Here is a 234,769-nt window from a genome sequence, read left to right on the forward strand (position 1 = left end):
GTGAGTGTCACATCCTAGTCTCAGCTCCGCTGTAGCATTATATTGTCCATTTTGGGCCCCGACCACTCCTTCACGGTTTTGTTTCTGGGAACTCACACGAGAACTTCCCAGTGGGTCACCCATCTTAGGATTGCTCTCGCCCGCACTCGCTTAACTTTGGAGTTCTGATGGAACCCGAAGCCAATGAGTTCCCAAAATGCCTCGTGCTATATAAAGGTGGGCATTTATATATAAGGCACATCACCCCCTCTCCATTGGTCGATGTGGGGTGTTACAATCCACCCCCCTTAGGGGCCCGACGTCCTCGTCAGCACACTCGCACCACACGGCAGAGTGGCTTTGATACCATTCTATCACATCCTAGTCTCGGCTCCGCCGTAGCACGATATTGTTCGCTTTAGGTCCCGACCACGCACTCACGATTTTATTTCTAGGAACTCATACGAGAACTTCCCAGTGGGTCACCCATCCTAGGATTGCTCTCGCCCGAACTCGCTTAACTTCGGAGTTCCGATGGAACCCGAAGCCAATGAGTTCCCAAAAAGCCTCGTGCTATATGGAGGTGGGCATGTACATATAAGGCACATCACTCCCTCTTTGTTGGTCGATGTGGGATGTTACAGTGAGGGTAGTATTGGAAAATACTAGGGTGTGTTATTTTAATTTTAAAAGTAAATGTGAGGTGTATTAAGTATGTGGGTGCAGTCAATAAAGTATGAGGTATTAGTAAAATAACACATCTACTTATAAGTTTTAGTAATCACATTTTTAGTACTACAGTCTGGTGGTATTCATCTTTACTTATAAATTAGATGTCTTAGGTTCAATTCTCGCCAAATGTGAATTGGAGCCTCGTTATTGCTAGCCCATTGTGAGACTAAGCCCACTCTTTGTCCCCTTTAGCGTAGATAATATTGTTTGTTCAAAAAACAAAAAACTATAACTATAACTATATATATAAATATATATATATATATATATATATATATATATATATATATATATATATATATATTAGATAATGGATATATATTGCATTAAAAACTAATAAAGGAAGTAAGACATTGCATAACATTCCAAGAAACGATAGCAAAAATTCATTAAAGTACATTATATACATGAATTGAACAATTCACGTTGGGAAATAGAAAAAAAAAATTGTGGGGAAGAAACCTAATGACGCCATACACCACTAGAGAATTTTATCAATGTGTTTTCTTCCCTTATTTTATTAAACTTTAAAGTAACATTGCAATTCAAGGATTACGAAATCCCAACATCATCTCCACCGTTGCCACTTCCGAACAGTTATGGAAACTGCTTTGTACAGCTCCAGCAGCCTTCTCCATTGCTAGCTTCCTTTTTGCCCATTCCAAATACTTAAAGAGATACTCTCGACGGTCCTCTCCATGCTCTGGAACTCTCATGTTAAATTCTCCTCCACCATCAGATGGTGGAACGTTAACTTCTGGCTCCATAGTTTTGATCCGTTTCTGAATCTCTTTCATCTTCTCCTCCGTAAACAAAAGCAAATTGGTTAGCTCTCTATCTTCAAATGTATGAAATGGCTTACCATTTTGAGTGATCTGGTGCATGATATCATTCACCTCCACATCAAAGTTCTCTCTTTGAATCCTGTTGATTCGATCTTTAAGTTTGGTTACCTTCTCCTTGAGGTAAGTTTCCTGGTCCGTCATCTTCGCCAACCGCGCGGGAAATGGTATGCTTTGGTACCTTGCAATTAGTTGTTGGAGTAATGGGGGCTCAGGCCATGTACTAGGCTCACCAGTGGCCGGGTCATAGACAATGGTGAAGCCACCCACATCACATAAGGTGGTTATTTCACGCATTTTTTTAAAAAAGCTTTCTCTACTTCTTTTGGAGGTGGCTTTCCGAGCATTATCGTTCACTATCCAAGCAAGTTTCACTTTGCTCCTGGGCATGATTGATAATGCTCCTCCTATATATTCACCTTTTTCCCACTTCAACTCATATGCTTCATGTTCCACCCACCCAAGGCTATTTATAGCACAAAGGGACAACTAATAGGGTTGTCTAGGGTGTAGGGTTAATTTGGTCATTACCATTTTGATGCAAAAAAAATAATTGATTTAATTTTGAAGTGGTCTTTTCTTAAAAAAAAAAGAGAAATTTATTTAATTTTCTGGAAACAACATCAATGAAGGTTAATTCGATCACCGTTTCATATTTTATGTTTAAATGTGTCAGATGAAATAACGACAAACCTCAACGCATAACGATCGTCAAATAATAATGCTTACTGTTATATCAAATAAGCAGACGAGGCAGAGCTAATGTGCTTCTCTTTAGACCCGAACCCCTTCTTTTTAGTTTAGGTTAATTTAAATACAAATATCACTTGCATAAAAAAAAAACATTATACAAAATAATGATTTTGAATTCGAAGGGATGAAATGACCATTTAGTACATATAAATATAGATAAGATTATTTTAAAAAGTAAAAACCACATAGATGGAAATTTCTCTCTCTCTCTACATCTTCTTAAGTAAAGGATTATTTCCTTATAACATATCATCATTATGTTATTGCATTATATTTTAGTTTTTCCTTATAAAATATTACCATTCATGTATTTGTAGGTCAGATATTCATTGTATTTTAGCGTTTCCTTTTATCGTATTACCATTTTAGTCATCACACCCTGGTTCCTTAATATTATTTCCATTCATGCCATATTAGTCAAACATTCGTTGTATTTTATTTTTTTTCTTCTTATTTTAGTTAGGAAGTAAATATTATACACAATTTAAAAAGGAAAATCCCCAACGATGATGAAGTGTAATATAACGTTGTAGAATAATTAGTAATACCGCCCTGATGGTGTATATAATCGTACAAAACATAATTGTGATAGAGATATAAGTGAGCATCTCAGCCCCTCAAAGCTAAGTATTTCCCCATAAATCGTTTTGGACGGCTGAGATTGGCTCTTGCCCCTCAGCTTGCTGACGTCCACCGCAAGAAAGTGGATTTTAGTCACAACATCACAATGTGAAATTTTTTGTAACTACATGTATATTAGTCACTGCTCGTTACTAATGTTATTTCATTTCAATAATGTGTTTGTGACTTAACTTAAATAATTGTAAAAATTATTAATAAAATTAGGATAAATTACATAAAACTACCTCAACTATTGGGTCAGTCACAATTTCATACCCCATCTTTAAAAAAATTCAATGGCATACCTCATCTACGAATTTGTTACAATTTCATACATTCCGTCAATTTGTCTGTCAAATCTCCATTAAGTAGTGACGTGGCTTGAGACGAGACCCACTCTCTATTAAAAAATTAATTAAATATTAAAAACAAAAAAAATAAAATCATTTAATATATTTTTTTTTGCATGGGGGACCCACCCTTTCTTTCCCGCCCCCGTCTTCTTCAAACCCAAAACCAACTAGATCCCACCCACCCCTTCGACATCCCTTGCCCCTTCCCCAGCTTTGCTGACCACCTTCAGCTGTCACTCGCCCACCTCACCCGCGCCACGCCATCGCTCAACTCCCTCCCTCCCTCCCTCCCTCCCTCCCTCCCTCCCTCCACACCACCATCGCTTGACTCCCTCTTTGAGGCGATGACTCCGCCTTCAATAAATTGGGTCAACCAGCCCTCTCTCTGCTCCAGTACTACTTCTACCATCTTCCCCTGCCCTTCCAAACCCTCAAATCCCTCCCCCCCTCCAGCACCAAGATCCCGAATATACTTTCCAGCCACCCCCTCGTTGCCAAATTTGGGGTCATACCTTTCTTGTTTGAAACCCTTTTCGACTCCTCCCCTTCTCTCTAAGATGACGCGGAGAACGCCACAGCGGTGATTGCACGGTGGGTACACTGCTCAAGTTATCTAGGTGAGGCAGAGATAGGGCGTTGAGGGAAGAGGGGCTGAGAGTGGTGCATGGGATTGCTAATGTGGTGGAGAAAGGCAACATGGGAGGTCGAAGGGGTGGGTGGGATTTGGGTTTGGGGTGGGATGTGAAATCTCATTCCTGGATTTTACTGTTATAATCTACGTATTTGTATTATTGAGATTTTATATTATTTTTCGGCAATTTATATTAATTTATTTGAATTTAGGTTTTAATTAAACTAGTTATGAGGGTTGAAGTTTCGAAATTAATTATTTAAATTCCGTAGACCTTTTGAGGTCATAATTTATATTTTCGAACACGTAGGCGAAAACCGTTCGTGAAATGGAGTTATAACGAAAAAATTAGACACGTTTTAGTTGTTGGGAAATAAACAAATAAATGTTTATAAGCTGCCAAGTGGCAGCAAGGGAGATGGGAGAAAGGAGAGAGTGCGGGAGAGAAAATGAGGGGACATCCCAATCAGAAAACAAGGAAAAGAGGGGAAATGAGAGACCCAAAATTGGTCATTTTTCACCCACAAGCCACCATTTTTGATCTGGCAATATCTTCTTCATCTGACTTCCGCTTTGAGTGATTTTGGTGTCCATGGAAAGCTCTTGACGAGTCCTACATCCCTGTAGTGTTAGATTTCCATTTTTCCTTTCCATTTTTCTAGGTCGAAGCCACAAAGTGCCGAGGGTTTTCCGGTAAGTTTTCTCATTTTATGGTGATTCCGACAATGATTACCGTCGATCACCACTACCAATAGACTCCCCTCAACCCCTGGAGCAAGGCCCCAAGCATTGGATGAGGCGTCAGAGTTCGTTTTGGCGATGAATCGAGGAACACCCATTTCTAGGGTTTCAGGCGGGTTTGGATGAAATTGGGACACTTCCCAGTTGAATTGGACTTGGCCACAGGTATGAAAATTCTCCCTTCACTGAGATCTACTTGTTTGTAAAATTTGGTAATTTTTTAAAATAGTTGAATTTTTTGGCTAGTCAGGGCGGCCGACTGTCACCGACAGCAGCACGTGGCCAGTGGGCCGATGATGTCTTCCTAAGTTCAATTAGATGCCCTGATTCCATAATTGATATTTGTATGACGTAATTTGATTGTTTGAAGTTAGTTTCATTACGATACATTACTTGATCAAAATATGAATCACCAATCCAACCGTTGGATTGTCACCAAGCCCTAATACGTTATAGAACATAATATTTGAATATAACTGGAACTGACAGATCAAGAATCCGATGTACGGATCTTCCTGAATTAGATTTCTAAGTTAGTAAAATTAATTGTTAACCGCCACCTAATTCTAGCAATTGGCGGAGATCCGACCGTCGGATCGCGATGAGATTTTAGTATAATGTTCTTTGAGCATAATGTGGACCTTAGGAAGTTACGGATCTCGATTGTGATGTGCGGATCTTATGGATTAAATTGCTAGGGTGTGGACCCCACCGTTAACTTTTGGTCAACAGGTTTTGAACCATTTGAATTACTAAAATTAGTATTACTAGAGACTCAGTGAAGCTTTGCGGACTTGTCTTGATGAGTGACTTTAATATATGTGATATGGTGATTACTTGATTCTTTATATTAATATCCTTTGTGGATATGACTTGATTTTATAAATGTGTTTTCTGTTAAAATGTGAGTCTTTTATAATTGGCCATCGATCTATTTTTATTAAATGTGATTTGATTCATGGATTGGTAATATTTGTGAAAAAGTGATTCGAATTGCATATTGAAATGTTTTGTAAATTGAGGGCTAGTAGGGGACTATGACCCTGCTTGTTTAATCTGTGATATGGGGTCACTAGTGGTCCTGCTTGGTTAATCCGCGATAGGCGATCCTAATAACCATACATACTTAGGGGTGATCATGCTTGGTTAATCCGTGATAGGTGATCACTGCCTAACAGTTCCGTAGGTGTGACTCTGCTTGGTTAATCTGCGATAGGGGGTCATTACCTACTTAGTTATCCTGGTCCTGCTTAGTTAATCCGCAATAAGGGACCATGGTCCTGCTTGGTTAATCCGCGATAGGGGACTATATTTTCTATGGATCGTGCTTGGTTAATCTGCGATAGGCGATCCTTATATCTTTGGTATGGCTATACATACTTAGGAATGATCATGCTTGGTTAATCCGCGAGGTGATCACTGCCTAACAAATGAGTATGAGTGACTCTGCTTGGTTAATCCGCAATAGGGGGTCACTGCCTACTTGGTTACTGCAGGGGTGGTTCTGCTTGGTTAATCCGCAATAGGGGGCCACTTTATGTTTGGTTACATATGTAGGTTTCGGCCGAACTGTGTTCCTTTAACCTTAGTTTTTAATGCACATATGAACGGTGGTTTTTGGTAATCTTGGTGGTTTGGATGGGAAAAGTCGTTGGATGTCTGGGTAACTCATTCGGAGTTTTCAGTGACTTGATTATGATTTCATAAAGCATGATTCTATACTCGATGTTTATAGATTGTAATCGATGGTTTGTTTTTATTGAATATCACATACTTGTATTATTGTCACTCACCCGAGCTTCGCAGCTTAAACCGAGTTATGATTTGCCAGTGCACTATTCCCTTGATGTAGGCACTGATTTTACATATGACAGGTCTAGGTAGATTACGAGAAACCGTTTGGTATTTTGGTTACGTTGAGTGATCCGGAATCCGGTGTTGTTGGATTCCGTTGAGTGGTCCGGAATCCTTGCTTTCGCTCATTCCCATAAGATTAGTCTAGAAACCTAGATTCGAGTGAATGAGAATTACCCACAATAGATCTTGTGAATACAAATTAGAATTATCATGTTTATTACTCATAATCCAAGTAGGGAATTATATAGAGTTCCTTGGTTAAATTCGTGAAATGATAAGTTATTGCATTGATTGATTAACGTAAGTAAATGCTAAGATTGTGCATCTTTGATTCATGAATTGATTAGATTAATTGACGGGATTGTGGAATGACGCTGGATATGATTTTTATTAGTATGATTATTTTAGTTGATTGATATGGCTAGAAAATAATATCGTGCTTTGTTGATTCTTTAATATGTTACATGCTATGTATTGTGATTTTATGTGGAGAAACATGATGATTTATGTGATGGATGAAGTGGAAATATTAATGGTCATGTAGGATTGTTATGTAACCCTGAACCTAGTAATTTCAAGCATGCCAAGTTCTATTAATTGATTGATGAGTGCTATGATTTTCCACTTAAAAGTATTGTGATAAAAGTTGAGGATAATGTTTGGATGAACTACGAATGACTTGATCCCTGTGTAGGGTACGTAGGCAGTCTAACGAGGAGGTTAGATGCAGCCATAAAGTGTACGAAAAAAATTACTACATAGTAGGATCGTGAGTTGTGTGGAGGCGGGGTATGTTAGAGATACAGATACTTGGTGACATCACGTGTCGATCCTGGACGTATGTCGGGATTGGGGTGTGACATGGGATCTGGTTGGTTTTGGGTTTGGGGAAGACGGGGGCGAGGAAGAAAGGGTGAGGGGGATAAGGGGTTGGTCCCCCATGCCCAAAAAAAATGATTTTATTTTTTTTAGTTTTTAATATTTTATTAATTTTTTAATAGAGAGTGGGCCCCGTCTCAAGCCACGTCACTATTTAATGGAGAATTGACAGACAAACTGACGGAAGATATGAAATTGTAACAAATTTGTAGATGAGGTATGACATTTAAATTTTTTAAAGATGGGGTATGAAAGTGTAACTGACCCAATAGTTGAGGTAGTTTTATGTAATTTACCCATAAAATTATTATGACAAAATGTTATAACATCTAAGATACAAACACAATAATTTGCTTTTTATGATTAATAACTTTGTTACTAACATTTAATTAGTAAACTAGCATTTGATACTAAATAGTACTTTAGACAAATATATGTGTAACTAAATCTAAAAGAAAAAAAAATTAAATAAGAGGCAGTCTCCTCATTCATCTCTTTCGAGCCATAAGCACTCGCTCTCTCTGACAAACGACTCTCGTTTATCTTCTCCTCTCTTTCTTCACCACCAACATCGAAATTGTATGTTTTGGCTTTGGTTGTAGAGCTTCTAACGAAGCAATAGTCTTAAATTAAAATATTGTTTAAAAATGTTAACATCTATAATTTAATTGCTTAATCTTTGCGTGCATTTGATACAGTTAATTAGCAGTAGTTGGCCATAGCATTCTCAACCTCCTCCCAGGGGTTGAGATACAATTAGTCTCATGCAGATTATTTGTTCATGTCATTCAGGGGATTGAGATTGTTTTCTCTTTGTCCTTGGGATCATCTGTTGCAGCCATTGCTTCGAGTTACCAGAACTTAGAATGCTCGACATGAATGGGGTATGTTTTCAATCCTATGGTTCAATTCCATTGGAGTCTTCATGCTTAAGCTACAATTGTCTGATGGGTGCAATGTTTGAGCACAATGTTTCCCCTTAAAATGTATTTATGTTAAAACTTGTGCCAATTATGTTTGAGCACAGGGCTTCAATATAAGAGAAATGTTGTTTAAGATTTTGAAATTTATGTTCTTCCAGCCATTCTGTTTAGAGTAAGGGGAAAATCCAACCTTTTATGGAATGCCTCGTGTGTTCTAATGAAAGTAGAAATAAATTTGTTTCATGAGCATGGTCGGATACATGCATGGTTGAAAAAATGATAGCTTCTCTATTTCATTCATTCTTTGAGATGTAATGTTTGGCTCTCCAATTTGATTACAGATCTTGTTAGACATTAGACTCTAATCATCCCAACAGCTAATAGGTCACTATAATTAATAAGGATTATTATGGAATGTAAGTAGGATTAGGTTTTAGTTATAAGCTATAACTAGGACTCTAAGTAATAAGATAATATTTCAGTTATTGTTGGAGAATAAGGGCTCCTGATACTATCCTATTTGGATTGAGAGTTGGTAGATTGTTTTCTTGCACAATAAGGAATCCTAATGACATCATTATGGGAAGATTGGGTTAAGTTAGTATAAATACTAAGCATAGGTACATGCACACACCACCGAAATCAAACTCAAAAACCTCCCCATAGGTTTGTGTAATACAATGGTGGTCAGTGTGCAGAAGGCCTTGCTCGTGTTCTAGGTGTTCTCGTGTGCTTGTTGCAGTTCGTAGCTTGTTGTGCTATCGAGGATGGCTTCTCAAGGTTAGTTATTCATATGATGTTTTAATCTCACATGAACATATTAGGTTTAACAGTTGGTATCAGAGACAACGTTTATGTGATTAAAGTCCAGCAAGAACTAACACACATGAAATCATGTTGATTCGAAATCTTGTAAATAAACTATTGATAACTCAAGTTATGATCCTACAAATTTTTCCGCTGCTATATTTCATATCTGCATGCATGTATATACTTATATAAGATGTTTATATAAATGAATAATTTTTGCACCCTTTAAATGTCACAACTTGTTTTTTAAAACTCATTCTGTTATATACACATAGTATCATACACTGAAAATAAGTGCCATGTTCCTTTCTTATACCACGCATGTGATCATATAAACCCTAGATTTCTTCTTATTTTCCTACACAGTTAAAACCCTACTTCACATAACTGGTATAATAATGAATTTTGGCTTGAATAAAACTGAGAAATTGTTCGTTTCAGAACCTTGTTTGATAAGAATGTTATTCATTGAAAGTTTTATTTTCAAAGTATGCTCAAAGTTATTACACAATCAATGTTTTTGAGATGTACTTAGGGTGAATGAGACACAACAAACTCATCTCATTCATTCAAGAATTTCTGAAAATTCAAGGTCTAATTGATCATCGTGTCACTAGTCATAACAATGAGATTATATCCCCACACTACTAGAAAATCTTATTTTGCCGACAAATTCTAAGCTGACAGAGTAAAATTTTATCGGCACAAGAGTCCTCTACCGACTAAAATTTTAATTTGTCGACTAAATATTCAAGCCAAAACCAATTTATAGCATTAATTTTAGCCGAGAAAATTCGAATGTTAACCGACCATCATTTTGTCGGCATAAATGCAATGTCACGACTAGTTTAATTTTGACGGGTAAATTGTCCTTCCCTGCTATCTTAGAATACTAGACGACGATTTCGGGGCAACAAAAAATATTTCCTCGGCTGAGGGTAAAACTATTAACCAAAAATGAGGCGCGGAATAAAAGCGCGGTTTCAAATTGGAAGCGCGGTTTCAAAATAGAAGCGCGGAGTTAGAAAAAAAGAAAGAAAAGAATTAAGCGCTTTAGTCAAACACGAAGCTGTTGTCTCTCCGTCCCACTCCTTCTCCCTCTCCCTCTCCCTCGTCGCTGCAAATACACAGACCGACCGACTGCCTCCTTCCGCTGGAGATCGAAACCGGCGTCAAATTCAAAGCCCTCGAAAAGGTTTTTTTTTTCTTTCCCTTCTAATTGTCATCTTCAATTCTAGTTCTGGTGCATAAACCCATCAGTTGTCTTTGTAATTCTCTTAAGGTTTTCAATTTTCTTTTTCGATTTGTTTTGTCAAAATTGAAATGGAATTTGTGGGCTTGAATTTGTATTAGGTTGCGAGCCTATTGTGTGTTATGTTTATTAGGGTGGATAAAAAATAAAACCATCAAAGCTGCCAAGAACTCGAAGGTCAGTGATCTCTTTAAGTGATTATCTTCTTTCTCCTCTCTAATTCTATGTCTGCCAGTTCAAATTGTAGAATTTAATATAGGGTTTTAAGTTGGAAAATTTAATTTAACCTTTTAAGTTGCAGGGCTTGGTGTATACGACAATTTGGATTATTAATTTTGATTGCTGATCCACTTCCTAATCCCCACATGTTATTTGTGACTCGACCGAACACAGAGGGGCGAATGTTTTGTGGAAGGGATTGAGGAACAGGGCGAAGGTTTTGGAATCTGCACTAGATGATGCTGATAGTAAAGATTCGTGTAATGCCACATCTCAATTCTTTTGTTCCAAGTAATGTTGTAATATATAACTTTTTCAATTGTGGCTTCCTGTTATCTATGATTGGTTGTGATGTTAATGTTAAATTACATTCTTTTTGGTGTTCTAGCTATGTTGATCGTGGTTTCTGGTTTTGATTGTGACCAAAATTTTGTTGTGGTTGAGTCTTAGTTTACTATGTAACACGCAGGATCCGACATTGAAGAATGTTGCAAGGCAAGTGATGTAGAGAAAACGAGAGCTGCAACTGCAGTTAATAACATCTTGTCCGGAGTTAATGGCCATATTAGTTTGTGGGAAGAGATCCAGCTTATCAGGGGTAGGCCTTCTCAGTTCAGCCTTAATTTTATCTCTTACAATCTTACTAATGATTGTACTTTTTGTTTGCTTTGATATGGTTGTGTTGCCTTGCAGAACTGATCTGCACTTACCAGACATGCCTGTAGTTTATGCAAGTGATGCCTTCTTCAAATTGACAGGTAACATGTACAATGTTAGCTATTTGCCAGGATCTCTCTAAACCATTCTAAACTCCATGTTGTTTGCAAATCTTTTGAATAATCCAACATATGTAGTTGTTACACAACTCATATGTAGATGTGGTAACATGTGCAAGTCTATATTAACTTAGTCTTCTCTTCATCGAAATTATAATAATAATACTATTAAATTAGTCTTGTTATTTTTATTCCAGGTGCGCCTGATTGAAGTTAATGTAGTTGCACTTGCTTATGAGGCTGGTGATGGTGAATTTTATCTCAAGTATATCGTATAAATTATCCCTCTGTTATGTTTTCTCATCGGTTCCTAACTTGTGTTACTCTCCCATTCAGCTGATGACAAGAATATATTGTATATTTTGTCCCCCTATTGTGCACAACACACTGAGCAAGGAGCTTTGTACAGTTAAGTTTGATTGTGCTAGGAATATATTGTATGTTTTGCTTTCTCTGCCTTGTGTTTATTCCAAGTACATGGACGAATAGTTTGATTATGTCTATCCTAGACATGAGCAAGGAGCATTGTGTAAGCAATTTTGATTCCCCAATAAGTTACAATTGTCGTCATTAATACAATTTGATCAAGTTGTGAGAAATTTTTTATGTTTGAGGATTTTCTTTGTATTCTTGAGGGCTACTAATTAATCCCAGAGTTGAATATCTTTTAATTATTATTGCGTAACTTATTGTACCTTCTTTCATTCATTTTTATTTGCATCTTATTAAGGGATTAAAGAGTACCTCTCAAATGGCAGGTGGTCTGAGATGTTGATTGCAAGGTTTGAAATATCTTTTACTATGTGCTTGATTACATGAGTACATGCTTTATCATCCAAGATGCAAGTGAAATTCGGGATTACATGCTTTCTTGTTGACAAATTGGTTAAGTTTTCATTGTTTAGTGTAACTATGGTGTTAATTGCAGCCCATCCCCATTTTCTAACAGATTGTTATGTTAAAGTATCTTCAATTGAATGTATCTTTTTCATGATGTTGTGTGAATCAGTGCAGCTCCATAATGTTATTACTTATAGAAAGATTCCTAGCTACAATTTGATTGTTTCGGTTTTAAGGATGCTCTTTCTTATGTTGTCATACATAATAATTACGATTTTGTATTATTTTTGCAGGATATTATTGCGAAGCTACTGCTAAACCGATAATTGAGGAATGGGAGTAGAATAGGATTATTGTATAATATAATACTTTGTATAACCATTGTACATATACATATTACTAATCAAAGCAGCATTATTAGAAATTATTTTGTGTGTTTTCAAGCTTTTTTTTTTAATGAATTAAAATTCTTTCCCGACAAAGCTAATTTTGTCGATAGAGTAAGGCAGTGCCGACAAAATATCTTTTCCGACGAACATATCTTGTTGGCAAAACGGTGCATTTTGTAGGCTTAAAAATCCTTTTCCGACAGAATTTTTTGTTGGGGTTTAAGAATGCCGGCAAAATATGTTTTGTCGGGAAAGAACCACTTCATAGCCGACGAAATGTTGAATTTTGTCGGCTAGAGTCTTGCACGACATGCTTTGCGTGACAAAATGGCCGACAAATTTTTTCGTCGTGAAAGAGTCTTTACCGACAAATTTTGACTTTTGCCGACAAATTCATTTTATCGGTAAAGTCAAAATTTCTAGTAGTGCCAAAACAAAGGAATGACTAATCTTTATTGGTTCGATTACTTATAGCTCTGTGAAAGGATGTGAGTTACATGCGAGCTGTGAAAGTTAATTGCCAAACAATCCGGCTTCATGTTTATTTACATTACTCAAGCATGTAAGTTATATGAGTAACTATTCTTACCACAATTTTATATCACATTTCTTTACCATCTTAGATGGCAGATGAGTTGGACAAGCTACATCATTTAATTTCAATCTTTTTATTAATTAAAACACTTAAATAATCGTAGGTGGAAGAATGAGACTTCTCGTATACTACAATCATCATTTAATTAACAATATTTTTATTAATTATTGATTACTATTTTGAAATTAAATGCTAATTAATTTAGATGATGTGGTTGTCCACATCAGATGCCACCTAAGGTGGTATACAATTGTGGTACAAAAATATGGTAAGAATAACATTATTGAAGTTATATACCTTGCACTGATACTAATTAAAATTAAAACACCAAATAAAGGTTAAGTTGTTTCAGTTATAAAGAATGTTTCTTCTTTGTTTGAAAATTTTCAGTACTTAGCAATGGCGTAGCCACACCAAAGGCTACGGTGGGCTGTAGCCTAGGGAGGATTTGTAGCAATATGTATATATACTTTAGTGTATATTCTATATAATAGACAAAAACAAATGTGTAAGAAGAATTATTTTTAATGAAACTAGCCCAGTGAGTATTTATCACAACTAAAAATATAAAAATTACTACGAAAATTGTAATGTCATTTTGTTCAAGATTATCTGCTTTGAGATAGTGGGGTTTATATTAGTTTCAACCAATTTTTTTAAGATTGTCTTTACTTTTACTTTCAGTGTTTTACTTTGTGCTAGTTGTGTGCTTGTAATTGAGATATCAAGTTTTCTATCTTCTTCTTGTGTTTAAATCTAAATAAATGTGAAATTTTGTGATTCATTGTAATTTTGTTAGTTTGCAATTGCGAAGCTTATTGAGTTCCTGCCAGACAAATTTTAAGTATACAAATACAGAAGTTAAACTTAAATTTTTGCATACAATACGTATGTAGCGAAAAAAAAAAACATTTTATTTTAGGGTAATTTTTTTAGCTAGCCCACCCATAAAATAGTTTCTGGCTCCGCCCTTGGTACTTAGGTCCTTGAATTCAATTCAAACACTCAATTGAACCAACTATATGAAGTGGAGACAAGACATTGAAATAGCTCTAGGACTTACGGATTTCTATTTAGATCTAAGGGAAAGGGAACCAGTCAAGCATGTTGATGATGCACCTGCTGATAAGAAAAATGAGTATAAGAAGTGGATTAAGGTTAATATGATGGTATTTTTGGTGATGAAGAGGTCAATATCTTACCTAGTTTGGGGAGAATTCACTGATTCTGATAATGCTAAGACATACTTTGATACCATTGAAGTCAAATCCAAGGAATTTGAGAAAACTAAAACTAGAACCCTAATGAATACCCTGATCACCACTAAGTAAATTGGTGGTGATGTGAGAGAGCATATTATCTCCATGGTTGAGGTTACTTAACTTAATGCACTGACATTAAGATAAATGATCATTTCCTAGTTCACCTTGCCTTAAACTCTTTACCTCTTAAGTACTCTCAGTTAAAGAGCACTTACATTGCTCAAAAAGATAAGTGGGATTTGAATGAGTTTATTGCCATCTATGTGCATGAAGAGAAAAGCATTCAACAGGAAAAGAACAAGAACCAAGTTAATATGGTGCATAATGCCAACCCTCAAAATCCTTCCAATGAAAAAGAGAATCTTCCACCAAGAAACAACAATAGGGTGAATGCAAGGGTGAATAAGGGCAACAACCATCTGCGGGTCAATAAAGATGTTGGAATGAAGTGCTTCTTCTATAAGAAGATTAGACATCAGAAGAAGGAAAACATACAACACATGCATATAGTCTCAGTTTGTTTTGAATCAAATTTATTTGAGATATCTCATGATACTTGGTGGCTTGATATTGGTGCCATAATTCATCTAACAAACTCTTTGTAGGGGTACATTAGTAAGAGAGTGCTAAACAAGGATGAGGTGTTAGTGTTTGTTGCCAATAGACCAAGAATAGTTGTCAAGTTCATTGGCGTAGTTATGCTTGAATTAAGTTCTGGTTTTATGTTAGATTTGGTTGATGTTGCTTATGTACCTTCCATGAGAAGGAATTTAGTTTTAGTGAGTAAGCTTGTTAAATCCAAGTTTAAGTTTGATATTAATGAGATTGGGTTTTCAATATTTCAAAATCTTAGTTGATTGTTGATGGATTGTTAATTCGTGACATGTTCAAATTTAGCTGCAAAGTACCTATGAATGTTGTAAATATAGTAGGGCACAAACAAACATTGACAAACGATACCTCATCCAAATTGTGGCACAAGAGATTATGATGCATCTTTAAGGAGAAAACGCAAAGATTAACAATAGATCAAATCCTACCATCGCTTAATTATGGTGATTTCAAAATTTGTAAAATCCTACCATCGCTTAATTATGGTGATTTCGAAATTTGTATCAACTGCATTAAGGGAAAAATGACAAACAAGAAGAACAAAGGCTCAACTAGGAGTTCAAAGTTGTTAGAATTGATTCAGACAGACATATGTGGTCTCTTCCCAAAGTTGTTAGAATTGATTCATATAGACAGACATATGTGGTCCCTTCCTAATCCAAACACACAATGTATACAAGTACTTCATCACTTTTACAAATTACTTTTCTAGGCTTGGGTATGTGTACTTGTTAGCTGAGAAATCTAGTGCATTAGTTTGCTTTCAAAATCTACAAATCTAAATTAGAGAACCAACTAGACTGCAAGATTAAAGTTTTGATGTCTGATAAAGGTGGAGAGTACTATGGAAAGTCCAGTGAATCTAGGAGACAACCTGGTCCCTTTGCATTGTTTCTGTAGAAGCAAGGAATTGTTGCTCAGTACATTAATTCAGGGACTTCTGAGCAAATTGAAGTGAGTGAAAGAAGAAAATAGGACCCTAAAATTGAAATGGTGAAAAGTATGACGAGTAACTCTAAGCTGCCTACATTTTTTTGGGGAGAAGCAATCAAAACTGTAAACTATTTGATCTATAAGGTCCCTAGTAAGTCTGTTCCCAAGACACCATTTGAGTTATGAACCAACATGAAGCTTATTCTTCATCACTTAAGAATTTTGGGCTACAAGGCTGAAGCTAGAGCATATAATCTAATGGAGAAAAAGCTTGACCCTAGAACCATCTCATGTTTCTTTGTGGGGTATCTAGAAAGAACCAAAGGTTATAGATTTTATTGTCCAAACCATACCATGAGGTTCATTGAAACTGGGAGAGCCAAGTTCATTGAAGAGTCAAATGATGACCAAATGGGAAGATAATCTTGACTGGAATGAAGAAATTACAGTGCTGCAAGATGAAAACCTATGTGGCACTATGACATATGAGATTGTTGTGCCAATTCCAATGCAAAATGGTCAAGTACAAGTCAAAGACCAATGCATACTACTCAAGAACAACAAATGGTAAGAGCCTATGTTTGGAGAATATATTTGTGACATAAGAAGAGCATGTTGAGCCTATGTAGATGAAAACCAGAAAATCCACACGGGCAAGAAAGTTTGCAATCTTAGATGATTTTCTTGTATACTTGCAAGAAGTTGAGTTCAATAATCAAGAGGAATATCTAATGAATTTCAAGGGTGCAATTGAGAGTTCATACCATCAAAATTGGCAAGAAGCCGTGCAGTTAGAATTGAACTGTATGGAGAAGAAATCAAGTGTGAGAGTTAGCTAAGCTCTCTCTCAAGGGTGTAAACCAATTGGATGCAAGTGGGTTTACATGACTAAAAGGGACACAAAGGGTGAAATTGAAAGATATAAAGCTAGGCATGTAGCAAAGGATTACACTCAGCAAAAACAGATAGACTACAATGAAACCTTCTCTCCTGTTTTCACTAAAGATTCCTTTAAAGTACTCATGGCTTTAGTGGCTTAATTTGATTTGTTTCTCCATCAAAATAGACATAAAGCCTGCATTCTTGAATGGAAACCTTGAAGAAGAGATATATGTGAAGCAACCAGAAGGTTTCATTCAAGAAGGGAGAAATAGTTTAGTTTGTAACCTTAACAAGTCCATTTATGGACTAAAGCAGGCCTCGAGACATCGGTACTTGAAGTTTGATAAGGTTGTTTCATCACATGAATTTAAGGAGAGCCCTAGTGATGAATGTGCTTACATTAAAAGGGGTGAGGGGCATTTCATCTTTTTGATCCTTTATGTAGATGATATATTATTGGCATGCAATAATGTATCACCCTTGAATACTCTAAGCATTTTCTGCCACAACATTTTGAAATGAAGGCTATGGGAGAGGCATTTTTTGTTCTTGGCATTCATATCACCAGAAATCGAATTAAAAGGTTGGTTGGCTTATCACAGGAAGCATACATTGAAAAGGTACTTAAGAGGTTCACATGGAAGCTTTAAATGGTTGTGATGTCCTAATGACAAAAAGAGAGAAGCTTAAGCTTATTAGAGATCAGGGTCCTAAAATTGATTTTAAGAAAAAGAAATGGCTGGCAAACCATATGGTTCACTAGTTGGGAGCCTTATGTATGCACAAGCCTATACTATATATGATATAGCATATGATATCAGTGTGCTAGGAAGGTTTTAGTCCAAATTCACTTAAGTTAACTTACATTAGCAAATGGGGCAGTATCATGACAGAGTGTGAAACAAGGTACTGTTGCCACTTCCACTATGCAAGCTGAATTTGTAGCCTATTATGAAGCCATTTCACATGCAATGTGGTTGGGGAATTTTATATGCAGTCTTGAGATCATAGATTCTATATCAAGACCAGTCTAAATTTGGTGTGACAACAAGGTTGCTGTCTTTTTTTCCAAGAAAAATAAAAGGTCTTTTGGAACCAAACACTTGAATACCAAGTATGTTCTAACTAGGAAGAAGGTGAAGTTTGGTGAGATTAAGATTGATTATGTTGATACAGACTCAATGTTGGCTGATCCACTCACTAAGATGTTGCCTAATGCAGCTTTCCATAAACATGCTACTATAACTCTAGACATGTTGGATTAGTGGGAGTAATATTAAGTAGTTTTATTTTGAATATTAGCTATTGTCAAAATTGATTTTAAGTATGCTAGTTACTTACACTTGTTTGAATTGAAGGTTTTAACAAAAGGAATGCTATTTAGTATTCGATTGCAATGTTTTTTTAACATTGATATAGTTCTTGTTTGTTGTAAAAGTTGTTGAAGTATTATAAGCAACTAGTGTGACTTCATTGCACTAATGCAGCAACAAAGGTTTCTAGCTGTTTATGTCATAAGGTTATTTGACATATAAACTGAGATTTTCACATAAGGTTATTTGAGTTGTTTAGCATTAAGTAGTCCGGTATAAGACTGATAAAGTGGACCTTGGAGTGATGGAGTCAATGCCCTTGGCTTGTGGTTTTATTGCTCACTTATGTACCAAGTCTGTGATCAATTGTTTCATGTAAATGAAGAGTTATTCATGATTATAAAAGCTCATGGACACTTATTATGTTCATAGTCTCCGATAGTTCTGAGTGAGGAAATTTTGTTTGACAAAAACATGCAGGAATCTTGTTAGCTTAATTGAATCCATTGGCCAATAAAGTGATCTTGCTTATAGATTCGTTAAAATGCTTTCTTGAATTAACTATTTGACCTAGTGGGAGAATGTTGGATATTAAACTCTAATCTAACTACTAATAGGTCATTACAGTTAATAAGGATTATTATGGAATGAAAGTAAGATTAGAGTTTAGTTATATGCTATAACTTGGACTCCAAGTGAAGATAATATTCTGATTGTTCTTGGAGAATAAGGGCTCCTGATACTATCTTATTTGGATTAAGATTCGGTAGATTTTTTTCCTTGTACAATAAGGAATCCTAATGACATCATTATAGGAAGGTTCATTAGGATTAAGTTAGTATAAATACTAAGCATAGGTCCCTGCACATACCACCAAAATCAAACTAAAAAAAACTCCCTATAAGTTTGAGTTATATAGTGGTGATGAGTGTGCAGAAGGCCTTGCTCGTATTCTAGGTGTTACTTGTGTGCTTGTTGCATTTCATGGCTTGCTGTGCTATCGAGGATGGCTTCTCAAGGTTAGTTATTCACATGGTGTTTTAATCTCACGTGAATATATTAAGTTTAACAGATCTAGCATCAGTGATAGTGGCATTGGAATTATTTGCATTGTGTTCCCTGATACTCTATCGAGATTACTCGTCCAAAGAAATTGGTGCTTCGAATCTTACATTTTTGTTGAATTTGCATGTATGTCAACAACAGCGCTGCTGCAAGTAATCTCATTCTATGGATATAGTTAGATCCATCCTTATACATTTCGGTAAACATTTTCTATTCTTGTTTCTTTTAGTTAATATAGTCACTTCAAATCCCTTATATGTTTGATGTGGTCTCTTTCATTTAAAAGGGGATGCAACAGCAACATAGTTGATCCATTTAAATTTAAAGATTGTTGTAGAAGTTGTTCTCCATTGTTCGCATTTAAGGAATGAATTGGAAATGCCTGGATGGTTGTTTGGAAGTCCTTTGTTTTGTTTATTCACAATAATGTATGACCAGCTTAGCATGGCGGATTTCAACTGATTTCAACCTAGCTTCATCGATTTTGAGGTGGCTTTCTCTTGTAAAAACAACTTTCATTTGATTTAATTAGCTTGATGATATTTTTGTCTTTTATTGATGATATTTTTACATATTAGTCATGAAAACCAAGTCTGAGTGATAGAAATGGAGATATTAGTCTTGATATGAAGTCGTTACAAGTAGAGTTTTAGTTATAGTTGCCACGCCCTGATCCCGAGATACGTCCAGAATCGACACGTAATGTCACCAAGTAACTATTCATTTTCATGCCCCACCTCCGAGATATGACCAAAATAAGTCGACGATTCAGCAACGCAGTGATTTTTCCTTATATCATGGATGCATCTAACCTCTATGTTCGTATCATATCCACGTAGATTTGCAGGTATAATGGTACCGAAGAAAGTTGAGGTTTCAACCTTAAATGAATTCTCAATCAGTGTTTAAAATTTCTTCAACCCGGTCTATATTTTCATGGAAATATCCAAAAAATCAGGCGAAAATATGGAAATGGGAGGTGAAGTATAAGTTTAGCCTAAACTTCACCTCGTATCGGAGAAACTCTTAAGTTTAGGCTAAAATCGACAAATATCGTCGATATTTTTTACACATCTGTTGAATGTCTAAGAAACTCTTATATTTCGTCTAAACCAACATTTGACAATCTCTAAGTTTGATTTTAAATTTCATCGAATACAACCGATATCGATATTTGATATATTTATCGATATTTCCAAAAAAAGTTCATATCGACATTTCCACGGATACAGATATTTTAAACAATGTTCTCAATAGAGATAATATTTCAAACTCTTTATAAGAACATGGAAGATCATATAACTTTTTATAACAACATGCAAGATCATATAATTTTTTAGTGTGAGACAGCACTTCATACTATACCACGCTCTTCACATGTGGGGAGGACACTCAAACCAAAAATGGGAAGTACGTATAGTCATTGAGCTATCACACGTACACCAACTTGCACTAATACTAATTGAAGAAAGTTGAAGTTCCATCATAAAACTAATTGGCAATATAAGAAATAGCTAATTACTTATAAGCACATATGCTCTCTTTTCCTCAACGTGGGATTCACTCTCAACATGTCCTTTCTTATGTGTGGCGAATTTTTGAAATCTAACATGTAGATAACACAAATCGGGTGACGTGGAGCACGTGTGGTTGTTGGGCTTCACATATAGGGTTACCTGCTCGGATAACATAAAAAAAGTTAAGATTCCACCATAAGACCGATTAGCAATATGGATAATAGCCCAATTACTTATTCGCAATTAGGACAATTCTATTGAACATTATAAAGCTCGTCTTGTGGTGAAAAGCTTTTATCAACAACCTATAATGATATTATGATGAGACATTCAGTCATGTTGTTGAGCCGCTTTGTCAACTAGATGTTAAAAATGCATTCTTGCATAGCTATCGTCAGGAGGATGTTTATATGGCCCAGTCTCCAGGTTTTGTGGATCCTGCTCATCCTCATTAAATTGTTGTAGTGTCTTAAACACCCTTCATGCCTAGTTTCAGTAATTTTGTTCCCTTATGCTCCGCATTCGTTTTCGGCTGAGTCAAGCTGATTCTTCTCTTTTTACTTTTCAACATGGCTCCTACTCTATTTACGAACATGACATTTTTATGACTGGCAACTCGTCTGCACTTATCACTCAGTTTAGTGCTCTTCTTGGACAATAGTTGGACATCAAAGTTTTGGGTCAACTGAGTTATTTTTTGGGCTTACAGGCTACTCATGATTATATTGGTCTTCACATCCATCAACTCAAATATGCTTATATCTCCTCCAAAAGTTTGACATGATTTCCTGCAAGCCCGCTTCCACGCCCCTCACTGCCAAGATTACTCTCACGACATAGATGGGTCCCTTCTTGCCTTTTCTCTTAGCAACTTACAATACCTTACTCTCACTTGTCTTCACATCTCTTTTGCTATCAAAATTTTTGCTCAGTTTATGAGTTAACAACGCACCACTCATATGATTGTTACCAAACGGATTATCCGATGTATTAAAGGTGTTATGGATTTTGGCATCACTTTGACTCACATTATGCCTTTGCTAAATTATGTGCTTATTCTGAAGCTGATTATGCGGGTTGTCTGGACACTCATCGGTCCACCACTGATTATGTTATTTATCTTCGCACCAATCTCGTCTTTTGATGCTTTAAAAAGTAGCCGACAGTGTTGCGATCTAGTGCTGAATCTAAATACTGCTCTCTTGTTCAAGCATATGCCAAGAATACATGGATTTGTTTTCTGCTTCAAGAGCATGGGGTTCGGCTGCCTTTTCCTATTTTACTTCATTATGACAATCTCAGTGCCACATTCTTGCCACTAATCCTACTCATCAGGCGTGTACTCACCATATTGAGTTGGATTAACACTTTGTTCGTGAAAAGGTGGCCTTTGGTAGTCAACACGTTTGTTACATCTCTTTTGCTGACCAGTTTGCCGACCTACTTACCAAAATTTGTTAGCCCCGTCATGGTGTTCTTTACTTCAAACTCGTTTGATCTAGATCGCCTAATTTGCTTGGTGTATGTTAGAATAGAATCAATAAATGTTGAATCTTCTCCATAATTAACGGAATGTAATATCCATTAAATTAGTATTGCTACCATACATGGATTATGTATGTAACCTTTGTACATGATTAATTTAAGTCATATTTTTACATCAACAATAAAAGTTGAAATTCCATATGTTACGTTGTGATCAAGTTACACCCCCACTTTTTATGATGGTGTATTCAAATAGAAAAAAACGAACTTGTGGTTGGTGAGGGCCTATTGAGGACAAAACCAGCAACAAATTTCCATTTCAAAATGTTTCTTATTTATTTATTCTTGAAAAAAGAAAAGTAGAACATATTTGATTAAGGTCAAGTCTAGAAAGCCCAGCGCCCAACTCTAATAAAGAACCTTCCTAATTGTTCAAATGCAGGCCCTGAGTTCTTCAACCTCCCCAGTGGGCGTGCATCATACTCTTCCATGATAAATTAACATGTTGGTGTTTCTTGCAAAATACACATATATACTAAAATAATCTGATTTAATATCTTAGTAAAACAACACATCCTTTACTATTCAAATCTATATTATTGTTTTAAGGGAATTTTCTCTGTCAATCTTAATAAGAAATGGTCGAATAAGTTCTTTGTATATGCTCCTTACCAGGGCCGGTCCAGAGATTTTTGAGGCCCGGGACGACGTAAAAAAAAATGCCCTAACTTCATGTAAGAAAATTATTTATTTTCACACATAAGACATCGAAAAAATTATAATTAGAAAAACACTTCAAACTCAATAATTTAGAAACACAGAAAAACTAATTTATTTTGTATTGAGAGAGGGAAACAAAAAAACTTCGGGCTTACAAGTAGATAGATGATGAATTTTGTTTTCTATTTGAACTTTGAATGTGTTTTTGAATAAATCGTGAGGTGTTTTTTTCTTATTTACTAACCTTGTCAATATGGGACTAAAAAATAATGATGTTTTCGAGTCTTACTAAATTAAACATTTTGATGACACGTCATATAATTTGCAAATTTGGTCTACGTATTATTCTTTGTTGAAGATTAGACTTAAATTCAAACGAATATTTAAAAATAACAACCCACATAGCTACTAGATAGTAACTAAAAATAAATCACCAACCAAACAAAAATTTGTAAAAATTGAAAAGAATAAACATGCACATAGCATTTCGAACTTATGACCTCTTGTTAATTTTAAACAACAAAAATCATTGTTTCTAATTAAACTTCTTGATCCTTTAACCAAATTTTCTAAATTTATACTCTTATAAAAAGAAATTTGTAAAAAAAAGGAAAGTAAATAAGCACACATGGTGTTTTGAACCCAAGACCTCCTTATTATTTTCAAATGACAAACCACCACTTCTAGTTAAATTTATGTGTCTTTGAATCAAATTTTATAAATTTATACTCTTATAAAAACATATATAAATATACCGCCCTAATCATTTTGGTGCCCCTAATTTTTTTGAGCCCTGGACGGTCGCCCCTCCTGCACTGGGCCTGGGCCGGCCCTGCTCCTTACAATGATTTGTTTATTGCTATGACTTATGAGTAGTATAATACTTGTAAAAAGAAACTCCATTTTTGGCTTTTAACAGTTCACTTATTTAACACGTCGAGATTTCCTTCTTTATACTTTAACTCAGAACATACATATACCTCCTCCTTGGTATCAATTATGAGAAGCAAGTGGAAGTAAAAATCTGATATTTTTATACAAACAATATGGAGAAGGTTGTATCAAGTTCAAAACATCAAGTAAAAAACGAATATCCTTCATCAAGTGAACTACAAATCATATGTAGTTTCTAGCTACGCTTTTTATTTTGTCAAATCTACCTAGCTCCTTAGAGAAGCAAAGTAAGTCCACATCAAGGGGTAGAATTACCCTTTATCAGCCATTCACACGTTGATCATATTATTTCCAAATGACTAGAGCGTGTTCTATACGAGCTTAATTTGTGTGTAGATTTGTATTTTAACAACTTAGAGAAACTGAGACATGGAAACGCATAAAGTCAAAAACTCATTTCCTTCGTAGAAAACCCCCGAAAAAAAGCATTAGATGATTGCGGAAGAAACCAAAATCCAAAAAATGAAAGAAAATAATATGGATTAAGGAAGTAGCACGTCAGAGACAAACAAAACAGACAGCGTTAAATAAAGAGTGTAGAAACTTGGTTAGTCTAGAAAGTACGGCACACCTGAAAAGGACCTTAAACAAACCCTAGCTAGCTACCTAGCTTATTTGAGAGAAAGTGAAGTGTTTCAATCACAAAACACTCCCATGCACCCACCTTGACTCATCTTGACCGTTCAAAAACGATTAAGGTCACCACAAAAATGTGAACGGATATTTATTTTTTCTTGATAAGGTTATAAGTATGATTAATCAATTATGATCCTGTGATGAAATGGCTTGGTTGCACATGCACTGATTCATGTATTAGATCGTACTTTTCATACCAATATCATATGTATTACATTATTAATTACATTGTTGATCACATCTCTTAAATTATAGAGTTTCGTTTTATTGATATATACGTCATGTTTATAAAAACAATGTGGCAATAAATATAGTACAAAGAGAAATGCTAGCAACATTCTCATTCTTCTGGGCTCTTTTTTCTTATCTTAAAATGTTGTCTATGATCTGAACTGTATATGTCTAGGTTGTTGATGCACAAAATCAGCGAGGACTTTGGTACAACAGAAAGTGTCAGGTTTGTGACCTTCGCTTGGTTGCTTCGATCACTAGTGAAGATAAGTACATAAATGAATAGGGACATGGAAGCAAACACAAGATGTACGTGGTTCACCCAGATTGGCTACGTCCACGGAGTAAAGGAGTTTTCATTGATTGTGAAGGGTTTACACAAATACATAGGTTCAAGCTCTCCTTTTGTGAGTTCTAGTGAATAGTTTAGTACAAAATGACATTAGAGATTATTGTGGGAGAATGATCCCTATTTATAGAAGAGAGTTTCTAGTTTTGTTCTGACATTGACACGTGTCGTGTTGTGATTGGCTTCTGATGTTGACACGTGTCGCGCTGCGATTGGCTTCTGATGTCGACACGTGTCACATTGTGATTGGCCTCCTGGTTGAAGGGAAGCTCTTCTGGGTCCTTGACGGTATAACGTTGACCGGTGCTCAGTAGTTTCGAGATTGGTTAAGTATGGTACAAACAGTGCTCCCCTAAGTTCCCGAGTGAGGGAAGCTCCTCGGTTGGGGACTTGCAAGATCCAAGCCATTGAGTAATCACGAAACTTCTAAGTACCGAAGTGTGGTATCATTTTCACTTGCCTCATCTGTCTCATACGTAGCTGTGGCATCTTCTCGGGAAGTACTTTTCTTCCATCCAGGGGTGGTATCTTTAACCGATGAAGATGCCCAAGGTAATGTATCAATTTCACTTGAAGCTTACTTGTAGTTTCGGGCTTGGTCAAGTGCGACACAAACCCTATAGTAGGAGTCCCCCAAGTCGTCGAGCTAGAAGATCTGCCGAAAGAGGTGACAGACAAGGTAAGCAATCAGAGCTCCAAGCAATCAGTCCCAGATCAGATATGTGATTTCGAGTTCCGGCTGATTGTTCTCATTCTCCCTATCTTGCAGGCAGCATGAAGGATAAAGGGAAGAAAAATGAGAAGAGATGATATGAGATACTTTTGCTTTTGAAGAAGTAACTTTCCACAGGTTTATTCTTGAACTGGATTTGATTCAGGGTGGTGGACACTTGAACTTGAATTGGGCTTGTGATATCTTCAAGGCCCGTTGGTGGCTTGATCTTTAAGGATTTGATTCAAGAGTGGTGAATCGGCACGTGTAGTTCACGACGCCTTAATGAGTCGACTCAAGAATTTGAGGGTCAAAACAAGTCCATCAAATCTAGAGTATGATCAACCCTGATTATATGGGATACTCTTGCTGTTGACAGAATAGTGAATGTGGTATGGAAAGGTGTCGTGCTGTAGTGATATGTTTCAGCTCACCGGTGAACCTTCTGCTTCAATCTTTTGCATGGCAGAAGTGGTGTGCAACCTTTGCATTTAAATGGTCCTTCAGAACATTCCTTCATAGTGACTCATCCACGCTTGGCAGCTTCAGTGTAAAGAGCCAATATCTGATCAACTGTCATGAGGTATTTGCTGGTGGAATTCATGACCTTGACAGCAGTTGAGGATGAGTACTCGAGAGCAATGCTAAGTAAGCAACCAGGCAAAGGTCTCAGGCAGTCAGTTCCAGATTGGAGGTTTGATTTCAGGTTCCGACTGACTGCTCTCTTTCTCCTTGTCCTGCAGGTGTGAACAAGGACAAAGACAAGGACAGTGAGAAAGCATGATATAGGATACTCTTGCTTTTGACCCTAATGATATGAGATACTCTTGTTCTTGGTGTGGCTTATTTGCTAAGGTATTATCGGGGGGAAATAAAGCTGAGTATTTCGAGAGGTTATGTTGAGGGTGCATTCTCGAATGCGAGAAAGGGTTGAGCATTTTTGCAGGTTTTCCTATTCGTGGAGGAGGGAGGTCGACGTATATAGGGATTTCCCAATAGCAAGTAGTAATGCTATTCCTTTACCCTTCTTGGTCATAGCAATGTAGTGGGAGCTGCCAGCTTCACGTGTTTTAACTTTGTCAAAGCACTTTGAAAAAGTGGTATGTGGTATCTGGAAAGCTGATGTTGCGTGTGAAGATTACAGACAAGCTTTATCTAAGGAAATCTGGCTCTCGAAGTTCTGAGAGCTGTGCCTCTTCGGTTTTCGAATAAGCAATCCCGTCGGGGACTTGGCTCTCGAGATTCGGAAAGCGATGCCGCTTCGGCTTTTAAGAAAGTGATTATGTTGGGAGTCTTTTCTCGAATGTGAGTAAAGGTTGGACGTTCTTGCCAGTCTGTCTTGCCACGGAACACGAAGGTCGACACACATAAGGACTTTCCAGTTATCAAGCAGTGGTGCTGTTCCTTTACCCTTGTGGGTAATAGTATGGTAGCTGGAACTTCGAAATTCTCGTGCCTAAACTTTGTCAGAGATCTTTGGCAAAGTTATACGTGATACCTGAGGAATTGATGTTGTGTGTAGAGAGTGGTGATTGAACAATAAGATTCACGTGCTTTCTACTTCATCAGAAATTTTCGACAGATTGCCCGTAATTTCCGCAAAGCTGAGTGTGCATGTGACAGGTGCTGACGAGGTTGAAAAAGCAGGTGCCTCTTCGATTTCTGAGATCGGCCTTTGTGGTCTCTGAGCAGCCCAGCTTTTGAGAAACCAAACGCTTCTTCGATTTCTGAAGCTTTGTCGAGTGCAGATTTTTATAGGGGCTGGCATTAAGTTCCACAGCACACTTGAATCTTCACCAGTAGAAGCTCCATTCTTGCACTTCTAAGATCTTGATTTGTCTAACCTCTTCTCTCTTCAACACCTTTGAAAATGTCTGACCCCTCCGATCGTCATTTTGATTTGAACCTTGTTGAAGAGGCAGCCACGCCTTCCCCAGACAACATATGGCGCCCATCCTTCTTATCCCCTACTGGTCCTCTTACCGTTGGGGATTCCGTGATGAAGAATGATATGACCGCTGCGGTGGTGGCCAGGAACCTTCTCACTCCCAAAGATAACAGACTACTTTCCAAACGGTCTGATGAGTTGGCTGTTAAGGATTCTCTAGCTCTGAGTGTTCAGTGTGCAGGTTCTGTGTCTAATATGGCCCAACACCTATTTACTCGAACCCGCCAGGTTGAATCATTAGCGGCTGAAGTGATAAGTCTCAAACATGAGATCAGAGGGCTCAAGCATGAGAATAAACAGTTGAACAGGCTCGCACATGACTATGCTACAAATATGAAGAGGAAGCTCGACCAGCTGCAGGAATCTGATGGTCAGATTTTACTTGATCATCAGAGGTTTATGAGTTTGTTCCAAAGGCATTTATTGCCTTCGTCTTCTGGGGCTGTACCGCGTAATGAAGCTCCAAATGATCAACCTTCAGTGCCTCATCCTTCTGGGGTTCTGCCTAGCACTGAGGCTCCGAATAATCACCCTCTGGTGCCTCTTCATTCTGGGGCTCTGCCGACTGCTGAGGCTTCCCCTAAGCAACCTTTGTGAAGGCTCCCTCTTGTTTGTTTATTTTGATTCATGTATATGTACATATTTGTAACTTATCGGAGATATCAATAAACAAGATTTGCTTCATTTCAACGTATTGTGTTAAATACACCAAGGCCTTCTTCACTAAGTTCTTTGAATTTTTTCTTTTGTTGAAGCATGTATGTTGAAACTTTGTGAGTGAAGCATGTAGGTTGAGGTAGTGCTCCCTTAATTTCCCGAGTGAGGAAAACTTCTCGTTTGGAGACTTGAAATATCCAAGTCACTAAGTGGTCGTGAGACTTCCGAGTATCAAGGTGCAGTAGCATATGGTAGGAGTCCCCCAAGTCTCTGGTCGAGGAAGTTGACGAATAAGGCATTTCTTTTCTAAGTGGTAGCCCAAAACTCCTTCATATATATTTGTTATGAAAGTTGTTAGGCCCAAAGAAAATGAGGCCTAGGCAATTTTTATTTTCGATTTTTTTTTCGGTTTTTTTTTCGATTTTTTTTTTTTTTAATTTTCCATTTTTCGAATTTTCAAATTTCCGAATTTTTTAATTTTCGAATTTCCGAAAAAAGAAATTTTAAATAATATATATATTAAAGCTTTGTAGGTGAAGCTTTGGTGTTGAAGCTTTGTAGGTGAAGCTTTGTAGGTGAAGCTTTGAGGTTGAAGCTTTGTTGGGTACCATGAATTGATTTTGCTTCACACTATCTTGATGAAGAGTGTATGAAGCTTTTATATGTTTTGGTGTTGAAATTTTGTATTGTAGGTGAAGCTTTGGGGTTGAAGCTTGATAGGTGAAGCTTTGGTGTTGAAGCTTTATAAGTGAAGCTTTAGGGTTGAAGCTTTGTAGGTGAAGCTTTGGGGTTGAAGCTTGATAGGTGAAGCTTTGGTGTTGAAGCTTTATAGGTGAAGCTTTGGTGTTGAAGCTTTATAGGTGAAGCTTTTGTTGGCACCATAAATTGATTGTGCTTCGCACTATCTTGATGAAGATAGTGCGAAGTTTTTGAGATTGGTAGTTGAATCCCATTGATGAAGCTGATGTGTTCCCTCTTCCTTTTTTTTTTTTTTTTTTTTTTTGAAAGGGGGGAACTGAAACATTTGAAATTTGGAACTCCCTAGTGTTAGAGATTTTTCATGTGAGGCTTTCTCATGGTTTGAATTTGAATTTTGAATGTCAATAGTAATGTTGAACTATATATGAGAAGAGTAAGTTTCCATTCTTTACCTTACCTTCATTTGCTCATCTTGTAGTGATTTTTGAAGACAGAGTGCTCTTTACTTGAGATGGATTCTGGCATTGCTTTGTTGTACCATCTTCAGGTTGGTAGTCTTCTCCACTAGATCGGATGTTTTCATTCTTGTTAAATTGTTTGAGTGTTCATGTATTTTGTTAAGAACATAATGAACTGGTTGAGCTTTTCTTCATGCCCTATGAGCTTCCTTATGTTTTGATCCTTCATGTAGTGATAGAGTTTGTTTCTGTTTGTTGTAGATGTCGGAGTCTGGAAGTCTTAGTGATGAGAGCTCCCCTAGCTCTAGCTCTAGGTTTGAGCCTGCAATGTCAAGGTCTTCATGGCCTTTGTTAGAGTCTTGTACGAAAGAAACGTTGGATGATCCTCATAATTGTCAAACCTTAGCCAATATTGGTTCTTCCTCCATGCTAGTGGGTAAGGGGGTTGTTTGTGACGCCATACCCATATTTCGCTCTGAGTTCACAGCGGACCATTTAGAAAATAACTTGTTAGATAGCAAAAAGTAGCTTGAGGCCCTAAGGCGATCATGTAGTATCCCCCGTAGTGTAGGAATACGTTTGGTGCGTTATGAAGAATTGCCTTCTGAGCCGCCCAAGGGTCATGTTATGTTCTATACCTAGGCATTAGTGACCTTGGGGTGAATTTACCTTTGCATCCGTGGTTGCAACGGATGCTGTCTTTTATTGGTTATGCACCTAGGCAACTCAACCCTGGTTTCTGGGATACCTTGATCGGGTTTTATACTATTTGGATGGAGTGTGGATTAGGTGAGCCTTCCTTCCATCAGTGGCACTACTGTTATAAGATGCGCCCGGTGAAAACATGTACTGGTTATGCCGAATGTGCATGTCGGAGCGAGAGAGAACGTGTTGTCTTTGGTAAAAGAAAGGCGTACTGCACATGGAAGAAACGTTGGTGATTTCTTTATAATGATTGGGAGCATGCTAAAGGTGTCACGCCTGAGCGACATGTTCCTACTCACTTCCAGACTGTAGGTTGTAATGTATCCATTTTCTCATTATTTGCTATTGTTGTAATTTTCTCTTGCGTCTAAGATTTTTCTTCATGCAGTGACACGAGGCACCATCAAACTCTCCGGACAGGAGCTAGCTAATGTAGAGAAAGTGCTGAAGGTGCCCAAAGAAGATAGACACTTGGGTAAGCTACGACCCTTGTTTCGAAAGTACGGTTTCCAGCCCTTAGTTTCCGAGTGCCAAAGACGAGCGAGTAAGTTGTATCCTTCAGTTGATCCTTGTTCTTCCCTCTTTTTTTTTCTTTTTTTTTTTTATAGATATATAATGTGGTATTCTTTACTTTGATTTTCCTTGTTCCTTCAGAAGACATTCTGTTTCACAAGGAAGCTCGCAAGCACCGAGTGAGACCAATCATTAAAACTAAGTCTCGAGAAGAAGTCCTCAAGGTTGCTGCCTCAAAGAAAGCTGAAGCTGGGGCCATTAGATGTGCTACTGCCATAGTTGCCGGGGAAGATAGGTGATTGTTGCCTCCTCTTCCTACTATCAATCTTATCTTTCCTCTAGTTAGGGAGCACATTGGGCAGAAAGGTGATCCTAGTTCTAGCAGCGAGGGTAAAGATAAGGAAGAGGTTGGCAGTGTCCCTTGGAAGGATTTGAAGGTTGCCATGACTTTGGGTATATCAACAATTGCCTGGCAGGGCGTCGATTCACTTTCGATGAGCTCGGAGAGCCCTTAGCTAAAGATGAATCGGATTGCAACCGGATGTTGAAGCTGTCTTCATTTGTGAGTGTTACTTTGTCATTTCCTTGTTTTCTCCTCTTTATTAGCATTATTTTGGTAGCGATGATCGTCTTGTCATGCAGGTCATGGCTGAGTATCACAACAGACTACGAGAGGCTGAGCGGTGCAAGGTGAAATTGAAAGAGAATAAGCAGCTTGTGAATGATGCCAAGAAGACGAGCAAAGCTTTGGCTGAGGCCATCCAAGTCAAGGATCAACATTTTGAGAGTTTGAAGAGGCAGAATGGTGAGAACTTGAGACTCAAGGTACAGTTTGATGCGACTAAGAAACAGTTGGAGACAACTATGCTCGAGGTTTCCAAGGTTAAAGGGGAGTTGGATAGTGCCTTGGTTGAGGTTTCTGAGCTGAAGAGTAGTATCCCGACTGAGAATGAAGCTGTTGTGAAGGAGTTCTTGGGCTCCCCGGCCTTTCTCCATGTCCTTAGACCTCGTTGTACCCGGGAAGTTCACTTTGAAAAAAGGAAATTGATGGTTGTCCTTGATCGTTATGATGATGGAAGCGTTCTTCGAAAATACTGTGAAGAAATAGATGAGCATCATCGAAAAGGTGAAACCTTTGACCTTGCAGTTTATTCTAGCAGTGCAGATGAGTCTGGCGATGAGGCTAGTGCTGATGAGCAGAGTCATCAGGGTGATGATGAGTTTGGAAATGCAGAAAATGATGGTAGAACTTATAGTGATATGATCGGGGGTTCAACCTCAGATGAGGATGACTAGAAGTGCTTTCACTTTTTGCATGTACTCTACCTGCACTAGTTTGTTGTTTGTATGGCATGTGCCATGTTATAAGCCTGAGAGTTTTTTTTTTTTTTTTTTTTTGCATGTTTATGAGTGTTTGCATTATCAAGCAAGTGTTTGTATTATCAAGCTTCAAGTGTTTGCATTATCAAGCTTCAAGTGTTTGCCCTATCATTAATGAATGTTTGGCTATGTTTGCATAGATCTTTTGTATAGTCTTGTTGACACATACTTAGATTTTATTTTGTATTGAAAACATTTGCGTTGAAGCTTCAACACTTGAGTGTTTCATTGCTCAGAATGTAAAAGAGTTCAGGGCCGAGTTGGCTAAATCACCTCTTTATTGAATTCATACCAAATGGTCTTTATTACATAGGATGCCAAACGGCTGTAACTTAACAATTGTACAATGTGAGTCTATTTGTAATAGTACTTCAAGTGGTCAGCATTCCATGGATGGCCAAGGGTCTTGCCGTCGGAGCTTCTGAGCTTGTAGGAGCCAGGGCGGCTGATGCCGACGACCTCGAACGGTCCGTCCCAGTTAGGACTGAGTGTTCCTTCACTCGGGACCCTATCATAGAGTAATCTTTTCTTCAATACCCAGTCTCCCACTTTGAAAGAGCGAGGTTTGACCCTTGAGTCGTAGTAGTTGGAAATGCGCTGCTTGTAGGCAACATTCCTCAGGTGAGCCTAATTTCTGTGTTCCTCGATTAGATCCAGGTTGAGGGTGAGTTGTTTGTCGTTCTCACTCTGCATGTAGTTCTGGATTCAGTATGTTGCTTGCTCAAGCTCAACCGGGACAACTGCTTCTGTACCAAAAGTAAGTGAGAATGGAGTTTCTCCTGTGGAAGTCCGATATGAAGTGCAGTATGACCAAAGAACTTAGGGTACGAATTCTGGCCAACAACCTTTAGCTTTGTCCAAGCTAGTTTTCAGAGTGCGCTTGATTATTTTGTTAACGGCCTCGACTTGTCCATTAGACTGGGGATGGGCTGGAGAGGCAAAACATAAGTTGATGTTGAACTTAGAGCAGAACATCCTGAACTTCTTGTTGTCGAACTGCCGCCCATTGTCCGTGACTATCGCATTGGGAATGCCGAATCTGCAGATGATGTTCTTCCATACGAAGTCTTCTATTTTTGCCTCAGTAATGGTTGCCAAGGGTTCTACTTCAACCCACTTTGTGAAGTAGTCAACTGCAACGATTGCATAGCGGACCCTGCCCTTCCCTACAGGCATTGGGCCGATCAAATCAAGTCTCCATTGGGCCAAGGGCCAAGGGCTGATCATAGGAGTGAGCGGCTCGGGAGGGGAGTGAGGGATAGTTGCGTAGCGTTGACACTTATCACATGAGCGAGATATTCTGATGGCATCTAGGTGGAGTGTTAGCCAATAGTATCCTTGGCGAAAAGTCTTGTGTGCTAGGGATCGAGACCCAGCATGATCTCCGCAGACTCCTTCATGTATTTCCCGAAGGACAATTTCCGCCTCCGCATGTGTAAGGCATCTTAGGTATGGCAGGGTAAAACCGCGCTTGTAGAGTTGGTCATTAATGATTAGGTAGCGGGCGGACTTGTATCGAATCTGCTTAGCTTGGACTTTGTCAATTGGGAGGGTGCCATGAGCAAGGAATTTATAAATTGGGGTGATCCAACTATCTCCTTGTTGTAAATTGCACACTTCCGCGACCATGGTGCTTGGTGCTGCCAACAATTCGACATGAATTTTTCTCCCAATCTTGTCTTCCACTGCCGAGGTAAGGCGAGCCAAAGCGTCTGCATGACTGTTTGCCGCTCGAGGAACTTGGGTGATCTGGCAGTGGAAGTGCTTGAGCAAAAGTCGCGTTTGCGCAAGATATGCTGCCATGGAGCTATCCTTAGCATCAAAGTTGTTTGTGACTTGGTTGACCACTAATTGGGAGTCACTGAAGATATCAATTCGTTTAACCCCGAGGTGCTTGGCCAAATGTAAGCCTGCTAGAAGGGCTTCGTATTCGGCCTCGTTGTTCGATGCCTTGAATTTGAAACGAATAGCGTATTCCATCGCCACTTTGTCGGGGGTAGTGAGGATTAATCCTGCTCCGCAGCCCTGTTGGTTGGATGAGCCATCAACATACAGACTCCATGCTAGGGTTGTTGATTCTATCTTCTGAGCTTCCGATGGTAATGAAGCTACAGCTTCAGGTGTAAAAGCAATGTCAACAGGATATGTGAAATCGGCGATGAAATCTGCTACTGCTTGACCTTTTTCGACTGGTTTTGGTTGGTAGGAGATGTCAAACTCACCCAATGCTATCGCCCATTTGATCATTCGCCTAGACGTGTCAGGACTCTGGAGTATCTGTCGAATAGGGTGATTGGTAAGCACGATGATGGCGTGTGCTTGGAAATAAGGGCGAAGTTTTCGAGCAGACATGATCAATGCTAGAGCTAATTTCTCAATGTTGGAGTATCGTGTCTCCGCATCTTGTAGGGCATTGCTAGCGTAGTAGACGGGCCTTTTGACCCCAGTGTCCTTTCGAATAAGAACAGAACTGACTGCTGAAGCCGAAACCGATAGATAGATAATAAAAGTGTCACCAACTTCTGGTTTGGAGAACAGAAGGGCTTTACTCATGTACTCATTGAGGTTCCTGAATGCCTTGGCACATTCCTCCGTCCATGTAATGTACTTCTTATTTCCCTTGAGTGCTTTGAAGAAATAAGCACATCTGTTTGTGGCCTTAGAGATGAACCTGGTTAAGGCTGCCACCTTGCCAGTAAGGCTTTGGGTGTCTTTTGAAGTTACTGGCTCTTTCATGTCGAGGATTGCTTTGATCTTTTCGGGGTTAGCTTCAATGCCTCGTTGGCTAATCATGAAGCCTAAGAATTTGCCAGAGCCTACGCCGAAGGCACATTTGTTGGGGTTCAACCTTATTCGATACCTCTTCAGAATTGTGAAGATTTCATATAGGTTGGTGATATGTTGGTCGGCATGTTTGCTCTTGACTAACATATCGTCAACATAAACTTCCATGCTCTTCCCGATTTGTTCGGTAAACATTGAATTAACTAGCCTCTGATAAGTTGCCCCTGCATTCTTTAGACCGAATGGTATGACTTTGTAGCAATATAGTCCCCTGTCAGTAGTGAAGGCTGTGTGTTCTTGGTCTGAGGGGTTCATGAGGATTTGGTTATATCCTGAATAAGCGTTCATGAAGCTCAAGAGCTCACACCCTACTGTAGAATCTATAAGTTTATCAATGAAAGGAAGGGGGAAACTATCCTTCGGGCATCCTTTGTTTAGGTCGGTGTAGTCGACACACATTCAATATAAGACCTTTTGAAGCAGGAGACTTTCCTTGGTTGGATTTTTCTTAACAAGGACAACATTTGCTACCCATGTTGGGTAATTGACTTCACGAACGAAGTCTATGTCTTTGAGTTTTTCAACTTCTGCTTTCATCCCCTCGTATCGTTCAACATCATAAGATCTTTGCTTCTGTTTTACTGGTTTGGTCTTGAGATCAATACTCAAGTGGTGACAGATGATATCGGGAGAGATGCCTGGCATATCTTTATATGACCAAGCAAAGACCTCGGCGTTCTCTTGCAAAAAGGAGATCAGCGACAACCGAAGGGGTGGTGACAAAGTGGTGCAAATCTTCACCATGCGATCTGGATGGTCTTTGGAGATAGAGACATTCTCTAACTCTTCAGCGGTTTGTGCTTGCTGGGTGAATGAGTCATCTCGAGGGTCGTCGGGTTGACTGTTGCCATCATGAAGATCCGTGTTGGCTTCATCTAGACTGGTCTTTACTACCTGGTTATGTATAAAGAGGGTCTCCTTAGGGACAGGCAGGTGTTGTTGCTTAACTGAAGTGTTGTAACATGATCGAGCACTGAGTTGATCTCCCCTGATATATCCATTGCCGAAGGGGGTTGGAAACTTCATCAACAACATATGTGTGGATACCATGGCCTTAAGATCATTGATGCCTGTGCGCCCAAAGATGACATTGTATGCCGTCGGACAATTGACCACTAGGAAGTTAGTGGTAATAGTAGCTGTGTAGGGGCCTGTACCAATGGTGGTAAATGTATACTCCCTAAAGGTTGTACGATATCACCAGAGAAGCTTATCAGATGAGAAATCGAGCGATTGAGCAAGTGTTCAGCTACATTAAGTGCCTTGAAAGCTTTAGCAAACATGATATTGACTGAAGCACCTGTGTCTATCAGGATTCGTTTCACATCAAAATTTGCTATGTGAGCCTCCGCGATCAGCGGGTCGTTGTGAGGGTAGATGATACCTCTTTTTTCCTCAGGGTAGAAACATATTGGATCCCAATTAGGCTTTTGATACTTGCCTCCCCTGATGTCTTCCACGTGAAACACTTGGTGGCCAGGTCTCAAAGTTTGTTCACTGTTTTTCATGGCCCTATTGGAAGATTCAGACATGGGTGTGCCACCGCTTATGGAATATATCACATTCACCTGGCGTTGGTTACGGTTATCCCTTGAAGGGTGAAGGAGGAACTGATCAATTTTTCCTTCACATGCCAAAGCTTCAATATGATCACGGAGGATGATGCACTTCTCGCCATCATGGCCATTATACTCGTGGTAGCAACAAAACATGTATGTGTTCTTCGTGGACTTGTAATCTGGTTGTCTTGGCTTTGGCTTTGGTATCAGGTGAGCTATACTGGGGTAGATGGCCGCGCATGTAGCGTTCAAAGGTGTGTATGTCTCATACCTCGGGGTAGGGCCTGTCTTGACACGTGATTGGCCCACTGCGTTGACTGCCTGGGGACGGGCATTATTGTGACGATATCCTGAGTTATCGCGATAGTGCCCCTTATTCTTTTTATTAAAATGAGATTGGTGAGGATGAAAATCTTTCCTTTTGCCCTGGGATTGATATGTCTGCTGACTTGGCGAAGCATTAAATGAGGTAGGGGGGTGTGCTGCTACCTTTTGGAAGGTTGAGGTCTTCTCATTCGGTTGGATCTGGCCCCCACTCCCTACTTGCTGATAAGGGGTGACTGTAGGGGGTTTCCCTTGATATGTCTTTGCCTCGGTGGAGGCATGGTTGTAAGCTTGTGCCATCACCTCAGAGTAAGTCTTCCAAGTGTTGGCGTTGATCATGTACTTGAAGAAACAGTCACGTAAGCCTGCCGTGAAGGCCTTGAGGGCGGTCTTGTCATCTGCCTCAGCGCAGCGAGAATACTCATGGCTGAAGCGGCCAGCATACTTTCGTAATGACTCGTTCGGCTTCTGGTGAATAGTGTACAAGTCATCTACGGAATGCAAGCGATCGGTCTGGAAGATATGTTGAGAGACAAACAGCTTCCTCAACTCTTCAAATGAGTCTATTGTCTCAGGTGGAAGACAGCAATACCAGTTTAAAGCTCCGCCAGAGAGGGTGGAAGGGAAGAGAAGGCACCGTTCTTCGTTGATGTGTCTCCGGTATACCATGGTGGACTCAAAGAGGTTAAGGTGTTCAATCGGGTTTTCCCTTCCAGTATAGAGTTGTAAGTCAAGCTTCTGCTTTGTCTTCGCTTGAAGGGGGTGTTGAGGATCCTTCTTGTGAGGGGGTCAGGCTTGGGTTGGTTCCAGTCAGGTTGACGTTCAGCCTTCAACTTGTTTACTTCCTCCAGGAGCTGTAGGACAAGGGGGTCCTGAGTAGAGTCGTACACCACTGAAGTTTTCTTTCGTAAGTCCCCATCGCATCTTGGAAGTAGGAAAGTTTGATCAAGATAGCGTGATTTTTCCTTGGACTCGCCACACTGACTCCTAGAGTGAGTATGTCGGAATATTTTCGAGTCCCCTGTACCTTCACGTTCTTCTGGGACTTGTTGCCCATTCCCTAGATTGGCTGCTGGCCTAGGTCGTGGAAGAGGACCGAGTCTTTCAGAAACTCTTGGGTCATTGATCTTCGAGCTTATGTGGATGAGATTCTCTTGACGTTGCTTTAGGAAGTCTCAACAATCGTGATAGACGGCTTTTGATCCTTCCACTCCCTCTGTGAAGAGGTGCTTTCCTCTACTTCTTCTGCTTCGGGTTGAAGCAGCTGGGTTGAAAGAAGTCTCATGTTGATTATCACATTGATATATAGCTCGATCCTTATCAGGGATGTCCATGTTGGATATCGGTGACCCTCCGTGTTGGGGGGTATTCAGATGATTGTTAACCTCAACAGGGGCGACGAGCTTGTGTGCTTGAGCTGCCTAGCCTCGTGAAGCATCTCAAAAAGCTTTTCATATTGTTCCTGGAGGACCTCATTCTTCATCACTATCTTGTTGTTCTGAACCTCTAGCTCATCGACTTTAGCTTGAAGAGTAACCTTATTTCCTTCCTGCTTTCGTTGCTTCATACTAGGTCCAAGGGGGGTGTCATTCTGTGTGCTATGGCTTCTTTCGCTCCCCATGTCGGAGAGAGATGCTTGGCCAAAAGAAAGTGTACGAGCGGTGGAAACCAGCTTGACAAAGCTGAAGAGAGTGGGAATAAGTGTCGTTCCCACAGACGGCGCCAAATGTTGATGCACAAAATCAGCGAGGACTTTGGTACAACAAAAAGTGTCAGGTTTGTGACCTTCGCTTGGTTGCTTCGATCACTAGTGAAGATAAGTACATAAATGAATAGGGACAATGAAGCAAACACAAGATGTACGTGGTTCACCCAGATTGGCTACGTTCACGGAGTAGAGGAGTTCTCATTGATTGTGAAGGGTTTACACAAATACATAGGTTCAAGCTCTCATTTTGTGAGTTCTAGTGAATAGTTTAGTACAAAATGACATTAGAGATTATTGTGAGAGAATGATCCCTATTTATAGAAGAGAGTTTCTAGTTTTGTTCTGACATTGACACGTGTCGTGTTATGATTGGCTTCTGATGTTGACACGTGTCGCCTGTGATTGGCTTCTGATGTCGACACGTGTCACATTGTGATTGGCCTCCTAGTTGAAGGGAAGCTCTTCTGGGTCCTTGACGGTATAACGTTGACCGGTGCTCAGTAGTTTCGGGATTGGTCAAGTATGGTACAAACATAGGTCATCCTATAAAGATTACATTTGCAAAACATTAACTAAGTTCAAAATTATTTATCCAATAAGTAGGCAAATCATGTTTCTCGCTTAAACTTCCAAAGTTTGAGAATGTTAGCCAAATGGGTATAACAATTTTTACTTTGTTGATTTTTGCAAAGTTGATCTCTAAATATAATCTAAAAATTAGACAATTCGAATCATCAAGCAACTTGCAGTATATCTAGGCGCTAGACGGCTGACTACTGTCCCGATTAATCCCTAGGCATTTGAAAATTAATAAAGGGCGTCCAGACCTGCTTAGGTGTTAGCCTAGCTTGCCTAGGCGCCCGCTTAGACACGCTTAGGTCGTGACGCTCACATATAAAGAAAATCGATCTTTCATTTTGTGTTTTATTTTTTTTAATAAAATGTCAGAGACTTGTTGACTACTTGGATGAACACTCATTAATGTTTGCTCCCCTTGTTTTCAATATGTTCTAATACTTTATAATCTAGATGTCAATTTATTTTGCAATTTATGTATTCCAATACAATTATGTATTAAGTATAAGAAGACACTTATTTATACGATATATAATAAATGTACTTAAATCCGCCTAAGACCCCGCCCTAACCACCTAGGCGCTAGACCCCAACCCGCAGCCTGACTAGCGCCTAACGCATTTTAGAATCTTAACAAATAGAAGTTGATCAATTAATGGAATATATCAAGCTGAGAGTGCACATGTGTGGCAAGATAATGGTTTGTCTTTAATCAAATGGTCAAAAGCAGTAACCACCAAACCCTTTATCCCTAGCCGTCCAAAATGGTGATGAAAGTTTGACCATAATCAAGATCGGGTGGTTGACGTCTTAAGATCCTAATTATTTAAGTATGTCAAGTGCATGTATAGTACGCATAAAAATATGAATAAGACATGAATATATATATATATATATAGACACATATACATGTATATACATATCTATATAGTATATAATCGAATGTGATGCGCGTGAGATGAATAATTTTCCAGAGTATATAAGGAGGGGGTAGGCTTGGCAGAGACGTTTTAACCATTTCTTTCTATATAACTTAGCACAGAGAGGAGAAGAGGGAGGAACAAAGCCCTTACATTTCTCATGAACTCTGGAGTCGTGTTGGGTTTCTATTGTTGGGGTTGGGAGTTCTTAACTGCCCTCCTTCTCTTCTCCCCTTATCATCTTTAATCTCCTTCTTTTAATTATCCTCTTCTTTTCTTCTAGCTCGATCTCTCTCTCTCTCTTTGTCAGAAGTAGTTCAGTTCCAATATTAGATACTAAGTAGATGGAGGGTGTGTGTGATGAGCAGAAGGGTTTGTTGGAATATGTTAGGAAGTCAAGCCCGCCACCTTTCCTGTTGAAGACCTACATGCTGGTGGAGGATCCAGCAACGGACGACGTGATATCCTGGAACGACGATGGGTCGGCGTTCGTGGTGTGGCAGACGGCGGAATTTGCCCGGGATCTCCTCCCAACACTCTTCAAGCACAGTAACTTCTCTAGCTTTATCAGGCAGCTAAATACTTATGTACGTATAAATTTATTAATCCGCATATATGTGTTAGATTTATTCTTAGAATCATGCATATGTTAGATTAAAAAAGAAATTACTACCTTAAACTTCATTTGATTCATGATAAAATGGAAAAAAATAAAAAGGAAATTAAGAAAATTAAGAAAATAAATATATAAGAATAAAAATAGTCTCCATTTGGCGAAGTTGACCTAGTTCCTTGAATTTTCTATAGTCAAACTTTTTGGGGGTAGGTATGAAAGGGTCTACTATATGATATTCTTTTTGTTATTAGATGGACTAACAAACTTTCATCTATATGATTTTTATAAATAAAACATTTTTGTTTTGAGTCTTACATCCGAACTTTCACGACGTTCCAAAGCATGAAATTGACATATTTTATGAATCTTTAATATAATTGGAGCCGGCTAAGTCATGAAGAATAATAAATTAATGTGGACTTTTGAGTATGACAGGGGCCTGTCAAGATAAGAAAATGGGAACTTGCCAATGTTCAATGATAAGCAATTATGCAGTTTGAACTTTTCTTTAAGGTAGAAAGTTGTGCACACGTTTTTTTTTTTTTTTTTTCTTTACTTACCGAGAGAAAAACACAAAATATATTTTATAGACTTTCACCAGTTTTGAATCATTTCAAAAAGAGACAATAGCCACCTAACAAACCTAGTCCAAAAACAAACAAATCGAAATTTAAAATCTCAGCCATGCTTCCAATGAACATGTTACTTACTTAACTAAGCCAAAACTAAAAACTAAAACCATCTATAAAAGCTTCAAACTAATTTTAGATTCGTGAAATTAATTTCTGCCCTTTGGCAAAATCAGTTTCACAATTCATGCAGTTCTACAAGATTATTTTCAAAATTTTCTACACTTCTGCAAAATCAATTTCAAAATTACAGCACTTCTGCAAGACCGATTTCAAAATTTCAACACTTATGCAAGATAAGTTTAAAAAAATTTAGTCTACAAAATAAGTTTCAAAATTCAATATTTATGCAATATTAGTTTTAAAATCCTTACACTTGTGCAAGATCAGTATCCAAAATTTTAGTCTACAAGATAAGTTTCAAAATTCCAGGATTTTTGCAATATTAGTTTCAAAATCCCAACATTTGTGCAAGATCGGTTTCAAAATTCCTGCATCCAAATAATTAAAACCTCAAAAATCAAATACCTTGAAAAAACAATACTATAATCAAACATCAAAATAAAAAATCTCAATCATTCTCATAGAAGAAAAAATACTCCTAAATCTAGGGAATAATACAAAGAAGAAGAGGATGGGAGAGAGAAGTAGGTATAAGAAGTAGGAGAGATAGAGAAGGACGAAGGAGGAGAAGAGAGGAAAGACAGAGAGGTAGGAAAATGAGGAGACAGAGAGAGAAATAAGGAGTTAGAGACCCAACTTTCAGACATATAGGGGTAGAATTGTAAATGCAAAGACAATTTAAAAAACGATGAAGACATCACATGCCATATAAATAAGTTTCTTTCCTCCATGAAATAAATGAAAAACTTTTTCGCTCTACAAAATATAGCCTTATATTTTGACTCAATGTGTAATTTCTCCAAAAAGGCATGTGGAGGTGAAAAATATGTGTAGAAATCATTTTTCTTTATTTATACTATTTTTTGTTGAATATTTATACTAATTAGATTAAAAGTTTGAAATTAGTATCTCTTTTAATTTTGGAAAGAAAATGTTTCTAAACAAAAAGTTAGGTAGAATCTCTCCAATCATGCTTTTTTTTAAATAAAATTCTAATAAAAAAAAAGAAGGGAAAGCTATCTTAGAGTACCTTTAGAGAATAATACTCTATCCACACCCAATAGTTTATGGAATCATAAGACTATTTTCAATAATGCTATCCATTTTTAAGTTAAATAATAATTAAAATGACTAGAGAGTTATTTTGGGAGCTCTTTATAAAATACTTACTCAAACAATACCTCTTGTTTAGAGGTTCATAATGACCATAAGTTAAAGAAAAGAATCTCCAATCACGTTTTCTATTTTTCAGTTGAATAAAAACTAAAACAACTAGAAAGTTATCTTACAAGTTCTATACTTCAACAACACTCTCTAGTTTAGTTAATAATGATTAATTAGTATAAGCAATAAGAATAAAGTTTGTGTCTAATACATACCACAAAAATAGGCATACAAAATATGAAACTTTAACGAAAAGCACCCGGTACTGTTCACTTTAATGAAAAATCACATTTTTACACTAAAAAGTCAATCCTGGTACTATTCACTTTACCCTTTATTTTATTTTTATCATTAAAACTCAAAGTTTTCAAACATTTTTCACTAGTTTTTCTTACAAAATAAGGAGCTACTAGAATTTCTTTATCGATTTCATTTATTTTTTATCTGACTAGTAACCTTCACACGTGCTGCTATTCATGTGCTTAGGAGAAAGTTATTGCAGTAGAGAATAAACATAAAAGGTGGAGGGTAAGATGAAAAGAGGATATAATTGAATTACAATAATGCCCTTGAATATTTTAACATTCTTTGGCATTTATGGCTCTAATTGTCCTTTAATCCTGTTTAGTTCACAAAGAGGATATCGGGGGACACCTATTATTTGACATAGTTTGTAGGGCTCATTTGTAACTTTTTCAACATTCCGGACCGTCTCGATTTCAATTCATCATTCATAAATCATCCTTAGAAAAAATTAAACAAATCCAAAATTATTAAGATATTTATTTATAATGAATAATGGACGAACACGGTTGTACAAAGAAACACTAAAATGACCATTATTTAATCCAACGGTCAATAGTTTTGGCTTTGAGTGATTTCTGGTAGACATGATTTTTAAAAGAAGACCTTAAAAATATACGATTAGATCGTTAAAATACATTACAACCCTGCGAAATCTGTGTCAAAAAAATATGTGTACCTCAATTCTAACTCTTAAAAATATTATAAATTAAGTTGACATTAGGAAACTGATGTGGGTAGAAAGCCTATCATTGCTAATATAGGTAGGGAATTGCGGATGTAATGTGTGTGTGTGTATAATGAACTCTTACAATGGTTTGGTATTAACCTCATGTGTAATCAAATGCCATGCGTATATATAGGGATTTCGCAAAGTTGCCACAAACAGGTGGGAGTTCTGCAACGACAAGTTCCGAAAGGGCGAAAAGGATCAGCTATGTGACATCCGTAGAAGAAAAGCATGGGCCACCAAGCCACAGCCGATCAACAATGCAGTAACCGAGAAAGCTGGAGCAGCTGCACTACTACCAAATGAGTTTGATGAAGACCAAAGGTCCTCCTCAACTTCATCATCATCTGAGTTCTGCTCTCTCGTTGACGAAAACAAACGGCTGAAGCAGGAGAACGGCGTTTTGAGCTCAGAGCTTATGAGCATGAAACAGAAGTGCAACGAGCTTCTCCATTTGGTGGCAAGGTATGGAGACTCAGCTGAGAAAGAGGAGGAAGATAATGAAAGAGTTCCAAAGTTGTTTGGAGTGAGACTGGAGGTTGCGGGAGAGAGGGAGAGGAAGAGAAAGAGAGCTGAAATTAGTAAAAACGCAAGCGTTTTACTATCTCAAGCATGCAAATAAAAAAGTCGCATCCATTTAATTGTGTAGAAAAAGATTTCGAATACAGTGACATTTTAAATAAGCTAGCCATAGCTACTTAAAATCAAGTGGCTTCGGTAGACTAATCAAATGACCATACTTTTAAATTATTCATGTATGAAACGTATGTAAATTCTTATACATGCAGTGTTAATTAGAACCAAAGGGGATAAAAAAGGCATCAGAATTGTAAACTGGTACAACATATATTTGAAATGCTTCCATTTGTTTAAATCAGTGTTTTAAAATACTTGCCTTGGTACAGCTTCCGTGGCTGGGTTCTGCGGAGCTGCTTGATTGGATTTGGCGTTGGCTGTAGGATTTCTTCCGAGTTAATCCGGAAAATTTTGAAGGTGGTGGATGCTGGGGTCTTGAAGCTTCCTTTGTTCTGTTTGTAGGGCTGGGCTCTTTTTCGAGCTTTGGTGGGTTTGTTGGGAGGCCCATTTGTGTGTATGTATCTTGTTTGTATGTGGGCCTCTGATTGTAATCTAAAGTTTGGAATAAAATTGTCTCCTTTCTTCGGAAAGGTTCTTTCAAAAAAAAAAAGACTTGCCTCGGGGCACGCTTAGGCTGCCTTAGAGGCGGGGCTGCAGCATTTTTGTCTTTGTTTTATGGGAGTCGGCGAAATATTCGCCTAGGTTTCTTGGGGCACACATAGGCGCTTGAGGCGTCGATTGGGCATCCCTTTTTCTTTTTTAAGTTGCGAAAATCTGGAAATTTTTTAGAGTTGCAGAGCTATTTTGAGTTGCAGGCAATGAACACCAGCGAAGGAGATGAAGAAGACAGCTATGTTTTTTAGGCTGAGTTGGTGTTTTTAATTTTTTTTTTCTTTTTTTAATGTTTAAACTGATCCCACTTTTCTACATTTATTACCTCATTATCTTCACTTTTTTATTTTTATTATTTTTTTAAAGTAACCCCACTTAAAGACATTTTTGTTGCCCCACTATCTTCTTTCTCTTCACTTTTTGTTTATAATATTTATTTTCCTCATATACTAGATGTATATATTAGATAAGCATTGTTTTATTTTTATTTTTTAGTACAACGGTATATTTTACATTAAGCGGGAAGGGAAGTTCGGCTAAGTCACACAATGAGCAACCTAATTTGGTATTGAATTCTCTATTCACAAGATTCGAACCTAAGACCTCTCACTTACAAGTGAAGAGGAATACCACTACACCATAGTATTGAGTGGCTTATTTTGTTTTTGTTTTTATTATTTTCCTGAATATTCTCATGATTGGCCGTAGGAAAAAACATCTTTTTATTTGTATTATACTTTTTTTAATGTTATATTATTCCTTTTGTTTTTTTTACAATTAAATTCAAACACTGTAATGTAATGTCCGTTTTCTGATTCTGTTTTTTTACATTTGCAGCATCTGTTTCCTGGCTCTCTTTTGTTTTTTTTGGTTTTTTTTTTTTTTTTTTTTTGAATTGAGCTGACTCCTCCATGTAAACGAAGGGTGAGAGAGAGAGAGAGAGAGAGAGAGAGAGAGAGAGTGTGTGTGTGTGTGTGTGTGTGTGTGTGTGTGTGTGTGTGTGAGTGATAGAGTATACATGTTCTAACTATTTAGGATTCAGATCCTCCCAAGATCAGTTCCATAGGAATAGAAATCCAACGGCCAAAGTCTCTTCCCCTGCCTCTCTTCCCCCTCCACTAATTTTTCTCCCTCGCACCCCCACACCCCTCCTTTGTTAACAAACCCCAAATTCAATTGCATGTCATCTGTGCTCTAAGTCGGATTTATTTTTTTGCTATCCCTTACTGTTTTAGCTTTTTATTTGTCATCTCTTCCTTCTTCATCTTTGAGATTTCTGTCTCTATAATTCTTCCATAGTTATGAAAAAAATCTCTACAACCTTTGTTCGACCCCTTTTTTGTTGGTTCAAGGTTGAGAGCTTCGAAGTGAGGGAGAAAGAGAAGAGTTGAGGGGAAAAGATGAAGGATAAGAGATTTTGGCCGTTGGATTTGTATCACTGGATGAGATCCATCGGTCCAGAGGATCTCCACAAAATTGATCCGGAGAGAATCTAAGTCCGTATTTATAATAGCTTAAGCTCATATGACATTTATAGAGAGAGAATGATAGAATAGTCAAATTCTAACTATTTATAATGACTTAAAGCCTATGTAGCATCATCATTGACCTACGCCTAATTAATAAAAATGTATCATTAATTAAGTCCAAAACAAAAATATGTCATAGATATATGGCTTAATATTAAATTTTTATTAACTTTTGGCTAAATTACCTTATATATATGAAAAAACCTCACACCTCAAGGCTTTCGCCTAGACGGGGCTATCCATCAAACGCCTCGCCCACACCTTCGTCTTTTAAAACATTAGGTTAAATTGAAGTTTCTTCAATCCCTCCATGTAGTGTCAGTTTATTGTCTATGTATGTGAGATGGATTAGTTCAACGTAAATTTTTACGTCCTCCCAAGTAATGTACTATGAACATCTAGTTTGAGGTTATATATTGTATTTGAGCACAATGAAGGTGTGGGGTTGGGGGTTGATGTGGAATGTGGAGAAACGGGGATCTGGAGAGGGCGTTAGGTGTGGTTGTGGTTGTGGTTGGGTGGGGTTTGGTTGCGTGGTGGCTGATGCGGTGGCGTTGAAGGGTTGAGAATGGTATTAGGAAGTCAAATATATTTTAGGAATATTGTAAATATTGTATTAGTTTTGTATCCTTATTTGTAATCCTAGATTGTAGCCTTTACTTATTGTACAAGGAAAACAATATCTACATATAAACGTATCTCGATCAACGGAATTATTTTGGCGTTCTCCAATGGGACTAATTTTATTGGTTCGACTACTAATGGCTTAGTGAAAAATATTAATTATATGAAGCCTGTGAAAATTCATTGCCATACAGTGGTGGTTGGTTTTCAAGTTTATGCTCATATAATTTTGTATTTTGGCACTAATATTGATTAAGCTTCAACACCAAACAAGGGCGCAAGTTGTTTCAGTATAAAAGTTTATAGGGTCTTGAATGGTTGTTTGCTTAAAATTTTTAGTTTTACGCTCCCTTGACTCCATTGAAGCAAAATTCAAGGAGTCCAAAAAAGCTGAAACTGGAACGCTTATGAACACATCCTGATAACCACGAAATATATTGGTGAAGGTGTAAGAGAGCACATTATGTCCATGGCTGATGTAGCTGCCAAACTTGATGCCCTAAATATTAAGATTGAAGACCCCTTTATGGTCCATCTAGCTCTCAATTTTGAATCATTCATTCATCAAATACGTCTTCTTCCGTGATCCATTTCATCTCAACTAGATTTAGTTATCAAAAGGCCTACCCAAAAGGAATTTAAAATTAAACAAGAATATGTGTCACTATCCGTAGTTCAAGGGCAGTCTTCAACAGGCTGACTCCAGCAGCCAGACCAACAAAGAAAGTTTAATGAAGTAGTCTCAATTGAAGAGTAGTTATATTGCTCAAAAGGAAAAGTGGGAGCTGAATGAGTTTATTGCAACGAGAAGGGTAAGAGACAACATGATGCAGAAACAAATCCTTCCAATCCTCCCAATGAAAGAGAGAAACATCTTCCGAGAGTCAATCACAGGGCCAATGAAAGAGTGAACGCTAGAGGGAATAACCGCTTGAGGGTGCAACAATGCATGTCACAAACTCTTTACTGGCTACGATAGTAAGAAAGTGATACAGGTGCAACAATCCCCCTTGATTCGGGTTTAGATAGAGTGGTGAGTTTGCAGATGATCTTGGCTGCTGCTGACCCCAAGCCATAGCACGGTGTCTGCGGCTCAGCGGCCGGAGGAGCTGCTATTAGGGTTTTCTGTTTGGGTCGCGGGGTGAGAGGGGAGGCGAGAGAAAAGGTTCCTCTTTTTACCACTGTTGTAGTGCATTACTTACTCTTTCTAATGTTTCCCAACTTGAAAACGAGCCACGGTGCCACGGAGCCGCGGGGCGCCATGGCAGAGTTGAGTTATTCTACGTTGTTGAACGTTTTGTACACGAAGGATCTATCACCCCTTAACTCCTAGGTAAGGGTTTTAAGTAATAACAGAAGGCACGACTTTGGGCATTCCTCGCCTCTGTGAGTCATGTCGTCATCAAGTATGATATAATGGGTATAACTCTAATCTGTAATTTCGCAACAAATTACTTTTCACCGAATTTCGATCTTATGTACAAATTTCGTTTCTGATATTTACAGTCTCTGATGGTCTCAACCTTAAAAGCGGGGCCAGATAGTGATTTGCCGAGTGCTGTCAAAGTGTTCAAATTAGATTTGCCTCAATAGACGGTTAAGATCTCACGAGTTAGCCGCAAAATGGTTGAAAATAGTTTCAAGAGTGGACTGGCTAATACTGTATTCCGCAATGCCAAGTTGATGTCTGGAAAAGAGAGAACGTAAACACTGGTCAGACTGAGCTCGAGGAAATATGAACAGACAGAAAAGACATGATGAAATTCACCTGCTCCGTTCAAGGTGCCCAAAGACATCTGCAAGCGAGAGGCCCTGTCCATATGGCAACTGCAATAAAAGTTGAGATAAATTACAAGTTGCTATCCGTACTTAACATACGCGCATATTAATCTTGTTAGAGCCACAGGTGAATCCTAGAGATCCCCGATCAACATTCATCCTACTGGCCATCGTTAAGTAGAGAGGTTTACATCGCCCCAAGGAAAAGGTACTCGGGCATCTGAAACACTTCAAAATAGACGCACCTTGCCCCACACTAACCAGAAATCAAGAATTCAGGGATAAGGGTGAGAATATGAATGGATTAGGGTCCAACCTCTCCTAGCATTTTATTTCTGAAAACTGTAGTAAACCAACTAGCAGTTTATTGAACGGCTTTCAAGAGGACCGCTTAGCAAAACAAAAGAAGAAATTGAAGCTTGCATTTTCAAGATTTGAGAATGCCTCTGTGGAACTCAAATTCTCAAAACTTTTCTTGGAGATGAAAATAGTGAAAAAACCAACAAAAGTAGGCAATCTGTAACTGCGGACGACATTTATGAGAACTATTTCAACAAACTGACACTACCACAGGGTAGTAGAAAACAAGCTAAGAAAGCTAACCCTAAAATAATAATGGTTTTACAACGTAGTGCCAAATATTTTCATTTCCGTCGTGACTTTACCATTTAACATTGCATGACCAAGTTCAGAAAACTAAAGATGAAGACACTACTATGGTGTGTTAATGAACACAGGCTCCACCGACCCACTATGAAAGCTATTCTAATTCTTATGTGGCCGACACGCACTTGCACACTCATAGACAGTATTTTTGTTCCTATGTGGACCACTGATTGGCTAGTTACGGGCTCACAGTCTGAGCATTTAGACAGCGTGTTATGTTATGGACCTAATAGTATCCGGAATATGAAAAAGTTTGCATTATCCAAAGTACGTCTTTCAAACCATTGAATGCTTGATGGATTTGGACTAGACAGCAGAACAGAGATTAAGATCTATTCTTTTTTTTTTTTCTTTAAATTCCATTATCCACACAAATGAAATCAACAAGAACTACAATTTTTAACATTAATATAAGATAAATTCTACCTGGTATTTAGCACTCAAGCCATTAAACCCCTGGAATATTGCACCAGGGAATGATGTGAGGACAAATGAATCAATTGCTGAAAACTTCTCATTGGACAACCACCACTCAGAAAATATTGGCAATGGTATACCCCCTGCACAAAATCCAAGAGTAAGGAAAAATATAGCAAGACAAAGAAAAAACAACAAAGAAATAAATTTTAACCCTAAGCCCTAAACCCCGGGACCTTTCTGACATCTTCATGTCATCACACCGTCACGAAAATAGAGCAAAAATTGTACAGCAGTCTATGCCCATCCAAAATTTCCAATCAAGTAAGAAAGCCAAAAAAATTCAAAGTTAAACGAACACAAGTTAATAAGTGCATGTATCCTTCATACCATCTCGAACCAACTGCTCAATTAACTGTTCACCAATCACCCCATCAGAAATTGGCAGCGGAGATATTAGTGTCTTTATTCTTTCTTCATTGCCAAGCCATCGTCCAATCATAATTATCATTTCTCGCGACAAACTAATCTCTGCCACTGTGGCATTTTCAGCCAGAATGGAGTCTGCCCCAATGCATATTTCAAGGCCATCAAGTAAGCTCCTGGGATGGGATGGAACAGATGACAGCCATTCTTGAATAACTCGGCACAGATTTTGTAAGTCCACAGAGCTGACTTCAAAAGGTTTAACCTAAGAGCAGGCAACAAAGTTTAAAATATTTCAATGTGCCCGTATATATCATGTCCTGTTATAATTCTTTCAAACCACCCCACTCTACAATGAAGGGAAATAAGGAAAAGAAGAGAGAAATACCTCTAGCTCAAGATGATTTCCAAATCGAGTTTTCAAATGCTGGGGACTACCAATGCATCTTAATCGACCTCCGACCTTAAAAAAAATCATCATAGTGGTGATACAGTGATCTCAACAGTAGAAACAGTAGAGTAGTGTTTCAAGTCGAGTGGTAAGGTAAGTAGGTACCATGATCCCCATACGAGTGCAAAGTGCTTGAGCTTCATTCATGCTATGCGTAGTAAGTATTACTGCTGTCTTTCCTCGTCTGGTTGATAGACGAGATATCACTTCCCACATGAATCTTTTGGCAATTGGATCCATACCTAGTACCATTAATAGTCAGCAAAAATTCTAACTCTACCCAAATAAAAAGCAAATACTTTTATATGGTGCACACAATAGTTTCCATAGAAACAACGCGGGCCCAGGGGGGGGTCTAGTATACGTGTATTTCACAATCCATACCTAGTAGGAGTATCCTCTACATTTCCTAAAACATAATTTAAGATGAATTAGTTGTGTTAAAAGACATTTTCCAAGCCTTGGGCAGCACAACCTATATCAACTTTCATGCAGAAACATTTAATTGTGTTCTTTGTAATTTGAATGGAACAACAATGAGAATCTTCATCAACTTCCCATGAAAGAAATGGTTTTGGTTCTCTCTTGACATCCCTAGCTAGTTGTTGGAACCACCTGCTATCACCCCCTCATATGGCTCCGATAATTGCTTCATGATGCTTTGGCGTTCAATAAGGTTGGTTAGGTCAAGATTTATTTTCTTAGTCAGTTACCTTATGAGTGATAGCCATGGTGAGACCACATATGAACCACACAAAGAATCTCACTCATCCCCTTTTAGTCATCTTCAGTAACTTCATAAATATATGTTATGCCACAAATTTGAAGGCAGTTTCATCATATAAACAGGGAGGGAACAAAAAAATTTGAAGATACTGATCACAACATCCTATACTATAAATTGTTTTAAGGACTAGGCTAACAAGATTTTAGAGTAAGAACAATTATGTATACCTGTTGACGGTTCATCAAGAATGACTATAGGAGGATCTCCAATCATCGCAATTGCGACAGATAATTTACGCTTGTTTCCCCCACTGAGAGAAAATGATGGTTTGTTGGCATGCTTTAACAAGTCAAACTCCATTAACTTTTCCATTACAACCTGTCCAAATAGTTTCAGGATTAAGGGTCGACCAATTGATTGATTACTCAAAACTATCAAAGGTAGAATGCCAAATTCATTCCACGTATTTAGACATGAAAAATATTTGCCTTAGAATTTAGCATGATACAACTTGATTTGAAATTCTAATTCATTAAAGTCTATGCAAATAGGAAAAATAAATCTGAATTAAAGACAGGTGCTAAACAAAAATTTTGTTCTATGAACTCCGTAACCAAAACAAAAAAGTTCTATGAACTTTGGATATACATACATCATCCAACCGGTGATCTGGTACTCCTTTTATTGTGGCATAAAGCTCAAGATGCTCTTTAACAGTTAAGAATTCCAACAAAGCATCAAACTGTGGGCAAAATCCAATCTGAAATTGAATACAAAGTGAGAAACATTAGCTAGGATTTACCATAAATGAAGACAATGGAAAAAAACCTGTCTCTGGATATAAATTTATATAGTCAACCAGCACACTGCACAAACAAATATGACATCCCACAATTTAATATTTCTCGCACACTTATGCACAAATTTGAAGAAAAATTAACACATACATGTCGACGAGCAGCCTTTGGATTAGAGCATATATCCCTTCCAAATATATAAGCAGTCCCATCAGTTGGAGATTCCTCTCCTGCATGGACATTGTTCAATCAAAACGAAGGAATTGACATAATAATTCAACATTGGAAATATGCCAATTAACAATGCAGAAGCACACAAGACCAGAAAATGAATATTAAGCAAAGCAAAAGAGAAACCGTTTTACTAGTGTTTGATAGAAATCACACATTGTCAGGTTCATATGGAGAGCTATGGATGCATTGATGAAACATTATAAATAATGATATTCATCTTAGAAGACACTGAAAGGGTAAGAAAGAGTTAACTCGATTTAAGCTAATATATTCAGGGAGATGATTTCCACACACCCTTTTTCTCCCCATGCATACCCATGTTTATCCTTAGTCATTGGATCAAGTAAAGCAAAGAAGAATCAAAGGACATAAAAGGACGGGTGCGAAGAAAAAGAAAAAAGGGTGTGCAGAAATCATTTCCCTCAAGACACGGTTCCCTCAGATTTGCAGAAATCATTTTTATGACACAGAAAAAATGAGTATAAATAACAATTAACAAATCAGTAGGCAATATTATGCATTTTAAATGTTTCAACAGAAAAGTAATTATCTGATATTCTGGTGTCCAGCAGTTACATACCAGTCAGCATTGACAGAGTTGTGGTCTTTCCAGCTCCATTTGTTCCTAAAAAACCAAAACACTCCCCTTCCTGAACTGAGAAAGTCAATGAATGTACCGCAATTTTTGCACTATGATGCTTTCCTCCTGGAAACACCTGAAATTTTACAAATATTGCTTATACCATCAAGGTTGTAAATCATCACTGTCAAATTCCAAGAACCGCCAATATCATTTAAAGCATATATAAAAATACCTTCCAAAGATTCCGCAAATAAATTATGGCATTGTCAATGGAACCTGAAAGCACCCTAGTTCTTTCTGTCTTTACATCGATATCTTCATCAAGGTCAAGAGTAACATCTGAGGAACTCTTCAGAAGGGGTTCTAGATAACTTGGGGTGCCATGTTCGATACTTCTAATGTTGTTCCAACATTCCTTCAGTGTGGCTAGTGTCCACTTGTTAGAAAGTAAGAGTTCAAGCCCAAGTGTCAAAAGGAAGTAACAAATGCTCTGCCACAGGTGAGAAATTTGAATCAGCACATGCTAAAGGTACTTGCCAACCTTGTACAACTTTCTATCGAAATAGTAAGAAATTTATAAGTTACAAAAATTAAAAGTAGAGTTCAATTTGTTCAGAAGGCTGCAACCACAAGAATTTATACCCAAGATCTCCTACTTTCATATAGATTGTAGTGGGAGGTTCCAAATCCAGGATGTCTAGGACCCAGATGTCTGATTCTAGGTTTGATTACCATCATATCCCAATGGCTTAAGCTGTTAGGATATGTGTAACATGATCTTATACATAAACAACATGTGTTGCTTCAATTTCTTTGTTTCGTCATTCCACAAGGCACATACATTTACAGCTTACATTTTGACAGAATGGAAAACAATGTGACTGCAAAGTTTCAAGTGTAGGGTTTCATCTTGCTGACATGTAAATATTGGAATGGTTCTATATAGAAGAACAATTGAGCAAACCAAAACTCTATGTATGGTTATTCCTTGTTACCATTATATATCTACTGAAACGTCCACTTCTCAAGAAATATTACTTTTCCAGCAGACAGTTGCAGAAGAGTTTCCCGCACAAGGCCAAGATACATACCTCAATACCAAGATAACAAATTGAGCCACCAGTAACGTTCCAATCAAGGGCCTGATTGCTGGATTTATCTTTCATATCTTGCCGGAGAAGAGCCAGTGATGCAAGTCCATCAGCAAAGCAAAACCCTGGAGATAATCTGAAAAAGTTCTGGAAGCATAGATCTAAATGTTAGGAAGATAAGATTGTATCGACACGACATCAGTACCCAGTTTTCTATATTGAATCACGATATTTAGAAAGAGGCAAGCTCAAATTTCTAGAATATCCCTCCATCAGTTGATAAACAATTCTAGACTCATTGCTCCTAAAATATTAGATGGTTCACACCAATAAAATGCTTTTACGAATTAAAACAGAATAATTGGGAAACAATAGTAAGATCAAGTGCAACATTTCAATTAGTCCTACTTTTCTAAATGAATCAACATTTTGAAGTAAATTTTAAAAAGACTAGCTAGATAATCTTCCTGCAGAGTGTTCATTTTATATATACATATGTTTTCCACAAAACCCAAAACTTCACAACAAAGTTAGACGTGGTAAGTGTAAATCAAAGTATTAAAGTAATAAAAGCAGTAGCACTAAGAAGAATACCAATAAAAGATAAGTTACATGTGTGTAGGAATACAACCTTAAGAAAAGAATTTGCACTTGCTGTTGTCTTTATAAGTCCCATGATGAATGAGATAACCATAAGAATGAGTCCCGTAAAGAAGTGGACCAAGAGAACCACATTCTGGATATGAATAAGCATATAAGTACAACGTTAATAACCAAAAGTTGCAAGCTTAATGTCTGAATGTGAGAATAAGAGAATGACACATGGAAAATACACCACCTGAGCCATACTGTGGTCAGAGAAGAAAAATGTAAGGCAATATGTGGATGATGCGATTGCTAATCCATACGCTAAAAACATGACAACTGTTGACAATAAATATCCGCTTCCAATGAACTGCTCCAGACCTACATACAGTTTTCTTGTAATATAAGTAAACCTGAAGATATAATCAATGTTTGATGGAACTCAAGAAAAAATAGAACAAGCGTGGAGCTTAATGCCCTTAATTGGTGTCTTCTGTTCGTGTAGATTATGTTATGTTATATTATCCCGTATCGAAACAGTCTCTTATTCAGCAGACACTAAACAAACAAACAAAAATGTGAATAAACATTTTGAATGCTGCCAATTTTCAGATTTTAACATAAGAAATGACGACATTCTCTTTTACAAAAAATATCAGTGATGAACTGAAGTTGGAGGTTCAAATTCGTACAAGAATAAAGGGTGAAGAACTACAAGTTTAAAGACATACCAAAGATGTAAAAAAGAATTATTGCAAACAATGAAGGAAAAAGGAAGCTGATGAAGTCCCATATGAAAGTAGAAGCCCAATATGAAAGAATAGAAACCTGAGGATGAATATAAAACAATTTGGTTAATCTTATGAGTCAGTAATGAATGTACAAGCGGATGGTTATTTAACCAACAGACAAACGTACCCCACTAATCAGTTGTTGGTGTTTGGCTTTTACTTCACGCTCCTGCATCAGTCAACCAAAAAAAATTTCCGGGGTAAGGAAATACTCAGAGCAGTATAGAACATACAAAATTACATTGAACAACTCTTAGGTAGGTACGTAGTTTAATTGACATAAAGTTTTTGTCATCAATATTGGAATCTATTTCAGTTGAAGCCAGGTTAGCAGTTGCTTGCTACAAGTAGGTATAGTGCTGTCTGGGAGTTGGTTGTGGTTGTTTCTTTATTATAGCCCTTATGTCATTGTAGTGGTCAAGGTCATTGTAGTTGTCATCAATAAAAAGTTGCTTTCTTGTACTAGAATGATGTAGTACATGAAGGGTCATTGCTTTGTGATGTACATTGTATCTGCTAGTATAATGTATCTTCATAATGTGCATTTATTGCTTGGCCTAAATGCATAAATAGTCTTAATCCATCATAAATGTATCTAGTGGATTAAGATTATAAATAAGACCCTTTGTAGCCTGGTGAAGGCATTCAATATTTATGAATTCAATACGTCTATGAAGAGACTCTTCATTGGTTTCCCTAACTAGAGTTCTACTCTGCATTCCTAGAATTCTCTTTGAGAAATTTAGATTATCTTTTACCACTTCCACTACATATACAATTAAACGCCTGCCAATACTAATATAGTGAGTAAATACTAAGGCATCTTCACTTACAGCTGTAACTTCAATTAACCATGTCCTAACGACTAGTGTTAAACAGTACAGTAAATCACTCAATTATGAAGCAAACACATTCGAAGTGGACTGTTGAAGGTATGTCACATTACCTTCACAATAGGAACGGCAAATGATGCAGGGATGAATGAAAATGCAATACTAACAATAACTGCAGCTGAGAATGCATCCAAATCCTGCAAAATGAACACAGGTAAATGTGAAAATTCACAGATCCTCCCATCTGTAATTGAATTGAACCCTATCGAAAGAATGAAGAGGTTTAAAACCACAACTGCACCATGAATGGCCACAGAATTGTACAGTTTACGTTTACCATATTTAACATTGAAAACCCAATCAGTGTTACATAATTCATTGAAGAAAACAATCCTGGCATCACTATACTTAAATAAATTGGTTATGACAAAGGACAGGAGGAGCAGCTTTGAGAATTTGAACATTCCATTACATAAATAAGTCTCACTTATTCCGAATGTTACAAAATGAAAATTAAAGTAGTTATTCAATCAACACTGAAGCCAAAAAAAAAAATTATTTATAGAGTGAGAATGACTTTCTTAGTGCTTAAAGGGTGAACTTGAAAACAAAATCTTAAGAATATTACTGAATGGAAATAACATACATGACGTTGCAGATGTTGGCTATTTGTCATTGGGAGAGGGTGATTACGCGTTTGGATTGTCATATTCTTATTACGAGCAGCAAGCCTAAGAATTGCAGCATTCATTAAATTGATAAAGGTAGGGGCAGCATGCTGACAGGAACTGTTGTGTAGCACAGTGTACCCTAAACTTCCATCATCATTCTGATCATCCATCAAAATTGCCCCATACCTACATCATGCATACATTACAGTGAAGCAAAGAACCGTAAATAAGAATTTCCAAGCTCATCATAGTCAACTAGAAATTCAGCTACTGATTTTGTCACAAGAAATCATTCATTCAGATTATTGCTGTGGAAAAATGTAGATGGAGCTCACAGTTGAAGAAGAGAATGTGTGCAAAATTTGTGAAATTAAAGGATTGCTAATTTGCTAATGAAACCAACATGCGTAGCCAAAAGGATCATGACTTGCACTATTAATTTCACAATTTTGTGTCCCATCTTTGATATATGACCAAATATCTACCTCAATCGACTTGCAATACTAACAAGATTGATGGGTAGATGAAATATATCTATACTATCACAGGGCCCACCTATTCTGCTCTATATATCTCATCTACACTAGATTGAGTTCCAGAACAAATATTATGATTTCTTACAGATGCAAGCTTCCTGTGTAGGGTAAAGGGTACTTATTGTAAACATATTACATTGACACAAAATTTAGAGAAAAAATTAGTAAAGGGGAGACTCATGAAAACCTCATTTTCAAGAGACCTATAAAGAGGGGAAGAGGGGAGGTATGGTAGGGGAATGCAATAAATTTGCGAAGAAGGAAAAACTTTAAATTCGGTTTAACACACCTTGACTGGTAAGATTCGTTAAAGCTAGACATTAAAAATTCGCTAATTGAAAGTAAAACAGGTCCCATGGTTGGCCCAGCTGCCTCAACTGCATCATCCAATATCTTATCTGAATTAGGGAATCTATATGCACTAGGTCTGAATTCTTGTATCCAACCCCCTTTAACATACTGTGCAACCTGCACAAGCAATAGCTTTTAAGCGGCAATGACCATTGATTTTGCAAGCTATGAGAAAACAATTGACAGGGGTACCCCCACAACTCTGTAGGGTACAAAATGAGCATAATAAAAAATGAAAGTCAAAGTGATTGACAAACCTCCTTTGCAATAGGCAAGGACAGATTAAAAGGGATTGGGCCACCACCACCACCACCTCGTAATAGTGGATTAAAATGTGAAGTTGTAAATGTAACAGACTGCTGATCAGGATGTGGCTTGAGCTTGAGAAACAGAAGACCGAAAAATAAGAAAACTGCAGGAATAACAAGCTGGAAAACAATTGTTTTCCGGTCTCTACGAGCAGATATTGCCCTCTTTGTGAGCAATGCTTTAGAATGTCGCCAAAAAGTTGACCTTGAAATGAAACAACAGCTACAGCAATGACCACCAACAAAGTTTAAAAAACTTAAAACTGTAGCGACAACCAAACCACAGGCTCTTCCCACTATTCTAAATAAGAACCCAAGAATCTCTTTATAATATCCAAAGGATTTTTTTGACTCAGAGATCTTTTTGGGAGAAGAATCATGAGAAGACTGAGAAATCAAAGAATCAAGACACTGTTGACCAGTCTTCTGTTCAAAACTAGCAGCTTCAGCATAGTCGCATCCTGCAACCCTCAAGAATACCTCCTCCAAAGTTGTTACAGATATTCCATAACTTTCAATGCCCAAATAGTCCTTCTCCTCGCCAGAACTTGTTTCTGAGTTTGATGTAGATCGTTTCATGCAATTCTCAATTTCCCTAAACATACATTCAAAGGATGATGCGGATGCCAAAGGAAGCTTAAAGGAAATCTCCGTTCCTACCTGCACAGGAATACAAAACCCCACATATAACTTACAGTACTATTAGCAGTTTAGATATGCATAATAATTTGTTAACTAATAAACTATAATGAAGTAAACACATATATCAGTTGCCCTCCCTCCCAACCAAGGGCAGGGGAACAATCAAAAGTAAGAAACCTATTTTTTGTCAATAAAGAAATAGTAAAGCTACAGAGACATTATTGTAAATGATCACTGATTTAATAGCATCTCTACTTTTATTAAATCAGCATGAATGCTTGAGTCATAGATGTGATGAGTACCTCGCTCACACATGTTGCTGATGGGATATGGCGGTAAACAATGTCAGAAGCTACACAGGCAGTAGGTGTCGACTGACATAAAAAAGAATAACAACGCATAGCATGTTAGAGTGGTGCAATGATAAGAGATACCAATCAACAGAATCCAGCAAAAGATGAACAGAAATAGAGGCATTACTTTCACCAAGGTTAAAGTATAACCAACCCCGTACTGACGCTTCAAGAAAAGGGAACTGTGAAAAATGAGAATTCAACATGAGAAAGTTGTATAGCATATTCACAGCAATATGCATTAAAATTTTTATGCATGGGTGAAGTACAGAGGAACATTCCAGATAGTGAGTTCTATACATACATATAGTTGAGCTTTTAAGTGGACAGAATACATATCCCAAATATAAAAAAGGCACGTAATAATTTCAACCCAATACCAAAAGTAATTGTCAGTTAAACCATGCTTCTTAACTCACGGAGAATATATAACTTGATCAGAACAAGGATTCAGATAAGAACTTAGTCAAAAAAATAACTCAATAACAAACTCTAACACTATAGGCTGTGTTTGAACAAGTGAAACCTTCCGCAACATTTCAAGGAACCATTAGCCATGATGGCTATACGATCTCCAAGTACTTCAGCTTCATCCATTGAGTGCGTTGTCAGTAACACTATCCTTCCCTTTCTGATTTTTTTTATTAGCTGCCATGTCAAGCGCATGGAGTATGGATCCATTCCACTAGTAGGTTCATCCAAAATTATAACCTGAAAATGGAAACAATAAAACTTTCCAACCCATTCCAACATGGGAAAGTAACAAGATAGTGCCATTTAAATTTTGTACTACCTTACTGTTTCCTATCAGTGCAATTCCAAGAGACAACTTCCTCTTCATGCCTCCAGATAGAGCCCTCACAGCAGTGTTCATTTTATCAGCCAAACCTACCTGATATAATCACATATGATAAAACAAATCTCTTAATTTGATTATGAAACAAAAAATTGTCCCCATAAGAATGTTATACAGCAATAAAATAAAGGTAGCATGGCATTATAATGGCATTGATAAAATCAAATATTCTGAAAATACCGGGACCAAAAATTTAGTACTGTGACTTCTGTCACAGGATAAACATGTAAACTCACATAGTAAGAAAAAACAGATGTTTGTTGCACATGAAACTTCAAAAACAAAGAAATTGGATCCCAGAAGGATACCAAACAGGGCCTAAGATTCTGGAATCAGAATGTATAAACATAAGATACTGTGCTGTATGTGATACTTCAGTGGCAAGAAGAACCAGTAGCTCAGACTAGCAAGCAGAACCATGAAGGAACACAGCTCTGCAATAATAACTTACTTGATCAACCATATCAACAACAGCGCCGTTCAGAAGATCTTCCTGCACACCCTTCAGTATAGCAAATATTTCCAAATGTTCCCTCACCTGGACAAAATATTAAAATCAGAGATCACTGCATGTGTGTGTTTCTAGGTATCACAAAATATCATTATTAATCAAAAGCATCAACTGAAAGAAATATGATATGAAAAGTACAAGAAGCATCAATAAATTATCAGTATCAACCCCATATTCTTTCGGTTGCAGGGTGATGCAGTTTGAGGGTCATAAAAATGAGATGAGATAGATAGATTCTTTTGGATTATTCAGGGTTGTGGATAAGGATAAACTATAGGTCGTAAAAGGTCGTACCCAGTGCACAAGGCTCCCGCTTTACGCAGGGTCTGGGAGAGGTGAATGTCGGCTAGCCTTACCCCCATTTATGGAGAGGCTGCTCCCAAGGATAAACTATAGGATCAAGTTAATTTTTGGTCAGCCCCAGCAGCCTCGGCCACTGTAGAAATCAGGAATTCTTCCTTGTCAGATTTTTTGTTTGGCTAGAAATCTGATCTTTTAACCCCTAGTGTGAAATTTAGGTAGCTTATAGAGTTTTGTTGTTCACGACTTAATATTTTGATTTACTTATCAAAACATAGTTACGACACGAACTGATTCTCTAAGCACCCGGAAAACCATTTTTCGCAACAATCAGCGTCCAATAAATACAATATAACTACTTGGAGATAGTTACTTTTTCCTTATGAAACAAAATCAAATGGTTGGGAGAGTGAGTTAGAGTTCTTAAGCATCTAATCATTTGATGAACTCCACCTACTTCACATAAAATACATTACAGTACCCATAAGATATCTTACAGCAAATTTTTTTAGCATGTAGACGATAAAACATAATCTTGCTAGTAGCTTCAAAGGAATTATCAGATTCAAGGATGGACAACAGAGCATGCTTCTCACTTACTGTCAATTCTGGAAAAAGGATATCACTTTGAGGACACACCCCCAATTCCTTTCGTATCTCATCCTACACATTCATATTAAACATAAAATATCACACTTTTGAACTGTTCCAAATATTAACAAAAGCAAGCAGAAGGTGTTTGATGGGAAAGATATAAAAGAAAGCCTTTGGTATCACATAGACATATATACAGGAAGATACTTCAAAGTGGACCAAACTGTCCAGTTTTTACATCCCACTGATGGATCATCCTTGCAAAAGATTAGCTAAACTGGAAACTATGGAATCAATTAATGGATCAAAGAAAATAAAGAACGGAGTGTATCCAATTATTGAAGAAGATTACTGAACCCTACAACGTGTTGGCTAATGATCGGCCAGCTTCTCATGTCATATTCTTATCACAGAGATGGTAATCTTCTTCAATCATGTTGTACGAGAGTCAATTAGGGTTGAGTAAGAATGAGGACACCCCCAAACTTTAATCCCTTATTTTACCACTGCTTAATGCTTTAGTGATGCTTGTTAAAGAAAGATTACCATGTCTGTAACAATATTCTTCCCGAAAACCAAAGCATCCCCTGAAGTAGGGCGAAGAAGGCCAACAAGCATTGATATCGTTGTGCTTTTACCAGCCCCGTTGTGTCCTTTCATTGACAAAATTTGAAATCAATACAAACAAAATGATGCATCAAGGACTATAAAACTCTATTTACTTGTTTTCATTTTCTAGTCAATGACAGTTATGAAATGACTATTTATATGTCTCATTTGGTAATTGGCATGTACCACAGCTTCTGCTTAATATGTTTGTGCACGCCCAGATTGCATGGATAGACCTAAAATGTCAACATAATGGTGAGTAGCATATTGAAAACACTCACCTAGAAGAGCAAGAATCTGATTTTCATACATGGTGAGCTCTAATGAGTTAACAGCACAGCATTTCCCCTTTTTACTGGCATAAACCTTATGCAGATTCCTTATTTGGATGCATCTACAAGTAGACAAAAAACGTAAAGAACAGAATAATGAATTTTTAAAAAAAGAAATTCCCAAGAATTCAAAAATTAAACAGACCTACCTATGGTCAAGCTCTTGTTGTTTCATGTCAAAGGTTATCGCTTCCACAGATGCTCTGGCATTATCTTTCCCAGAAAAACTTGCCTTCTTGCAGTCCTTGTCATGGCTATTAACTTCTAGACTGGAATTGTGATTATTAAGTTCCTTAATGCTTGGATTTTTCCAGAAGCACTTCTGAAAAATGAAGTTCCATGGATATCTAATTCCATTCTCCCTCGGAAGGACCTGATCACATAAGCCAATTTTGAATTCAAGAGGAGGATTCTACAGTTTACATTCAATCTTTACCACCTAAAATATAATTGAACATAATAAGTTGAAAATAAATAACTAATGGACATTTGGTGGTTCAAGATTCTTAGACAACCAGTGGATTCTCAAAAGATTAAGCTATCAGGGAATGGAATAACGATCTATTTTTAAAACTAACAAAGGGTAATTTAACCTCGTTCTCCAGATGAAGCCAATATTATATCACAATGTTTGGTAGTTTTTTCCCTATTTTTAACTTCCTTGAACAATAAAATATTCTAGACTCTGATTACATCCACATTTCTAGCCTATATGGCATATTGACATGTTATCGATCCATCTATTCGAACATTTAGGAAACTCTATTAAAATATGGGATTCCAAAATATATACCTTGTCCAGATAAAGACCAATTAAACAGTAGAGCAATGCATCGAGCAACATCATCAGTAGACAGACCAGAAAATTCACTCCAGATGATGCCTACAACGATAATAGTACTCAAAATTAGAACACATTGATAGAGGTTAAAATAATTTTGGTAGGAAATGACCCATATTCACAATGTACCCGCCATATGTTGCTCCAACGAAGGCCAACATGAGCACGCTCATAATCAGCAAAGTTAATTGACCCTAGAGCAAATGCCGTGGGCGAAAGCAGAGAAGCAACAACCTTTAATATCCTGAAAGAGAAAATGTATATGAAACCCATCTGCACTACAGAATTTGCAGACCATTAAGAAGGGGGAGGGGGTAGGAGAGAGAGGCACCACAGAAATGTACAAAGCTCAGAACTTACATAGGGACAGCCTCATCATTGACAGAGTAGTAAGGGAAAAAAGCACCCAGAAAAGCAAGGGTCCCAACAGCAACAGCTGTCTTTGCCCGTGTGAAGCATGTCGAGATTAAAAATGACAGCATAATCGCGCTCAGTCCGAAGAAGAAGAAGTAAATGAACACAACTGACTTATCACTATATTTGAAAAGGTTACCCATAGTGGAAACTGTAATGATTGCAGAAGAAATAGCGAACTGCAGAAGAAATCAAACAATCAGAAAGCAGTGGAAAGTCCAAATTTCTTTTACTTTACTCTTTCGCCAATGGAACTTAAACTAGATTAAGGAATATAACTTATAGTTGACCATCGAATGCAGTTTCCCAATCCTTAAAGCAAATGGGCTCAAAGTTGAGAATAAAAAAAGTAAACCTAATTTCTCCATCTTCTGGTCTAGTGTACCTAATTATATTCATGATCTAACCCAACCCACTACTGATATGCTACACTAACACTATGTGCTTAAGAAATCTAAGGACACACTTCCTTGCCTTGTAAATTGATCAATGCTAAGGACCCTATCATTGTGTGACACTGCAAATAGTAGAGCCATGCAACAATAGTTAGATTTCTATGCAACAATAGTTAGATTTCTATGAAAAGCCAAAGAACTGAAAGTTCGATATTGAAGTGCATTAAAAAATTCTACTACAAATGCAAAGAGCATGCAAAGTGGAAATTCAACGAAAATACAAAAGAACAGAGAACCAACCTGCAAAGCATATGTAATGAACCATGAGAGATGGAATATCCCGTCTTTTAGACCCATCATATAAAGACCTTCTTTTATCTTCTGTTCCTGAAACATTGCAAGGACAAAAAAGGGTTGCAGTCCAAAGATTTCAATCCAAAACATACAAATCAACATAGAGGATGAAAAACGACACTGGCCCAAAACATTAACAAAGGTAGAATACATAAATAAATAGAAACAATATGGTGACTAAGAAAATCATCATCTTTGTACCAATTAAAGTTATAATAACAGTTACCAAACCTTCTCAAACACCGAATAGCTGATCAACCGAGAAATTGGGTAGAGGAATCCCAGAAGATACCTGATCATCCAAGTTCCAGATCAACCAAATAGAGCTTGTCAGAACATCTGAGCTAACAAATATTGACTCCCAAGTCCCAACACGGATAATACAAAATTATAAAAGAAATGTAGATATACAAAATTCAAGGTATACGTACAATACACCCATCACACTTTTTATGATGGACTGGAACTCATCATCAGTGTATTCACGAGTTGGAAACGGGACTATTCGAATGTTTGATGGGCTGTAATGCATCCATGGAACGTTTAGAAAGGAAGGTTCACCAAAGGACAGCGATGAAGGAAGTTCTATATCCTTGGTGTCAGATTGTTGGGCCGCAAAAATAATAAATGAATCCAGTACTTGCTGGAGCTGCAGTTGTACAAAGGCATTAGAAAAATGGATGCGGTTTTTTCACAAATATAGTCGACGCAGTTTCACCAAAATTTTAATTGAAGAAAAGGGATTCGTCAAAGCTGTGAAGAAAATAAGTTGTGAAGAAAAATAGTAAACATATTTAATATGGAAGAAATTTAGAAGATGCACTGTCATTGAATAATAATCGTTAAACTTGTAAACGAGCTTCTTCGCATATTTTGATTTACATAAGTTTTTTAGAACATTAAAAGCCTGCTACTGACATATAGTTAGGAAGAAGCTCCATTCAACAACTAAAGGAACAAGTGAAATTAAGAAAACAAAAATCAATAACTGAACAATGAATGAAGCAACATTACAGTTAAAAATCCACTAGCGCTGTATTGCATGGTCGGAACAGCATTTACGCCAAGTTCCAAGTCATTGAGGTAGGGGCCATTCGTGTCCATGATGGATTTGACATCAGGAAATCCCGAGAAAGCCCATGTGTGATTAAGACGTATGCTATAATCAAATGATTGAGGACCTTGATCATGAAATACAACTGCTCCTTTGATTTTTGGATTCAAGCAATTCCTAAACAAAGAGTGGAATTTACTCAGTCACACAGCCAAATTCAATAATGCAATTCTCATAGAACCAAACAGGCTGAATTCATTAAACCAAAAAGCCATCCAGCTAATAATGGTCAGCAATTAAGAGAAACAGTACAGCAATGAAAGATGTTTCAAACTATAAGCATAAGTCAGATGGCTAGGTCCTTTTAAGGGGGATATTGGTGCACAAAAAAGAATACCACAACATGATTTAATTTGTGCATCATATAAATCATTTCAAAATCATGCATGTATGATAGACCTCACATCTAAATCCATGAAGATGTGTGCATCATATCCAGGAAACCAAAATCAAATTCAGAAGAGGAAAACTATAATGCACCAAGTTAGTAACAATATCTACAAGAATGAAAGCTTATTCACATCAATCAAGCATGCAGGAAAAGCTACAGTCATGCAGTCCAAGTGACCAAAATATGTAAGAGATTAAGAAGGAAACATTTGAGCCGCACTAGAAAGTCAGCAAAAAAAAAAAATTTGAAATTTGCAGTTCCTCACTAGTCTTTTACAGTCCATCAGTCCCAATTATAATAGAACATTTTAAGAAAATTTCAACTGTACTGTGATACAAAAGTATGACTTACAAGATTTGATTGCAGGTACCATAGAGATCTGAGCGTATGTAGGTTTCCAGCTCCTGTTCATCTTTGTAAACTCTAGAAACACGCTGTGAGTATGAAATGTGCATTAATTAGCTTGAGTCATCAAAACTTTGCCAAGGAAATTAAAGGAGGACACATTGTAAAATCTGTTATTTTATTTCTCTATTTGATGTAAGAACGCTAAATCTATGCAAAGGCCTCACTTAAAATGTTCAAGAAAGCTATATGGCAATAAAAAGCCAGAATTTTGCATTTAAATGTACAGTTAAAAAGTGGAAGAAAATGAGATTCTTCTAACAAATGAAAAACAGTAGAATTCACAACTATTGAACACTGGATCAATCATTGGAAACTACTAATAAGAATATATAATGCACTTGTGAGTTGTGACAGAAAACCTAGTTTTCACCATCATGTGTATCCAGGTAGTTTCCAGTGTGTCTGAACCAATGCTATGATTTAGAATTTGAGATAAAACATAATCAAGAATTGCCTACATTAGTTTGTTGATGAATGAACCATATGTCAACAGTATTTTGTTTTCTGTTTTGGTTTGGTCTTCTTGACCAACCTCTTTACCTGTTACCTTTGACCTTAATACAATCATTCTTTATCAAAAAAAAAAAAAAAAAAAAACCATATGTCACATTAGCCCCAAAATTATTTTTCTGAAGATGAAGCATTCCTCTACATGAAAACACCATTTTAAAAACTAGGGTAGGATGGTACAGTACCCAAGATGTTTGTTTAGCAATATTATTTTGCTTGATTGAAATCAGTATAGCGTTGATACTTAACCGTGGGTAAAATAAAGTCCGAACCAATAACATCCAATCTATCTAGAGTTGTAAAATAAAATTCATACAAGGCAAAGAATTCAATGTCAATATTTTGCAAATAAATTGTGAAATAGAGAAGAGGTGTAAAAAATTGGATGCACTAAAGAAAATAATGCATCCAATTAAACATTAGCACAGAAACACAATCACACATTACAAAATATGGAAGTAGCATGCAAAAGAATGTTAAAAATTGTTACCTTCAAGAGGGGAAATTTAACCGACATTATGTTAATCATTGACCTTGTTTCTTCTGTATCTGGTGCAAAAGCCAGAAACTCTTCCTTATTCAACAGTAATTCCAATACTTGTTCAAAATTAGGTGACACTCCTTTGCCCACTTCCACAAACATCCCATTCCGGATATACCTGGTTAAGCCTTGTAAAACTTAGTTGTAATACTTCTAACAAAATAAGAAATTTTGTGAAACATCCATTTAGGTTTTTGAGAGAGTATTGCTCAAAGTAAAACACCCCTTAAAATATAGATAGTACTAAATCAGGTAACAAGCACATAACTGCATGCAGCACACACACAACATGCATGCAAGGACACTACACACATAAACACAATACATGAATTAGCCAAAGTTTGTCAACACTTACGGCTGCGCTGGATGAATCTGTGTATCAACATGCATCCTCACAGCTATTAACAACAACATCACCACTGTAGGAAGTAATATCTGGCAGAAAATCATTAGAAATTTTTAGATTGATTTCATCAACTGTTATACACAAATTTTATCCAAAAAAATTAAGAAATGAGAAATATAAGCAGAAAAATTATTCTAGTTGGAACAATTATGATAACACAGCCAGAAAAACTGCCACTTTGTAACCAAAACTCAGAAGGAAAACAGTAGATTTTCATCATTTAGTTTTGAAATTAAAATTAAGGAAGCATAGTAGAATAAAGGAAACAAAAAAAATACGATGACAACAACTTACTTCAACATAGCTTGACCCCAACTATTTGAGGTCGAATAGTACATGAATCCTAGTTCTCCAACCTTACGCTATATTTTTTTAAGTCACACTCTACCTTATCATTCTTAATTACCACTACCCATGTTCTTTCTTGTCTTCCTTTTCCCCTGGCACTAGCCTCTCTGCTCATTAAGTCACTCTGCTAAATGGTGCATCCATTGAACTTTGATGAACACAGACAACCCACCATAGTCAGTGAACTATCATTTTTATCAGAATATGTGCTAATTAACCTTCTAAGTTCATTTCAAATCCTATCCTTTCACGTCTTCCCATACACAATATCAACATGCTCACATCTTGTTCAGTTCTGGTTCCATATGGCATAGCATCTATCAGTTCTTCTGTAAAATTTACCCTTCTATCCTAAAAGTATCCAATGAACATGTACACTCCACAATTTAGCTATCTAGACGGGATGCAGTTACTGATTCATGATCTGGCATTTACAAAACAACCACATAAAACAACGAAAAAAATTATATTTTCCAAAAGGCATAAAATAGTATGGATGTGATTCTAATTGTGCATCTTGATCAGTTGGATAGGTTCTTAGTAGATATCGATGCAAAGCTTTTGAAAATATGTTTGCATATGCTACATTCCTTTATCATTTCGTCCAAACGTAGCAGTGCCTATAAGTACATGAACTTTTTAGAGTACTCATTCACTCTCATTTTATGAACCGCATCATCTTGAATTTCTCAACCCTCATGATTGATCTGATAGAGAGAATTTCACTATCTGGAATCACTTGACCCTTGAATTTCACCGCCTACCTACTCTTCTTTTCCTACAGAACATTACATATAATCGTTCTAAGATGTAGTTCCTTTACAGTCGTCGGTCGGATAACTCGAGCTTTTCTCCACAACTCTAATTTAGAAATTATCCTCTAAAAATAGGAAAACAAATGTCACCAAAACAAAAATTACCAAAATTGAAATGAATTACAGAACAAATGCGGCTATAATTGCTGAGCGATTATTGAAATTTTACGAATTCCTGAACGAATTACACACTAAAATCAAACAAAAACAGACAAAAAAACTCCGAATTTCTGGTGATCACGTAAAAGCATAGAAGAAAAATCAAGACTGGAAACATTAGCAAACAAATCAAGATCAAAACTAGAACAAATTCAAAAACTGAAACAAAAAGTAGACGGAATGAGGAGGGAGAGAGAGACCTCAGCGCAGGTGACGAAAGGGTGACGAACTTTGAGAAGCCAATTCTTCCATAGCATAATCTTCAACTGCCTCCGTCCGGTCCCCATCTCCGCTGCAAAGTTCAAACCCTAGTAGCTCGCAACCGTACAGAGTCCGGTTTTCCTCTTCGTTTTCCGCTTTCTCTCTCTCTGCGTTTCAGAATTTAGAGAGAGAGAGAGATACAAAAGTAGAGAGGGGGTGCTGACTACGAGGGCGGAGGTGGCAACTGGGAAATGCTTGAGTAAAAGTCCAAATTAGACATCTGTTTAGTGTCAGGAGCATCTCTCTCTCTTTCTCTCTCCTCTCTCTCTTTCTCTCTCTTCTCTCTCTGTCTGTTGAGGATTGGTGAAAGAGATAAAGGAAAAAGTAAAGAAAATATAAAATATAAAAATATGAAAAAGAAATCGTAACGACAAAAGCAAGGAATTTTTGTGGTTTTTAGAAATAACTAATTAAAATTAAGTGTTTGTTTGGAGGGGTGGGAATATTAAAGTGGACTCGGTGGAAAAATTGTACGTTTGCGTTTGGCTGAATTGGGTGCTTTGGTTTGGTTTGGACTGGGCGGCGGAGGCACCTTCCCGTTGCCGGTAAGTTCTGTCGTTGAAAAAACGTGTAATATCTACTGAGGGTTGAGAGTGACGTTTACCTACCCGCGAGATAAATAAGAAAATGTTGTCCCAATAGTAACTTCAGTGTATCATAATATTTTAGTTTAATCTGTAATGTTGTGTACAGAAAGGGCTTACATATCATATTGTATTATTATACCAGATATCATGGTGTGTGGTGAATGTATTCATATTGTATTGTATTGTTATATAAAATTTTGCTTTAGATTACAAGAGGCAGGTGAGAGAAACCAAAAATTTGTATACCTTATAAATTGTTGGCTTATTAGTTGAAATGACCCTTGAAGTTAGTTTTGTTTTATTTTGACCCCTGAAACTAACATTTTCAACTATTATGGTTTCACTTCACCCCATTCCATTAAAGAACTGTTAAATTCAAGGACATTTTTTACACATTTATCTCTAACGTACACACTAAACCAATCTCAATTCCATTTTGTGATGACTCTATTATATACCCATGAGTTTTGGGCATTTTTTAAAATAAGTTATTATATCAATAAAATTTTGAGCAACAAAATCATTATATCAACCAAAATAAGGTAACATTTTTGTTCTTACCGTCATTTCACTTGCAAGACATTCATGTATTGGCTCGAAATCTTACAGTTGAAAAATACTCATTACAACAGAAAGGAAACATGGTCAGCTTATTTCAAGATATTTTTCTAATCGAAATTGGACTAACCACAAGTTTCACCCATATAAAAAAGATCTATTAGTTGCACAAAATACTCATGCCAAAATACTTCTCAAACCAAAAAAAAATCATCTAAAGCAAATGTGCACAATTTGCAACTAAAATTTTCACATTGTTGCTCGAAATTTTTCTGTTGATTAAATAATTTATTTTTAAAAGGGCCTGAATCATGAGGTTTTGAATTAGAGTTGTCAAACATGGAATTGAGATTGGTTTAGTGTGTGAGTTAGAGGTAAATATATGTGCAAAAAGTCTAAAATACCCTTAAATTTAAGGAAAACTAATGAAAAGGGTTTGAAAACTTTGAGTTTTAATGATAAGGACAAAATAAAGGGTAAAGTGAATAGTACCATGTTTGATTTTTTTTAGTGTAAAAATGTGATTTTTCGTTAAAGTGAACGATACCACAGACTTTTCGTTAAATCTCCCTTAAATTTACAATCCTTTAACATAATCAAGTGAAATAAGACCAAAAAAGTTGAAAATGTCATTTTTAATAGCAAGTGAGACAAAACTTGTTTCATGCGATAAATTAAGACTAAATAATAGTTTCAAGACACATTTCAATTAATGCTTGTTTATAAAATTCAAACCTAAATCAACAGATAATATATATAGAGAAGTATTATTGGCACTCCAAAAATCTCATTCTACACTCCTCACAAGTGTATTTTTCTTTCTAAATATAGAAAGTTTGGAATGTAAAATGAGAAATTTGGAATGTCAATAATAATTCCCTATATATAACTCAACAGCTTAGCATATGTAGTTATTAGTGTCATGTTTGACCACTTGGGTACAACCCACCGCCAAAAGTAGTGAACACATCTCCTAGTCCCAGCGAAGGAGATAAAGCAATAAATTAATCAAGGAATAGGATCAAGGGACAAATATTTTTACAAATACTTTTACACTCTTTTTAAGCCTTTTGATTACATGATATCCAATGGTTCTTATTTATTCATTAAATGACATGGATGCTTATGTGGATTTAACTAATATTAAAGATAAACTAAAACTAAAAAAAAGTAAAATTTGGAAAATTAAAAATGTAATTAAAAAACCAAGATAATTTAACTGAAATTTATTCTCTTATTCCCCTTTCGATCAAGACTTGAACCCCTAATAAAAAAATCATGAAACTTCTTCTTGTAAATATAAACTCGAGCTTTGTCCCTTGATTTAATATTTTTGCAGAAAGTGGTTGCTGGATTATGCACGAGCTTAGCCTTGACCCTAAACTTTGTTACACAAGACCGAACTGTGGCTTCTTCATCACTAGCTATGCCAGACAATCAACAGCAGCAAATGCACTTGCCACAATGCAACCATGATACACAAGAACCAATGATACCAATGACGGTTATGGCGAGGCCATATGATTTCATTTGCAGAAGCAGCATGTTCTTTCCCAACCAAATTCTATTGCAGACCCAACTATGGCATCTTCATTAGGCATGGCTAGACAAGAAGACTACCTTCAGCACAATGGTTTTATGAATAATGCTTCGACGGACATGCCACAACATTACTACTCCAGTACACAAAAGCCAAGTAGTGGTACTGATTCATCTCAATATGATCTGTTGCAGACTGGTACGACTAATTTCGCTGATCCAAGCACACTACTTTGTTACACAAGACCACCAGCTAGACTACTTTGTAGCCGATCCTACTGCGGCTTCTTCACCAGTTAGTTCATCCAATCTTGATCAAAATCATCAAATCAACAATAAAGATCAAAATCCACTTCTTAACTTTGACTACACCCAAATTTATGATTGTGATGGTGATGACATCAAGCTTCCTCATCGGCAAAGAAGAAGTTTCATGATTTTTTTATTAGGGTTCAAGTCTTGATTGAAAAGGGAATGAGAGAACCAATTTCAATTAAATTATCTTCCTTTTTTAATTAAAATTTTAATTTTCCAGATTTTATATTTTATGATTTTATTTTATCGTTAATATTGGTTAAATCCATATAAGCATCCATGTCATTTAGGGTGCGTTTGTTGCACCTGACTATCTCGGATTAGACTAGTTTTATGGATTAAGTTGGACTGTCTTGGCTTAGACTAAACATGATAAAAATAGTGAAGTGTTTAGTGCAGTGCCGGATTAAGTGTCGGACTAAAATATTAACCCAATTTTTTTGTTAATAGGAGAACAGGAAATTAAGATAGAAATGCAACGCCACGTTGTATATGGGCAGCGTAAAACACTAGAAAATGGAGATGAGCAAAGCATGTCGATGATGAGAAAGACCACACACTGTATATTCCTTCAAGAAAGAGATTGTGCTAACAAAATTAACCCAGAACTCAAAATTAAACCAAAAAAAAAAAAAGGAAATGAAAGAAATTAACATCAAAATTAAACCCAGAACTCCACACTGCAACGCCAAATCCATGTAAGTTTTCCTACCAACCAAACAAAATTATCCCAGAACTCCAAAAGGTCCAAGAATGCTCTAGAGTGTGGGACTGCAGCGCTATTCCTTTCAGTGGCTTCGACGACACCGAATCTTGGTCGTCAACGATCTCTTCTTCTTCAAGCTCATTGTCGTCCTCCCTCGATGACACCGAATCTTGGTCGCACAAAAGATGAAGGTGGTCATCGTCGACGGCCTGGCTATGGTGACGGCTCAACAAAAGAAGGCGGAGCATCGATGGACTGGGGGGTTTAGCAAATGAAAGTGGGGATTAGATGTTGGCCTGGTTTCCTTCTTCTAGTCCTTGCTAATACCAAGCGAAAGCGTGGGATTAGGTTGAGAGGTTTAGTGAAGCGCGCAGGGACTCGTAGTCAAGGCGAGTCCCATTTATTTTAGTCCCACAACCTACCAAACGTAGGATTATAGTCCTACTTAAGGTAGTCCAAGCCAATCCCTCATAAGGAGATGTAACAAACGTGCTCTTAATGAATAAATAAGAATCATTAGATATCATGTAATCAAAATGCTTAAAAAGAGTGTAAAAGTATTTGTAAAAATATTTGTCCCTTGATCCTATCTCATTACTCAAAGTATCCAAATGTATAATTAATTATAAAAAACCATGAACATAAAAGATGACGTTGTAGGTAGGGATGGGCAAATACCCATCAGTTATGGGTAACCGCGGTTATCCGCTCATTTAAATTTCGCGGTTACGGTTATGGGTAACTGTTTAGATAATTAAATGATTATGAGTATAACCGTTTACCAGTAAAATTTAAATGGGCGGTTATGAGTATTAACCGCGGTTATAACGGTTACCCGTTTACTCGTTTATGAATAATCTGTAATTTTGATTTTCAATTAAAATTAGGGAAGTCGTGGAAGAACAAGTCTGAATTCATATTTTTAGATGTTCTAACTATTTCTAACAAATGGGTTTCTTTTCTTTCTCCTGATATAATGTCCTGTTTTTTTTACATGTTTTGTATACACTTATGTAGTCGTGGAAGTTAGTCCTTTATATCTTAGAAAAGTTTGAATTCATGTTCTGCTTGTAAAACTAGGTTGTTATTTGTAAAACTAGTTTGAATTCACAATGGATACAAATGTTCTGCTTGATATTTTAGAATTAAGCATCACATATATCTATATTTTTACATTTTTAGAACTCTGAAGTCTGAATTCATGTTCTAGGTGCTGCAAATTGATATTTTAGAATTATTGGAGTTGTTGTAAGATCCCACAACATCCAGGAGAGTGATCCTTATATGTATATTCTCATTCCTACCTAGCATAAGGCCTTTTGGGAGCTCACTAGTTTCGGGTTCCATCGGAACTCCGAAGTTAAGCGAGTAGCGCGAGAGCAATCCCATGATGGGTGACCCACTGGGAAGTTCTCGTGTGAGTTCTCAGAAACAAAACTGTGAGGGCGTGGTCGGGGCCCAAAGCGGACAATGTCGTGCTACGGTGGTGGAGCGAGCCTGGGACGTGGTGGACCCCAGGCCGGGATGTGACAGTTGTATACGCTTACAGTTAAAAAAAATGTAAATAGGCGCAAAAAAGAGTAAATGGGTTAAAAAATGGATAAACGGGTATACAGTTACGGTTAAATGGGTACGCAATTATGGGTATGGTTAACCATTTATAAACGGTTATAGATATTGGTATAACTGTTTAGGTAATTACCCAACGGGTATGTGTATAAACGGTTATGGGTAAATAACCGTGATTACCCGTCCGCCATAACCATTGCCCATCCCTAGTTGTAGGACGCAATTGTAGGATCATAATGTTGCAGACAAAATATTAGGTCTTTCAACTTCTAAGCTTCATTGTCGCTGGGCTGTGGGGCTCATTGGTTTTCTCATTGTGACGTAAATATATATAATTATGGTGGTATTTCTATATCATTGGTTACGATTAGTATTTAAAATTTATTTAATACGGTTGATATTTTCAGGTAAATATTCAAAAAAATCATAGAAACATAAAGAAATTGGGTGTGAAGTTTAAACTTCACCTCATATCAGATAAACTTTAAATTTAGGCTAAAATCAACACATATCGTCGATATTTCTAACACGTTTGTTAAATATAGGATAAACTCTTATATTTCATCCATAACAATGTTTGACAATTCCTGAAGTTTCATTTTAAATTTTTATCATTTCATCTGTCGGTATTACACAAATTTGCATATCGATATTTCCTCTGATAGCGATATTTTAAACACTGACTACGATATATCACAATGCAGTATATTGTATTACGAAAGTCCTTTTACACAATCTCATACAAACTTTTCATATTTCTTTATCAAAAAAAATATTAGAGAGAACACATGTAAAAATCATATTTGTGTCAACCTCTAACATGAGAACAATTTATATAACATTGATAACCACCACACATCATTTCACAGTAAAACAAAGAAATTTGAACCAAAATGTATACACATTTTTACCCTATAAAAATATACACACATTTTTATTTTATTAATACCGATGGACAGAAATGGATGCATGTATGGACCGAGGTGGTCTCGAGACCATCCAGAAGTCCGAAGAAACGCATGTGAGGACCATCCAGCGGTATGGGCAGGTGATGAAAGAGAGAAGACCACCATGATTGTGCAAATGTTGTGCAGCATAAGCTTTAAACCAAGAAGAAAAACCACCATAACTCTGTTGTTCTTTGACCTTGGTTGTGCCACTTAGCATTTAATTAATAAAGAGATGGTGTATTACTCAACCAATACTTTTTATACCATATGTTTGACACTGTTATTTCTTTAAAATTTCACTATATAATCATACGACCTTTGAAAAATATTTGTAAAGTACTAGGAAATCGTAATCACTTGACCCCTTCATCTCATACCATCAAATTCACTAAAATACTAATGCAAAAATATAATATCTTTGTATGTTATAAGATAAATAATAAACTCAAATCCTCAATGCAAATATAGTTTTTTAGAATGTTAGTACCATAAAAATGTGGTTGTTATTGACCATAAGATGTTGAGATTTTTATGGTACTAATATAAGAGGTTGAGGTTTTTATAAACCATAAAATGTGATTATTATTGATGATTAAATTATTACTTACTTATTATTTAATAAGCTTATTTTTTATTATTAACATATTGTAATTTACAAGTTTAACCTAAAAATAGTCAACCTAGCATTAGGTCATCTCCAACCGAAGGGTCTAGAGGGTCAGAAGGCTGAAAATAGCCCTAAAACCGTCTCCAACCGAGGGCTAGGCCAGAGGGCTGGGGAATCTAGGAGGGCCCCACGAAATTTCAAAGGGCCAAAAGGCCAAAATGTTGGCTGCTGGCTGGCTATTTATTTTTTTTTATGTTTTTCCTATTGTTGTTGGTTATAACCGACAGTAATAGGTATTCATAGGCAAAAAAAATTTTATTTACTATTAGTGTCGGTTATAACCAACACAAATAGTTTGAAATTTTTTTCGAATATAACGGCTAGCTGACTTAGCTAGCCGTTGGGTTTTTTTATTTTATTTATTTAAACATTTCTTTTCTTCTATAAATATGGTGAAGTTCTTTCAATTCTTCACTTCATTTGCAATATTTCCTTCTTCAATATTTTTCAATATTTCCTTCTTCAATATTTTTCAATATTTCCTTCAATATATTTTCCAATATTTCCTTCATCTATAATATTTGTTTCAATTTTTCAATAATACTCCTATGATGGCGGATGATGAAGATAATAAGAATTATGGATATTAAATTTAAGTTGTTGTAGTTTTTAAATTTAATTTGTCATTTTTAAATTTTAGTTGTAGTTTTTAAATATAAGTTGTAGTTTTTAAATTTAAGTTATTGTTGTTTTTAAATTTAAGTTGTAGTTTTTAAATTTAAATAATAAATTATGTTTAACCCTTTGGCCCTCGGTTGGAGACAGTTTTTTGTGATAGGGCTAAAACGAGTCATTTGGCCCTCTGGCTCTCGGTTGGAGACGGAGACAAATATGATCATGTACTGTTCATTAAAATATTAATATATTGAAGAATCTTGAAGGGTCAAAAGGCTAAAATGAGTCATTTGACCAACCCTCGATTGGAGATGACCTTACTCTTTTCAGTGTTGGAATTCACTGGTATCAACATGGCAACGTGGCTTTGCCCGACCACATAACATTCCTACTTAACAGTCAAGATTCTGTCAACGTAGACTACATCGGGTCAATGTACACGTGTGCAGGAGCTTCAAGAAGGAAGCTTCCTTGTAGGGCCCAGTTTCCCACCCAGCCCAAGTGCGTTCTTGGATTGATGTGGCAGGAGTAGGACCAAACTGCGGGTCCCTCTTTAGTAGGCCCAATTGTGACAGAAAGATGATGTGGGTGGGTGTTTGCAAATTCAATTCATCTATTCTATGATCACGAGTGATTTTGTGTTTTTCTGACACCTTTGTTTCATTTGCTCAAATAAAAAAAAAAGAACCAACACCTTTGTTTCTATGGATATTTAATTTATTTCTCACATTTTATTTCTTTGTACATGTAAAATAATTTACTGAACTTCTAACACCATCTCCAACTCTTGGTTAAAACATGAAATTTTTAACTAAAAAAATAGGTTTTAACCCAAAAATAATTTTTCTGTTCCAACCCTTACAGGTTAAATTTTTTAGTCCGAGATTATTAAATAATGAATTTAGGATAATTTTTTTCTTAAGGTAACTTTTTTTTAAGAAAATTTATATAGACTATCTTAATTAAATTTTATGAACACTTTAACCTAAAAATATTTAGATTCCGATAAATATTGAAAAATTATTAAACCGACAACATGAAACTCATGGAATATTATGAAAGAATATAAAACATATGAAAGAATATTTTTTTAATTATTCTAGCCGTTAGATTTACATTTGGACCATTAGATTTTCTTACTTTTTACCTTTGGATTTGATCATATTAGATATTGGTCATTGAATTTAATGAATTTCTAAATATAAAACTAAAGAAAAAACATACATACCGGCCCACTAACCTAGAGAGGAATTCTAGCCTAAATTTGTCCCAAAATGAGTTTTGGGTTAAAACTCATATTTGGTCTAAGGGTTGGAGCAAGTTTGGGTAGGTTTAGAACCTAAAATTTGAGTTTTAGTCCAACGGTTGGAGTTGGTCTAAGAATCCTATTTTTATTTTTTTTTAACTTTTTATAAATTATTTTTCTCTGGACAATCATTTTTCATTTTTGTTGGACGCTCATTTTCCTAGTATTTGAGTAGAGTTTCAAAGAACCTTGGGTCAAATTTTAGAAAAGTACGACAAAGTGAAGTTTAAATAAACACAATGAAGTGAAATTCAACAATAACGAAGTTCACCAATATTGGCTACTACGTTGTTTAATAATTATTTTCCATAAGAAATTACAAAGTCCTTTGTGGTAATTTTAATATGGGCATAAGTCTTTTTATTTAAATAAAATATATCAGTATCTACGTACAAAACTTGGGTGTACAGAGAATCATTCTTCTATCACACGTCAGAATTATTCCAAGTAAAGCCATATCATATGCATCCAAACGTATAAAGGTATCTACGAGAGATTTTCAGGATATTCGGAATATAATACAAAGAAGTGGATGACGTTGATCTATGTATTTAGGGGGGGTGTAGTCAAATTAGGATTTGACATGATTTTAATGTACTTTAAAATCAGAGGGTAATCAATTATGATTTTAAAAAATGATTTTAAAAGACTTTAAAATCATGGTGTAGTCAAATTAAGATTTAAAAGGATTTTAAAAATACATCCAAATCCAGAGGTAGTTAAGTGAGATTTTAAAAGATATTTTTAGAATGATTCTAAATCTATGGGCATTCAAAAAATAAAGATTTGGTAGGATTTCATGAAGAAGTGGATTTCGTTGGATTTGAGAGCTTGAAGTATATATACCCCCAACACCAAATACAATCCCACCTCAACCCCTAGTGTCACATCCCGGCCCGGGCCCCCACCACATCCTGGGCTCGACCCCATTGTAGCATGATATTGTCCGCTTTGAATCCCGACCACGCCCTTACAGTTTTGTTTCTAGGAACTCGCACGAGAACTTCCCAGTGGGTCATCCATCATGGGATTGCTCTCGCGCGAACTAGCTTAACTTCGGAGTTCCGATGAAACCCGAAGCCAATGAGTTTCCAAAAGGCCTCGTGCTAGGTAGAGATGTGAATATATATATATAAGGCATACAAGATCCACTCCCCTAGGCGATGTGAGATGTTACAACTAGGATTTCTTTCAAGCTTACGTTCCATTCTCCCTCTCTTCGGCCCTCACTTCTCAGCTAGAACTACTCAGTTAAACTCATTGAATCTGCTATGGAAGTGGTAGGTTTGTCAATAGAGTTGCAGATTGACTTAAGCTACATAAATATTCCATTTCAAATCAAACCCAGAAGTTTGATTACCAATCAAATCGGCAAAGTAAGACCAAAATTCAAAACCCACCATCTATAATGTAAGAACATATCAACCCACTAGTAAAAAAATCAAAACCAAAGAAGAAGAATTTGATTTGCACTTGAAAGTCCAATTGAATCACTTGTCGATGCCCCGAATTGAATTTGAATAAAAAACAATCATTTTTTAGGGAGACAGAAAATGGATAAGACAATTAAAAAGTGTGAATTGGGTTGACAGGCTTGAAAAGGAAGCAGCTGCATAATCATGTTTTAGGGCACGGAGGGAGAAAATGGTGTTTCTTTTGTTATTTGAAAAAAAAATAAAAACAGTCTAATAAAGATAAATGAAAGGAAAAGACTATGGAAATCCATCAAAATCTACAAATAAAATCCATACAATTCCATAAAAATCTATAATATAAATCCATATAAATCTGTCAAAATCCATATAGAATTGTAAGTACATTAAAATTTTTTTGAAATCTGTTACTTAAAAAAAGTCTATTAAAATCCCCTGAAATTCAAATTGACTACACCCTATAGTCACTTATTTATTGTCAATTATGGTTTTTTTAAGTACATTGATTATTGTACGATCACTCTCATTACAACATACATCAGAGTTGAATGAGTGATTCTACTAGTACATGAATGTTCCATAACCAATCTTCATTTTTCTTAGTCTTTCGTAATTATAGGGTAAGATTTCTACACATTATTTTAAGAGAAATGCTTAGGGGACTCTCTCCAAAGTGGGTCTTTCCATGGACTATTTGTCATCTCATGCTTTGGGCACAATGTTATGTAATGTTGTCATAGAAATTGACATTAAACTGTGAAGTGATAGAGCATCGATGAACAATCCCACTTTAAGAAAGTCCGCTTAACATTTCTCTTATTTAAAATTTTTTGCCTTATCTACAACGCTTTTTTTCCTCCCTTCCCTCATAAATAAAACAATAAAAGAATATGAAGTTTGATTGTACCCAATTTCCAGAGAAATTTTTTTTTCTTTTTTTAAGTACATCGATATTTTTACACTTAGGAGATAGTGGGATCGGTTAAGTCACACAATGTGCAACTTAATTTGGTATCGAATTCATCATCCACGAGATTTGAACTTAAGATCTTTCACATTTAAGTAAAGAAGAATATCACCCGACAGTAGTACTGGTTGCTCAAGAGAAATTCTTTACAAGTGAGATTCTAACAAACAATAAAATGTAGGTGTTGAGGACGTAAAACATCAAATCCACAGTTGAAACTTGAAAGTCCCCCATTGCTATAATTTTTTTTTTCTTGGGTGAAACCCTACTGCTATAACTAATGGTAGTACCTACCAATCAAAAGACTAGCAGAACCTGCCATTCAACCAGATGATCAAAAAAGTGAATAGGATGTGATTTACACTTTCAAATAAGAATGAATGATTAACATTGTAATACCTACCATTCAACCGGTTGATAAAAAAGGTGAGTAGCATATGATTTACACTTTCATATTTAGGTGTCATTTGATAATAATTTTGTTTTCAACTTTTTATAAAATATTTTTTTTGTTAATTGTTTTTCAGTTTTTGAAAATATATAAACTGAAAGGTACTTGTGAGTTTTTCAAATTTTGATTTTCAGTTTTCATTTTCTAAAAGCTGAAAACAACTGTTAAACAAATTTTTATTATTATAAAAGAAAAATACACTTATGAGGAGTGTAAAATGAGAACTAAAACAATATAATTGTTACAAAACAAGCTCAGAGAAATAACAATTAGTTGAACTTAAACACACAAAATCATTAAATAGGTCTCTGTTAGCACTTAAAACTAGGAGGTCAACAAAGTACTAGTATCATTAAACTTTGGTGGGTGTAGAAGTGCAACTGATATGAACATGAACAAATTTAAGTGGTTCACCAGAAATAATGGGCTATATCCACTAGTGAAGTTTGCTATAAATCTTGTTGTGTTACCAGGATGCTTTCCATAACGTAATTAAAATTCTCTCTTGGATTTGACCTCTACTTAGAAGTATTCGTTCCTTTTGGTACCGTTTAGTATGCAGACGGGACGTAACGGGACAAAACAGGACGAAACAAAACATAAGTTCCATGCTACGTTTGGTAGCATAGGATGGAATGGGACAATTTCGCGTTTGGTACAAGCAAGACGGAATGGAACGAATGATTAAATGACAAATTTACCCATATTTCTTTGTTGACTCCATCGACTCAACCTAATGGATTTTCTGCAAAACTTGGATTTTTTGCCGCCATATATATGAAGGTGGAGTGAAGCCGACAACTTGTTTCCAGATTGCCATTGGTACAAACAAGAAGAATCATTCTTAGATTTACTTTCATTTCGTGAGGTGGGTTTCTCTAGGATTTCCAAAGCATTGAATTTGGACCTCTTGTCATTGGATTTTGATGGTCTTGAAGGCCTCATAATAGGAGCTGATTTAGGGGCTTTCAACAGCTTCTTGTTGTGTAAAAAAGGGTTTTGGAATTAGAGGAAAAAGAATGATGAGAGAGAGAAAGAACCTGAGGCAACCTCGCAGGGCTTCAATGGAAATGGAAGATGAAGCATCGCTACCATTGTTGCTACTGTGAACGATGATGGCATTGAGATCCTGTAGTGGATTTCGAGGGCTTTGCCCTTTAGTTTTTTCTTGTTCATTGTTGCCAGTGGTGGTGCCGGAGATGAAGCTGAGTTTGAAACCAAAATAGCACTCAGCATATCTGAAACCAAACCAAATGATTTGAAAATCTAATGGTGGGAAAAAGTTGGGTTTGCTAGGATTAGGTTAAAAAGGGGTGGGATTATTTGTTGCAAGCAGCAGGGGTGGGAATATTTTGGGGTGGGTTTGTTTTCTTTTGCTTGGGAGTGGGTTTTTTTTTTACATGCATGTTTTCGACCCTCGGTTGCCCTCGGATTGTTGGATATTAGGGAGGGTTCGGCTTTGGATGAACCAATGCATAGGCATAGTTAGGTTGATGGGTTTGTGGTGAAGGAGGATGAGGCTACATGAGAGAGGGATGGTAGAAAAGAGGGTGACGACGAGAGAGAGGGGATGGTAGACAATGGAATTAATGAAAAAGAGGAGAGGTATTTTTGTTTAAAAAAATTATAATTTTGTGTCCCACAGGGTGGAATGAGTAATTCCAGGGGGAAGAGGTGGAACGAAAATTCAGCCAAAACTCATTACGTGGAACAGCGCGTTCCGCCTGTTTTTTGGCGCACCAAACGTGGGACGGAATGCCTTGTCCCATTGCGTTCCGTCCCGTCCCACGTACCAAACAGTACCTTTATATAGGTCGGGGGATGTGCCTATAAAGTCTTTGGGGCTTTAAGTTTTGGACTGTCCTAATTGGTAGATTAGTTGTATGAGTGGATGGAAAGATATCTTCTCTGAATCTTCCACAAAGGCTATCAAATTAAGTGATCTAGACCTTTCAAATTTCATCCAACGGCCCACTTGTTTTGACATCTTAGAAACTGTAATAATTTTTTGCCGTTGGGTAAAATTTAAAAGGTCTAGATCATTTGATCCGGTGGTTTTTATGGAAGATATCCGGAGATGATCTCTTTCCTGAGTGGACCTTGTTGTAGGTAACTCTCTATTATTCAGCTGACACGTGTGGCAAAAGTAACCTTTGAACAGATTTACCTGCTTGGTTTTCCACGTCGAAAACCTATCGAGCATAACACTCGTCTTTGAGAGCAGTTCCAGCCTTGTCAATAGGCCGGGGGACAGGGGAGAAGAAAATGCCTGAGGGCCTATCAAGTTGCTCCAGCCATGAGGAGCCCGAGCTCGTGGAGAAGGCCCGAGCAGGGGGCCTGTCAATTTGTGACAGCCCCGGAGCCCGAGCTACAAGCCCATTTTTTATTTTTTTTCTGTCAGGCGCGTGCACCCCACTCGCGCGTGGGGGCGCGTCGCCCGACAGCTTTTCAGAAAAAACAGTTAACTTTTCAGCCTTTCACAATTACCGTTGGGAAGCCACGTGGCTTCCCACGGTCCGTTCGATCTCAACGGCTCCTTCATTTGGACCGTTGGATCTCAATGGTAAAAAAAATAAAAAAAATCTGATTTAATATCAACCGTTCGATCTGAGATCAACGGTCGATATTAATATGCTTTATAAATAAAGAAAAAATAGTTTTAAAATTAAGAAAAGTTACCGTTGTGACACGTGGCACAATCTGGAGTGTTGGAATTCAAATTTTTTTTAAATCCAACGGCAGAAATTAATTATTGGAAAAAAAAATTTAAAAAAATGGAAAAAATCCAAAAAAATTGTAAAAAATCGGAATAAACATATTTAAATCCAATGATGACATTGGATAAAAATCTTATCGAAATCCATCGCTAAATAATTGTTTTTTTTATAAAATGACACGTGGCGCAACGAGAATGATTTAAAAAATCTTATCCGAAATTACAAATAATTTTATTTTGTATTATTTAAACAAACAAAAAAAACTAATATTTTATTGCCTATTGCCAGGGGGAGGGCTCCAAGGGTGGAGATGCAAATGGCAATTATTGTTCATTAATGGCAGTTACTATTCATTAAAGGCAGTTACTGTTCAAAAGGGTGGATTCAATAGTGGATTGCCAGGGGGAAATGCTCCATGGGTGGAGTTGCTCTGAGTGATTGGAAAGTAACTAGACCGAGCACTAGGTTTGACAAAGGTACCCTTGTAGGCTTTCCTTCGATAGGTGATATGATTTTTACTACTTGCAAAAAATAGAAATAAAAATACTTAAAATATATGTAAAAGTATAAGGTAATTATAGTAAAAATGCTCGTGCAAGATAGTTCTCCATAAGAATTATTTAAAATAATTTATGTTGAAACAAAATTTTAATTAATTATTTAAAACAAAATTTAGAAAAGGTAGATTTTAGAATTTAAAATAATAAAAATGAATTTTAATAAAAACAATTAAAGAAATTGGTAAGAAAATAATTTTAAGAAACCAAATTGAAAACATGCAGTTGTGAGAAAACCTTGGTAAAAGGACATTAGAGTTCCGGTCACTTTAACAATCTTATGTATTTTTACCAATTACTTATGAATTACACATGCAATTTTGAATGTTAGGTTTTCCTTATGCATATTCTTCTCGTGATATTCAATTAATATAAAAAATGCAATCCGTCTGTGATATTCAGATCAAATATGAACATGCAAGACTCATTAAGTTTTTTTAAAAACCTTGTGAAAAACCACGCAATCCTTAAGAGCGTGATATTCACCTTAAATGAAATTACAATTATCAACCACAAGAGCCCTACTCAATCGTCCGGTGATATGTTGATCGAATTGCATTAAACTGCTTATCTAAACATCCTTATAGTTGCGAAGCATTAAGACAAATAGATAGTTTCAAACACTAATTCAAAGCAGGCATGCATAATATCATAAGCAATTAAATAAAGACTATATATTCATGTTAAGGCTTGTGGCATTACCCTAGAAAAAGAGATTAGTTACGCATATTCATAATAAAAAACAAAATATTATCAATTAATATAAAAAATGCAATCCATCTGTGATATTCAGATCAAATATGAACATGCATGACTCATTAAGTTTTTTTTAAAAACCTTTTGAAAAACCACGCAACCCTTAAGAGCGTGATATTCACCTTAAATGAAATTACAATTATCAACCACAAGAGCCCCACTCAATCCTCCGGTGATATTCTGACTGAATTGCATTAAATTGCTTATCTAAACATCCTAATAGTTGCGAAGCATTAAGACAAATAGATAGTTTCAAACACTAATTCAAAGCAGGCATGCATAATATCATAAGCAATTAAATAAAGACTATATATTCATGCTAAGGCTTGTGGCATTGCCCTAGAAAAAAAGATTAGTTACGCATATTCATAATAAAAAAACAAAATATTATCAAAAGCATGGATATAAAATACCTTGTAAAATAAAGTTGAATTGTGAAAAGCTCTCTAAGCCAAGTTTTCTAAAGTAGTGCGTTAAGAACCCTAATGGATGAATATGCCTTATTTATAATAGAAAAATCCTTCCTAGAATATGTCTTAAAATGAAACTAGGAAACAAAATAAGTTAAGATAAATAGGAAACATAATCCTACACTAATGTGGAGAATCTGCCGCTCCAAAGATTCTCCACGTTCAAGGCCTTAGATACCTTCAAAACAGGCACATGGTGACTCATTTTAAAGTTTGAGATGTCTTGAACATATTTGTAGAATGACACATCGCCAAAAGCCACCATCTTGGACGACAAAAAGCCTAAATAAGCCCAAAATGTCACATTGATGGCTTCGCACACTGATCCTTTATATATAGGAATAAGGCAACCTGAGTTTGATACTTATAACACTACTGCTATATTAATATGAGTTCAATAACCATGATAATCATACTTTGGATTTGTAGGTCTTTTACAGCCCACTATAGGAACATGTTTCCTATATAAGCTCAATACATGAGTGTCACACTTACTTTTTCCGACTTATTGTAGAAAGACCTTAATGACATGATCTAATAGTGCACGCTTTGTTAATTCAAAAACTTCATTTAACAGATTTTTAACTCGTAGACCAATTGTAAACTAAGGTGAAAATACATAGTTCAATTCCATAGTTTACTATATCATTGAAAAGGAAAGAAGAAATACTTTTTTTAGGGCAAATGAAAAAAAGAAAAGAAAAGGAAAACTAATAAAAAAGAGTTTGAAAGCTTTAAGTTTTAATAATAAGGACAAAATAAATGGTAAAGTGAATAGTACCATGATTGATTTTTTAGTGTAAAAATATGATTTTTCGTTAAAATAAACAATACCGGAAGTTTTTCGTTAAAGTTCCAAAAAAAAAGGTACTAAATTGGAAAAAGAGCTTTTTTGGATGAAAATTAGGGATGGTTTGGGAGTGAGGTGCTTAAAAAAAATGCACCCATGAAAAAAAGCTATGAGGGTTTTAGGTGTTTGGTAAACCGAAAAAAAAGCTTATTTTGGAAGCTGCTGTGAGAATAAGCTGAAATCAAATGAAAAAGCTGAAATTGCTATTTGCAGTTTTGAAAAGCTGATTTTTTTTCAAAGCACACAGAGCTACAGTGCTCCTTTAATGAAATGACCAGCTATCAAACTGTTTTTTTTTCCAAAAGCCCTTTTACAAAAAAGTTTACCAAACACTCTGCTGATTTATTTGACAACCGCTTATTCTCACAGCAGTTTTTTTCAAAGCACAGCAATACCAAATCAGCCCTTAGACGTAGTCACGACGTCCAAACAAAATCTGGAAAGGACGGTAGGGATTCAAAGTGTCTATTATCCGACGGATAAACATGGTTATGTCATTTATGTAGATAGGCTTCCAAATGAGGGGTAACATTGTAAACGCACACTAAGTTACCGTTGGAACCCCAAACGTCCACATTTAGATGGCCAAACCCCCTCAATTCCCAAATTTGAAAATATTTTCTCACCTCTGTAATTCTCATCTCTCATCTCTCTCTCCCTCCGACGCTATTCTACGAAGCCACTTGAAATTCCACTCTCACTTTTTCTTTCAGTTCGTCTGTTTTCACTGGTAATTACTTCCTCGTCCTTTAATTTCCGATTTCTTGTCATTAATTTGGGTTTAATTAGGGTTCAATTGAAACTAATTTAGGGTTTCTGTAATCGTATTGGGTTCTAATTAGGGTTCATTTTATATATGAATTCAGTCGAGTCTTTCTTCATTTATCAATGTTTAACTGTTAAAAACCCCCAATGCTGGGGGCGAATGCCCAATCCTGAGTTAGGGAGGATTTTAGGGATTCGGTGGTGATTGGTAACTGAATTGGCAGTTGAATACTATGGACAAGGTAACCCAGAAATGTATTTTTGTTTTGGGTCATGGGGGTATGGATTTCTTGTTCTTGGGTGTCTAATTCTTGAGTCTTTTGTAAAAATCTTGTAGATTAATTTCGGGTAATGTTTCATTTTCAAGCCCTAATTTTGGCCATGTTATAATCAGTGGTCATAATTTCATCATGCACGTTGAATTGTCTGTGAGAAGGGATATGCTAAACAGGTGTTTCTGCATTGTATCTTTTCTCTTCGGTTGCGTATTCTGAATTATATCTAATGCTTACTTTCCTTTATTTTTATTCTCTTTTCGGATTGTTTCTACGGTTAGCAGAAGATTAAACTGAATTGGCTGCAAAAAAAAAAAAAAAAAAAAAGCGGCAATGGCATCAACACTCGGTGCTTTGTTTCAAGATCAGAATCTGAGTGTTCACTCTAAGGGTAATTATCGAGTCTAGTTATGCTTTTAGTGTCTGAAATTCTTGCTGGGCTGTTTTAATTTAACCCTTGTAATATGTATGGCAGGAGCTTCTCTTGTGGGGAAGGGTGATGCCTTGAAAACAAAAAAGAAAGGCGGGCTTGGTGGAAGGAAACCGCTTGGTGATTTATCGAATTCAGGGAAGCCTGCTGCTCTGACTCAGGCATCAAAAAAGCAGTCTTCCAAGGTAATCATTTGTGGTGATGCAAGCAATAACAAAGGCTTGTCTAAAGCCTCAGATAAAGTTCAGACCAGTACCAGGAACGCGTTACGTGATATTTCAAACACACGGGATGCACCGGTGAAGAACAACACAAAGCAGAGGGTTATGCCAAAGCAGCCTGTTTGTCCTGATAATATTGCAGAGGAAGGGTTTCTGCACAATCATCAAGAGTGCATGAAGGCACAGGACATGGATGAGATTCATCAGTTTCGTCAGTTTCTGATGGCACTTGGAGTACATAGTGGTATTACATCTTTTAAAAAATAGATGAGTTTCTTGAAATTGGTTATTTTCCTGGGCATTTCAACTTATCAGATCATTCATTTTTTTTGTTCAGATTCTTCCGAGAAGCTTACATCTTCATGTGCATCTTCACAGCCAAGTAAATCTGAGGTAAGTTTTGCATTTCATTGCCAAGAAGATTACTTTTTTTCTGCATTTACTCTTGTTGGGTTGGACTTTTCTTAACCCCTTATGTTTTTTTTTGTTTCAGCCCCAGAGTCCCTCGAAGTATATGGGTTTGGAAGAGATACCTGAGGATCGAAACCCCTGGCAGTCTGACAATCTCGACTCTCCACCTCCTTGCAAGTCTCCAAAGTCACCATATGGCTATACTGATTCCCTTTTGATTTGGGAGGACTGTGACTTCAAGTTGACGAACACACCATAATTTCCACCGGATCGATTCCCCTTCAATCTAAATGTGACATACTCACATGCGATGGAGCATCAATTCAACTTGAAATTGATGGTAGTCACAGTAGTTCTAGATGGTTTAGTTTTTGTTGAATGAAGATTCTTGGTTTGTTGATTGAAGATGCTCTTCCTTGATGCAAAAACTCTATGGTCCTCATCATGTGGTTGTCTGGTTTGTTCAATGCACATTATATAGATACGACTGACTGGTCGCTAGCTATTGATTTTGTATCTGGTTGTTTGGTTACGAAAGTAGGAATGAAAATTTTGAATATTGTAGCTTTAATTCAAAGCCTCTGTCTTGATAGGATTTTCCGAATATCCGTGAATGGAGTTCAACCTTGTAGGAACAAACACTGCTGACTGCCTGAAGGCATGAATCAAAACATGCACATTTTGTTGAGAAAAACCTGTATTCACGTCGCGATCGATGTGATCCTTGCATTCAGTCAGTCAGCAGTGTTTATCCCTACAAAATATTTGATCCTGGTTCTTTTCTTGTTTCTTACCACAGAGGCTTTGAATTAAAGCTACACTATTAAAAAACAAACCATGCGAAGCATGCATTGACGATACAACAACAACAACAACAAAGCCTTTTCCCACCAAGTGGGGTCGGCTATATGAATCCTAGAATGCCATTGCGCTCGGTTTTGTGTCATGTCCTCCGTTAGATCCAAGTACTCTAAGTCTTTTCTTAGGGTCTCTTCCAAAGTTTTCCTAGGTCTTCCTCTACCTCTTCGGCCCCGAACCTCTGTCTCGTAGTCACATCTTCGAACCAGAGTGTTAGTAGGCCTTCTTTGCACATGTCCAAACCACCGTAACCGATTTTCTCTCATCTTTCCTTCAATTTCGGCTACTCCTACTTTACCTCAGATATCCTCATTCCTAATCTTATCCTTTCTTGTGTGCCCACACATCCAACGAAGCATCCTCATCTCCGCTACACCCATTTTGTGTGCGTGTTGATGCTTCACCGCCCAACATTCTGTGCCATACAGCATCGCCGGCCTTATTGCTGTCCTATAAAATTTTCCCTTGAGTTTCAGTGACCTACGACGGTCACACAACACACCGGATGCACTCTTCCACTGCATCCATCCAACTTGTATTCTATGATTGAGATCTCCATCTAATTCTCCGTTATTTTGCAAGATAGATCCTAGGTAGTGAAAACGGTCGCTCTTTGATATTTCCTGATCTCCGATCCTCACCCCTAACTCATTTTGGCTTTCATTTGCACTGAACTAGCACTCCATATATTCTGTGTTTGATCGGCTTAGGCGAAGACCTTTAGATTCCAACACTTCACTCCAAAGGTTAAGCTTCGCAGTTACCCCTTCCTGAGTTTCATCTATCAACACTATATCGTTTGCGAAAAACATACACCAAGGAATATCATCTTGAATTTGTCCTATTAACTCATCCATTACCAACGCAAAAAGGTAAGGACTTAAGGATTGTTGATGCACAAAATCAGTGAGGACTTTGGTACAACAGAAAGTATTAAGTTTGTGATATTCGCTAGATTGCTCCGGTCATTAGTGTGGATAAGTATGTAAATGGATAGAGACAGGAAAGCAAACACAAGATGTACGTGGTTCACCCAGATTGGCTATGTCCACGGAGTAGAGGAGTTCTCATTAATTGTGAAGGGTTTACACAAGTACATAGGTTTAAACTCTCCTTTAGTGAGTACAAGTGAATGATTTAGTATAAATGACATTAGGAAATATTGTGGGAGAATGATCTCGTAATCACGAAACTTCTAAGTACCGAAGTGTGGTATCGTCTTCACTTGCCTTATTTGTCTTATAGGTAGATGTGACATCTTCTCTCGGAGTACTCTTCCTCCATCCAGGGGTGGTATCTTTAACTGGGGGAGATGCACAAGGTAATGTGTCAATTTCACTTGAAGCTTACTTGTAGTTTCAGGCTTGGTCAAGCGCGATACAAACCATGTAGTAGGAGTCCCTCAAGTCGCCGAGATAGGGGATCTGCTGAAAGAGGTGACAGACAAGGTAAGCAATCAGAGCTCCAAGCAATCAGTCCCAGATCAGAAGTTTGATTTTGAGTTCAGGCTGATTGTTCTCATTCTCCCTATCTTGCAGGCAGCATGAAGGATAAAGAGAAGAAAAGGAGAAGAGATGATATGAGATACTTTTGCTTTTGAAGAAGTAACTTTCCACAGGCTTATTCTTGAACTGGGCTGGAGGGTTTTCTGGTTTCCTCCAGAGTATAAGGCCGACTGAAGAATTTAAGGGTCAAAACAAGTCCATCAAATCTAGAGTATGTTCGACCCTGCTGATATGGGATACTTTTGTTGTTGACAAAGTAGTGGATGTATCGGCTCGTGTTCTGTTACGCTTGTCTCCACATGCTTCCTTGTATCCTTCTCACTTGCCCTATCTGTTCCTCAGACATATGTGGTATCTTCTCTGGAAGCATAAGATGTTGATGATGAGTACTCGAGAGCAATGCCAGGTAAGTAATCAGGTAAGGGGTTCCAGGCAGTCAGTTCCTGACTGGAAGCTTGATTCCAAGTGCTGACTGATTGCTTTATTTCTCCTTGTCTTGCAGGTAAGAACAAGGCCAAAGGAAAAGACAGGGAAAAAGTATGATATGGGATACTCTTGCTTTTAACCCTGATGATATGAGATATTCTTGCTCTGGTGTAGCTTGTTTGCAGAGATATTATCGGGGGGAAAGAAAGCTAAGTATTTCGAGAGGCTTCGTTGGGAGTGCCCTCTCAGATATGAGGAAGGGTTGAGCATTTTTGCAGGTCTGCCTGTTCGTTGAAGATGGAGGTCGACATATATAGGAGTCTCCCTAACAACAAGTAGTAATGCTATTCCTTTACCTTGCTTGGTTATAGTACGGTAGTGGGAGCTGCCAACTTCACGTGTTTTAACTCTGTCATAGCACTTTGAAAAAGTGGTATGTGGTATCTGGAAAACTGATGTTGCATGTGAAGATTACAGACAAGCTTTATCCAAGGAGATATGGTAGCTAGACCTTCAAAAAATTATGTGTCTAAACTTTGTTAGTGCTGTTTCTTTGCTATTCTTTTACCCTTCTTGGTTATAGCAATGTAGTGGGTGTTGCAAGCTTCACGTGTCTAAACTTTGTCAGAGATCTTTGGCAAAGTTATCTGTGGTACCTATGAGCTGATGTTGCGTGTGGAAAGTGGATGATTGAACAGTAAGATTCACGTGCTTTCTACTTCACCAGAAATCTTCGACAGAATGCCCGTAGTTTTCGCAAAGCTAAGTGTGCATGTGACAGGTGCTGACAAGGCTGAAAAAGCAGGTGCCTCTTCGATTTCTAAGATCGGCCCTCGTGGTCTCTGAGCAGCCCAGCTTTTGAGAAAACAAGCGCCTCTTCGATTTCTGAGATCGGCCTTCGTGGTCTTTAAGCAGCCTAGCTTTTGAGAAAGCAAACGCCTCTTCGATTTTTGAGATCGGCCCTCGTGGTCTCTGAGCAGCCCAGCTTTTGAGAAAGCAAACGCTTTTTCGATTTCTGAGACTGACCCTCGTGGTCTCTGAGCAGCCCAGCTTTTGAAAAAGCAAACGCTTTTTCGATTTCTGAGCAGGCGCCTCTTTGATTTCTGAAGCTCCGTCGAGTGCAGATTTTTATAGAGGCTAGCATTAAGTTCGAAAGCACACTTGAATCTCCACCAGTAGAAACTCCCTTCTTGCACTTCTAAGATTTTGATTCGTCCAACCTCTTCTCTCTTCAACACCTTTGAAAATGTTTGGCCCCTCCGACCGTCGTTTTGACTTGAACCTTGTTGAAGAGGCAGCCATGCCTTCTCCAGACAACATATGGCGCCCATCCTTCTTATCCCCTACTGGTCCTTTTACCGTTGGGGATTCCGTGATGAAGAATGATATGACCGCTGCGGTGGTGGCCAGGAACCTTTTCACTCTCAAAGATAACATACTACTTTCCAAACAGTCTGATGAGTTAGCTGTTAAGGATTCTCTGGCTCTCAGTGTTCAGTGTGCAGGTTCTGTGTCTAATATGGCCTAACGTCTATTTGCTCGAACCCGCCAAGTTGAATCATTGGCGGCTGAAGTGATGAGTCTCAAACAGGAGATTAGAGGGCTAAAACATGAGAATAAACAGTTGCACCGGTTCGCACATGACTATGCTACAAACATGAAGAGGAAGCTTGACCAGATGAAGGAATCTGATGGTCAGGTTTTACTTGATCATCAGAGGTTTGTGGGTTTGTTCCAAAGGCATTTATTGCCTTCGTCTTCTGGGGCTGTACCGCGTAATGAAGCTCCAAATGATCAACCTCCGATGCCTCCTCCTTTTAGGGTTCTGTCCAGTACTGAGGCTCCGAATGATCCCCCTCCGGTGCCTTCTCTTTCTGGGGCTCTACCGACTGCTGAGACTTCTCCTAAGCAACCTTTGTGAAGGCTCCCTGTTGTTTGTTTATTTTGACTCATGTATATGTACATATTTGTAACTTATCGGAGATATCAATAAATAAGCTTTGCTTCATTTCAATGTATTGTGTTAAATACACCAAAGCCTTCTTCACTAAGTTCTTTGAATTTTTCTTTTATTGAAGCTTGTATGTTGAAGCTTTGTGAGTGGAGCATGTAGGTTGAGGTAGCGTTCCCTTAATTTCTCGAGTGAGGAAAACTTCTCGGTTGGAGATTTGAAAAATCCAAGTCACTGAGTGGGGTCGGCTATATGAATCTTAGAACGCCATTGTGCGAAGCATGCATTGACGATAAATAATTAAAACATGAGAGGCATTCATTTGAAACCACTGTCAAATATATGCATTTTTACAAATAACCATACTTGCTGTACAAGTTATTCAAATCAAGAACGTCTTTGAACTTATCCTTAAAAACTAAGGGACCCGCACTTCAAAACTCTTCAGAACAAGAAACTCAGACACTCTATGCAACCAGCTCACCGGCATACACTCTTTTCATTATAAAAAGATACACCCCATGTAGTACAAACCTTTCGTTGCGCCGCACTTTTTTCCCTCGTTTATAGCATGTAATGCATAGGTAAAACCTTCTGAATAGAGGTCGTCAAGAAACTGTTAGCATGCACTTCACCAACTTTTAGAGCAAAAGGAAATGCAACATCATTCTTCGGGCTGAAATAAAGTGAAAGTTGAACTTGTCTCCATCTTTGTAATCTGCATTACTAAGTATTGGCTTATTATTTCTCATGGAATCAGAACACAAGAAAACAAAAGGAGAGAGATTCTTGAACTGAAAATACCAACCTCATTCGTACAAGAAATTACAGAAGGAAGAACAGGAGCAAGCGACGTCCAAAGAATGGGGTCTACCGTCTACCAAGGGATATTGTAGTTGGTCAGAAGTGGTACAGACAAGAAGGGAGCCAACGGGAACACATCTGTTTGGAGAGACATTCCACCACTCATTCCTAATGCAGAACTAAGTCTCTCGTCATGACTTGTGGATTTCTCAACTGCCTTGCCATAATCCATCTTGTGGATGGTATTTTTGTTTTCATTCTCGTCATTATCTGCATTGTTTTCCTCCATTTGTGATGCTTTCTCTTGCAAGTTCTTATAGGCAGCTGACCATAAGAGGATGCTCATGGCAGAGACTCTGGTACCTTTATGCTTTTTACTTACATGAGAGATGCCCAAATGGGGCATCTGGTATGGTTCAGTAGGCTGGATTCCCCATTCTAATGTTTTAAGTTCAACTCCAATATCTCCAACACAAACGTTCTTTGTTTCTTCTGACGATTTCATGCCAGTTTCACCTTGACGAGATCTGTTGGGTCCCCACCACTTGATGTAACTCGTTAGGTCAATCTTTCTTTCAATGCAAAAAGCTCCCAAAAGTTCACTTTCTGTTGCTGGATCAATGCCTGTACCTTTAAGTCATATAAGACATATGCAAAGTGGCACTGATTCAGGTAGTAATCCAGATGAAAGGAATATAATATATTCGAAAGCCTCCATATGCGACTTTGTTTTGCAGAAGATTCAGATCAAGGAAACAGATTTTTCAGAGCCCTCTTATCCAAAATATGGCTTCAGTTCAGCATCAGTTGAGGACTTACCATAATGTATGCTATCGAAGTACTCAGATCCACCCATACGACACAATGACGGCTCCCAACGACTGTTGTGTGTACAAAGAATAAAAATTCAGAACGGAATGAAGAAATACAATATGAATTACTGGCCTTGCACAAATTTGGAGACATTTTTGCCTCTCTACAAGCTGAAAATCAGCAACACAAAAAATTGATACCGTATTGATGCAATGCACCAGATGGATAGGTTCTCTACGGTTTGTTTGGTTCAAAATGGGGGCTATAAGCATTAACAACCAAGAACACGATATGGAAGAAAATAAAAATAACATAACATTATTTAAACCACTGGTGGATCGAGTTTTTCCTGTATCACTCGATGAGTTTGAATGATGTATAATTTTCTATGTAGAATTCTTGTGACAAACTATTAAATACAAGAAGCTTTTTACTTCAGTCCACAACCCAGTTTGGGATGGTTGACGCCTAAAAAAGAGAAGAAAAAGACACTATTGGCATAACAAACAAAGCTCAATCTCAAAACTTAAAAATGTGCCAAGAAGTCCTATAAGAAACGAGCGTAATATATTGTGCATACAAGTAACATTTAAAGGTAAAGCATACCTAGAAAGGCCACGATATTTAGAAATTCCTCTTGAGAAACCACTGCCCTTTCTGCAGGAGGAGAATTACAAATAGAAATATGCAAAGCTTTCAGATTCAAATATGTACTTTCAAATTTTCTTTTAAAAAAATGTGTACTCAAAATCTATATACTCACCTCCGAAGAGATGCAAGGTATTCCTCCCTTGACACATTCTGGCATTCTGCATCTCTTCAAGATCCCTTGGGTAATCAGTAACCTGTAATAATTGAAGGAAGAGCTAACTTGAACAAATGCAATATTTTAGTTGACAACTCGAAAATATTTACTTATTGGCATGAAGAACAGAGATGCTGATTTGAAAAACTTAAGTGTGTTCTCTTTCTTACGGTATACTCATACCCAAAAGGGAAGAAATTTCAAGTGAATAAAAATCAATAAAATGAAATCAGCTGACAATAATCTCACAGGAAAATTGATGAGAGTGCCAGGACCCCAATATTTCAAGGCAGCAAGATCATAAGCTCTAGCTGCAGCCTCTTCGTCGTCATAGGCCCCTGTAAATTCCGTATGCTACTCAAGGATTAATAATTAAACCGATAGCTTCACGAGAAATTTCCAATTTCTTAAGTAATTTATGAAAAACTGGCCCCCAACTTACCCAAGTAAACTGGAATACATATCGAAACGTCATGCGCCAACATTTGCATGCACAATCCAAGAAATCAAATGCTTGTCAGAAATTACACATGTATACAATATTTATACACAAACCAAAATACGAGATATATACTATATATACATATGCATATTTTAGAGGGAGAAAAGAAAGAAGAGAGACCTTGCTTTCCCTTCTTATTCTGGTTCTGATTCCAAGTACTTTTATCCCAAAGATGACCCTCATAACGACCTGTCCACCTATGCCTACATTTCCACACCCAAATTCCCAATCAAATCAAATCAAAATTCCTCCTTTTTTTTTTCTTTTTCTCAGCAACCAAACAGAAAGAGAAAGAGGAGAGGAGCTTAATTACCGAGTGACTCCACGGTAAATGGAGCTGCGTTTTCCAGCAGCACACGGAGGCATCTTGCTGATGCGCTCTTTCGCCGTACATCCTCTCTCTTTCTTCGATTTCTTTACCCCTCTGTACACCATTAGCTGATCGCTCGCCACCACCGCCTCCGACGGCTCTGCACCCCCACCGCCACTGCCGCCGCCGCTTTCGGTCTTCGGACCGGGATCCGAGGACGACGACGCCATGATTGAACACTCCAATTGAACCCAAACTAAAACCCTAGAGAGAGAAAGAGGGAGACGAGAGACCGAGTGTGAGGGAGTTGTTTGTGTTCGTTTCAGTGAATCACTGTGGAGGGGAACAGCTACAGTGAGAGCAGATGAAGGGGAGGTGAAATTACGAACGTACCCCTGTTTTGTTTTCACGATGGCGATCGTGATGATTTGGCAAGTTCAGATTGACAAAAGGTGTAACGGCTAGGATGAGAAGCAGGGTAGTTACGTAATTTAGGATGCTTTTCAAAGTGTATATTGCGTAGTAGTGGCGTAACTGCGAGTGCCACGTGGTCCGCTGTACTTTTTTTTTTGGAAGACCCGCTGTACTTTTTATAGTTTGAACATATAGGAGGTGCCACCGCACTTAAACGACAGTGACATTCTAAGAGAGGTGTATTCAATTGGGAATTTGAGAGATTTTAATTCTTTTAATGAATCTAGGAGTATTCAATCAGAATTTTAAGTGATTCTCTGAAATTCAAGGTGTATTCAATTAGAATTTTAAGATAGTTTATTAAAATCCTTAGAAATCCGGGTGTATTCAATTAGGATTTTAAAAAAGTTCATAACATTCTAGGTGTATTCAATTAGAAATTGATTTTAAAGAATTTGAGAAAGTTGAAGAATTAGAGGGAATTAGAGAGATTTCGTAGTGTATTTTAAGAATCCACAAATCTCACCTCTCCCCATGAGATTTCGAGGGAATTGAATTAAAATTTTATATGGAATCTCTACAAATCAATTAAACTCCATAAAAATCCATGGATTTATAAATCCATTAAAGTTTCTCAAATTTTCAATTGAATACACTCCCTAAATTCCCTCTTCGCACCCCTCATTTGCTTAAAAATTCATCTTCAACCGATGATCAAGTTATAATTCTGTAGAGCCTACTAGGCCATTATTTGGCCAAAATGAAATCAGACTGGCCAAATATAGTCCCCACTCTTAGCCATTTTTTGATGCTCAGCTCCTCAGTTACAATAATTGATTCAAATTCAACGGCTAGATTTGAAAGAATCCAAGGTAGTTTAATAAAATTAATCAATAAATTTAAAGTATAAGCTTAAAACTAATAAATTATTGAGGAAATATGTTTAGTCCATTCGGTTGGAGATGATATATAAGTATGACATGACAATGTTCATTTAAAAATAATTTTTTATATGGCTCTAATTCTAGACTGGGCTATATCTAGCCATTTCGGTTGGAGATGGCCTATCCAATTAAAATGGCTATGAGTCTAATTTTTTGTTTGGTGGTGTTAAATGTGTCTTGGACAAGATAGATTATGATAGGCTATATTCCGAAATAAAGTGGGTTATGTAACCCAACCTCACACACAGGGTACGAGTGAAAGAGCGCGTGGGTTGTAACTTGTAACAGAGAAGCATACACATGAAAAAAAGAGAGAGCTCTAAAGTGTCAGTTGAGGAAGTCTGAAAGTGTTGAATAGTGTAAACAGAGTTGTAAACATCGTTGTAAATATGTCTAATAGAGTTATAAACTTGTGACTTCTGTCCAATCTCCTGCGTTCCAAAGCTAATATTGATGTCCCCTTCTGCTCATTGGCATCGGAGTTGGAATTTGTTGTTAGATCAGTTTGAACAATTTCTTTTAGCTGCATTGGCTAAAGCTGCATTTCATCTTTTGCGTTAGCAGCACAAATTGTGTGGAATCAATCAAAATGTGACATATATGGAAAACTAATTAAACAAACAAAAAACATAAAAAAATGAATAGGTCCTTTCTCCGTACATACTTATTTGATACGTGTATTATCATCTTCTCCACCTAGTCTCCTAATACGGTCTCACCAGATATCAAGTTTACGCGTTCTGTCACATTATTGTTTTACTACAAGAGTGCACCACATTCTCATAATTAACAAACACTGCCCACGAAATGCCTTAACAGATCAAATTACTAATCGATGTTCTAAATTCTATTTAAAACTACACAAATCTTGTGTATTTATGAATAGTAAGTAACCGGAGGTGTTAGACTACTGAAAGAAACCATTACCTACAGCTACTGGTTCACATCAATTTAGCATTAGTAGAATATAAAGAATTAATCAAATAGAAAAGCAGTACCTCCTTCATAATGGAATCACTTTGAGGCAGTTGGCAGCTGCACATTGTGAGGTAGTTGGCAACGCAGCATCCAGTTACCATATATGCAATACTGCCAACCATTACTCCAGATGTTAAATTTCCCTATCACCCCGAGAGTGTCCAAAGACTTGCCATATTTTTTCCCTTGCATTCTATGATTAGCTAAAGTAATTGATCTGAAGCTCCATTACGTAGAAAGCGATTAGAAAGTGCAAGAGCAAGATTAACATACTATCAGTGACTGGAAATAGTAATGTTACCTTAAATTTCAGTAGGATGACCATACTATCAGTGACTGGAAACAGTAATGTTACCTTAAATTTCAGTACGACGACCATACTATCCCAAAACCAAACAAAAGATGAACAGAATAGCCACCCATAACACCCCCTCCCACCAAAGAAAACAAAGGGAAATTGCTGTTAATATGCTCCCCAAAAGCAGATAATTCATGCATGAGAACATAAAGGTATTTGAAAAGTCGTATTTTCAGTCTCTTGCTTCTTTAGAACCAGAACTCGCCATACTATCATGCTCTTTTTCTACTGGAAGATCTCTGAGTATGAAGTCATTCCATTTGAAATTGATTAAGAAATGCCAGTTCCAGCTCAGAATTCAAAGTAAATAGGCCAACATGTATTGCAAAAATACATCTTTACACGGCTAGATAAGAAGATAAACTAGAAGTCAACTAAAGGTACTCCCTTAAACACATGCTACGACAGCCACAAGTGAACTAAGATGTTGTGATATACAGTAATTCATCAGAAACCGAAATATGCGAACTACTAAAATCAAGAATTTTGTAGCTTTCAAGTAAAGAAAGTCTAAGCCAAACAGATCATTACACATAATCAAGAACAAATCATGTGTACTGCTTTTTCTCCAACATTTTATTAAAAGCAAAGGGAATTAGAAAACAGGATGAACAAGTTATCCGCCAGGAACACAACAATAAAGACAAAGTTAAACCAAACAGGATGTTAGACATACAGACACTCATCATAACAAATAATTGGTAACTGAAAACCATGTACGTAAATTGTGAGAATTGCAATTTCAACTACGTTTTGTAAAAGGGATTTACAGAGTAAGTACATATATCGACACTAATCCTAACAAATACAGAATCAAAGAATACTAAAGAATTAATGAATCATAACTAGAATCACAAATTTTATTTGACAAAGCAGCATCAAAATCGGGTCGCTCATTGCACATGGAGTTTATATCGGCAGTTGGGACACGTCTTCTTATCCATGTTGAACCAGCGAAGGATGCAAGATGGGTGATAGACATGAGAGCACGGCATCCGAATGAGCTCACTCGCTGTCCCATCAGACAATTCCTCCAAACATACACTGCAAGAACCCAGGTCGCCGTCACCCCTTTCGAAATATCTCTCTGCCCCCAATTTCTCAACCACAAAGTCCAATGAAATTGACGACGAAGTAGAACCGCCATCACTACTACCAATTGAAAGCAAAGCCATTGAGTCGGACATATCATCAAACAGTTGGTCGACATATTCAATGGTCAGGATTTTAACCGTAGCCACCATAACAAAGCCCATGGAGCCATTAGGGTTTGCCAATTTCCGGGCCATGGATTTGATCCAGGGGGCTAATGCTTCGTAGATGGCAGGATCAAGGCTGAGGGAAGAGGAGAGAGATCGTAAGTGAGCGCGCAACTCGGGGAGTAGGAGTTGGCGGGGAGCGAAACGGAGTGTAGCGAATCGATCAGGACCCAGTGGAAATTCATCAAGAATAAAGGCGTGGAAGCGTTTCTGAAAAATCTGGTATTGACGGAGAGAAAGCTCGCCGAAAAATTGGGACTTAGAGTCCGCCGGAGATTGGAAACCCTGCAGCGTCACATGGACCCAGTAGTCGGAAGATCGGAAAGAGAACGACGAACGCTGAAACTCCATTGATCGAATAGAGATTTGAGATCAGACGACCAGAGGTTTGAAAATTTGAAACTTAAAATTCGTTGAGCCGGAGAGCGAGAAAGAGAGAGAGAGAGATGAGAGATTTGAGATCGCTGGAGATGAAGGAAGAAATAAGGGCGGGTGAGACAGACAAAGACTCCGCGTATTACTTTTATAGCCGTTAGCTTCTGGGTTTTTCAGGTCGGTTTGGGCAAGTCGGTTTGGGCGTACATTTGGCGCTGATTTTTGAATTTTGTAGGGAATTTTTTATTTTTTAAATCCCATTTTTGGAATAATATTTTAAGGGTAATGCTACGAGACCAATTTTTTAAATTAAATTTGTAAAGCAAATAGTGTGGTGGTTGATTATTGGATTATTACATAAGTGTTGATTAACGTGCTTATTTCCTATTTGTTACATATCATTTGATTTGAAAATTTTAGTTTAAAAATTTAATTTTCATAGCATTATCCCTTCTCTAATGGCCATTCTAGTCCTTTACTTCTATTTAAGGCGAATAATTCTAGGGCTCATTATGGTCTTCTAGACTTCAAAAAGTAACCTAATTTTGAGGGTTTTTAGTTACTGACTATTGAATCTTTACATAATTTCTTTGTTTTGTTGTTATCGAATACGTTGATGGCTACACATGGCCTTTTTGTAGTGGCAAAAAGAAATATAAAAGGACGTAAAGGCTGACAAATTTTACGCTTGGATGCGGATTCCCACAAACTTTGGGATCAAGCAAGGCGCTCGGTACACATTGTCCCAAGAAAACATGCAAGTGGACCTGAATGGATGTCACTATGTCACCATGTATCGACTAAATGGTGGAGGAATAGCTAGCAAATCATACTTACGTATTTGGCGCATTAAATGCGAAAGCGGTGGAAGACTTAAGCCTAGGGACTTGGGGCTCATCGAGGGTGAGTACACCTTAGAATGAGTCAGACAAAAAGAGAGAGACTTGTTTATGCCTACTGCTCTATTTAATGTTTCATTCAATATATACAAGTGACTTAGTGGACATAGCTTATTTTTGAGGGGTGAACCACTTAAACTTTATTGTTCATTTCTTATCATTGCGATCCCGAGCCCACCAAGGGCCGACTACATGACCATACTGGTCTTTGTTAACCTCATAATTTGAGCGTTAACAAGGTTGATATTGCAGGATGAGAATCGAGATTGCAGATTGGGGTTCTGATTGCAAATTTGGCTTGAAGGCCCAATACCCATCTCGAATCGAAAAATCAAAACCATTTCTGTAAAATCGGTTCAATTTCAATTTTTTGCCTCCTTTTTTCGGTTCGCTTTTCAAACTTGATGGCCACAGATGGTGCCTCACCGTAGTAACAAAAAACAATCATGTCTATGTATTTTGGTTCTTGTTCAACACACACCGATCTCCCTCCCCTAACAACTAACACTATCGTTTTGTCAAAAAAAAAAAAAAAACTGCATTAGTTATTTCATGTTAAAGAAAACAAATACGTTGATCGGATCTTCTATGCCCTTGGAAGGATTTTCATGTTAAAAATTTCAAGATTCTAAAATATGCTAGACGTTAGTCGGGCGGCGAGCTAGGGCCTAGCTGACACACCCCGACCTGAATCAAGGCATGTTGGCCGTCACGTGAGGGTAACGTAGCCATGTGCACAATGCGGAAGCAATATTAATATAGGAAATGTGAATAAACAAAAACCAAACCAACTAGAGTTCTAGATGAGATAAGATGCAAGTGCGATAGTAAGTGTGAGTTTACAATCAGAGCATAAGTAACCTAAGTGCAGTCCAGCAGGACAAATACTAATTATACAACACCCAAAGGGAATCCTACATTAGTGATAATCTGTCAGAGCTACCGTGAGTTCCTCGTAAGCCACCAACCATCACTCTTACCTAAAACCTGGAGAGGCGCAAAACAGAAAGTGTGAGTGGGCAAAAACAAAGCTTTTCAAAACCATTTCATTTATCAAAAGTTCTAACCCCTCGCCGTAAAACCTGTATAATTTCCCAGAAAATAGAATATATACATATCTCAAAACCATGCACAGAAAATGATATTCATAAATATGCCACGCCAAATATCTCAAAATAACAGAATAAGTAACTTAGGTGAAATAACATATCAGCCGGATCCACCTAAAGTGGCCTGTACGGCTGAATCTATAGCTTAACAAGTATGCTTGCACACGAGTCGGAACCACCTATGGTGGTCTGTACGACATGACTAGGTGTAGATAAATACGCTTTAGTGCTACGATCACGTGAAGACTGTGCGAATAATCACGGGTCACTTACGAGTTGGAACCACCTAAAGTGGTATGTACGACAAGACTGTGCATCTAAGTTGGATCCAAGGTGAGCATATGGTGTGGAAGGTGAACATCACGTGAAAGACTGTTTCCTTAACCATGGGCGGGAGCACTAACACCGGGGTGCAGGTTATGAGCTCTTAACACATCTCACATAATCATCAATTCATATAAACAGTCTACAACTTACCTGGTACTTACCTGAGCATCCACAGCGTCAAATCACATTTATGCACACTAAACTAATTCATAGTCTAAGCATGATATAATAGGCATGACATTTCAAAACATAAATTTCATTTAAAACTCATTTTCTGGGAAAAAGACCAAGTATATAAGTATATACTGAAAACCAAAAGCCCACTCACTGATATGTGGAGGGGTCGTAGCCCCTGAGTCTTGCTTGATTGCGCTAGTCCTCAGGATAGGTTTCACCTATATGAGAAACAACTACATAAACGTTATTTAAAAGCACATACACAAAACTAGGTAATAACTTCTCATACATTGCTCAATTGGGGTAATTGAATATACCACCGAGACCTACTCAACCTCAGGAACATCCCCATATTTTTAGAAAACTTTTCCGAGCACCCACGTGCCCTCATGCGCTGGCCAAGGCACGGCTAGACACGTGGCCCACACGTAGGCACATGCTTGGCACACCAAACGGATTCCCTAACGGTGTAGGGAATATTTCGTTAAAAATCAACATATACCGTTATAATTACCTGACGATGTTAGAATATTCTGTCAAAGTTGACGGAATATTCTCTTCCTTCAACCTTGGTTCGCCGGAGTCTGGCGCCGGTGCCGCTGCATTCGTCGATTTCACTTTTAGGTCCTAAAACTCAAGGAATCTCGTCGGAAAAATCACGATAATCTGGCCACCCCTACAACTCACTGAAACCTTCGCGATCACGTCGAGTCACTGTGCACCTCTTCGGGGGTTTCCTGGTTCTCGAGTTCCCGACGTCCTCACGTCCAACCAAAAGTATTGCTCGACTCCTGAGCTTGAAAGGAGCATGAAAACAACTACCAAAACCCCGATCTGCGATTAGTGAGCTAGGTTCGAGGTTGTCCGTACCGTTGTACGGAAATGGAAGAAAATCCGAGAGGGAGGAGAGAGAGAGGGTCAACAAGATTGGTTGGTGTGTGTGTGTGGTCCAGTTTGCAGCCAATCAACCAAAACCTTAGGCCATTTAATTCTAATTAGGTCCAATTAATTAGGGATAGATGCTAACCCAAGTACCAAAAAGGGATGAAATTTCAAGTGAATAAAAATCAATAAAATGAAATCAGCTGACAATAATCTCACAGGAAAATTGATGAGAGTGCCAGGACCCCAATATTTCAAGGCAGCAGGATCATAAGCTCTAGCTGCAGCCTCTTCATCGTCATAGGTACCTGTAAGAGCGATAGCTTACACAAGAAATTGCCACTTTCTTGAGTAATCTATGACAAACTGAACCTCCAACTTACCCAAGTAAACTGGAATATATATCGAATCATCATGCGCCAACATTTGCATGCACAATCCAAGAAATCAAATGCTTGTCAGAAATTACACATGTATACAATATTTATACGCATAATATATATATATATATATATATATATATATATGTTTATTTATGGGATAGGATCAAGGGACTGCAACAACTTAAATATACGCTATTGGAGCTGGAATTACCGCGGCTGTTGGCACCAGACTTGTCCTCCAATGGATCCTCGTTAAGGGATTTAGATTGTCCTCATTCCAATTATCAGGCTCATAGAGCCCGGTATTGTTATTTATTGTCACTACCTCCCCGTGTCAGGATTGTACAAATACTTTTACTCTTTTTAAGCCTTTTGATTACATGACATCAAATGGTTTTTATTTATTCATTAAATGACATGGATGCTTATGTGGATTTTAACTAATATTAAAGATAAAATAAAATTGAAAAAAAACATAAAATCTGGAAAATTAAAACTAAAATTAAAAAGGGAAGAAACCCTAGTTGTCCGCAGTCCTCCATCTCCCCCTTTGCTAATGTGGTTTTGCAACTTCATGTCTTGGAAACAGTAGTTGTCATGGAAACGGCACTTTGTTCTTTGGAGCACAACTTGGCAAGACCGAAATATGAGATTTTTGGGTTGAAGTTGTCATCTAATAGTACATTGTGAGGTTTGATATCGAAATGAAGGATTCGTTGGTCACATCCGTGGTGAACTTACTCAATTCTTTTGGCTATTCTGAGAGTAATATGTTGTAGTTTCTCCCAACCAAGAAAATGGTTCTTGCTGTCTGCTGACGATATGAGTTTTGCAGTGAAACCATTTGGTGCAAATTCATAAACTAAGGCTCGTCTAAATCCATCAGCGCAATAGCCAACCAAGCGAACCACGTTAATATGGTGGATCCAACCTAATGTTGACACTTCATTGATAAACTCTTCTCCATTTCCATTGGAATTGTTGAGCATCTTTACAGCAACAAAGATCTCACTCAAGAGCTTTCCTTTGAACATTGTTCCAAATGTTCCTTTTCCCAACTTGTCTCTAGATTTGTTTGTAATCCACTTGATATCAGCATATGAGTACCTCGTAGGCCTGAGAGTTCTGTAGTTTTCCAAAATTTCTTCGATCATGGTTTGCCGCTCCTTTTCTATTCGATCAATAAGTATGTACACGATGGAGACCAACAAGTATCAGCACAAGTGAAAATGAACCAAGGACTGCACTTGCATAGTTTACGTTCAATTAAGAACCTCTACGCCAAACTTCAAATTTTCAAAAGGAAAAAAAAAAAAAATCTTTCATGGTGAATGCATATAGAATGAGCCTGTAACAACTAGTTTTTTCGTGGTACCTGTAGAAAAATTTCAATCCCATTAGTTCTTCATTTGTACCAAATCATTAAATCATTGCATATTTGTATACAGAACATTCTCAAGTTCTTGATTGTGAATGGAACATTCGATAACTATGGAGCACGGGGGTCTCTGCTTGCAGGTTGAGCAGGGGGTACTTGCGATTTCTGCACAAGGGGAGACAGAGGATTGTGTACAACTAGGGTTTCTTCCTTTTATTTTTTATTTTTTTAATTTGAGTTTTAATTTTCCAGATTTTATGTTTTTTTTTTTCAGTTATATTTTATCTTTAATATTAGTTAAAATCCACGTAAGCATTCATGTCATTTAATGAATAAATAAGAACCATTGGATGTCATGTAATCAAAAGTGTAAAAGTATTATGGATCCGAATTTCTTGGCCATAATACACTCTACTTGGTACGATCACTAACTCACGGTCACAAATACGCTGTAATGGCATCCAACGAGCATTCTGACTGTTAAAATTTCATAGCATTTGTAACTAGAAATCTACGGTACCATTAATCATGCTACATCACCTTGAGTCTTTGAGATTACAAATTATACCACTTTAACTTGAATCTGTTTAACTCCGCCTATGTCTTACATGGCCGGTCCCAAGCCCGGATAAAGGAGGAGGGGGAGGGCGTCAGGTAGTCGACAGCCGGCACTCCATGATCACGTCGAATCCTTATGAAAATGAATCCAGAACAAAATCGCGCTAAAGCTAGGGCGTCACCCGTAAGTGGCGCGCTGTGTGGCCTGAGCACAGTGATAAGTGAGCAAGGGTCGCTGTATCTCCATCGGCACCCGGATGCAGTGTTAAATGAGCAAGGGGGCCATAGAAACTTCTTTTCGAACGACTCCACTCAAAGTTGTTTGGGAGCATATGCTCCTATCAACTTTACCCGGGACACACAAAAGAAGTACTTTGATCCTATTAGACGGGGGAGGGTGAAGAAGCTAGGACAGAAGGGTAGAGTTCAAGAGAGCAAAATGCGTTTAGGAACGTGGAATATAGGAACATTAACGGGAAAATCTATGGAAGTAGTGGAAGTTATGGTGAGGAGAAGGATAAATATTATGTGCCTACAAGAAACTAAGTGGGTTGGTAGTAAGGCAAAGGATCTAGAAAACTCAGGGTTTAAACTTTGGTATTCGGGCACAAATAGAACGAGAAACGGTGTTGGCATCATCGTGGACAAGACCTTGGTACAAGATGTTGTAGATGTCAAGAGGGTAGGAGATAGAATCATGGCAATCAAGATTGTAATAGGACAAGAACTTATCAATGTGATTAGTGCGTACGCACCTCAAGTAGGGTTGGATACGAGTTCGAAGGAGAAATTTTGGGAAGATCTTGGAGACTTGGTGCAAGGAATTGCTCAGACGGAGAAGTTATTTATAGGAGGAGATTTAAATGGACACGTGGGCAGGGAGACAGGCAACTATGGAGGTTTTCATGGTGGCCATGGTTTTGGGGAGAGAAACGAGGATGAGGAAGCTATCTTGGATTTTGCAATGGCATATGATCTCTTCTTAGCCAACACCTTCTTTAAGAAGAGATAAGAACATGTGATCACCTACAAGAGTGGGTCGTCAAAAACACAAATAGATTTTCTTCTAATGAGGAAAGGGGATCGTATAACTTGTAAGGATTGCAAAGTTATACCAGGAGAGAGCGTGGCTAATCAACATCGCTTGTTGGTGATGGATGTACATATCAAAAGAGTAAGACAAAAGAACAAGACTTGGAAGTGCCCAAGGACTAGATGGTGGAATCTAAAAGAAGAAAAACAAGCCATTTTCAAAGAGAAGGTAATCACCCAATGTGTGTGGGATAGAGAGGGGGAAGCTAGCCAAATGTGGGATTCCATGGCTAGTTGTATCCGAAAAGTAGCAAAAGAGGTATTAGGAGAGTCCAAGGGCTTTGCCCCACACCAAAAGGAATCTTGGTGGTGGAATGAGGAGGTACAAACAAAGGTGAAGGCTAAGAAGGAATGTTGTAAAGCCTTATACAAGGAGAGGACTGATGAAAATGGTGAAAGGTATAGAAAAGCGAAGCAAGAGGCGAAGAAAGCTGTCAGAGAAGCTAAGTTAGCGGCTTACGACGATATGTATAAACGACTAGATACCAAAGAAGGAGAGTTGGATATCTATAAACTATCTAGAGCAAGGGAAAAGAAGACAAGAGACCTAAACCAAGTGAGGTGCATCAAGGATGAGGATGGAAATGTTCTTGCTACAGAGAACGCGGTTAAAGACAGATGGAGAGGTTATTTTCATAATCTTTTCAATGAAGGACATGAAATGAGTGCTTCTTTAGGGGAGTTGAGTAACTCAGAAGAGTGTAGAAACTACTCTTTTTATCGTCGAATCCGGAAGGAAGAAGTGGTTGTAGCTTTGAAGAAGATGAAGCATAAAAAAGCAATAGGCCCAGACGATATACCAATCGAAGTGTGGAAACTTTTGGGAGAGACAGGTATAACATGGCTCACTGACCTTTTCAATAGGATTTTGAAAACGAAGAAGATGCCAAATGAGTGGCGAATGAGCACTTTGGTGCCTATCTACAAGAATAAGGGCGACGTACAAAATTGCATGAACTATAGGGGTATTAAGCTAATGAGTCATACAATGAAGCTCTGGGAGAGAGTCATTGAGCATATATTGAGGCAAGAGACACGGGTTTCGGACAACCAATTCGGGTTCATGCCAGGGCGCTCAACCATGGAGGCAATCTATCTCTTACGAAGATTGATGGAAAGATATAGAGATGGGAAAAAGGATTTACACATGGTCTTTATAGATTTGGAAAAAGCGTATGATAGGGTCCCAAGAGACATTCTTTGGAGGATTTTAGAGAAGAAAGGAGTACGAGTAGCATATATCCAAGCTATAAAGGATATGTATGAAGGAGCAAAGACTGCCGTAAGAACTCATGAAGGACAAACCGAAAGCTTTCCCATAACTGTAGGATTACATCAAGGCTCATCCTTAAGTCCTTACCTTTTTGCGTTGGTAATGGATGAGTTAACACGACATATTCAAGATGATATTCCTTGGTGTATGCTTTTCGCAGACGATATAGTGTTGATAGATGAAACTCAGGAAGGGGTAAATGCAAAGCTTAACCTTTGGAGAGAAGTGTTGGAATCTAAAGGTCTTCGCCTAAGCCGATCAAAGACAGAATATATGGAGTGCAAGTTCAGTGCAAATGGAGGCCAAAACGAGTTAGGGGTGAGGATCGGAGATCAAGAAATACCAAAGAGCGACCGTTTTCGTTACCTAGGATCTATCTTGCAAAAGAACGGAGAATTAGATGGAGATCTCAACCATAGAATACAAGCTGGATGGATGAAGTGGAAGAGTGCATCCGGCGTGTTGTGTGACCGCCGTATGCCACTGAAGCTCAAGGGAAAATTTTATAGGACGGCAATAAGGCCGACGATTCTGTATGGCACAGAATGTTGGGCGGTGAAACATCAACACGTACACAAAATGGGTGTAGCGGAGATGAGGATGCTTCGTTGGATGTGTGGGCACACGAGAAAGGATAAGATTAGGAATGAGGATATCCGGGGTAAAGTAGGAGTAGCCGAAATTGAAGGAAAGATGAGAGAAAATCGGTTACGGTGGTTTGGACATGTGCAAAGAAGGCCTACTGACGTTCCGATTAGAAGATGCGACTATGGGACAGAGGTGCAGGGCCGAAGGGGTAGAGGAAGACCTAGGAAAACTTTGGAAGAGACTCTAAGAAAAGACTTAGAGTACTTGGATCTAACGAAGGACATGACAGGATCGAGCACAATGGCGTTCTAAGATTCATATAGCCGATCTCACTCAGTGACTTGGATTTTCCAAGTCTCCAACCGAGAAGTTTTCCTCATTCGGGAAATTAAGAGAACACTACCCCAACCTACATGCTCCACTCAGAAAGCTTCAACATACAAGCTTTAACAAAAGAAAATTCAAAGAACTTAGCGAAGAAGGCTTTGGTGTATTTAACACAATACGTTGAAATGAAGGAAAACTTATTTATTGATATCCCCGATAAGCTACAAATATGTACATATACATGAGTCAAAATAAGCACACAAGAGGGAGCCCTCACAAAGGTTGCTTAGGAGAAGTCTCAGCAGTCGGTAGAGCCCCAGAAAGAGAAGGCACCGGAGGGGGATCATTTGGAGCCTCAGTACTGGACAGAACCCTAGAAGGAGTAGGCATCAGAGGTTGATCATTTGGAGCTTCATTACGCGGTACAGCCCCAGAAGACGAAGGCAATAAATGCCTTTGGAACAAACCCACAAATCTCTGATGATCAAGTAAAACCTGACCATCAGTTTCCTTCATCTGGTCAAGCTTCCTCTTCATGTTTGTAGCATAGTCATGTGCGAGCCGGTGCAACTGTTTATTCTCATGCTTGAGCCCTCTAATCTCCTGTTTGAGACTCATCACTTCAGCCGCCAATGATTCAACTTGGCGGGTTCGAGCAAATAGGCGTTGGGCCATATTAGACACAGAACCTGCACACTGAACACTGAGAGCCAGCGAATCCTTAACAGCTAACTCATCAGACCGTTTGGAAAGTAGTCTGTTATCTTTGGGAGTGAGAAGGTTCCTGGCCACCACCGCAGCGGTCATATCATTCTTCATCACGGAATCCCCAACGGTAAGAGGACCAGTAGGGGAGACGAAGGATGGGCGCCATATGTTGTCTGGAGAAGGCGGGGCTGCCTCTTCAACAAGGTTCAAGTCAAAACGACGGTCGGAGGGGCCAGACATTTTCAAAGGTGTTGAAGAGAGAAGAGGTCGGACAAATCAAGATCTTAGAAGTGCAAGAATGAAGCTTCTACTGGTGGAGATTCAAGTGTGCTTTGGAACTTAATGCCAGCCCCTATAAAAATCTGCACTCGACGAAGCTTCAGAAATCGAAGAGGCGCCTGCTCAGAAATCGAAGAGGCGTTTGCTTTCTCAAAAACTGGGCTGCTTAGAGATCACGAGGGTTGATCTCAGAAATCGAAGAGGCGTTTGCTTTCTCAAAAGTTGGGCTGCTCAAAGACCACGAAGGCCGATCTCAAAAATCGAAGAGGCGCTCGCTTTCTCAAAAGCTGGGCTCCCCAGAGACCACGAGGGCCGATATCAGAAATCGAAGAGGCACCTACTTTTCCAGCCTTTTCCAGCCTTGTCAGCACCTGTCACACGCACACTCAGTTTTGCGGAAATTATGGGCATTCTGTCAAAGACTTCTGGGGAAGTAGAAAACACATGAATCTTACTGTTCAATCACCCACTTCCCACACGCAACAATAGCTCATGGGTACCACAGATAACTTTGCCAAAGTTCTCTGCCAAAGTTGAGCACGTGAAGCTTGCAGCTCCTACTACATCGCTCTGACCAAGAAGGGTAAAAGAATAGCAAAGAAACAGCACTAACAAAGTTTAGACCCATAAATTTTGAAGGTCTAGCTACCATATTATTACCCACAAGGGTAAAGGAACAGTACCACTGCTGGATAATTGGAAAGTCCCTGTGTGTCAATCTCTGTGCTTCGTGGCAAGGTAGACTAGCAAACATGCCCAACCTTTACTCACATTCGAGAAAACACTCCCAATAAGATTGCTTGCTCCAAAATCGAAGAGGCACCGTCCTCCGAATCTCGAGAGCCAGACTCCCAACATGACTACTTTCTTAAAAATCGAAGAGAGGGTAAAGGAACAGTACCATTGCTGGATAATTGGAAAGTCCCTGTGTGTCAACCTCTGTGCTTCGTGGCAAGGTAGACTAGCAAACATGCCCAACCTTTACTCACATTCGAGAAAACACTCCCAACAAGATTGCTTGCTCCAAAATCGAAGAGGCACCGCCCTCCGAATCTCGAGAGCCAGACTCCCAACATGATTACTTTCTCAAAAATCGAAGAGACACTGCTCCCCGAATCTCGAGAGCCAGACCCCCAACATGATTGCTTTCTCAAAAATCGATGAGGCATCGTTCTCCGAATCAATCGAAGAGGCGCTCGCTTTCTCAAAAGCTGGGCTGCTCAGAGACCACGAGGGCCGATCTCAGAAATCGAAGAGGCACCTACTTTTCTAGCCTTGTCAACACCTGTCACACGCACACTCAGCTTTGCAGAAATTATGGGCATTCTGTCGAAGACTTCTGGTGAAGTAGAAAGCACATGAATCTTACTGTTCAATCACCCACTTCCCACACGCAACAATAGCTCATGGGTACCACAAATAACTTTGCCAAAGTTCTCTGCCAAAGTTGAGCACGTGAAGCTTGCAGCTCCCACTACATCGCTCTGACCAAGAAAGGTAAAAGAATAGCAAAGAAACAGCACTAACAAAAGTTTAGACACATAAATTTTGAAGGTCTAGCTACCATATTATTACCCACAACTGTAAAGGAACAGTACCACTGCTGGATAATTGGAAAGTCCCTGTGTGTCAACCTCTGTGCTTCGTGGCAAGGTAGACTAGCAAACATGCCCAACCTTTACTCACATTCGAGAAAACACTCCCAATAAGATTGCTTGCTCCAAAATCGAAGAGGCACCGTCCTCCGAATCTCGAGAGCCAGACTCCCAACATGACTACTTTCTCAAAATCGAAGAGAGGGTAAAGGAACAGTACCATTGCTGGATAATTGGAAAGTCCCTGTGTGTCAACCTTTGTGCTTCGTGGCAAGGTAGACTAGCAAACATGCCCAACCTTTACTCACATTCGAGACAACACTCCCAACAAGATTGCTTGCTCCAAAATCGAAGAGGCACCACCCTCCGAATCTCGAGAGCCAGACTCCCAACATGATTACTTCCTAAAAAATCGAAGAGACACTGCTATCCGAATCTCGAGAGTCATACCCCCAGCATGATTGCTTTCTCAAAAATCGAAGAGGCATCGTTCTCCGAATCTCGAGAGCCAGATACCACAGACCACTTTTTCAAAGTGCTTTGACAGAGTTAAAACATGTGAAACTGGCAGCTCCCACTACCGTGCTATGACCAAGCAGGGTAAAGGAATAGCATTACTACTTGTTGTTAGGGAGACTCCTATATATGTCGACCTCCATCCCCAACGGACAGGCAGACCTGCAAAAATGCTCAACCCTTCATCATATCTGAGAGGGCACTCCCAACGAAGCCTTTCGAAATATTCAGCTTTCTTTTCCCCCGATAATACCTCTGCAAACAAGCTATACTAGAGCAAGAATATCTCATATCATCAGGGTTAAAAGCAAGAGTATCCCATATCATGCTTTTTTCCTGTCTTTTCTTTTGGCCTTGTTTTTACCTGCAAGACAAGGAGAAAGAGAGCAATCAGTCAGCACTTGGAATCAAGCTTCCAGCCAGGAACTGACTGCCTGGAACCCCTTACCTGATTACTTACCTGGCATTGCTCTCGAGTACTCATCTTCAACATCTTATGTTTCCAGGGAAGATTCCGCATCTGCTTGAGGAACAGATAGGGCAAGTGCGAAGGATACAAGGAAGCATGTGGAGACAAGCGTAACAGCACACGTGCCGATACATTCATTACTCTGTCAAAAGCAAAAGTATCCCATATCAGCAGGGTGGAACGTACTCTAGATTTGATGGACTTGTTTTGACCCTCAAATTCTTCAGTCGGCCTTATACTCTGGAGGAAACCAGAAAACCCTCCAGCTCAGTTCAAGAATAAGCCTGTGGAAAGTTACTTCTTCAAAAGCAAAAGTATCTCATATCATCTCTTCTCATTTTTCTTCTCTTTATCCTTCATGCTGCTGCAAGATGGGGAGAAGGTGAACAATCAGTCGGAGCTCTGATTGCTTACCTTGTCTGTCACCTCTTTCAGCAGACCCCCTAGCTCGGCGACTTGGGGGACTCCTACTACATGGTTTGTATCGCGCTTGACCAAGCCTGAAACTACAAGTAAGCTTCAAGTGAAATTGATACATTACCTTGTGCATCTCCACCAGTTAAAGATACCACCCCTGGATGGAGGAAGAGTACTTCCAGAGAAGATGCCACATCTACCTATGAGACAGATAAGGCAAGTCAAGACGACACCACACTCCGATACTTAGAAGTTTCGTGATTACGAGATCATTCTCCCACAATATTTCCTAATGTCATTTGTACTAAATCATTCACTTGTACTCACTAAATGAGAGCTTGAACCTATGTACTTGTGTAAACCCTTCACAATTAATGAGAACTCTTCTATTCCGTGGACGTAGCCAATCTGGGTGAACCACGTACATCTTGTGTTTGCTTTCCTATCTCTATCCATTTATATACTTATCCACACTAATGACCGGAGCAATCTAGCGAAGATCACAAAAAGCGATCGTTTTCGCTACCTAGGATCTATCTTGCAAGAGAACGGAGAATTAGATGGAGATCTCAACCATAGAATACGAGCTGGATGGAAAGAGTGCATCCAGCGTGTTGTGTGACCGTCGTAGGCCACTGAAGCTCAAGGGAAAATTTTATAGGACGGCAATAAGGCTAGCGATGTTGTATGGCACAGAATGTTGGGTGGTGAAGCATCAACACGTACACAAAATGGGTGTAGCGGAGATGAGGATGCTTCGTGGGATGTGTGGGCACACGAGAAAGGATAAGATTGGGAATGAGGATATCCGAGGTAAAGTAGGAGTAGCCGAAATTGTAGGAAAGATGAGAGAAAATCGGCTCCGGTGATTTTGAACATGTGCAAAGAAGGCCGACTGACGCTCCGGTTCGAAGATGTGACTACGGGACAGAGGTTCAGGGCCGAAGGGGTAGAGGAAGACCTAGGACAACTTTGGAAGAGACTCTAAGAAAAGACTTAGAGTACTTGGATCTAACGGAGGACATGACACAAAACCGAGCGCAATGGCGTTCTAGGATTCATATAGCCGACCCCACTTAGTGGGAAAAGGCTTTGTTGTTGTTGTTGTTGTTGTTGTAACTTGAATCTGTTTACATCGAAATGGTTGGAGAGACTGCAATTTGGTTCTGTCCAAACAGATACACATGAATGTGGAATAAGAATTCATTTACAGGCTATATATCGGGCAATTACTAACATTCCTACCATTCTCATCTCGGATGAGCTCTACAAAACTTACACATCATCTCCTATATTGCATTTCGGCCTATCAAATATGTTACAGATGGTACTCGGCAACTGCATATGTACCAGCCATTGTTGACTCCAGCAGCCTGTGGTTCTCTTCCTTCGTTCTACTTATCAGCGAAGAGGTGGAATGTGTATCGCAGGGCTCGCTTGTCAAATCTTGGTACCCAGATTTTCTTTTTAAAAGTTCTGCAGAAGTTCATAACCCGATTCAGTTATCTAATCATTCAATAAGTGACGTGAAGGACTTTGCGAAGATAAAGAGCAAAAGGAAAAATGTCGACCACTTAGACTGAAAGAAGCAGCTGCACATGAAGATATTGCAGCGGAATGTAAAATTAGTTATTTCGACAATGTGACAGCAGCAGTTATGACACAGCTTGTTATAAACACATTCATCATTGGCATGCTCAACAGACTGAACGGCTACCACACAACTTTTGTTTTCTGATCACAGAATCAGAAAACTAGTACTACGAAAAACAGGTATACAAAAATATTCTCATGCAATCGAAATGCTCATTTTTTAACTAAACCCATATATATCATACCTACCTACCCAACCACATCCCAAAGGGAACACCAATTCCTCCAAATATTTCAACTGGCATAAACAAAGCATAGGCTTCAAAATAACAGAATTCTGTAAAAGGATATATTCATGTGCATACCAATTCTTTCTTTTATAAGAGTAGCATATTCAGCTCCAGCGCTTTTGTGTGCAAAAGATGATATATCAAGGTACATTTGGCTTGACGGTCGAATTCCAGCATCCACCATCCATTGTAGTACCTACGCAAATATATTGTTTGAATTTTGAGTTTGACATAAGCATGAGATGGTGTAAGATGAATCTTGCATTACACTGTTGAATGGCCACATATCGCTTACAACCTATAGAAGCAAGCAAAGATTAAATTTTGCATGCAAACACGGCACATTTGTGGTTTCAGTTTGACAAAGTTCAAATCTTTGTTCTAAGACAGTGCCCTACCCAACTGTTACACATGGATTCACTAGGTAATTTCTTATATTTCTTATCTTCGAGACTCAATGCATAACATGCAGAACTTTTGCTAGAGCACCATAAATTAAGAACAAGTACTGTCTCAATATGATGCCAATGTAATTGGACTTTGGCCTTCATATCATGTGTGTGTAACCAACAAATAGCATGATGCAAACTATTACAGCATTTACTTTGACTAAAACAAGTGCATAAATGGAAGTTTGATGTGTAGGTTACCTCAAAATATTTTCTCCAATTTCCGACAGACAGGAGATTCTTCAACAAAATTGAATAAGTATCAAAATTGATATCACCACTGGATGCCACTATCTTGTAGAATAACTGTATGGATAGAGGGGGGAAGAGAGAGAGAGAGAGAGAGAGAGAGAGAGTTCAAAATGACCGTGATAAAAGAAAAAAAACCTATTCATAATCAGAGTTTGCAGAATAGTGCATATTTAACTTCCAATAACTTCAGTTTAAAAGAAAAAAAGGATAGATGAAAGCAAATTGGTGATTGCATAAATGTAGTGTGCTCTGTAACATTTATCTATCAAATACTAGAGAAATTCTAGGTACCTTCATCATAGTTTCAATCTTTCCACTTCTTCCAAGAATACGCAGAAGTTGATTCACAAGTCCAATTGAAACTCCAGGTAGTGAGGGCTCAATCAACTTAATCAATTCCATTGTTGTTCTCCAATCTTGTAATCTTCATTCAAAGTTCAAATTTTCAGTTACTTAACTAACACAAAAATTTGTCCAAAAAAAAAAGGTAAAAGAAACCTAATACGAAAAAAGAATTTATGACAAAAGCATAAAACTATAATGCCTCATTGAAGCAAATTTAATAATTGGGAACAGAGATGAAGTTAAAATATGGCAAGGATAAAACATGGACATATATGATGCTAAGGCAAGTTACTCATCAAAATAGTAATACAAAACATGGACACAAGATACTTTTCATAATTTACATAAATAAGCAATTTTTCCAGGATGTATCATAGAGATGAATGTATTTGTATTCGTAATGTAAATTCAACTTAGATGGGAAATTTTCGTAACGAACAATTCCATTTTATGTAAGCTAATGTTGTATAACTTGTATCAGTCCAGTGGAAGAATAAGACAAGTCTTCAAATTGAGAACAGATAAATCTATTAATAAGACTGAAAAATAGAAGGACAAGGAAATGTGCGGACGACTACTCGTAGAGAAAGTAAAGGAAGAAGAAGAAGAAGCAACTCACAAGCTACAGGCTGATACCATTTCAAAGAAAATGGCATCACTGAAAGGAATTTCTTTTTCTCGCATGATTTCAGCCAGAATAAGAACCCTGGATGGGTTGCCTCCTTTGTTAAAAGCTCTCATTAAAGCTGAGCATGCAATGACATCTAGTTGGATGCCATTAGTTTCCATTTCTTGGAATAGAACACAAGCCTTTTCCCAATTCTCTGTTATACAAAGACCACTAAAAGATTAAGTTCCATGGGTGCTTCATCCTACTAGTGTCCAAGAATGCCAGAGGTTTAACATACAATCTTACCAGCAGCACTATACGCATGCAGCATTGTAGTATATGTAACTACATCAGGAGCACAACCAGCCGTTTTCATCAAGTTGAATATAGATTCTGCTTCTGTAAGTTGGCCCTGAGTTATTGTAATGAATAAAAAGACAAAAGAATTAATGACGTTGCTCACAAGTAACCAACAATATAATAAGGGGAAACTTTGGCTAAACAAAAACTTGCCATCTTGCTGTAGGCAGAGATCACAGATGAGTAGACCTCTTTGGAAACAAGAATTTTCAAATCCACCATTTCATCAAAAAATGTTATTGCCTCACTGTGTTTTGAAATCTTACAACAGCCACTTATCAACACAGTGTATGTAACAGAATCCGGTTTAACTTTCTTCTTTCTCATAGATTGATACAAGTTTATAGCTTTCTCATGTTCTCCCAAATTCATATAGCTTCCAATAGCTGAATTAAATGCAATTGTGTTCAATTCAATGCCTCGCAGCTTCGCTGCTGAAAGCACGGCATCAATTTTCACCTTCTGACCGCATTGTCCACAAGCTGCCAAAAGTGTACATATTGAGACAATGTTTGGATGAATTCCATCTCGCTCCATCTCACGCAAGACTTCTACCGCTTCAGCTAATAAACCATTAGATCCATAGGCATTAATCAGTGCGTTATAGCTCACAAGATTTGGCTTCAAGTTGTTTCTCTTCATCATGTCAAAAACTGCCCTGGCCTTTTGAGGTTGTTGTGATCTTCCGTATGAATTGAGTAGGGATGTATACGACACAACATCTGGCCGGAAACTACTTTTCTTTATCTCATTAAAAACTGACAATGCCTCTGCGCTCATCCCATGTGAAGCATATGCACCCAATAGTGCATTGTATGAAACAATGTTAGGTTTTAGGCCTTCTGCAAGTATTGTACTGAATACAGCTGTACAATTTTCTATCTGCCCGGACATAGAATACAGATGAATGATGCTGGTGAATGTCACAATGTCAGGACGGCATTCAGCTCTCTTATCTCTCATAGAGCTGAAAATATCAATGGCTTTCCCATATTGTCCAAGCTTTACAAGGCAATATATAACAATATTAAGGGTGGTTGTGTCTGGACGGATATTAGTTCCCTTCATAAGTTCAAAATAAGATAAAGCCTTTGAATACTGAGCCCCAGTTTTGTATGCAGATAAAACAATATTGTGAGTCACAAGATCAGGCCCAACTCCATTATCTGTCATTTTCTTGCATACTTTCAAAGCTTCCCTCCAATTTCCACTAGATCCACAAGCATTGATCAAGTTGTTATATGTTGATCTACTAGGAGGGATCTGCCCATAAGATAAGTTCATGAAAATCAAGGACGATATGATATCAACTAACAAAGATCAAATCTACTGTACATTGGATGAAGGGAAGGTTATTGATTCTGATTTGGGAATGATATATTGTTTCATAACCTTAATCTGTAGATTAACATTACAAATAAATTTGGAATGCAACAAGAACTACATCATCTAACTAGCCCAACAAGATGGGATGGTTTGACCTATAAAGTTAAGGTGTTCCAGAAGAACCTTGGTTTTTAATTTATATGGAAAAGAGCTATTAAGCTGCAGGGTGTAACAGGTAAAGAAAATTCACTCCAGAAAAAAATTGAACAGGCGAAGACGTAACTCAATCAACACTCAAAGTCAATCTGAATTTAAAGCACTAAAAGACATGTGTGACTCAAAACAACATGAAGGCTTTAAATGGACAGCAAAATGAAAGTCTAAAGACTGAAGAGTCATAGACAAATCAGTACAATGCTTTCTCTCCCTTTCTCTCCCTACGCTATGACTATGATATGTGATATTGCACACATTTCTCCCCATGCATCATTTGAGAAATCAAAGACAAGATAAAAGTTCCTGACATCAAATCAGACACGCTAAGATTAGAAAGAAGAACACAGAAAATACACACAGCTGCACGCAACATGTCATCCATAAGATTCATGGCCCAACGCCATTGACCTGCTCGACCATGTGCATTGATAAGAGCATTGTAGGACTCAGCATCAGGCTTGCACCTACCAAAAATTCATTATCGCAAACTTTCTAGTTATTGTGAATAAAGACAACAAATGTGATAAAATTAAGAAGTTGAATGTCTTTGTTGATTATATGGAGCCAATGTCGCCGTTGCTCACTTAGTTGTAATTCACTAATTCACAATGGGTTTCGACTTTTGAACATTATACTCGGGTTTCATCTGAACTGCTATCCTTTCTCCTCTGTCTTAACTGTGCTAGTCTTCACCTAAACTCTAACCAAATGGGAGAGGCCGAAAGTAAAAAGTACAGAAACAAAAAGAAGTACCTCCACTCTTGCATTTCGAAAAACAAGCCGCGAGCTTTATCGACAAGATTATGCCGAGCGTGCAATCTGATCATCATATTATACATGTCAGTGCGAGCACAATAGTTCTTCTGGTTCTTCATCCACCCGAACACTCGCACACAGTGTTCCACCGAACCCCTCTCTGTCATTTCCTAAACAAACAAAGCAAGCAACCCAAATTTCACACACAAATGCAAACACCAAACTCTAAACCCTAAATCAACAACATAAACAGCTCCGAAACGGAATTGAAATTTTTACCTTGATGAGAACAGGGAAGTTCTTACGAGCAAAGCGCCCGACCCATTGATTGAGTAAGCCCTCGATGTCCTCCCAGTGGCGGAGCTTGTAGAGGCGGTCGACGACGTCGGAGACGGCCCAGTCCTTCTGGAAACGCTCGGTTTCGACTCGTAAACGATGGCGTTTGGGGATGTGTTGTTTGGTGAGGCCGGTGATTCGGGTGGAGACGTGGTGAGTGCCGTGGTCGTAGTCCACGGAGACCTGCTTCTTCTCTTGGAAGGCGGAGGAGTCGCCGTTGTTGGGTTTTCCGCAGACAATTTGGTTCTTGGGGCGGGTCGGGTTGAAAAACGGTGGCCGGGATACGGTGGCCATTAGCCTCACAGTGAGCGAAGGGGAGAGGGAGAATGTGTGGATAGAAGGATGGAACTTTATTAATTAAAACTTTGAGGGGCGGTCGTGTAGTTTTCAAAACTTGAGGGGTTAGTAAGTAAAAATTGAAAAAGTTGCCACATTTACACTCTAGCGAAGCATTCAGCTCGGGGAGTGACGAGTGAGAGTGAGAGTGAGAGTGAGAGGAGAGAGAGAGAGAGAGAGAGTCATGGAAGGCCACTGCGACGACGATCCAATGGAGGAGGAAGTGGTTGAGGCGATGCCTAGGAGAATCAAAGGCAGAGGAGGTTTAAGGGCCCCATCCAAAACCCTAGACCTAGACCACCCGAACAACCCTCCTTCTTTCCCCCGTTGCAATGCCTCCCAATCTCCGGCTTACGCTCCTCAACGCTGTCAGTTCCTCTCTCTCTGGCGTTTATTTATTTCATTTTGGGTAATGCATTTTCTTTGTGTGTGAATGCTTGATGATCTGTTTGGCTGCTCAGAAAGTGATCAATGACGGTAATTAAGTAGTGAAAAAAATTAGAAAGATAACTGCTAGAAATGATCTTTAGGGCTGTGAAGGATTTGCTTGTTTATATAATCTTTTCGGCGATTTTTCCTCAATGCTTTTTAATGATTTTTGAATTTTTGTTTGTGGACATCTGCTAGCATTGGGAGCAGCCTCTCCATAAATGGGGGTAAGGCTAGCCGACATTCACCTCCCCCAGACCCTGCGTAAAGCGGGAGCCTTGTGCACTGGGTACGACCTTATGGACATCTGCTAGCAGAAATTAGGGTTTTCTGTTTAGGGATAAAGGGACAAGGCTAGTAACAACAATGAATAAACTAGGGCATATGTTTATGCTGCATTTTCTTTCGAAAGAGTTAGTGTGTGTGCGCGCGAAGTGGTGGATTGCCCCATGGCATAGGGTCTTCCTCTTTAACCCACTGCGTCCCAGGTTAAGACCCTATCCCCTCCCCTCGTCTAGCTTAGAGTAGTAATATCGTTTGTAATCAAGTGGGTGTTAATAATTGTTGAAAGCCACTTGTTTATTAAGAAAAAAGTTAGTTTCATTCACTACAAAAATCATATAATAACATATCGGAAGTTAAGTTCCAAGGAGATCAGAACTATCACTGTGTCCTATACAACTATGGTTGAAGGTTGTTATGCTACGAAGAGGAAAAAGAGTGCTTCATATGATTCGAAAAGGCAGGGTGCACAAAAAAGAATGCTTAAGGACCCAATAAGGACCTCTATGTTCTCCGAATATTAATTGTGTTTGTCTCTACCTTCTTGATGGTGATTAACAAGAAGAGAGGTAGTGTATTTTTTTGGCATTCAGAAGATATGTTTGTCCATTTCTTTCACTTAGTAAATAGGTTGGATTTATTTCTTGGTGACTTTGGAGTTATTATGTGTGCAGCTATTGAAGGATGGATCATATTGATCACTGGAATACATGAGGAGGTACAGGAAGATGATCTTTTTAATGTATTTGGCGACTATGGAGCAATCAAGGATTTGCATCTGAATCTTGACCGTCGCACTGGATTTGTTAAGGTAAGTTGTTTATTTACTTTTCTTGCATGCAAAACCTAAATGATGCTTCTGTTCGAGCATAACGAGCTGTATTGTATATGATTGAAGCCTTAAGCGGTGTGTTTGTTTACATTATATTTTCGTTGCCCTTCAGATGGTATTCAAATTAACTTCTTTTCAGACTCATTAGTGTCTTTTAAGATTCATTAAATATGTACCGGAGTTTATACAATTAGACAGCCTTTGGAGAAGTTGCCCACTTATTATTGCATATAAAGAATGATAAAAGGGTTTATTCTTGTTATAATAGTTGTTTAGGTAATTTAGAGAGCAGCTTTTGAGGATTTTTGTGGTACTTAGTAGATTGTGTCTGGGAGTACTACAATAAAATAAGTATATAGACAGAAATTAGTTGAAAATGATTTGTTTTCCTTATCCCAGCATGGATAGAATAGTCAAACAATTCACCACCCGTGTGTGCAGTTCTTTTCCCTTTCTTAGATTTGACATCTAATGAAATGGGTTGGTGAGATCCATGTTCAACGATATGCCTGTGTCCTGTTCTTATTGGCTGTATAAAAATGATCGAGATTGTGGTAAGGTCTCTCAGATTTAACAATCTGCTCTCTGATTCTTCAGTTATATCATATATGTTTATTTATGTATTGTTCGAAATGCAGCTAATATAAGCTTTATTGCAATCTGAAACTGGTTTATGTTGGGAGATAGAGTGATTGTCTTTGCCCTGTTCACCTTGTGCCTGCTGGAACATGGACGGGGAATTGAACAGGGAAAGTTGATGTGTGTGCCTATCAAAAAGTTAATTGTTTTTGTTGATCCTGTTGGATATATTGGTCGTCTAAATCTATAAACAACATCTGCCTTCAGTCAGTTACGTAAGTTACCAACATTTCAATGTTTTCAAATATGTGATCTGCAATTGTATATTTAATTGTTTCCTGTGAATCTTTTGTGTGATTGACGATTTGGTTTAGGGATTAATTCTTTTTCTTGTATCCAAATGTTGAATTATTTGGATGAATTGTATACTTCGTTCGTTTTTTATCTGCATGATCCTGCTCACTCATTCATGTCAAATATGCAGGGAAGGGTCAGATTTGGTCTTACTCATTTGTTGTTCGTTGTTATCGTTTGTATATCTTTTTTGCTTTTTATACATTTATTGTTGAGGTGGACTCTATATCCCCAACGGCACTTCTTTTTGGTGATTAACATACATACCTCTTGAAAAATAAATAAAAAAGGCAAGGAAATGTATGATACTTGTATTTTGCTTACTGATGCTAAAAGGTTTCAGGGTTATGTGCTGATTGAATATGAGAAGTTTGAAGAAGCTAAGGCAGCAATATCGGGAATGAATGGTGCCAAACTTTTTGGTCAAACCATATCTGGTGATTGGGCCTTCAGTACTGGTTCCTTCGGAGGCAATTTAAGGTGTGTTTTCCAATGAGTATTTTGTGCTATGTCATTCACGGCCTTGGTTTTTCTTTTCGATTGTTTGTTTATAATTAGATTAATTTGTCATATTTGCTAAATAAAACAAAAATTGTAGATCACTATGACATGATTCTTTAGTTTCGAGTTTTAATTCCTGATCTCTGCCACATCTAGTTTTTTACCTCATCTCTGTGAACAGAAGAACTTCTATCTTATCAAGTAATGGAAGCTTGTGCCGTTCTTAGCAATTATTAGTCAGATGACCGACCGATTCTTGGGCTAATGACTTTTCTCTTCCTAATATTGGGAAGAGAACCCAAATTTGAATCCACCTTCTCCGCTGATTAAAAAAATTGCTGGTCAGAGAAGAATGATTTATATACATACTTAATCTTTCAGAATATTTTAGTTTCCTGCACCAGCTAATCTCCAAGCATGCAATTGTTAAGCTTATGGGCTTTAGCTATCCATACATTAACTGATTGCTCCTCTCGTCTTCTTTCTAGGTCACCGGAATCAAACCGTTCTCGAAGTCCAAGGAGGAGATACTGATATGTTCTAATGACATTGGTAACTAATTGGCAAGTGTCGATCACTAATTCTGCGGTACTGTAAGTTGTCTCGAAAGATTAGGCTAGAACGGAAGTTGCAACACATGAATTTACTACGTATGGAACTATTGAGATGGTATGTAACTAAACATCCCTAGTTGTACTTGGTTTCTTTGAGAGCCAGTTCTAACTGGGTATTAAGTTGATCCAAATATAATGCTGCTGTTAGGGTAAAAATGTTGTTTCCTTTGCAATTTGGTTTAGCAGATGTAGAAGTGAATGGTAAGCTAGAGTTTATTTCTACCAGTTGGATGTACTTGAGGTTCAAGAAACCGCCGACTGTTCATGTTTTCAGTTCATGGTATACGAACAAATAAATCGCAACCACGGCAGCGACCCAAGAGCAACCGCCCCCACCTTCTTTGTTGTCCCCACTGCCGCCCTCATCACTAGGGGTGGGTTCAGTACAATACCGTGCCGTTACCAATTGGCACAAAATCGGTATAGTGCAGTTGGCAATTGGATTGGCAAAATAATTTGGCAAAAAATCCACCCACTCATTCCCATCATTGTATGCCACTACTGCCGTCATGACTACAACCATACAATGATCAAATTATTGCCAATAGCCTGCAATGTGTACCTTAATGCATTGTTTTATGAAGTACTCATTTGGTGGACTGAATGGGATTGGGCTTGATATATAAAATAAGTTATGATTGGATTAGAGTGGATAGGATGTGATTTTTGTCAAGTGTTTGGTGCAAACAACTAATTTGGATTGGTTACGAATTAATTCACTTTTCGTAAAAAATAAAAAAATAAAAAAATAAAAAAATAAATCCAAATTATATCAAGAACAGCCAAAAATCCCCAGACCTCATTAAAACCCCTACGATCCCCAAATTCCCCAAGGCCACAACCATATATATATACAAAGAGTTTAAGGGGAGGGATCCCCATTTTTTGAAAAAAATGGGGATTAGGTGTGGGGCCCACTTCACATCAAATTTCAACGATCCGAACCGTCTATTTTGTTAGTCTCGATTCATAGATCATCCTTGCAAAAAATTCAATTCAATCCGAAACCATTTGCTTATTTAATTATCAATATCAAATTGCATATTTTCTTATATAACAAAGTATTCGTTCATTTCCTTGAACCCAATTAGATATCTTAAACATTTCCAATTTAGCTAATATTTTGCAAGGATGATCTATGAATCGAGACTAACAAAATAGACGGTTCGGATCGTTGAAATTAGATGTGAAGTGGGTCCCACACCTAATCCCCATTTTTTTCAAAAAATGGGGATCCCTCCCCTTAAGCTCTCTGTATATATATATATGGGTGTTTATAAGGTGCGGACGTTAAAATGCATCTTGCGTGTGGACTGTAATCAGACAGTGGTGATTTGCTGAGCTCATAGGTAGAACCGGGTTGTTGTGATCCAGTGTAATTAAACATTTAATTTTTTTTTATTCGGTTGGTATGTATTTGTCGGAGAGAAAGTTGAAGGATATGTTCGAGTGTTGGAGAGGGAAAGAAACAGAGGCCGAGACATGGAGTTGGGGTGAAGATCGATTCTAGTTGGGCTAAAGCTGCGTTATGATCGATTCCAGTTGAGGAGGATAATTTTATACCTTTAATTTTTTTTTTCGTTCACTAGGGGTGTTTTTGTTGGCGAGAGAGGGGGAGAGTAATCTTATACCTTTTGTTGATGCACAAAATCAGTGGGGACTTTGGTATAACAGAAAATGTTAAGTTTGTGACCTTCGCTAGATTGCTCCGGTCACTAGTGTGGATAAGTATGTAAATGGATAGAGATAGGGAAGCAAACACAAGATGTACGTGGTTCACCCAGATTGGCTACGCCCACAGAGTAGAGGAGTTCTCATTAATTGTGAAAGGTTTACACACAAGTACATAGGTTCAAGCTCTCATTTTGTGAGTACTAGTGAATGATTTAGTACAAATGACATTAGGAAATATTGTGGGAGAATGATCTCCTTTTATAGAAGAGAGTTTCTAACTTTGTTTTGACATTGACACGTGTCGTGTTGTGATTGGCTTCTGATGTTGACACATGTCGCGCTATGATTGGCTTTTGATGTTGACACGTGTCGCGCTATGATTGGCCTCCTGGTTGGAGGGAAACTCTTCTGGGTCCTTGATGGTATAACGTTGACCGGTGCTCGGTAGTTTCGGGATTGGTAAAGTATGGTACAAACAGTGCTCCCCTAAGTTCCCGAATGAGGGAAGCTCCTCGGTTGGGGACTTGCAAGATCCAAGCCGCTGAGTAATCACGAAACTTCTATGTACCAAAGTGTGATATCGTTTTCACTTGCCTTATCTGTCTCACAGGTAAATGTGGCATCTTCTCTGGAAGTACTTTTCCTCCATCCAGGGGTGGTATCTTTAACCGGTGGAGATGCACAAGGTAATGTATCAATTTCACTTGAAGCTTACTTGTAGTTTCGGGCTTGGTCAAGCGCAATACAAACCATGTAGTAGGAGTCTCCTAAGTCACCGAGTTAGGAGATTTGCCGAAAGAGATGACAGACAAGGTAAGCAATCAGAGCTCCCAGCAATCAGTCCCAGATCAGAAGTTTGATTTCGAGTTTCGGCTGATTGTTCTCATTCTCCCTATCTTGCAGGCAGCAGGAAGGATAAATTAAAGAAAAAGGAGAAGTGATGATATGAGATACTTTTGCTTTTGAAGAAGTAACTTTCCACAGGCTTATTCTTGAACTGGGCTGGAGGGTTTTCTAGTTTCCTCTAGAGTATAACGCCGACTCAAGAATTTGAGGGTCAAAACAAGTCCATCAAATCAAGAGTGCGTTTGACCTTGATGATATGAGATACTTTTGCTGTTGACAAAGTAATAGATGAATCGGCACGTGTTCTGTTGCGCTTGTCTCCACCTGCTTCTTTGTATCCTTCTCACTTGCCCTATCTGTTCCTCAGGCAGATGTGGTATCTTTTCTAGAAGCATAAGATGTTGAAGATGAGTACTCGAGAGCAATGCCAAGTAAGTAATCAGGCAAGGAGTTCCAGGTAGTCAGTTCCTGACTGGAAGCTTGATTCAAAGTGCTGACTGATTGCTCTCTTTCTCTTTGCCTTGTAGGTAAGAACAAGGCCAAAGGAAAAGACAGGGAAAAAGCATGATATGTGATACTCTTACTTTTAACCCTGATGATATAAGATACTCTTGCTCTGGTGTGGCTTGTTTGCAGAGGTATTATCAGGGGAAAGGAAGCTGAGTATTTCGAGAGGTTTCGTTGGGAGTGTCCTTTCAGATATGAGAAATGGTTGAGCATTTTTGCAGGTCTGCCTGTCCGTGGAGGGTGGAGATAGACATATATAAGAGTTTCCCCAACAACAAGTAGTAACACTATTTCTTTACCCTTCTTGGTCATAGTAATGTAGTGAGAGCTGCAAGCTTCACGTGTTTTAACTTTGTCAGAGCACTTTGAAAAAGTGATATGTGGTATCTGCAAAGCTGATGTTGCGTGTGAAGATTGCAGACAAGCTTTATCCAAGGAAATCTGGCTCTCGAAGTTCGAAGAGGGTGCCTCTTCGATTTTCGAACAAGCAAGCTCTCGAGATTCAGAGAACGGGTGCCTCTTCGATTTTTGAGAAAACAATCTTGTTGGGAATCTGGCTTTTGAGATTTGGAGAGCGGTGCCTTTTTGATTTTTGAGAAAGTAATCCTGTTAGGAGTCTGGCTCTTGAGATTCGGAGAACGGTACCTCTTCGATTTTTGAGAAAGTAATCCTGTTGGGAGTCTGGCTCTCGAGATTCAGAGGGCGGTGCTTCTTCGACTTTTGAGCAAGTAATCCTGTTGGGAGTCTGGCCCTCAAGATTCGGAGAGCGGTGCCTCTTTGATTTTTGAGCAAGCAATCTTGTTGGGAGTGTTTTCTCGAATGTGAGTAAAGGTTGGGCATTTTTGCCAGTTTGCCTTGCCATGGAGCACATAGGTTGACACACACAGGGACTTTCCGGTTATCAAGCAGTGGTGCTGTTCTTTTACCCTTGTGGGTAATGGTAGAGTAGCTGAACCTTCAAAATTTATGTGTCTAAACCTTGTCAGAGATCTTTGGCAAAGTTATTTGTGGTACCCGAGGAGCTTATGTTGCGTGTGGGGATTGTCGACATATTTTACTCAGGAAAATCTGCTTTTCGAAATCTGAAGAGTGGTGCCTCTTCATTTTTTAAACCAACGGCCTTGTTGCCCTTTCTTTTATAAAGGCACTAATTGTGTGCAAGAAGTACGTTCAGAGAGTTATTGTTTGCAAGAATTTTTCCCTTATTTTTGTACTTCAGAGATTTATTGCACCTCATTTCTCCTTCATCATTTCTGAGAATGTCTGGCCCATCCGACCTTCGTTTTGACTTGAACTTTGGTGAAGAGGTAGCCATGCATTCTCAAGACAACATATGGCGCCCATCCTTCTTATCCCCTATTGGTCATCTTACCGTTGGGGACTCTGTGATGAAGAATGATATGACCGCTGCGGTGATGGCCAGGAACCTTCTCACTCCCAAAGATAACAGACTACTTTCCAAACGGTCTGATGAGTTGGCTGTTAAGGATTCTCTGGCTCTCAGTGTTCAGTGTGCAGGTTTTGTGTCTAATATGGCCCAACACCTATTTGCTCGAACCCGCCAAGTTGAATCATTGGTAGGTGAAGTGATAAGTCTCAAACAGGAGATCAGAGGGCTCAAGCATGAGAATAAACAGTTGCACAGGCTCGCACGTGACTATGCTACAAACATGAAGATGAAGCTCAACCAGCTGCAGGAATCTGATGGTCAGATTTTAATTGATCATCAGAGATTTGTGGGTTTGTTCCAAAGGCATTTATTGCCTTTGTCTTCTGGGGTTGTACCGCGTAATGAAGCTCCAAATGATCAACCTTCGGTGCCTCCTCCTTCTGGGGTTCTGCCTAGTACTGAGGCTCTGAATAATCACCCTATGATGCCTCCTCTTTCTGGGGCTCTGCCGACTGTTAAGACTTCTCCTGAGCAACCTTTGTGAAGGCTCACTCTTGTTTGTTTATTTTGATTTATGTATATGTACATATTTGTAACTTATCGGAGATATCAATAAACAAGATTTGCTTCATTTCAACGTATTGTGTTAAATACACCAAGGCCTTCTTCACTAAGTTCTTTGAATTTTTTCTTTTGTTGAAGCTTGTATGTTGAAGCTTTGTGAGTGAAACATGTATGTTGAGGTAGTGCTCCCTTAATTTCCCGAGTGAGGAAAACTTCTCGGTTAGAGACTTGAAAAATCCAAGTCACTGAGTGGTTGTGAGACTTCTGAGTATCAAGGTGCAGTAGCATATGGTAGGAATCCCCCAAGTCTCCGGTCGAGGGAGTTGACGTAGGAGGTGTCTTACTAGTAGCCAAGTTTCCAAAGTAACAAAACTTCACCATTTTCCTTTCTAAGTGGTAGCCTAAAACTCCTCCTTCATATACATTTGTTATAAAAGTTGTTAGGCCTAAAGAAGAGGAGGCCTATGCAATTTTTTTTTAAATTTTTTTTCGAATTTATTTTCCGAATTTATTTTTTTTCGAATTTTCAAATTTTTGAATTTTCGAATATATATTAAGCTTTGTAGGTGAATCTTTGGTGTTGAAGCTTTGTAGGTGAAGCTTTGAGGTTGAAGCTTTGTTGGGTACCATGAATTGATTTTGCTTCACACTATCTTGATCAAGATAGTGTGAAGCTTTTGGTAATTTGTAGTTGTCCTCCATTGATAAAGATTTGTTGAATTTCCTTTTTTTTTTTTTTGGGAAACTAGAAATTTGAAAATGTGGGAGAAGACAACATATACAAATTTTTTTTTTCCACACTGTTGAGCAAGAGATTGTGATGCAAGCCACACCTTGTAGTAGTTGAAGGTTTGGATGAACCATATAAATTGAATTTGCTTCAAACAATCTTGATCAAGAGTGTGTGAAGCTTTCTACAAGTTGTAGTTGCCCTTCATTGATGAAGCTTTTGTTGGCACCATAAATTGGTTTTGTTTCACACTGTCTTGATCAAGAGCGTGTGAAGCTTTTGAGAATTGTGGTTGAACTCCTTTGATGAAGCTCTTGTTGGCACCATAAATTGGTTTTGCTTCACACTGTCTTGATCAAGAGTGTATGAAGCTTTTGAGAATTATGGTTGCCTTCATTGATGAAGCTCTTGTTGACACCATAAATTGGTTTTGCTTCACACTGTCTTGATCAAGAGTGTGTGAAGCTTTTGAGAATTGTGGTTGAACTCCTTTGATGAAGCTCTTGTTGGCACCATAAATTGGTTTTGCTTCACACTGTCTTGATCAAGAGTGTATGAAGCTTTTGAGAATTGTGGTTGCCCTTCATTGATGAAGCTCTTGTTGGCACCATAAATTGGTTTTGCTTCATACTGTCTTGATTAAGAGTGTGTGAAGCTTTTGATAATTGTGGTTGAACTCCTTTGATGAAGCTTTTGTTGGCACCATAAATTGGTTTTGCTTCACACTGTCTTGATCAAGAGTGTGTGAAGCTTTTGAGAATTGTGGTTACCCTCCATTGATGAAGCTCTTGTTGACACCATAAATTGGTTTTGCCTCACACTGTCTTGATCAAGAGTGTGTGAAGCTTTTGAGAATTGTGGTTGCCCTCCATTGATGAAGCTCTTGTTGGCACTATAAATTGGTTGTGCTTTACATTGTCTTGATCAAGAGTGTGAAACTTTTGAGAATTGTGGTTGAACTCTTTTGATGAAGCTCTTGTTGACATCATAAATTGGTTTTGCTTCACACTGTCTTGATTAAGAGTGTGTGAAGCTTTTGAGAATTGTGGTTGCCTTCCATTGATGAAGCTCTTGTTAGCATCATAAATTGGTTTTGCTTCACACTGTCTTGATCAATAGTGTGTGAAGCTTTTGAGAATTGTGATTGAACTCTTTTGATGAAGCTCTTGTTGGCACCATAAAGCTTCACACTATCTTGTTCAAGAGTGTGTGAAGCTTTTGAGAATTATGGTTGCCCTCCATTGATGAAGCTCTTGTTGGCACCATAAATTGGTTTTGCTTCACACTGTCTTGATTAAGAGTGTGTGAAGCTTTCTACGAGTTGTAGTGTTTGCATTATTACAGAGGAGAAATGTCTGAACTCTCATTATTTTGGTGTTAGTAACAAAGGATACAAAATCAATGGGAATGACACTCATTCCTTACGAATTCATTCCTTACAAAGAAACCTGCTAAATGACCAACTTTTTAAAAGAGAACGAGAATAACCAAAAGTAGATTAGAAACTCCCCCATGCATTCTGAATTCGAAACTTGGATCCCCCTCTCCTAAATTATTGTAATAGTTTCGAACTCTCATCATTTCTCCTAATAATAGTAAATAAAAAAATTAAAAAAAATACCAATAGTAGATTAGAAATTTCAATTTAATTCCTATGTATAAAAATCCATTTATCCCATGAGCAATCAAGCATGTGGATAATTCCTCCCTCCTACTTTTCTTCATCTTTTTTTCAACAAGTATATATCTTGCAAAATGCAATCTCTAGTTCTCTACGGACTACTTACTAAACATCCTCATGCTAATATCTCGTGGGGCACTTCTCCTAGTTCAGTTTATGTATATCTGCAAGGAAGTCTTTCCGTATAAGAAAACGATTTTTGCATCCATTTTCTTTTTACACACTCTTTTTTCTAACGTTAGACTATAAAAAAGGTGCGAAGATCATATCCTGTTCCATCTAATGCCAACGACCAAAAATATAGCGTGACATGTGGGTCCTCTACAAGGTACTACTATCCCTGTGTAAATTAAGATTCTTAGTTTGATGTGATTAAGTTCATCTTATCACTGTTTTGCATGGTGTACCTTTAATTTTCCGGCAGGCAGAAAAGAATGCGTTTCTACATTCAGAGGAGCAAACTGTATGTTGAGAGATGGCTGGTTCGAAAAGGATGTTGAATGACCAATTATTTGATAAATAATGCACAAAAATGTAAATAAATCGTGGACTTTGAGTAGAAATATTAATGGAATAGGATTGTAAAAAAGTGACAACAACTAAACTTGTGTTCAGAACTTTGTAATGGTAGTGTCGAATTGGTTGCATAGTCGTAGATATTTCAACTCAAACTTTTAAGTAGTTGTTACGTGCAAGAACTTACTTACCATTCTAATAGTGGAGGATTTAAAAGTTAACTAGAAGTTTTTTCCTTCAACATTTTGTGGCATCATGTTTTTAGAGAGGCAAACATTGTTGTTAACATCATCACAAATAGTCGTTACGCAGCAGATGACACTTAGCATGTCACGTATGTATGAGGTTTAACCATTTGAAACGGAAAGTATGCTACAAAGTATGTAAACACAATGTTAGACACACCAAACAGGACTTAAAACTTTTAGGTAAATCCCACAAAACTAGTAAAACATGTTTATGGAGAAAACTAGACAATCACACATATAAAACTTATTAATTTCTCATACATCTTTTTCTGTATTATCCATTAGTCCATATATACATATATATGCAAGCACATGATTTCATACATCCTAAGAAATATATAATAAGGGAAGCCAAGAATTAGCTAAGGTGCCTTATGAGAATTCCTCATGAAGTCATACTTCCATGAGGAATCGGTCAAATAAACTCTTTTTTGAGCTAAAAGCCCAACGGCCTAGACATCTTTACTGGGCCGAGGATTGTGGTTTTTCAATTCGGGTTGATTCATTCTTAGCTCAAGTTGTTATTTCAGGCTCAAACATAGTGATTACGTAATGTTTCATTTCAATAACTAAAACTGCAATAGTCTATCTTTATTGGAAAATTAACTAAAATATTCATTATTTGTTAATTTTAATAAAAAGAATCTCACTTTAGTACCTTACATAGGATTGAACTTGATTTTTTTCAATGGTATTACTATTTTTGCCAATTTTTCCTAGACATAAATGTGAGTGATGATTGTTCCACATAGTGAGGGAAAGGCATGTGTGGATTTTTTTATGCAGAGACTCAGATCTAGATGGCCAGTCACCTCCTCGACACGTATACGAGCTCACCACCAAATCAAGATTGTTGTGTTTTTTTTTTTTTTTTTTTTTGGGAAAAAATCAAGATTGTTGTGTTTGCCCTACTGTGTTGCCGACATCAAGGAGAATGTGATGCAGAAAATGTCCACAAACTTTTGGTTAATGCATGTGCTCCAAGATACCAAATTTTGAGTTCTCAAACCAACGATATGCTTATCTCTCAGTGTACTATGAATGGTTTCAATCAAGCACAGTTAAATGATGGACAAGCTAGTCGAATACAAGTTAACTAACGAGAATGATAGAGACTCGATCGTCTTATCGAATTATCATTTTTGCAGTCACAAAGACTAAGAGTTCGATGGGATTTCGAGTTCTACTTTGCTTTATCTTAAATCTTACATTATTTCCCAAGACAAGTCGAATACAAATTGGCTAAAGAAAGTGGAGATGAACTCGACCGTCCGTATCACATTCGCAGCCTTTTTCGTAGTTACAATAGACTGCGTATTCAATGGGACCTTCGAATTCAACTTGCCTTCGCATAGTTATTACATTATTTCTCCAAGACAAGTTGAATCCAAGTTAACTAGCGAGAGTGGAGATGAACTCGACTGTCCAATCACATTTGCAACCAATTTCGTAGTCATAAAACACTGAATCCGGTGGGAACCTTAAGTTCAATTTGCCTTAGCCTAGTTCTTACATTATCCCATTGGATTTATATAATATAAATCAACCTTTGAGTGGTCTACTACATGTAATAGGAATGTAATATTGGAGAATAATGTTGATTATGATTTGATCTCTTAAAGTTATCAATTTTTATAAGGTGTCTTATATTGTAAATAGGATTGATGGAATCCTTAATTGGATATGATTATGATACTTAACTTGGAGCCTAAGAAAGTAAGTTTAGGTTTCCTTTATGGATGGAAACCCTAGCTTTTAGCCTATATAAAAACGCCGGTCCCTATAAGCCGTAGAAAACATAACATAATGCTTCTCATAAAATAGTTATATTTCGCTAGGTGTTTGTAGAAAATCTTGGTGTTGCCGTGCCCTTCTTCCTTTCGTGTTCGACCTCCATGGCTGTCGTTGGAATTAGGTCAGTCACTCCTTCATATGTATTTTAATTATATGACCTTATAAGGCTAGACAAGTTGAACCCAAGTTATCTAGCGAGAGTGGAGACATGAACTCGGCTGTCCAATCGCATTCGCAACCATTTTCGCAGTCATAAAAGACTCTGAATTTGGTGGACCCTCGAGTTGGCTCACATTATTTCCTAGCTAGCATCGAGTGGAAGTGGTGACGGTACCCCTCAAGTTCAACTTAGCCACCAAAGGAACAATGCTTATCAACCTCCCCAACCCACCAATAAACTCAGTCTGGCAACATGCAACCATCAAGTAACCGAAAAAGATGAAAAACGAAGCACAGAAACCCTACTGTTTAAGCAATCTAAGAAAACCAAAACTTTTGAATGAGATTACTCACCAGTGGTATATCAGAAAACGACAGGGGCAAAGGTGGCAGAAAGGTGACGACGGATCTGGCCAAGGGGTGGGTGTGTAGTGTATGTATCTTTCTTGATGCCATTGTTGTTTATTTAGCAAATGAGAAATGGCAACTTTTCAAACCCGAAAATGGATAACTTTTATAGTGCCGATGGCTAAGGACAAAAAGAGTGAAAGGGAAATGGATTTTTATATTTTGGCCACCCATTCCTCCTATGTAGTATTTTTTTTTTCTTAAGATAATTTGACCTATGAGTTTTGACCTTTTCACCTAAGATGCAATTAATAACTCGTTTTCATGAAATTTGATTGTAAATTATCTGCGCCAAAGAAAAATTTACAATTGTAAAAATAAGGGAATTGTTATTAGCATTTCAAAAATCTCATTTCGCACTCCAAAATTTCTATAATTAGAAAGAAAAATACACTTAAGTGTAGAATGAGATTTTTAGAGTCCTAATAACAATATAAAATTTCTAGAAGTGCCAATAACTTTTTATAAGAGATATTATTAGCACTTTCAAAAAGCTATTTTTCCTTCATTACTAGTGCGTTTTTGTTTTTAGATGTAAAAGTTTTAGACTATCAATAACAATACCAAAACAAAAGTTAAAGGAATAAAAGTTTATAAATGTTATTAAATTCATAGTGATGTTCATGGCAAATGAAACCATGTTAATAATATATATACGTTTTAAAATCCCAATTTGGTTCTATAAAAAGAACCTCAAACCCACTTGAGATTCATCTCAAAACTTCAATCATATAAGGCTATTCACACTTTCATCCAAGTCTCATTTCATTGATGTATCATATATGGCTGACGGTGACCAACACCATCAAAACCAATCCCAAGTGGTAGTTGTCATGGTGCCCTTGCCAGCCCAAGGCCACCTCAACCAACTCCTCCACCTCTCTCGCCTCATCTCCGCCTACAATATCCCCGTCCACTACGTTGGTGCCGCCACTCACAACTGCCAAGCCAAGCTCCGAGCCCACGATTGGGATCAAACCTCAGTCTACAAGATACAATTCCATGACTTCCCAACGCCTCCTTTCCTCTCCCCTCCTCCTAACCCCAATGCCACAAACAAGTTTCCCTCTCATCTCCAACCCTCCTTCGAAGCCACCGCCCACCTCCGCCAGCCCCTGGCGAAGCTCTTACGCGAGTTGTCACTCAAAGGAAGAAGGGTCATCGTCATCCACGACTCCATGATGGCTTCAATCATTCAAGATGTTGCTTCTATACCAAACGGAGAGTCCTACACTTTCCACTCCGTCTCTGCCTTTACGATTTTTTTGTACTTGTGGGAAGTAATCGGAAAACCGAAAAAGCTCGAGGAGCTCGATGTCAAGCTCCCAGACGGCATCCCATCTCTCGAAGGTTGTTTCACTGTTGAGTTCAGGAATTTCATTGATGAACAACATAAATACCAAAAGTTGAACAACGCAGGGAACCTTCACAACACCAGTAGAACCATTGAAGGACCGTACATGGATTTACTCAACAGGATTGGTGATCAGAAGAAGCATTGGGCCATAGGGCCATTCAACCCTACAACGGTTGCGTACCCTAATAACAATTCAAATAGTAGTAGACACATGTGTTTGGAATGGTTGGACAAACAAGAACAAAGTTCAGTGATGTATGTGTCTTTTGGGACCACCACAGCCATGAAAGATGAGCAGATTCAAGAGCTGGCAATTGGGTTGGAGGAAAGCAAGCAAAGGTTCATTTGGGTTTTGAGGGATGCTGATAAAGGCGACCTTTCGAATGGTGCGGAGGTTAGAAGGGCTAAGCTGCCAGAAGGAATTGAAGAGAGATTCAAAGGTAGGGGATTGGTGGTTAGAGATTGGGCCCCACAGTTGGAAATCCTGTCCCACAAATCAACAGGAGGGTTTCTGAGTCACTGTGGGTGGAACTCATGCATGGAGAGCATCACCATGGGGGTCCCTATAGCAGCTTGGCCAATGCACTCTGACCAACCAAGGAACACTGTTTTGATCACAAAGTTGCTTGGAGTTGGGTTTGTGATGAGGGATTGGGATAAGAGGGATGAGCTTGTCACGTCACAGAACGTTAAAAATGGTGTGCAGAAATTTATGGGGTCTAAAGAAGGGGAGGAGATAAGGAAGAGGGCAGCGGAGTTGGGGGCTGCCGTCCGCCAGTCGAGGGTTGAAGGTGAAGCTTCTCACATGGAGTTTTCTTCCTTTATTGCTCATATCACCAGATAATAGTATTTGAGTACTCTATTTGTTATCTAACTGTGGAGCTTGCAGGCCCTTGGACTCAGACTCGTAGATTTCCATCCTGTCATAGCTCGAGATAAAATTAAGAATTTCAGCCTCCTTTCGAATGTCAAGTGTTTCCTTCACTAAAAGAAAGAAGAATCCTATTTCGACAATAAAAAATAAGTTCCAGTCTCTAATCAACCTAGTTGTTAGAATGAAACTTTATTTATTTAAATAGTTTGATCAAGGTCCCTAGCATCATTTAAAAAATTTAACTCATGAATTTATGCATTCAATATCCCACAAATTATGAAATTTAAACAAATCCAAATAATATTGTTACAAATCTAACATTTACATAAAAATCAATAATAGAGTAATTTGTTCTTCACATAGTTCTAGCAAAAAAAATAAAAATTGTACTCACGTAATTATTAATAGGAGTGTGCTATCCACACATCCCTTTTTACTTCTCACACATCCTTTTAATTTCCACCGTCTGATCAAATGAATTCAAGAAGATCAGATGATAGAAAATAATTAGGGGTGTGTGAGAAGTAAAAAGTGGTATGTGGACACGAATCTCAAAATTCAAACTCATCTAACGGTGATAAATATGGTGGTGAGCATACACCACTCTAAATGATGGTGAACAAAAATGCTCCCTATTAATATAGTGCAAGAAATAACTATTGATATATTTTAAAACATATAATAAACACATATAATTAGCATGGGTACGTTCATTAAAAAAATAAGAAACTTTATTTTAATCCTTAGCAAAAAAGGCTTTTAGACTAAAATCATGAGTAAGATCAAAATCTTATTTTAGTTCCTTGACACATTAATCACCTCATTTATTAATTATATTTTTCTGTTTTAATAATTTATCTTTTTCTTCCTAATTTTAATTTATTAATTATATTTCATTATAATTATAATTTTTATTTCATTCATCGTAATATATTTTGTTGTAAACATTAGATAAACTAATTTTTTTTATACAATATATTTCGATGTACTTTGCCTTCTTCATTTAGGTACATTAAATTCATAATAATACATTTCGGTGTATACATTTAGGTACACACATTTCGGTACATACATTTCAATACAAACATTTAGTTACATTAATTCAATATAACACATTTCGGTGCATACATTTTGGTACACATATTTAGGTACATTAATTCGATATAATACATTTCGGTACTAAATTTTGGTACATTAATTCAATATAAATACATTTCGATACTAATATTTAGGTACATTAATTGAGTCTTTCAAGTTTGAAGAATGCTAAATAAAACTATTAAATTAAAAAATAAATTGGTCAAAAAATAAATTAAAAAGTGTACATTAATAAATTTAAATATTTAATGGGAGATTGAATAAAAAACATGTTAATTAATTTGAATTAAGGACACATCAAGGGACTATAATCCATATGTAATCGAACACTAGGTTTTCATCAAATTTCAATCTTCTTGAAGGACTAAAGTTAAAAAACCCCTTAAAAAATATTTGTACAAATAAATTAAAAATATGGGTACATATTAAAATTCAAAACTATGGGTACAAATTAGATTGAAAATATGGGTACATATTAAAATTCAAAATTATAGGTACAAATTAAAACTAAAAATATTGGTATAAATTAAAAAAGGATAGAAATTATAAATAGAAATATATGAAAAAAAAAATACTAAAAAGATTATATTTGAAAATAATTAACAATTTTTCATTTTTAAATTGACATATAATGACTTTTAAATAATATAATATTCAAATAATGATATAAAGAAAAGTTAAGTGACCTTGATCAAGAATGAAAAATGAATAAGGTTTCAATTAATGAGAATAAGAAATTAGGGATATAAACTTAATTTCTCCAAAAATAAATAAGTAACGATTTTATTTTATTTTGTATATTTTTATGACACAAGCTACACATGTTAGTCCTTTCGTTTTGGTCACGTACACATTTGAGTCCTTAAAAATCCATGTTCAGCCCACACTTTATACATGTGTACTCGGGGGTAGCTTTTGCATCAACTCCAATCACTTTCGTCCAAATTCAATATGTGGGGTTATTTGAACGTATTTCTTTTTTCGGCAATTGCACTATTTCAAAATTGGTTGCTTTCATTTTCCTGTTGATTAGTAGGTGAGAAATATAGGTAGCTTTTGCATCAAGTCCAATCACTTTCGTCCATCTTCAATACGTGGAGTTATTTGAACAACGTGTTTCTTTTTTCGGCAATTGCACTATTCCAAAATTGGTTGCTTTCACTTTTATGTTGTTTAGTAGGTGAGCAATCAATTTTAGAATAGCCCAATTACCGAAATATATATATATTTCTCACTTACTAATCGACAGAAAAGTGAAAGCAACCCATTTTAGAATAGCGCAATTGCCGAAAAAAGAAATACGTTGTTCAAATAACCCCACATATTGAATGTGGACGGAAGTGATTGGAGTTGATGCAAAAGCTACCCCCGAGTACACATGTATAAAGTGTGGGAATCTCGCGTTGGAGCCCCTGCGATGGTTTCCTTTTCTTTTTTTTTTTGTACTTTTGTGGTGGTGGCATTGCCACGAAGGCACATTTGGTGGCTGATAGTTTCTATTCTAGTTTAGGATTTTTTTTGTTGTTATTCAGCTAGTTACTTTTGAATCTTTTTATTGTATTTTTTTTTGGTTGCTGAACTTGTATTTAAGTTGTGAACAGTCTTTTGAATTAATTTTTCTTTATACAAGTCTTTTTATTTAATGGAAGTAATCTAGTCATTTTTTTCAACAAGTATTCTTGCAAAATGCAATCTCTAGTTCTTTACAGACTACTTACTTGACATCCGCATGCAGTCATGCTAATATCTCGTCCGGGCACTTCTCCTAGTTCAGTTTATGTGAATCTGCTAAGAAATTTTTCCCTATAAGAAAATGATTTTCGCATCCCATTCTCTCTTTACACGCTCTTAAGTTTTCAAACGTTAAACTAATAAATTAAAAGAAAATCAAATGATAAAAACTAATACAAGTGTACTAAAAAAAAGTGCGAAGATCATTTTCCGTTCCATCCAATACCAATAACCAAAAACATAGCGTGACATGTGGGTCCTCTACAAGGTACTATTATCACTGTATAAATTAAGATTCTAAGTTTGATGTGATCTAGGAGGATCCTCTCCTAAGTCTCTTTATGAGGATCTTAGGGATCCTCAAATCGTATCCGTTCATCGTATATCGTGCGGTCAGTTTTCTTCAGATAATATTCATATTTAATTTAAAATAAAAATATTTAAAATGATTTCTGACTGCACAATGTACGATGAACGGACACGATTTGAAGATCCTCAGGATCCTCATTATGATGTGATAAGTTCATCTTATCACTGTTTTGCATGGTGGACCCTTAATTTTCCTGCAGGCAGAAAATAATGTTTTTCTACGTTCAGAGAAGCAAACTGTATGTTGAGAGACTGGTTGGTCCGGACAAGGACGTTGAATGACCAATTATTTGATAAATAATGCACAAAAAAGTAAATAAATCTGGATTTTGAGTAGAAATATAAATGGGACAGGATTGTAAAGATGTGGCAACAACTAAACTTGTGTTTAATACTTTGTAATGGTGGTGTCGAATTGGTTGCACCGTTGTAGATATTTCAACTCAAACGTTTAAATAGTTGTTACGTGCACGAACTTACTTACCATGCTAATAATGAAGGATGTGAAAGTTTACTAGAAGTTTATTCTTTAAATATTTTGTCGCATCATGTTCTTAGAGAGGCAATCATTGTCGGTAATATCATCATTACACGGTAGATGAAATTTATTGCATGTCACATATGTTATGAGGTGAAATAACGTTAGACACACCAAAAAGAACTTCAAACTTTTACGTAAATCCCACAAAACTAGTAAAAAATATTTATGGAGAAAACTAGACAATCACATATAAAACTTAATAACTTCTCATACATTTTTTTCTGTATTATCCTTGAGTCCATACATACACAATATATGCAAGCACATGATTTCATACAACCTAAGAAATATATAATAAGGGAAGCCGCGAATAGCTAAGGTGACTACTGAGAATTTCGTTTTCCACTATTTATGATATTGCCCAGCTCAGGAGCAAGTTCTCAAAAAATCTCCTTCACACATAGCTTCTGAAGGGCTAACTTGATAGCTAATGCAGTGGCTATACTTGGATATCAGTATCATCATAATTGCCACTACAAAAACAAGCTGATAATCGTCATTAGTATTATGGCTGGTTTGGTATTGTTGTGCTTTAAAAAAAAGCTGCTTCTGCTGTGCTGTGAGAATAAGCAGTTGTTAAATAAAGCAGCAGAGTGTTTGGTAAACTTTTTTGTAAAAGTACTTTTGGAAAAGAAAAAAACAGTATGATAGTGTTTGGTAAACTTTTATGCAAAACAGCTGTGACGGTGTGAAATGACCAAAACCAAGCTTATCTATCTATTACATTTTTTTCCTTTTCTCTTTTCTTTTACTTTTCTAGAACGCTCTCTCTAGAATCATCTCCATTTTTTTCTCCTTCCCGTCCAACTGCCTCTCTGTCTCTCTCTCTTCACTTTTTCTCTCATCACCAAATTCCATTCTTTTCGCCACTTTCTCCCTCATCATCAAAGATCTTTGGTAGAGATGAAGCTAGGAGGAGCAGAAACGGGATAATCGAGATGAAGGGAGAAGCTTCCTCCGAGAAATGGGAGAAGCTTCTGGAATTTCGAAGCTGATTTCGTACAGCGATGATCTGGTGAAGGTGTTGAAGGACCAGAGGGAGATCAACAACTTGGCGCAGTGTCTCCAGCACCGCAAGGCCTTCCGCTCCTCTTGCGATTCTGATTTCAATGAAGTCCAGAACTTGCTTCGAGGTTTGTTTCCTCACTTGGGTTCTGTTTGTTTCCCAAGAAAATTTCTGACCCAGAAAATTTTCAGTTAGTCGCTTATACTTTTTTCCACTTTCAAGCAAGCTAAAGTATGCCTTAGGTAAATCTGGGATCGTATAGTTTAGAAACTTACTTTGTGCACACCCGTAGAGAGCTCCACCTCAAAATGTAGGGTTCTAACCCATTATCTGGGAAAATGTTTTCTTAAAGAGGGGGACATAGGGGTTAGGTTCAATTTTTTTTTTTTCTGGTTGATTCTCGTATTTCCCTTGCATAAATGTTTCTCAGAAAGAACATATTTGGTTGGTGATGTATGTCGATACGTGCATTGATTGATGAGTTCTTATATGAAGCAGACTATGAGATAAAGGGTAGGATTGCCAGAAACTTTCATTAAAGGGTCATTGTTCACCCGTGTTTTAGAGGTTTATGCAGAAGCTAAAAAGTCAGTTTTTCAAAGCTGTCTTTTGCTGCTTCTTTTTTTTGGCTTTTTTCACCTAAAACTATGAAAAAAAGCTGAAGCTGGAAGTTTACCAAACACCAAAAACTCTCCCAGCTTTTTTTTAAAATCACCTCAACCCCAAACCATACCTTAGTGGCTAATGAAGTGGGTAAATACGTATTTGTTGATGCACAAAATCAGTGGGGACTTTGCTACAACAGAAAGTGTTAAGTTTGTGACTTTCACTAGATTGCTCCGGTCACTAATGTGGATAAGTATGTAAATGGATAGAGACAGGGAAGCAAACACAAGATGTAAGTGGTTCACCCAGATTGGTTACATCCACGGAGTACAGGAGTTCTCATTAATTGTGAAGGGTTTACACAAGTACATAGGTTCAAGCTCTCTTTAATGAGTACTAGTGAATGATTTAGTACAAATGACATTAGGAAATATTGTGGGAGAATGATCTCCTTTTATAGAAGAGAGTTTCTAGCTTTGTTCTGACATTGACACGTGTTGTGTTGTGATTGGCTTCTGATGTTGACACGTGTTGCGCTATGATTGGCTTCTGATATCGACACGTGTCTCACTGTGATTGCCCTCCTGGTTGGAGGGAAACTCTTCTGGGTCCTTGATGGTATAACATTGACTGGTGCTCAGTAGTTTCGGGATTGGTCAAGTATGGTACAAACAGTGCTCCCCTAAGTTCCCGAGTGAGGGAAGCTCCTTGGTTAGGGATTTGCAAGATCCAAGCCGCTGAATAATCACGAAACTTCTAAGTACCGAAGTGTGGTATCGTTTTCACTTGCCTTATTTGTCTCATGGGTAGATGTGGCATTTACTCTGGAAGTACTTTTCCTCCATCCAGGGGTGGTATCTTTAATTGGTGGAAATGCACAAGGTAATGTATCAATCCCACTTGAAGCTTACTTGTAGTTTTAGGCTTGGTCAAGTCGATACAAACCATGTAGTAAGAGTCTCCCAAGTCGCTGAGCTAGGAGATTTGCCGAAAGAGGTGACAAATAAGGTAAGCAATCAGAGCTCCCAGCAATCAGACCCAAATTAGAAGTTTGATTTCAAGTTCCGGCTGATTGTTCTCATTCTCCCTATCTTGCAGGCAGCAGGAAGGATAAAGAGAAGAAAAAGGAGAAGAGATGATATAAGATACTTTTGCTTTTGAAGAAGTAACTTTACACATGGTTATTCTTGAACTGGGCTGGAGGGTTTTTTGGTTTCCTCCAGAGTATAAGGCTGACTCAAGAATTTGACGGTCAAAACAAGTCCATCAAATCAAGAGTGCGTTCGACCTTGATGATATGAGATACTTTTGCTGTTGACAAAGTAATAGATGAATCGACAGGTGTTCTGTTGCGCTTGTCTCCGCATGCTTCCTTGTATCATTCTCACTTGCCCTATCTGTTCTTCAGGTAGATGTGGTATCTTTTCTAGAAGCACAAGATGTTGAAGATGAGTACTCGAGAGCAATGCCAGGTAAGTAATCAGGCAAAGGGTTCCAGGCAGTCAGTTCCTGACTGGAAGCTTGATTCCAAGTGCTGACTGATTACTCTTTTTCTCCTTGTCTTGCAAGTAAGAACAAGGGCAAAGGAAAAGACATGGAAAAAGCATGATATGGGATACTCTTGTTTTTAACCCTGATGATATGAGATATTCTTGCTCTAGTGTAGCTTGTTTGCAGAGGTATTATCGGGGGGGGGGGGGGGGGAAAGAAAACTGAGTATTTCAAGAGGCTTCTTTGAGAGTGCCCTCTCAGATATGAGGAAGGGTTGAGCATTTTTGCAGGTCTGCCTGTCTGTGGAGGATGGAGGTCGACATATATATGAGTTTCCCTAACAACAAGTAGTAATGATATTCTTTTACCCTTCTTGGTCATAGCAATGTAGTGGAAGCTGCAAGCTTCACGTGTTTTAACTTTGTCAGAGCTCTTTGAAAAAGTGGTCTGTGGTATCTGGAAAGCTGATGTTGCGTGTGAAGATTGCAGACAAATTTTATCTAAGGAAATCTGGCTCTTGAAGTTCGAAAGCGATGCCTCTTTGGTTTTCGAACAAGCAATCCTATTAGGGATCTAGCTCTCGAGATTCAGAGAGTGTTGAGCAATCCTATTGGGGATCTGGCTCTCGAGATTTGGAGAGCGGTGCCTCTTCGATTTTTAAGAAAGCGATCCTGGTGGGAGTTTGGCTCTCGAGATTCGGATAGCGATGCCTCTTCAATTTTTGAGAAAGTAATCCTGGTGGAAGTCTGGCTCTCGAGATTCGAAGAGCGGTGCCTCTTCGATTTTTAAGAAAGCAATCGTGGTGGGAGTCTGGCTCTCGAGATTCAGATAGCGGTGTCTCTTCGATTTTTGAGAAAGCAATCCTAGTGGGAGTCTGGCTCTCGAGATTCGATGAGCGGTGCCTCTTCAATTTTTGAGCAAGTAATCATGTTGGGAGTGTTTTCTCAATGTGAGTAAAGGTTGGGCATTTTTGCCAGTCTGCCTTACAACGGAGCACGGAGGATGACACACATAGGGACTTTCCAATTATCAAGCAGTGGTGATGTTCCTTTACCCTTGTGGGTAATGGTAGGGTAGCTGGTCCTTCAAAGTTTATGTGTTTAAACTTTGTCAGAGATCTTTGGTAAAGTTATTTGTGGTACCCGAGGAGCTGATGTTGCGTGTGGAGATTGTCAACAGATTTTACTCAAGAAAATTCGGAGAGTGGTGTCTCTTCGATTTTTGAACAAGCAGCCATGTTGCCCTTTCTTTTATAAGGGCACTAATTGTGTGCAAGAAGTACGTTTAGAGAATTATTGCTTGCAGGAATTTTCCCCATATTTTTGTACTTTAGAGATTTATTGCACCTCATTTCTCCTTCATCATTTCTGAGAATGTTTGGCCCATCCGACCTTCGTTTTGACTTGAAATTTGGTGAAGAGGCAGCCATGCCTCCTCAAGACAACATATGGCGCCCATCCTTCTTATCCCCTACTGGTCATCTTACCGTTAGGGACTCTGTGATGAAGAATGATATGACTACTGCGGTGGTGGCCATGAACCTTCTCACTCCCAGAGATAACAGACTACTTTCCAAACGGTCTGATGAGTTTGCTGTTAAATATTCTCTGGCTCTTAGTGTTTAGTGTGCAGGTTCTGTGTATAATATGGTCCAACACCTATTTGCTTGAACCCGACAAGTTGAATCATTGGCCGCTGAAGTGATAAGTCTCAAACATGAGATTAGAAGGCTCAAGCATGAGAATAAACAGTTGCACAGGCTCACACATGACTATGCTACAAACATGAAGAGAAAGCTTGACCAGCTGCAGGAATCTGATGGTCAAATTTTACTTGATCATCAGAGGTTTGTGAGTTTGTTCCAAAGGCATTTATTGCCTTCATCTTCTGGGGTTGTACTGCGTAATGAAGTTCCAAATGATCAACCTCCGGTGCTTCATCCTTCTGGGGTTCTGCTCAGTACTGAGGCTCCGAATGATCATCCTCCGGTGCCTTCTCTTTCTGGGGCTTTGCCGACTGCTGAGACTTCCCATGAGCAACCTTTGTGAAGGCTCCCTCTTGTTTGTTTATTTTGATTCATGTATATGTACATATCTGTAACTTATTAGATATATCAATAAATAAGCTTTGCTTCATTTCAGCGTATTGTGTTAAATACACTAAGGCATACTTCACTGAATTCTTTTAATTTCCTTTTGTTGAGGTTTGCATGTTGAAACTTTGTGGGTGGATCCTGTAGGTTGAAATAGTGCTACCTTAATTTTCCGACTAAGGAAATTTTCTCGGTTGCAGACTTGAAAAATCCAAGTCACTGAGTTGTCATGAGACTTCCGAGTATCAAGGTGCAGTAGCATATAGTAGCAGTCCCCCAAGTCTCCGGTCGAGGGAGTTGACGAAGGAGGTGTCTTGCTAGTGGCCATGTTTCCAAAGTAACAAAAATTCACCATTTTCCTTTCTAAGTGGTAGCTCAAAACTCCTCTTTCATGTACATTTGTTATGAAAGTTGTTAGGCCCAAAGAAGGGGAGGCCTAGGCTCTCCTTTTTTTTTTTTTTTTGAAACTTTTTTTCTTTCGAATTTTTGAATATATATATATATATATATATATATATATTTTGAAGCTTTGTAAGTGAAGCTTTGGTGTTGAAGCTTAGTAGGTGAAGCTTTTGCAGGTGAAGCTTTGGTGTTGAAGCTTTTGTAGGTGAAGCTTTAGAGTTGAAGATTTTGTAGGTGAAGCTTTGATGTTGAAGCTTTGTAGGTGAAGCTTTGAAGTTGAAGCTTTTGTGTTAGCTTTTGTGTTGAAGCTTTGTAGGTGAAGCTTTGGAGTTGAAGCTTTTGTAGGTGAAGCTTTGGAGTTGAAGCTTTGTAGGTGAAGCTTTTGTGTTGAAGCTTTGTAGGTGAAACTTTTGTGTTGAAGCTTTGTAGGTGAAGCTTTTGTGTTGAAGCTTTGTAGGTGAAGCTTTGGAGTTGAAGCTTTTGTAGGTGAAGCTTTTGTAGGTGAAGCTTTAGAGTTGAAGCTTTGTAGGTGAAAATTTGATGTTGAAGTTTTGTAGGTGAAGCTTTGAAGTTGAAGCTTTTGTAGGTGAAGCTTTGGTGGTGAAGCTTTGGTGTTGAAGTTTTGGTGTTGAAGCTTTTGTAGTGAAGCTTTTGTGGTGAAGCTTTGTTGGGTACCATGAATTGATTTTGCTTCACACTATCTTGATCAAGATAGTGTGAAGCTTTTGAGAATTTGTAGTTGCCCTCCATTTGTTGAAGCTTTTGTTGGTGAAGCTTTTATGGTGAAGCTTGTAGGTGAAGCTTTGTTGGGTACCATGAATTGATTTTGCTTCACACTATCTCGATCAAGATAGTGTGAAGCTTTTGAGAATTTGTAGTTGCCCTTCATTTGTTGAAGCTTTTGTTCGTGAAGCTTTTGTGGTGAAGCTTTGTAGGTGAAGCTTTGTTGGGTACCATGAATTGATTTTGCTTCACACTATCTTGATCAAGATAGTGTGAAGCTTTTGAGAATTTGTAGTTGCCCTCCATTTGTTGAAGCTTTTGTTGGTGAAGCTTTTGTGGTGAAGCTTTGTGGGTGAAGCTTTGAGGTTAAAGCTTTGTTGGGTACCATGAATTGATTTTGCTTCACACTATCTTGATCAAAATAGTGTAAAGCTTTTGAGAATTTGTAGTTGCCCTCCATTTGTTGGTGAAGCTTTTGTGGTGAAGCTTTGTAGGTGAAACTTTGAGGTTGAAGATTTGTTAGGTACCATGAATTGATTTTGCTTCACACTATCTTGATCAAGATAGTGTGAAGTTTTTGAGAATTTGTAGTTGTCCTCCATTGATGAAGCTTTGTTGAATTTCCCAATTTCCTTTTTTTATTTATTTTTTATTTTTTATTTTTTGGGAAAACTAGAAATTTGTTGAATTTCCCAATTTCTTTTTTTTTTTTTTTGGGAAACTAGAAATTTGAAAATGTGGGAGAGACAACATATACAAATTTTGCTTCCACACTGTTGAGTAAGAGATTGTGATGCAAGCCACACCTTGTAGTAGTCAAAGGTTTGGATGAACCATATAAATTGAATTTGCTTCGAACAGTCTTGATCAAGAGTGTGTGAAGCTTTCTACGAGTTGTAGTGTTTGCATTGTTACAGAGGAGAAATGTCTGAAGCAGATGCAAAATGGTTGAAGAGCTTGATATTCGTATACCATGCACTGAAGCCGTTGTTGGCTTGCAATAACACTTTGTTGGTGACTATAACTCTTGTTAGGCATAAGTGCTCCCCTAGTTGAGTTGTAAAGCTTGAGGGTTTTTGATTATTTGTGAATGCTAGGAGTTCACATGTACAAGTTGTACCACTCGTCTTCTGGTTGGTGGAATGAATGGTGAGTTGCTTTCATCACTTGGTTGGTGGTACGAAGGTGAGTTCATTCATCACTTTTCATCACATTTCATCACCTAGTTGGTGGCACGAAGATGAGTTCCTTCTTCACCTGGTTGGTGGCATGAGTGGCAAGTTGCCAAATGATATTAGAGTACGGGTTGTACATTTCATCACCTGGTTGGTGGCATGAAGATGAGTTCCTTCTTCACTTGGTTGGTGGCATGAGTGGCAAGTTGCCAAATGATATTAGAGTACGGGTTGTACATTTCATTACCTGGTTGGTGACATGAAGGAGAGTACGGGTTATACATTTTATCACCTGGTTGGTGGTATGAAGATGAGTTTCTTCTTCACCTGGTTGGTGGCATGAAGGAGAGTACGGGTTGTACATTTCATCACCTGGTTGGTGGCATGAAGATGAGTTCCTTCTTCACATTTCATCATCTGGTTGGTGAGAATAAGGGCAAGGTGTTAAGGCACATTGTAGCAAATGTCGAATGACACAAAGTATGTTGAACCCTTTCAAAGCATAGTTGGCTTATGTATGGATGTGTTGGAATGTATGATGTTTATGTATGAACGTGTTTGAATGTATGATGTTTATGTATGAATGTGTTGGAATGTATGATGTTTATGTTGATTGACATGAGTGATGCTTATGAATGTTTTGCTATGCATGAAGGGATTCATGCTTTCGATATATGAACCATGTTGGTTGTAACACTTAGTATCACATACTTTGTGTCAAAGTACGCATGTTGAAGCTCTGGGTTGGAGTATAGGGGTAGGTCAGTGTAGACCAAGTGTTCCAGTGCTAGGAATGCAAAAGACTCAAGAGAAGTTGTTTGAATTCCCTCTTCTTTAAATATTTGCCAAATGGCTTGTGTGACAAAAGATCTCAAGCGGTTGAGGGTCAAAACATTTGTAATGTGTATGCCTTCTTATAATAGCATTTCCTTCAGTACCTAGTCCTCCACTTTGAAAGAGTGAGGCTTGGTCCCATAGTTATAATGGTCGACGGTACGTTCACCCCTGGTTGTCTTGATACGAACTTTTATCCTTCTTGTTGTAATAGGCTTGCTAAGAGTAAAAATCCTTCCTCTTACCAAGAGACAAATACGTTTGGTGACTTAGCAAGTAGCTAAATGAGGCAAGAGATGATGCAATGGGTGTCTGAATGGTCAAGATCTCCTCACTTGGTAGAACTTGACTTCCATTTCCCACTTGTTGATAGGGGTTAACCATATAGGGGTTCCCTTGGTATGTCCTTGCTTCGGCGGAGGCGTGGTTGTAAGCTTATGCCATCACCTCAGAGTAAGTCCTCCAAGTGTTGGCATTGATCATGTACTTGAAGAAACAATCACGTAGGCTTGCCGTGAAGGCCTTAAAGGCGGTCTTGTCATCTGCTTCAACATAGCGAGAATACTCATGGCTGAAGTGACCGGCATACTCTCGTAGTAACTTGTCCGGCTTTTGGCTAATAGTGTACAAGTCATCAATTTAGAGCTCCGCCAGAGAGGGTGGAAGGGAAGAGAAGACATCGCTCTTCGTCTGTGTGCATCTGATATGCCATGGTAGACTCAAAGATGTTAAGGTGTTCAATCGAGTCTTCCCTTCCAGTATAGAGTTGTAAACCAAGCTTTTGTTTTGTCTTCGCTTGAAGAGGGTGTCGAGGATCCTTCTTGTGAGAGGGCCAGGCCTGGATTGGTTTCAGTCAGGTATCTCGGCCTGACGTTTGGCCTTCAACTTGTTTACTTCCTTAATGAGTTATAGGATAAGGGGGTCCTGAGTGGAGTCATGTACCACTGGAATTTTCTTCCGTAAGTCTCCATCGCCTCTTGGAAGTAGGAAAGTTTGAGCAAGAGCGTGTGGTTTTTCCTTGGACTTGCCGTATTGACTTCTAAGGCGAGTCTGTCGGAATACCTCCGAGTCCCTTGTACCTTCATGTTTCTCTAGGACATGTCATTCCTTCCCTAGATTGACAGCTGGCCTGGGTCGTGGGAGGGGACCGAGTCTTTCAGAAACCCTTGGGTCATTGATTTTCGAGCTTATGTGGAAGGGATTCTCTTGACGTTGCTTTAGGAAGTCTAGGCAGTCACGATAAACGGCTTTCAATCCTTCTAACCCTTCTACAATGAGATGTCTTCCTCCACTTCTCTTGCTTCGGATCGAAGCAGCTGGGTTGAGAGAAGTCTCATGTTGATCAATGTTTTGATGATTAGCTCGCTCCTTATCAGGGATACCCATGTCAAAGGAAGGTGACCCTCCGTGTTGAGGGGCACCCAGATGATGATTGATGTCCACAGGGGCAACAAGCTTGCGTGTTTGAGCACGCCTAGTTTTGTGGAGCATCTCGAAGAGCTTCTCATATTATTCCTGAAGGATCTCATTCTCTATTGCTATCTTGTTGTTTTGAGCCTCCAACTCACCGACTTTAGCTTCAAGAGCAACCTTTTTTCCTTCCTTCTTTCATTGCTTCGCACTATGTGCAAAAGGGGTGTCATTCTGTGTGTTGTGGCTTCCTTCACTCCCCATGTTAGGAAGGGATGCCTGGTCAAAAGAGAGTGTACGAATGGTGGAAACCAACTTGACAAAGTTGAAGAAAGTGGGAATAAGTGTCGTTCCCACAAACGGCGCCAAATGTTGATGCACAAAATCAGTGGGGATTTTGCTACAACAGAAAGTGTTAAGTTTGTGACCTTCGCTAGATTGCTCCGGTCACTAGTGTGGATAAGTATGTAAATGGATAGAGACCGGGAAGCAAACACAAGATGTACGTGGTTCACCCAGATTGGCTATGTCCACGGAGTAGAGGAGTTCTCATTAATTATGAAGGGTTTACACAAGTACATAGGTTCAAGCTCTCCTTTAGTGAGTACTAGTGAATGATTTAGTACACATGACATTAGGAAATATTGTGGGAGAATGATTTCCTTTTATAGAAGAGAGTTTCTAGCTTTGTTCTGACATTGACACGTGTCGTGTTGTGATTGGCTTCTGATGTTGACACTTGTCGTGCTATGATTGGCTTCTGATGTCGACACGTGTCGCACTGTGATTGGCCTCCTAGTTGGAGGGAAACTTTTCTGGGTCCTTGACCGTATAACGTTGACCGGTGCTTAGTAGTTTCGGGATTGGTCAAGTATGGTACAAACATTATTCATTTTTTTGAAGCACTTATAAGGACTTACTCATCTCATTTTGTACAACTGAAATCATTGGAAGACTCTGGTTGTAATTCCAAGCTCGTTAGAAAAAAAATTAAGCCGATGACATATAACATCAATTTGAAGTTTGTTATACCATATATTGGGCCTCAGTATTTGGGCTTCATGACTTAGCCCATGATTCATGTAAAAGGGGAGGAAGCCATTATTCTATAAAAAGGCTCCCTCACACTTACTTAAAAGAGGGGAAAAATAGAAACGGGAGAGCAAACAGAAGCAAAGAGAGCAAACACTGCCTCTATAGCCTCCATGTATATTCAATTTTCATTTACATAGTGAAACGGAATCGGCACTAGTGTGGACGTAGCCTCAACTTGAGGTGAACCACGATATATCTTTGTGTTCTTGTGCGTTTGTGTGATTCATGGTTGGATTTACGTTGGTTCAAAATCGACCCGATTTTGTGCATCCACATTTGGCGCCTTCTGTGGGAAATGATACGAAAAGCTATGTCGGTTCTCTCTACTTTTTTCATCTCACCACCGTGAAACCCTCACAACCTCCACCGTGAATCTACAAAACCCAAAAACCCATAAACAGGATCCCTTACCTGCGAGTCCCTCTCCTCGTTTCTCTCACGATGAGAGGCTTAATCTCAAACGTGAAGCTCCTAGCAAGCAGCAGGCCATAGGCCTCATCTCTGCGCAGCTACAGCTTGATTTCGATGGTCATTGAGCACTCCTCCCGAGGGGAACGCGCGTACGATATCTTCTCCCACCTTCTCAAGGAGCAGGTCATCTGCACCAACGACCCCATCAACGACGACACTTCCCACGTCGTCGCCGCGCAGCTTCTCTTCTTGGAATCCGAGAACCCATCTAAGCCCATCCACATGTACCTCAATTCCAACCATGAAGAAGTGCATGGTAGTTGGGTTTAGTTACGACGGGATGGTGGCGTTTAAGCTAGCCGAGCTCTACCTGGACCTGGTAGGAACCATGGTAGTGTCCGGTTCGATCCTGGGCATGACTTGCTTGTACCGCGACGCTATCATGGAGAGGCTCGGGTTCTCGTCGTCGTCAGAGCTTTTACTGCCGAGCTCGGTGAAAGGGCTCAAGGCTCTGCTGTCTGTTGCTGCTCACAAGAAGCTGTATTTTTTTTATCAGCTTCACAAGGACTTCCCTGAGTCGCCGTGCAGCGCGTTCCCATCAGCAACCTCGTGGTCGGCGTCGACTTGGTCCCTATCGCTCCCTTCCTCTAACGCCATGAGAAACATGCACCATAACTATGCCAATGCTGCATAGTTGTTCACAAGCTTGGCAAGATGGATGAGTGGGTTATTAGATTGTATGCGTACTATGGTGCAGTGTGCAACATGAGCATGACAGCATGGCGCTAGAATGAGGGTGTCGACCACCAACATGGAAGAAGATAAGAACTTTATCTTTTCTCAAATGATTTGTTTAATATTATCACTGTTTATTTAATATTTTATCATTTATCTTTAATCATTCCTCACCACTACATTCATTATTTCAGTTACATTCATTATTTAAGTGTTAGAGTGAAACTTCAATCATTCATGACAGGTATAAATACAAAATATAATATAGTCCCACTATCCCACTATTTGGAAAAAGTCTTCCTTTACAGCTCGTTGTTTAATATTATGTTGACCAAAAACATATCACATCACTTACCATTTTATTATTTTAATCCATTAGACACAGGGTTGGGTGATCACATTCACCAAAAAACCCTCTTTAATCAGTACACCCACTACACCATTTACATTATTTAATTGTTTTATCACATTACAATTACTATGCCGATGCTGCTAACATCATGATTATTCCACAATATGGTCCATACTTGTTATTATAATGCAACTTTATCATGATTATTCCCCAAGTAGAAAGTTTGACCACATCACATATTTTCACTTTTCACTATTAGGGCACGGTCCCTATAGTCATCATGTGTAAGACTATTATACTCAGATTGTTTTCCATTATTTTCACTAGTGACATGTATTTAGCCCAAGTACTTGTGCAATATTTATTCATTGCCTAGTGATATGTGATTGCCTTTAACTATGTCACTTATACAACATGTGATTTACCACACAACTGAATAAATTATTTACTTGTAGTAGGCACATAGTACAATATTTTGCCTTGACAAACTTTGTCAATTTGATTTATTTATTATGCATTCATACTTATACAATCATTTATTGTCAGGAATTATTGAGCAACTAGCTCTATTGATCAACATTGTTACTGATTAAAGAAGCCTACTAACACTATTGATCAGCCTATGGATCACTGAGCCACATGCTTATGGTGACAAAGATTTAGTCTGAACGGTAATCTCTTGTCTGACCGGACACCCACTTGCTTGGACACTCGCTCATTTGGACACCTATGTGCTTGGACACCCTTGAGCTCGAACCCCGACTCACGAACCCAACTTGTGGAATGGCCCCAACTCAAAGACCCCACAAGCGGACCCAAGTCATGTCAAGAGTTAACTCATAATGAGCGCACGCTGACGTCGAGTGCATACTCACAATGAAGAACGCCACAAGTCGAGCTGTCTCGCAACGAGCACCGCCTCAAGCCGAGCAACCGCCTCGCCGAGAGCATTGCCTCTAGCCGAGCAGCCTTACAACGTGTGCTACCTCTAGCTGAGTATTGCTTGACGTTAAGCACCGTCTCATGTCGAGTACTAGTTCTGGACGACATCTAGTCACTTTGGCCCACTCATGGATTGGATTTGAAGTCTCTAGCCAAAAGACTCTCTTGACTGAAGACTTGGGGGGACTCCTGTTATACCATATATTGGGCCTCAGTATTTGGGCTTCATGACTTAGCCCATGATTCATGTAAGAGGGGAGGAAATCCTTATTCTAGAAAATGGCTCCTCCACACTCACTTAAGGGAGGGGGAAAACGGAAACGGGAGAGCAAATAGAATAGCAAAGAGAGTAAACACTACCTCTATAGCCTCCATGTATATTCAATATTCATTTACATAGTGAAACGAAATCGACACCAGTGTGGACGTAGCCTCAACTTGAGGTGAACCACGATATATCTTTGTGTTCTTGTGCGTTTGTGTGATTCACGGTCGGATTTACGTTGGTCCAAAATCGACCCGATTTTATGCATCAACAAAGTTAAATTAATGACATAACATTAATTCGTAAGAGTAAACATAGGCTTTATGTTAATACACTTAGCCAAGAACACAAGAATTTACTAACTAAATCACAACCAACGCATCAAATATGTTCTACATATGCAGATACAGAAGTAATATTTGCAACACATACCTGCAGACTGTTTCACAAAGTCTTTCCTATGTGTGCTATCAAAAGACAGCAGATGGTGCTATTCCATTAAGCCAAAGGACGATGGGTTTTCGAGATGCATCATCTTGGGCTTGAAAAACTAGTAGAACAAGGCTTTCCCAAATTGGGTAGTCAGACGTAGCTGGCAATTAAGGATGATTTTGATGGAGACTGGCCTTGAGAGAATGGCCATGACTACACCCTTTGGAAGTTGTTGAATTCTGCAAGGACCTCTGGGTTGCTACCATTCTTTTTTCTTACGGTCTATCCCTGCTCTTTTTATTGCTACTCTCTTTCTTAGCTTGAATAACTTCATGTTTCATGACATTGATCACAGGAAAGAGTAGTACTAGACACCATATCATAACTATGTTCGACAAACTTGGATTAAGAGCCATTGGAGAAATCTGAACACAACCTTCTCCTCTCTGCAAAACTCAATGCTCTCCAAGTTATAGGTAATTGGAACAATAAGAACATGTTTTTGTGAGAACATGGGCTTGTGGTTTTATCCTATAAGACTCGGATTGCCCTATAACAATCCTACAAGGAATACAGTACTGCATTCCTTATATCAGTATGAGTCCTATAAACAAGCAAACACAAGAGTCTTCAATATACCAATATGATTGGATTAACTATTGTCAACATGATTTAGACTTCTTTATAATATCAATTATCCCAAGACTTGTAAGAATCATACACATATTCTTACACAATTTACACACACATGTATATATGTGTAAATATATACAGTGTGCTGATCCTAAAAATTACAATGCTTACGTGGCGTGCAAGTCGAGTAACTATGAGTTAACTACGTCTTTCTTGTAAATGTGAGTGTGCTAACTTGCAATTGAGCTCGGTTAAGCGAGTAGAATAGATGTGGTGGTGGTGTCAAATGTGATGCTGACTTCTGCACTTGAGCGATTACGACCGAGGAAGAAACATGTATGGGCTTTGGGTTCTAGAACCTGAAAACAAGGTTGTCAGATCACTGCGAAGTCCAATAATTGATTTAGCTTTCGATGTGCCGAACACAAGATAACACCTCACTTCACCGAGAAGCTAATAAGGTGACCTCTTTAGGCGAAAGAATTAAAAACTCTTCACCAGCCAAGACTTGGATAGATAACCAACCAACCAGAAACAGTGTTGTTTACTCGTCCAAACTAAAGGTGTTGTTGAATCATCTGCTTTTTCATAGTGTTGTTTACTTATCCAAACTGAAGATGTCGTCGGTTATCAATACAATGCTGCTTACTTATCTCCAAGCTGAAGATGTGTTGATGAGAGGGTTAAGATAACTAGTGTTTTTTCTCATGGGTGTAACAAGAGTTTCGCATAGAGCATTTGAGTTGGCCGAGTTCACACTCCAAAGCGTGCTTTAAATATATGGATGTTCGTCGAGTCTACGCCGAAAAAACGCTCTGGAAGATATGGCTTAGGCTTCATTATCTTCTTTATCTTCCTTTTCAGCCATACCTTCCTGAGATTCGGAATGGGCGGGCCTTGTTGTCTTTTCAATAGACATCGCCAATTACTTCTAGCCGCCAAGAGTTATTTCAACCTTTCAATGCGTAGTGGGGCCTGGTGTGACGACAATACAATGGTCATGTTCCAGTTCTACACTGATTGGCACAATTGCCTGGTTTTCAAACATATAATTTGTAAATGCCTGATTTGCAGATGATTTCCTCATCATTATTTTCTTCTTGACAAAGAAAGTTTCTATGATCTTCATAGTTATTTTAGCACTAGTGCCACTGAATGTGCCAAAATGTTGACTCTAAAATTACAAAGCTTACATGGCGCATATGCCGAGTAACTATGAGTTAACTACGTCTTTCTTATGAATGCAAGCATGCCAACTCACAACCGAGCTCGGTCAGGTTGGTAAAATAGATGTGGTAGTAGTATCGAATGCGCTACTGACTTCTACACTTGAGTGATTACAGCCGAGAAAGAACACGTCTCGACGTTGGGTTCCAAAACCTAAATACAAGGTTGCAGATCACTGCAAAGTTCAATAACTGGTTCAGCTTTCAATGTGTCTAACACGAAGTAAACTGGTACCACTTTACTTCGTCGATAAGTTAATGAGGTGACCTTTTTAGGAGAGAATTGGAAACTCTTCGCTCGCTAAGACTTAGATAGATAACTAACCGACTAGAGGCAATGTTGTTTACTCGTCCAAAATAAAGATGTTGCTTAATCATTTGGTTCTGCAGATCCAATACTCCTTACTTATCCAAATTGAAGATGTCGTCGGTTGTCAACAAAGTGTTGTTTGCTTATCCACAATGTTCTAAAAATCGATCTAGACGGTACCTGGCGGTGGAGCTCCGATTCGAATTAAACCAAAACGTTAAGTTAAGGCGGGGAAGATTTAGGCGGCCACCTAGACGCTTGCTAGGTGCTCTCGACAGCTTTAATCTCGCTACAACTCCTAAACTCGTTATAACCCTCACACCGGATCTGCAACTCCCAATCTCGAATTATATCAGCGGAGCCTCAACAAAAATTCTACAGCTCACCGTTTGTGCATAGAAGGAAAACGAGAATGCGAAGAATATTCCACTTTCCAAGGGTCAAAAGGTTGTAATTAGATGTTGGTTCGTTATCGATTACCATAACTAACTTTCGGTTTGGCAAAATATGTGCCAAACTTTCAGTATACTTAAATTTGGTATACCAAATAGTTCGGTTGGTATGATATGGTAGTGGTAATTGTTATTTATAGCACGTTAAACATAGTTATGGCATGGTAACTGACAACATCATCTTGTTTGAAGACATGTTTATGGCGCTTGGCAATGGTGAACCCAATTATTTTTTACTTATAACATCCAGATCACACCTACTCCTTCCATATTACAAGAAGCTTCATAAACCCAATTAACTTTAAAACAAAACCAATTACAAAATTAATTAACAGATATGGATGAGTGTAGAGTCAACGACGGAATGGGAAAGTGTTCAAAGAGAAAGAACCTGAGTTACTAAAAGGTTTTATTTTCTTTCTTTTATTTTCCAGTCATTAGTTAGGTCAGGTGGGGGGCAATCAAAGCATACACATATTGTAGATAAAATTATAAACATATATATTATATGTTATATAATTTATAAATTTTGTTGATGCACAAAACCGGAGGGGTCTTGGAACAACGTAAATCCGACCGTGAATCTGCAAAAAAGTAAGGAACACAAGATGTATCATGGTTCACCCCAATGTTTGGGCTACGTCCACACTAATGTTGATATTTTTGCACTCTAAATGATGAATATACAAGAAGGGTAGAGGCAGTGTGCTCTCTAGCCTATTTTCTCTCTTCCCATGACCTAAATGCCTAAGACTTGGCCTCTCCTAATGAAGAGAGTGAGGAGTCCTTTTATAGAATAAGGGCTCGTCACTTATTACATATTTGCCCCTTCATTTATTACATAATTACATTTGAGTCCCCCGGGTATTTATACAATGTCTAAATACAGAGGCCCTAAGTATGGTACAAACAGTGGTCCCCCAAGTCTTCAGTCAAGAGAGTCTTTTGGCTAGAGACTTGAAATTCAGTCCATGTGTGGGCCGAAGTAACTAGATGTCGTCTGGAACTGATACTTGATATGAGGCGGTGCTCAAAGTGAAATGATGCTCAACTAGAAGTAGCACATATTGCAAGGCTGCTCGACTTGTGGCTAATGTTCCCTTGGTTGGCTCGGCTTGTGGCGTTGAAGGTGAGGGAGTCCCTTTTATAGAATAAGGGCTCGCTCCTCAATACATAAATGATGGGCTAGAGTTGATGCTCGCGGCGAGGCAGTTGCTCAGCAGGCAGCGATGCTCTCTAATGATGGTGATGGAGTCCCTTTTATAGAATAAGAGCTCGCTCCTCAATACATAAGTGATGGGTTATGAGTGATGCTCGCGGCAAGGCGATTGCTCAGCTGGCGGCGATGCTCTCTAATGAAAGTGAGGGAGTCCTTTTATAAAATAAGGGCTCGCTCCTCAGTACATGAATAATGGGTGCTCTTTAATGAAAGTGAGGGAGTTCTTTTTATAGAATAAAGGCTCGCTCCTCAGTACATAAATAATGGGCTAAGTCCCCCAAGTATTTTTCATGAGGCTCAGTTGATGCCCAATATATGGTACATAATGTAGTCCCCCAAGTCTTCAGTCAATAGGGTTTATTGGCTGGAGACTTCAAATTGAATCCGTGTATGGGCCGAAGTGGCGGTTGTTCGGAGATGGTATTTGTATACCCTGCACTGAAGCTTTGTAGGTGAAGCTTTGCAAGTGAAGTTTTGAAGCTGGAGCTTTTGTAAATGAAACTTTTGAAGTTGGAGCTCTCGAAGCTGAAGCTTTGTAAATGAAGCTTTTGAAGCTGATTGACATGAGTGACGCTCATGAATGTTTATTTTGATTGACATGAGTGATGCTCATAGATCTTGACATGAGTGATGCTCATGAATGTTGACATGAATGATGGTCATGAATGTTTATGTATGATTGACATAAGTGATGCTCATGAATGTTTATGTACGATTGACATGAGTGATGCTCATGTATAATTTTGGAGTACTAGACGTACTTTTGATCACCTAATGGGTGATAATAGCAGTAGGCTGCCGAATAATTTTGGAGTACTGGACGTACTTTTGATCACCTGGTTGGTGATAATAGCGACAGGCTGCCGAATAATTTTGGAGTATTGGGCGTACTTTTGATCACCTAGTTGGTGATAATAGCGGTCACTTGGTTGGTGATAATAACGGCAGGCTGCCGAATAATTTTTGGAGTACTGGACGTACTTTTGATCACCTGGTTGGTGATAATAGCGGCAGGCTACCGAATAATTTTGGAGTATTGGACGTACTTTTGATCACCTGGTTGGTGATAATAGCAGCAGGCTGCCAAATAAGTTTTGAGTACTGGACGTACTTTTGATCACCTGGTTGGTGATAATAGAGGGTGAACTTTTAAGTGGAGGGATGGAGGTTGGAGTTTGACTTGCTTTTGGTGCACCTGGCATCATCATTACTTCCTCTTTTCTTTTTTATTCCACTCATTTTCCTTCTTTTTTTTCTTGCTCTTTCTTTTTCAAAGTGGTGTCTGGCACTATAATTCCATTCCCTTTTTTTTTTTCGGTGCACCTGGCACCATCATTATTTCTTCTTTTCTCTTTTTTCTTTTGCTTTCTCTCTGTTCACTACGTATTCTTCTCTTTTTGCTTTTGCTTTCTCTCTGTTCACTGCGTATTCTTTTCTCTTTTTGCTTTTGCTTTCTCTCTGTTTTTCTTTCTTTTGGCAGATGGCAGACAAAAGGAATAATAATAGACTGATTATTAAGAAAGCTTATCTTCTTCTTCGATCTGGTGGTCGGTTTTCCATGCTGGATGATGGGAGTTTTGGGAGGCAGCATCCATTGAGGAAGCAAAGGTAGCGGTGAGGAGAGGTGAGACTCCAGCATTGGAGAGAATGCCCAACCACACTGTGTAGTCGCATCAGAGATGAACTTCGCAGCCTCGCTCTCACCTTGTGCCCGGATAATTGTAGCCCGCCTCTTCCCTCCCTAAAACCTTTCATTTGCAAACTCCCACCTGTCCTGATCAACCTTTCTGAACCCATAAGTGTTGAGCTGGCGAATGAAGCTTGAGAAATTGTTATGCTTGAAATGTTTGGGCAACAGAGGCTTGGAGAATTCGTACAAGTCCCAAACAATGAAGCTCTGCCGAGCATCACTCCATGAAACGATCGAATTGGTTTCTGGGTCGTCCACCATCTGAAATGTCTTGTTCAAGAACAGTGGTGGGCCCGCCTCGTGCAAACCCTTTATGGGTTTAGGTAGCTCCATGGAAGAAGATGAAGAAAGCAACCCAAAATCACCACCGCCACCGCCGCCGTTGATGATCTTGCAATGATCTCCACCCTCTAAGTCATTGTCCACAACCATAACATCTACAGTTTCTTCTTTCACCTTTAGCAATTCGGCCGTTGGGTTCAGCGGAGTGGTGGAGGAAGAGGAAGAGGATGACCGGTCAAAGTTTCTGCCTTTGGAAAAAGTCACCGCCTTTTCCTTTTTTTTTCAGTTCAGTCACTTCTTCTTTGGCACAATCAAGCTCGTTCTCAGCTTCTTCTAGATCTTTGGCACAATCAAGCTCGTTTTGTCAACTAGGTTTTGCCTCATGAATGTCAACTGGGTTCTGATCATACCGTCACCATCACTGTCGACGCCGCCGATCATCTTCCGGCACTCGTCGATCAAACATTCGTCTCCCAAGCTCCGGAGCACTTTGTACAATTCCTCCGTCGAAATAGACACGTTCCTATCAATGTCGTAGACAGAGAAAGCGTCTTTGGGATTTTCGAGGGCCTCGACAAAGTCGACCCCTTTGGTGTTGAGCTCAACGAACTCTTTGAAGTTGATGAAGCCGTCTCCGTCAGAATCGACCTTGGAGAACATGCTGTTTGAGCTCCTCGTCGAAGGACGACTGCCCCAGGCTGCTCATGATGGCTCTAAGCTCGAAAAACGAGATCTTTCCGTCGCCATTGACGTCGAATTTCTTGAAAACTTGGTCGAGCTCGGCGATCTAGGCGTGCGAATGGAAGGAGGGGGTTCGCAAGTGGGCTGAAGTGGCGGCGGGGTGGGCAGTAACGGCGAATAGCAGCTTGTCTGAGTTGGGGTGAGTTGGAACAGAGCCGATTCCAACCGAGTTGAAGACTTCATCTTTACAGGGAAGTGGGTCGGGAAGGACTGAGCCCAGGGTTTTAGAACCAATACAGGAAAGTGGGATCAGGGACTCTTTGGGAAAACATGGAAAGCTCAAGCAAATTTGTGAGGAAAAAATGGGCTCAGAGATAAAGGATGATAAAATTTTAGATTAAACCCATAAGAGAAAAAAAACGTGTCAGCTTAAAAAAGTGAGCTTTGTAGACTGAAGAGAGAGAGAGATAGAGTATTTGGTTTCCTGGGTTTTTTGCAGATTCACGGTGGACAGAGGTGAAGTTTTCACGGTGGTGAGATGAAAAAATGAAAGAGAACCGACATAGCTTTTCATGTCGATTCCAACAGACGGCGCCAAATGTTGATGCACAAAACCGAAGAGGTCTTAGAACAACGTAAATCCGACTGTGAATCTGCAAGAAAGTAAAGAACACAAGATGTATCGTGGTTCACCCCAATGTTTGGGCTACGTCCACACTGATGTTGATATTGTTGCACTCTAAATGATGAATATACAAGAAGGCTAAAGGCAGTATGCTCTCTAGCCTATTTTCTCTCTTCCCATGGCCTAAATGCCTAAGATTTGGCCTCTCCTAATGAGGAGAGTGAGGAGTCCTTTTATAGAATAAGGGCTCGTCACTTATTACATATTTGCCCCTTTATTTATTACATAATTACATTTGAGTCCCTTGAGTATTTATATGAGATCTAAATACGGAGGCCCTAAGTAAGGTACAAACAAATTCTATATTATTATATTTTTCGATACGATAGGGTAATATTGTGGTAATAGTGTTGAATATAAAAAATGTACGATAAAATTTTGGTTCAGTACAATACCATGCCATTACTAATTGGCACAAAATCAATATGATACGGTTGGCAGTTCGGTTGGCACAATACTTCGATAATAAAATCCATCCCTAGTTGCAATGCAATGGGCTCCACTGTTTGGAAATCTTGGGTGACATGAGAGAGGTCAAATGGGTTATTGAATAAGCATTTGTTTTTAATTCTTTAAGAAACAACCCACTACGTCTATGTTTATGTGGGGTTTATCCCTTTTAAAAGCTTGGGATATTGTATATATGTGTTATATATGTACTTATATAAAAATTATTTGGATAATGTTTCTTTTTTGCTTAAAAGGGGGGATCGCGAGTATTCTGGAATTGATGTGGCGAGTCAGACTGAGGAGGGGGTTTAGGGCGTCGTCAGCGGGCTCGGTGAAATCGGTGGTCCAGAAGACCTCGGCCTCTTTGAGGTCCTCGTCGTCTGTGAGGGATGAAGGCAGAGAGAAGGAGAAGAGGCTGAGCAGCCGATCCGACAACAGCAATCGCTGGCTGCATAAGCTGCTGGAATCCATGGTTGGGATTTTTGAGGGGATAAAAAGGGGGGGAAATGAGGAGATTTATGGGTTTTGATGCGGCAGAGGGACGCAAAGTTTGGTAGAAATTGAATAGAAGAAAAGAGAAGGAAGGAAGGGCACCTAAAAATGTTGGGGGTGGGAGTTGCTTTCGGGAAAAAAGAATGTGGTAGGCGATGTGGTGTTCCTCATTGGCGTGGAGATAGAGGAAGAGAGGGTAGTGGTGGGGTGGTGAAGGAAGGTTGGGGGAGCACGGGAAGAACCAAATGAGGGGTTGTAGGGGTGGGTCCCCCATTTAAAAAAAATTATTAAATAATTAATTTTATTTTTTTAGTTTTTATTATTTAATTATTTTTTTTATAGAAAGTGGGTCCCGCTTCAAGCCACGTCAGCATTTAACGGAAGAATTGACAGACAAACTGACAGAAGGTATGACATTGAAAAAATTCGTAAGATAATGTATGACATTGAAATGTTTTAAAGATGAGGTATGAAACTGTGGTTGACCTAATAGTTGAGGTTGTTTTATGTAATTTACCCTTAAAATAATTATTCAATGTTTATTTATATATTATAAAGAAAATTTAATTAATTTATATTATATACTACTTAAATTCGCCTAGTCCTACCTAGGTGCCTAAGCGCTAGGCTTCTGCCGTCGCCCGATTAGCATCTAGCGTATTTTAGAACCATGCTTATCCAAGTTGAAGGTGTGTTGACGAGAGGGTTAAGAAAGTGAATGTTTTTCTCAGGGGTGTGATAAGAGTTTCACGTAGAGCATTAGAGTTGGCCGAGTTCTCGCTCCAAAGCATGCTTTAAATGTCTGGTATGTTCAGCGAGTCTACGTCGAAAAAACACTTTAGGAGGTATGTATGAGGCTTCATCGTTTTCTTCATCTTCCTCTTCGACCGTACCTTCATGAGGTTCGAAATCGACGAGCCTCGTTTTCTTCTCAATAGACATTGCCGATAACTTCTGGTTGCCGAAAGTTATACCTCTCGACGCGCAGCGGGGCTTGGTGTGACGGCAACAGAATGATAATGTGCCTGTTCTACGCCGGTAGGCACAATTGCTTGGTTTCAAACATTTGATTTGTAAATGCCTGATTTGCAAATGATTTCCCCATCACTGTTTTCTTCTTGACAAAACAAGTTTATGTGGTCATGATCTTCATAGTTATCTTAGCACTAGTCTCACTAGGTGTGCTAAAATGTTGACTCTAAAAATTATAATGCCTACATGACCTACATGCTAAGTAATTATGAGCTAACTATGTCCTTCTTGTGAATGCGAGTGTGTCAACTCGCAACTAAGCTCGGTTGGGCATGTAAAATAGACGTGGTGGTAGTGTCGAATATGCTACTGACTTTTGAACTTGAGCAATTACAGCCAAGGAAGGAACACGTCTTGATCTTGAGTTCTAAAACTTGAGACAAGGTTGCTAGATCACTACAAAGTTCAATAACTTGTTCAACTTTCAGAAGCTTTGCCTCCAGTTGTTTGATTCTTTTGGGGAACTTTCACGGTAGACTTAGGAGATGCACCACTGAATCTCATATGTTTCTTCTTGTCTGATTTTGGAGATTCCTCAGTCTGAATCTAGCGAATCCCCTTCTGAACCTCTTCAGTGCTGATCTAGTCTGGATCAATGATTGGGGATTTGGAGCAATAATATCATTGCCATGATCCACAAGCTAAGTAAGAGAAGTTAATCACTTCCAGTTACAATGTTTAGAAGGAATTTAGAAGGCACGTTCTATCAACTCCTGACGATAAAGTCTAATGTTTTTCACATCGTTGTCTGGCCAAAGATTAGTCAAATAGGCGTTCTTAACTCGTACGCTAAAGATGCCACCCTTCCAATTTCCATCCATAACGAGGATGTCCTTGTACCAGTCTTTGTCTTGCCATGGAAGATTTGTTATGTACACCCACCATACAAGGTTGGGCCTTGGTTGGAATAAGTAGTAGTTGTCTGAACTTTTTCGCACATTATACAACATATAAAACTCTTAAAGCCCAAGGCAGCCTCAAACCATTTGTTCAACAATTCGAAGCAGGAAATGACTCTAAACCCTGCAGGAGCCAATTTCTTGAGAGTCATGTCATAACTGATTAAGTTTCCTTTTAGGAAAGCTGACAATGAAAGTTTTAACCATACGTCCAAGTGCTAAGGATGAATTCTGATACATGGATGTGGGGGATTAGAAGGTTTAGGTAAGTTGCCTGAGTGTTGTAACCAGACCAAACCTTCCATTCGTTAAGAAGGTTCCGAAGATGTTGTACAAAGGCTTCTCCTTCCTCCTTACTATGAACCCTAACCATTGAAAGGTCGTATTGAGAGTTGTAATTGGCAGTTAGGGCAGGAATGATGCTTGATGAAGCATATATACTTTGTGGATTAAAGAATTGAAAAAAAAAAGGTTGAAAGAGCAAAGGATTTTAGATGAGTAGAGAAGAAAATGTTCTGAACTTTTTCTTAAGCTACAGACTTAGGGATTTTGAAGAAGATGGAGAAGGAAATCCGATGATATTTTAATATCATCCTACCGTAGAATTAGGATCATCTCGCCTCGAGATCAACAAATTCGACGGCCGAATTTAATTGTGAAAGTAACGGACAGTCCCTCGTTCTCCGTGCACACAAAACTAAGACATCATCATCATTGTGATATTAATGGCACGTCTATCAAGACAAGATGCCTGAAAAACGTCTCGATTGCTTTGCGGCATTCAAAAGGTTGAATAACCATGCGTCAGAAGATTTGAAATAGTATGTATTCCAATTTACTTTGAAAGACATAAGCTTTAGATAACTATCCATCCTCAATGGGAATTTCAGATATATAGTTAGGGGCTATTGCGGGACGAGATTTTTCAAGGTCCAAGTAAGGTGGATCATAATACAAATACCTCAGAAGTCCGGTCATGTACTTAACAGTTCCCACAACCATTGTTCTAAAAATCCCCACCTAGCCCCGCCTAGGCGCTAAGCGGTTAGTCATTGCCCCGATTAGTCCATAGGCGTTTGAAAATTAAGAAAGTGCTCTTGGACATGCTTAGGCATTTGTCTAGCCTGCCTAGGCGCCCGCCTAGGTCTTGACTCTCAATTAGACAGAAAATCGATAGAGACTTGTTGAATACTTAGATGAACACTTATTATATGCTTGTTCCCTATGTTTTCAATATGTTATGTACTTTATAATATATGTCATTTTATTTTGCAATTTATGTATTCCAATATAATTATGTGTCTTTTTTTTAAGTATAAATAGACACTTATTTATACAATGCATAATAAATTTACTCAAATCAGCACAGTCCCCCTAGGCCCTCACCTAGCCGCCTAAGTGCTAGGCGCTAGGCCCTAGCCTGCTGCCCGACTAGCGCCTAACGTCTTTTAGAACCTTGCCCACAACGGAGCTACACAGACGGAGCAGCAATGCTACCATTATCTTGTTTGAAGTAGTGTGCGAAGTCTGATGACTTCGCTGAGATTGACCATGCTTGTTCCGCAAGACACGAAAACCTAGTCTAGTAAGGAATAAACAGGTTTCCTATATTCTTAGAATCCTTACAATATAAGGATTGGCATGCGCGGCAAGTAATTACACTTCTAAGATGATGCAATATTTACTTTTATCCTTTGGGATTCTCCTAGTTTAATACGGATTTCATATCCTAAAGGGCCTTTAGCTCTGGTAACTTAATTGTCACACACTTAATATTTTGCCTACTGCTTGAGTCTCAAATATTTGCTTACTAACTTGACTGTCGAAAAGCTTTTGGTCGGCACCCCCACCCCCCCCTCCAGTCCTTGGTTACTTACGATTGCTTATTCCTTTACAGATTAACGAATTTGTGCATCATCATTCACACACGATGGTGTGCGACTTTGGTTTCAACAATTGGTAAGTCCATGCTCGGATTATGACTAGTCAAAACTAATTTTTCATTGTCAACAATAAATTCAGGAATCCAGATCTTCACCGGATCCTCTTTGTAAAGATCTCGGGGATCCGTCGTGTCCGTTCATCATACATCAAGCGGTCAGAAATTATTTTAAATATTTTTATTTAAAATTAAACACAAACAGTATTTGACAAAAACTAACCGCACGATATACAATGAACGGATAAGATTCACAGATCTCTAGGATCCTCACAAAAAAATCCGGAGAGAATCCTGTTGGTAAATTCAGCATCTAATGTTATTACACGTGTCATTATTTATAACCTTTAAATGAGATATTTGGTTGTCGGGTTAATAAATGTAACGATAGAGAATATTGACTATTTGGATGTAATGGGAAATGTGGCCTCTACCATGATATTTTTTTTTTTTTTTTTGAAGGGAACCTCTACCATGATATTTTGAAACATTAACCGTTACACGGTTTAACTGAATAATGCTGACGGAAAAACATTTACCGTTATTCAGGCCATCTATCAAACGTTTGTGCTAAGAGTCACCAACAAATGCGACACGCCATTGATTACCTTAAGCATGACAGTGGCATTCAACATGAGCTCATGTGCATGAGCGCTGTAGTTACCTGGAGCCATGATGTTAATAAGCTCCTGCATCTGCATTGCACTACCAACGCTCATGACAAACGCATAATCCATCAACCAGACACAATCCAGCTGTTCATGCATTTGCCTTCAATCGCTATGTCAAGATTCAACGAGTCCGAATTCCCGCTCGTGTTTCTCTTGTTCTGACATGACTTCAAATTCGACCTCAACCTCACCTATTCTTGATATTCCTGCTTTTGCATCGAGCGGGAAGAAGAAGAATTGATAATCTGTTTGGATTCTGATGTTGATGATCTCAACTACAGCGAACGGACATAAACAGTTGCAACCCTGGAGGAAATGAATGAATGTATGGCTTATCTATGACAAAATATGAAATTATTTACTGAACAAAATTTCCTTTAGTAAAAATAGAGAAGTAGGAAAACCTACCAACATATCAAAAGAGCCTCCCTAGTTATTTTGGGGGTCAAATGAATAAACCTATGTTGAACTGAGGAGATTAGCAAAAGTAGACAAGTTGTACAAAAACAATGCAGGATCTGCTTCAAGTAACTTGAAGAATACAAATATGCTTTTAGCAAAGATTGATGTTAATATGTTGTTGGTGTAGCGTTGACTCGTGTAATATAAAACATTACCAAATCCAGGTATCAAGGAAGAATTGGAAGTTCCACCTTGTCAAAGGAAAATAAACTCACAATCCCCTGCTCCACATGACAAACCTTCACGGGAATGTTCCCGCATCGTCTCTCGAGGGCTTCTAGGTCTGCTTTGGATGGTGGATGACCCCTAAAAGAGAGAAGGCAAGCGTACATTTAAATATAATTACATGAGAACGAGACACTTATCGGATCATTCAATAATACAGAGAATTAGGAAAGAACTTTTTTTAAGAATGTTGAGTTCCAACAGATTTGTTCGGGCAAATGTTCAATTCCCACCACCTATTCATATTGGGTGAAGAATCTAAACTCTTCAAATATGATAAACAGGGATCCATTAAAACTTTCAAGATGGCAATATCTGTTAATTACTGTTAATTACTAAACATGTTTTTGTATTTATAAAGGAATTATATGTTCATACTCACAAAATATTAGTACTCATTTGGATGTGCTTTTAAAATGACTGAAAGCGCTTTTAAAAAAATTATTTTTGGGTTCTAAAAGCACTTGAAGTGCTTTCTGCAAGAAGCAAATAACTGGTGCTTCTTCCAATAAGCACTGCACTTTAAGTGCTTTTCCAGGATTTACTTGCATTTTTACTAAAGATTGGTTCTAAAAACATTTTCATCAAAAGCACCTTCAATCATTCTTTGGACTATTCAAATAGTAGGCATATCTGATGATAATGATTATCAATATCTAAAAGAAAAGGAAAAATGGCAGCTAATCACAAACAGAATCAACTTCGTTAAATTCTTACGATTTACCAAAATATGAATACCTGGTAAAGCAGAGCACAAAACTTGGGTCACCAGGAGAAGACTTCCTGAACTTGCTGTTTGGGAGATAAACATCAAAAACCAGCCTTACTTCATTAATTTGCATCTCATTGAACAATCCAATGACAGACCTAGACTCTTCTGAATCCAAGTCCACTGCCTCATCATGGTCACGGCAACCATAAGAAGAAACAGATTCATGATTACTCTTCACAATCTTCATAGACCAGGGGACACCATGCCGCCCAACAATGTAACCAAGAGATTTGAGTTGCTTATAAGCTTGAAATTCCTCCCAACTGCACCCGTGCTTTCCATTTGAAATCTTCACATACATGTCTTCCAAGGAAAGGCTAATATCACCATTATCCATGAGAAGCAAAGCCCCTATTTCAATCAAAAACCTTTAAAAGGACTGTTACAATTTGCTAACACTTCCATTTCAATGGGACAATGCACAAATTTCATGATCATTACCAGAATTCACATTTACATCATGCTGACAAGAGATGCTTTCAATTTGGTGAATTTACAACATCACTGGCTTGCCAATAGATGGCAAGGCAGTGATTGCCAAACATGTAAACGGCATTAGCTTTTGAAAAGGCTTTTGGCAGAGTCCCTAAGGCGGATGAGATTTATTCTAATGGTTTGAATTTTGTAATTTCCCATTCTATATTATTTTGTACCTTTTGAATCCCTGTCATTGAAGTTTTATCCTTAATATTAAATTGTGGTGTCAATCGGTTTGCTCTCTTTAGGTATTTGTTTTTTGGCACACAATACGGTGTTTAGGCAATTATGTGAAACTTATAGAAAATCATCTTCTAAAGGAACGATCAATGCTCCCGCAGTGATCAAGCATTTTTGCTCATTATTTGAGAAATAATCATACTCGTGTTGATGTGTTGATGCTGAGTAGTACATAAATCTTTTGAGGCTATTAACAGAAAAGATGCAAGTCCTTCGAATTTAATCTCAATCTTCTTTTTTTTTTCTTTTTTTTTTTTTTGATTGCTTATCATCATTTGTTTTATTTGTATAAAATTTGTTTCGTAGATCTCATAGGAGTTGTATCGACGGTTTGGAAAAATTTCAACGTCCGTCACAAATTTGATAAACTTTCATATTGTGGTCCCATACCAAGCAAATCGCTTTCCCAGACAGTTTTGGAATTTGACGAGATAAAAGAGATTGTTGTTTCACAACTAGTTACACTGCACCCCTTTACCAGACCATAATATGAAAATTTATCAAAACAGTTACACTGCATCCCTTTAAGACCAACCTTAAAACTTTCCCAAAACCCCAATATGGGGTCTATGAGTAATTCGAAGCAAATTATATACATATAAAACCAATAGTAATAGGCAATTAAAGAAAAACAATGAGAGATCAAGCTAGCATACATCTTTTCAGTTAATTATCTCAAGATTTCTACAATGTCAACATCACCATGAGCATAATTATTTCTCAAATGGTAACCAAGAAGACTTAACCAGTAAAGGAACAATGACCAGTTATTTGGGAGATAATTTTCTAAAAGTATTGCATAATTGGCTAAAAGACCTGTAGACTGCTAAAAAAATACCTAAGAGAGGAAATTGTATGACACCGTAATTTAATATTCAGGATAAAATTCAGTAACAAAGATTCAAAAATTACATAAAAATACAGAAAAGTGAAATTACAAAATTCGTTACATTCGCAAGGGCCCTACACCCCATGCATATGTTCTAATTTCTAAAATTTGATCCAACAAAGTAACGTGCATAGGCCATGCCAGGTGTAGGAACCAGTACTACATACAACCCTAACATATTCCCTAATTTTGTTTCCAATCCGCATCAGAAACTTTCCCAAAAGCCTTTTCAATAGCTAATTTTCCGTTCACATATTTAGCAATCATTACCTTTTATTGGCAAGCCAGTAATGTGGTAAATGTCTTACAAGCTCAACATCAACTTCAATTCACCAAAACAAAACCATCACTTCCCAGGCTGATAGATGTGCAGCTCAACATTAGTTTCACTACATTTATTTAAATGTCCCATGTTTTGATAAATCTGCTGGTCAATTGAAGCTGGTATTAAAATACGCAGCCTAGACTTGTTCCTTTTCATTCAAATACCAATACCTTTTTAAATCTTGCATAAAATTATTGAAAGGAACAATTTCATAAGGTAACTATTAGGCTATCAAGGCATTGAAAGGCATATATTCAGCTACAAACAGCATGTCCAAAATCTAAGGCTTCTCGAAGCAGAAAGTAAGACAATGAAATGGAAGGAAATCAAGATTGTTATAGTTGGGTTACTTCAAGTCCAATCTATTATATTTTATGGTTTTACCTAAACAAAATCTTTCAGTGATTTGCATGAAACCCCGCATACATTACGACAACAATCAAAATTAAAATATAGTTTTTTCACTTACAAAACTTCCTCAATGGAGAAATAGAGCTTGCTACTACGAACAATTCCCGTGGTCCTCCAAATTGTACCCTTTTTATCTACAACCTCAGCCATGCCCGTCTCATCACTCCAGCGAGCCTTCAATGTCGCTTTCCTGAAAATAAAACTCAACATCAGAACTGTACATAAACAAGCTATTCTCTAACTTTTTCATAAAGTTAATTAATTACCTGAATTGTGACTTGGAAGAAGACGCAGAAGCATAGTGATCTTCTTGTTCATCAATGTCATTGGATTTTTGTGAATAGGCCTCAATAACACCCTCTCCTAAATAATTCTCTCGGTCCGTGACCTCCATTATACCAAATTCCAACCCAGAAGTTTGTTTTTGAAGTATAATTCTGAGAAAATAACAGTTCTAGCACTTTAAGAATTAGCATCATTATACATATTGATCAACTGAAAAACAACAAATGCCTTCCCATTTAGTGTTATCAATCTAACATGAGGAGATTAAAAGAATTAATTGTCTATGGTACCTGACAGTTGCCAATGTTGCTATTGATGCCGTCGGCCGGTGAATCTTGGACGGCTGCCGGCGTGCAGGGGTTGACAGTCGACAAACCTGCGCCACCCACCCCAGCCGAGCAACCAACTCCAGACCCCGCTTAGAGTCTTCAATGTTTTGGAGATCCTTTCAAGTAATTAAAACTTCTTACCACATCCTTCCCTGCTGAAATCAAAAGGTAGGGAGACAAATATATACGTATACAGATAGAGAGAGAAAGTTTTTGGGGGACGGAGGAGGAGATAAACAAGGGTGGGAAGAGTAGATATAAACGCCAGGGGAGGGGTGGAGGGCGGGGTAAAGAGACTGAAAATGGTGGGGTGGAGGAAAACACAGCGCCGGGGCGAGACGGGGGAAGAGTGAGAGGAAAAAGGATTTTAGGTTTTCTTGGCGGATTTGGATCCCATCCGGATCCGGCACCTAACGTAACTTGGGAATTGGATCCTCTCATGAGCACAAGCTCAGGATACCGGTTCACGTGAACAGTTGGATTTTGATCCAACGATTACAAATAGAAGATCTCTTTAAAAATTATAATGATTGTAGCCGTTTAATCAAAATCCAATGGCTCACATGGGCTGGTCAGAGGATCCTGAGCTTGTGCTCAGGAAAGGATCCAATTCCCGTAACTTGACCGCACGATGTGTAATGAATTAATAAAATGTGAGATCTAAGATCCTCACCAAGAGAATTCGAAGAGCCTCATCCCTCTTTTGGCTAATATCGTCTTCTAAAACGTCCAAGTTTTGATATAGGAGCTATATTTTTTAATTTTTTTATTAAACGTTTGCTCTTTTTATGAATTTGATTAAACATTCTTCCTCCACCAATTAAGGTGCCACATATTTTATATGTAATACTTTTTAGAGATATTTTGATATAGGCGCCTCAGTTTTGAATTTTATAGATCAAACATCCATGTCTTCTAGTGATTTGATTAAACTTTTTTTTGTCATAATTTTGGTGCTATATGCACATTATATTGTAATAAATTTCCTATAATCTAGCATTTTGATTACACTCTCTACCGTTAGAGATAATTGTAAAAATAAAAAATAAAAAGTTAGATTGTTGTAGGCATAATTTACTGAATAATTATGGAGGCCAGAGAGAGAGTGAAGGTGAGGCAATAGTAGAGAGAAAGATAGATGTGTAATTGTGAATGTGTTCTATTCCACCTCATTATGCCTTTATTTATAGTAGTAGGATAGGTAAAAACATTTCCCTTTAGGATTACAACATTTAATAGGTAATCAACTCCTAATAGGAATATAAGAGGCATTCCAAGATATACTAGGATTTACAAAACCACATTCCTAATCTAATAGGACTGCAACACTCCCCCTTGAGTGTGTAAATACTCAAGTAAATAGCACATCAGGTCTTCAGTGATGAAGCAATATAGTTGATGAAGTCGTCGGCACAATGAGCGAATGCGAGTCTCAGATCAATGGAAGAATGCATAAAAAGTAAAACTCACAAAACCTCGCTATGGTAAAACCCAAGGTGGGAGAAAAACTCATAGTCTAAGGAGAAAAGTGAAAAGTTGCATTAAGTCAAAACTATACGTGTTTTGGATGCAAGTAGAATAGCTCACAAGGGTATGATCAGCCCAGGATGGGTGCCTCGTTAAAACCTAGTTAGGTAGCAAAAACTCAGTAGGAAAAGTGCTCCTAATCGTAGGGAAAAAGAGTACATTAAGATCAAGTGAGTATACTTCTGGATACTCCCCCTGAGTTTGACATAACTTCCAAATGAGAACTACAAGCATTGCATATGATAGTTAGGCATACCAATTCCTCGGACAAGCTTCTAGAAGGTTGACTTCGGCAATAATGTCGTGTAGAGGTCGGCAAGGTTGTTTGGGATTGGCTTGTATGACTTCAATCTCATGATGCTTTGCTGATGTAGATGTGGACGCAATATGTCTCGACATTGACTTCGTTGAAGTATCATGGCTTGGTATGGTTGATACATGCAACATAGTCTTCATGGATCGTCGTCAGGACTCAACGATGGATGAAAAACACAACAAGTACTTCGAATATGCTCAACAAGAACTCCTAACCATGTCTCACTTATGGCGTAGTGAAGTGAGGTGAGTCTTGGAATGATTCGAAGATTTCGCAACTAAGGTTATATCGTGGACCTCCAAGATATTGCGATATCCCTAACGGTAAAGACATAACCATTTGGGGATTTTGCCTTGTGCGAGTTTGATAAGTAACCTGCGTCAGCATAACAAACAAGGCAAACATCATTTCGAGGATCAGGGGGGTTGGATCCGCTCGAGGCGTTGGGATTTGCCCATGTAGTACCTTCAGGGTACGTCTTTAATACCAATTCAGTGGTTACGTGTAAGCGCGGTGCTGCATCTTTACCAAGATCAACAACGAAAGAGATGTCATGTCTAAATACAATGAGTTATGTACAATAAAGCGCAAAGTTGAACTTTAGATATGGAATTTCGAATTCCATAATCTCTTCAAGGGTCTCATTTGCATATAACGTATGGATGATCATAGGTATACTTAAAGGTAACACATTTGGGGTGTAGTTCGACTAGTAGACCAAAATACCATCAGAACAATGCTTCAACTTCAAGTCAAGGCATAAATGAGTTTTCCCAAGATCCTTCATCTCAAATTCCATCTTCAGGTGCAAGGCAGTTTTCTCAAGCTCTTCTAGAGTCTTAGTGAGATTCGTGCCAACGACATAAACTGTAACTCTAGCAATTTGGAATAAGACTTCATAGTTTAACACCCAAAGGCATAATTCATATCCCTGACTGATCATCACTTAGACGGGTATACCACATCCGTCGGATTGTAAGTGAACGCCTCAAACAAGTTAATAGGGTGTTCTGTATCTATATCCCCATGGAGAAAACACTAACCACATTTCATCATGTTGTTATCAATCACAGGACGTTTTGAGAGAAACCTTGCGTCGTAAGGCGTGCATCATATTGCATTATTTCATTCATCCCATAACGCTTCCTTTCCCACTGGTAACACAACAGGGTTATCTTGGGAAATGTAGGGACAACAGGTGCAATACACACTTTGGTAAAGAATTTGACCTGGATTGTAATTTCAATTGTCCAATCAGTTCTACATTGTCACTTAATCAACGGAACACGGTTTGATATCGTCGCTTTTCATTTATGTCGGTAGCTACCATATAAATGATAACATCATCGATGATAATCTCATTTCAATTCCATTTAGCTCATCCAAACTAGTATACTGGACCAAGAACTTTAAGTCTCGGGAGAAATCCGGATTAATAATGATTTGAGACAGCGATCGAGTTTAGATTCATTGTTGTGTCGTATCTAGGGAAGTGAATCTTACGAACCCAATGATATGTCGTGCTTCAGGTTAAGACAGATTGATTGGCTATCTGCCGGTGTACCAGACCGTCCAACAAGGGTGTTTAAACCGTCCAACAGGGACGACACACCCTCCAGGGATGTTGACTCTACGTCCATTAAGTACGTATATCCTTACAGGCATGTTTGCAGCTGGTATATAATCTCGTCACTTTAGTTAGATCAGAGGAATGCTTCTGGAGCAACATTCTGAAATCTAGAATTTTTTGCACTTGCTTATCATACTTATGCAGTATTGGGATCAAGATGAGACATAGTGGGCAACGTCCACGCAAATTCGCGCCATTCTCCAAGAACGTTGACGTTCTTATCTCCCCCTAATGGCGGGAAGACTGTCTCATTAAAGTGACAACCCGCAAATGAACAATAAAGAGATCACGTGCAAGGGCTCTAAGAGAGCTAAGGTGAAGGAGAATCATGATCGACAAAAGATGCATATCCTTTTTTTTTTAGGACCCATGGTGGTACGTTGCGGCGGCGCAACTTAGTGCATGGTGTCATGCCCCGATCCCGACATACGTCCAGGATCGACACGTGACGTTACCAAATACTTGTATATCTCACATACCCCATCTCCGGGATATGGCAAATCACAACTCGAAAATCAAATTGCAAAGTAATTTTTCGTTTACTTTATGGCTGCATCTAACCTCCTCGTTAGACTGCCTACATAACCTCAATAGGGATCAAGTCATTCGTAGTTCACTTATCACAAAATCAGACGTTTATTCCACTAAATTCAAGCAAAAAAGCATACCATTCCTCAATCATTTATTATAAACTGACAACATGTAATTCCTGGACTCATGCTACATAACCAACTCCCATGAAAACATGATTTCTCTCCTATCCAACATATAAATCATTATGTCTCATCATGATATCGTAATTCACAACATACATCATATTTAAGAACCGACGAAACACAAAACCATTCTCTAGCCGCATTAATTAATTAATTTGATCAAAGTAATAACAATTATTCTCATATCTTCTAAATTCATACCTTATGAAATCATAATCGAATCGTAGAAAATCTTGAAAGAGTCACTCAGACGTCCAACATCTTTTCTAACTCAATTGACAAGATTCTCGAAACCATTGACACAAATATGTATAAAACTAAGGCTAGAGTGACACAGTTAAGCCAAGCCTTCTCCAAATAATGGGTTTTTAGACTACTCCACAAAATTCAACAACCTCGGGTTACAGACCACTCAACGGAACCAAACTAAATATGATCGCCTATCAAATGTACCAAGTACAACTAATCATCATCACCTCTAGAATGTGTATGGTCCCCCATCGCGGATATACCAAGCGGAACCATAAGCATAATCTCATCGTGCAGGCAGTGATCACCCATCGCGGATATACCAAGCATGATCACCCATAACAGTCCCCCATCGCGGATATACCAATCAGGACTGTATCATATAGCTCTAGGTAGTGATCACCCATCGCGGATATACCAAGCATGATCACTCCTAGCATGTGTATGGTCCCCCATCGCGGATATACCAAGCAAGACCATCCATGTACCACTACTACATGGTGCAATCTCATCATCACACATTATACATAATTATACGCATACATGCTATCGACTCCCCGTATCAACCAGCATCTAGTCATATGGAGCACAACACAAGGAATTCCCTTAATTACTATTTCTACTAAAAACCTAATAAAGTACCTAACTCATCTCCTGACTTTCATCTCCATCTCATGCTAGGTAGTAATGCCAAGTTCAAATAGGTATTCAGTTGGCAATCATATCTAAATAATTATCAAACAATATTTAGATCCCATAATTGTCATAACATTCATCATAATTATCAATCACATTATTAAAGAGATAATTAAACACATATATATCACAAACATCATCAGTACACAAGCCAAATCCTATTTAATAAGCATAGGTCTATGGCTAAATATATAAAAATCACATTTCAATAGAAATCATATTTATAAGACCAAATCATATTCACAAATGATACCAATATAAGAAATTAAGATAATAATCATATCTCATATATTCAAGTCACTATCTAACCAATATAAGCCCACTAGACTTCAATTAGTCTCGTAGTACTAATTTTATTATTTAGAACGTTTCGAGACATGTTGACCACAAGTCAACTCTCAGTCAACGATAGGGTCCACAACTCTACGTAATTTGATCCTGAAGATCCGCATATCGGATTTCTGATCCATAACTTCCCAAAGTCCACATTATGCTTCTAGAACAACATACTAAAATTCCATCGCGATCCGACGGTCGGATCTTCGCCAATTACTAGAATTAAGTGGCTGTCAACAATTTATTTTACAAACTTAGAAATCCAATTAGGGAAGATCCGTACGTCGGATTCCTGATCCGTAAGTTTCTATGATCCACAAATATTATGGTCTAACACGCATTAAGGTTTAGTGACGATCCAACGATCGGATCGTTGATTCATATTTTGACCAAGTAAGGTATCGTAATGAAACTAAGTCCAAACAATCAAATTACGTCATACGGATATCAATTATGAAATCAAGGCATCTACTTGAACTTAAAAGGACATCGTCGGCCCACTGGCCAGGCCGCTGCCGCAAGTGGCGGTTGGCCGCCCCGACTTGCCGGAAAAATTCAACCATTTTTTAAAATTACCAAAATTTACAGAAATGAAGATCTCAATGAGTAGAGTAAGTTTTATACCTGTGGCCAAGTCCAATTTTTCTGGGAAAGGCCCCAAATCAGCTCGCACCCGTTGGAAACCCTAGAATGGGTGAGCTTCAATTCGTCCACTCCGGTGTTCCGTCGCCCCTAAAACTGATTGGGCTTTGTTCCATGGCTCAAGGGGAGTCTAATGGTGGTGTAGATCAACGGGATTACATTCAAAAATGGTGGATCGCCATCAAACCCTCCATTGAACTCCGGTAATGTTCCTCGTGAATTTGGACCTAAAAACCCACAATCTTGGGCGGAGATGATAGATGGGAAATCGTGGAAGAGGTTTTAGGGGGTGGATGTGGCGTTTCAACGAAAAAATGGCAGGAGGAAGCCGGAATCAAGTCGGGTTGAAACCAGGTTGGTGGTGTGTGCACGGGTTGGAAGGGAGATAACCCTTTTTTTTTCCTCCCTTTTTCTTATTGGTCCTTCTTTTCCCCCTCCTTTTCTGATTGGCTCCCTTCCTTACTTCTAATTGGCTACCTTAAACTCCCACATGGTGGGGGTTTATCTCATTTAAAAACTATAGTTTAGTAGAACAACTTCAAATGTTTGTAACTATACCGTTATAATCCAGACTCGCAAACGGCTTTCACCTATGCGTTCGTGGTTTCGAGATCTATTCGACAATATAAATTGAGACCTCCAAAGGTCTACAGATTTTAAATAATTAATTTCCAAACTTCAACTTCGTAACTAGTTTAATTGAAATCTAAATTCAAATAAATTAATATAAATTCTCGAAAAATAATATAAAATCTCAATAATACAAATACGTAGATTATAACAATGAAATCCAAGAACGAGATTTCACACATGGAATGCACACCCAAATGCGTAAATACGAAAATCGTCAAGTTCATACCTAGTAACCAACTATAACGTCATATAGGTTGGGTGGCAATGGGCCTCAAGGCAAACCAATATAACTGCGTACAAGATTGCATAGCCCTAGGCAGAAACTGAAAACTTGGTACGTTTACCAAAATTCGGGCGATCATTTAAATTCCACTTTATGATCGTTAGGCGAGGCTATTTGGGGTGAATCATGGGAATTTGATGTTCAATTATAAACCCAAAATACATGCAATATGTTATCGAAAATCGTCGATATAAACTCTCCGGCATTATCCAGTCTCCCGGACCTTAAGGGATAAGTAGGGTGGTGAACCCTTAATCGGTCATGAGGTTTAGCAGCAATGTGTGTGGACAAACATGTGACCAGTTTGTCGATTCATGATCGGATCATATTTATATATTTTTTTACTTCGAATTCACTCGTCTTTTCTTAGTTAGTTCCTTATATTTTTGAGCTATTTACGTTATTTTTGTGTTTATAGGATTTGTTATGCAAAGAAAATAAAAATAGAACAAATGAAATTTTATGTAATAATTTCGTCAAAACTGTCTGTGTAGATCAGCTTTTAAATAAAATAAAATAAAGAAAAATAATAATGATAAGTCATGATGATGTTTGAAACATCATCATGATTCATGTTTTGTAGAAGAAGAGAGACACGACAGACAGAAAATAATGGGATGGAAGTAAGGCAAAAAGAAAGGAAGTGAGTGGAGAGAGTGGAGGGTGGTTTGAAAAGAAAATAATAAAATAGAAAAACAAGGCAAGGTCAGAGGGCAGATAGAAGGAGCACGGGGAGAGAAGTCGGAGACAGCTACGGGAGGACACGGATTGGAAGGAATAAAAAAAAAGCTGTCTGAGTAGTTGGAGGAGGATAGACGGAAAGGAGAGAGCAGGTCAGAGACTTGCCAGGCGATAGAGAGCACGAAGGCAGAGAGGAGAGACTGACAGAAGTCAGGTGGCGAGCAGCTGGAGGTCAGCGAGAAAGAACGAAGAAAAGGCACAGAAAAATAGAAGGCAGCAAGCTGCCTTCTCTCTCGGTTAAATCTTTCCAAACTTATATTTTATTTCTGTTTCAATAATGTGTAACTAAATTTATTTTGGCTAGAGGTTAATTCAAAGCCATGAATATATTTGTAATATGAATTGATTACCTTCAGTTGTGATTTCTGAGTTGTGATTTAATTTGCTTAACTGTTTGATTGATAACTTATTTTTGTATGTCGATTAAGAATGCATACTTAATTTACATGCATGAATTTGATGCTAGAATATAAGTGAATTTCACCTAATCGTTATGAACTTATATTCACAAGTAGTGAAGGTTGTTATCCACAATCGTGTTAAGTGAATTCTAGGCTGGATTAACATGCGTATTCCATAGTTATGAATGCCTAGTCAATGTTTATGATTTCCGTTGAACTTAATGATCTTTGTTGAATGTCTCTATCATGCGTATTCCATAGTTAGGGACTTTGATGAGGAATAATTTGGTTGTAATGCGTATTCCATTCAATCCAATGAATCTAGGGAAATCTAAGAGTTAATTTAAGCGGACCTAATTAACTTGGAACATTGTCATTCACAATTTATTGAAAGAACAACTGAAAATCAATTTAGGTTGCATATGTGTCATGTGTGGAGAAGAACCCTCTAGCTAGTCTGTCACCTATCCTTTCACCTTAATTTCATGCTTTTGTCAATTCTGTAATTTATTTAAGTTTAATTTACTTCTCGTCAAAACCAAACCCCCCCATTATTAAATATTATTTTTTAGTTAGTTTTCATTGTTGTTAGTCTTTTAATTCAATTTCCGTCCATTTCAGTTCTTAGTGTCTAATTTGATTGTTTTCATTATTTTGAGTCATTCTAAGTGTGTTTCGAGTTATTAGAGTTTTTAGCCTAGTTTTGTGTCCTTGAGTCTTGTTTAATATTTTTAAATTAATTTAGAATAGATTAGCAATCCCTCCTAATCCCCGGCCTAGAACGATACCCTACTTACATCTATACTACAATTGTCAAAAAGAGGGTTTAATTTGTGTGTCAAGTAATTTTCGCATCAATTCATCAACTAAAACCATAAGTATTTATATGGTCCGCATTTTGGTTAGATTAGTCCACATATATTCCCTTGAATCCACTGTGAAAAAAAAAAGGTGATTTCGTATCTTTGGTAGGGATGATTTAGAAATCAAATTTCCCAAAATGAGTGGGTTTTGGCAAAGTGTGCTTTTAGGCACAAGATCCTTCCTTCGGGTAAGGAGATGCGTCGTAGCATCATTGTGCGACCTAAGTGTCCCAAAAGGTCGTGCCAAAACAAGTAAACTGCTCAATCACGAAGCTCCAGGCCAGCCACATGTGGCGTGTTTCCAGTTGGGAGACAATCCATTGTCCCCAAATCAAAAGTTCAGGCTCATTTTTGGAGGTGGTGCAAAGATATTTCACTCTATTTTCTTCAGTGGTTTCATTTATAATCATTGTCATCTCGAATATCCTTAAAAACTCAACGTCAGGGAGAATTTAAGGTCCCTTAAATGGTGATTCAATACCATTCATACAACGAGGAGCGTGCCAATGCTCTTAATCAAGTTGGATAGACCTGAAGTTGTTGTTAGAGATGTGATTTAGGTGTAAAGTTAGGGTGCGTAGTACACATTCATCCAGACAACTAACTTTCCCACATTCCTACCTAATCACGTGTTTCATTGAATCGGTCACATGTATTAAGAAACATGATTCAATTAACTCATATTCGAGGACAATATCAATAAGATTATCCGTAAGTAAAACATACACCAAACTTGAATCCAAGAACATGGAAAAATGTTCACAAAGTAAATGGTTTACTAAGGGGATTTGACCAACAAGGCCATCCATGTCAAAATTCTACTCTTCCAACGATGTTTGGTAGAGCAAAATTAGTCTCACATATTGACTACTAAAATGGTACTCCTTAACAACATTGGCAGGGGCACAAACAGGTGCATAACCAATGGTTTATTGCATCAAGATAGAAATAGATTCTTCTTCGGTGAAGGTTACCCCTAACCTCCAAGGAGGACCTGCAGCATCGCCAAATGAAATACTTCATTTTATTTGGAACCTCCAGTCTCCAAATCTCCATCCACCGTTTGTCTGGTTCGTCCCTCCGACTACAACCCCCGGTTCCTTTCCGCCCTAGTTCACCATTTTCCTGCATTTCCATTGCAATACCATAGCCGGTCCTTACCGTGTAGTCGCCATTGCTAGTATGGTGCCAAATAATTCTGTCATTGCAACCCTCCAGGCTAGTTGGGATGCCAAGGATAATATTACTCTCCTCCTCCTCAAAGCACCCCTTAACTAATTCGACCATCCAAGAGCCCGTCACAGGATTGATTAGATCCTTTACCATCACCGGCATATCCGGGTGTTTTGATATAACTCGAAAGGTATGAGGTCTTGGAAGCCAGGGGTCATTTTTCACCCGAATGCTGCTCCCATCACCAACCCTCCATCTTCTCCCTCTTTCCAAGATCCTTTTGCCTTGCATAATTCCTTTCCACCCCCACGATGATCTTTTCCCCACCTTTGCCTCCATGAAAGAGCATTCAGAAAAGTATTTTTCTTTAAGAATCTTGCCAAGCAAGCTAAGAGGGTTGGTTAGAATCCTCCATCCAATCTTGGCAAGGTAAGCCAGATTAAAGGATAGAATGTCCCGGAACCCCAGCCCTCCCACTTTCTTTCTTCTCTTCATTTTTTCCCAGCTAATCCAATGCATCCCATTTTTCTCCCTACTGCCCCGCCACCAGAAATTCGCAATATTTGATTCCATTTCTTTACAGAGGTTCACTGGCAGTTTAAAGCACAACATCGCATAATTTGGTAAAGCCATTGCCACAGCTTTAATCATCACTTCCTTCCCAGCAGGAGATAAGAATTGTTCCGCCCATCCATTTATTCTTCCATCTAGTGCCTCACGAACTCCTTCGAAAACAGCCTTCTTAGATGCGCCAAAGTCTGCACTAAGGCCCAGGTACCTGCCGAAAGTCTCCTTTCCAACAAAATTAGTGCAGGCCTCAATCAACCTCCGTTGATGCCGTGGACACTGGTTGCCAAAGTACAGGGAGCATTTCTCTCTATTAATGATTTGTCCAGAGGCAGCTGCGTAGCATTTCAACACTTCCAATATTTCTCTGACCTCCACCTCAGTTGCCTTACAGAAGATGACCGCATCATCTGCGAAGAATAAGTGGGAAATTTGCATCCCATCAGGCGTGACTCTTATCCCGTGTAGGGAGCCTTGCTTCTCCCTTTTTCGAAGCATCGCCGATAACCCCTCGGCACAAATTAGGAATGGAAAGGGGGACATGGGGTCTCCTTGTCGAAGGCCGCGTTTTGGTTGAATAAATCCAGTTGCAGAACCATTCAGTAGCACACTATAAGACACCGTAGTTATACACTCCTCAATTCTCTTACAAAACTCATGAGGGAAACCCAGAGCCCTTATCATTTCCAGTAGAAAACTCCATTCAACCTGATCGTAAGCCTTTGCCATGTCAAGCTTCATGGCAACACATTTCTCCTCCCCGTTTTGTTGGTGGTTCATTGAGTGGAGAATCTCATGCACAACCAAAATATTATCCTGGATTTGTCGGCCCGCCATAAAGGCCGATTCGTTAGCACTGATCAGATGGGGAAGGACATTTTTCATGCGGTTCGTAAGAATTTTGGCAATCACCTTATACACCACATTACATAAGGAGATGGGCCGTAGCTGAGACATATTCCTCGGGCTGGTTACTTTAGGAATGAGAACCAGATGAGTATGGTTTAATTTCCTTAACATTTTTCCGGAGATCCAAAAGGCCTGGACCATAGCCACAATATCACTGCCAACCACATCCCAGAATTCATGATAAAAACTACCTGTGAAACCATCCGGCCCCGGAGCTTTGTCCGCCGGGATTTGGAACATAAAGAGCCGCACTTCTTCCTCCGTTATCGTTTGCATAAGCCTTTGAGCATTTTCCGATGAGATCCGAGGTTCCACACATTCCGTAATTCCCTGAGTACCTCGTGGTTGACAGGTGCGGAAGAGGTTCCTGAAATACCTCACTGCTATCTCATCCACCTCGCTAGGTCCCGTGCACCAATTTCCTTGCTCATCCTCCAACCCCACAATTTTATTGCATCTGCGTCGCTTCATAGCCTGAGCATGAAAAAACTTAGTATTCTTATCCCCCTCTTTCATCCATTGGTTCCTAGATTTGAGCTTCCAATATCTTTCTTCCTCCCTGAGTAAATGTTTAAGTTCCCCCTCCATGTTTCGAACAACCTCACTAGCAAACTTGTCCGACTTGTAAGTGTTCCTCAGGTCATTTTTCAGAATTTCAATCCGTAGTTTTGAGTTTCTTCCACTTGCTTTACTCCATTTTTGTAGCCCTTTGCGAACCCATTTCAATTTCTCCACCACTCTAAATGCTTTGGATCCCACAAAATTATACTTCCAGTTTTTTTCCACAATACCGTGGCAATCCTTTTCCCTATTCCATCGGGAGTCGTAGATAAACCGTTTCCTCCTTTTAAAGGGAGTGGAATCAGTGTCCAAAATTAGCATAGCATGGTCAGAGCCTTCCAAAACTTCATGCAGAATTTTAGCCTCCGGATAGGCCGAGACCCATCCTTCCGAAGCTAATCCCCTATCAAGCCTTTGTTGGATGGGTCCCTCATCTCTTCGATTTCGCCAGGTAAAGGGGTATCCCGTAAAGCCCAAATCAAGCAGCTCATTGCCAGAAACGAAGTCACGAAAGTCCTTCCTGCTTGCCACAGATCGGTAATTCCCCCCTTCCTTCTCAGAGTCATCCAGAATATCATTGAAGTCTCCAATGACAACGCAATTCACCTCCGCTACCCCCAACCGTTGAGATAAAATGCGCCACTGGTCCCTTCTTTTCTTATCGTCCGTACTTGCATAAATCGCAAACAATCTCCACTCCTCATCCTTGAGCTTATCACTGATACCTACCTCAATGAAAAAATCCGAATATTTGACAAGCATCACCAGGTCGTAGTTTCTCCAGAAAATACACATACCTCCCGCAATGCCTCTTGGTTCGACCACGTGCATGAAATCCATCCCAAGTCGCTTCTTCAGGAAAACATAGCGATTACTCCGATTTTTTGTTTCTAGGAGTATCACTATGTCAGGGGTGTGGAGTTTGTTTTGCTCCATTAAATTGTCAACTGTCAAGTCACCCCCGATACCCTGACAGTTCCAGCAGATTAGCTTCATGGATTCCTGGAAGACCCCTCACGGCTGGTCTCCTCCGCCTCCGAAAACACAATCAATCTTTGTTTTCTCCCTTTTTGTGCCCAAAGCTCCCCTGTATCCTCCTGCTCCACCTCTGAATACTGCCTTTTTTTTCCCTTTTGTTTCCCTCATTACAGCTTCTATAATTGGGTTTAGCTCAAAGGGATCGTCCTCTATAGTCCCCTTATCCACAATCTCATCCTTCTCGGTGCCCTGTTGGTAGGGGTGGGTTCAAAAAACCGAAAACCGAAAAAAACCGAAAACCAAACCGGACCGAGGCCGAAAAAAACCGAACCGAAAAAAAACCGAACTGAAACTGTCAAACCGAACCGAACCGAATCTGGTCAGTTCGGTTTCGGTTTTTGAGGTTCGAAAACCGAACCAAACCGAACCGAACCGAATTATATATATTTAATTATTTTTTTCAATATTATAAATAGTTTATTCATACAATCATAACAAAACAAAACCTGTTGCCAAGTTGGTTTCAGGGAAAATTTTGAAGTTGCAGCGCAAGGGTTCGAACCCTCATGCCTCCAACATTTCAGAAACGTTTTTTAATTTTTTTGAGAAATCCCCTTTAAGTTAGCCCTAGCAGCCACACCTTTTATTCATTCCCCTCTTCTCTCTCTCGTTCCCTTCCCTGCCTCCAGTGTAACCCTAACTAACCCAGTAACATTCTCGCGCAGCCGAGCCTCCTCTCTGTCTTTCTCAAACTCTCTGTCTCTCTTGGTCTTGAATCCCAGGCGACCCGCGATGGTGCGACCCTTCTCACTCTCAATCTCTCACACCTCGCCCTCGTCGTGTGCTTCGGCGACCTCGAACAAGTGAAGGCGATGATCCTGATCCAAGTGGAGCTCACCAACATGGACCTCAAATCCATCTCCTCCAGGTCCTTGCCCGACCTGCATACCCTCCGAAAGTCCTCTCACCTCCTCGGCCCCAAAGTCCTCCAGGTATTGACTCCTCTCCGTAATTTCTCTCGTGAATTTTCTAGGTTCTCTTTTGTTGCTGAGAAAATAGATAAACAGAAAGAAAAATTAGGGGCTCATCGATACATAATGTTGATGCCAATGTTGAATACTGTTATGTGATCAAAACAAAATTAGGGGCTCATCGTATTCTGATGGGTGCTGAAATGGATTGCTGTGATTCAACTGATGATGGAATGAGATTTTATGTGGAATTAAAGACAAGCCATGAGGTTGAGATCTGTTTTTCTTCACTTTCCGTTACATGCAAATTTTTTCTTCTCTGAGTTTTCTTATGTAACTGACTGTAATTTCTCATTCAATTGTGCAGTTGGACAACCATAAGATAGAGTACGAGTTTGAGAAAGAAAAGCTCCTCAAATTTTGGGTACATTACTGTTTTAAAGACAAGCCATGAGGTTGAGATCTGTTTTTCTTCAATAGCTTTTGTTAGAGATTGACATGCATAGTTGTAATTTTTCGTGAGAAACAGCCCCATAATTTGGGTTCTTCTTGAAAGTAATATACTGGTAAAAGTTTTTAATGTAACCATACTTCTACCTTTAGTTTTACATATTGCATCAGGTACTGATGGGCTTGATATATGTTGATCGAATATTGAATGACACTTATGTATTGCTTAAGAAAAGAACCTTGATTTGTTATTTTTTGGTTGATTGCTTGCATTACATTTTAGGACAATTGGCCCTGCAATGCCATCAGCTGAGTTACTTGCAGCAGCAGCCAAATTGACGAAGGCACAGGCTGAGCTAAGGTATTTTATTTGACAGATTATTCAGCTAGCAAATTATTTTGAAACAACTTTGCAATTACTCTAGTCTTGTTTATTTTGAATTACAGTTATAATTTGGGTTACCTGTTGACGTGGTGGTGGATTATAGTATTTTCTCATTGTGACTGCTTGAAATGTTGTGGTTTTTATTACATATGTACAGAGAAGCTGAGTTGGAAGAAGATTCTGAATATTTTATAGGACCTCCACCACCTGCCGTGGTTGCTGAAACTGAATCAGCTAATGAAGCTGAGCGGTTTGAAGAGGTATGGTTGTCTTACCTCGCTGACACTTAAACAAAATTAATAAGGAGATTGTATATAGCCTTAGGTTGAGTGAGAGTTCATTTTAAATCATTACATTCATCTCTTCTTAGCCTTCAGTATTGTCCTTTATAGCGTTATGCTTGTTGTATTAATCTTACCTGTTTTACATGGTTGTGAACTTCTGAGCTTATGCAATTTGTTATGTTGCCTCCTAGGCCGCCTATGCGATGAGCTTGAGCTTGAAGACTTGGAAGATTTTATTTGTGCAAGACATGAAGTGATGAAACCTTGAAGGTTTATTTGACTTGTGTGATGTTTAAATTTGGACTTTTTGAAGACTTAAACTTTGATGTTTAATTTGGACTTTTTGAAGACTTAAACTTGATTGATGATTGATTCTATTTCTAGTTGGACTTTAAATGTTTATTTTCATTTTTTGAAGACTTTTAGTTTTATGAGACTTTATGTTTTTAGATTAATTAGTAAGTAGTAACTTCCCTCATGAATATTGAAAAACCGTCCTGGAGAGATGGAAACATGTCATATTTTCTATTTCTATCTTATGTTGTGGTTGTTTTGCATTTTTTGGAGGAAAAAAAAAAAAAACCGAAAAAAAACCGAACCCGAACCGAAAAAACCGAACCGAAAAAAACCGAAAAAAATATGGGCCGAACCGAACCGAACCGAAATTTCGGTTTGGTTTCGGTTTTGGCAAAAAACCGAACCGAAAAGAACCGAACCCAGCCCTACCTGTTGGTTCTGCCTTCCCCTTCCGTTCACCGCATGTCCATCGGTAGTATCTGCATTTTGCAGTTCCACATTTAAGTCAATGCCTATGCCCGTTCTGTTTGGTTTGTTAGCCTCATATTGTCTGTCCTCTAGTTCAGGAAGTTCTTTCAGAATAATGTGCCTTGCCTCCTCCGCCATCACTCCCCCCGGTTCTATTAGTCCTGCATCGAAAGCGGCCTCTCGTGCCCGTCTTGCTTCCTCGGCCCTCATTTTTTGGCATCGAATTTCCCCAGCTAGCGTTTTACCCCTACTCCCTTTTAGAGTTGAAGAGGCTCGCGGTTTACTTGGCGAGGATGCCGTATCAACCACCTCTTCTTCCCCCCGAGCTACACTTTCCTCACCGCTGAGGAGGCTCCGGTCTCTAGTTTGTGCCAGATCTCCTATGCCTGAATCCAAAGATGAGCGAGAGCTTCTTCGGTTCTCATCTCCGTCGTCGATCCGCTCTCTCCTCCATCTTCCTTCGCTTTTTCTCCCGCCGTTAGACCCAACGGAAGCTTTACTGCGTGAGTTAGATCCCAAAGGTTTCCCTCGGATATCAGTTTCTGCTTCCAACCCACGGTATGCAGGGGTATCATCGATATCCCCCTTACCATCCCCATCTGTTCTTCGGTCCAACTGCAGCTCCTTGCAAACCCGGGTAGCATGTCCCAGTATACCACAAATGAGACAGTATCTTGGTAGGAATTCATATTTGAAATCCACCCATACAGTTCCTTCATCCGGAAACTTCACAAAGGTCCCTCGCATGAGAGGTTCCCGCATATTGAAGCAAATTTTGACCCGCAGGAATCTTCCGATACAATCTCGGCTACCTGATGCATCTACCTTTCTAACAATGCCCATTAGTCCTCCAATGGTTTCCGCTACCACCGCCGTCATGCTTAGCGGTGGTACATTATGGATCTGGACCCATAACTCCCCGCTAGATAGTGGTGCCCATCTATTCTGTCCTTTCCCCGTTCGGTCAGCTACCAGTACCATATCGCTTTTGAAAGTCCATGGCTGGTCCACCTCTAGCACCCTTTGTAGATCTCTCATCCCAGCAAAACGTGCTAAGAATCTGCGCTCTCCAATGTCGCGGATTGATACTCCTTCCTGCCCCCTCCATAGTGACGAGAAGCAGTCAATGAAGGCCTCACTACACACCTCTTTGGATGTGAGAACTTCCGCAATTAGGGTGAACTGGAACCCTAACAGAGCTCCTTCGACAGCCTTTCTGTCGATTTTTCTCCCGTTCCTTATCAGACAGTTTTAGTCTTGAACCAAATCTTGCCCCCAACTCCTCGAGATCTCGTTTTTCGTCTCTCTCAGCCATGGAAACACCTCGCAGCCCTTCCCCGAGCCTTCCCTTCCAGATCTACCCTACACCCACCCTTCCTCCCCTCCTCACCACTCAGATCTCCGCGCCGCCGCGCCCTGCCGGAAGACCACCACTGCGCACCCCTGTACTTTTACAGCAACCCGATTTCCAAACCTAGCCACCCTCCGAATTACACCTATGCCCTTTCCTACACCCCTGCAGGACTGAAGCACCGAGACAACCTAGCCAGTCTCCTAATCAGAGATGTTTAGGCTCCTCCATGGTCGGCCGCTCAATCGCACCGAAAAACCTCCTTTCGTGGCACGCTCGTGTAGCTTTCGTACGCTTCCTTTGTTTGTTATTTGTGTGGACTAACTTAAGTGGGATTAAGTTTCACTCACCCAGATTGGAGGCCTCACTAAACGGTCTTAGCGAGACCCCCCGAAATTCATAGGACTGCTAAGACCGTCTCTCTCTCGCATTCTCGTCCTCGCCTTTCGAAGCTACTCAACATCGTCGTCTTCCTACCGTCCTCAACCATTTTCGACCGCGATGACGACGACATCCAATAAATCAGAAACGTCTCTCTGTCAACGCACCTCCCCTTCACGATCTAGCAACCACCAAAAACCCTAAATCTTCAAATCAGATAATCCTTCGAATTCCCACTCAATCCCTATCAGACCCTAACTGAATGGTCGAGCCCTAATGTTCAGACAGAATGGCCTTCGCCTATTCCTTCTCCGCTGGAATATCTGAATCTGCAATTGGAGAAAAACTGATTTGCATCTAAACCAAAGTATGAGGGAGAAGAGGAGGATGAGAGGGTTGATGGGCTCGAATCGGTGGTCGAGTAAACAAAAAGGGATTGAAGTTTGGATTTATAAATTGAAAATTATAAGGAAAAAAGGCTTGGAGAAGGAGAGGGGAGTAGCAACTCTCCTTTGTTGCTGATGCTTCTAATTTCCAACGAAGAAGAGAGAGTCCTGCTTGATTTTGTTGTAAAATTTTGGATTTGATTGTGGGTCAATCATGTTATATTTTCATTATCGTGCTTGGTTTTGTGGTTAAATTTCTTCTAGGTTCCTTGATTATTGTAGTTTTGTTGCTAAATTTGAAGACCCAGTTCTAGTTTTTTGTTCATGGGTTCTCTGTAGCTCTGTGAAGAAGCAATGTGGAAAAGGTAATGCCTTACATATTATGGGTTTTGCTTTAAAGCTTGAATATTTGTAGTGGGGGTAGTCTTTACAGAGCCACATTCGTGTGATTTACTGCTTTGAGCTGTGTAGTATGAAATGGTGAAATAATTTTTGTTTTTCTTTGAGAAAGAGAATCTGGTTCTTTGAAGCTCTTCAAAGTTCAAAGATCTTTTTTGTCGGAATTTTTTAATATTATTGTGATGAACGTTTGGGGTTCTGGATGCATGTTTGATTCCAGTTGTGATTGCAGAAAGTCCGAAAATTAGTTGAGTTTATATCCTCTCATCTTAGTCCGACACTGCACCAAACGTTTCACTAAGTTAGTCTAGCTTAGTCTATTTTAAGCCAGTCCAGCTTAGTCCCTAAAATTAATCAAGTCTGAGATAGTCCGATGCAACAAACGCACCCTAAGAGGCAACAAACGAACAATTTTTTTCTTCTTGCAAACAATCAATACCAACTAACAATCTGAACACAAACGACAACAGAAACAAGCAAACAGATACCAACCCGAAGCAGATTAAATCCCGAAGGATCAAACCTGCTCTGATACCAAGTTGAATATCAGAGTATGCAACGAACAAGACTAACAAAATAATAGGAATATTATTAAATAAACGAGAATGCCGAAACGGCTACAAAACCCTAAGAGATTACATTGTGACTAACTTGATTCTCAAACTAAATTACAAGCAATATTTATAGAAAACTAAATCTAAGAAACCCTAACTCGGATGGGCTAAGCCCAAATCCTAAACTAACAAGCAAAACCCAAATACTAAAATAAACCTAAATACTAATATTTTCCAACAATATTCACTTCCTTCATATTTCATTTTATGTACACCTCTTGATCTGAGTATCTGTACCAAAGGGTAAGTTTTTTGTTTTGGCACACTTTATACCCATCTTTCCATCCTTTTCACATATATTTGGGAAATAGAATTTAGTGGTACATTTCATTTTAAAGGATAGCTTGAATTGTGTACATTTCAATTTAGCCGATATGTTGGTACGTTTCAAGTTGGAATAGGTACGTTTCAATTTAGCATTAGTATGTTTCAAGTAGGAATGGGTACGTTTTGATTTAGCATTGGTATGTTTCAAGTTGTTTTTGGTACGTTTCAAATTGGCATGGGTACTATATGATTAACAAATGATCTCATTTTTTAATATTTTTTTGTAGATATGATCATTACAGGATAATTTATAATATAAACCGTTTCGATCATAAGAACAAAATTTCGTAAATCGATAAGACATATTAAGGAGGTAACATCTCATCTAATTCCAAAATTAATAAGTAAACTTTTGAAAAACCAAACGCACGTAGCAAAAAGAAAACACTACCCGCTCACTCAATCAGTCAATCTTGCGGTTGCATTTGGTCACTCCACTCTAACCTCTTCTCCAAATTCGTTTCATCCCAGCAGTGCAAGTTTTTAATTTCCATTTTTTCATCTTTTTTTAGATAAACGATACAAGAATCTACAATAAACTTTGGGAATTGGGATTCAAACACAAGACCTCGGGTGCAAGGGCGAATGTTAATAATCAACTGAATTACAAGCCACGTGCTCCATCTTTTCGTTATCTAATTGTGTGTTTGTGCACTAGATTATGGTTTTAGTGCTTGTTTAAGTTTTGTTGGTAATCAATCAATTTGCTGATCGTAATTCTTTTTTAAAATGCATTATGGTCGTTCAAATCCATCAAATTCGACAAGGAAGTGATTTTTACATCCTTTTTAGCTTCTCACACACTACCCTTTATTTCTACCATCTGATTAAATAAGTCAAATAAATTAAGCTGGAGTGTATAAAAGCTTAAAAAGGGTGTGGATTTATCAGACCAAGAAAATGGAGGCGCATCACTCCTTGCCGCTCCTCGTATCGTATGATTATCCTTTAAATTTTACTTAGGAGCTCATTTCGGGAGCTAATTAGTGACGCTCCACGAGAATAATATTAACTTGGTGAGAAAGCGATCAGGAAGGGAAGCTGATAGATTAGACTTAGGAATAGTTATGGATAATGCTAGAAAGATCAAATGACGTTAAAGAACACTTAAGTAATAATCCAATCATCAACCACCATGTCATTTGGTTCACAAATTTGGTTTAAAAATTTGGTCTCCTAGCATTACCCGTTAGTTATTCAAATCCTTTCGATGTAGCAGAAAGAGATCAATACAAAATCAGGGTCATTTTTTTCCGAACATATGCTATAAAATTGGGAATGAGGGTGACTTTGGTGCTCATATTCCACATGACAAATCAGACCCCATCTCACTTCAGGTCGCCCAGTTGAATTCAAAACAGAGGAAACCGCTAATATCGAATTAACAATTCACTCGTCAAAGTACAATTGCTACTTCAGATTGTCTTTTACAATTGGTAACACGCGTTGTACTATCAACCAAACCGTACAGGCGTCTTCCATCTCTCGTGGTTCATCGGCTTCACAAGCTCCGTGCAACTTTCTCATACAAATCACGAGGCCAGTTCCTATTGGAATTGTTTGCAATGAAGCTAGCAATCTGCATAAACCCAATGGACAGGATACATCATGAAACAGACAACAATACATATGTAACGGAAGATGATTTCAATACAATTAAGCTTCTAATCCATCAACTTTATGAGTATCCGAAGTCACGCCTTAATTTTAACAATCAAACAGAGAATTGCATTATTTTTTACCAAAACAGAAAACAGGCATAGATTAGGATCTCATTAAGGTCTTTTATTTTGGGTGGCGGAAAAAGAATACCTTAGCCCTCAAGGCACGGAGAGACCCATCAGAATCCACCATGTTGTCCAGACAAGTGAGGGCGACCTTCAAGAGGTCTGGAACACAGGCTTGGACATGTGGAGATAAATTCTGGAAGACATCAGTGGTAACATCTGGTGTCCCGGGAACTAAGGGAAGAAATTGAAGCCTGGCAACCTCCCTTAAGGCATCAGCGTAATGGCCTCCTCTTGCCAACTTATGGATTGACAGTACGGCCTCGAGTTGTCTTAAAACAATGTACTGCTCTGAAACACTTTCCCTCTCTTGAGGACTGCACAGTACACTCAAATGACTCTTGCGTCAGAAAAATTGCATACACAAAGAAAGATTATCAGAAATCATCTGAAAAGAGTAAGTACGGTATGATTTGAAAATCCATCAAAAGATACAGTTTCCAAATTTATATTCTTTACAAAATAAACACGACCCTTTGTATGCACTTCACGTTCTTGATGATGTTACAATCTAAAAGTAGGAAAAACTCCAAATAGAAACTATTTAAATAGGATAGTGCTATACACACACCCATTTTTACTTCTCACACACCCTTGTTAATTTTTAGCCATTGATCTTCGATTCATTCGGTGAAACGGCCGAAAATTGAGATGGGTGTATAAGAAGTAAAAATAGGTGTGTGGATAGCACTACCCTTTAAATAATTAATTGACTAGAACTGAAAAATATAAAGGGCCCAGGGTATTTTTTCCAATATTTATGGTGAAATAATTGCCGGTCATATGAGTAAGCCAGAGAAAGACATGTTTATTTCAATCATATTTTCGTAGTTATTGAAATTAGATTTACATATTCAAAGCATTCCCAGTTTAAAAGACCAACCTCTACATGAAGGTCCGTCGTGCTAAACTATTTTTATTACCAGAATCCATCAAAATTAGCACCAGTATAAACAGAAACATTATTCAACCTAGCTGAAGTTCAGACTAAACATAAGATGTTGAGTGTCAAAATGACCTGAAATCAGGAAAGTATTTATGCATTTCCAAGATCTCGTTTCCAGAGTGAATGAGGCCAGCAGTTCGACTCTCACCATCCAATCTACCACGTGAAAGGGCACAAATTGCTTCAGAGAGGCACTTGTTAATAGTATCCAATGCCATCGAGAATGCTCCTATTCGTTTCTGAATTTCTATAGACTGAATGGACAGAGAAGAGGGGGAGAACACAAGATTCAAGAAAGAGCAAAAGTAATTAAAGCATCAGAATATTTTTTTTCTTAAGAAAGAAACAGCATATCAAGAAGGAAGTACTAATACAACAACAACAACAACAACAAAGCCTTTTCCCACTAAGTGGAGTCGGCTATATGAATCCTAGAACGCCATTGCGCTCATTTGTGTCATGTCCTCCGTTAGATCCAAGTACTCAAGTCTTTTCTTAGGGTCTCTTCCAAAGTTTTCCTAGGTCTTCCTCTACTCCTTCGGCCCCGAAGCTCTGTCCCGTAGTCACATTTTTTAACCGGAGCGTCAGTAGGCCTTCTTTGCACATGTCCAAACCACCGGAACCGATTTTCTCTCATATTTCCTTCAATTTTGGCTACTCCTACTTTACCTCGGATATCCTAATTCCCAATCTTATCCTTTCTCGTGTGCCCATACATCCCACGAAGCATCCTCATCTCCGCTACACCCATTTTGTGTACGTTGATGCTTCACCGCCCAACATTTTGTGCCATACAACATCGCTGGCCTTATTGCCGTCCTATAAAATTTTCCCTTGAGCTTCAGTGGCCTACGACGGTCACACAACACGCCGGATGCACTCTTACACTTCATCCATCCAGCTTGTATTCTATGGTTGAGATCTCCATCTAATTCTCCGTTCTCTTGCAAGATAGATCCTAGGTAGCGACAACGGTCACTTTTTGTGATCTTCGCTAGATTGCTCCGGTCATTAGTGTGGATAAGTATATAAATGGATAGAGATAGGAAAGCAAACACAAGATGTACGTGGTTCACCCAGATTGGCTACATCCACGGAATAGAGGAGTTCTCATTAATTGTGAAGGGTTTACACAAGTACATAGGTTCAAGCTCTCCTTTAGTGAGTACAAGTGAATGATTTAGTACAAATGACATTAGGAAATATTGTGGGAGAATGATCTCGTAGCCACGAAACTTCTAAGTACCGGAGTGTGGTATCGTCTTGACTTGCCTTATCTGTCTCATAGGTAGATGTGGCATCTTCTCTGGAAGTACTCTTCCTCCATCCAGGGGTGGTATCTGTAACTGGTGGAGATGCACAAGGTAATGTATCAATTTCACTTGAAGCTTACTTGTAGTTTCATGCTTGGTCAAGCGAGATACAAACCATGTAGTAGGAGTCCCCAAGTCGCCGAGCTGGGGGATCTGCTGAAAGAGGTGACAGACAAGGTAAGCAATCAGAGCTCCGGCTGATTGTTCACATTCTCCCTATCTTGCAGGCAGCATGAAGGATAAAGAGAAGAAAAATGAGGAGAGATGATATGGGATACTTTTGCTTTTGAAGAAGTAACTTTCCACAGGCTTATTCTTGAACTGGGCTGGAGGGTTTTCTGGTTTCCTCCAGAGTATAAGGCCGACTGAAGAATTTGAGGGTCAAAACAAGTCCATCAAATCTAGAGTACGTTCGACCCTGCTGATATGGGATACTTTTGCTTTTGATAGAGTAGTGGATGTATCGGCACGTGTGCTGTTACGCTTGTCTCCACATGCTTCCTTGTATCCTTCTCACTTGCCCTATCTGTTCCTCAGGCAGATGCGGTATCTTCCCTGGAAGCATAAGATGTTGAAGATGAGTACTCGAGAGCAATGCCAGGTAAGTAATCAGGTAAGGGGTTCCAGGCAGTCAGTTCCTGGCTGGAAGCTTGATTCCAAGTGCTGACTGATTGCTCTCTTTCTCCTTGTCTTGCAGGTAAGAACAAGGCCAAAGGAAAAGACAGGGAAAAAGCATGATATGGGATACTCTTGCTTTTAACCCTGATGATATGAGATATTCTTGCTCTAGTATAGCTTGTTTACAGGGGTATTATCGGGGGGAAAGAAAGCTGAATATTTCGAAAGGCTTTGTTGGGAGTGCCCTCTCAGATAAGAGAAAGGGTTGAGCATTTTTGCAGGTCTGCCTGTCCGTTAGGGATGGAAGTCGACATATATAGGAGTCTCCCTAACATCAAGTAATAATGCTATTCCTTTACCCTCCTTGGTTATAGCACGGTAGTGGGAGCTGCCAGCTTCACATATTTTAACTCTGTCAGAGCACTTTGAAAAAGTGGTTTGTGGTATCTAGAAAGCTGATGTTGCGTGTGAAGATTACAGACCTGTCGGGGGTCTGGCTCTCGAGATTCGGAGAACAATGCCTCTTCGATTTTTGAGAAAGCAATCCTGCTGGGGGTCTGGCTCTCGAGATTCGGAGAGCGGTGTCTCTTCGATTTTTGAGAAAGTAATCATGTTGGGAGTCTGGCTCTCGAGATTCGGAGGGCCGTGCCTCTTCGATTTTGGAGCAAGCAATCTTGTTGGGAGTGTTTTCTCGAATGTGAGTAAAGGTTGGGCATGTTTGCTAGTCTACCTTGCCACGAAGCACAGAGGTTGACACACAGGGACTTTCCAATTATCCAGCAGTGGTACTGTTCCTTTACCCTCTCTTCGATTTTGAGAAAGTAATCATGTTGGGAGTCTGGCTCTCGAGATTCGGAGGGCGGTGCCTCTTCGTTTTTGGAGCAAGCAATCTTGTTAGGAGTGTTTTCTCGAATGTGAGTAAAGGTTGGGCATGTTTGCTAGTCTACCTTGCCACGAAGCACAAAGGTTGACACACAGGGACTTTCCAATTATCCAGCAGTGGTACTGTTCCTTTACCCTCTCTTCGATTTTTGAGAAAGTAATCATGTTGGGAGTCTGGCTCTCGAGATTCGGAGGGCGGTGCCTCTTCGATTTTGGAGCAAGCAATCTTGTTAGGAGTGTTTTCTCGAATGTGAGTAAAGGTTGGGCATGTTTGCTAGTCTACCTTGCCACGAAGCACAGAGGTTGACACACCGGGACTTTCCAATTATCCAACAGTGGTACTGTTCCTTTACCCTTGTGGGTAATAATATGGTAGCTAGACCTTCAAAATTTATGTGTCTAAACTTTGTTAGTGTTGTTTCTTTGCAATTCTTTTACCCTTCTTGGTCAGAGCGATGTAGTGGGAGCTGCAAGCTTCACGTGTCTCAACTTTGTCAGAGAACTTTGGCAAAGTTATCTGTGGTACCCATGAGCTACTGTTGTGTGTGGGAAGTGGGTGATTGAACAGTACGATTCATGTGCTTTCTACTTCGCCAGAAATCTTCGACAGAATGCCCATAATTTCCGCAAAGCTGAGTGTGCGTGTGACAGGTGCTGACAAGGCTGGAAAAGTAGGTGCCTCTTCGATTTCTGAAATCGGCCCTCGTGGTCTCTGAGCAGCCCAGCTTTTGAGAAAGCAAGCCTCTTCGATTTCTGAGATCGGCCTTTGTGGTCTTTGAGCAGCCCAGCTTTTGAGAAAGCAAACACCTCTTCGATTTCTGAGATCGACCCTCGTGGTCTCTGAGCAGGCGCCTCTTCGATTTCTGAAGCTTCGTCGAGTGCAGATTTTTATAGGGGCTGACATTTAGTTCCAAAGCACACTTGAATATCCACCAGTAGAAGCTCCATTCTTGCACTTCTAAGATCTTGATTTGTCCGACCTCTTCTCTCTTCAACACCTTTGAAAATGTCTGGCCCCTCCGACCGTCGTTTTGACTTGAATCTTGTTGAAGAGGCAGCCCCGCCTTCTCCAGACAACATATGGCGCCCATCCTTCGTCTCCCCTACTGGTCCTCTTACCGTTGGGGATTCCGTGATGAAGAATGATATGACCGCTGCGATAGTGGCCAGGAACCTTCTCACTCCCAAAGATAACAGACTACTTTCCAAACGGTCTGATGAGTTGTCTGTTAAGGATTCTCTGGCTCTCAGTGTTCAGTGTGCAGGTTCTGTGTCTAATATGGCCCAACGCCTATTTGCTCGAACCCGCCAAGTTGAATCATTGGCGGCTGAAGTGATGAGTCTCAAACAGGAGATTAGAGGGCTCAAGCATGAGAATAAACAGTTGCACCGGCTCGCACATGACTATGCTACAAACATGAAGAGGAAGCTTGACCAGATGAAGGAATCTGATGGTCAGGTTTTACTTGATCATCAGAGATTTGTGGGTTTGTTCCAAAGGCATTTATTGCCTTCGTCTTCTGGGGCTGTACCGCGTAATGAAGCTTCAAATGATCAATCTCTGATGCCTCCTCCTTCTAGGGTTTTGTCCAGTACTGAGGCTCCGAATGATCCCCCTCCGGTGCCTTCTCTTTCTGGGGCTCTACCGACTGCAGAGACTTCTCCTAAGCAACCTTTGTGAAGGCTCCCTCTTGTTTGTTTATTTTGACTCAAGTATATGTACATATTTGTAACTTATCGGGGATATCAATAAATAAGCTTTCCTTCATTTCAACGTATTGTGTTAAATACACCAAAGCCTTATTCGCTAAGTTCTTTGAATTTTCTTTTTTTGAAGCTTGTATGTTGAAGCTTTGTGAGTGGAGCATATAGGTTGAGGTAGTGTTCCCTTAATTTCCCGAGTGAGGAAAACTTCTCGGTTGGAGACTTGGAAAATCCAAGTCACTGAGTGGGATCGGCTATATGAATCTTAGAACGCCATTGTGTTCTGTCCTGTGTCATGTCCTCCGTTAGATCCAAGTACTCTAAGTCTTTTCTTAGGGTCTCTTCCAAAGTTTTCCTAGGTCTTCCTTTGCCCCTTCGGCCCTGAACCTCTGTCCCATAGTCGCATCTTCTAATCGGAGCGTCAGTAGGCCTTCTTTGCACATGTCCAAACCACCGTAACCGATTTTCTCTCATCTTTCCTTCAATTTCGGCTACTCCTACTTTACCCCGGATATCCTCATTCCTAATCTTATCCTTTCTCGTGTGCCCACACATCCAACGAAGCATCCTCATCTCCGCTACACCCATTTTGTGTACGTGTTGATGCTTCACCGCCCAACATTCTGTGCCATACAGCATCGCCGGCCTTATTGCCGTCCTATAAAATTTTCCCTTGAGCTTCAATGGCATACGGCGGTCACACAACACGCCGGATTAAATTCATCACCAAGGCCAAAAAATAAACTGAACAACGAGTAATAATTAATGTCCGTTTGAAACCATTAAAACAGCATATAAATGGAACAGGAAGAAGATATTTAAATAAATAACTAGTGTAAACAGGAAAGAGGATTAGTTCTACTTGCAACTTCTCCATACAAAACTTGCAAACTAAAAGCATGGAAAGCAGGGGAAAAAATATTACCTTTTCATACAACCCAGCCTCCTGACATTGGTGTGCAGCTTCAAGAAGAAATTGTTGCCTTGTTTTTACATCAGTCAAAAATCGCCCCAATTCACCTTCTTCTCCAGCACCTCTTGATCCAAGTAGTAGATAGATCCCACCATCCCGCAATAACAGCTCTGTAAGGAGCTGCTTCAGCATCAAATTTCTCTGCCTTTGCTGGTCCACGTTGCCTCTTCCAGACCATGACAACTCCCCACCACCAACCGCAGCAGCAGCTTGTGCATAATATTCTAATGCCACTGATAGATTACCAAGACGTAAATATACAGATCCATACTGCCTGATTATGCTCGATGCCTCTGCGTAAGCATCCATCAAGCCCATTTTCTGTCCAGCACCAGCACCTTCAGAAAGGAACCCATGGTCTGCTAGCACAATTGATATGTGGGCAGCATCAATGTTATATCCCTCATCTCCAGTTTCTTTGAACAAGTATACCATGCCCGGTATCAACTGGATGCTTAAAAGCAAAACGTATGGGTACACAAGGGGGTCCTTCCCATTTTTTGTATAATATGATGGATCGAATTTATTTAAGTACATCTGCAAATCATCCAATGTGTATGGTACCAAGCTCTCATTCATAACAATGGGTGCAGCTCCACCAGGGCAGTCTCTTACAGCAGACAATTTGAACCACAAGAAATCCTCTATAGTGTTGAAAAGGGTTGGTAGATCTCTTAGTAGGCGGTCGATTTGCCTACGAGAACCAGAAACAAGAGCATATAGTAACAACTTTTTCTTGTCATATGCAGCTCGGCCCACACGATCACCCATTCTTAACATTTTTTCACATTCTTCTGAAGCAGAAGCTGCAATCGACGCAGGCACCATACCTCCAGTATTAATCCACTCCGTAAGCTGTACAAAAATGAAGCATGACTAAGGCACTGCATTTGCTATAACATTATATGCATATGCAAAAGTCTTTACCAGAGGAGCAAATTGGTGTGAAGCACGAGATGACAGAGCAACAGATCTTGCCTCATCGTAATACCCAGTTCTCAAGCAAAAGTAGATCTGCCACATATAATAATAGAACTTAGTGAAAATCAACTTATTTGGATAAAAAATGACTATTTCACAATAAAAACTACGATATATGTCCAATTAATTTTAATAAAGAAATTTTTGAAGGGAACAAAGGGAGCAGTTAAACATTCTATTAGAGATTCATTTTCTGCTTTCAAATTACTACTCACAATAGCAGGGAATGAACAACCCAAAGATACATTCAATTAATCATTGCGCCTTCTCCAAATTCTTAAAACAACTAAATGAATAACAAGAGGTAAAAAGATAGTAAAAGGCCTAAACAGTGTTAAGAATAAATAGAAGTTAACACCAACAAACAAATGAGACACTGCTATACGAGAGAATGAATATCTCCGTCAGCGCAAGATAGCCTCAAGGATCAAAAGGGCACAAGTTCCTATAGGATTCTTCATCCTATATACATAGCAAACATTTTCGTAGCATTGAAGACAAGGGCAATGAGAAGACTCTGACATAAGATTTAAACAAATGCATACGGGCAAAGTTTTGTCTAAACATTTGATTTTCAACATGCCCTTATTCTACATAAAAACTTTGTCGCACAAAAAAAATGATCAAATGACATACCTACAATTTGATCTAAGGGATGATTCAGATTTATGAAATGTGTACATACAACTTGTAAGCTGATATATTAGTTATATTGAAGTACATCTTCATAAATAAGGTCGACGTAAACAAGAAAGGAAATTGTAAGAAATGTAAAAGACAAAAACTGAAGACCTGCTGCCAAGTGGTATCAACAGGAGGCTGCCTGCGGGCATCGCCTGCATCAAAATCTAGAACTCCATAATCTCTTAAACGAATCTGCAGAAACAAACAAATACTGAATTGCATGATAAAGATTCTACAGGATAACAAAACGCGTAAAACATGAATGGTATCAAAGTTTATAGAAAAATATGATTACAAACCCGAAGAAAGGCACGGATTCTTTGTAAATTTCCAACAACTCCTCCAAGGGCGGCCTGCAATGAGATCAAGAGGCGACCATGAATTATGATGGTTATGATGAAAAGTGAAATGTGTTACAGACAATGCAAAGGAAAAAGTTACTGCAGAAGTATAATTGTCACAATAAAATTTATAGATCAGAAAGTCCAAGAAAGTAACAAAAGGATAGCATGTAACCATTGGGACCAAGCAGATAAAAACACATGTATTAATCTGTTTCACAACCAACATACAGAAAAAAATTTAGTACCTGCCCCGGATGACTTTGAATTGTATCCATGATGTATTTTTCATGCCCCCATTCTAGGTGCCGCCTTGCCCCAATAACTAATGACATCCTTTTTGAAACACTACGCGGTAGGGTTATATCTTCACCCATCAATGTCTGTTAACATAATGAGTATCAGATTGTCAACTGTTCATTATCTAATGAATATAGCTGTGGAGACCTCCCTAAAAAAATAAAAAAATAAAAAAATAAACACACACACATGCTAACATCCAGCAGATTAGAAGAGCACATGTCTACAAGTATACCTGAAGAAGGTGCCATATCTTCTGCATGTTAACTGATTTTCCACCAGATACATCAAGGCCTAAACTCTCATAAGCACCCTTGAAAGCTGTAGCAGGCTAATGAAAAGAAAATAAATTAACAGCAAACATTTATTGCAAATCTCATTATTTCGTAACATACTAACATCACACGCATCAAATAAAATTTGTAGAAGGACAAAGCCCACCAAACTGAAAGGTGAATGCATTCAAGTCAAGTATGCATACTCTGTCGTTACATTATAGTTTAATAATTCGAAGCAGACTCTTGGGCATTTATCAAACAATGGAGCATGATCAAATTCACTCGAGCTCATAATTTCAGATTCCTCACAATATGATAGAAAAAGAATTTTAAGCTTAAGAGAAAAACTTACTTTAAGCTCATAATTTCAGATTCCTCACAATATCATACATTTAAAAAGAAAAACTTACTTTAAATGGTAATCCATGCTGCCTTGCATTGTTCAGAATTTTTACAACTTCAGCATAGACAGAGGCTTTCTTGTCACGGATGGGCTTGCTAGCTAAAGGCACAAGCTCCATGCTAGATGGAGAAGATGACACTTGACGGCTAGAAGTTATAGATGCTATTTGACCAGAACGACTACCACTGCTGCTAGTATAAGTCATGTTGGTCCTGGGTAATGTCGAAATCTGGCTTAAGCTTTGAAGGAAATCACGTTTTTCCTTTTGCCAATCCTCCTGACAAATATCAAATTCCACCATAACCAACTTTGAACATAGAATGAGCGTAAATAATCATTCGACTGATTTAAAACACTTTGCCAATTCTTTTCCTTCTCTAAGTAACTACTTTTTGTCAAAACTAAGGCAACAGGATCTTTAAACTGAAGCAGCTTGCAATCATTCATTATGTTGTCCAACAATAACTAAAAAGCAACAGAAAGAGGGATTAAAATGATTCTCCAAGGATATCAGAGCATACACAGCTATGAGAGCGGCCATATATAAAAATAAATAAATAAAAACTAGTAAAATTTTAAACAAGGGAAACCCAGTGAATATGATATCGCAAAAATCCATTGGGGTACACTAACCTCCAAAACCTTTAACATGTAATCATTAAAACTTCTAAGGTTATCCTTCTGAGCTTCTTGGAGAGCCGAGACCATTGCCATTTGATGGACCTAATGAGGAAAAAAATTGTATACATTAAGGTCAAGGAATCACCATCAATCTCTAGACATCAAAACGGGTAGGCCTTAGAAAAGTGAAACAAAGCATTTTAAGGTATGAAAGAAAACAAATGGGTGCAACCATATTATATAGACCGTGCTCATACACCAATGAAAAATTAAACGCATGTCTCTAACAACATTATAAGGTATCCAAAAGAAGGCAAATTCGTAAGGCCATATAAATCATTAGTCAAATTTTTTAGCTGCACTCAGACATCACAATAAATAAATAAAAACTTGTGTATATAGCAAAAATAAAAAATAAAAAAAATTAGCTGACCAAAAAAAAAAAGTCATAAAGAAAGAAAATTAAGAAAATGAAAAATAATGAAACACAAATTTATCTCAATTATAGATGGAAATATAATTTCTCTGTATGAAGGACCATTAGATGCCCCAAAGACAAATATTCAAAAACGAAACACAAGCATTTTTCTTGGAGAGTAAATAAAACAAATGTACATAGATTTTTACTTTAGAGAATGAAAACATAATTAGATAAAAATATAAAACTCATCTAAATGGTCCAACATTCAGTTTATCCATACTTCATTACATTAATTACAAAACCTGAGTCCAGTCAATATGTACGGACGCAAAATAATAATTAACCAGTAACAGGCATGATGAATAGTTGTATATGTTGGAGTTCCATCTTGTAATACCGACATTAATAGCCAAATTTTCTATAAGAAAATCTAGCTAAATAAATGCATAGTTTCTAATGTCTATCACATTAGTTCCATCATGTTACCCCACAAGATTTAAAGCATGTATCAAGTAAAATCATCTTTCAGAAGATCAGGGAGGACCCAATGTTAAAGTAATGAAAGAAACATACAGCAATCTAATCAGATCATTAGTAAAAAGTTATAGAGTTAAATCTACCTGCTGCAGATACTCTTCAACAGTTGTTGCTTCAGACGGAAAAACATCTTCAAATGTTGTCTTTTAATGAAGAAAGGGAAAACAACAGAAATAAATTAGTATAACAGGATGAGGAATGAGAAAGTTTTTCAGAATCTAGAAAAATTGCAAGAAAATTGTTCTCTGGAGGCATAAACCCAGGATTTCTAAGCAGCCATTGACTTCACCTAAGAAAATAACTCAAAGCAAGTACAGTTAATTTTGAGCTAAGAATTCCTTGATCACTATTGGACTTAGACAATAAATGAACTTTGTGTGTTAGTATATGAGGAGATTCTTCTCAATATTAATTCTTCTTTTTACATAGTTCTACTACTTAGCTCTCTCTCTTACAAATATTGTTGAACACATGGAAATGCCTTGAGATTCATGAAATAAAGAAAGTTTTAAAATGTAGCATCCAAATTGAATTATCAAATGATTTAGTATAGTTGACAAATTTCAAGAAAAATTCTGATGACGCACATTTCTACAGAAAGTAGAATGCGTAGATATTGATCATATTAGTACCTTCAATTCAAAGGACTTAAGGTCGCGTGCAAGCTGCTCTGCATTTAGTCCCTCACGTGCAAGAAGCCTGTAAAAATGAATAGGATAAAGTTGAACACATATACTACCTAATAAATTAAGCACAGGACACAAAACACAGAACAGAACTTGATATATACCCTCAAACTTATCTGCAATATCAAGTTTTGATTCACATTCTTATATTTTAAGAGCAACTAGAATTAAAGTGACTTACGAAAAGAAGAGATTTATCAACATGAAGGAAAGTGAATCTGAGAAATACAATATATTTTTGAGACAGAAATCATTCTAGTACCTTGTGGCAGCAACGGATTGTTGAGGAGCCTCATTTCGTAGGGTTTTTGCTTTGAGTTTCTTAGATAATGTTTCTAACTGATCTAAATTTCTCTGAAACAGATAAATATATCAAAACAGAGCCCATAAAAACAAGATAATTGGATCCATAGAAAGTATATCTCCTTTTGGTCTCATTGTTATAATGTACAGAAAGTTTTACTGTTTTTAGTCAGGATCATAGCCTGATAGCTTTGCTAAGATTGTGAACAAGAGTGGGGAGTGAGAGAGGGAGGGTTGAACCTGACCGCTATTTTTGGGCATAAATCAGTGGTTCTTTATGTCCTCTCTGACAATTAATTCTTTTTATTTATTTAACAAATAATGTGAGACTCATAACTAAAATTCAAAAGAGTTGAAGTCTCAATTTATTGCTTTCCATAGGGTTTTTTCAGCTGCCTAATGAGCATAAATGGAAAATAAAAAAGAGAACCTAAAAATTTCAATATAAATGTATAAATTTGTTGAATTAGCTGAACTAAGAAAGGACTATTAAAAGATTCAAAAACTCATATCATGTCAGCATTTTTCAGCAATAAAACAAGATAAGAACCTCGCTATTTGTATCCTGCTAGTTTTCTTCCTCACAAAAGTGTTTCAGCAATGAGAAGAAAGTTTTCAAAAGAACATCTCATTCAAATAGACATTTATACATTTTCAGTCAAGGAATACCGCATACGAGAGAAAAAGTCACAAACATAAATTTCCATTCAGTATTGCATTCCCGTTTGCGGAACACTAATAAGTTGAACCTTAATACATTATTACTATAGTAAAAGAACTTAATTTTGAGTCCTTATTAACAAATTAAGTGCATTCGCAGCGAACCTTTATAATCGCATCAGGCTGAAGATAACTGTATGCTCAAATTTGAGTAATGAATCATCCAAAATACAAATTTATCAAAACTCCCAATAATGAAAATCAAACACTACAAAATGAACTTTCCTCTCTTTTCCCGAATTTTCTAGGAAACCAAACACTGCAATTACAAATCTGAACAGTGGATTGACAATGACTAAGCGGATTAACTACTTCCTCAATTGTTAGAGAACCCTAACACTAGAAATTTCTCACCGAGTCCTCAAATTCCCTTCGTTTTCTCGGTAACAAAACAAATAAAAAGTAAAAAGAGAAAATGGGAGAAGCTGAACCTGTAGCGGAGGGAACTGAGCGGAAGGCGCCGCTTGTTCGAGAAGCTTGGTGGAGGAGTGGAGCAAATCGGTCCAGCTACTCATGTTTTGCTCCGTCGCCATGGCTTCTCCGAGAGAGGTAAAGGGTTTAGGACTTTTTCAAGGCCCTAACGAAACGAAATTTAAACAGGCACTGTAAAAACTGCAGACAAATTCGGAATGTTTCCAAAAAAAAAAAAAAAAAAACCTTTCGGAATTTGTTTCATCCCAAAATTATTATTGGGAAGATTTTAAACCAAATTTTGTAAATTAATAATGGTTGATGATTGGATTATTAAGTATTAAAGTGTTTATTTTTCATTAGTGACACATTTAAGGATGGCAATTCAAACCCTTAAACCCAATAACTGAAATGGAACGAATTTGAGATGTAAATTCGGGTATATTTCAGATTTTCTAGAAATATTATCTAGTTATCGTTATAAGGGTTTTTAATCTGTATCCGACTCCGAGTCCAATCCAAATAACACACATTATGTATAGTATAATATAGTATTGTATAGAATATATGTATTTTCATGGAACTACTTTTGAGAATAACAAGTTACATTATGTGAGAAAGTTCAAAAAATTTGAACCAAAACCAATGAAAATTCAATGGTGCTTACAAAAGGGATCAAAAATCAGGCAACGTCATTAATATTCTAAATTCAAAGCTCTAATTTTGTTGTCGCAAATTCTAGAATTATTTGACAGTGATTGTTGTATTTGCTTTTGTCATCCTTTCCTTTTTTCATTAGATCAATTTATGATATTTACTTATCATGAACAACTACAAAAATCAATGTTTTTTTACGATTGGACATGGATATCTAATAACGAAATTAGTATCTATTGTTGCAATCCTAATTAGGTTAGAAATGTAATTATGTAAATCTCAGAAAATCCTTACGGGATTCTACCATATTTTATACTTTAAATATTATCATGTTAGAGTTGTAATCCTATATGGGTAAGGAATTAACATTTCCTGCTACTATAAATAAAGGTGCAATGTGGTGAATAAACACACCACAGAGATCACGCAATGCTTGCTACACTTTCTCTCTCAATCTCTTTATAATTCTTCAATCAAATAGGCATACAACATGTTATTAGCACGCTCTTATGTTGTGTTAAAGAGAGTTTGTTCATATTCAATCAGGGGAGTATTATGTTTTAATCATTTTTTTTTATGATGAACTTATTATTTTATTAAATTGGTCTACATGCTATTGATGCAATTTGCTTGTTCTTTGTTGAACGTGATAGGATGCTTTGAAGATGAAATTCCAACTTTCCGATAAACATCTCTTACAAATTCAAAGGCTCAATTTGTTTTCTACCAATCAGGTTCTGCTAAAATCCAAGTTTGATATTTTCAACGACCATGATGTTTGAACCCCTTACTTTTATATTTTTTTCGACAAGCAACGATATTTGGTATTTCATTAATCAACCGAGAGTAATACATAGGTGCCAATTGGGTGCAATCCTCCAATGACTAAGAAAATAATCTTGAAGAATTTGCGCAAATGAGACAATAATAGTAAACCCTTAAGCAGCTACCACATGTATGAGAACTTTCCACAACACCCATACAAACTTGTCACAGAAACGATATATAACATATTTGTATAGGTGATTGCAAACAGTTGCTGCCAAATAATGTGGCCACATAAAGTCATCGAGGGAGCGAGACCACATAAAGTCATCGTTAGTTGACGAGACCACATAATACAACACTTAAAGCGAAAACCCAATATAGCCATCATTGCAGTGAGGCCACAATAGTCACTAGGCGAGACACTAGAGCTAGACTAAACTAGCTCAAAACTAAATTAAACTAAGATAAGCTAAAATAAAGTAATTCGAGAAGGGAACCACAAAATGACACATCCGATGGAATGATAGGACCCTCAGGCAAGGAACATAGTCGTGCCACGACACATGACAGGTCTAGTCGCCATGCCTCAAATCCAGCGGAGTGGCAATGAATCACAGGCGGCAGAGATTCCAAATGTAACCACCAACTAGAAGCCCAGACATAGCCGCTGCCAGATTTGAACACCCAAACCAAAGTAGCACCACCAATGAGGCAACGCTCTAATCCGAACGTGGATTACAGCAAGTCCACCGCATCAAATTAAAGTGACGAAGTGTGGCTCCAACCCACCAACAACCCCAATCTAAGCCCAAATCACACGTCGTACCCTGAAACAAGGAAAAAGCCTTGAGTAAAGCATAACTCGGATCTAGGAAGAACGCGTGAAGCTAAGAGTCAAAACGGTGGGAGAGAAGGTCCACTTGCATCCGGAAACCCACACCTACACCCAGAGCACAATCGGCATAACAAGGTGCATCTTAAAAAGACAAGGTTCAAATCTGAAGGTTGGGAGAGAGACATGGGAGGGGGAGAGGAATGTGATGGGTTGAGAAGGCTGAGATGGGGTAAGACGACGTAAGAAAATAAGGGGGAGGTGGATGGCTAGGTGAGAGAAAATCTGGGATAGGAGGGGGAAAATAGAGGGGAATAGAGGGGAAAGAGAGAATGTGAAGAATAGAGGGAAGCTAGGAGGAGAATGAGAAGTTGCCATCGGCCTCCAACCTTAGCTAGAGACCGACAGCCATGGAGGAAACTAGGGTTTGACACGGAGCGAGAGGGTTTCTAAAAAGAGTTTTTGTCGAATGGATAGAGCATATATTTTGCTCTAGTACGTCGATATTTATATATTGTATATTGCATATATTTTCAATATATATATGTATTCATGCATACACAATTTATAAATTCACTGTGTGGAATTTGTGATCAAAGAAACATAAGAAAATAGAGGCAAAAACTAGGGTTTTGAAAACACTAAAAGCGAAAAAAATTAGAAAAATTAAAAAAGATCTAGGTATTTTTCACGGCTTCAAGTTGCGCCTTCGCTGAGCAGAAGCCAAGCCGAGCTAGCTGCTCAGGCCTGGGCTTCTGTGGACTTCAACAATCCTCCGTGCTGTATTGCGCATGTAACGAACCAGGCCTTCGGCCTTGGTTCCTGCTTGCTAGGTCTATAGCCCTCCAGCCCACACCTGAAGCGGGCAAGCTTGTTGGGCTTCGATTTTCCCTCAAAAACCCCTATCATAGCTTTGATTTTTATTTTCTCACTAAGAGATTTTTTTTTGGCCAAATTTGAATGGAACCCAATTCAGTTGTTCAATTTTTCAGCCTATGGAGTTTCTGAAAATTTTAACCTTTTAGCTGAGTTTTGAAATTTGTATACAGGGGTTAAGTCCAAAACTGAAACTTATGAGAAAGTGGTAATGTTTACATCCCCTAAATGCGGGCAAGATCTTTTCTCTGATTATCGGACCAAAATATAGACTATCTTTTATGGCGTGTTTGTGCATCTGGAATGGAGATAGAAGAAAGGGAATCAAATTCTTCCGTGGATGATTCTGGCGTTTACCAAATTTTGGGAATGCAAAATATTAGTGGGCTCCACCCAAAGTCAGGAATCAAACTCCTAATATTCCCATAATTGAATTACTGACTTGGCTGAGATATTTGAATTCCGGATGAAAGCCAACATCCAGAATCAACCCCTTCGACTGAAACTACCCTTTCAGATTCAACCCCTTCCATCTGCCTCCCGCGATTCAACCACCCAAAGCGCACCCATCCCAACCCTTGAACCAACACACACCACCGCAACACCTCCCAAAATGCCAAAGTGCCAATACCCATCACCAACCCACCCTAAAAATTCTACCCAACAGACCCAAATCCAAACCCGAATGGAGAGAGAGAGAGAGAGAGAGAGGTTGAGGTTGAAGTGTCAGGAGCAGCAAGAGTTGGTGTTTGGGGATGATCGGAGAAACACATTGAGGAGGATGTAGATGGAGAGTTTAGAGGGTTCTGGTGGAACCGTGGAGGTTCCAAAAATTTATGTTGAGTTTTAACTCTTTAAAACACATATACTAGTGTGAAATTGTTTAAAAAAAGGTAAAATTTGTCTATTATAAATTAAGGATATTTTAGTAATCATACTAGTTTTCATTCTAATTGAAGTGAATTAGTAAACAATTTATATAGATTCAACATCATTTCGACTTCAATTCCAGACAATTTTAGTAAACAATTTTAACAGAAATCTGATTCTGATTCCACATCATTTCAATTCCTTCTCAATTCAATTTCTCTCAATTTGATTACGAATTAGTAAATATGCCCTTAATGTTCTGCAACCCGGTTATGGGACCCATTTATACAAAAATAACTCGGTGGAGGGGAAGAAAGAAGATGATCTCATCTTCTTCTTTTTTTTTTTTTTTCCTTTTTTAAAAAAAAAAATTATAGTATAATATAATAATTTAGAAATATAGCCATTTTAAAGACCAATTATTGAAAGATAGCCTACATCTTTTATATTTTATAAAGCTAACCAAAATTAGAGTTGAAATGACTTAAATTATCCTTAACTTTCTCTTCCACTCCTGGCTCCTGGCTCCTGTTGTTGTCTTTGAACTCATCTCCAACTAAAACACTACCTCTAAACTTCTCTTTACCCAGATGCAATTAAACCAAGTGATCACGCCAAGCACTAGCTCCATATGAATCTCCTCGGCGCGCCTCCAATGATTATCTGACGAAGACTCCCTCTGATCCCACCTCCTCTCTTCCGATTTCCCTCCTCATTTTTTCCTTGATTACCTCCCCAAATTCATCAACCTATAAATCCCTCTACAAAATCAGGTAAAAAGATTTGATTTTTTTTCTTGTATTATTTTGGGTTTATATTCAGCTACCACTTTAATATGTAAATTAAAAAATTCAGCTACAATATGAGAAAATAGCGTCCCATCGGACGGCGGTGTTGAGGAAGGAGAGTCAGGTTGTAGAACGGTATTTTAAGCTCTGGGATATGGAGACTCGATTGCCTGAAAAGACACAAAATGTGAAAAACTCTTTCTGAGCTCTCAAATAATCTGAGCAGGATCTGGTTCTTCTGGGAAAACACATTTTGAGGATATAATAGTACTTTTATATCAAATTATGTTTATAATTATCATAAACATAAAAAAATAGCTATAATTCTATACAGGATTTAAATTTGGGTTATTTTTCTAATTTTTTTTTGGTTTGTGGATCAAGTTATATGTCACATTAGCACACAAGAGTTTTTTACAGAATTGTGACTGAAGTACTATATTGATTTGCGATGCTCATTTTCAAAAACTACATTGATCGATTTTCAATTCCAATAATCATCTTGATATAGTAGATTAATTTCGAGAACCATTTATAATAAAAAACCCAAAATTGTATATAAGAAAAGGTTTGACAATATCCTAAATTTATAAAATATATGTTATTACATTCTAAAAAACCGAAATAACTCCAATCCAGAAAATTTCAAATTTGAAAATTCCGCTCCAATCCGAAATTTGTATAACAAAAATGGGAAATATTGTTTCTAACCAATCCTTCCAAAACTCACCCATAATTAAATATTTACATGAGATCTTAAAAATGGATTTCTAATTTCACGGCATGTGTACAAACTAAGCATTTGCATAAAGTTAATTATCACTTAAAATAGTCATACGTCTTGGCTTTATCATGCGCGAAATTAACATGGGTTGGTAACACATCTTAGGCAAATAAATAGGGTTCATAAGTCTATTTAAATGGAATATGTCATGAGAATAATCTAGTCAAAAGATTTGGTAAGTGCGGTATGGTGGTGGGCTGTTCTCAATTATAAATTCAATTAAACCTTGGGCTGCCTCTATATTAGGCCGGGCATGAAAAGTTGAAAACCATGAAATCAAGAAACCAAACCATAACAAAAAAAACAACCCATAAAAACCAAGTTTACCAAAAAATTGAACTTTATTCTAAGAATTGAGTTGAACCGATTCAGATCGGTTCCACACTTCTTCTCTCTCATTTTTTTCTTAGCCTCTCCCCCCCCCCCCACCCCCCACCCCCCACCCCACAAATACATTATCACCCTATCTCCCTTTTCCTTTTCCTCTCCCAGTTCTTCTTCCTCTTTTTTGTGAGTGAAACGCGTGGCAAGAGAGCTAGATCGACTCGCAAACTATTGAAAGGTGAACAAACGATCGACGTGCTTTCTCTTTTTTCTCTCTGCTTACACGTCATAAATCTTACATGGCATGAACTTCACAAGTTTGTTGTTTGCAGGTTTGTTGTTGAAATAGTAGGATCAAGAAGAAGAATATATAAAATTTTGGTTCCAAATCAGAAACTGGTCAAATCAAACCGGAATCGTTGTAAAACGAATGGTGCGCTTTATAAATAATTTTTAATATAACAGGACCGAACTGAACTGGTTAAATTAATTTAATTTCAATTTCAATTCAAGGAGTAAACTAGACCAAATCAGATCGTCCCACCCCCACTTAATACGGAGGATAGAGATTTACATGACACCGAAACACGTAATGTGGCGGTGTTTTAAACCAATTATGTGTTAACATGTTCCGTCAAATGACTAGTTTGAGTCATCATCCCATGACATTCCTGCTTCATAGAGAGAGTTTTTCTTCGTCTTGGTTAAAACAAACCTTTGTTTTATCATTGCTCTTGGACTTCGAACGTAATCTTTTTTTTTTCTTTCTGAAAAAAGGGTAATGCTAGGGAGACTTTGTAAACTAAATGATATAAAAGTTGATGGTTGGATTATTTCTTAAGTGTTGATTAACGTGCTTATTTCTTATTGGTGACATATCATTTAGCTTGAAAATTTAGTCTACCTTCCATTACCCCAAAAAAATTACAGCCATGTTACACCTTGGACTTGATTTTTGCTCCACTTTGGTGGAATTTCATCTATTATGTCAAATTGACGTTAAATATGATGACATGTAAGGGTATACTATATTTTTCGCCTAATTAGTACCTTTAGATGAAAGCAGATCATCTCCTAATCTAGACATCCGGAGCCCAAGGATCCAATAATCCTGACCTTTAAAACGGATCCTATTGCCAAAAGCAAAGAACTTATTGAAAACTTTTGAAAATTATAATAGTTTTTTACTGTAAGATCCAATTTTAAAGGCCAGGATTAGTTGATCCTTGGGCTCCGAATGTCTAGATCTGGAGAGGATCTACTTCCCTTTCAGACCACTAAAGCTGTCAAAACAGCCAACCAGAAGCTACCACGTGGTCCCTTCCCACGTCCTCAACTCCCACGCTTCTCTTCTTCTTATTCTCCAAGCTGGCTTTGAAGGCTTCAAAGGTTTGGAGCTCCTCCAATGGGAGATTGGAGATGATAGTCTCCAAAAGCTCTTTGTTGACTCTTCAAAGCTAAACATGATGATACGTCGGGGACAGAGGAAGAAGACAAAGGCTTTTGATTCGTTCTCGAAATTCTAGGAATAAATTGCTTGATGCCGCCATCGTTCTCACCACTTATCCTCCCTCTTCGCCATGAATTAAAACTACAAATTAAGAGCTAGCATATGAGATTTGATTTGATGGGTTGAGATTTGCAAGCAGTTTGCAAGGTCTCCAACATCTTCTTGGGCGAGATCCAAGCTTTGCAGTTTGCACCTCACCATCTCCAACTTATGAGATAAAGTTTAAAATATAAGCTTTAAATTTCCTCCAAACCATCTCTAACCATTGGGTTAAAATAAGTCTTGCGGAAAATATATATCTTTAGGCTAGATTCCCCCCAAAAATTAAGCCTAACTTAAATTATTTTGGACCCACCAAACTATCATATTTCAAACTTTTTTTTTGGTTTTTTACTTATAATCCAACGGATGTGACTTAATAAGATCAAACCTAACGGTAAAAGATTTGACGACCCAAAATTAAATCTAACGTCGAAAATAATTTCACTTAAAACTTTATAATACCTAAGTATTTGTATGATTTTTAATTATTTATCGAAATTTAAATATTTTTAGGTTAAAATGTTCATAAAAATAAATTAGGATAAACTACATAAATTAAATCATTATTTAATAATTGTTGGCTAAAATTTTAAGCCATAACCATTGAAGGAGAAAACCAGTTTTTGGGTTATAGCTTAAATTTTTTTGGCTTAAATTCTTAAGCTTTATCCCCAGAAGTTGGAGATGGTCTAAAAAACATAAAAGCTTTGAGATTAGACCTGGCATCCGTGTCGTGTTTTTCGTGTTCGTGTCATTTTTGTGACATACCTGATATTTTAACGAGTCGTGTCGTGTGACACCCGTTAATATAAATGGGTAATATGACCGGACCCAAAATTGACCGGTTAATATTATCAAGTAATATGACTCGACCAGACCCGTTAAAGAAAATATATTTTAAATCAATAATTAATGAAAATGAAAACATAATTTGACCCAAAAAAAATGAAGAACATAATACTAAATTAGTATATGCATACTATATCATCACAATAATATTACTTCAAAACATAAAAAAAAACATTTGTCTTTCAAGTATTACATACTCCAAAATATGAGCCTAATGAAAACATTAGTACATTACTACAAAATACCAAATGTTCAAGATATGCAAAAAGAAGGGAGTTGTGTTTCGTAAGACTTGGAGGGTTTTAAAAATCTAAATGACCATGTAACCATCGTCTAAACGTAATGATGCAATCACGAGCGTTTATATGAGATTTCACATGTTTTGTACGTTAATGATTATGAACTTAGTTTATTTTGAACTCCCTTAAAAAATAATATTCATGAGGGTTTATGACACACCCCTACTCGGAATGTCCACTAGGACTCCGAATCGAGCTGTGTTGGCCTACACCTGGAATGTGACAAAGCCATAAAGTGAAGTGATGTGGAAAATGTGAATCAATTTAAACCTAAAAGTGCCTAAATACAAGAGTGTGCTGGTGAGCGGGATTGAACCCTGTCAGAATGAAATGAGAATTATACCATCGGAGGTAGTCTCCAATACCAGATTTGCCAATAATCCTCGTCGATACAAAAGTTCAGCTGCTAAACCTAGAGGGGCGAAAAACAAAGGTGAGTGGGCCTAAAAATAAAGTTGTATAAAAACCTTTTCGAAAACATAATAACCTCTCACTGTAAAACAAGTATAGTTTCCAAAACATACATACTACGTATAGTATAAAAATGCTTACCAAATCCAGCAATATTTCAAGGATGACATGAAGGATTATTTTGTGAAAACATGTTCATTTGAGCAACATCATATAGCATGCAATTAACAATTAAAGGCGGAATCATGCTTGCATGCACTCAAAAACAAAACATTACCCATGAAATTCAAAGCCTAGTAGATTGGTGAACCAAGAATCAACTCAAAAACAAAGTGAGTTGATAAATATACCTTTGTAGATTCCTCTTTGCATAAGCAAAGGCTAATCACCCAAAGAGATAGGGCCTTCATTCCTTGCTTCTTAGATCCATGGATTTGGATGGAAGAATAGGTTCTCCAAGTTCCCAAAATTGAGAACCTCTAAGTCTCTTCACCAAGGTTAGATTGTAGAAGAAATGAGTGACCTTGGAGTAGTAGGATTGCTAGATGTACCCTCCAAGGTGACCTTCCTCCTAGAGAGAAAAATGAGAAACATGTTCTCTCTAATTATCTCCAAAAAGAAGCCTTAATGAATTTTAGGCTATAAAGTCATTTATATAGTCACTTCTTTAAGTGACCTAAACAACCAAAACCCTAATTCATCACACACATGGCCGGCCATTTAGGGAATTTTGGGCTTTTGGGCCTTAATGAATCTTTATTCATTAAATTGTCATACAACTTAAGTTAATGGGCTTGACGTTCGAAGCCCATTGGGCCTTAAGGTCCAAAACTATCCCGAAGTCTTTAACGAACTTATTCGTTTGATTAATTAACATATTAATTAATCCTTACCATAAATAATTAAACCATTTAATTATTCTTACTCATCTCCATTGTTTCTTCAATCTTCACCTTTTATGGTGAGCGATCTATTAGGTCCCTTTTAGCGAGGTAGTGGGCGATTAAAACCATTTTACATCGATTGTAAATTGAAACTATTTTCAATTCTCCCTTTAGTGATTACACACGTTTAGGGCTTCCACAAACCATGAGTGACACCTAGCAGCATATCATGGTTACCCAAGCTAATCAGAAGAGGTGGAGAACCTATTCAGTTTGAGATTACAAATGCAATACGGTCTTTCTCTAATCTAATACTCTTGACCACATTGTTTGGTTTGATAGTTTATTTGCTCATGTCTACTATCCAATGTGTGTCTTGTGCTTATATGATTACCTTGAATGTGATTCGGAACGCATTCCCTAATCTCATTCATACTCTGGCCAGAGATTCAAATCATATCATAGAGTATTCTCCTTCAAGCGGTTTGAAGGTTAGAGATCCCTTGTTGCACATTCACTTGTCTCCATAGCTAAGTCGCTTGACCCCAACGATGCCGTGGACACCCCGATGGGATGACTTTGACATAATCAAAGATCAAGGTCTTAACCACAAGACAACTATGATGCCTCAGGTCAAAGGACTAATTTGCATTATCCCAAACATGAGTTCTCATGTGACATGGAATATGAGAACTCTTCTTTGATCGCGTTCAGTGAACTCATTCTCTATTGAGCACCTACCGTACTTGTCTTGATGTCACACACACCAATGATTCGAGACTAATCACTCTCCCTAAGAGAAGACATAGTACGTACCGATCTTGACGGACTGTCAATGCTCAATTGGCAATCCTATGATCAGGAACGTTTAGAATGTGTCTACGAAAGAATGGTCTCATGAATCTAACTTCATTAGATTGCATTCTCCCAATCACATATTCCTTGGACTTTATTGTTTAAGCATATAACATTTATATGAGACGGCTCAAACAATAATCTTTGCCCTTTATATGTAAAACTAGATTAGTTTAACATGTGAAATGTCCGTAAAGTATCATCACATGATTGGCTTTAGGGCACATTTCCAACAATCTCCCACTTGCACTAGAGCCAATCAGCTTGTTCATCATGATGATATCTCTTCTGTAGTCATTTCATAAATGGCTGAATAGTAGGCCTAGACAGTGGATATCTATATGTGTTATCCATAGAAGCAACTTTGAAAATAACGACGTCACCATTATACATGATTCTCAATCATGTGGTTCAGTCTCTCATTTGAGTTCGGATCTTGATGAGACCTTGATTCCCAGGCTTGAGCTATCACCCCATTAGTGTCAAACACTTTCTGGTTGAAACCGAATAGAGAGTTCATAAATGAACTTTCCCATCCAAACAACATTGTTGTAAACTTCTATATGGCAATATATCTTGCATTCATAATGGAACACACTAAAGTCATTACTTTAATGTTTCCATCCAAATATCTCTTTAGTCATAATAAAGAGATATCCGTTTATCTTTTCATTCATAATGAAGAAACATCCAATGATGGATTAGATTCATAATCTAATACATTTACGCTTCCATTACGTCACTTTGATTCTTCCTCGATCTTTGAGGAATTTATCCTTTAGTATTTCTTAAATACTTAAGGACTCACTTGACAGTTGCCATGGTTCTGATCCTGGGCTTGCACTGATATCGTCTTGTACCGTTCTAGGTACAACTCATATCAATGTTTTTCATACAATATGAAATACATAAATCACCTTTCTGCGTGTGCATAAAGGATTCAATTTACGCATTATTTCTTTGGGAGTCAAAGGGTACGTTCCCTTTGAGAAGAGCAACTTCTTAGTCTCACTAGAGTTGTCCTTCTTATTGAAGTTTATCATCATATGAGAAACTTCCTAGCATCCATTGTCTATTATTAGGGATTGATATAATCCAATTATATCATGAAATATATCATTATAGATTTCCATCCCATGTATATAGACTATATCTCCCTTATACATTCTATCTTCATATAATGTATTAAAGTCATAACTTTAACGAAGAAGTATTCTTTTCATTTCCAAAATTAATATATCATATATATTTAAATTTTTAGGAACATGATTAACTCCCACTAATCTTTTGTAAAACTAGTAAACAAAAGATTCATTTACATCTTTATGAGAAATCAAACGATTTGATCCTTTTTCTCATAAAATGCAAATAGCTCCCACTATCTTGCTAAGATCCATGATGGATGGATCTCTACAACTTACATGTCTTGTGATTTATAGTTTTAGACATATTATCAAGACTATCTTAATAATGGTTTCGGAAACCCATATTATGTCCAAACATTGAATCACCATTTAGTTGTAGCTAGCAATCTTCGAATTAATTGAAACTAAGACTACGTCAAAAATGGTTCCTTTAAAGTCAACTATTCTCTTTGATTGTAGTCACCTTAAGTTACCAATTAGCTATGAAGGTTTCATTATTTCGAGTCAAATGGTACTTTACCATTTCCTTGAGTATATATCGTCTATGCACTCAATGTAGTCATAAGGATTTTTATTCTTATTTCTTTCGAATTAAGAGATGCAACTCTATGACATAGTCATAAAGTTCAAAACCATTTAACTGAGACGGTTTATAAATCCTTATTGACTACCTTGGAGCTTGATGTATAGGAACTAGGTTGTTATATTTGTTGATTACTTTCTTGTCTCTCAAAGAACCCATTCTTTGAGTTCTATCTCTCGTTCATTTGCTTTTAGGCAAATCACATTGTAGAATTACAATGAACTACCCAACAAAACAACATTTGTTAGTTGGTTTATAGAAGTGATATCCAAAAGTTAATTTAAGGATATCCCACAAGATTGTTATCAAACAAATATTGCTTGTTAGCACACAACCCCAAATCTTTAACATGCTTAAGATTTGTCTTTCTTTCCAACTACATCTTATGGAGTTATGAAAATATTGGAAGATCTTCTCATTGACAATCATATTGTTTTAGAAGTATATATCCTATATATGGGTAATAGATAACATCTAACGAACTAAATCTTATTCGAGTTCGTTCTTCTCCTAATGGAGAAATACATTATCTTATGATACTATTTTCCTTGATATCTTTCAAGGAAACTCATCTAAAGTGTTACCTTTCCTTGGATCAAATCTAAGGAGGTAAATACTTTAGATGTCTTACTCATCAACTTACATTTCTTGAATTCTTTGAAACATTTTGCAAAGTATTCGGACTTGTGTTTATTCAAAATAAACTATAGTCCAACTGAGAGTGATGTTCGGTGAATGTTATCCAACATGAGTAGTATTATGTTTGTGGACAAGTGCCACTAACATCTAAGTGAATTAACCTCAACAACTTTGTGATTCTTTCTTCTTTCCAAAAGAATAAAGATTCGAACATTTCGCCTCTATACAATTTTAACAAGAAGGTATTGGATCCGGATCTAACGATCCAAAGCGTCAATCTATGACCAACTCGTAATTTATGTTTTAGAGGTATCACAACTTTAGTTGGGATTAGTCACTACCTTGCAACCTTTTGGGTTTTAAGCATCATTATTTTCTAAACAGTTAACACTACCTTATTATCTCTACTATAGAGATAATTAATTAGATTACCATAATCCAATCATTGATTAATAAAGAACATTGTTTTGTCAAACAAAACATTTATCCATTTCACATAGTGACGGAATTTAGTTCCTTAAAATTGGAATATAAAGACAATCTATGTTTTTCCAATTTCTTTGGTAGTTCATATGAGGAAGTAAGTACCATCTGCTTTCACAGAGATCTACATTTGATTCACGTTTCGAATGTGAAGTATTTTCTCTTCTCTCATTAATCTTCTACTTCTTATTAGCCACACTTTTACAACGATTGTAAAACATAGTTACTAATACGGAATCAAGCATTCAAGTAGAAGAACCAACTGTTTTGAACTTTTCAAGAACATTTTACAACACCTTCGAAAGGTGTGTTCTTGACACTTGCAAGACATTTCTTGCAAATACCCCTTCCAATGTCCATCCTTTCATAAAGAAAGTTTGTTCCCTTGGAGTTATTAATCTTCTTTATCTGACTTCTCCTTTTGGCTACAATAGTCATGGTCCCTAAACTCCCACTATCTCTCTTGAAACCTTTTTCAATTGTGTTATACACATCAAACATTTTGGAGAGCATGTGGTTATTTTTCACTACATAGTTTACAATAAACTTAGTGAACGATTAGGATAGGGAAACAAAGGTGAAGTCCTTGCCTAGTTTCCGTCTCGTTAAGTGGTTTATCACTTCAACATTCAATGATTCAAAATCATCATAAGTCCATGTTAATGGACTATTTTTGTCAACCAACCATTATGTTCTAAACATAATTACAAACCTTCAAGAGTTGTACAAGGCAACTCTCATTTCTTCATACAACAATTTGTAAGTGAAGAATTATGGCACTTAAAGTGTCCATGCCTTTGTGCTTTCTTCTCAAGTTCTTTGTTCATTTAACAAAGAAACAAGCACTAAGTGTTTGCATTGACTAAGGGTTGTTCAAAGCAACTCCTATTTCTTCATACAACAATTTGTAATTGAAGAATTATGACATTAAAAGTGTTGTCCTCTTTATGATAGACCTTTTCTAACATATTCTTCTAATGATACATTATCAATAGGAAGATTGTGAGGATGAGACTACTTAGGTACATATACAATCCATTTAAGACAATCTTTGGGATTGTGTTACCAAGTCCGGAAACTAAAACATTCGGTTTTTATTTGTCAAGTGTTGGATAGCGTTTGCAAATATATTAGTAAACAAATACATAACGAATATAAATTGATTGATTTTAAGCCATTTGATTCAGGGTCTTTAAATCAAATAGCACCACCCACTATTTTTGGCAAATTCCATATCCCTCATTGGAATTCGAGAGTTTTGGATGAAACTCTTAGTAGGTTATGGGAGGCTCACTATTACCAAGCCCACCTCACAATGATATGATATTGGCTAGCATTAATAATAATGAGAGAGTACGCTTACTCATTTGCAACTAATGCAAGTACCCATCTTATTTGGCCTCTAGAGAATGTAACCTCACAATGATATGATATTGGTTCCATTGCACTTAGTTAAGTCATTCCCACCATGCTTAGTTCATGAAGGGGTTCAAGAATAGCCTCACAATGATATGATATCGGCCATCCTCGTTGCCTACACTCACCTCATCATATGTGTATGGATTCCTCCTGAGTATAAGCATGCACTTTGTACTCCCCCATGATAGGGTGAAGCCGGTGTACAAGTCATAAACGATTGGATCCCACCACGGTGGAAGGCCACGAAAGAATGTTCTAAGCACTCTCCGCTTATCAACTTAATATTGGTTTGGTTGAGGGTTTTAGGTCTCATCACATATAAACATTAATTTTAATCTCTATTAAAACAATTTTGGTCCTATTACAACTATTGGTCAATCTCATTGTTTTAGTTGTACATAATACTCCCACTATGCTTTTAAAACGATTTTTAAAGCAAGAGTATATGTTACTACTAACATAAGGTTTGCATTCATTTGATGGACTATATAGTTGCCTTAGGGCCTTAGGATGACTATGAACCTTTATTTAGATTCAACACGAGCCTAGTGTTGAATCTCGGTCTAGGAATGGTGATTGATTTTAGTTACGCGTTTAATCACATTAAGGCGTGTTGTCTTAGGGGCGTTGGACCCAACTACTTCATTTTCATGCATATCATATAAAGCAAGAAAGAAGTACTTCAAAGTAAAGATGAGTTTATGCTCATTACAACATTTGCACAAAACAAATTACTTTAAAGTAAAGAAGAGCTTATGCCCTTTTACAACATTTGATCAAATCAAATTACAATCAAAATCTAATCTACACATTCTCATGGTTCAAACAAATTTGAAACGGCCTATCACATAGCTCAATTATATTAGGCTTAGGTTCATAATCACCCTTTAATTAATTAACACTTTAACTAATTAAATTGAATGCAACATTTTCATTTGGTTTTTGTATCCATAAAATTGATTTAAATGGAGCTAAACAAAATGAAAATCCAATTCTCATTTAAAGAGACAAAACAATTTTGTTCTCATCCTATTTGGGCCATAAAGCAATTAACCTCAACTTTTGGGCTATTTTGCAATTAACCTCAACTTTTGGGCTATATTGCAATTAACCACAACTTTTGGGCTATATTGCAAAAACATAAACTTTTGGGGTCACTTTGTAAAAACACAAAAGTCACTACTTCATGTAAATACAACTAGAACCCAAAATTTAATCAATGCAAAAACTTCATTAAAGGAGCAAAACAATTTGTCCTTTAGCGTTTTTGGACCTAAACGTAAAAACGTAAACTTTTGGGCCAAAGTGCAAATACACAAAAGTATCAAAACTTTATGTAATTGCATAAAAGCCCCAAAAGTACCCCACTTGAAGGGGTGGCCGGTTTTGGAAGGGATAAGAGTGATGTGTGTGTTGATTTGTGAGTTTTGACATAAAGCATGCAAGTGTATGTAAGATAAGTTTATGAAATAATTCTATCACCATTATTTCTATCATGATTTATACAAATATCTAACACTTTAAATACATGATAAATCATTTGAAAAACATATAACATAAACTTTATGAAATAAATCAAAACTTTGAATCAAAACAAAAACCTTTGTGTTCTTGGCAAAATTGTCAAGAACAATGAAGAACATTCATGAAAAACCCAAATTTTTCCATGAACTTTTTTCACCCAAAAACATTCCAAAACCATTCTTACTTAAGGGAAATAACATCTAACCAAACTAGGGTACATAGGGGTTCCAAAGAACACATTAAAACACTTTTAACAAGTCAAACAAGAACCCAAAAATCCACCCTTTGGATTTGGCCGAATTTTCCCAAAAGCATGGCACCAAATTTTAGCTCCAATATTCATGCTCATATGAACAACATCTACAACATTTGAGATGGCAAATTTTCCAACAAAATTTACATTCAAATAAGCAAGAATAAAGCTTGTAACAATTACAACTTTTAAATCACAAACTATGAACTACAAAACCCAAAAGGATTCACCAACTACTAGACCTAGGCTCTGATACCACTTGAAGGATTATTTTGTGAAAACATGTTCATTTGAGCAACATCATATAGCATGCAATTAACAATTAAAGGCGGAATCATGCTTGCATGCACTCAAAAACAAAACATTACCCATGAAATTCAAAGCCTAGTAGATTGGTGAACCAAGAATTAACTCAAAAACAAAGTGAGTTGATAAATATACCTTTGTAGATTCCTCTTTGCATAAGCAAAGGCTAATCACCCAAAGAGATAGGGCCTTCATTCCTTGCTTCTTAGATCCATGGATTTGGATGGAAGAATAGGTTCTCCAAGTTCCCAAAATTGAGAACCTCTAAGTCTCTTCACCAAGGTTAGATTGTAGAAGAAATGAGTGACCTTGGAGTAGTAGGATTGCTAGATGTACCCTCCAAGGTGACCTTCCTCCTAGAGAGAAAAATGAGAAACATGTTCTCTCTAATTATCTCCAAAAAGAAGCCTTAATGAATTTTAGGCTATAAAGTCATTTATATAGTCACTTCTTTAAGTGACCTTGTTGATGCACAAAACCGGAGGTCTTGGAACAACGTAAATCCGACCGTGAATCTGCATGAAATGTAAATGACACAAGAGTTATCGTGGTTCACCCCAAGGTTTGGGCTACGTCCACACTGATTGTATTGTATTTCTCTGAGAAGTGAGGGAGAGAGTGTGAGAGCTTTGCTCTAGCTAGGAGTCACTTAGGGTTTGTGAGGGTGAGGAGGCCCTTTTATAGAATAAGGGCTCCTCCCCTAATTACATATTTGCCCCTTCCTTTATTACATAATTACATTTGAGTCCCCCGAGTATACGAGGTCTAAATACGGAGGCCCTAAATATGGTATAAACAGTAGTCCCCCAAGTCTTCAGTCAAGAGAGTCTTTTGGCTGGAGACTTGAAATTCAGTCCATGTGTGGGCCGAAGTAACTAGATGTTGTCTATGACTGATACTCGGTATGTGGTGGTGCCCAATCCGAAATGATGCTCAACCAGAAGTAGCACATGTTGCGAGGCTGTTCTGCTTGTGGCTTATGTTGCCTTGGTTGGCTCGGCTTGTGGCGTTGGAAGTGAGGGAGTCCATTTTATAGAATAAAGGCTCGCTCCTCAATATAAAAATGATGGGCTCAAGTCGATGCTCGTAGCTAGGCAGTTGCTCGGCGATGCTCTCTAATGATGGTGAGGGAGTCCCTTTTATAAAATAAGGGCTCGCTCCTCAATACATAAGTGATGGGCTATGAGTGATGCTTACGGTGAGTCGGTTGCTTAGCTGGCGACATTGCTCTCTAATGACGGTGAGGGAGTCCCTTTTATAAAATAAGGGCTCGCTCCTTAATACATAAATAATGGGCTAAGTCCCCCAAGTATTTTTCATGAGGTCCAGTTAAGGCCCAATATATGGTACATAATGTAGTCCCCCAAGTCTTCGGTTAATAGAGTATGTTGGCTGGATACTTCAAATTGAATCCATGTATGGGCCGAAGTGGCAGTTGTTCGTGGTATTTGTATACCCTGCACTAAAACTTTGTATGTGAAGCTTTGCAAGTGAAGCTTTGAAGCTAGAGCTCTGTAAATGAAGCTTTCGAAGCTGGAGCTTTTGTAAATGAAGTCTTTGAAGCTAGAGCTCTTGTAAATGAAGCTTTTGAAGCTAGAGCTCTGTAAATGAAGCTTTTGAAGCTAGAGCTCTGTAAATGAAGTCTTTGAAGCTAGAGCTCTTGTAAATGAAGCTTTTGAAGCTAAAGCTCTTGTATACCCTGCACTGAAGCTTTGTAAGTGAAGCTTTGCAAGTGAAGCTTTGAAGCTAGAGCTCTGTAAATGAAGCTTTCGAAACTGGAGCTTTTGTAAATGAAGCTTTTGAAGCTATAGCTCTGTAAATGAAGCTTTTGAAACTGGAGCTTTTTTAAATGAAGCTGTTGAAGCTAGAGCTCTGTAAATGAAGCTTTTGAAGCTGATTGACATGAGTGATGCTCATGAATGTTTATGTTGATTGACATGAGTGATGCTCATGGATGTTGTCATGAGTGATGTTCATGAATGTTAACATGAGTGATGCTCATGAATGTTGACATGAATGATGGTCATGAATGTTTATGTATGATTATCATGAGTGATGCTCATGAATGTTTATGTATGAATGACATGAGTAATGCTCATGTATAATTTGGAGTAGTAGGCGTACTTTTAGTCACCTGGTTGGTGCTATTTCAAGCTTATGGGTCTTCGCCTTCCAACATGTCAGCCCATTTGTTTTGGGCTTTTCCTTTTTTTTTTTTTTTTTTTTTTTTTTTTTTACCCTCTGATGGGTTTATACATATTACCCACTGATGGGGTTTATACATATGTCTCCGAAAGATAACGAAAAATAAATTACATCATTTAGAAATGAGAAAAGTAAACCACATCATTCTTGTGAGGTGTTTATTCCTCCCTTTTACTTTCTCTTTTCCGGATGCTTTTCTTGATCTCCCCGCTCATTCTCTGTCCACCTTGATTTGTAAGGTATCTTTTGCCAAACCCAATTGCTTTGGTCGTACCCATCCATTATCTTTGTCTCTGTCTTTTCCTTTTTCTATTTTGCTTTGCTTTTGCTGTCTTTTAGAAGATGGTAGACAATAATATCATAATTAATAATAGAAAACTTATCTTCTTTTCTCTTTTCCTTTTCTGCTTTTCTTTCTCTTTCCTTGTGCTGCTTTGTTTTGCTTTTACTTTCTTTTTCCTTTTCTGCTTTTCTTTTTTATATTCTTTCTGTTTCTTGACCCATTGATTGAAGTGGGATGGGATCAAGAACGATGGAGCGGATGGACATCTTGGCAATTTCCGAAACAGCGGCGTCACGTACGGCAGCAATGTCACTGCTCAAATGCTTGAACTCCGCCTCGAAAGCCTCCTGCCAAAAACGTAGCAGTTGACTCGTGCTGGTGTGGCTACTCTGCATGTACAAATCCCACATGTGCCTGCATGCATCCTCATAACATAAGGGATCAGCTTTGATAGCAGCTTTATACCACTGTCGGGCCTGGACGCTTGCCTACAGCAACTTGCACCGACTAGGATGTGCACCGACTCGATTGAAATATCTCAGCAATATGATTTTCCAGTCAGAGTCTGAACGGTAAATATCTCGAGCAATTTCTTCAATGAAAAGCTTCGTTTCGTCCACAAGGATTTGCTGCAGCAAATGGGAAGTCCTATGTACATGGGACCACCTTCGGCCAACCATAAACACAAGCTTTTTGCATCCATGGGCAGCCATGACTTCCAACAGAGTAATTGTCAACCTTAATGCCAGGAAGGACACCGTCTTCCTTCAAAACATCAACGAACGGCTTACCAGCAGCTGTCTTCTGGTAGAGGGTTTCCTCAAAGAGGATGACTCCACTGAGGTATTTGAGGGCACCGGGAGTGGTGAAAAGCAGCTCATGGAGAGCGCGCCTGTTTGTCTCAGTATTCTCAACGCCAATGCTGGAAAGACGCTTGCCAATCGTGCCAGTTGACTCATCGACAGCAAGGATACCCTTTCCCGGGGTACCAATGTAGGCAGCATTAGCAATGAGCTCATCTTGTGGAGATGGAAAGACGTTTCTCCAACTTCAACTATGACGTCACTAGCAAGTCTAGTTGAGCAAAGCCAAGTTTTGCCATCAAGGAAGGAGACTTCAGATTTGGATCTCAGCTTCACGCACGCCATGTCCGATTTCAGATTTGGATCCCAGCTTTTCAGTCTTGGATTTCAGCTCCAAGCACTCCTGCTTCGACGAACTGGCCTCGTCGGCGGCCTTTGTGACCTGGTCAGCGATCTGGATTGGTTTCGCCAAGATTTGCTTCACTGTGTCCGCCATGGCTCTCCCTCTTAGGCTCGCGGTTGGACCCAAACCGTCTCCGAGCCTCGAAACCGCTACTGGACACAGTGGATTGGCGCACATGCAGAGACAGAGAGCTTGTTTTCTTCTAGAATTTGGACTTTGGGGATGGTTCAGGAATTTGGACAGGTTTGAATCCGTGTGGGTCTTGAAAGCTCTACAAGACAGAGAAATGAGAGATTTGATTCCTTGGTTTTTTTTTTTTTCAAAACAGAGATATGGGCTTTTCTGGGTATCTCAGGATTTTTTAGAGAGAGAGAGAGTGGTGTTCTTGGTTTTTTGTGATTTTTGCAGATCCACGACGGAGGTGAAAAAAATGAAAGAGAACCGACACAACTTTTCGTATCGTTTCCCACAGACGGCGCCAAATGTTGATGCACAAAACCGGAGGTCTTGGAACAACGTAAATCCGACCGTGAATCTGCATGAAATGTAAATGACACAAGAGTTATCGTGGTTCACCCCAAGGTTTGGGCTACGTCCACACTGATTGTATTGTATTTCTCTGAGAAGTGAGGGAGAGAGTGTAAGAGCTTTGCTCTAGCTAGGAGTCACTTAGGGTTTGTGAGGGTGAGGAGGCCCTTTTATAGAATAAGGGCTCCTCCCCTAATTACATATTTGCCCCTTCCTTTATTACATAATTACATTTGAGTCCCCCGAGTATACGAGGTCTAAATACGGAGGCCCTAAATATGGTATAAACAGACCTAAACAACCAAAACCCTAATTCATCACACACATGGCCGGCCATTTAGGGAATTTTGGGCTTTTGGGCCTTAATGAATCTTTATTCATTAAATTGTCATACAACTTAAGTTAATGGGATTGACGTTCGAAGCCCATTGGGCCTTAAGGTCCAAAACTATCCCGAAGTCTTTAACGAACTTATTCGTTTGATTAATTAACATATTAATTAATCCTTACCATAAATAATTAAACCATTTAATTATTCTTACTCATCTCCATTGTTTCTTCAATCTTCACCTTTTATGGTGAGCGATCTATTAGGTCCCTTTTAGCGAGGTAGTGGGCGATTAAAACCATTTTACATCGATTGTAAATTGAAACTATTTTCAATTCTCCCTTTAGTGATTACACACGTTTAGGGCTTCCACAAACCATGAGTGACACCTAGCAGCATATCATGGTTACCCAAGCTAATCAGAAGAGGTGGAGAACCTATTCAGTTTGAGATTACAAATGCAATACGGTCTTTCTCTAATCTAATACTCTTGATCACATTGTTTGGTTTGATAGTTTATTTGCTCATGTCTACTATCCAATGTGTGTCTTGTGCTTATATGATTACCTTGAATGTGATTCGGAACGCATTCCCTAATCTCATTCATACTCTGGCCAGAGATTCAAATCATATCATAGAGTATTCTCCTTCAAGCGGTTTGAAGGTTAGAGATCCCTTGTTGCGCATTCACTTGTCCTCATATGACACACCCCGTCCCGAAGGAGGGCATGCTGGCCGTCACGTGAGAGTGACGTAACCATTTGCACAGTACGGAAGCTTTAAGATACAATTTATAAGTTGATACACCCGAAGGTGAGTCCTAATTTTGTCCAATCTGTCAGAACACCGTCGAATTCCTCGTAGTCACCACACCTTTGTGATTCCTGAACCTGGAGGGGCGCAAAACCAAAATTGAGTGGGTCAGTAAAACAATTCTTTTCCAAATCCAAACATTTCTCAAAACGTTGTAACCCCTCTCCGTAAAACCTGTATACTTTCCCAGAAATGTAAAATATAAATATACATATATATTCTCAAACTTCATTTTTACTATCTCAACATTTTTCTTTATCAATCATGCCATGCCATGTCTAATTCAACAGTTAAGTATGGATGCATCAACAATAATCATATCAGGTGCAAGAAAGTAATCAACCGGAGGCCCTCTAATAGCCATGTACGGTTGAACCTAGAGCTCAAAATCTATCACTCTCACTCTGCCGGAGTCACCTCTGTGACCTGTCCGGCCTTCTGCACACAAGTTACGCTCTAGTGCTTTCTCATCAATCATCTGTGCACATAATCTAAGGTCACCCACCAGTCGAAATCTCACTAACACTCTTCGACTGGCCCGTCGCACCCACTCCGCGTGGACTGTGCGACCAGCATCTACTTGGATCCAAGGCGAGCGTGCGATGCGGTGAATACTATAAGCACTAAACCATGGTGCAGGATTTGAGCTCAATATACATTAACATCATCATATCAGTATTTAAATACTCACCTGATACTCACCTGTGCGTCCGCCGCACCATTCATTCATATGCATCATATCTCAATTTCATACTTTTCATATCATTTCATGCATGGCAATTCGATTCACATTTCTATATACTTTTCATATACTTTTATGCATGGCATCTCAATTCACATTTCAATATACTTTTCATATAATTTTATACATTGCATTTAAAGCATACTTTCATTCAATTTCAATTTCTGGGAAAACGTCAAGTATATATATATACGGAAAACAAAACTGCCCACTCACCTGGAGTTCGCCCTACAACTCCCTAGCACAATACGCCAAGGCGTCATGACGATCGCCGCCTAGAACAGTAATCAAATCCAACCTCAGAATTCATATCGATAGAATATAACTTATATAAAATACGTCACTACGTAGTTCGATCCGGAAGATCCACCACTCAGATTTTAAATCCATAACTTCCAGAGGTCCACAATATATCTCTAGGATAACCTCCTAAAATTTCATTACCATCCAACGGTCGGATCTCCGTCAATTTCCAAAACTAAGTGACGGTTAACATTTTATTTTATGAACTTACAATTCCAATTCCGGAATATCCGTAACTCGGATTCCCAATCCGTAAGTTCCAATAATCCTCAAATATTACGTATTGCAACGTATTAAAGTTTGGTAACGATCCAACGGTCGGATCATCAATTCACATTTTCACCTAATGCGAAAACTATAAAACGTTATTCGAACACCTAACCAACAATCCTTAATAACTTTCTCATACGGTGCTCAATTTGGGTATATGAATATACCACAGTGATCTACTCGACGTCACGGACGTCGACATATTTTTAAAATAATTTTTTACTGTAGTACGCGCCCCCACGCGCTAAGGAAGGCACGGGTCCACGCGCGCCCACGCGCACCTTCTTCCTCGCGGGTTCGCCGGACTGGTTTTTCCGGTGGCCGGAAAACTGGGGAATTTTCAAATGCTTCGTTCTCCTTCGTTTCTCAACCATTTTCTTCGTATAATATATCAATTTAAAGCCCTCAACATGTAGAATCACAATATACTACTTTTAAGCTTCAAAAACAACTAAATCTCACCGGAAAAATCCAAGCAAAACCGGCCAAACTTAACCCTCGTGATCCCGACGTCCAAATCCTTCCAACGAAGCACTCCGAGCTTCCTTGGGACCTCAATAAGCTCACTATGAGCTTGGATTGTCCTAAAAATCAACCAATTCAAAGCTCATGAACAGTACACATTCACGGCAACTTTAGAAACTAGGGTTTTCGAAGTGAAACTTACCTTAAACTGGTACCTACGTGATCGTGGAGTCCTCAGGAGTGCAATGGTGGTTTTAAATCCGGCGTTGGTAATAGTTTTAGGTGGTTTTGATGGTTGCCCGTGTGTTCGAGAGGGTGAGAGAGAGAGAGTGAGGTCTGAGGAAGAGAAAGAGAGTATGAAGGACAGTATACGGGAAATGGGGAGGGAAATAAGGAATGGGGATCCCACGTGGTCCTTTTCCAATCCCCAACTCTAAACCACAAAATTTTAACCTAAAAATCTAAGTTCCATCCTTATTAAATTCCATTTTATTTTCAAAACTTAGGAACCTAGATAATTATCAACTTGAGCTTCACATACTTAGTATTTCTTAAGGGCAATTTCGTCCATTCACAGCCACGAATGTAATATTTTGGAACGGGCTGTGACACCATAGCTAAGTCGCTTGACCCCAACGATGCCGTGGACACCCCGATGGGATGACTTTGACATAATCAAAGATCAATGTCTTAACCATAAGACAACTATGATGCCTCAGGTCAAAGAACTAATTTGCATTATCCCAAACATGAGTTCTCATGTGACATGGAATATGAGAACTTTTCTTTGATCGCGTTCAGTGAACTCATTCTCTATTGAGCACCTACCGTACTTGTCTTGATGTCACACACACCAATGATTCGAGACTAATCACTCTCCCTAAGAGAAGACATAATACGTACCGATCTTGACGGACTGTCAATGCCCAATTGGCAATCCTATGATCAGGAACGTTTAGGATGTGTCTACGAAAGAATGGTCTCATGAATCTAACTTCATTAGATTGCATTCTCCCAATCACATATTCCTTGGACTTTATTGTTTAAGCATATAACATTTATATGAGACGGCTCAAACAATAATCTTTGCCCTTTATATGTAAAACTAGATTAGTTTAACATGTGAAATTACCGTAAAGTATCATCACATGATTGGCTTTAGGGCACATTTCCAACATGACATACGTCACAACTTTCGTAAATGAGTATATGACATCCGTAATCACATATTTTCCCATAATTAAACATATCACATCGAATGCTCATCGACAGATGCTGACACACGAGTTCATGTAGAGATATTCTGACATGAACAAGACTGGATGTAATAATGATATATACTCTAGTACTACAATCACGTGAAGAATTGTGCTATGTGCAGCATATACGAGTCGGAGTTGCCTATTGCAACCTGTACGACAGGAATGGCACCTACAATGGAACCAAAGTGTGCGTATGGTGCAATGTGCACATACACGTGAAAGACTGGCCCTGACCCGGGTGAGTAGTAACACCAATGTAGCAATGATGAGCAAATAACTTCAATATAATCATGCCATAATAATTCAACAGTTTTAGTCAATATATATTAGTATTCATGACCATAAATATGATTAAAGCATCCCATAAGATTTATAATGACTTCCTAATTCTATATATGGAAACTTAAATAAATATGTGTATATACCAAAGAAAAGACCCACTCACAAATCATGTCGTCGAGTCAAACCCGCCTCGTAACATCGAGAGTTCTTACAATGTGTTTCGCTTAGAAACGAAACCATTTATGTAAATACATAACGTATTAACGTATAAATGCATTTTCGTACAAAGTACAGCTACTAAAGGAACTATTTTAAAATGATCGAATTTTGGAAAACGGAGGGCAAATTCGGGTCTGGCACGTCAAGAAACCTAAGGAGGGGCATCGGGTTTCTCCACGCACCGCCACAAGGTGGCTGCACAAGCAGCCACGCGCCAACCACTCCACACATCTACGTGCACCCACTTGTCTGCGAGTACATATGTACTTGCCTTCCTCGCGAGTTCCTGCAATTTTGCAGGTTTTTGGTCCAACTTTTAAAGCTCCAAATGAGCTCATTTCTTAGCCAAAATCAGTGATTCAAGAACCAAATAAAAGCTAGGAATGTGAAGAACATAGCTATACCAATTTAAGGCTGAGACGAGGTTGGCGTTGATCGGAAAAATGACATGAATATGGCTTGATGGCCACGGTTATCCTCGAAAATCTGGGGAGTTTCTTTCCCCGAATCGTTTCTATACGAAACCTTACCAAAACAGACATCTAGCGTCAACATGACTTCTGAATCATTACAGGAGAGAGGGCAGAGATGATCTAAGGCTTACCTTAATCATAGAACTAGAAATCTTGCCGAAGTTCGCAAGATTGGGTGGCGATGGTGTAGTACATCCGTGGACCGAGAAACAAAAGAACAAGAAAGAGAGTTTGTAAGGGAAGATAGCGAGGTGAAGGACGAGGTGGTGTGATCTGGCTCGCCAGAATGGCCATCGCCGTGAGTGGTTGGCGGTGGTGTTGGCCATTGCAACTTCTCTGTGTTTCACCAAGAGAGAAGAGAGTTAAGGAAAGAGGTCAAGAAAAGATGAAGGAGAATGAATGAGAATAGACGAGATAGAGACAGAGTGGTGGTGACCTGAGGACTTGTCGGAGTACGCATCAAACAGCGATGAGGCTCATTGCCCTGAGTTGCACAGAGAAAGAGAGAAGACGGAGCTGAGATAGAAGATAGCTGAGAGGGTTAGAAGGAGAAAAGAGTGATGTGGCAGTCATCTAGTAGAAGAGTGAGATGAGTGAGATTTGAAAAAAAAAATGAAAGAAAGTGTCCCAAGAGATAGGGAGACACGGGAGAGGTGAAGGAATGGGACGTGGGTCCCACATGTCTCACAAAATAATACCAAATATCTCTAAGCATGAAATTACCAATTTGCCCTCGATATTCGATGTTTCATAAAATATTTATCGTAGCTCCAAATTCGATTTTGCTTGTGCCTATGCGTTCGTATTGTCGAGTACTTCAAGAATATGATGAAATAGTAGCTTGTACACGTCATGAAAAGATGGTCAACAAAAGTCAACATCTTAGCCTCTAAGGGCATTTTCGTCAATTCACTCATTTAAAATTTATAAAATCGTAAAATTAGGGACGGGTCGTCACAGTTTGTATGGTTTTAAAAATTCAAACGATGATGCACCCATCCTCAAAGCATAGAGAATGCAATCACGAGTGTTTGCATATTTTGTCATATTTGTTAATTATTATAATATTTTTAATGTATTTAGTATTTTTAATTTACTTGATATTTTTATTTTTAAAGTGTTTTATAATTTTTTTTAATCTCACTCTTTGCCTATAATATACTATATAAAAAATAAAACTTAAATTTTTAAATTTATATAAAATAATAATACAAGAATACACATTTAATATACAATATATATTCACACAATATGGCTATTGTAGTTTATAGTAAGTTTTTTTAGTAGTTTAAAAAATTAAAATCATCAAAATAACCTTTTTCTTAACATGTCAAAAATGGTTACCTGCATGTCACTCTCGTGTAAACCTGTTAAGGACCCGTTATTAACGGGTTCTTATTGTGTAACTCGATAACAACGCGATTAGTTATCGTGTCGACCCAAAACCCGTTATTTTCATGTCGTGTTAATGGTTCATGTAAGAAATTACCAAGTCTATTTGAGATTAGATTTGGAGATGGTCTAACAAAAAGATTTTATTTCATAGTTCGAGTCCCTGATACATTATGATTCTGTCGACTGTAAAAACATCCTACATATTTGCATATCAACAAACCCAGTTCATTTTTCATTTGAGAGCTGCTAGACCCACTTCATTGTCTTATTTTTTCATCCACCTTATAATTTCACTCACCTTAGAGAGTAAAAAAACTAAAAAGTTATTTCCCCACCCACTTTTATTCCCAAATAACCTTATATATATGGGTGGTTTTGGTACGATTACCTTACCAAAACCTCTGTATCGATTACCATACCAAATATTTGGTACGCAAAATCTATTACTATTACTGTACAAACTTTCGGTATACCAAATAGTTTGGTTAGTATGGTATACCAATGGTAATTGCCACTTTATTTTAGGCCACTTAGTTTGGCCAAAATCTAATATTTTTCTAACCTAATTCAAGGCTCAAAAAATATACACAGTTAATGTATTGG

The 234,769-nt window shown here is 38.3% G+C and overlaps 10 protein-coding genes, 1 long non-coding RNA gene and 1 pseudogene across 20 annotated transcripts; 5 read left to right on the top strand and 7 right to left on the bottom strand.

Moving 5' to 3' along the window:
* Positions 1-1,256: 1,256 nt before the first annotated feature.
* LOC126592122 (MADS-box transcription factor PHERES 2-like) lies at positions 1,257-1,850 on the bottom strand. Its single transcript, XM_050257876.1, has one exon. It carries the CDS (start codon positions 1,848-1,850, stop codon positions 1,257-1,259), a length of 594 nt encoding a protein of 197 aa, XP_050113833.1.
* A 38,369-nt stretch (positions 1,851-40,219) lies between these two features.
* On the top strand, positions 40,220-44,593 carry LOC126591821 (heat stress transcription factor B-3-like). The gene is made up of 2 exons (XM_050257531.1): positions 40,220-40,741; positions 43,853-44,593. Exons 1-2 carry the CDS (start codon positions 40,499-40,501, stop codon positions 44,339-44,341), a joined length of 732 nt encoding a protein of 243 aa, XP_050113488.1. The 5' UTR covers positions 40,220-40,498; the 3' UTR covers positions 44,342-44,593.
* Positions 44,594-48,474: 3,881 nt separating this feature from the next.
* Positions 48,475-69,753, bottom strand: LOC126591807 (ABC transporter A family member 1). The gene is made up of 40 exons (XM_050257505.1): positions 69,400-69,753; positions 67,827-67,906; positions 67,421-67,589; positions 66,364-66,446; positions 65,522-65,738; positions 64,939-65,156; positions 64,739-64,799; positions 64,454-64,540; positions 63,705-63,937; positions 63,474-63,588; positions 63,297-63,386; positions 62,653-62,876; positions 62,453-62,565; positions 62,109-62,215; positions 61,569-61,631; positions 60,609-60,695; positions 60,095-60,193; positions 59,828-60,012; positions 59,429-59,483; positions 59,251-59,322; positions 58,256-58,966; positions 57,937-58,115; positions 57,087-57,297; positions 56,554-56,637; positions 55,735-55,776; positions 55,548-55,644; positions 55,070-55,197; positions 54,863-54,967; positions 54,232-54,378; positions 53,373-53,630; positions 53,138-53,273; positions 52,474-52,553; positions 52,179-52,286; positions 51,754-51,904; positions 50,905-51,041; positions 50,737-50,811; positions 50,313-50,613; positions 49,932-50,065; positions 48,829-48,887; positions 48,475-48,747 (listed from the first exon to the last, which is right to left on the bottom strand). The coding sequence occupies exons 1-40, from the start codon at positions 69,484-69,486 to the stop codon at positions 48,666-48,668; spliced, it is 5,670 nt and encodes a 1,889-aa protein (XP_050113462.1). The 5' UTR covers positions 69,487-69,753; the 3' UTR covers positions 48,475-48,665.
* Positions 69,754-87,061: 17,308 nt separating this feature from the next.
* On the top strand, positions 87,062-89,146 carry LOC126591823 (uncharacterized). Of its 4 annotated transcripts, none has more exons than XM_050257536.1 (6): positions 87,072-87,203; positions 87,633-87,689; positions 87,798-87,904; positions 87,989-88,408; positions 88,502-88,557; positions 88,658-89,146. In XM_050257536.1, exons 3-6 carry the CDS (start codon positions 87,847-87,849, stop codon positions 88,832-88,834), a joined length of 711 nt encoding a protein of 236 aa, XP_050113493.1. In that variant the 5' UTR covers positions 87,072-87,203; positions 87,633-87,689; positions 87,798-87,846; the 3' UTR covers positions 88,835-89,146. The 4 variants fall into 4 exon arrangements, with proteins under 4 accessions (XP_050113490.1, XP_050113491.1, XP_050113493.1 ...); XM_050257535.1 differs by having other exon boundaries at positions 87,633-87,688; positions 87,790-87,904; XM_050257533.1 differs by lacking the exon at positions 87,633-87,689 and having other exon boundaries at positions 87,062-87,203.
* Positions 89,147-93,615: 4,469 nt separating this feature from the next.
* LOC126591814 (AP2-like ethylene-responsive transcription factor At2g41710) lies at positions 93,616-96,894 on the bottom strand (annotated as a pseudogene).
* Positions 96,895-99,783: 2,889 nt separating this feature from the next.
* On the bottom strand, positions 99,784-101,028 carry LOC126591822 (uncharacterized). The gene has a single exon (XM_050257532.1). The coding sequence runs from the start codon at positions 100,851-100,853 to the stop codon at positions 100,137-100,139; it is 717 nt and encodes a 238-aa protein (XP_050113489.1). The 5' UTR covers positions 100,854-101,028; the 3' UTR covers positions 99,784-100,136.
* A 5,475-nt stretch (positions 101,029-106,503) lies between these two features.
* On the bottom strand, positions 106,504-120,727 carry LOC126591812 (pentatricopeptide repeat-containing protein At2g41720). 2 transcript variants are annotated; one of them, XR_007612510.1, is made up of 11 exons: positions 120,331-120,727; positions 120,049-120,221; positions 119,654-119,759; positions 117,907-119,016; positions 117,700-117,805; positions 117,403-117,607; positions 116,730-116,862; positions 116,388-116,492; positions 115,813-115,933; positions 114,989-115,330; positions 106,504-106,623 (listed from the first exon to the last, which is right to left on the bottom strand). XR_007612510.1 is itself a non-coding variant. In XM_050257514.1 (10 exons), the coding sequence occupies exons 1-10, from the start codon at positions 120,679-120,681 to the stop codon at positions 115,173-115,175; spliced, it is 2,568 nt and encodes an 855-aa protein (XP_050113471.1). In that variant the 5' UTR covers positions 120,682-120,727; the 3' UTR covers positions 114,984-115,172. The 2 variants fall into 2 exon arrangements, 1 of the variants encoding a protein (XP_050113471.1); XM_050257514.1 differs by lacking the exon at positions 106,504-106,623 and having other exon boundaries at positions 114,984-115,330.
* A 108-nt stretch (positions 120,728-120,835) lies between these two features.
* Positions 120,836-124,470, top strand: LOC126591826 (RNA-binding protein Y14-like). Its single transcript, XM_050257538.1, has 4 exons — positions 120,836-121,091; positions 122,109-122,245; positions 123,543-123,679; positions 124,189-124,470. Exons 1-4 carry the CDS (start codon positions 120,908-120,910, stop codon positions 124,232-124,234), a joined length of 504 nt encoding a protein of 167 aa, XP_050113495.1. The 5' UTR covers positions 120,836-120,907; the 3' UTR covers positions 124,235-124,470.
* Positions 124,471-135,502: 11,032 nt separating this feature from the next.
* On the top strand, positions 135,503-137,230 carry LOC126591813 (zeatin O-glucosyltransferase-like). Its single transcript, XM_050257515.1, has 2 exons — positions 135,503-136,979; positions 137,078-137,230. Exons 1-2 carry the CDS (start codon positions 135,614-135,616, stop codon positions 137,125-137,127), a joined length of 1,416 nt encoding a protein of 471 aa, XP_050113472.1. The 5' UTR covers positions 135,503-135,613; the 3' UTR covers positions 137,128-137,230.
* Positions 137,231-167,174: 29,944 nt separating this feature from the next.
* On the bottom strand, positions 167,175-172,251 carry LOC126591816 (uncharacterized). Of its 6 annotated transcripts, none has more exons than XM_050257517.1 (6): positions 171,810-172,251; positions 171,501-171,671; positions 171,293-171,424; positions 168,859-169,260; positions 168,087-168,201; positions 167,175-167,739 (listed from the first exon to the last, which is right to left on the bottom strand). In XM_050257517.1, the coding sequence occupies exons 2-6, from the start codon at positions 171,626-171,628 to the stop codon at positions 167,548-167,550; spliced, it is 969 nt and encodes a 322-aa protein (XP_050113474.1). In that variant the 5' UTR covers positions 171,629-171,671; positions 171,810-172,251; the 3' UTR covers positions 167,175-167,547. The 6 variants fall into 6 exon arrangements, with proteins under 6 accessions (XP_050113474.1, XP_050113475.1, XP_050113480.1 ...); XM_050257518.1 differs by having other exon boundaries at positions 171,501-171,688; XM_050257520.1 differs by lacking the exon at positions 167,175-167,739 and adding an exon at positions 167,788-167,892 and having other exon boundaries at positions 171,810-172,250.
* Positions 172,252-192,473: 20,222 nt separating this feature from the next.
* Positions 192,474-206,479, bottom strand: LOC126591811 (nuclear pore complex protein NUP93A-like). The gene is made up of 15 exons (XM_050257513.1): positions 206,312-206,479; positions 205,120-205,211; positions 204,804-204,870; positions 204,255-204,314; positions 203,226-203,315; positions 202,600-202,869; positions 202,147-202,242; positions 201,860-201,994; positions 201,570-201,623; positions 201,379-201,462; positions 200,533-200,619; positions 199,558-200,460; positions 194,188-194,369; positions 193,195-193,486; positions 192,474-192,961 (listed from the first exon to the last, which is right to left on the bottom strand). Exons 1-15 carry the CDS (start codon positions 206,411-206,413, stop codon positions 192,884-192,886), a joined length of 2,592 nt encoding a protein of 863 aa, XP_050113470.1. The 5' UTR covers positions 206,414-206,479; the 3' UTR covers positions 192,474-192,883.
* A 4,294-nt stretch (positions 206,480-210,773) lies between these two features.
* Positions 210,774-211,196, top strand: LOC126591845 (uncharacterized). Its single transcript, XR_007612522.1, has 2 exons — positions 210,774-211,067; positions 211,150-211,196. It is a non-coding gene; the product is annotated as an uncharacterized LOC126591845 (long non-coding RNA).
* The last annotated feature ends 23,573 nt before the right edge of the window (positions 211,197-234,769 follow it).

Source organism: Malus sylvestris, chromosome 12 (genome assembly GCF_916048215.2).
Source record: "Malus sylvestris chromosome 12, drMalSylv7.2, whole genome shotgun sequence".
Classification (NCBI taxonomy): Eukaryota; Viridiplantae; Streptophyta; class Magnoliopsida; order Rosales; family Rosaceae; genus Malus; species Malus sylvestris.

Bases quoted from the DNA above. Each gene is read 5' to 3' on its own strand.
- LOC126591807 (XM_050257505.1), bottom strand. From the start codon at position 69,486: ATGGGGACCGGACGGAGGCAGTTGAAGATTATGCTATGGAAGAATTGG. The intron at 63,589-63,704 runs GTAAGTTCTGAG...TTTCTCTTTCAG, and splicing joins AATGATGAGGCTGTCCCTAT to GATATTAAAGGTTGTTGCTT. The intron at 62,566-62,652 runs GTAGGTCTGTTT...GTCTACTTGTAG, and splicing joins CAACAAGAGCTTGACCATAG to ATGCATCCAAATAAGGAATC.
- LOC126591813 (XM_050257515.1), top strand. From the start codon at position 135,614: ATGGCTGACGGTGACCAACACCATCAAAACCAATCCCAAGTGGTAGTT. The intron at 136,980-137,077 runs GTGAAGCTTCTC...TGGAGCTTGCAG, and splicing joins CCGCCAGTCGAGGGTTGAAG to GCCCTTGGACTCAGACTCGT.
- LOC126591811 (XM_050257513.1), bottom strand. From the start codon at position 206,413: ATGGCGACGGAGCAAAACATGAGTAGCTGGACCGATTTGCTCCACTCC. The intron at 202,870-203,225 runs GTTAGTGTACCC...GATATTTGTCAG, and splicing joins ACATGTTAAAGGTTTTGGAG to GAGGATTGGCAAAAGGAAAA. The intron at 192,962-193,194 runs GTATTCTTTTTC...GGGTTTATGCAG, and splicing joins TCCGTGCCTTGAGGGCTAAG to ATTGCTAGCTTCATTGCAAA.
- LOC126592122 (XM_050257876.1), bottom strand. From the start codon at position 1,850: ATGCGTGAAATAACCACCTTATGTGATGTGGGTGGCTTCACCATTGTC.
- LOC126591816 (XM_050257517.1), bottom strand. From the start codon at position 171,628: ATGGAGGTCACGGACCGAGAGAATTATTTAGGAGAGGGTGTTATTGAG. The intron at 171,425-171,500 runs GTAATTAATTAA...TTTTATTTTCAG, and splicing joins TCTTCCAAGTCACAATTCAG to GAAAGCGACATTGAAGGCTC. The intron at 167,740-168,086 runs GTGGAACTTCCA...CATTTCCTCCAG, and splicing joins GTTTATTTTCCTTTGACAAG to GGTTGCAACTGTTTATGTCC.
- LOC126591821 (XM_050257531.1), top strand. From the start codon at position 40,499: ATGGAGGGTGTGTGTGATGAGCAGAAGGGTTTGTTGGAATATGTTAGG. The intron at 40,742-43,852 runs GTACGTATAAAT...GCGTATATATAG, and splicing joins TCAGGCAGCTAAATACTTAT to GGATTTCGCAAAGTTGCCAC.
- LOC126591826 (XM_050257538.1), top strand. From the start codon at position 120,908: ATGGAAGGCCACTGCGACGACGATCCAATGGAGGAGGAAGTGGTTGAG. The intron at 122,246-123,542 runs GTAAGTTGTTTA...AAAAGGTTTCAG, and splicing joins GTCGCACTGGATTTGTTAAG to GGTTATGTGCTGATTGAATA. The intron at 123,680-124,188 runs GTGTGTTTTCCA...TCTTCTTTCTAG, and splicing joins TCCTTCGGAGGCAATTTAAG to GTCACCGGAATCAAACCGTT.
- LOC126591822 (XM_050257532.1), bottom strand. From the start codon at position 100,853: ATGGAGTTTCAGCGTTCGTCGTTCTCTTTCCGATCTTCCGACTACTGG.
- LOC126591823 (XM_050257533.1), top strand. From the start codon at position 87,847: ATGGCATCAACACTCGGTGCTTTGTTTCAAGATCAGAATCTGAGTGTT. The intron at 87,905-87,988 runs GTAATTATCGAG...TATGTATGGCAG, and splicing joins TCTGAGTGTTCACTCTAAGG to GAGCTTCTCTTGTGGGGAAG. The intron at 88,409-88,501 runs GTATTACATCTT...TTTTTTGTTCAG, and splicing joins GGCACTTGGAGTACATAGTG to ATTCTTCCGAGAAGCTTACA.
- LOC126591812 (XM_050257514.1), bottom strand. From the start codon at position 120,681: ATGGCCACCGTATCCCGGCCACCGTTTTTCAACCCGACCCGCCCCAAG. The intron at 117,608-117,699 runs GTAAGATTGTAT...TTTGTATAACAG, and splicing joins GCATGCGTATAGTGCTGCTG to AGAATTGGGAAAAGGCTTGT. The intron at 115,934-116,387 runs GTAACCTACACA...ATATTTGCGTAG, and splicing joins ATTGGAGAAAATATTTTGAG to GTACTACAATGGATGGTGGA.